At 41.2% G+C, this 221749-nt stretch overlaps 18 protein-coding genes and 1 non-coding gene across 39 annotated transcripts; 10 read left to right on the forward strand and 9 right to left on the reverse strand.

The window, feature by feature from the left end:
• The first annotated feature begins 8826 nt into the window (after positions 1 to 8826).
• On the forward strand, positions 8827 to 58474 carry fam222aa (family with sequence similarity 222 member Aa). Of its 2 annotated transcripts, none has more exons than XM_071482870.1 (3): positions 8827 to 9744; positions 34954 to 35096; positions 51434 to 58474. In XM_071482870.1, the coding sequence occupies exons 2-3, from the start codon at positions 35000 to 35002 to the stop codon at positions 52900 to 52902; spliced, it is 1566 nt and encodes a 521-aa protein (XP_071338971.1). In that variant the 5' UTR covers positions 8827 to 9744; positions 34954 to 34999; the 3' UTR covers positions 52903 to 58474. The 2 variants fall into 2 exon arrangements, with proteins under 2 accessions (XP_071338971.1, XP_071338972.1); XM_071482871.1 differs by having other exon boundaries at positions 8845 to 9172.
• A 3220-nt stretch (positions 58475 to 61694) lies between these two features.
• Positions 61695 to 75606, reverse strand: trpv4 (transient receptor potential cation channel, subfamily V, member 4). Its single transcript, XM_071482873.1, has 17 exons — positions 75424 to 75606; positions 74171 to 74252; positions 72860 to 73308; positions 72243 to 72418; positions 70592 to 70744; positions 69643 to 69783; positions 67846 to 68144; positions 67559 to 67738; positions 67157 to 67315; positions 66227 to 66319; positions 66023 to 66096; positions 65494 to 65659; positions 65336 to 65402; positions 64532 to 64836; positions 63475 to 63602; positions 63261 to 63382; positions 61695 to 63168 (listed from the first exon to the last, which is right to left on the reverse strand). Exons 2-17 carry the CDS (start codon positions 74177 to 74179, stop codon positions 63077 to 63079), a joined length of 2613 nt encoding a protein of 870 aa, XP_071338974.1. The 5' UTR covers positions 74180 to 74252; positions 75424 to 75606; the 3' UTR covers positions 61695 to 63076.
• Positions 75607 to 78074: 2468 nt separating this feature from the next.
• On the reverse strand, positions 78075 to 84018 carry gltpa (glycolipid transfer protein a). Of its 2 annotated transcripts, none has more exons than XM_071482883.1 (6): positions 83893 to 84018; positions 81181 to 81309; positions 78962 to 79020; positions 78722 to 78855; positions 78484 to 78634; positions 78075 to 78394 (listed from the first exon to the last, which is right to left on the reverse strand). In XM_071482883.1, the coding sequence occupies exons 2-6, from the start codon at positions 81281 to 81283 to the stop codon at positions 78212 to 78214; spliced, it is 630 nt and encodes a 209-aa protein (XP_071338984.1). In that variant the 5' UTR covers positions 81284 to 81309; positions 83893 to 84018; the 3' UTR covers positions 78075 to 78211. The 2 variants fall into 2 exon arrangements, with proteins under 2 accessions (XP_071338984.1, XP_071338983.1); XM_071482882.1 differs by lacking the exon at positions 83893 to 84018 and adding an exon at positions 81479 to 81619.
• Positions 83424 to 88929, forward strand: tchp (trichoplein, keratin filament binding). The gene is made up of 13 exons (XM_071482881.1): positions 83424 to 83563; positions 83920 to 84114; positions 85262 to 85472; positions 85552 to 85608; positions 85953 to 86021; positions 86435 to 86608; positions 86694 to 86806; positions 86900 to 86966; positions 87062 to 87234; positions 87326 to 87407; positions 87499 to 87684; positions 87869 to 88012; positions 88130 to 88929. The coding sequence occupies exons 2-13, from the start codon at positions 83924 to 83926 to the stop codon at positions 88160 to 88162; spliced, it is 1500 nt and encodes a 499-aa protein (XP_071338982.1). The 5' UTR covers positions 83424 to 83563; positions 83920 to 83923; the 3' UTR covers positions 88163 to 88929.
• Positions 88930 to 89004: 75 nt separating this feature from the next.
• git2a (G protein-coupled receptor kinase interacting ArfGAP 2a) lies at positions 89005 to 103726 on the reverse strand. Of its 6 annotated transcripts, none has more exons than XM_071482875.1 (20): positions 103378 to 103577; positions 100472 to 100605; positions 100027 to 100139; positions 99784 to 99889; positions 99591 to 99677; positions 99369 to 99499; positions 99193 to 99287; positions 98865 to 98910; positions 98347 to 98395; positions 98183 to 98255; positions 97957 to 98054; positions 97741 to 97852; positions 97491 to 97633; positions 97249 to 97398; positions 94975 to 95223; positions 93940 to 94029; positions 92238 to 92320; positions 91874 to 92065; positions 90857 to 90920; positions 90054 to 90413 (listed from the first exon to the last, which is right to left on the reverse strand). In XM_071482875.1, exons 1-20 carry the CDS (start codon positions 103427 to 103429, stop codon positions 90201 to 90203), a joined length of 2280 nt encoding a protein of 759 aa, XP_071338976.1. In that variant the 5' UTR covers positions 103430 to 103577; the 3' UTR covers positions 90054 to 90200. The 6 variants fall into 6 exon arrangements, with proteins under 6 accessions (XP_071338977.1, XP_071338976.1, XP_071338981.1 ...); XM_071482880.1 differs by lacking the exon at positions 93940 to 94029 and adding an exon at positions 91485 to 91616 and having other exon boundaries at positions 98347 to 98398; XM_071482874.1 differs by having other exon boundaries at positions 98347 to 98398.
• A 1165-nt stretch (positions 103727 to 104891) lies between these two features.
• On the forward strand, positions 104892 to 111842 carry ankrd13a (ankyrin repeat domain 13A). The gene is made up of 15 exons (XM_071482884.1): positions 104892 to 105199; positions 106108 to 106243; positions 106577 to 106701; positions 106809 to 106854; positions 107175 to 107318; positions 107416 to 107605; positions 108171 to 108237; positions 108352 to 108433; positions 108555 to 108616; positions 108704 to 108834; positions 108951 to 109108; positions 109206 to 109337; positions 109439 to 109599; positions 109703 to 109767; positions 109939 to 111842. Exons 1-15 carry the CDS (start codon positions 105092 to 105094, stop codon positions 110135 to 110137), a joined length of 1806 nt encoding a protein of 601 aa, XP_071338985.1. The 5' UTR covers positions 104892 to 105091; the 3' UTR covers positions 110138 to 111842.
• Positions 111843 to 116053: 4211 nt separating this feature from the next.
• Positions 116054 to 124264, reverse strand: slc6a4b (solute carrier family 6 member 4b). Its single transcript, XM_071482885.1, has 13 exons — positions 124017 to 124264; positions 122839 to 122973; positions 122390 to 122609; positions 122103 to 122241; positions 121854 to 121988; positions 120685 to 120788; positions 119951 to 120078; positions 119751 to 119863; positions 119211 to 119342; positions 118865 to 118964; positions 118619 to 118719; positions 117617 to 117784; positions 116054 to 117521 (listed from the first exon to the last, which is right to left on the reverse strand). Exons 1-13 carry the CDS (start codon positions 124240 to 124242, stop codon positions 117441 to 117443), a joined length of 1782 nt encoding a protein of 593 aa, XP_071338986.1. The 5' UTR covers positions 124243 to 124264; the 3' UTR covers positions 116054 to 117440.
• Positions 124265 to 131693: 7429 nt separating this feature from the next.
• Positions 131694 to 158109, forward strand: sgsm1a (small G protein signaling modulator 1a). Of its 5 annotated transcripts, none has more exons than XM_071482886.1 (26): positions 131694 to 131797; positions 131952 to 131995; positions 138176 to 138251; positions 143775 to 143937; positions 144183 to 144335; positions 144431 to 144498; positions 145360 to 145505; positions 146073 to 146210; positions 147049 to 147173; positions 147753 to 147820; positions 147987 to 148150; positions 148605 to 148740; positions 148831 to 148974; positions 149547 to 149676; positions 150205 to 150269; positions 150378 to 150523; positions 151579 to 151707; positions 151796 to 151978; positions 152263 to 152334; positions 152547 to 153803; positions 153909 to 154033; positions 154624 to 154706; positions 154851 to 154960; positions 155121 to 155217; positions 155568 to 155735; positions 157165 to 158109. In XM_071482886.1, the coding sequence occupies exons 1-26, from the start codon at positions 131779 to 131781 to the stop codon at positions 157251 to 157253; spliced, it is 4098 nt and encodes a 1365-aa protein (XP_071338987.1). In that variant the 5' UTR covers positions 131694 to 131778; the 3' UTR covers positions 157254 to 158109. The 5 variants fall into 5 exon arrangements, with proteins under 5 accessions (XP_071338987.1, XP_071338988.1, XP_071338990.1 ...); XM_071482887.1 differs by having other exon boundaries at positions 131695 to 131797; positions 152610 to 153803; XM_071482888.1 differs by having other exon boundaries at positions 131718 to 131797; positions 136023 to 138251.
• A 1159-nt stretch (positions 158110 to 159268) lies between these two features.
• On the reverse strand, positions 159269 to 159341 carry trnak-uuu (transfer RNA lysine (anticodon UUU)). The gene has a single exon. It is a non-coding gene; the product is annotated as a tRNA-Lys (tRNA).
• Positions 159342 to 159558: 217 nt separating this feature from the next.
• On the forward strand, positions 159559 to 161700 carry gatc (glutamyl-tRNA amidotransferase subunit C). 2 transcript variants are annotated; one of them, XM_071482892.1, is made up of 5 exons: positions 159560 to 159921; positions 160011 to 160061; positions 160622 to 160791; positions 160956 to 161059; positions 161217 to 161700. In XM_071482892.1, exons 1-5 carry the CDS (start codon positions 159724 to 159726, stop codon positions 161276 to 161278), a joined length of 585 nt encoding a protein of 194 aa, XP_071338993.1. In that variant the 5' UTR covers positions 159560 to 159723; the 3' UTR covers positions 161279 to 161700. The 2 variants fall into 2 exon arrangements, with proteins under 2 accessions (XP_071338994.1, XP_071338993.1); XM_071482893.1 differs by lacking the exon at positions 160011 to 160061 and having other exon boundaries at positions 159559 to 159921.
• A 662-nt stretch (positions 161701 to 162362) lies between these two features.
• On the forward strand, positions 162363 to 163323 carry isg15 (ISG15 ubiquitin like modifier). Its single transcript, XM_071482894.1, has 2 exons — positions 162363 to 162521; positions 162607 to 163323. Exon 2 carries the CDS (start codon positions 162619 to 162621, stop codon positions 163081 to 163083), a length of 465 nt encoding a protein of 154 aa, XP_071338995.1. The 5' UTR covers positions 162363 to 162521; positions 162607 to 162618; the 3' UTR covers positions 163084 to 163323.
• A 3361-nt stretch (positions 163324 to 166684) lies between these two features.
• Positions 166685 to 167507, forward strand: LOC139624097 (polyubiquitin-like). The gene is made up of 2 exons (XM_071482906.1): positions 166685 to 166796; positions 166882 to 167507. Exon 2 carries the CDS (start codon positions 166894 to 166896, stop codon positions 167356 to 167358), a length of 465 nt encoding a protein of 154 aa, XP_071339007.1. The 5' UTR covers positions 166685 to 166796; positions 166882 to 166893; the 3' UTR covers positions 167359 to 167507.
• On the reverse strand, positions 167498 to 170560 carry pxmp2 (peroxisomal membrane protein 2). Its single transcript, XM_071482905.1, has 5 exons — positions 170369 to 170560; positions 169829 to 169951; positions 169420 to 169582; positions 168318 to 168437; positions 167498 to 168223 (listed from the first exon to the last, which is right to left on the reverse strand). Exons 1-5 carry the CDS (start codon positions 170476 to 170478, stop codon positions 168155 to 168157), a joined length of 585 nt encoding a protein of 194 aa, XP_071339006.1. The 5' UTR covers positions 170479 to 170560; the 3' UTR covers positions 167498 to 168154.
• Positions 170561 to 171619: 1059 nt separating this feature from the next.
• unga (uracil DNA glycosylase a) lies at positions 171620 to 174079 on the reverse strand. Of its 2 annotated transcripts, XM_071482899.1 has the most exons (7): positions 173857 to 174079; positions 173326 to 173526; positions 173147 to 173242; positions 172732 to 172829; positions 172497 to 172585; positions 172209 to 172387; positions 171620 to 172114 (listed from the first exon to the last, which is right to left on the reverse strand). In XM_071482899.1, exons 1-7 carry the CDS (start codon positions 173953 to 173955, stop codon positions 171974 to 171976), a joined length of 903 nt encoding a protein of 300 aa, XP_071339000.1. In that variant the 5' UTR covers positions 173956 to 174079; the 3' UTR covers positions 171620 to 171973. The 2 variants fall into 2 exon arrangements, with proteins under 2 accessions (XP_071339000.1, XP_071339001.1); XM_071482900.1 differs by lacking the exon at positions 173857 to 174079 and having other exon boundaries at positions 173326 to 173628.
• alkbh2 (alkB homolog 2, alpha-ketoglutarate dependent dioxygenase) lies at positions 173428 to 176284 on the forward strand. Of its 3 annotated transcripts, none has more exons than XM_071482902.1 (4): positions 173428 to 173564; positions 174752 to 175064; positions 175145 to 175343; positions 175424 to 175879. In XM_071482902.1, exons 2-4 carry the CDS (start codon positions 174785 to 174787, stop codon positions 175731 to 175733), a joined length of 789 nt encoding a protein of 262 aa, XP_071339003.1. In that variant the 5' UTR covers positions 173428 to 173564; positions 174752 to 174784; the 3' UTR covers positions 175734 to 175879. The 3 variants fall into 3 exon arrangements, with proteins under 3 accessions (XP_071339003.1, XP_071339002.1, XP_071339004.1); XM_071482901.1 differs by lacking the exon at positions 173428 to 173564 and adding an exon at positions 173622 to 173761 and having other exon boundaries at positions 175424 to 176284; XM_071482903.1 differs by lacking the exon at positions 173428 to 173564 and adding an exon at positions 174231 to 174355.
• Positions 176285 to 176292: 8 nt separating this feature from the next.
• usp30 (ubiquitin specific peptidase 30) lies at positions 176293 to 182175 on the reverse strand. 4 transcript variants are annotated; one of them, XM_071482896.1, is made up of 13 exons: positions 182023 to 182175; positions 180466 to 180575; positions 180201 to 180374; positions 180000 to 180103; positions 179657 to 179755; positions 179326 to 179371; positions 179150 to 179244; positions 178983 to 179042; positions 178777 to 178863; positions 178460 to 178540; positions 177986 to 178208; positions 177782 to 177893; positions 176293 to 177621 (listed from the first exon to the last, which is right to left on the reverse strand). In XM_071482896.1, the coding sequence occupies exons 1-13, from the start codon at positions 182091 to 182093 to the stop codon at positions 177369 to 177371; spliced, it is 1515 nt and encodes a 504-aa protein (XP_071338997.1). In that variant the 5' UTR covers positions 182094 to 182175; the 3' UTR covers positions 176293 to 177368. The 4 variants fall into 4 exon arrangements, with proteins under 4 accessions (XP_071338997.1, XP_071338999.1, XP_071338996.1 ...); XM_071482898.1 differs by having other exon boundaries at positions 181746 to 182063; XM_071482895.1 differs by having other exon boundaries at positions 177223 to 177621; positions 178460 to 178561.
• A 1081-nt stretch (positions 182176 to 183256) lies between these two features.
• On the forward strand, positions 183257 to 190493 carry svopa (SV2 related protein a). The gene is made up of 16 exons (XM_071482910.1): positions 183257 to 183521; positions 184742 to 184899; positions 185037 to 185122; positions 185227 to 185325; positions 185822 to 185893; positions 186109 to 186233; positions 186323 to 186386; positions 186585 to 186710; positions 186813 to 186941; positions 187062 to 187135; positions 187234 to 187310; positions 187809 to 187913; positions 188330 to 188441; positions 188535 to 188616; positions 188758 to 188847; positions 188939 to 190493. Exons 1-16 carry the CDS (start codon positions 183487 to 183489, stop codon positions 189149 to 189151), a joined length of 1647 nt encoding a protein of 548 aa, XP_071339011.1. The 5' UTR covers positions 183257 to 183486; the 3' UTR covers positions 189152 to 190493.
• Positions 190000 to 195136, reverse strand: LOC139624100 (D-amino-acid oxidase-like). The gene is made up of 11 exons (XM_071482911.1): positions 194978 to 195136; positions 194220 to 194415; positions 194012 to 194126; positions 193557 to 193633; positions 193101 to 193166; positions 192544 to 192598; positions 192264 to 192368; positions 192079 to 192161; positions 191631 to 191748; positions 191204 to 191302; positions 190000 to 191124 (listed from the first exon to the last, which is right to left on the reverse strand). The coding sequence occupies exons 2-11, from the start codon at positions 194411 to 194413 to the stop codon at positions 190999 to 191001; spliced, it is 1038 nt and encodes a 345-aa protein (XP_071339012.1). The 5' UTR covers positions 194414 to 194415; positions 194978 to 195136; the 3' UTR covers positions 190000 to 190998.
• Positions 195137 to 195975: 839 nt separating this feature from the next.
• On the forward strand, positions 195976 to 216025 carry ssh1a (slingshot protein phosphatase 1a). 3 transcript variants are annotated; one of them, XM_071482908.1, is made up of 16 exons: positions 200651 to 200813; positions 200915 to 200960; positions 201055 to 203135; positions 205508 to 205608; positions 208358 to 208422; positions 209071 to 209192; positions 209690 to 209758; positions 209962 to 210027; positions 210319 to 210513; positions 210639 to 210732; positions 211101 to 211229; positions 211466 to 211512; positions 211629 to 211775; positions 212132 to 212332; positions 212452 to 213154; positions 213278 to 216025. In XM_071482908.1, the coding sequence occupies exons 3-16, from the start codon at positions 203038 to 203040 to the stop codon at positions 214382 to 214384; spliced, it is 3144 nt and encodes a 1047-aa protein (XP_071339009.1). In that variant the 5' UTR covers positions 200651 to 200813; positions 200915 to 200960; positions 201055 to 203037; the 3' UTR covers positions 214385 to 216025. The 3 variants fall into 3 exon arrangements, with proteins under 3 accessions (XP_071339008.1, XP_071339009.1, XP_071339010.1); XM_071482909.1 differs by having other exon boundaries at positions 201055 to 201145; XM_071482907.1 differs by lacking the exons at positions 200651 to 200813; positions 200915 to 200960; positions 201055 to 203135 and adding exons at positions 195976 to 196146; positions 198637 to 198674.
• The last annotated feature ends 5724 nt before the right edge of the window (positions 216026 to 221749 follow it).

A 221749-nucleotide genomic window follows, 5' to 3' on the forward strand; every position in this document is an offset into this window, starting at 1 on the left:
GCCATCTAACCCGCAGCTGACGTGCAGACATGAAGCTGCAAACGGACATGTAAATGAACACCTGGATTCCTGAGAGCTTCTTTGGATCCAATTTCTTACACTGTAATTTTAGCTTAACAAATACAAATCACTTTGAAAGTCAATTATGTCATGGTGAAATGGGAAATGGACTATTTAATTTTTACAAAGCAACCTCTAACTCCGGCTAATTGCATACTTCTTATTTCAGCTTGGTTCTCTTCCCTTGTGAGTTGACTGCATGTTTCTTCCCTGCACCAGCTTTGTGCTCCTAGATTTTCCTCTTATCTCATTCATACTTTGTGCTTTGAGCTAAGATGTCCTGTTGGGATTGTTAACTAGCTTCCAACCAAGACTATTAACCGGCTCTCTCATTCCTGGTTATGTCCAAACCCTTTATTTTCTACAATGTCTTTTTTTCATCTTATTTTTTGTGTGGTCCTTTGTGTCTCTGAAGCAGCCCCTCAACACAACTACTTGTATAGGCCCTTTTCCAGTGGTCAAAAAACCTGCTAAGACTCGCTAACATTGGGCTTTTGAAAAAGGGTACAATCAGCGTTCACATCCGGGTCAAATAACTCTGGTACTTATTGTATATTTATCAGGCCCTGCTTTGATTGGCCTGGGTGAACCTGCTAATTTTCACCCCTTCACTGCTGTGATGTCCTTCGGAGCACAGTCACTGTAGACAGACCTGTCACCTGCCCATCATGGTGATGTTAAACCAGAAACACTGTGGCCACTCTGTGCACGGGGATGAAAGAGTGAGCGCAGCTTCAAAATAAGTTAAAAAAAAAACCGCATTCACCAACTGAAGCATCTCACATGGAGGCCCTGACGATTTTACAGGAGCACCAACCTGGGGAAGAGATGTGACAGGTTTTTACCAGTTTGCATGGTGGCTAGCAGCTCACTGTCTCTCCACTGCTTGTGTATGTGTGCTCTGCAAGTGCATGTGATGGCATTGCTCCTTGCAGTTGTGTGTGTCCTGAACAGAAAGGCAAACTTGACTGGCAGTGGAAAAGGGGTCAATTAGCTTTTATTAGCAGGTTTAGTGTTTAAAAAACCTGTGTATACAAGCTAGTTTTGGTGGAAAAACAGTATATCTGAAAGATGTCGCTCTTCGTGACGCTGAACCCACAGATGATTATCACTACAATCTCCTGTTTCCTTTCCAGAATTTTTTTTAAAGCAGCTTTTAGCTCTTGTTTTTGTTGTTATAACTCGCAACTTTACTGTTTTTAGTTAAGTCTGCATTCTCAGCAGCATTATTTTCAGACAGAGCAGGCAGCTATTTCCAACAATAATACTCTAAAAACCATTTTGAACATGCCCAATGCCAAGAAGCAGACAGGAGATGTTAGCGACCAGCTGGTGAACATAGTGAAGCATTTCGGTGCTACAGAGCTAGATATTTCCATCAGGACTTGGTGGAGACCAAAGCGGAGCTAAAAGTACAGCACGTGCAATAGTCCACGCCAGGCTCCATCCATGCTAATATGTTTTTGTTTTACAACACATCACTTTTGCTACATTTTCGCCTGGTGTCCATCTGCTAGAGAGTTTTCTAGCCCCTAAAACGGAGACTTTTAGAAATGCTACTGGCTTGGGCTGGGCAATTTACCAAAAAAGTATCTAAACTGTGATTTAGAACTCTTCACCTACTTAAGTCTTGCTCATGTTAGTTAATACTTGCATTAACAATGTGTGCATTGACAAACTGTCCCCTTGAAAAAATGCTACCTTGTGTTCACTCTCGTGCCTCGGCTCTGTCCAACCAAAGTTAGTCCGCGATGACACAAGTGTGAACACTGAGCCTCAGGCCGGAGACACACTGGGTGCATCATGGCTGCCGTTGCTGGTCTGATTCTGCGGAAAAACGTGTGTTCACACCCGCTCCATGTCTGCTGCATTGCTGCTACTGCAGCTCTATCTGTGTACATAGAATTTTGAGGATACTTGAATGTTGGATTTCTCTTCATTTGTAATTAATTTGTGATTTATTTTTGATAGAAATGTCTCTAAACTGTCACTGTCTCCACATGCATCTGCTAAAATAAATTTATATATTTATATATATTTATATTTTTTCATGTCTATGACATGTTCACATGTTCGGAGTCATAACTAACCCAACTGAATTAGTGATGTCAGTTACCCAGCAACATCTATCTTAAGTTTGTCAACATAAACTAACATTTGCCACCATAAGCTACTAGTCATATCACATCACGTAAAATTAACCCCCTACTGAATTAAGATAGGGTGAGTTTGACATTTATTATAAACTGTGCTTTTTTATCTTACAGAGGAAGACTCTTATGTTATTTGTTCTCGGTCTAAATAACAACAACCATCTTCTCTATGGTTTCTCTATATTTCTATATTTTTCCAGCAAGAGGACAAAAAAAATCCTGTAAAAATGGTAAACGCATTTATAAAGGCTTAAAATAACAAGCTAGGAAAGCTTAACATCATCATGGTCACCATTATCATTATCGTAATTATTATCATTATTGTCATCATTGTCATTATCATTATGTTTACGCCTCCTGCAGTTAAAACTCCTCACTTTAAACTATAAATGTCGTTGTAATCATTTCAGCTTTTCAATTCAGTTGCATCAGGAACGATTTGTACGGAGTTAAGTAATTGGACCGAGAATCCAATGAGAGTTTGAATGTGGTGATTGCTTCCAGGAGACAGCGGTACCCAAGTGTTGTGGAGAGGCTGTCTCTAATGTGATTAGCTGTCTGTTTCAAATTAAACACAAGCCAATAATGTAACTAGGGACAAAGTATCCCATTGTCCTGAGCATCCCTACTGATATCCTCACTACTCTGTTTCTTTCTTTACTTTGACAGCTTTTGTTCCGCCTTTCATTTCCAGCCCTCGTCCTTTTAAGAGACAGACAGTAGAGATGAGGTGAATGTGTGTGATTGTGTACTATATGTGTGTGTGTTTTGGGGGTGCAGGGTGGGTGAAAGGAGGGAGCACTCAAATCCCAGTGGCTCTGGGGAGCTGTCAGAACTGATAGTGCTCTATCACTTGCGAACGGAGGTGCAAAATTGGGCAGCGCTGAGCACTGCGCGAAGCAGAGGATGATGGTCCCTCTGCCCACTGGAGCCAGACTGACTGAGATGGAGAGACATGGAAAGTGTTCAACCAGCTGCCTTGACAACTTGAAATGAACAAGCCTAAGCAATTTGAAATGAAAGATGAGGAATTCAGAATATAGTAACTGGCAACAGAAAAAAAGTAACTGATTTTTTTTATCCATTAATACAAATGCAAACGACTGACTCTGCAGCTTTAAGGCTGTTATTTTAAACAGATGGAAAACACTGCTCCTTTAAAGTAAATTATTAAGGGTACAAAGGGGTATTAAATCAATATTTTAATACCCTTTGTGTTATATTGTGTGCAGGTAGTATAAAATAAAATAAAGTACCATAAATGGTATAAGAAGAACATCAAACTATCCAAAGCTTTAAAGTTGCAATTTCATACGTGGGACTTAACAGAGAGTCCCTATTTTCTACCTATTTTCCAAAAATGATGATGAAAACCATATCATATGGTTGAGAGCTCCAGGAGAGGTTAGTAACTGGATCTTGAGATGGGGTAGCATCGTCAAACTGTTCAGACTGTTTGATATGGTTGAAAACTCTCAAAAAGGCATGAAGTGGGCCCTGAGTTGGGATGGTTCTGTCAAACTATTTTCCCACAGTTTTAATGTATTGTTGAAATGTTCCTGCAGCTCTCTCATCACAGTGTGGGACAAAGTGTCCTTCAACGCGCAAGTAAATCAGTTCATGTATAGGCAGTATACTTTTGTGAACACACTAGATACTTGAAATGTGGTTGAAATAAGTATATAGTATGGATGTGGGACATAGTGAAGGACTTTAATCAACTTTTATTAAAATTACAGTCTCATATTCAGAAGATTAAGGTATCTAATTAGAGCAGATATCATCACAATCCTTCATCACTGAGCAGAGAGAAGTAAGTACAGACTATGGGTAGGAATCTGATTTACAATGAGCCTTTCTTTCATGTCACAGTAGTTTTACACATGTTGATGATGTGTAATAGCCTGCATTGTAGCTGTTCTCTTAGGTGCATCTCTTTAAAGTAAAACAAAGCAGCCCCTCACCTGTCACAGACACCAGTGCTAAGCTGGCCCTGCATTGTATGGGGAGAGGGGAGACACAACATGTGAAGCTCTTAAACAACAGGAAGAATAGCTGTGTTCTTGGCAGACCTGCCCTAACCAGCTGCTGTTAGGAAATAAACAACAGCATCAATACACAATGTGTATGTGTGTGGTCACATGAGGGCTCCCTTGACAGACAGCAGCATCAGTGAGGTTGTTGATATTAAAATCCAAAATATTTAACTTGGTGTAAAATATGATTTAATCTTTAGCACATTTGTATTACTTAATAGGTAAAATAATATGGGTAAGTGTGTCTTTTTTTTCAATATGCTGCCGGGAGCTGCAGCTCACACAAAGGTGCTGACAAACACCATGAAACTTGTTAAAATGGGTTTTATTTTCTTACAGGGTAGTGACAGCAAGCTGTAAGAAATTCCTGCTTCAAAGCTTTGCAATTACTGAAACATAACATCTTACCTAAGATATAACAAATTCAAATATTTTGGGTGCCTCCTCTAATGCGTCGAGTTTTTATGAGAAGTAAGAGCTGCCATCAGGTTTAATATAAGGTATGACAGTGGTCATGCTGGGCCTGACCCACCCACACTCAAGCACTTTTACGCTTCTATTTAATGGAGACATGTTGAGACCTGACAGTGTGAAATAAACAACATTTCATCTGTGATTGTCAGTGTGTTCTGTCGAAAGACATTACGATAAAAATGTGGAAATGAACATTGTCATTTCTCATTTCTAGTTCAGTTTCTGCTTTTCACACCTTCACGCTACTGCTGTAATTTGATTTAGCTGTTTTTTAAATGAACTTTGGGCCCATGAATAGGAAATAACATTCACCACCCAAAAGCACAGTCATCCCACACATTCAGGAGGCCACATAACCTCAACTCAACCTGTCTGCAAACAGCTTCCTGTGTGTACTCATGTGTATCTCATGAAGACATCTCTGACTGGTCGCACACAGGAAACCAGATGCTTTCGAGGGTTGAACCAAAACACTGCTCAAGAAAACAGCCTTCCAAGACATAAACAAGTGACAATCTTTGTGTCAAGTCAAGTCAGCTTCACTTTAACTCCACCTTGAATACAAAACAAGGTAACAAAGCACAGTCGCTCTCAACCAATTGTTCAGGAACTCCTTGTCCTTTTTTAAACATAAACAAGTGACAGTCACTACATTTTTTATTACACCTTGAACACAAAACACTGATACAGAGAACTTGACAAAGTTACATTAAAGAAGAAAAAATACACTAAAGAATAGTCCAAACTTAGACTAAATGGGTGAGATATCACCGATTTATCAACCACACACATGATTTCTCCACAGCCGGGACCGCAGTAGCAAACATGTAGTTCTCCTTGAGTTTCAGTGTGGACATGTGATTTCCAGCAGCCACAGAGGAGACAGAGGGATGTTGTAAAGATACCAAAGTTCAGGAGTAACACCTCTTTGTCTGAGTGTCTGTGGCTGCACTGGCCTCTGATCTCTGTCCTGGCTTCCCCTCTTCCCAACAACATTTGGCTGTCAGTATAAACTCTCTGGGGAGACATCTATTTGCCAATTGCTGAGACTTAAAATATTGCAAAAGATGCTTGGCTTTGTCAAGCACTTGCAACAGTGGGATTTGATATATGCTTACTCACACAGTATTATTGTAGCCAACAGCCTTTGACTTCGCACTGAATAAACCGATGATGGTCTACTGTTGTGCTTGCAACGGTTAAAACAGGGATCAGCTGAGGTCTTTTCATTTAAAATGTTGATATTGTTAACAGGACAGAGAAGTCTTGGTTTTAACTGGTGTCTTGGTTTATATGATGGTTTAAGCTTCAGGCCTTTTGCTCTTTCACTAAGCTCTTTGCTTTCATGCTGATCTCGTCTCGCTTCTGTCAAATACATTTAACGCAACACTATGGAGACTCAACCCTGCGTAGTGCTGGTGTCATCCTTGCAACATTATCCTCTCTTATCAAGCTTTTCGTCTATACCGCCTTCACTCTGTTTGATACTTCATGCCCTCGCTCCCACTCTCAGTCTCCTCTTCCTCCCCTGCCACCTCTGGCTGCCCCTGATCTCATCCTCCACCTCTGTGTCCTCTAACCACTTGACACCTTTTCAGATTCATCCCCATCAGTTGGCAGACAGCGTGCATTTCACCCGCAGGGCACAATGCAGCGATCCTCACGAATCAATGGCAGATAAATCAATGCTATCTCTTTTTTCCATGCCTCTGCTGCCATCGATTTTTTTTTTCTGTTACTTTGCTGTTTGTGGAGACTTAAACTTTGCTCAATTAAACGGAGTCCACTTTCAGGAACAAATTGTAACAGCGTAAGGCTTTCAGCTCGGAGACAGTCACTAATGTTAGATCTGGATGGGGCGTACAAGAGCTTTATTTATGAGATGCCCCATTCAAACAGAAGCTGCAGTGGTTTTTACTGAAGCCGAACCTGGATTTATTGGTATTGTGAACCCTCTCTCAGATGAGGCATGCCAAAAGCTTGCCTTGATAGTGAGGTCTTTCATTTTGAACCAGAGCTAATACCTTAAACAGAGACAAAGCAAATATCCTTTGATCATATTTACTAAGAAAGAAAGAGGCCCAATTAGCATGTGAATAACCCTTGCTTTGGTGTTTCAGTTAAACGCTCATAGGTTTCTTGGCAGGGAAATATCTAATATGATTTTGTATCCAATCTCCAGGCTCCATATCCTGTCATTGGGAATGATTCCTGGGAAATGCACAGACTCAGACATATTATTTTGAAAACTACATTTAATATAGCCCACAGAAAATTATCCACTGTGATATTTCACTAGTCTCTCCCATAAATAATTCATTGTTTTTATGTGCCCTCATGCTGCCTTGGGGATTGGAACAGCTGAGTGTTTTCACAACGTATTTGTGTCCAATCTTCTGCGTATTGGGCGTACTCTAATCAAACCACAGTAAACATGCCTCGAATGTTTGTTGAGTCATCTGCTTATCAGCTAATCAAATGGCTTATTTGCCTGCCTGCCTGCCTCACAGGGGCACAACACAGCTCTGGTTGAGTATTTTTCAATTAATTGTTCATCTGTTTGATTGACTATGCAGCCACATGGCGTAGGTGATATGATTGAGCTCCACAGGCTGTAATGTATGCTCTATAGGTCCACTGCAGCAGTGAGGCGGAGATGTGATTGGAGCTAATACATTTAAAGGATCGACTAAACCAAGTGCTCCAATGCTCTAGTAATTTTTACCTCTCTGAGAGACGCTGTTCACTGTTTTACCATCTGTCATGTGGATGTAAGACCACATAAAAGCACCTAGATGTACATACAGTATGTAACTGTTTTTCTGTGAAAGAACTAGCATGAAAGTGCAAGTCATAGAGAGTATTTCAAAGGCAGAAGCCAGGACAGCGACATGGAGCTGCCAGGGATTGGTGAGCAATCAGATAGGGCAGAATTGATGACCTGGCTCAGGATGGATTTCTTGGAGCAGGCTGCCAGACCGAGGTAATACTTTCAGGCTCTTATCAGCACTGGCATAAGCTGAGTGCTGCATCACCCACTTCCCAGCGTCAGCTTATTATGAGAGTCCATGATGTGTGATTGCTTGTACTGCCTTTGTGTGTCCCAGGGTCTGTGTGCACTGGACACAGTTGGCAAGACGTAGAAGAAGAATACTAAAGGGCCTCTGTCAAAGTAAACCCTCCACCTCCTCACTGTTGTAATTACATTTTGCAAAAACAGGTGTTTTGTAAGGTTTGCTGTGACTCATATAAGCTGGAGGTGTCAGTGGTGGAATTCTGCAAAGTTAAGTAGCCACACATATGTCATACTTCTTAAAAGGTTGTCTTGCTGAAATAAGTTTAGGCAATTTAACACTGGAAGTAGTCAGTAGACCTAGTTTGCATAGTGACCCTATGCATGTTATAAGTGCTGCTGTAGGAATATTGCGTCCATAAAAATAAGCACTCATAGAATACAATAAACTCCGTGTCCCTGAGGTTGCACCTTTATGATCACACAGTTGCCAGACTTCATATTATAAAATAATTATTATCTGTATGGAATATTTGTCCTATAGGAGTTCCAAAACAATTAAGTTAAATAGCATTTTCAAGTTACCAATTCATAAACAGAAGCTTCATTCAGCATGCTAATCACATTTAATTTTATTCAGGTTGCATAATAATACTTCATTTCTCCCTGCGGACCAGCTGTGGAGCAGCATTCCTGCGGCTTGAAGTGATTCCATGTGTTGCTCAAGGGCACTTCCCTGAGCCCAGGTCGTCCCATTAAAGGATGGTGTCTTTAACCTTTAACTATAGACTGCTGGGAAAAAAAAAAAGGCTGAAACGCTGTTAAGGATAAAAGAATCATTAAACATCTCAATCTGCATTCTGCCACGGCAATTTATATCAGAGGTTTTTTTTTTTTTTTTTTTTTTTTTTCTTTTTCCGCGAATAAACAACGTGGTTTCAGACGCTTGGACGCCGAGCATCTCTATGGAAACAGTTCTCAATTACCGATGATTGGCCAACCCGTGGGAATGTTTCTGTTCCCTCAGTACAGTGATTGGTCGGTGGGCGGTCTGTGCAGCCTGACAGTCTGCAGCGTTCCGGGTTATTGTCAGTCTCGGCAGCTCGGCACAAGGGCAGGACCGCATCCCGGAGCTGCCTGAATCAGCAAGCTCTTTATTCAGACTTAACCGTTTCTTATTTGGTTGATACACCAAAGAGAGCGTCTCGGAGCTTTGCTATCGAGGTTACTCCACAGCCTCAGCTGGAAATCTGAGTGTGAATCGGGAGGCAAGACATCTCACAGAGGCTGCCGACACCACGGAGAAAGTGACGGACGGAGCAGAGCCTGATCACCGGGATTTTTACATCGCATCGCATCAGTTTAGGATATTTCAGGCAGCTGCTTTGGCCCAGCCTTGATTTTCTTTCAGGGTACCTTCACACAATATTGCCTAGGTAATATTACTAATATTTGCGTGTTACATTTCACATAAGGTCGTCTGTAGTGAGCAGGCGGACCACTTTAAACCCATGCGTAACAGCGGAGGATTTTGGAATACTGCGTAGCAGTTCAGCCATCCGGTCTTTCGACTAACAGCTCTGATACTTGGAAATATCTACAAGCGAAAAGAGGAGCAACCTGGACCTTTTACTTAGTTCCGGAGGCTAAACGTTGAAAACCCGAAGCGCACTTTGTGCGCAATCCAGCCGAGGACGCTCCTGAAATTGCCGACCTGCGCTTTTGCCCTCGACAAAAATTGGCAGCCGAGTCGAGAGAAAAGGCAAAGCTTATTAACTTTGCATGCTCGAAGCTAGAGTGTGGAATCTAATTCGCAGGGTTACCGGTATATTTGCATACCATCGGAAGAGGATAAACTTAATCAGCATTTGACATCGACAGATCAGCTGCTGGATTTTGGAGAACAGAATGAATCCTTTTTAATTTGGACCACAGAAGTATTGGCAGATTGATCAGTGAATGCTACAATCTGCATGGAGTTCTAGTCTGCACTACGGAGCAATTTATGGTAAATATATTTTCAATTTCTGTCTGTAAGTCTTGCGGGTTTTGAATGTTTCTGGTCATCTTTTGAAGCCATTAACGTAGTTTCCGTCAGAGCCTCGCCGAACCCTTTTGCGATGGTAAATAGAGGAACATCAGAAAATCACGAATGCTTGTAAATGCTCCATTTTCCCAGGATGCTGCTCAAATAACGAAGCCTCAGATTTAAACCCTTTGTTTCCATGCGTGACCCACAATAGTAAAGGAAGTGTTGTAAAAATCGACTTGTTAGAGAGCCGCTCCCGAATGGCTTTAGGAGCTGCTTTGATGTGTAATATTGGTCTTTTCAAGTATGGGTAGCAATTAAGTGTATTGTCGAGGGTATTGCACCGCAGGCACCGCAGGCAGGGATATGTGGCACTAGAGGAGTTGCGACTCGGAGCAAAAGGTGCGAATTTCTCATCTGCACGCCCCCGTGCGTCACTGCGTGTGGGGAGGGTGACTAGTGTCTGCTGCAATTAGTGATTTTTCACCCCGGTATGTTAATGATATACAATCTCTTTTTATAGTGTGCCTGCATATTGTGTGCGGCTTTTATCAGGGAACTCATAAAATTCATGGGGATGTGTGCGTAACGCTGTAAAACTTTTCACTTTGTGCTCGGCGACATGGATGATGCTCTGTGCTGCATTGAGGTCTGGAGGCAATTTGTCATTGTCCTGTGAATTCTTCAGCAAATTTGTCCCCTGCAGCCCAAGCCTCTAATGCAAATGGATTATCCCGAGTGTTCTGTTTGAATATGAATGTTTTTGTTCTGATGAAGTTAAAGTAGCCTGTGAACTTTGAACCTTCTGGGATGCTGAGGTTGCTTTGCAGCATTTAGCATCATTGCTCACACTGCACCTTAACCAGCCTACACCTTATGCTGACTGTGCAGTGGAAAAAGCTGCACACAGTATGTTTTATCATTAGACTACAAGCATCCTCAAAATTGATCTTCCTCACCAGCTTCAGTCGTTCTCTCTCCAGCAGCCCCACAGACAGGCAGCTCCCTGAATGTAATATGGGCCCCTACAGCAGGGCAGGCGCCCCCACAGTCAGGGCACCTGCCTTCCTGGCTGTATTGAATAAAACATCCAGTGATGTATGAGGCAGGGGCTGCACCCAAGGGGGCAGAACTGCCTCATTTACTTCCTCCACTCTGCGCCTATGACCTGCTGAGCAAATTGTGCTCATATTAGCTCTGCGGCTGCTCCTCACCTAAACAAATAGTCTTCCCAGCATAATGCTTGCCTTAACTCAACATGATGGTTGGACAAGGCAGGGGGGAGCGAAATGGCAGAAAAGCTTTAATATCTAGGTCACTGAATTACCTTTTGGAGTTTGTAGCTCTTGTTTTGCCTCTTTTTTTTTCCTGGCTTGGTGTTAGATCTTTTGTTTTTCTGTGACATTGGAACTTCAAGTGTCCTGCTGCAGGCTCAAGACTTTACTCACTTTTTATTCCTCTCGCTTTCACCATGTTTCCTCTCTACTATCAACTTTCAAAGAAAGGCAAAATTCATCAATGTAATCTTAAAGGTTATTAGTGTGTTGTAGGTTGAAAGCGTGTGTTGCAGAAATGTTAATCACACTAACAGTTTATTCTGCTCTTCCCCACTTGCTGATGAAATTAAGAACTCCTCAATTACTAAAGTAAAATCTGATCTGCTGTAATCATTTATGCTGCCAACAGTCAGAAAGTGAGGAACATGGCATCGTATTAACAAAAGTAATACACTAAGAGAAGCCTGGCATTTTATCAATTTGCAACTCAAATTGCGTATCATTTTGATTGATTGATGGCATTTGGGCCCCTTACTGTATTCTTTGCTTATTAAAGTGCCTGCCTGAAGTGAATAAGTGAGCTCCACTCATGAATATCGTTAAAGTCACTGAAGTTTAATTTCCTGCGCTGTGTATTAATCTTTTTTAATCCCTGCATGGCTTGATTGTCTCAACACCTACCCAGAGGCAGCAAAACTCATTTTGGCACTTAAGATGACTAAAATAGTAGATACACACATGTGTGTACCCCTGAAGTGTCTAAGCTGTGCATGTCCATTCTTGTGTGGTCTTTATTGCTTTTATTTCAAGCAAATGAAACATTTTTTAAACAGATTTACTGTCCACAGGCTTCATTTATAGAGTGAATAATCCTGAAAAACATTTTCTTCTCCTGTCAAAGAAAAGAAAGGACAACCCTTTCTAGATTAACCGATATCCTAGAAAAACACAAAGCTTCTTCCTTGGAAATATCATCGGACACTTTAAGGAACATGAACGTTTTCCCTCAAAGCCATGTCATCGGCAGCTCATTAGGTACCTGATCAAAGTCTTTCTTATCAGGAAAAGTCTCATGCAGCCCTTGTTTTATCACTTTTCATGTGCAGGCAAACAGAAATGACGTGCCCTTTCTTGTACTTTGCGATATTACACGATTTAATATAAACTCTGTGGTCCCTGCAGCAAGATTTGTCTTTCACATCAGTGCCCGAGATGTGGTGACAGAGCTCAGAAAAAAAGCAACGTAAAACAAAAAGCACTGCACCCAAATGATTGTGGTGTAACAAACACACCCTTCGGCCAGTCAGTGTGAATGAAGAGAGGTGAAAGCGACGTTTCCAGTGGGGATGATGGTGGTGATGAGATTTGACATTAAATGTACAGGCAGGGTCAGCAGGGATGGTTTCTGGAAGTGTATTTGGCATTAGTGATTGCAGGTAGCACTTGCAGTACTTTATGCTTGACATTTTTGCCTTATTGTATACTTGGCTGCTACAATACATCAAACTGCATACTATTTCTATTTTAGCAGCAAATCATTGACCCTCAGTCTGACAAAGTCAGAGTTGCAGCTCTCATTTCCTCCATGGTCTGTTGATCTTTCCACTGTGTTGGGGTCAAACACTCAAACACAGACTAAATAGTTCAGGGTCACTCCTGATCAAAGACTAGTTCTCAGGTCTCACTATTTTATTAGCTTCATACAGTATGGGAAAAAACTGCTTTCCCTATAGTATTGACCTTGTGCAAATGAACTAAGTCATGGCATTTTCACGGACACTGGTTCAGCTGTGTGAAGCCCAGATGAGATTTCCCTTTTGTAGTACAGTAAATAAGTTTGTGTCACACATTAAAAAAACAAAAAACAAAAATCTTCTTCTTAAATTGGCAGTAATTATCTGCGACTTTAAATACAGTGCTTATTTAGTGTTTATTTCATAAAAAGGAGCTTAATCATTTTTTGTTTGATGCGAAGTAGCTGCACAAAAATGGACTACAGGTATGTGATTGTGTACATGCAACCCTGCAGTGTTTCTGATGAGTGGTGTATGTGAGCAAGACTCGGTGTGGTTCTCTGCTCTGCAGATGATTTCCTCTTGTTCTGGCTGCAGTCAGAGGTTTACCTGACCACTGCGCTCTGCTCAGGTGATCTGATCCACTGCGATGGCAGACGTTGGCAGCTCTTCATCAGGGTTATCCGCAGCTACTCAGTGCATGACGGACAGCGATGATCCCCTGACCTCCTCCCTCGCTTCCCCTCTCACCCTCTGTCAGGTTGACTGGAAGTCACGTCTCTCTAGGCCTTGAAGTTAATGTATAGCCTTTAATTTGCAAAGGTTAGGGTGGGTAGACCATCTTTTTGTTTGAAAACGCTCTTGTGCATGTGGAATATAGTCAACAGGAACTGTGGAGTTTATATGTGGTTAATGAGTACAGTAGCATGGAGAGCCTGAGTGCTGTGCAGTTTATAGTTTGCTCTATAACCCAGCCAGAGAAGTGAGGGGAGGCATGCTCTTTCCAAAGTGTTCTTGGGGGAAGAAAGAGAATAAAGCAAATCTGACAAGCTCTCCAACAGCGAATTTGCTCTCCTTAAAAACAATGCCGCTCTTGCCTTCCTCATGGTCACATTGATTTGTTCTGGGTGACAGTGCAGGCTGCTGTGAAATCACCCCAGCGCCATTGATCTCAAGGAGAGGAGGAGGAGAGGGAATAAGAGCCTGGCGACAGTGAGCAACATGGGAAAATCCTCAGTGTGCCCTCTTCAACCTTAACCAGTAATAAAATGAAGGCCTTGGTTACTATCAGATCAGCCCTTGCTGTACTTCTTCAGCCCCTGGATTGCAGTCTAGTCGGCGCTTTGATTTGTTTTGGAGGCCCGTACATGCTGTTTGATTTGCTATTGTGCCTCGCCATGTTTCACATTATCAGCTGAACTCTTTATTGCCACTGTTTTCCATGCCAGAAGCAAGGCTGTTTTTATCTCATGCAGGCCTCTGATTAATCTCTCCCTCTATGCTGGTGTACTTTAATCTTGAATGGGAGATATCTGATTCTCCTCGGCTATTGAGGAAGATCAAACTTTAATGGAACAAGGAACTGCACATCATCCTAATCTCCATCTCCCTGCATTTTGGTTGACTGCTCTCCCTTGGGCTTTGTAGCTTTCTGCAGAGGCAGGAAATACATCAGACAGATAAGATGTTTTCTCTTCATGCTTTGGTAATTTATTCCCTGTTGACAATGGCCACCACTTTGCATCTCTGCTGTTTGATTACCTGGTTGAAGGAACAGTGGGTAAAAGCAAAGGAATTGACTGACACTTTACAAATGGCTATCCTGTATGACCTAAGTGTGTGGAAGTTTTCCAGAAGCTTTAATTGGGATTTCTTCACAGTTCAGTCCTTCCACAGGAAAACATGCTAGCCCTCTCTCTTTTTATTGACATGCAAGAGATGGAGCTATGTGCGACCTGCGTCATCTGTCTATAATAGCCTGAGGAGAGATACGTTCGCTGCATGGATGTATCAAGGTTCAATGCATTTGATTACACTACAGTCAATCCAGGAATTAGCTATTGACCGCTATTTTCTCCATTCACTTCCTCCATATCACTGAATAACAGTGCACATTATGCTGACCAGCATCCGGACTGTGACTGTCTAGATGCGTATTGTTGCAAATGGATAACACTTATGGTGTGTCACACCTCCCACAGACGGTTTGTGTCTCTGACAAAAAGAGGCTATTACCCAATTCTAAGGCAGTTGCTCTAAGGTAATGAAATTTCCACTGACTGGAGAAAACAATGTTGTCTGGTCTGGATTGTAATTGCAGAAGCCACCTCACCATTTTCCTGAGTTCAACGTGAATGCAACACGATTTAATAAAACTCTGGAGATTTTTATCATTTATTGCCAGGTCTGGCAGCCGCATCTGGGAGAGTAAGCTGAGGCTCGCACAGATAAAAACTCATTCAATTTACCTGTTGAATTTTAACCACACCGGAGACCATTTACAAGAGAGCCAGCATATGACCCATAGGGAAACGTTTATGTTTGTAGAGGGCTTGTGCTGGTCAGCTATATTGTTAATATGAAGCCACCATTTCCTTAATCTAAATGGAGGAGTAGCCTGGAATTTCTGTCATTTTCTCACATGTTATTATTTGTGTCAAAAAAAAGGGTTGAAAATCCGTGGGATATTAGGCCCTGAGGCCAAAGAGCTTCTGTGTGCCTGCCTCCACTCACATACAAAAACATAGGAATACTGACATGAGGACATGTATGGACACACACACTCACAGACACACACACACACACACACACACACACACACACACACACACACACACACACACACACACACACACTCCTAGCCCTGTTTTATTACCTCCTGCCTGCTGCTGGAATTGCTTTCCTCCCTCGAGTGAGCCAGGCAAAGCCGGCTTTATTGTGTTAACCTATTTGTGTGTCAAGAGCGATTGCAGCGTTCTTTATCTCTGTTTGTATTCGGACGGGGAGACGGCAGAGAGGGAGGGAGAGAGAGAGAGAGAGAGAGAGTGAGAGAGAGAGAGTGGTGGAGGAAAGGAGGGAGGGGGGTTTTGCACAGGAGCCAGCCGAGCCACCGGAGTTAGACGGATGGCCGGTCACCTCGCTCCACTCTGGAGGATAATGACTGGTTGCTTAGCAATAACCCACCCCCACCCACTTCCAGACTTGCATCCAGAGTAATCACTTTTTTCCTCTAAAAGATTTCATATGTAATTATAAGCCCACTGCCGGCCTTTGAAATCTGCCTAATGGGTCTTTTCATTTATTTGGCAGAGTGGGTTGAGGGTGCGAGCTGGAATTTGAGATTTTGGTGTGGGGGTGCTTATCGACTCCTGGTTATTGTAGGCTACAGAACTGTGTGTGTGTTTGTCAGCAAGTGTTTATATCTGCTTTGTGTTGAGCAATTGGTGGAGTTTGCCCGGGATTACGACGAGGCCAAAGCTATATTTCCTTCTAGATAGCCGCTGCTGTGCAACCTTTGACCTCCGTAATGCTGCAGTGGCAACACTGTACTCAAATAGATGCAGCCACACGAGCACACACGTTCACATATTCACGTTATGTTGAGCAACCAGAGGATATGAGTGCTTGTTTTTGTGAGCTCTTAGTTTTATTAACATTTTTATTGAGTTGAACAAATTGCTGACCTTTTGTGGCGTAATGAATAGCCCTGCCTGCTTAGCAAAAATGAGAGTTTTGGCAGAAGTGACTGGCGTCAATCCAAGCTGTTTAACTCATGATTTGTAATGTGTTCATTCAGCAGGTGAAAACATTTAATATTCCTGAGTGTTTTCAGCATTTCAATTCTTTTTCAGCAGTTTTTTTTTTTTTTTTTTCTTAAATTTCGGTCCCCCAGTCAGGACGTTAATCTATATGCTGTCTTTAATCGGTGCTGTTCTCCTGCAGGTCTCCATAATTTGAGGTACTGTGTTTTTAAGTGGCAGGATAAAGGTATGGTATCAGAACATGACCCCAATTTAAACTGCCTTTCATCACAGGCAGTCACTGATGTTGGCACAAAGTCCAGAGTGGTTTTAATGCTCAGCCAATTATCCTTTCTGCTTTTGAAAATAGATTTTTTTTCCTCCCCTCTTTTATGATGAAGTAAAAAATTAAGTTGAAATTCCCTGTGAAGTTCATATTAAACTTTTACTTGTTTTGAGGATAAAAAGTCACGGCTGCTCAAACAGACTTCATGGATCAAATGAAATGTTATGACTTATGCCAGCGTAGCCAGTTGGTGTTGCATTAGACTTCGTTTTCAGACAGACAAATTACAATTTACAAAAAATCTGTTTTGTTATTGGAGCTTCTTTAAATAATGTCAGCCGTGTCTGATATTTACCCATCTGTGCTGTCTCTCCATATCCTGTTCGGTGCCATCTTTCCTTATCCAGGCTCATGCACCATTGCTAAAAGTGACAGCTTTGCACGTCCTGGGAACTTCATACTGATAAACTAAACATACAGCACTATCTCCCACCCCCATCTCCACGGCATGCTTCTGTGGCTGCGTCTATAGGAACAGCTGTCCAGCTGTCACCGCAGCCAGCCAGTCAGCCGCTCTCCAAGGCAACATCTGTAGAGACTGAACGCACAAGGGCAGCCTGCCATTCTCTGCTCGTCCCCAAAGACCGTGGAAGTGTGTCAGGCCTTTTGGCTGCACATTATCACTGACCACATGAACCGTATCACTGGGTTTTGATTGAACGTTATCTGCTCTTGTGCCGCTTAAATAAGCTCTGCGAGGCATCAGACTGTTATTTTTTTGTCACCAACTTACAGCGATGTGTTACTGAAGCAATTCGTATTATCACAACAGTTCTTAAAAACAAAACGTGTGACTGTACAGCCAAAAGAAAAAAAAAACACACACCACATTATCGTATCCATTAATAGCCATCTGCCTCTGCATGGATATGTGTGTGTGTGTGTGTGTGTGTGTGAGTGTGCGCACGTGTGTGTGTGTGTAAACAAAATCCCAGCGAGCAAGGTGCAATGGCCTGGAACTGACGAGAACCCACTGGGAGAGTCTCTCCTTGATGTAGCCCCCCCACACTCCTGCTCCCCCTCCCCACCATCTTTTCCTCCTGGCAGTGAAGCGACAGCGAGGTGGGTGGCGGCGGAGGAGGGGGGCACAGAGCCATGTGAGTGGGGAGATGAACAGAGCTGCAGTCCCCTCTGTCAGCCACAAACTAGGATCAGGGAAATCGCATGGGACTCTCTCATGGGATGAGCAAAGGGAAGAGGGGAGAAAGCAGCTGTTCAGAGTTTTCCTCTTACTCTTCAGCGGCTCACTTGTGTTTTTTTCACCCTCTCTGTCGTCTTCTCCGAGGCTGTCATTAGCTTCTGTCATGCATTTTTTTTTTTTTTTTTTTTTTTTTGGTTGGTTTGTCTTTAAAGGAGGAAACGCTTTGAGTGTTGCTGTAGACATGGATGAGATGAACATTTGCACTGTATAAGTGTTACAATCATTCCTGTGCCTCCTCTTGAATGTTTTTAGGAACCATTAAAGGACTTGATTCCTTCATCAGTCCTCTTGATAACTGAGGGCCTCTCAGACATACTGTGCTTCTCCCCACAGACAGCTGCAGACTCATACAGGCTCTGGGCGAAGTTTGATGGATCCTGTTTACTGGAGCTGAGAGAATGCCTGGGTGTCTCAAATTAAGTGTCACTTAAAGCTTGTCTTTTAGTCAGCTTTCGATTTTGTTCTCCCATCTCTAGTGACAGCACTGTGCTGCCAATTGTAACAGGGTTTGAGAGGAAGACATTTGGTGATTACACATTCTGTCATGATTGAGGGGTGAAGCCAGCAACTCGAGGCAAAACCAAATTCCATATGGCTGCAGTGAAATCTCTCCACCCATAGTGAGTTACACTCAAACAGCCCCTGTCCCGATGACAGGGAAATCGCCTGCTCATGACTTATCGTTTTATCATTCAAATTTACCCCATTGATGCTTGCTGCTGTGATTGACAGCTGGGCTTGAAAGCCACAGCTATCTCAATTGAGCTGCGGCAGCCAGTTGGTAACCAGGACAATGGTCTCTCCTCTTTGCCTTGTTTTCACACTTTTTCTGCTGTCACAGAAACCTCACTGATTGCTTCTCTGCCAAGACAGCATCCTATTAATCTTTTAAATAAGGGCCGCAGCCCAGCAGTATTGTTTGTAGAAAACCGAGAGGACCTTGTGAGACCACACTGAAAAGTAAGAAAGGGGGCAACCGGGCCTGAATCTGTCTCATTATGGCAATAAGGCCCAGCCTCCTTAAAACCAACAATATTAGAAATCTCGTGTGCTCTAGCTGCTGTGGCGATAGATGGTGCTGAGGTCTGAATATAACCAGCGCTTTCTGGCCCCACCTGATAACTCTGTGGGCTTTCTTGTCTTCCGTCACTCTCAGCTTTGCTCTCCAGGTGCATTCTGTGCTTTCATCTGCATCGCGGCACTCTGAATAAAAGCCACTGTGTTTATGGCCATTTTCTTTTTCTGTGCACTTATTGATCCCTTTCAGCGTAGTTGGAATAGGCTTTATTTTTTTCAATTTCTGGGCTCAAACAACATAACAGCGGCATATTCTGAAATGGCAAACCATTGATGTCTTGTGATGTGACCTGGGGAAGAAAGAATAACAGCTCAACCCTTTGTCCCTCTGTACTTAGCTGACAATTTGTTTGAATGAGACACAAACATGAATGAAATAACAGTATCCTTGCACAAACTTATGTTGTTTTTTTTTGTTTTTTTACAACCTAGAAAACCCTATCTCGCCTCGGTCTTGAAAAGGCTTTCTGCACTCTGATTTCATGGACTAGGCTTTTGCGTTTAATTAGGTGTGATTTGTGAACATTTCCCAAGTGGCAGGAAGTCTTTTTTGAGTCTCCGTCTACTTTCTTGTCAAGTGGTTGTTAATGGAGAATTGCTGCAATGCTCTTGACACCTCCTGCTTTGTAATGAGTGCCTTCCTGTGCAGAGTAGCCCCATAAAACAAACCTTTCAAGGATGGGGAACATGTGGCGGCAGTATTTGGCATCTCGGTAGTGAGAATGTTCACGCCATATAAAGATAAAAGTTATGGGATCATTGCGTACTTTCCTCATGCCTTTGTCTCCTGTCTGGCTATGGAAAGCCAGCGATGCAGGGCAACTTAGATGACTAATTGACTCCCAGGTCAGAGTCACATGATAGCAAGACGGCTGGTCAATGGAAATGGATATACTTTCCTCTACAGGGAGCTACGACTGCTTTGTGATCATCTCTGTGATCGCACACCCATGAATGCAGACATACATGAGCCTGTGTGCACGCAGCTATACATAGCTCTGTGGCTCACACTTGCTCCCGCACTTTGAAAACACAGGAAATCAGTCCATTAATACAATGTAACACCACTATTTATACAGGCTTTAGTCTGGCACTTCTCTGTAATCTCACATGAGGCTGCTGCTGAGAGTTTGAACAATAATATGAACCAAACGTTGATGTGAACAAATGTTGAAGCAAAGCATTTGGTTTTTTTTAACTATGAGCTCTAATAACTAGAAAGAACAGTGACCTAGTTTTGTAATATTTGACACCAGTTTTAAGTGTATCCACTTCAGTGTTTTATTAAAAATGTCCTCAGGGCACTGCAACTGTTATGCAGTGGTAAAGGTTTTCTCTCCCCTCCCTGTATATAGCCACACTGCACTGCACTTTTTATCAACAATGAAGTTCTCTGTGCTGTATGTGCAGTTTTTTTCTGCACAGAGATGAGAGAGTGTCTGTAACAGTTGGTCCTTGAAAAGCACGTTAAACAGCAAGTCTGTGTTTCCTCTGAACATGCAAATGCGTATGGGTAGGGTTGTCTTCCTGTTCTTGTTTGCAAGTTAAACACAAATATTGCTGTCCCAGATTCACACGCAAGCCCCCTCCACCTGAGCCTGGTCCCCGGCAACCAGCCCAAGCACCTCGCATGCAGCCACGAGCCTCCTCCCCTCCAAATCATCATCCAAAAGAGATTCTCTCAGTTCCTCCAGTTTCAAAGCGCTCGCATAGCTCAACTGTGTCGAAGCCTGCCCCTCCTCCCTGACCCCCTCCTCCGAGAGACAGCACTCTTGACCTGCTGCCCCATTGTTTCCAGCGGGGATGGATGGGGAGCCGCCTCTGCCGGCGCGATCCTTCAGTCAATAGCGGCTCCATCTGTTGACTGCGTGACTCTGGGTTACAAGCGGGGATTTTGCTCCGCCTGTGCAGGGTGTGAAAGGAGCTATCTCAGGGGGCTTCCTGAATAGGGTTTTAAAACCGCAGTAGCAGGGTGTTGTGATGCCCCTCACAACCCACCCTTCTCCCCACTCCCCTCCACCCGTCATCAGCCCAGCACAGCCGGCTGGGTGTGTGCAGGATGAGAGGCCTTCATTGTGCCTGTTCACAGGCCCTAGGCAACAGGGTCACCTTGTCCCCTAACAAATGCTGCCCTCAGTGGGATTGTTGGCACTGCGTGTCTGTGTTTCCGTGTGTGTGTGTGTGTGTGTGTGTGTGTGTGTGTGTGTGTGTGTGTAAAGGGGGAGTGGGTATTTGAGTATAAGAATGCATCATCAGGAAGAGGGCAGAGGCCTTGGTTGTGAGGACATTTATCTAACATCTCTCCCTTTCACATCAAGTCCTATTCACTGCAACCCTTCTGCATCAGGCTTTCAAAGCACATCACAGATAGAGAAACACTCTGGCCTGCTTCACAGGTCAAACTGCTCTCACTGAGCATTTACACCAGCAAAGCTGCTGATGTCATTTTCTATTTCTTTTGTATATTCATCTTTGAAAGGAAATAAAAACCCCTTTGAAAACATTATCAGTTTTGTCTCTCATGAATTTGAGTTCCCGTCTCTTGAAATGGTGGTAGAGCGCTGCTTTGGGCTTTTGAGGCTGGTCTGTTCTGTGGTTCGTCCTCTTAAACAGAGGGTGTTGGTGAACAAAAAGAAATCTGTGGCTGTTTTGACAGCTGCTTCACCTTCAGTAATTAATGTTGAAATTGCAGTCTGTCAGACGTTTGTGCTGAGGTCCTCTGTCTATCTGCTCGGGAGTTGTTATTTGGCATTTCCTCTTAGGTGAAAATAAGCAGGATCCTGCCCTCTGGGATCCCTTTCTTTCCCCTGAATAAAATTCCCATCAACTAAAAAAACACTGTGTGTGGGATGATTTTGTTTTGGGAAATGCATTCTTTTATTGCAATGCAGGTCCAAATAGTTGCACATACAATATTTATCATGTCGATGCTGTTATAAGCTTCTTTTCTCTCTCTCCCATGCCTTAACTTGCTTTTGACACTATAAATAAGTCAGCTGCAGTTTAATTCAGTTCTCTTTCTTTTGTTTGTATCTAATGGGGGAGTCCTACTCTTGCCAGGAGCTTAGTCCTGAAGAGGCACAACCAAGCACCCTCATCCCCCCTGTTTCCTGTTCCTTTCTTTTATCACAGAGCCACAGTCATCCACAGCTTCGCTACTGGGGCCTGAACCCCTCAGCTGTCAAAGGATGTCCCCAGCACACCTTTACCTCGGTTAAGATGATTAAAGTAGCAGGATCGCTCTCCTCATGTCTTCTGCACGTGTTTCACCTCCACCTCTCTCCTCAGAATGTAAAAAAAAAAAAAAAAGAAAAAGACAGTGAGCAACAGTATCAGACGGAGAAGCAGGCGGTTGGTGCAGTCGTGGAGGCCCCTCACCAGACAAGACGGAGCTAAAGGAGGAGGGGGTTGTTGAGTGGAATGAGTGGAGGTAGAAAACTGCAGTGACAGCAGAATGAATAAATTGAAAAATTCTCTCATTGTAAATTGTCTATCGCTCATGACAAACGATCTGATAGACGAGCGGCCCGGGTTCCCGACGCATCCGTCCCAATAGAGCTGTGAATAACTGGTCTATCTCCACACTGCTTAGCACTGGCCCCGCACTTAATAATTCATACAGTGTGAAATATTTTCCCCAGTACAGATATGCCAAAGAGCTGCCGCCGGCAGGCGGGGGCGGCGAGGGGGGTGTCCCTGCGGTGCTAATTTGGGGGATGGTGACGTGCATAGATTTCTAAGGGGGCTATAGTTTATAGGAGATGCCTCAGACACATTTGCTCTCCTGCACGCGCTGCCTGTTATTGGAAAGAGCTGAGCTGGAGATGCAGAGAGTGAGAGTGAGAGAGTGCAGATGACATTTAAGTCATGGCTGATCTGCCTGGAACTGGGAACACAGAGGGGAAATACATTTCCATTTAAGCTGACTGAACACAGTTATCAGTGACTGTGGGGACAAAGGGAGGCCGTAAACCTACTAAGTAGTTTTTGCTGTTTGCCCCGGTGAGTGTTGTGGTCACAGTTGACATCAGTAGCAGCAGGTGTCTGTGGACACCTGGTTTATGTCTCCTGTTTCCATCAGGTGACTCCTCCTGCCTCAGGCTCCTTCATGAGCTCAGCAGCCCAAAGCAGCTCTCATGGTCCCTGACCTTATTGTCCCCTTCATTCACAGTGCTGAGCTCACACCACCCTATTCTCCACAGCAAAGGACCCAAAGCTTTAATGGCCTCGCTTGCATGTGCGTGCGCTCGTATGTGCAGAAGTGTGCCTGTCTGCGATAGTGTCCTTATTCCACGTGTGTCATTTTTGTGCAGCGGTCCTGTGTGGTTTTGTCTGACTTGTTCCGCAGCTCAGTCCTGTACAAACTGGGTTTTTATGGTTCGCATTCAGGCCCTGATACCAATTATGCAAACTATTAAAAATTTAAGGAGGACAGTCTTTTATAATTTAATCCTAAAGTAATAGATTCTATTAAAAATGCATGAGAGGAGCTTTATAGATGGAGCTAGAATTAGTGTCTATCAAAGACTCCAGTCAAGGATGCAGGGGGAATGGGCAGCAGGAGTGGTGGTATTGCCTCATTATTCAAATAGGATATGATTACCATAGAGCAGGAGTCCCTCAGAGCTGAAGCAGAGCTCGCTGGCCACTGTGATCACAAACAGGAGGAGTCTAGTTGGGCCCCTCAGAGGGAGAGCTCTCCTTTTTCTGGTGAAATGAAACTGGTTTAAGATTTCCTGTTTTAACTTTCACAAATGGGATTCAAAGTGACGTGTGATTTGTTGTGGTTTAAAAGAATTCCTTTGTTGAAATACTCTTTGTCTTCTTGGGTTTCAGCTCCCTGGTGTTTCACTTGAGATTGTTTAGTCTTGTCCTTGCTGAAAGCATGTAGAAGGTGTTCAAGCATGAAAACAGGAAGCCTGCAGTGTTGTAACTTAATGGCTCACGCAGCAAGCGAGAAGCAGACCTTTTACTGGCCTCGGCACTCCCTGGTTTACCCCACAGAACTTCCTGAACAGGTGAAAAGAAGAGTCAAGAAGTCCCTGTCTTACCTTCCTCAGTGTATGTGCTGTTTTACCAAAGCAACCATATTTGCACTGTGTAACTTTAAATATTTTCAGTCATTTTGTACTCTGCTTTATCCTACTCAGGCAGGGGAGCGAGCTAAACAGTTTTTCTGCATCACAGGTTTTATAGAGTCCAGATAACAGTTGAATTTCACTCTGCTGTCATTGTGATTTGCTTCAATAATTACAGGTAGAGAACTGCAGTGATTCAGATACAAAAGTAGCTTCTGAAAAGGGTTTGTGGTTATTAATGTGCTGCGAGAAGTGGATTGAAAAAGCCCCCCCAAAAAATTGGAGCCTTCATGAAGCTTATATGGATTTTAAGTTCTGCCTCAGAGGTATATTCCTTAGCTTTTTGATGTAATGGTTGCCTGTTTATGGAATAAATCCAATGAGCTTAATCGATCATCTCCGTGGAAAGGTCAAGAGGAGAAGCTCTGGCGTTTGAAGTGCTTATCCCATGGAGGAGTGCCAGAAATGTGACACCTCCTTATGAGTGGGCGGTGGCGGGCAGATTAGTGACGGACAGGGTGGCCCAGGGGAATGATTTAGGGAGATTCAGCTCTAAATACTCTGTGTAGAGAGAGGGAGAAAAATTGTAAGCTGCCTTCCCCCAGTCCTTAATTTCAGCAGTAAAGCATGTTAGTGCATTGAGGAGAAAATTTCCAAAATAAGAGAGAGAGAGAGAAAAAAGAAAACAAGGGGGTCACAGTTGGTGGTGAAAGGTGAACAAAAGTTTATTGGTTTTAACCCCCTGTCCACACTTTATGTTTAATGTGGCTGGAAGTTACCAGTCAGTTTCATCCCTCTGCAGTCTAATCTAATCTGGAGTGGGTGGCTGTGGGCAGCATCTGTGCTCTGAGTTGAAATAGGGCTTTCTCTCTGTCTAATCCTCTATCCAGGGATCACTCAGTAGGGTGAAGACAATTACCATCCTGCTTTCTCATGCTAATGGAATCTCTAACTAGATCTTACAGAAAGAGGAAAAAAATATAGACAGAGGAAGAAGAGAAGCAGGAACAATGGCGCAGAAAGATGACCCAACTAAAATGGGTTTTTAGATTACCATTTAATTATTGATGGAGATCCAGTTGTAAGGCCTAAGGTCGGGATTTGGAGAGCGTTTTCTGAGAAAGGAGATAGATTATCAAGTTATTTTGGTGAGTGTGTCTGTGTGTGTTGTGGGTGCCGGGTCAGAAAGTTGCTGAGACAGGACTGATGTCACTGACATATCAGCAGCTGTGTGCCTTTCACCTTTTTATCACCTGCCTCCAGCAAGGTGTCTGGAGTGGTTTTAAATTGCATTAATATGCAGGAATTTATAGATTGCCTCCCTTGGCATTTCTGCAGGGAGGGGAAGAGAGTATTACAGTCTCCATCTGCACTAATTACTGGGTCTTGGCAGTGTTACCTGTCTCTTGTGAAGGACAAACCAAGGCACCGAGCAGTAACATGCAGAGCAGAAGGAGCTCATCTGCTGGGGAGTCTTCAGCAAGAGGGATGTCTCCGGGGCATTTTTACTCTGATATGTTTGAAGTGACGGGAGCCCTGACTACCATTAACTAAAAAAATGAATCTCTGCTAGCAACATCAATAAACTAAATGACTTCGTCCAACTTCCTTCATCTAGAGCTCAGAGAGAAAAGCTAACAGGCTTTGCACCTGATTTCACTGACAGTTGCACGTTCACTCAAACTGTTGTAGTTAAATATATCAGCATATATTGTCTGTTAATCCCGGTGGAAACTTAAATGAACTGTCTCCGGTTTGTCAGTCACAGCAACTGAAGAATAAATCTTAACAGGTGTACACCAGCCGTGTTTAGCCTTGAAATTTAGTTCTGAAACAGAAAACAAGTCTTTGTTCTACAAAATAAATCACAGAAGCAAGGAAAGGTATCAATCCTTGAGAGGGAAGAGATAATCAGTCTGCACCTATGCTGTTATCTCTAAGATGACCTCGCTTCTCAATTCTCTCCATGGATGGACAAACTTGCCGATAACGGGAGCCCTTATCAGGTCGCTTTTGTCATGGAAAGCGTCGGCCATTTTAAATCATTACAACCTGCCCGCTTTTTCACTTTCCTCAATCATCAAGTGACACCAGGACCTTGCCTGTGAACACAAGAAATCAATGCTTTAACTCTTTGCGCTCCAAGTAACCAGGTTCCCTGCTGGGTTTGCCAGGTTTCTGCATCAAATCTGCATAATTCCTGAGCTCGCTGTGAGTTTCTCAGGTTTCTGTTTGTGTTGTCGGTCTGTCAGAAAGACTTCTTGGATTGCTGCAGCACAAACATCTTGCTGGTGTTTGTGCCATCTGTGCCTTTAGCCAGCAGGTGATTACCAACCGCAGCCTCACCTCCCACTCTGTCCAATTGGATTCCCTGCGCTGGCATGGTCAGGGCCAGCTTCAAGAGGGAGCAGGATGACAACAGCTGGATGGCACACATTATGGAGTAAAGGGAAAGGCTGCCGAGTCTCAGCGACGGAAACTGCAGTGAGGAGAAAATATGGGGAGAAAAATGCCTGCTTCCTTCCCAGCTAGCTTAGCTGTGAGCACTTGTGTCATCCTCTCTTTTATAGTCCTTAATATCCAGCAGAGCAAAAATGGCTTTGTCACACTTCAAATATATCAAATGAGATCAGTGTCAACATTTCGACGGTGCACTATTTGATTGCCTTGTGGGCTTCACAACACACTAATGTTATGCATGACTGACTATTGGATCTGTGACACCCTCCAGTGAGAGACGGCTGAGTTGTCCTTCGGACCATGGGAATTGGGGTCACCTTAGGCCCCGCAGAGAGCGATGTTTGGAGTGTAGGCTTCGGCAAGTGAGAGAAGAAATCACATTGTTTGAGTTTAATTATATTCCATTGATTTATTGAACACCCATTAATAAGCATACATTTCGAGGCAGGGCCATTTAGCGTGAAGGTTTTTCTCCCGCTCTCTCTCTCTCTCCGTCTTTTCTCTCGCCTGCTCACTCCATTTCATCATAAATTGACATAAGCCTTTCTTTGAAGTTCAGGAGCCAAGCTGAGGAATGACAGCAAAACAAACAATGAACAAAACACAAAAAGACAATGAACACTGTTTGAATATTCAAGTGAGCCACCATAGGATGGGTAGAGGAAAAAAAGAGCCCTTGTTTTATTGTTGTTGTGTTAAGCTGTGAATGGACCTGTCTAGGACAATAAAGGATTGTGTCACATTCGGATAAGAAATTTTGCAATATCAACAATGCTTTACAAATGGTGTGTAATAAGGTTTACTGAGAAAATATAAATCCTAGCATGAAAACCAAGAAAGCGCAGCTCATTTTTCACATTTGGCTGATGTTAGTGTGGAGGGTTTGTGATTTATGTTTGGAAGCCCTGCCTGGTGAGGCAGCATCTGCTGCAAAAATCTTTAAAAGAATCTATTTTTTTCTTTTAGAGTCAAATTTAGTTTTTAATACAGCCGTGTATCTGTGATCAACATCTGGGATGAGCTCCACAGCTAGCCCTCACATCTGCTCAACATGTCACAGCATTCACAGGTTTTCTGGGTGGAAGTGGTATTAGATTATAACTGACGCTGCTACCGTGAAAAAAGTATTGGCAGTATTGTCACCTGTGGTTTATTGAGGTTTGTCAGTTTCTGAGAACAAGCTTCCTGAGAACATGGTGAAAATGGAGCTTGTTCACTGGGGCACTGTTTGCACCAACATATGGCTGTGCTTCTTCTGTTTTACATGGATGTGTAGAGATGGACAGTGCTTATCGTTGGCTTGAGACCAAACATGGACACCAGGATTGTTATATCAGACATATTGTTGAGTCTCTGCAAGTAATACTATGTAATACTATTTGTGCATTGAGCTAACTTCTGTTGTGAATTGGCGCTGTGTAAATAAAATTGACTTGACTTGACCTGGCATTGGGGTTAGGGTTGAATTCCAGTGGTCGTTTTAATCATATCATTGGTATTTATTGTTTTCATAGTAGAATAATGATAACTCAAGCAACAACTCATCATTTATCAAAATGAACAATACACTGTTTTAAAACTGAATCTGATTCACATTGTTGGTAGTCAACTAGGTACCTAGTGAAAGGATATGAAAGTACGAATCTACTGTGTGTAGAACGAATCACATGGTGATCTTTTGCATAATAACTAAGTACAGTTAACATGTTCTCGCTCTGGACCACGGCCACAACCAGCTTGTCTGACAATCTGAAGCCCTCGCTGACGTCAGCAGGAGCACAGAGACCCAGTCATGTCGCAAGAGCACCTTGGTTGTACTGTGCTGGAAATGAACAGGTTTAACTGAGTGAGCACAGGCATGTGTTGGGCTTTTCTGATTATTCTGATGTACTCCTGTTGCTTTTTGCTCTCTTTTTTGTTGATGAACCCGTGAAAGTGTTTGCCCTGAAATGGTACTATTTATTTACACTCTTGGTTGTCATTGTTTTCCTGTTGTATACTTTTGTTAATATGAAGCTTAATGAGTTTAAAGTTGGTTTTAATTAAACACTCATTCTTGCTACAGCTACTTTCAAATAGATCCTGGTGCTCACATCCTGTGCTACAAGTGACAGTAAACATTTCTGAGCAGCGCTTTGATCAGGACCATGAAGGTGGCAAAATTTGTAAAAATGTCCAGTTAGTTTTACTTTTACAACAAAACAACGTATCAAATATTCCTTCTGCTATATGCCAACTTTTCGCTCACATTTTTACTCTGCATAAAACCTATATATGGTTATGGCACTTATACTTAAGTTTCATATGTGACCAACAGGTGTCAAGGCCACGCTGATCCTGGCTTAGCTTGCTGTAGCCTCGCACACTGCTCACCTATAGTGTAGGTGCAAAAAGAGCAGTATGTAGAGACTTACATAACTGATGCTTTGGTAACTCCTACTTAGAGCTGTGCATCTATTTCTTCAGAGAACTGGCGACTCTGGTTGTTTCCTAGGTTTGCAGTGGGTGATGCATCGTTTCCTCACTAGCTTGGGTGGCCATGGTAGTAGAGGGAGAAGTCTGCTACAGAGTTTCAAATAGTTGAGGGCGTTTCTTATTCCAAGGTGATACAAGGAAGTAGAGTATGTTGTGGTGCTGTACCAAAGAGCAGAACCCGATGAGCAGGACGGCACAAATGAATTGACAGACTCTAAATGCACCTAAGCGCCCAATCCACCTTAACCACCTCTAGGCTATATCTAATAAAACTCTCTGATTGGTGGAGCTTCCACACTAAATAATGTTCTGCATTAAGTAAATACTGCCTAACAGACCACATCTAACCCCTCTAAATTTCACCCTCCGAATGCAGCTCATGTATAAGCTGAAAATATATGGTTTAATTCAGTATAATATTCTCAATTATTCATAGGACCTTCAACATTCCTCATCCCAGTATTTGTAAAACTTCCACACAACCTGAGTTTGGTTTGCATGTTCAAACTCAGAACTGCCTCTGTATGAATTTAAATCTAAATTTCATATTTGCCTGACCTCAGCTCTTTGCATTTTCTACATTTTAAGTGCGGTTGCCACGCAGCCATAATGGCTCACTGCTTTGTGAGCCCGTTATTTACCATTAATGAAACCTAGCCCAGCACAAAGATGCAGCAGTTGGCTGTGAAGTCAATTAGTCCTCATCGCTATTACAGGGTTGACATTAGTCTAGGCAGGCGTGTTTTGATTAGAGATGACAGACGACTCGCTGCTATTGGACTGCCAGACATTCCTCACCCTTCATCCCATGGGTGAAGCTATTGAAGCTGACTGGAATATGGAGAGCTAACAGCTGAGTGTTTTTGCCAAGATGCCCTTCATCCGCACAGAAACCTCTTATAAATACAACTGCATGGCATACGAGGCTGTATAAGCCTCAATAACAGCTACATGCTGCATCGTATATATAAGACTCAGCTGCCAATATGTTATTCCAACACTGTATATCATGGCAATAATGCCTAAACTGTAGGCTTTTACACACAATGGCCTTTTGTTGTGCAGGTTATTTATTGTGCTGGTGTGAGGTTGTGCAGAGCGGGTGGGTGAGTGCATCCAGGGGCTTGTATTGTTAGGGAATCAGTGGCTCTTGTTTGTGGAGCTGGAAGGGTTTGTTAACAATGCCTTTTTTATGTCCCAGAGTGCGTGCCTGTCGGCAAACGTCCCCTCAGAATTTTTGTTTGTGTGTTGTTTTGTTGTGGGTGTGTTTGTATGTATGTGTGTGTGGATCAGGGTCAGCGAACATAACCCTCTCATTGTGTGCCATGTCCAAATAGACCAGTTTTATATCAGGCACATGTGAGCGTTAGTGTGTGTGTGTTTTGAATATACAGTATGGGTGCAAATTATTTAGTGTGGATGTGTAGAAAGTGCTGAGCCGAAGGGGTTTACTGCCAGTCCTTCCTAATGGAGCCTTTCACTCTCCCTCCATTCATGTGATGGTATGGTGACGGAGAAGGGGGAGCTGGGGATTAAGAGGGTAGAGGCAGTGCCTTGTTAAAGAAAAAGAAAGGGTTTGAGTGTGTCGATTGGATTAACTTGTTTGGGCTTATTAAGAGGGGAGACACAGCAGCTTGTTAAAAGCACTGCATGGGGCGTCCCACAGCGAGACGGCAGGGTCACCATTCAATTAGGCCGAAGCTCCACCCCTGCTCATTGTGGAGACTGTCTGCCAGGCTCTCGGACCACGGCTGGTCCTGCACTTAGGGGAGTTTCACTGGAGACAATTTAACTAAGACAGTTAAATCTCTGTAGAAGTTTAATGATTGGTTTTCTGTAGAGTCTACTAAGAGATAATATTAGCCAGGGCTGGGATTTGTTTGAAATGTTCTGCTATTAATGCTGATAGACTATGTTTCAAAATCGACGCCAAAACAATCTATTTTTGATACCTTACTCTGAGCAATATTAATATGTTTGTGATATAACTGTCGCCCCATCAACATCGGACAATTCTGCTAAACCTCAGATTTTTTTCTGTCTAATACTAACATTTTATGATTCATGCAGCTGTGCGTGACAACTGTGGTATAGTTAAGGTTATATAAAGCTCAAGGTCATGACAAATTACAGTATGTTTAGAGGTAGCCAACTAAAAGACTCATGATTACAATAAAAAAAGTGAACAAGTGAAGAATAAACAAACAAGACTATGAATTTGACCAAACATTGGTAATTAACAGTTTTTGATACTTCCTGTACCAGAAAGTACTGAGATTCAGTACCAAGCCTCAGTATCAGCTTCCTCACTCTTTCTTTCACCTGAAACAGGTATAGCTCAAAACACACACATACACTCCGTTTATTCACCCATGACCACCCTGTTACACAGGATGCTTATCTGGGCAGACAGCTTTGGGAGCAGGGAGCCATCTCCTCTGATCTCCTCTGGAGTTTAAGAACCTTTTAACTAAGAAATAGCCCTCTGCCAAGCCCACCGCCTCTTGATTCCGGCTTATTCCCTCATCTCATGGGACTGATCTTCCGCCCCCATTGCAAACCCTGCAGCAGCGTTAGCAGAACGGGAAAGAGCCGATAGACATCCTGGCTTTTGAGATATCCCCGCACTGGTGTAATAGGAGACCTGTGAGTGGATTTGATGAGTGAGTGAAGTGCAGGTGGGTTTTCAGACGGTGTGTAAGGCAGTGAGTGTGCGTGCGTGTGTGCACTCGCTCACATTCTGCAGCACCTTCATGGGGATTGACCTGGGCACGACGGGCTGTTTTAGGGCAGCTGGATGATGGGTCACAGGGTTTTGGTTTGGAGATAATTTCCTGCCATTGATAGACATCTGCTAAGTAGTACAATAACCTAATAGGAGGAGATGAGGGGAAAGGGGGACATGACAAACAAGCCAAAGACTTGCTCCTTCTGCCTCGCTCTTAAAGGCAATAATAGGAGAAAATTGGTTCTTGAAATTGAATTGAAAAAAAGCAGGTCTCTTTCTGCGAAGTATAATGCCTCAGAATACATTTGGCGAGCAGCAAATGGAGAAAAATGGAGGGTAGTTACACGATTGTCTTTCATTTCAGTGAGGGGAAAACTGCAGAGGTATCCCCCGTTAAGACTAGCTTTTAGTCTCAATCTACAACATCTGTCCCTTTCCTCTCTCTCAACCACTATCTTTTAACAAATGGGCTGTGAGGATGGACTTGTTGTGAAATTAGTATCCTCACAGAGAGCACACAGAGAAAGGATTATGTGAATAGCCAGTAATGAGCTCAAAGTGCCAGTGTGTTTGGGCCAGGCCTGCCTGTGTGTGAGAGGAAATGGCACTGCAAGCGACCTCTTTTGCTCAAGCACCTGGCGAGAAATAGAGTGGCCCCTCTCTTCCATCTGCAATGTGTGTGTTTGTGTGTAAGCATGTGTGTGCGTGTGTGGGTGGGAGAGGGTGAACTGTGGATTTAACGAGAAAATCTTAGTCTAAAAATTAAATATAATACCATTTATTAGGAAGAAGCATTTTCTGTGAACATTTTCACACTGTCGGGTTTGTGCTAAAAGTGTTTCTTTGTGCTGCTTCTGACAGGGTTTAAAAATGCACTTTTGTCTTTGAGTGTTAAGTGTTTATACAAGCCTGAGGGTCTGAGGTCACATTTAATGTCTTGTGAAAAATGTTTTATTAAAATGTTTTTTTTTTAATGGGTGAAAGACTGAATTCTTTGCAGGGATGATGCATTTTTCTGTAACACCTTCTTCTGATCTGTAACTATTCACACCAGGAAAATCATAATTATAGGCAACATGATGTTTGTCTATCATGCTTCCTTCTTCCATTTCTTCATTTATTATTTTTTCTTATCAGTTTTTTCCTCAATGTTTGTGAAAGAAAAAACAAATTTATCAAACAGTGCAGCTAAAACAGTTGCAGTAAACATGCATCAACTGCTCTGCCCTGTTTTAAAAAGTTGTTAAAGGTTACACAATCTATTTTGAAAACTGATTTAAAATTATATTTTAAATGGTGCTAGGAGTCGGCATATTTAGTCGGGAGCAGGATTTGATTTCATCTGAAGAAATTTTTCAACTATCAAACTCTTCTCAAACCAAAGACTTAATTGTTTTTAGTTTTATTTTTTAGTTTTTTTAGATTTATTGTTCAAGGTCAGATGATTTAACATGGTCAAGAAAGTATAGGCTAGGCAGTAAATTAAATGTATGACATTCAAATAACCATCATCTTGATTCTTTGATATGCTCTAATTCATTTTCAGCAATGAAACTGCACATAAATATAATGTAATTTTTAACTCACTGTACTTTTAAGTCATGGTTTTCCACCTTGGTCAATATTGCAGGAACATTTTGTCATTTGAAAAGGTTGTAGTGATTGAATGCTTATATTAGTGGTTTAATATTTTGATGTTTTTCAAAGGTAATCTATATTTTTCTTTATTTCTTAAATGAGCGATAACAGGGGCTGGCGCTTTATGAACTGCCATTAATTCATCTCATAATCATTGTAATTGCTTTCTTTCATATTAAAATGATAATCTATAAAACTAAGTAATGGACTGATGGCAGGTGGCTAAATGTTCATTTAGTGATTCACTGAGAAAATAAATAACGGGGGACAAGCCCGTGACAGGCGCATGAGAAATCATTTTTCAATAATCTGCCACGCATCATGGCAGGAGACGCTGGCGTTGACAGCATAGATGAAATATTTGCCTCTGTTCTTTGTTTTAATATGGGAGGAGACCCAGATGGAGACGATAGTGTTTTATATCGATGCATTTTGGACGAGACACTCAAACACAATGCTTCGTACAGAGACAGCCATGCATTTGAGGTGAGAGTGGACTTCTGCAGTGTTATACATAGTACAGTAACAGCACATGTTTCCTGGAAACCAAACAATATCCGCTAAGTGAACTATAGTGGAGTGAATCTCGATCCTTATCATATAAAAACACTTTCTGGGCCTAAATGGTTTGCTTTAGCTGTTCTCATCTGGAACATAATCCTAGTAGAAGACTTTGTAATCAGTCATCATTGTGCTATGTGACATTGGTATGTTGCTGATGAATGATACCCTACTCGATTGTTGAGGGTTCTTAGTGAGGGAGCTGTGGGTTTTCTTTTATATATATATATATTTATAACTGTGTCCTGTGCTTCCATTGGGGCTGTGATGGGCTTTTTGAGAGGAAACTGGCAGCAACTGCCTCCCTGTTCCTGAGTGAAGGTGGCTGTGGGGAAAAGGGGGAGTGTAGAGCTGGAGATTTATGGCCTAGAGGGAGATTGATTAGTGCCGTCACTAGCCCTGATGTACGGTTGGCAGTCTCCCCCTCCCAATCCATCGCATTTGCTCACACACACACACACACACACACACACACACACACACACACACACACACACACACATGCAACCATACAGTTCAACACACAGCTAGAAATACATGCAGACGCCGCTCAGTCCCCCAGGCCTTTCCTGACAGTCCCCCAGAGCTGTTGCATGTTAAGTTGTAGCAGACAGACTGCTGTTTTCTCAGCATTACCATTTTTTTTGCTGTCCATAGATAATGCCATCAATCACCACATACACACTGCCCTGGAAGGAATGTGCCTGAATGTGCCTGAGATGTCGCTACTTTCTGTGTGTGCCTGTGTTTGTTTTGAGGACGGTTTCATAGACAGGAGATGTGGTTGAATGGCTGTGTGGATGTGGTGTTTGAAGCTGCAGAGTGACTGGCCTGGACTGTGCTCTGAACCCGTGTCAACCGTGCTGCCCCAGTGCAGGTGTGTGTTTATCATTCAGCACACAGAGCTGAGAGGCAGGCAGCTGTAGGCATGCTTTCCCAATTAAATCCTGGGTGAGAAACCTAGCCCATCTAGCCCAGAGCCAGCTCCTGCCGGCTTACCGGACACGGCCATGGAGCTTTGACCTCGAATCATCCTGCTTAGCTCACTCAACGTTCCTCTCTTTCTCTCTTTCTTGCTCTTTTTCTGCTTCAGGTTGGCCGCAGAACTCCCCCGGCTGTAGTACTGTGCCCACCTCACCATGCTGGCCTGTCTGCAGAGGAGGCAAAACCCTCCACCCCAGCACCCGGTGTGTGCCAGCAAGACCCTGGAGCCACCGCAAGCCCTTGGACGGAAATGTAAGTTAACGAAGGGACAGGGAGCAATGGAGGTCAGGAGTTCAGCTCACTTAAAGCTAAGGAATGAGAGAGGCTTGTGTTTGTCATTTGTATATAATCTAGTGGTTGTGATGAATGATGGAAACAGGTAGTTAACCCTGACTGTGAATAAGTGAAGGAAAATAGACTTTCCGGTTTCTGTTTGTCACTGTTCCCTCGCTGCTCTGAGGAATTCTAAACACTTTTATTCGCTCTGCACTTAGACCTTGGATAGCCACGTTGTTTGGCTACTCATTGAGAGGGGGGCTGTTTAGCTGTGCTGATTGTGCAGTCGTGGCAACAGGGCTGAGCAGACAGTGTTTAACGTGCCTCGCTGGCCCTGGGTGACCCTGAGGGTCTGTAAACATTTACAGTGTCTGGCCCTGGCAGTGCCGGCCGCCTGTAAAGCATGACAGCTGCTCTGTTTGCTCCCCAAGCACCACCCTCTGTCCACTCACAAAATGGTGTAAAGGGACAGAGATGGGCCAGGGTTGAAAAGTGTTACAGAGCTGGCAAAACTAGTTCTAACCAGTTTGGGATTAGAGAGCGCTGCAGCAGTCAGGAGTCTGGAAGGTGAATTTCTCTTTAATTTTGCTGAAGCTTTTGGATAAGCCTTTTACAGTAAGAGGCTGTTTTCTGACGAGAGGAAGAAAGGTCTTTCCTCCTTATTGAATGCTCCTGAAGTCTTTAGTGGCCTTTGTTTACATGGCAGGCCTATGAGCTACCTCAAGCCGATTAAAAGGACTGGCGGATGGAGAGCAGGGGAGCACTAACCTAGCAGTTTTTACCTCAGCTTAGAGAGGCTTACTGGGAATAGCACTGTGCTTCTTCATCAGTGGGACATTGTATCACGCCTGTAACCAGCCCGGTGAAAGGCATTGTGAAAGCAACTTTGATTGGCTCTGGGTGAAGAAATGAAACAGTGCCTGGGTTTTTTTTCTCAGCTCCTCACTGGCCAATTAGCTACTTCTCAGCTCAACATCACACTCCAATTGCCTCCTACAGAGGAGAGGAGAGTCGGAAACAGCAAGGTGACTGGGTGCTACCTCCATCCTCAGATCTGGAGTTGTTCTTGCTGGTCTGTTTGGATCTTCCATATGGAGCTGTATAGGTGTGTGTGAAGCACAGAGGGAACTACAGGGATAAACAGACCTCCGGGTGCATCTGTGAAGGGGCAGCTCTTCAACAGAGTGGGCTTCAACTGGGCACACTAATGAGGATTGAGAGAGAGGTGAGGTGAATGGGAAGACAAAGAGAAACTGTGCAAAATAGAATTAGAGAAGGTAAAGATGGAGAGGAAGGGAGAGAAATGGAGGGAGTCTTCAACAGTTGTCTTAATCGATTCTGTCCTTCCAATTTTGCAGGATTAGCCCACTTCCTCTCAGGGTTCTTTATTGAGGAGCAGCCAGTGGGAGTCAGGGCTCAAATCAATAGATAAAAAGAACAGTCTCCAGTCTTCTCTTTGCCCTCCCTCCTACTGACCCTCTCTGTCTGACTCTCCCTTTCTCGCCCTCTCCCTCTCCACCTGTTAAACCCTTTGATTGAAAGACTACCACAGCGACTGACTTAAGGTTCATAATGAGGATGTTTGAACATAATAGCCTCCTTTCTGTCCTTGGAGGGGGAGGGGGGAGCAAGTGTTGGATTTCCACCAGTGTGCAGCTCTTGGCTTCAATAAGGCAATTGTTCATCCAGGCCCAGAAGGGGTGCAGAAAGGCAGACAGTGGGTCTGGCTGCAGAAGTGGGCACACTCAGGTCACCATGCTGAGCAGGTCCCAGTGATTGATTGTTCATGGCCCAGTTTGTGCCAACATGGAAGGGGGTTGTGGGTAAGGTGACCTGGGTTCTCAACAGGAGGCTGAATACCAGAATTCACCCCTCAAAGAGACAGATTGAGTGAGAGCACAGGAGGGGGATTACCGGTGAGCGAGGTAGAGGTGAGCTGTGCAATTTGCATGTGTTTTCCTTTACACAAAAGTTGTGTGTGTGTGTGTATTAGGACTAGGGTGGCAGAGCAGTTGGGATGAGAGGGCGAGGAGGGTTTTAGAAAAAGCCCCTGCATGCAGATTCCGAGTGGCTGCACAGTTCATTGATGCGACTCCCATTAAAAATCCCTCATACCCTCAATAAAAAAGGACTTAACTGGCTCTACCATCAGCTGGAAGCGTTCAGATCGGCTCGCCAGACAATCAATTTCCCCCAAGCGCACAGAGCTTAGCGGGAGAAACGGGAGGCGGAGAGCGGGATGTTTCCATTATCACAGCCCACTCTGTGTCTGGGCTCGGGGGGGGGGGGGGGTGGGGGGGGGTGGGGTGAGGTACTGTAGAGCGGGGAGTGCAGGGGAGGGAAAGGAGGGAGCGGCAGAGGGAGATGGGGAAAGACAGACAAGTGGAGAAGAGAGAGAAGCAGAAAGGGAGACGGAGAAGCTGGCTTTTCAAAAAGCCATTGACCGCCTGCCCTTAAAAATATCATATTGGATTAGCCTCACAGGGGCGGCCTTTTGATATTTTTTTCTTTGGCCGTAGAATTAAAAGGAGTGCAGAGCATTACTTGAATTATAAATCATAGGCACTTGCTTTCAGTGCGCCCAAATTCCGCGCATATGTGGCTGCACTCTCCAGCGCCAGCCCCTGTCATTTTTAATTAAATCCCCCCTTATGGGTGACATTTGTAGCTTGCCCCCTCCTTCGTCCTCCCCTACACGTCTCTCTACCACTGCCCTAGATGGAGACATGAAAGGCAGAAACGGCAGTGGAGCCAGGGCCTCTCATCGTGTCGTGCCCCAGAGAGAGGGCACCCATCCAGACAGATGAGAGAGAAGGGCCCTGCAGGGGGATAGGGGTGAATGGATGCCACTGACCCTGGCCACCCTCGGCCAGCGGCGACCTCCCTTGCTACCCATCTCTTTCCTTGGTCGCCGTCCTCCTCTGTGTGTCTGAAGGTCCAGGGAGAAGGGGGTGAGCGTAACAGTCCTGCTCCTGGAGGGGAGAGGGAGGTGCACCAGTTCAGTGATGAGTAACACTGAGATAGCTGGACAGGAGGCCCAGCAGCCCCCACCACTACCCTGCCTCCTCCCTGGCCCAGACAGCAATTACTTTGCCACATGTCAGCTAAAGAATAACTGGTCCAGAATCCCTCAATTGACTGGTTGATGGGGATATTTCTGCCTGGCCATTTTCCAAAGTAATGTCAGTTTTCAGATTTCAGCAGGTTTTCATTTGTTTATTCATTACTTAGCAGTTACATTTGTGCCAGCGTGACATTCTGTAAGATTGCCATTGTCACACTGGGTGTTCATGTTTGTGCTCTTTATCCAGACCCACTGCAGGTTCTGCCTTAGGAAACCACACAGCTCACTGCCACTCCCATATTTGTGCTGTGATTGGATCAGACTTTGGGTTAAACCTGGGCGTTCCCTTATGTGTGTAACCCCAGCAGTCCCTGATTGTAGCTCTTCTACATACACCCACAGTGATTTTGCAAACTTTTGGTGGCATTTCTAATTAAGACAGAAACTATTTCACATCCTGATTAAAGTAACTGTGGTGAAAGTTTTGTTCCCAGTTAAATGTCCCCACTCAACTGGTATGTAGTCTAGAATTTGTCCCCAAATCTGCCTTGTAGCAGAGACATGCACACATGCACACACACATACATGAGAACACCTGCAGCCGTAACCCTCTGTGACACCACCCAGGAGGCCTGAGGTGCCAATCAGCCAGGTGTAGATGAGAAGTTCCCAGAAGGCCTGATATCCCAGGTTCATGCTATGTCAGGTCTGGTTCAGCCCTCTTAGAGCTTGATCGACAGAGACAACCTGGCCTTGTCACACACAGCCTCAGGACATGACATGGAGGTTCACCTGGGGATTGTAGTTTTCCTAATAGCCCTGTGCCTCTGCAGGCGGAGCTGCCAGAGCCATTAGTTTGCTTTGCTTTTAGCAGCCTCTCGTCCTAAGCTCCACCACCAGCGAGGGGGAATATGCTCAGGTAATGACCTGCAGCCACCTCTCTGCCACTGTTGTCTAAGGCGGTGAGAGACATAACAGCTGAATTAGCTGGCCATATCAAATTGCAGCACAAAAACTCCAATAGTTGTTATATGGGGGGAGCGTTTTCAGTTGCATATTTAAAAGTGGTCACGAGCAGCAGCAGAAATAACAACCTTTACCCTGATTGCCTCAGTACCCTGGAGATGGGGGGGCATAAAGTGGAACTGGGGGAAAAGGAATGGAGATAGAGCGGGGGAGGGAGAATCTGCATGCACTTGACCTTTTCCCACTGATTGAACTACCTCGTCTCTAACTCCCATTTGGAATTCCACAGAGTGCCCACAGAGATTGTCATTATTCCACAGTCTGCAGCAGGGAAGCAGAGGTCACGAGGTATTTTTCATGGCGAAAGGTGATTGACAGCTATCTATGGCCCCTATACCTCCTCCTGGATGTCTACTTATGCAATCTCATTTTGGAGCTTGCTGGGTTTGCATAGCCACATGAAATATATCATTCACACTTTCATCACATTGCTATATTGCAAAATCCAGAGTATTAAAAGAGTTGCAGTGTATTTCGGGGAGACAGCCGTGTGATATTGGTTGTACTAGTCTTACCTCATGCATGACTTCTGTCATGTTGGCGTCTCAGCACTGGCACACAGAGGATCATTTCCGGCTGGTGGCGTCCCACAGAGCCATGCCTTCCCTCTGCCCTCTGCCTTCTGCTGTGAACACGGGGGGTGAAGCAATCTTACTGCCTTGGGAGGTGAGCTTGAGGAAGAGGGGCTCTGCTTTAGTTTTGGTCACAGCAGGATTTGGGTTGAAAAACAGGTTCCTGGTTCCAAAGCCTCTGAGCTGGCATTTGGGCGTCCCAGGTGCAAGGCATCGAAACCCTCTGTCTTCGCCTGCCAGAGACTGGGGGTGGGATGGGGGATGTAAGCGAGGGTACAGAGAGTATCCGCAGTCCCTTGCTGTCCCACAGGAAATGACAAGCAGCCTGTGCCATCTCAGAGCTGAGCCCACCACAGACTGACCAGGAGAGGCAGTGAGGAGGTGTTGCACACCACTAGCAGGATACCAGAGGAGTTTTTGAGTGGGCTCTTCATTATAAAACTCTAAATAAAAATGTCATCATGGTCCAACATTTGCACTCACAAAGTGTGTAAGTAGGAGGACAGGTTGCCAGGCTGAAGATTTCTAGCCTTTAATTACTCTATTTCTGGCCTGTCAGTCTGTCCAAATTATCAGGGTACTACAGCACATTTAAAAGTATGGATCAAAATGTTTAGTATATCTAAATATATGCTAAACAAATATTATATAATGTTGTTATGTTGAACCAAAGTATACCAATGAATATTGATCAGTGTGTTTGTTTCTAGCGGACCTCTGCAAGGAGAGCCGTTATGCTGGGAAAATGCTCAAAAAGTTATGTGTGAACAAATTAAAACCATAGTAAAACCCAAAAAGCTGACAGCAGTAGAGTTTGATGTTTTGGTCCGAATCAGTCGTGAACTTGCACCAAATTTTAAAACCATCCCTGGCTGTGGTTTTTCAGTCTGCTCTAATAGTGCAGAGGGTTTGGCAGAGGAAGCTGACCACAGTGCAATGTTGAAATCATTGCTCCTGTGGGACATTTAACTGCAGTTTCTGTGGTTTGCTCTTCAGGCTCATTCTCATGAAGGCCATCTTCACATGCATTGGGTACATCGTCATTTTAGGTTACAGAAATGGTGAGTTTAATTTGCTGGGTTGTAGGTTTTAGGGGTAGGACTTGCTTTTTTGCTGACCTCTTGCTGCCATTTCTAACTATGAACCTTCATTTTCACTCGGCCCCAAGGCCTTTGAGCAGATTTGTAACAGCTAGTTTTCACTACCTCTAACCCTAGAGGAAACACTACAAACCCAAGTCTGTATCTGTAAGCTCCACCATGGAGCATCAAAAGCTTAATTTTTAAAGTTGTTTTTACCCTTCTGTTGTTGCTAGGCAGTGAAAGTGTTATTGACCTACAGGTAACATGAAAGCAAAAGTACTTCTTAATGAAGAAATACTTTTTGTCAACCAGTGAAGTGTGACCCAACAAACCCAAAACACCTGTCAGTGTTAGGATCTGGAGATCAGATCCAAACAATAAATGTTGTGTTTCAATGCTTCATCACACTCCGATAGATGGATAAATGATAGTATATTAAGTAAGAAACATTCCAGGTTTCACCTTTAAGGAATACTTAATACTCCTCTCCCCTCTTCTCCTCTCCTCTCCTCTCCTCTCCTCTCCTCTCCTCTCCTCTCGTTGGCATGTGTACTGCAGCGGAGTACCTTGTTGTCTGTGCAGTGTTAAATATTAATTGGGAATCAGTGGAGGACTTGTCTCCTAAATGATAGAACAGAAGGGCCCAGGCTTGCCTCAGGCAGCCTGCAGGCGCCTTTCTTCTTCCATTTACCTGCAGGCCTGTGCACCAGCACTTCCTCCGGTCTGACAGGCCTGCCCAGGCGCCTCCAGCCTCCCCTCATCTCTCCTCTCTCTCCCACTCTCTCCCCCTTTTTCCCTCCCTCTCTGCTCTGGTTCCTTTCCTTATCTCTGTATGCACTCACAATCTCTACCTCTGGGGTCCTTTACTCTAAACCTGTGTGTGTGTTTGTGTTGTTACTGTGTCCATTTGAGTTTGTGCATGACTGTGAATGCTGTTGGCTCTTAGCTGTTCATGTAAGAAAATATTGTCACAGCGCGGCATATTCTCTTTAAGACAGGATGGGGGGGCTTGACATAAATCTTTCAGGTCAGGATTTTAGCTTGCTGTGTTTCTTTCTTGGCTCTGTGTCCTGCATTGCTCTTTGTCTCATCACTGAATGGTTTCATCTCCGTTTCCTTTCCGTGATGTTTCCCCACAACTAGCCTCACAGTTTACCTTTCCTTCTTCTGCGAGCCACGCTTTATTCTTGTCTATCAGCCTTGTCATCTGCAGAGCTGCACCGAGACAAAACAACTCTGGCACCGGCTGCTTCTTGGTGCACTGGCTAGCTCAAACTTGTGGATGACCCTTCTGGATGGAGTTAACTAAGCTGCAGAGATTTGTTTTGGAGATCAGAGCAGTCTAACCTGTTGTTATCTTTTCACTGTATGTGTTTGCACTAGAGCACAGCTAGTCACAAGCTCCAGTGATGGTATACTGTAAATTGGCAGGGCTGAATGTAAAATGGAAAAATCTAGTAAAAGAGGAGAGGGCAGCGTAGAGGCAGGGATATAAATGGAGGAGAGTAGGGGGTGGGGTTGACTTTGATGCCATAGGAATGAGTTCACAGGCTCATGAGCACAGGCCTAATCGCACATGACAATATCGGCTGGTGTGCCAGTCGCAACGCATAACCACCCCACTGCTTGTGCTGACTCGGGGTATTTACTGATAAAGCTCTGCTTTCTAGACCATGCTGTATGCACAATGAGGGTGGCCCAGGCAGGCCTGAGGGCTGGCTCATCACAGGCAGCCCACAAACCAGGGCCTCGGTCCCCTCATCTACACAGAACTGTGCACTCCACTAAGCCCTTTAGCCAGACTTGATTATTAAACAGAGAGCAGTTTTGTGATTAATATAGTTATTTTTTTCCATTTATAATCTATTATGTTGCCCATCCAGGCCCATAAATTATTGCAAACGGAAAGAGTCTGGCGAAACTCTAAAATGAGGTTGTGGCTATGAGGGGGCTCTGTTCACAGTGTGAAATTTTCAGTGTTGATATTTTTCTATTAAAATACCCTTTTTTGGGGAGGAGGGGGGTGGCTGCCATGGGAACAAACATGGAGCTGGTCCTTTTTGTTTGGTCGTTTTGTTTATGGAGTCCAGTGTGTAGTGTGAGGTAAACGTGTTGCCCCAGTTTCTGTGTTTGTTTGGTGCACGGGTGTCCCACAGAACGCCTGACATGGCTACTGCCGGCCCACATTCCTCTGTGGCTCAAAGAGGACAGAAACTGCCCACTGGTGTTGTTTCTGCTGGACGCTCAGCTAGATCGTCAGTAATTAACACGTGCAGTGATTTGAATGAAAGGGGGATCCTAAGTTTAGTTCTCTATCACAGCATGCATGGCAGAGAACTACAGACTGTAAGATGTCTGCCTACATATCTTTCTCTTTTTGTTTTTTCATAAGCCATCTTCACAAAGGTTAGTGCTGATGATACTGTTTTTGATTCCCCTGAGAGGCAGTAGGTCTGCTCTGGCGGTGCCAGTGGTGTTAATGGGGCAGGAATGCAGGACGAGTGCTTTCCCACGCTGTTAGTTTTCTTCTGCCGGGCGTGTTTGAGACGAGGCTCTGGGCCGGCTAGGCTCTGCTAATGCAGCCAGAGTGCAGACAAATGGAAAGTGACACTTGTGTGTGTAGAATGGTATTTGTGGTGACGCTTTGACTACAGATAATAAAGTGTTCGCCCTGAGGTAATTTCGCCCGGCAAGCACCCCAGATGAAACTCACTTACTCAGAGAGGGAGACGGAAGAGACGGAGAGGGGGAGCAAAGAGCAAAGGAGGAGCACAAAGAGATAAAGAGAGGAAGGAAAAGAGGATGAAAAAGAGAGAAAGCAGCAGAAAGATCAAGAGATGTGTTGGGGGATATTCAACCGTTTGTAGTTTCAATGCTTTATGGGTCAGAGGGTGCAACTGTTGTCTCAGAGAGTGGTGAATTTTAGAGGTCAGAGAACTCAGGTTGAGATTTGTCTGTCTGACTTTAAGTGTATATAATGCTCATTTACCTGCTTTTTAGAATAACAAATAAAGAGCATGGGTGCAGCTTATTCGCATTTATGGATTCTGATAACTAATGGTTATAGATGTTGTAGCTACTGAAGAGAAAGGATGTCAGGTTGAGCTGGAGGTTTAAAATGTTTGAACCAGGATCTCTGTGTGTTAGTGTGTGTGTGTGTGTGTCTGTCTGCCAGACCATGTGTACAGAGGAGTCCTTCAGGATCAATCAATTCTCAGTAATTTCCCCTACAGCCCATAAAAGCCAGGTCTGTCTGGAAGGAGCATGAGGTTGCCACATCAAACCAGCTAATTAATTTTCATGGCTGATTCAGTAACATCTGGCTTTAGAGATAAATTCTAACGAGAAAATGTAAACATGACAGTGCTCTGGTGGTATAATATTTCACTTTTCTTTGGAGGAAACCTTTTATAATTTGAACCTAATTAGCGGTTTTGATTGGACACATTGTCCGCCATCACATTATTCACATATGTGAGACTGTACAAGAATTATAATATTAATACACAAACATTTTGTGCAGAAAGTGAGAACGGAGCTTGTTTTTCCTCCTGATCCTTCCCAGTGTCATCTGTACCTGGGGACCTTATGTCTGTTTCAATGTACCGTATTAACCACACACGTGTACAGCCTCACTGCAGGCTCACTAAATGACCTCATGCTGCAGCCTGTGTGAGGAGGAAGCCAAAATTAGGCTCTCAGTTTGGTATTTCTTCTATCTGCTTGTGTAGGAAATAGAGAGATTAAATCTTAGATGAGATTGGCTTTAATGAAATGAAAGATTAGATTTGGGAGTTTCATCCAAGTTTTTTTTTTTTAAATCTCTTTTAATGATTAAATCCATTTTTGACATTGTGCCATGTCTGCGTGCCTGTGAAGGATCAGTGTGCAGATTACTTTAACATTCTCATTATCCTCTTTGCTATTTGTGAAACATGTTGGCAGGTTAAAAGCCCAGTATGAGGTTGCGGTATGGCACCCCCTGTTGAAAAATGTTGTCCAACTACTGCTTTTATTTACATAGTGATTCATTGGATTAAGTGCATAATTTTCTTGCTCTTTAGTGTCTGATAGTTAATTAAAAAGTATCTGTATCTGACTATGGGATACGACCTGTTTAAGGTTTTTTTTCCCCATAACAAAATACATCTTTTGGTTTAGCTAAGGTACATTATAAATTAAAATGAATAAGTCAGCTGATCAGTAATAAACATGTAGAATTTAGAGAGACAGAGAGGACTTTGGTGAAGAGCACATTTTCTTTTCAGTTGCCCTACAATATGCATTTGTTTGATGATTGTGATGACACAAGCAGCCGTGAATGTAGACAGATTTATCCTCTGAGAAATCATTGTGGTTTGATTTTTATCTTTGCAATTATAGATAGGAAAGGCCTGACAAATAATTTCCTTGATTTTTTTTCCCTCCCTGTGTTGTTGCACAGAAAATCAGCCTTGAGATGAACAGAGGGAGATGAGTGTTCCTAAAAATGGCTTTTCTGATATCAAGCAAGCAGCAGGGTTCCTTTTCCCTTCACGTGCACTTGAATTGATTAGCACTCTGGCTGAGGGCATATTCAACATGTCTGCCCCCTGCAAGGCTGCTCTTCCCTGTTGATCACTGGCTCATACATGTGCTTCCTCTGCTCGCTCTCTCCTCAGGAAGCTCCTGTGGGGCACTGAGGCTTTGATTGACTGGCGGCCGAGTCCACAGGACGCCTCTATTATTATCATCTCTACCTCGGCAGAGGGGCGGGGGGCTGTGTCCAGGGGGTCTGGCCGACAGCCCCTGCTTTGTGAGCCCAATAGTCAATTAGAGGCAGCGCACTGCCGGAGACGAGTGGGATGCAGGGTTAATTGCAGAGGACCAAACAGCTGGCTCTATCAGGGCCCATTGTGTTTGCAGCAGTTGTCACGGCAATTGAGGCCTGGCTGTAATCGCTGACTAATCAGCCCTGTGCCAGATGACACCTCCATTAGCACAAGGCAGGTATTGTTCAGGATGCGAAGCTGCCTCTGGCTCCCCCCCTCCCGCCTGCCTGTCTTTTTACAGCAGGCTAACGGAGGTGGAGAGAGTATGTCATAGACCCTGATCCTATCTGCTAAGAGCTAAACAATAGCCACAGGTCAAGGGTTCCTCCATGGAACAATGCTGTTGAATCTAGGCTGCAACTCATTCGACAGGTCACACTATTTCCAAGCTGAGGGATTCTGACATAAAGGTTTTGAAGACTGCTGTAGCCATGAATTATTAATTTCATCAGCTTCATTACAATGAGGTTAAGGGCAAAGTGTCCATCAGTGGTGGAATGTGGTATGAGACTGTGGAAAAAAGGGACATCCTGCTGGCCCAGAGGTCACACATTGGAAGAATCCCCAGTTTTTGAAACCAGTTAGGATACTCTGTTGCATGAAATTTACCAAAAAGAAAAGAAAAAAAAAAAAGACCCAGCATGTATAGCTGCATGATGAGCACAGCAGCTAACGTCTCTTGGCTCACACACATTTGACTGGGACTGTTGCTCTCAGGGGAAATGGCTCTCAGAGTGCGGTTGATGTTGGACTGAAGCTGACCCGTTGTTGTCTTTCATCTTTGTGGTGATCTCAGTGCCTGGTGTTTGCCCTAACCTCATCACAGACTGCTCTCTTTGTTTGGCCAAAGTTTCTGTGTATTATGCACTCGTTGTTCTGTGAAAACTTAATTGCAGTTCAGCCAGACACTCCTCTCCCTTCATCTAAACAAGCACTCTTTTCCCCCCGCTCACCAACGAACATGGTCAGAGGGGATCAAAGCGTGCGGTAAGTAGGGATACAGGCTTGCAGGAGTGAGTGAGAAAATGCTGAGGGCTTTTTGATGTGTTGGAGCATTTTCTCCACTAATAAGAAGAAACTTCTCCAACCTGCTCATAATTTCAGAACACTTGGAACACTAATAAATGGGCATTTCAGGCAGTTCTCTCAGACTTTTTCCTCTGCTTATTCATTTAAACCTCTAATTAAAATGCAAAGCATTCTCATGGTCTTCTGGATTTGGTGCTGCACTCTCACACAGCCTCTGACTCCCTATCTCCTCTCTTTTTTTTCCCCCTCTGCCCTCCCTACTCCTCCCCTCCTCACCTAACTCCCCGCTCTCATACTCTCCGTGTCTGCCTTTGCTTCTTGTGATCAACACAATTTGACCTCTCACTTGGAAGAAGTGCACAGAATTTAATGGATTTTTTACAGTCTAATCTAACCAGTTCCCTCTTTATTGCTGTTTTGTACCCAGTGGACCTCATCTTTACCAGACCCCCCCACCCACCCACCCGCCTCCACAGCCTCCACCGCCTCCACCGCCTCCTCCACCCTCACACCGAGAAAATTAGTTCATCAGAATTCAAAATGTACTGCTGGCTAATTAAAGGAGTGTTAATTGAGTGTTCAGAATTGGGTACCCCCTTTACCAAATGCACACAGATGTACACACACACACACACACACACGCGTGCATACACACAAGCACACACGCAATCACAGTGACAGAGCTGGGTACACCAAGGACGTTGTGCTTGGGGAGTTTCATGCCAATCAAAAATGGAGAGAAAGGAGAGTGCCCATCCTCCAAGTGAAATGGGATTTCTAGATCATATCATGGCCTACTGCAGCTCAGCCCGGCTCGGTGCTGCCATGTTATCCTATCCCAGCCTTGCTATCTCTGTCTGACCGCTGGAGAGTGTAACACTGCACAGATAGCCTCTCTCACTGCGTGCATCGTGCTAATGAGGGATGGCATTTAGAGATGTGCTGCTCTGACACATGGGCATTGTGTGCCAGGCACTGGGTGATTAAGGACGAAGGTCAGCCCATTAATTGCCTCCCTGCCATCTCCACTCCCTGGCGCGTGATCTCTCAGAACTAATGCATGTGTTTGCCTGAGCTTTTATCTCATCTCCAGTGCAGTTCAATCATATTCTTTGTTTGTTTACATTCCTTTCATGTGAAAGTTTTTTTTTTCTTGCTTAGTGCAAAAACAGTGCTAGCCCAGGTTCCACTGTTCATTTACTATAAGCTGTTTCATGTGCTTGTGAGTGCACATAGCCTCCTGCTCTCAGGAAGGGAAAAAGCATATTCTTCCATCCCCAGGGGAAATAATTAATCCTTACAAGGCTGTCGCATGTCGAAATGAAGCGAGTGTGAAGCATTTAGCCCAGGAGGCATTGCAGGCTGTCGCCCGCACAGGCACCTGTTGTTGTCCCTGCCCTACATTTCATGAGAGAGCGCTGAGCAGAGGATAACAACATGCTCCACTGATGGCAAATGAGACACACAACTGCAGATGCAGGTTCGTGTGTGTGTGTGTGTGTCTGCCTGTATGTACTAGTAAATGTGTATGTTTGCGCCTTTTTTCTGTTTTCATGCGTTGTGTTTGCATGCATGATCCACACTGGAGAGTGTGCACAGGTGCAGGAAACCCCCTACCTTATGAGGAGGTGAGGGCTCACACAAAGGGGGCAGTGCTGGCTGCCTCAGAGGGTGTTTATCAGCCAGCACCATCTGTATGCTGCTGCTCGTAGCTATGATCTACTGCAGCCTAAACCAATAAGTCACAGAGCGTCAGCCTAAAAAGAGACTCTCTCCTTTAACCTCCATGTCCTCCCTTATAGACTTACTGCTCTGGAGGAGAGAGATGTGGAGACCCTGCACATCAAATACACAGTGTGTGTATGAGAGTGAAATTATGCACCGGTTTGTGGCCATACTTACTGTAATCAACTTTGCTATAAAATTTATACCATGGAACTTTTTAAAGAAGAAGCTAGAATCAGAAGCATCCAGATGCTCATTTGCCTCCTCCTCCTCCTCTTCTTCCTTTATGCCTGTGGGTTCTAATAACCGGAAGCCTTTGTGGAGCTGAGATGGGTTTTGTAGGCCTGAAAGGCCTCTAATCCCTGTGGCCTGTGAAGTGTGAAACCCTTTGATGCCAGGTTGGTGTGCCAAAGGCTCTGCCTATTGACAAACAAGGGCCAAGCTGGGAAAAGACGGAGGGAGAGGGCTCCCTCCTCTCTCTCAGAAGAAATGCGGGCTCAGGCATGGAAAATATGGACTCAGTCAGTGAGAAGGAATAGAATTAGCCACCCTTTAATGAATTTCCTGGCTGTTTTTATAGTTTTTTTTCCTCATGTGGCAGTAATTAGGTGGAATGATGGGCATACTGCAGCTGGGGGCTTGTAGGGGCGGCAGGGCACAGGCCCTTGATATGCCTGAAAGCCACGTATCTTTCCTCATTTAGACCATGTGATGATCAAAGATGTTTTTTTTTTTTTTCGCCCTCATGTAAAGAAGATCAGAAAAAATGCTGCCATTCCATTTGCATGTGGACCAGCAATGTGCTTTGAAATGAGCATGTTTTTCTCTTCTGAGCAAATGAAATAAGTCTTCTGTCAGTTTTCCACTGCAAGTCAGAACATCAAAGCAAATGGCACTGCTGTCACCAGGGAAGCAGAGCTTTGCCTCGGTAAGGTTGGTTAGATCTCAGATAGGCTGGCCTGGCACACTAAGTCTAGCCCATTAGCATGGCACCAGGTTCCCTCAATCTGATTAAAACTAAGTCATTAATGTCAGGCAATTTTTTTCTTTTCTTTTCCTTTTTTTTTTTTTTTTTTTTACGAATTACTAATTTGAAGTCTAGTGTATCTGATTTAGAAAGCATGTTGTCTGCAGGATGAACCAAACTGACTGGAATAACCCTTGCACTAAATTTGGCTTGGGATATTCACAGTCTCTTGTCTCTGCTGTTAAATTCCCAATTTATTTATTTTATGATATGGATCTTGTAGACTTAATCATTTTCACAGTGGGAGACCCATAGCATTGTTAAAATGAACTCCCCATGCTATCTGTAATGGGAGCAAAGGAATGAGAATTGTGACTACTTGGCTGTGGAGTCTCTTTAAAATGATTTTGCAATAGGAAAGGAAATGGAGTGAGTCCTAGTCACAGGCTGCACCCTGCAGACTCCTTAGGTCGCCAGGACATTTGCTGACGGCACAGTTATGGCAGTTAATTTTTGTGCGTTTTGTTAGGTTTTGCATAAAAATGTCATTTTTGAAGGGGTTGCAAGTCATTTGTGGCAGCTGATATATTGCTTGTAAATTGAGTTCTTTTCCCAGCCCCCCACCCTTTTTGTTGCACTGAGCTAAGTAGCCATGAAATTGCCTGAATAATGTCGTTTAAATCCAATCTCACCGCGGCCTCTCACCTCTATGCCCAGCCCCCAAACAATGACACATGGTGGGGTTTTTAGAAATTGCCATTTTCCTGTTTGCCACCTCAATTCACAATGGCCAAGCATTGGCTCATTGAGCAAGGGCTATTGCTGGTCTCACTTGCCACGTTCACTGTTGAATTGAATTTTGGAATTGGAGTGGTTTCATATGGCAAACAGTGAAACAGAGCATTTACATGTACATTAATAGCAAAGTCTTTGTGATGGGAGTGAGCATCTGCCTTTTGTCTGTTCCAACATGTATTATTTTGCTCATTTAAAAGAAAGACATTTAGTAATAATCAATAGCACACGTGCACAAAATGCATTGTTCTGCTACTCTTCCTCATTGAAATATTTCATAGTTACACAAGGGCAAATCATTCATGTATTTTATTTATTTTATCTGCACAATGATGTGTTTCTGTCTTGTTTAATCCTTTTCAGCATGTCTTCATTTCCAAACCAATTTTTCAGTTTCATCCTTGTCCAAGTTTGCAAATAGCAGCACTCTAGCGTTCTTAACTTGGCTTGTTCTGATATAGTTCACCTTAACCAGGCTAGTAATTCCCGGTAGATGTTTAATTGGTTTTTTGTGAGGGTCTCTCCGTGTACTCCTGGATTGAATAAATGTGGAAATTCTGTGGCCAAGGGTAAGACCCAGTAAGTGATACCACTTATGAATCTCAAATGTGCCACTGCAATTAAACAAGCTTTTATCCCCTCCCCTCCATCCCTCCTTGCCTGGTATCCAAGGCTAACCCAATTCAATGCTAAAGAGAGTCCGAATTAATTTCACAATGCACTGATTTAACAGCGCCTAAGGTACCAGGCTTTGACAGAATGAGTTTTTAAAAAGATCCATTTGTCTAGGGATGAACTTCCACAGGAGGGTGTGAAAATGAGATGGAAGGAAAGCTCAAATGGAGGAGGGGAGTGATGGGACATAAATGAATGTCAGTCCTGATTTACAATTTGCAAACTCTGTTTGGTTTGTTCTGCAGTGTGTCTGCTGTTTGCATCTGGTTTTATTCACCTGCTCTTGTAGAAACACTGACATTTTTCAGTGTGGTTTAAATGTAGTCATTGTAACGCAGCCAGGTTTCGCTGTTGCAGCAAAGTAGTGGTTATTGCAATTGATTGATTGATCTGATTTTGTGGTTGCATTTTCTGTCGGCTACTCAGATATTTCTGGTAATTAAACCTCTGGTCTGCTGTTCTGCTGTTTTGTTTTTCTACACATACAGCGTGTGTGTGTGTGTGTGTGTGTGTGTGTTTATCACAATCCTTAATTTCATTCATACTTCTTCTCTGTTTGTCTTGTAGGTGAGCTTTTGGTGCCCACACATTCCCCACGCTATCCCACTGCGGCAGAACTTGACGCCTACGCTCAGAAGACGGCCAACAGCCCTCTGTCCATCAAGATCTTCCCCACCAACATCAGGGTTCCCCAGCACAAGCACCTTAACCGGACTGTGAATGGATATGACACCACAGGGCAGCGCTATAGTCCCTACCCACATCTCCACACAGGGGGCTACCAAGGCCTGCTCGCCATCGTCAAGGCTTCCGCCTCATCGTCATCATCATCAACATCTAACTTTGTCCCTTCAAAAGGTGTTCTCAAGAACTCTGAAGGCAGACGGACTAAGCTCTCTCCAGCCCACATAGCTGTTGCCCCATACCCACCCCCTAATAGTAGCACTTTAGCCAGTGGCCACAGCCAAATGGTTTACCACACTGGGCCCTCAAAGCCTCCAGAAGGCCCCGGACTGTCAGTTCCCCCTAATGTCACTGTAGCTGGCTCAGTGATTCCTGTAACAGGGGGCCGAGGCCTGGCCCTGCCCGCACAGTCCAACCTCCCCTCCATCCAGAGCATCATCTACCAGATCAACCAGCATTGCCAGGCCCAGGCTCTGCAGCAGGTGTGTCAAGGGGCTGCCACTGCACCGTCAAATTCCAGCCCCTCCAAACAGGGAACAACTGTCATGGGGATTTCTTCTAGCTCCTCAGGTGGAGGCTACGTGGTTGGAATGGGTCCACAGGCTAACATGGTGTACACAGGGCCAGGGCTGCCGGCTCAAAGTGCGGAGGCGATGAAGACTGGAGTGTACACAGATGGTATGGACTATATTCTTTGGCAGAAGCAACAACAACATCAACAACAGCAGCAGCAGCAACAGGCTGTGCTCCGCATGTACAGTGGAGGTAGTGGAGGAGGGGGCGCCATCAGCAAGTCCCCCGAAACTTGTGTTCCAGGGGGAGGGATTATGGCGTCCCAAGTATCCTCCTCTTCCTCCAGACCTTACCACCTGACAGCCAGTGCCAGCGGAGGAGGCGGGTTGGACAAAGTCAGCTCTTCCCCTTTGAACTGTGTGGGTATGCATGGAAATTTCTCAGTGGGTCAATACTTTGCCCCGCCGTGGAACAGTGTGCTGGTGACACCTGACAGTGACTGCTACAACACCCAGGAGCTTTTGGGCACCTCTACAGGAGGGCCGGCCACGGGGCACAGAGAGATGGGCTACCCCCACCACCATCACCACTACCACCACCATCATCATCACCACCCTGCTATAGACAGCGGCGGAGGTTTGTGCTGCAGCCTGCCCAGCAAGAGCTTGTGCAACACATCTGTGCTGAGCAGCAGCTTGCAATCTCTGGAGTACCTGATCAACGACATCCACCCACCCTGCATCAAGGAGCAGATGCTTGGCAAAGGCTACGAGACTGTGTCTGTGCCACGTCTGTTAGACCACCAGCATGCACACATCCGCCTCCCTGTTTACAGATAGAGGGGGAAGAGAGGATGAAAAGAATCAAGAGTTGTGAATTTGTGAAGAAAATCAAAGTTAAAGAACCGGGATGTTTTTGGGCTACGAGTGGCACTGCTTTAACTAGTGTGGGAGCTTAGAAAAGGGCAGTTGTTGTGCTGTGTGACCCTAGATTTGGTGGTTTTCAAGGCAGGCTGTGGGAATCCCAAATATGAAAGGTGGTAGTGATTGCCAGTGGGAGAGAAAAGGGATTTCAAGATTCTCCAGATGTTCCATTGTGTGGTTTGCCAATAGGAATTTTGGATTGATTTTCTTCTTTTTTTTGTGATTTTTTTTTTGTTTTGTTTGTTTTTTGTTGTTGTTGTTTTACTTGCCTGAACTTTTTTGACGAGAATCATAGCGTGACATGAAGTGCAAACAGCACTTGTATCCCCCTTCCAAATACTAAGGATGAAGCTACTGTGTAGGTTGTCACTGAAATGGTCTTAAAGGGCCGAAGTTTAGGGCTGCTCTCAAAATCCAAAACTCTCTAACAGTGCACACGTAAACACACACATACAGATACCTATACATGAGAAGAATAAGATTATAGGCAGTACTCGGGTTTTATGTACAAGGATCATAAGGTTGAATTAAAAGGATAGTACAATATTTGTTATTATTGCTGTTATAATTGATACATAAATTGCACTGCTTGAATCTTGTTAACTTTGAAGTTTGGAATTGGGTAGTTTGGATATGATATATTTAAGAAACTTGAAAAACTTGAACCTATTTTTTGTTGTTTTATATATTTGTAGGTATATTATATGCATTGGCTGCTATGGGGAAAAGTATCTCAAATGCTTTTTTTTTCTCTTTTTTTTTTTTAAATTTTATTTTCCAGTTTTGTTTTTATGATTTAATAATTCTTCCTCAAGCTGATGTGCAGTTTCTTATGTCCTGGTGTGAGGCATAGTTGCTGCTTTGGTTCTGTGAGAACCTGGTCTGAGAGTTTCTTTTTTCCTAACCAACACTGGAATCTACAATAAATCTTGAAATACTTATTTAAAAAGAAAATGTCGCAAAAAAATTAAAGAAAAAGAAATGTTACAATGAAGAATGTGATTGGGGGGGTTATCTACATAACCTTAGGTGTATGTTAATGCGTGTATGCGGCTGAGTGCATGCGCGTGTGTGCATTTTAGTTTGTGTTCTTCAAAATCCTCAGACTTTTTTTTTTTTTTTTTTTTTTTTTGTGTCATTACAAGATTTTTTCCACCAAGACTGAAAAACTGATTCACCAGTCCCATAAACATCATATCTGAGTAATGTACAGGAGATCGTTTGCAAATCTTGCTCCCTTTCATCGGAGGCTTTAGATATTCGCTGGAGCTAGTAGAAATCAAGTTCTCACAGGACTTCTTTATAACTGTAGTGACAGTGCTGTAGCCCCTTCCACTGTCAGGTGTTATCATTAACGACAGAGAAAAGCGGACACAAACGGAAATTCTATTTTAGGAGTACTCCTCACCCCTGATCCTGCAAACAAACAAAATTAAAACAATCATCCCCTGTCCTCTGGCGTCAGATGAAATGAGACGACGCTCACTCCCTTGTCCTTTTCAGCCCCTGGTTGGGATGCATTTAGCCTGGGCCAGTCTTAACTTGATGATTCAGAGCAGTGAAATATTTATAATGACTGTGAGATTCCCTTGAATGTACTGCACTTAAATTACTGCGATGTTTCATTGCCTTGTGGGACTCAAGTGAAAGAGAAAAATTGGATCAGTGCAGCAGTCCTCTGGTCTTAAATTAGCATTTCTTTTGTCAGTCAAATTTCAATGGTAAATTGAATTTATTAACTGGAGAAAGAGAGAGAGAGAGAGAGAGAGAGAGATTTGCAGCTTTGTTGTGGGGAAATACTGGCATCAGTCTAGATTTATGAAGTGCAATTATTATGACTGTATTAACATTTTTTCTCTGAGCTTACACCAAAAAATGTAAACTACAGTTGTCAATACATTCCCAATGTACCACATCCCTAATCCCTATTCTTTTTTTTTTTGTTTTGTTTTTTTTTGTTTTGAGGTGTAAAATAAATTTCTTTAAGAATATATTCAGAAGCCACATCTTGGCTTTGAAGTCTGTCATTATTTTTTAACGTATGTCCTGTAGAGGTAAGTGGGACGTGAGTGGGCCCTTTTTTCAGCAACTCTGTGAGATGCAGAGTGGAGTGTGATCTAGATCCTGTACTGTAAAGTAGCAGTAAAGAAATGATTTACCCATGAATCCTAAAGATGTGATAGATTTTTTTTTTTTTTAAAAAGGAGCAGGAATTAATATTTCTTTGATCATTTGTGCTCCACGAATAGACCTTTTTCTCCCTCAAGATAACCCTTGCTTAATCTTAACTATGAGCCTTAAATTTTTGAGCCACTGTCTTTGAAGGCTGACAAAGATTTCCGCCTAAAGAATACCAAGCCCCTTGGCTTAAATTTGCACAGTAAGCCTCCTTAACATTCCAGTGAAAAATTTTCATGTTGTTTCAACAGCTTAATACCCCAGCCACAGTCTGATTCCAGCATATTTTCTGTCTTGTAGAAATATTTTGACAGATTTACAGATACATCCCGTCCCTAAATCCCCTCCGTTTGGCTTCTGCATCCAAGCATTAAACCCTGTCACATGATGTTGAAGTGAAGAGGAGACACTTGAGGCAGTGGAGTTTCTGGTGTCTGGCCTTTCCCACCAGTGGAGGTCTGAAGCACCAGGCCTCTCTGCTAATGGGAATATTGGGTGACGCCTGGTTGTTGGACACTGCCAGTAGAGAGTATTCATTTGCTCAAAGGGTTGAAATCAAACCCTTTTCAAATAGCAAGGGATTTCCTATTAGGTACTGAGAGGAATCTGGCCATTTTGAGCCAAGTTCAACTGAATAAATCACAAAAAAAAAATCAAACAAAAATGAAAAAAAGATTTTATCGCAATATGTTAATTTCAAAGCAGTTTCATTAAATATACTGTGGTATTTAGTTACTTTTTGCATCTTTGCTTTGTAGCCACATTTTCTACTGTACAGGCTCCAAACTGTCTGTCCCCTAGTCCTTTACACACATTAATGAGTTCCTATTGATGGGATGCATCTTAGCCCTGCATCTCTGGTCCATTCCACTATTCCCGATTTGGACAATGGACGCTTAGCCCATATTAGGATAATAGAATTAAATTTCAAATAGATTTGTGCCTGAGCTGATCCACGCACGGCTCACTCAGCTGCAGAGGCAGAGTGGCATATGGCATGTCATTATCTAAGCCCACCCTCCCCCTGTCCGGGGCCAACAGGGTTCAGCAGTGCTTAAACAAACTGAAGGTTAGGACTGGCTGGCTGGCGTTGAAGGGGAGGACAGCAGGGTTTGTAGAGGGGGTGCGGGGGGGTTGCTAAATCACAGCCTCCACAGCGTCTCAGAGGGCCTCAGCACCACACCATGGCGCCTAGGCTCAGAGTCCTGCTTTAAAAGCTGGGCTGTGTTTGATCGAGGGGATTTGTTTTCTGTTGGATTATACATGGTTGCTCCCTGCCTGGCTGAGGGGCCCTGTGCAATGTGACAGATCTCAGCAAAGGAAAAAAAAAGGGAAGAGAGAGAAAGATACAGGGAGGGATTTTACAGGGGAGAAGCCTCGAAGCATCAGTAATCAGGATAATTGCCATGTTCCTGGTGCTGGTTTCAGCCTCCCCTCTTTGGCTCTGCGGCCTCATATTCAGATTCACCCTCCGAAGAAACCACCTTTCTCACTCAAAGACTTATTGTGCCTCAATTTACTAAATTCTAGTGAGTAAGAGCTTCATTTATAATTAAGTTTTTAATGCTTGGGAAGTTATATTGCCCAGGAAATGATAAATTACACCACTCAAACACCATCTGAATGAGGACGTTAAGATCTATCACTTATCTCTGTGGCTACAGACTATTGACTGTTAACACGTTTTCAAGGGCAATGAGATACTCACAAGGAAGGCCTGAGGGCAAAGTGGGGGGAAATTGACTTATGCTGGTTGTAAAAATCCCTTAGTAAATCCCAATAAGTCCACGAAGACCTTAACCCAGTGCAAAGGTCTAGTTGCATATTATGCACCTTAAACACTGCTGTGAAGGAAGAAGAGCGGATAGACCCATTTAAAGCAGGGTCAGCTCTTTCACTCTCAAAACAGAGGGGACGGGAGGGGAGGGAAGGGTTAGAAAAAATAAAGGCAGCTGCTCACTCTGTAGAGTCTTGGCGCTGCTTCCCGAACCTACAGATGACAGAAGGGGGTGGGAGGGTGGGGTTGACGTCCCCTCCACACCACTTTGGTCAACCTCAGTCATGTCCCCTGGCTGCCCTTGGACCCCTGGGGCTCTCATCTCAGAGTCCTTCCCAGCATCCCTCCTTAGCGACTACAAGAACAAAAAGTCATGTGGCCAGTCCTCTCTATTTGGCTCCTACCTAACAAGAAAATACTTTAATCAATAATTCAGATGGTCCTGGGTAGGCTTTGTATAGTTAACCCACCAGCCTTATAGCTATATTGCACAATATCATTAAAAGATTTGCTGTGTTTTGCCACAGTTGGAGCACATTGCCATCTCTCTAGTGCTACTGAATAAAACTGGATGGGTCACATGTGAGTACCACACAGTTGTGTTTTTTTTAAGTTAAAAAAAAGTAAAAAATCAGCACAGATCACAAACTAAATCAGGATCTTTTTCCAAAGGCACGGCTCCAGGGCCCTTTTCTAAAAAGGCAGTGCAGCAGGTCGTAATTCCAGGAGCTTACAGCGTTTTATTTCTTCAGCGTCACAACTATGTATGTTCAGCTGAAAAAGCTTATGGCCTCCAAATATTCATCTAGTTTATGTGGTGGGTATATTGCTGCATCCAATCTAAACAGAAAAGTCTGGGGATTTTGCTTGTTTTCTTCCTGTTTCCTTTTACTGTTTGTGTGGCTCTCAGAATGTTCCTGTGGACAAACAGGGCTGTTTTTTCCCGAATGATCTCAAATGCACCAACGCTGCCAAAGTCTGAGGGTGCTGCAACCTTGAGAAAATAATATATATGGAAATGGGAAATCTATAAAGCATCTCTCTTATTGTTCTCCCTGCAGTGTTGTATTTATGTTTAAAAAAATGATTTTGTCTCCTCAGGATGAAAAAATGTAAAGGATACCTTGCTTTTTTTTCTTCTTTTTTGAAAATGATAATATATGAGTCTTAGATTTCGAAATAAGAAGTCTGAATATTAAAAAAAAAAAAAGCTGTAAAATCCTTTAGTCGTGGGGTTTTCAACTTTTGAATGTGCCTACAGCCAAGCATCCCAGTGATTGCTTACCTTCTACCCCCTCTCCAGTTCTGCAATCTCCCCCTAATCTCCCCACAACCATCATCTTCAATTTGCTGAAACTGCCACTGTCCCTCCTCCATCCCAACAACCACGGTAGATATTTTGTCTGTTCCCTACTTTTTGTCAATCTCAGGACTGAAATTTCTTTATTTTAATGTAGATGGTTGGTTTTCATTTGACCTCTCCTCTCTTATGTATTATTGTTTGACATAAGTAAATAAAGCAGATGACTTCTATGCCTCTTCTGTTGCTATACTCTTCCATAGTCCATAGTCCATCTTTCTTTCTTTCTTTCTTTCTTTCTTTCTTTCTTTCTTTCTTTCTTTCTTTTTTGCTGTAAACATCTTCTTAAACATTTTGACCTTTTTTCAGACCACTGTAATGATGGTAAGCATATTAGTCTTAGGAATCACTTTGCACATCACCGCCATATGCCAGCCCTCTACAATCCTGTTGTTCATTTGACCTGTTTCACCTTTGCGGCAGCATATTGTGGTATCATAAGGCCTCACAGTTTATGAAGGATGGTTCTCTGTGCCATCACTGGAAAACAACCTTACCTCAGCTAATCAAACAATCACGAAAGAAAGAAAAAAGGGGACAGTAGCCTTTTATACTGTGGGAATGATTGACGTTTTTCCCGGGTGAGGATTTGGAGAAACTGCTCTTAAGCAGAGGCAAAGGCAAGCTAAGTCTCTTTACACGCAATTTACCAAAGTGGCCAAGACAAGGTGTCCTCCTCTGAAGCCTTGATGTTCAAGCCATACAATAAAGGAACATCAGCTGTCTCAGATAGGCTCGGTGTTTTTCTGAACATAATTTGTTACAAATCAAAGCACAGCCACTGATCTTTGTCTCGTACTGCAGCTCACACCCCTTTGCTCCATACGCCTCCTCTAAAAATGAAAAACATAACTAGTATAGTTCTAAATTATGTTTTTGATTTCATCATTGCTCGCCTATATTCTAATCTCAACATATCAAAAAAACATTTTTTCAATAGGATTTTGCCAGCACAGCATGGTCTTACTCCAAATCCACATCCTACAGAAAAGCAACACAACATCTAAATGTTTGACAACACAGGTACCTTCAAGAACTCAATATTGACGCTTTGTCCTCTTTTTCTCTCCTCACTCCTAACCTCTCCACCCACCTAAAACATCAGATAAACCATAGACTGATGAGCCAGCCGCCTCCACCAGAGCGTGTGGTACTGGGAGAATGCACACTGATTTCATACACGCTCGCTCAGACAGAAAAAGAGCTCTGTGGAGCAGAAATGCTCCTCTTATTAGCAAAACTCATTCACCTGCATGCCACATTGAGTCCCTGGCAATTTCACAATAAATCATGAGAGATGCCTACAGAGGCTGGGGCAGCAGGCTGACGCTCTGCCGCGGCCGTGCCCTCGCCTGTCAGTTTAGACACTCTGAATCATTTCGGGTTCAGCAGCCTCGTTTCATCTTAGATGAACTGAAAGGTCATCTCACAAGCTACCTAACCAATATGTCTCTGGCTCCTCATCTCCCAGTGCTTCCAGTGATTGCTCATTCCATTTAGAAATACCACACCTTAGTGAAATATTTCACTGGGGATCAGTGAAGGAATTTCAAGGAATTATTTCAAGGAAGAGAATTAGTGCTGACTTAAAACTGTGAGAAAGCTGCCCCTGGAATTATCTTTTAGGTCTGAGTCTGATTTTAGCTTTTAGCTCAGAGAATGATTCAGTGATGATCACCTGTTTTGCAATATTTGTTTGTGAAATAATTTGTGGGAGTGTGACCGATGTGTAGCCAGGCTTCCTCCTTTGTGTCAGGCTACTGGACTTCAGGCAGACAATGAATGTTGCACTTGAAGCCATCAGACAGTCTGGAGAGTTGTTTAGTGAATAAAGAATGAGTTGGCACAAGTCCAGCCCAGTATCCGCTTGAGTCTCATCAGCCTAAACACCTTAAAGCTTAACTGGCTGGACAATAGCTGAACAATTTGTACTGCCAATATCTAAGCTAGTTGATTTACTTAAGACCTTTGGTTGAGACAGTCAACTTTCCCTTTTGTGTGGTTACTAAATGAAGGCCGTTACAACATGATCCTACTTGGCTGTCACTTGGTTTGTTGAGACACATTTGTGGCAGTGAGCACACACATGCTGCAAGCAAGTGAGCCATTTTGTTAACAGCTCACACTTCCTGTGCAAGTGTGCGGTTCCAGAGTTGCTGACAGTGACACTCGCAGGACCGAGCCCTGCCCTACTTAACAGGCTGCAGGGAGGAGGGCAGGCCAAGTTGTCAGCAGCGCTAGGTGCTCACTGCTTAGATAAACCTGGAGGATTAGTGGCCCAGTTAAAGTTGGGGCAAAGAGGATTAGCCTCTTCTCTGAGGTGGCGAGAGATTCCCTGTGTCCTTCAGCGCTGCTGGCCTCAGAGAGAGAGAGAGAGAGAGAGAGAGAGAGAGAGAGAGAGAGGAGGAGGAGGATGGGAGGTGAAGGGTGAGGCCATAGTTATCATGAGTAAGAATCACCACATTTTAAAGAGGAAAACGAAAGGTGAGGTATAATGATGAAAGGTGAAAAGCAATGAAGCACTTCATAAATTGTTGCCAGCTTGTGGTTTCATTATGGAGGCAAAAGCCCATAATTACTGGCCAGGTGTTACAGTGAGGTCAATGAGACCTGAAATCCACAGGAAAAAAATATTTCATAAGTGGATTGCACCCCTTAAACTATAGCCTTTTACAGTAATAACAGTTAGCACTGACAATGCAACATTTACAGCTATAATTAAAAAATATATTTTTGTCCTACAGCATCTGTAGGAGCACACATGGCTAACACTTGTCTTCCTCATCTGGGATCCTTACATGCATCACAGCAAAGGAATTTAGACCTCTGCAGCCATCAGCAGGCCAGAGGAGGAACTGCAAATGATCATTTAGAGGTGAAGACTGAACAGAACTAAAAATCTTAGTGATGAGTTCTTGAGAATTGGGTTTAATGTGGCGTGTACACTTGTAAGACATACAATGGAAATCATTTTTACATCAGTAATGTCATCAAAAAGAAAGATTATATAGACAGTTAGCCACCAACAGTGTAGTTGTTGACTTTCAGTATGGTAATATAAGATTTGGGTCTTCATCCAAAGAGCTACAAAACAGCTAGGAACATATCTGTAGTTATCTAAACGTTTGTCCAACTACACTAATAATACAATATCATTCTTTTTAAAGCACAAAAGGAAACAGCAAAATCAGACGAACAAAAAAAAAACAAAAACATAAAAATCCTAAATGAAACTATACTTTTTTTCAGTCTTCTGTCATTCTGCATACCCATTCTGTAATGGGTATGCCCTTGTCTGTCTGGAATAGATGACTCAAGTGCTGATTAGAAAACATTGTCTACAGAGAAAAAATATCTCAAATCTATGCAGGAATTGCAAGACGGACTACTGCATGCTTTATAAAATAAATTCAGTGTTTATTGTTCTGTGCAGCAATGTACAAACCATACAAAAATCCATAGACTCTTAATAAAAGCAATGTAAACATAGTGAACAATGACCTGTGACCTTCAACAGTAATGAATGAGTGAAATTGCTCTTAATAAACCCTGTCATGTAGTGCAACAACAATATACATGCATACATACAGTAGATATGCATAAAAAAAGAAGATGCTGTATAGGGCAAGGAGCCAACTGCAATGAAAACACTGCAGCAAATAGAGGGGAGTACATAATGGCAAGGCCTGAGAGTTGATTATGCAAATACCCCAGCTGCAAAGGAACAATAACTCTGGAAATTCAAAGACAAACCATAACACGGAAGGCTATTGTCTCATATTTGCACATTTGCTTGACAACTACAACCTGCTCATCATGCCCATCTTGTTCAGAACAATGTCTTTGTATTCATATAATAATGCACACATTGGAAATTGGCACAGTGCATTGTTTCAGTTCAAATGAAAGCTATGCTGCCTGAGCTGGCAGTCCAAGCCTGAGACTTTCATAGTTTTGAAACTACTTGATTGATACAATATAGAAAATGGAAAGAAAATATATTGCATAAAATAGATATGTTCCATTTCTATACACTGACACCCCACAGCTTGAAAAATAAACATTTAAATCAGCATATACAGTTTAATCTTTATGGACACGTCATATAGGAACCTTTTAAATATAAATCAAGCAACTAAAAGCTGAATTCTATTCTATAAGTCTATAAATATTTATTGCAATATTTTCTTGAGAAACTATCTCCCATTGCAATTATATCTGTAAATAGCATTTTTATTAATACTTTTGTTTACAGTGCTAATGCAATGATACAGTAATATGCTTCTTCTCATGATGATGATTCTGTTTTCTGTAACACTGTGATGAAACTGGTAATGCTGAAATATTCTGTCTCTAAAATCCCTGAGTGATCAGCTTCTGCTGTCTGAAATGTGGAAATACAGTACATTTTCATTCTTTGTGAGAAAAAAAGAAATGTTACAATTCAATGCGTCATTAATGCCACTTTTTTTTTTTACTTGTTTTTAAATCTCAGGGTTAGTGTGTTTGTCTCTAGTTAGTGTTTTTCAGATCATGGATTGAGTGATTTTTAAGACATTGTACATCCAGTGTCTCCGTGTGTGCTCAGTTCTCTGTCCTATTACACTGAATGTCCTCATGTAATATCTACTATACTTTATGTGAAACAAAAGGTACATGTGATTTGTGCAAATTAGTGCACTTAATGGCCAAATTTTGTCCAGCAGAGTGATGTGACTGGTGCTGATGGCTCTCCACTGACTCTTTAGAAGGACACCACTAGTCCTCTGCTGGTGTCAGCGCCTGCGCGTCAGGGGCTCCATCTCTATCACGGCCTCACGGCCCTTGCTTAACTCCACCACTCGCGGGACCACTGTGGACCAGCGGTCTGGGAGGGGATAAAAAGAGGAAGGAATTTCTTAAATCTGTGTGAAAGAATTAATGTGTGGTCCACATGAATATACACAGCGAGAATCTCACCTCTCCTCAAGACTCCAACGCTCTGCTGCAACCCGCTGGCTTGGCTGGTCTCGCTCTTGCCTGGATCCTCGTTGATTATCGCCAGATTCTGATTCCAGTGACACCAGTGAACCTCATCCACCCTGATATAACAAGACACCACTGGGATTGACAGTTTTCCTTGAAGTGGCATTGGTGCTGCTGAGTGACAGTGATTATGAGTCATGCAAAATACCTGAAGCACCAGCGTCGGTCAGGTGTGCCATCCCAGTTCTTCCCAACAGTCACCATCTCCCCAGCTCGAAAAGACTTGCGGAGGCAGACTGGGAATGAGCGCTCAATGTCCAAGATGGTCGTTGCCCACTGTGAGTGTGCATTATTTAAACATGTTCAAGTAGAGTGTTTATTCCATTGAAAACACAGAAACATATTTCCTCACTCACTTCTTGTGGAATCTTGCCATTCAGATAGCTTTGGTCTTATTTATCCAGACTCTGAGATATTTGGCTATGAGATCTCTACCTCCAGCCAAATACAAATAAAACCATAAAATGAAAATTTTGTACAGAAATCATGTTGCTCAGAGGATGACTTCTGATGACTTTAGTGATCCTCTGACTTTTCCTCTAGTCCCTCTAGTCTAGAGCTGCTTATCTGTAGTGTTCAGTGAGATGTCTCAACATGCATTAAACAGATTGCCATGAAATTTGGTACACACATTCACGGTACCCACGGTATGAACTGTAAACACTTACTAACTCCTTATTTTTTTTTTAACCAGTCCCAATCTCATTTGCTGCAAAACTAATAAGATTCCTATCAGGCTTAGTTGTACTTTGTATTTAGAGCTTACTAGTAAATGTAATCCCTAACATGCTCAACTAAAATGGTAAACATTGCACCTGCTAAACAACAGCATGTTAATCATTGTTGACATGAGCATGTTAGTATGCTGGGGTTAGCATTCACCTTAAAACACCCTGAGTGCAGCCCCACTAGTGTGTTTGTAAACTCTTAGTCTTGTTTAAATTTCATTTTTCAAAAGTGTTTGTTTGTTTCATCTTATATATGTTGGGGTGTGGAGGCAGAAATCTCAAAAGCAAATCCATCAAACCAGGACAAACTGAGCTAAAGCTATCTGCATGGCTACATACCACTGAAAGCAATGAGACAATGTGTTTTTTCATTGTTAGGGTAAACTGACGCTTTAGCATTGAATAAGACTAAATGCTGATGTTTAAGATTGAATGGAGACTAATTTGTTGTCTACCCATCACAAGCAACCAGCTCACTTGAAGCTTCCAGATCTTCTTGCTCTCCTTCGACACCTGCCCCACCGTCTCCCCCATCAAAGCGATCAACATGTTGAGCAGCAGCACAAACGTGAGGATGATATAAGTAACCAACAGGATGAGGAAGACTGCTGGATACTGTGCGCTGTGGATCATATCAAGTTCTCCCATCCCAATGGTCAGCTTGAAAAGGTCCAGTAGGAAGGTACTAAAAGTGTCTGGGTCCCTGCACTTGGGGTAGGTGGGGCAGCCCCCGTCACATTCAGTGCCCGGTGGAGGACACACTGTCAGGAGGGACACCAGGGCTGTTGGGTGGGAACAGATACGGTTGGGTTAAACATCTATGATCACTTAAAGTAATAATTCAGCATTCTGAGAGATAAATTCTGTTAAATATGAAGCTACAGTCAAGAGACGGTTAGGTTGGCACAAAGACTGGAAGCAGGGGGCAATAGTCAGGCACATAACCCCCGTGAAAACCACAGGGTGATGATTTTACACTCAGGTTTTTGTACAGATCAAATCGAAATAATGTGTAAAGTAGTCAGCATTAGAGGTACAAGTAAATGATTGACCTCACCTTTGAAGCCTGGTTAGGATCCAGAGTATGGTTAGCTTAGCATGAACACTGAAAACCCTGTTTGCTTTATGCTAAGCTTAAGCTCACCATCTCCGGGCTCTAGCTTTATCATGACATTAACAGATATGATATGTGTTTTTAATACTATATAGCTCCCAGTCTAACTTACAGCGAAAGAATGATTTCACATAACTATAACTTTAAGTAACGATAAAACAGCCTACCTGATGCATATCCAATCATGAAGAGCACATACACCAGCAAAAATCTGAAAAGATCTTTGAAAAGAATCTAAGAACAAAAAATAAAAGGAGAGTTAAGACTTATGGACGGTCATAATTAAGGTTAATTAATTTTCTGTTAATTTCCTTCAGTATCTAACCTTTTGAATCATAATGCTGTAGGTGCCAGTGAGCTTCAGGCCTCTGGTGAAGTAAAGTGTGTTCATCCAGCCAAGGACAAGTGCAAACACCATCACAGACATATAGGCTTTAATGCCAGACAGGTAGAGAGCAGCTGTGACTATAATCAGTACAGAGTAGATGAAACTAGAGAGGACACAGAAAAACTTTGTCAAAGAGCTAGTTCCAATGCAAAAGTCTGTGATACTGAAGTAATGCATGAAATGTTTGATTGCTAGTATTTGGCATTGTTACAGAAAGTAGACATCACAGCCATGTTGCTAATGATCCAAATCAACACAGTTCAGAGAGGAGTGACATTCTCTGCTCTTTGTTTGTGTCATGGGTTTAATTAACGACGTAAACTATAAAAACATGCCAGCGAAAAGGTTGAGATATTAATTAGATGACTCAATTAAAAGGATGCAAAATTTGCCCCGGGTAAAAGTCGGCAAGAGCTGCAGCAGATATGAGGAAGAGGCGGAGGAAGGACAGGGGATAGGGACTCACTACAGCAGCTGAAAGGATCCATCAATAAATAAAGACTTCACCCCGGGACACTTCTTCAGGAAGACGTCTTTAATCTGCAAAAAGCAGGAGAAACATTTCCATAATGACAACAACACTATCGTTCTATTTTGAGCTTGATGCAAGAGACTGGTAAACAGTGGTGAGATAATCAGCGATCAATCCGTAAAGATGCATCAGACTCACATTGGTGAGGAAAAAGAAGATTCCTGATGCCAAGGTGACAATCTCTCCCACCATCCGCAGATAGTCAGATGATGTGTTGTAGGGGTATGGAGGCTGGAAGGTGAGACTTTGGGATTAGATTAATTTAATTTTGATTCAGCTCAATTTGAATGTCTTAGCAATAAAACATAATATACACAAAATACACCATATTGAGAAAAACAGTATCTGTTAACACATGGTTAACAAACCATGCATTAAGAAATACCTATTTGCTCTCTTGCCAAGAGTTACCAAAGACGATTGTTATCAATATCCGTCTATTAAGAATAAAGCTAGAGCCAGCTGCTGGTTAGCTTAGTTTAGTGTTAGCACACACCCCTCCATCTGTATTTACATTTAGGTCTGTGTGCATATTAAACAGTTAAAATATAACATGTAAAATAGAAAAATGAAGGTGTTAATAGGTCAATTTTGGAAGATTTGAACTTTGGATAGAGCTAGGCTAGCTGTTTCCCCCTGCTTCTGCTCTTTATGCTAAGCTAAGTTAACCAGGTGCTGGCTGTAGCTTCATATTTAGTGTACAGATGTGAGAGTGGCATTGTCTCTTCATTTACCTCTTGCCAAGAAAACCAATAAGCATATTTCCCAAAGTCCTTAAATACACATTTAATAAACATTATATTAAATATAAACATTTTGTCTGAAAACAGTACTAAGCTATCTAATGCACAGCACATGTGGCCTACATAAAAAAACACAGAACATATATAATAAATGAGCAAAAATTTAAATACCTGCTATGGTATAAATATGTTGATGTGGTGTATTGAAAATTCAGTGCTGCAGGGGCACATTCAACGCTTTCACATTATGAATCACTGATCAGTTCCCCCTTCAATCTAGCCCCACTGTGAGAACAATCTACATTTTCAGTTTTCCCACACCCACCGTGCCGTGTGTTGGGTGGTAATACGCCACTAGGGTGAAGGTGATCATGGTGATGAGGTAGGAAACCACACTGATGTAAAAGGTGACAGCAGCAAATTTTTGCCATTTGGCCCTCAGCAGCTCATTGATGGGCTCCACTGCCAGCATCTCATGGCGGTTCTGACAACAGGACCAGAAACACAATTACAAAGTAATAAAAATAAAATAAAATAAAATAAAATCTTTTCTTGCACTCAAGTTTTTGATGCTCCCATGCATTTCAGACATTTTTATGTTTTGTCTCAATGTTTTTTTAAATCAAACCTGGTGTTTTTTTGCTCTTAATACCCTGATCGTGGGAGAAACATTTCATTTCAGCTGTTTGAATGACAAATAAACTTGAACAATACTGTCTTTATTCACCTCATTGCGACTGTTGTAGACAAGGATTTCCAGCACAGATGGTTCCTCTCCACATGTATCCAATGAAGATAGATCATAGAGGGAGGAGTACACTGGACCGTACGCCCAGTCCTTAAACTTTCGAGACAGATGACGAACTTCCTCATCTTTGATCTCACGTCGGATAATGTGCTGAAAAACCTGGAGGAATATGGAGAAGCTGACCTAATGTAGAAATGTGATGATGAAAACTTTTATTATACTGATACTGCTTGACACACTATATTATACTATATCATTATCCCTACCCCTATCTTGCCCAGCTTGGCGGCCATCATGAGAGGTGACATGCCATCACTGTTGAGTACTGTCTCCAGGCTGCATTCTGGGTAGAGCTTAGCGCTCTTGATTAGCAGCAGGTCATACATCTTTGTGAGGAAACGTGTGTTGTCCTTGGTGTTGTCCGCGATGTGCACTAGGGCGTGCAGCACCGTGTTTCCACGTGAGTCCTGGCGCCGCAGGTCAGCTTTCTTGTGTGGATTCTCAGTCAGGTAGTGCACAATGTCAGGCTGGTTAGTGCATGCAGCCAGTGAGAGAGGCAGCTCACCTGGGCAAACAGAGAGAGAGAGAGAGAGAGAGAGAGAGAGAGAGCACTCACTTCATACTCAATTCACAGGAGATTAAGAGAACTGCATTTCATCTTAAAAATAAGCAAATCAACAGGAGGGCTAATTAAGAACTGTAGCTGGCGTCTGTATGTTTTTGCAAAGCATACTAAACATGGATCAAAGATCTGACTTAAATCCCTGCTATGAAAACAGCACAATTAGCAGTTGTTTGAGGGAGGGGCGCAATGGGGCCAGAGTGCCAAAAGCAGCTGCTGAAAATGAGCAGTTGCCATGGGTGACAGATTACTTTGTCACCTCACATAGAAACGCTCCTCTTCATGGATTTGCACGGGTGCATGCAGAGTGTTAGCGTGAGTCTAAATCCCATTAGCCATCAGCCCTGCCAGGTTCCTGTTCACCTCAATGCAAAGCTCCGCAGCAAATTACTCACACTGTGCCCGGACACGCTGGGATTTGGGAATGACAACCGTGCTAAGTGCAAATAGAAATCATCTCCTCTGTGATGAGTGAGGAATATAACACTTGAATGTAATAAAATAAACAATTCTTAAATTGGGTTGGGTAAAAAAAAAAAAAAGTCCATCCATAACGAGCCACTTCTACCCTTCTTTTCATGCTTTTTTTAGAGTAACATTAAAATCAACAATATCTGCTATAATCATCATCAAAAAGCTAAAGTGACATACTGTTATAAATAAAAACATATTTTTTTGGCTACCATACTGTATACTGTGATGGAGGAGGTAGGGCCTTAAGACAAGCCAGCAGAGGGCGGTGTTGAGTTTAATTTACAGGCTGATTTATTTATCCCTCTTGTCTTAGAGGTCAGCGAAGTCCTTCCCACCAACAGCGGATGTTTTCTTTTCTTAACTGCTAAATACAGACACCTTTCACTGGACGTGCCTCTTGAACATATGACATAATGCTTGTCTTTTCATGTGTTTTCGGAGCATTACTAATGACGGTTCCTCATACAACACCTCAAAAAACATTTGGGTGTAAGGTGGAGTTGACCACTGGACCACTGCAGTTTCCTGGCTGTATTAGTCGAGCCAAAACTTGCCACGTTAAAAAGAGAAAGGGTGGGGTCTAATGCCACTTCATTTCTGTGCAGCAACAGGGATTTCTTTGCCAGGAAAATGTACCCTTGGTCAACTATATTATATTGGCAGCTCCAGCACATTATAAAACTTTGATGTCAACTCCAGGTTGTAAAAGACAGAAAGGCCACTTGTGAGCAAAGCAGAAACTTAGAGCCAATGTGGAAATTGAAAAAGTGACCAGTGAAGTCAGCGAAACCTCAGACACACCACATCATTACAGTCATTTGAGGCAGAAAACACAGCAACAGCTTTTCAGAAACCTACGTCTGAATATGTGTTTTAACACCTCATGTTAAGAGTATAAATACAATTACAGAAACAATGAACTCTGTTGTTCGAAAACAAGATTTATGTGTGTGACAAAGGTCATTACCAAAGTAGAAGTAGCCGCCCTCGTCCTTGGGCTGGAAGAAACGTCCCCTCGCCTGGGCGTGAACATCAGCCCCCTTCTCCACCAGCAGTTCAACATACTGCTTACAGCGTCGCTCTATAGCAATATGGAGCGCTGTTTGGCCTGACAATGCAACAAAACACAATACAGAAGCATATTTCATACCACTGCTTTGTGTGCTGTGTTCAATTGAAAAAATACCATCTGAAAGGCTGTTTTCCAAGAAATAATGACTAAAAAGTAGGTGTACGAACAAATTATGTCAACAGACATTCTGTAAGTTATACAAGAGACAGAGTGTTGAACTTGCCATTTAGCTACTACATTTCTTCTCTTGTGAAATTGAAGTTATTAACTTGAGGGTGCAGGTCATAAAAAACTACTACAACTAAAAGCTGTGAAGGGTTAGGGCCAGATTTATGTGCAGGTTGTTTCTCTGGGATCAGCACCCATAGAAACTGAGCCCTTAAACATTTTTATGTTGTCGCATAAAAAGTGTTTCCTGCCTGAGCAAAAAAAAGAAAAAGAAAAAAGAAAAAAAAGTACAGAGATTAGGTCAATATGCAAATAGAGTTAACAATGCAACTTGCAACACATTTTGTATAACAAGGGGAAAAGGCTTCTAAGCTTCTGTCAGTTATCTCACATCTAATAACGTGAGGGATGAAATCCAAACAAGGCTGTACACAGTGCTGTTACACACAGCTGTATAACTGAGCTGTATACAGTTGGTGCAGATGCATTCCTTTCCCCTTAATTGGGCCTCACCCACCAGTCTGGTAATAGAGTTCAGTGGAAAGCGAGGGGATTGCAGCCCTCAACAAAACTGTACAATTCAAATGAGATACTTATTTCTTAAATAACTCATTTAAATTACAAATGAGTTGTATGTAACTGCATGTTTTTGCTCATTATTGGATTGTTTCCATACCTCTGTAGTAGAGATCCCTAAAGGGCGAATTTATGAACTCTCTAAGGTTTCCAGTCTTCTCTGCGATGTCGACCAGCAGTGGGATGGTGTCGTTCTGACCACCGTAAAGGTTCATCAGGGCTTTAGGCAGACTCGTCTTCCCAGTGGATGGCTCTGAAAAATTGGAAAAAAACAGAGTATTTTTGGCAAAAATTGTTTAGAGAGGATAGTTTATGATTCATTGTTTAGTCTCCTGTAAGTGTCATACAGTAGTATTTTTTTTCAGACCCTCAAAGTCCTATCACAGGAACTCAAATACACCGACAGTACCCTTAATGTCAAAATTGTTCGTTTGAATTGATTTTAAACTGGATATTATTTACCATTGTAAACATTATAAAAGTGAATACTGTGGTATTATTTTTTCCTATGATTGAACTGTAACTGTTAAGGTGGGTTTGGTCAAGTTTGCATTCATACTACTAGTGACAAAAGCTGAACATTTCAATCATTCACCGTTACTTTTAACTATTTCAACTATTTATTGAATTTATTACAGTTATTTCGACCATTTATTCAGTACTTTTACCTGGTATAACTATACATCCATTAGTATTATCTTTATTTATCTTTATTGTTTATCCATTTCTATTTCAACCATTTATCTATTTCTTTTATTTGAACTGTTTATTCATTAGTTTTAGGTATCTATTTTTAGCTAACTATTTCAACAGTTTATTTGTTACTTTCAGCAATTTAACTAATTACCCATTACTTTTAGCTAACCATTTCAACCCATTATCCACTACTATTTCACCATTCATCCATTAGCCTACTTTTAGCTAACTATTTATTGATTACTTTTTGCTAACTGTCTTCTGTGCCTGCCAACTAATGTTGATTTGTTTTCACACACTTTTAATTGCAAGCTGGTGTTCAGGTGTTACGACAGTATGACGATATTTTAAAATCAAATCATAATTTCTACCTTTTTTTTCCAAACTAACCAAGCTATTCCACAGCCTTTCCATGTACCAATGGCGACTGAAGAGGTGGGTGCCTTGGTTAAAATCTACAGCCATGTAAAATGTGACCTCCTGTTGTGTTCCTCTAAATGTACTGTGAATGAGTAAATAATGACATGATGAGTTTTGTGAAAGTTGTATGCAACTGAGTATTCACGGTCACAAGAACAAACTGTTGAAGAGAGGGGTCAAGGCAGCCCTTTACTATTTTTAGGCAGTTTAAAAAAAAAGACTGTAAGCCAGAGAGATTGCAGTTTGCTGTGATTTTTCTCTGCTCCTTGTTATAGGCCTGAAAAAACTCCACAAGTAGACAGGAAGCTTTCCCTGGGCCTGCCCTTAGCAGATAAAGACTGCGACATTGCTCCATCTTTTCCCTCTCACATCCTTTGAGCAAAAACAGCAGGAAGAGGGAGGCAAGAGAATACAAAAGGTCAAAGGTAAAACCACCTATATAAAGCTGAGTTTCTGAGCAAAGGTGTTGAGATTTAAGAGTTAGATATTTGCCTTAAACTGTGTAAAAGAGTGAGAAATGAACCAATGTTATTTGTGTCTTAAACCCGTTTTCTTTCCTTACAGTCTAACTCTTCATTGGTTAGTTTACAAAGGTGAAAAAGAAGTACATAGAAAGCTACACATTTTAGTCTCACCTCTGAACTCCTCATCAGTTAACCGCTTTTCGTGGCTTTGCAGGTACTCCAACAGGCCCTCGAGGGCCCCGGGGTCTCCACGTGACACACAGTCAAAGAGGACAGAGCGGTTGAATGTTTTCATTACCTTTGGGGGTTCTGAGCTTTGACCATCATCACTGGTTGTCTCAGTTTTACTAAGAAGACAAAAAAGCATAACATGACGTTAGTGTATGTCACGCATTCAAGATGCAAATTGATTACAACAATCGCTGTTATTATCTCTAAGTCCACTAATTGTTTTATACATTTCATTGAGAGAAACTTTTGATACACAAACCATCTTTTAGGTAATAACCCACACCCCTCAGTGCTTCAGTAAAAGGACCTCTGTGTAGTATATGGGACAGGTATGGCAGCCAGAAACAGGCAGTAGCCTAAATATTACCTCAACGGCTGCAGAGGAACCAACAACATGCTCTCTGTTAGATCAGTGAATGGGCTGAAAGAAGGACTGCAGTGTGTGTGTCTGTGTGTGTGTGTATGTGTGTTTGTTTTTATGACAACATTTTTCCAAACTAGCCCTTTGTCCCTGGAGAAAGAAAATCCAGTTTAGAGACAGTGAGGCCCCTTCTCACCCTCTCGGAAGCTTCTTCCTGCGTCTCTTCTGGTTGCTCATGTTGCCGTAGGTACCATAGTCAAAGAGTGAGTCCATGGGTGCTTTCTTGGGGCCTGGAACCACATTTGACTCATATATGGTAGATTCCAGTAGATCCATCGGGTTGGAAATGCCCTTCTTGAAAGCACCATGGAATTTCATCCGCAGGTTCTGTCTGCTGTCTGCAGGCTGGCCGGGCTGAACCAGCTCCACAGCTGAATCCTGACTCGTGTCCTGAGGTGACGGGGAGCCATCCACGCTCTCAAACAGGTTTGAGAGCTCAGACAGGGGGAACACCACCTCGCTCTCTGGTTGAGCGGGCACGCCATCACCTGCGTCCACAGAGAGAGCAGCTTTGGCAGGAACGGAACTGAGGGTGTCAGCCTTGGACAAGGCAAGGTGGCACCTTCTGAAGAGAGCAGAACGGCCCTGAAAAAAAAAAAATGTAACAAAATGTTCTAAGTGAGCTGCATGGCCTTTGGATAGACAGGAAAGTCTTGCACAAATGGAAAAAGAAGTCTTAATGGTCAAATCCAATCAGACATCTATGATGTTTCACTTGGTACACATTTCATGAAACTGTCATCTTAAAATGTTTGGCTTTGGATCTTCTGTCGTCTCTATCATTTAAATAGGCGCATCCCCACTTCTATAATTGTTTCCTTTCTTTCCTCACATGCATGTATACTTGCTTATCAAAGCAGCATTAAGAGAGAGGAGGTGTCCTTTATGATGGTGAAACTGTTCAGTTTCCAGGTGACATGAGGACTGAGGAAGTACAAAACTGAGGAAGGAGAATAGGGGGACATACAAACGAGAGATAAGTGATGCAGTTGGTAGTGATCACCAACAGGCCAAATTGCGTACTGAAGGATCTGACCAGCAGCATGGTATTAAAAACTATGATACCTTTTTTACAGAGAGTTAATGTTACTATCTCATCAAAATTCTTTTAGATGAGATTTCCATAAAGAGGTAAAAATTAACCCAAGAAAAATCTTCAGCCCAGGTGGTAAACGACCCAGATCCTGACACGTCTCATCTCACCTCACCTCATGTCAGTTAAATTAGTAAATGCCAACCTTAAAAACACTCATTAGGTACATGGCATTTGCTTTGTAAAGTTGCTTGTGTTGCTCTGAAAGTTTACGTTTTATTTAATAAAAATGAATGATTTTTTAGGATCTCACAAGGTGTGGTCTTTGCTGTTGGTGAGGTGGCCCATCTCTGCTAGAAATTGTTTTAAGGCTAGAATTACCAAAGAGACCCTGAAAATTTGAAGCAGCAGTACCTCATTCATCCCTTTTATCACAATGATGTGCCAAATTCCTCTTCAGCAGAAACTGGAAATGATGCTGAAGCATGTGGGCACCCTGAAGAAACAGAAAAGAAGAACCATCATGTGAATTACTGCCACAGAGGTACAGACAAAGGTGACCTGTAACCATGTCCTAAGTCACATAAAAAGAGCTCTGTCGTTTGCTGTTTGGATCGGTGGAAAACACAGCAAAAGACTGATGCCAAAACCAACATGAGTCTGTTCACTCATTGGTCAGAAGGACGTGTTTTCACTACCGGGCAGAATCACACCACCTGCCTGTTTAACACAGGACACACGCAAAAAAATTGCTTTCTGATTTACTCATTACAAGGGGTATACAGTATAGTCCAATATTTTCTATACTCTCTGCAGCTGCAAACACACTTTACTGCTGCAGCATGCAATTACAAGGGAATTGGTACAACATGACATCCTCACATGTCCACTGCAGCTTCCTTTTGAGTTGTACTCTTTCCTGAGTTTGTTCATGACATTGTCAACTTATCTAGGCCAGATTGTGCTGTAAAGGAGCAACACAAACAGGGGAGCAGGGGTCCTGCTCAGAGAGAGGAATGACTCATAACCCTGTCTGACAAATGGGATTATCATACCTTCACACTTCAGCAGGCAATTGATAGTAAAAAGACATAGGAACAAAGAGAGGCTGCCCTTGCTAAACTATTATAACAGCCTTAGAACAAAGGATTAAGTTGTTTAGTGGAGAGCGGAGCCACTGTGTATTAAAACTGTCAGGGTGATAGAATAGGATCATAAAATATCAAGTAGACCCAAAGCTCTCGTATCGTCCACTTATTGGGTTGAGAAGTGGAAATCCACTTGTGAGAGTTCCTAAATGTGAGTGATTCTAACATCCCATCAGAGATGTGGGACTTCCTGTTCTGTCACTGCTGATGAGACATTATCCAGAGCAAGAGAGGCTGGAGCCCAGTGGCTGCTGGGAATTACATAAGCAGGAAAAAATAAATAAATAAATATATATATATATGTATACATACACACACACACACACACACACACACACACGTGTGTTGAATATATAAGAAAAAGACACAAAATGATATTTAAGTACAAAAGAATTCCTAAACTTTGGTAATCATTAGAAAGGTCAGGTTTCTCTCTTATTAATTAACTAATTCCAAAGTAACACAAACTTGTAAAAAGAGGCCATCCAAAGAAGCATAAGAATCAGAGGTGTCCCTTACCTTGATTTAATCGGTTGATCTTATTCTCTTTTTTTTTCCAAACAAACAAACAGTTTTCTCCACAGTTTGAAAGAAGTATATTTTTCTCTGGCCTGGTGAGCGCTCCTCTGCTGCCTCTGTAGGTTTAATGTGACTCCAGCCAGATGACTTCAACCACAGCTTCCCCCTGCTTCATGAGAGTCCGCCACAACGAGTGCATTCACAGAATTTGGGTGGGACCAGGGTGGGACAAAGTTGCCTGAACACCGCAGCCAACGCGGAAGCTTAACACGCAGTACCGGTGGTGGAAGCCAGGTGGTGGCTTCAGGAGGAATCTCAGAGTAATCTCCGTCCATCAAGGAGTCGACTTTCTGTGAGGCTTCTGAACCTAGACTACAAAGACATGTTTGTACACTTTACATAACAAGGCGTTATGGTCTCAACGGGATGTGTCTCTTCTCTTCATGAAAACAAATCTCGCCAGAAGGTAAATGTAGTGGCATATTCGTTCATTATTATTATTATTTTTTTTTTTTTTTGGAGCACTTAAATTAATTTCTCGTCCACGCTGACTTAAAGGCTTTCTATCCCAGAGTGCCCTTTCCAGGTGGCCGCACTGCTGACTGAGCTGAACTTCCTGTAGTAATACTTCATAAATACTGGCCCATTTCTTAGCCACTGAAAATCGCACAGCCAAGTGAAGCCCTGTTATTTATAATAAACCTGAGGAGGGTGTGGTGAGCTCGCCAAAGAGAGCACAAAAGAAAAATAAGTATCCCTGTTACTTTATGTAAATACTCAATTACAAGCAAAAGTCCAGCATTCATAATATTAGTCAAGCAGATGTTCATAAGTATTAGGAGATGGAAATGTAGTTTAGGTTTAAAGAGTAAAAGCACTCATTAGACAGCAGAAATGGCGATTGTCAAGTTTAATTATTAACTTGTTACTGATATTGAACATATTAACAGCTTTTTGATGTGTCCTATCAGGTCAGATAATTTGAACTACATTACTAACTATTAGGTAGTTTACTCTATAACAATGAATCATATTTTATGAATTGATCATATGACTTACAGTGCATTCAGAAAGTATTCAGCACTGTATATATAAAATACTAAGTAACAGGTGACTATAGGTGTCAAAAATTCTAGTGGTGTAAAAGTAAAATATTTCCCTTTGAATGCAGTGGAAATATAAAGTGGCGACACAAATGTGCTCAAGTAAATACCTCAAAACTGTCCTTATGTATAGAACTGTATATGTAGAGAAGAACATGAAAAAAAAACAAAGAAGGAAAACATTAACATGATTTGAATTGTTGCACATATTTTTATTGCAAATTATGGTTTACATTAGTTGAAAATACAAGATTTGTTATTTCCACTGTTCACACACTGCAATACAATTTTCAGAGCATGCACTCGGAGGAGCATAGACTAACCAGAGGTCATCATAACCAACATAACCTATATCCAGCTTTTTGTCCATAAATGTCACATTTGACAAAAAATTTCCCATCTATCTAACAACCACGCCCAGGGCAAAACAGCTGTAATGCAAAACCTTATGTTCCCTTGAAAATTTGGTAATAGAAAATACACAGTTTTATGCAAGAACCTGAGAGCAGAGTGGATGATTGCTTTGGAAAAATAGCAAAGATATGCAAATCCTGCTTAACAAGGAAGTATAACAGAGACAGACCAGACCCTTGGTGTTAATTAACATTTTGTTCTTAATTGGCCTGCCTGGTGACATGTATAAAAATATATATGATTAAAGGCAGAAAAGCTGACATGTTCGCTTAAATGAGACATGCCTCCAAATAAAGGCACAGAAAGGTGTGTAATGTTAAAAATAATTTACGTACACCTTCAAAAGCATTGTGTGGGGATTTCAAAATATATGTCAAACAGGTAGGAAATTAAACACTGTGTGTGTTGACACTTGTTAAACTGACTATGTTTCGTTGTAGTGAAGGTAATAAATAACTTTGATCTAAAATTGTTCATTAAAAAGTAAAAACTCCAATGAAATCCCAAAGATGATGGACAACTGCACAATACAGCATTTGTTGCATAAGATGAAACATGTCATCTTCTCTCATATATGTGGGATGTGTTTTGGATTTCGATTTCTTTGCTTCAAAATAAAAGCCATAAGTCTGTATTTTAATATGTTGAAATACTGCTTGAAAGTACCATGGATATCTGATCATACAGGCCAAATCAAATGTATTAGGAAAATGAACACTGCCTCTTTTTTCCTCCTGATGTAGATGCAAACGTTGTTTTCTTCTATAAATATATATATAGCATTAAAAATGCCAGAAACAATATAACAAAAGTGCCAATTACTGTAACAAATGTTGTGTAACTCATTAAATCAGTAAGTTTGCTTATTGCTTTTGTAAAAGTCCTGTTGCTGGTTTAAAACATTTGTTGAGTAACTAGCACTTTGATTCTTGGTATAACTTTCTTATATTTGTGAGAGTGCTAATGATCTTGCACATATATACCTGTCAACTATTTTAAACATAACACAGTAACACAGCCTGTAAATCTGCGTTGCCCCAGAATCAAAAACAACAGTGATGAAAAGGCATACTGAGAAAGCCAGAGCAGGCAAACAGATGAATAAAAGTGCACAAACATTCAATGTGTATTGTAAATACACTCTCACAGTGAGTCGTCAGATGACCTGAAGGGAGCCAAGTCGAGATGTAGACTGCACATGTGTCGATTGCATATTGCAGATGACTTCGTAAACTAAGTGGGTCACAGGAGGAAAGAGGAACCCCCAGCAGTCACACTGTATAGTCAAGGTCAGCATTCATCTTATTGTACACATCATAAATAGCATCAACTGTGGCAGAGAAGTTGATGAGGAATTTTCTGATTTTCTCCAAGCACTCCTCTTCCTTGACGTCCCGACCCTTGGAGAGGGCCTTCAGGAAGTCTGACTTATATGGAGCAGCGAAAAGAGCTGCCTAAAAGCAGACAAAGATGCCACATTAATACATTGCTACATGATTTAAGGGATACACATCTCTTATAAAATGAATGTGTGGCGTCTCACCTTGAAAAGCTGTTGCACAAACCAGCCATGGTACTTCTTCAGGGCTATTTCATAGGCTTTTGTGACATTGACTCGAATGAGGTTTGGGTTGTTGTCATCCTTCTCACCATCCACCAGGCTCTGAAGGAAGACTTGGATAAATCGTAGACCCCTGTTGAAAAAGAAGACATGCACAGTGATTACGGATACAGAACATTCCAACAATAAAAAAAACACACAGATGTAAAGTCTCTCAAACCTTTTCAGCCACATGAGAGCCAACGTCGCTCCAACTTTGGGCCATTCTGCTCCATGCATTTCCTTTTCTGCCTCCAAAATCTGCTGGAGCGTCTTGAATCGTCCGGGGTTGGTATCATAAACTGCCTTGATTTTCTAGTAGTTAAAACAATGCATTTTAAAGTAATAGAAAATTAGTGACTTATACAAGAGTAGAGTGATGTATTTAACTCAAATCACATTTAAGAGTAATCATACTTACTGTGATGTTCCCAGATATGTCAGCTTTAATTGGTGCAAAAATAGTAGAGCCAAGGCAGTCTGAGGAGAAATATTCACACAAGATGTGACTGAGAATTTAAAGAGTGAGTGAGAGTGAAAACCGAGACGTAATACACATAATGAAAAAATATTTATGTTTTGAGAATATCAGCCTTCTTCGGGGCTTTTAACAATGACCAGCCTAAACGAATGAAGTAAGAGCCTAAGTAACTGTCAAAACTTGAGTGCAGGTTTGTGCGTATACACGGCTTTTTGTTGGATGTTGTCAGAAAAGTTTGGGATTCTGTTATCAATTTGCAACCAAGAAAAACACCAAATATTTCAACTTATCAGTGACATATTTTAATGCACCACTGAAAAGCATTACATTTTCAGTAGTTATAGCTTTCCTTTCCTTTTCATTTTCATCAGAAAATCCAAAATACATTACATTCAGGCTACATTAAAAGGGCAAGATGTGCAGTTACAAAGTTGGTTTCATTTAATTTGGTTCAACATATTTATGATATAGTGTGGCTGAAGTAACCAGATATGCAGTCTATATGTAATGCTGTCAAACACTGAAAAAGCATTTTTACCAAATGTATAACCTACATAAAATAAACTTTAAATAACGAATTGGAAACATTTGGCTCGAGTAGTTAAAATACTTTTGCAGCCTCCAATAACACTGGAAGCTCAAGCCAATGTACCTTATTAGACCAAACACATCACCACAGTATTATCATTAGGTGTCTTTTAATTAGGCCGCTAGAGCACCTGAGTATTTGGTGACAGGACTGTGAACAATGAGACATCCTGCAGTCCGACCACACATGGCTCCTGGTTGACCCACTGACACAACAGACAGCTTTCAGCCCCTGAGCTGTTAGTGGAAATTACTCATGACAAAGTCTGTTGTGCTGAAGTGATGCATCACAACAACACTGATGGCAACATATCTTGTTTTGGAGACATCCTCATCTTCTATGGTTTGTTCTACATTTTCCACTTCATTCACAGGTTAAAGATTTTTGTTATGCATACAGTGCCTCTGGAGGCTGCTCACAATTAAACAAACTAAAGCTAAAATGTGTTCTAACAAGAATAAACCGTTGAAAAATTGTGTATTCACAGACAGCATCATTTGCTCGGCTCTTGGCTCGTGAACAGCCCTGCACACCCACACAGTTGTTAATTATTCCGGGTAATTAGACCTCTTCTCAGGGTGAAGTTGGACAGAGGTGGGAGGTAGGTGTTTGCTATAGTTACTGAACAACACAGACTTAAAGTAATCATCAAAATATTAGTTGTACTGCAACAAAACTAACAGAGGAGTGATGGAGTTGTCAATCAAGTTCGTAAGAAGAGATCATTTAAAATACCCGTGTGAATGTACTTTTGAGTGTGCAGGACGCTAATGGCTTGTAGGAAAGTTGGCCAAGAAATTTCTAGGTCAGGAAAAACAATGGTGACAAGGAGGAAAGAGCTTAATGTCCACATCAGACTTGGGTCCTCTCAAGGGTTTCACATGGCAAATTCAATAGAGGACCTTTGGCATATTAATACAGAATGAAGTCACACAAAGATGCCCTGGTGCACCATGCCGCCAGTGAATGGGCAAGGGGAACTCAACACCATACTAATCAATTTTCACAACTTAAAATCCAGGCCAGTGGATTAAATTATGCATGCTAAAGGATTGTGAACAGCTTGATGGAGAGAAATACGATCCAAAAAAAAGATTATCATTTGGAAAGAGCAAGATCGTTTCATTAGACTTGACAGAGGTGTTGTGACAGATTTTCCTCACAACAAGTTTTGTGCTTATTAGTCAAAGTTGAACAAATTCCACATGAAAAATTTACAGCGGAGGAAAAAGCATCAATTGCAGTGGGTTACTTAAAGAAAATCTTGCATTTGTTGTGCCTACTCAGCCAAACAGTCAGCTTCACTTGAATGACACAGCTCTATAAATCTACATGTTTAAAACTAATTCTCACTTTGTCAGTGCCATCAATCTGGCCTATACTGTAACTGTGACAACTCAGTCATTATAACAAGCTGAACAGGAATACATTTGTGCATCTAGGAGGACCATTTCTCTGCAGGCCGTGACATCAGAGAATACACTTTTCACATTTATTTCCACAATAACTTCATGTCCAAGATTGTCAGTACACGGTACCTACTGTGTCACACTGTGGAAACTTCACTTACCAAAGAAAGGTGGAAGGTATGACACAGCCTCCAGAAACGGTCTTGTTTCCACCTGTCTGTCAGCTGGCAGCTGTCTGAACTGGTGCTCCATTAGCAGAGCCATCTCTTTAGTCCGGACACACTCTTACTCTGAAATGATAGCAGCAGGCTGTCAACTCTCCACCGCTGATTTACAATGACACCAGGTGAAACCGTGTGTGTGTGTGTGTGTGTGTGTGTGTGTGTGTGTGGAGTGAGTGGGTGGGGGAGTTTGGCACATGCACACACACACACACACACACACACACACGTCACCTACTCTGAACCCAGGTGACGGCGGAGTATCCAGCCGTCGGCTCATGTGATCGACCTGTTACTGATAGATCCGGGTCATCGCCACCCGTCGGGTAAACGGGCCGATAAACGGCGCTTAGGTGGAAGTCCGGAGGAAGCACAAGAGCAACAGCACTTGATGTGCTCCAATCAGCTGACACTGGTCTTCCTCTGCGTTTAATCACATATGCTCCTGTGCTGCCAACTAATGGAGTTTAGTGGAATATCTCAACATGTAGCCTCCACACCAGGTTGATGGTCCCCTCTCACCTTGTTGCAGTGTTGGAGAGCAACGAGTTACCCTACACGTAACGGGATTACGTAATCAAATCACAAAATAAATGTAATTGTAATCTGTTACTAATAAAAAAAGATTTTCGTTAAAAAAAAAAAGCTTTTATATAGAAGATAACATTCATTATGTTGTTCTGCAGGAACTTTTGGCATATGTGTAGTCAGATAGGTGATAGGTGTGAGGTCTAATAACACCCACCAATTTAATTCAGCATTGTGTTTTCATTAAATATTCACTTGGAGAGGTCACTTGTGAAATTTCTACAAGGCACCAACAGACTAAATCAATGATACTGAAAATTAATCGAATGTAAGGAGTTGCATTAAGTATTTAAAACAGTTACATTACTTAGCATATTACATTTTATAGGGTTAAGTATTACATTTTACAGGGTTAGTAATTAGTCATTTACATTTCAAAAGTAACCTGCCTAACACTGGTTAGACATTAATTCTATTTATTCATTTATCAAACATAAAATGTTTAATTCATGCTATTTGATTCGCTGAAAACATGTAGGTGGTGATTTAAAGGTCTGGGACAAGATCATATATTATTGTTATATATCAGTTTCATATTATATAATTCTAAAACAGCACACAAAAAGGAAAGAAAAACGAGTAGCTACCACTTTCTGATAAGGCACCATTTAGTGTTTATAAGGTGTAATTGATGACTTTATTGATACTTAATAAATCATTTACTTATGCTTTATAGATCAATTTTAAACCATAAATAAGAAAAATCTTAGGCTGCCAGATTGTGGAAAATCCTCCTCCAACAAAAGACTTCACTTGTCTTTTTAGCTATTTAGTGAGAGCTCTCCAACGGACTGTTTGACAACTTCTGGAAAAACACAGCATCTGTACTGAAATCAATTTATGGAAAACTTTTCAACAAAACACAATTGCAGACTCATGGATTATCATAGAACCTTTTGTTAATGATTTATTAACATTTATAATTGTAGGTGACTGACTAACTTTTGCTGATGACTTATTACAAATTGAGAAACCCAAGACCCCATATTAATGCCATAATAACATTCACAACTGGAAACCTGGTGATTTATTAGAGAGAGAAAGTATTGTATTAATGATTTACTAACATTTACAATTGCATTATTATTGAGTGAAAACACACAGTCACATTATCAAACAGCATACTTTTGCAAGAGTCTTTATTCAAACAGAATGGGAACTTAAACATAAAACATCAAACATTAAAGCAACTCTAATGTCAACATTTCACATTTACTGTACTGCTCTGCATACATTTGTACTAAGTTTTGCACAGATTTCAATAAGGTTATCGCATAATATGTCTTGTAAAGGTGAATACTAATAATATTAATATAATATATAATAATACTAATATAACGAATAATGCATAGTGGTCCAGAGCCCTATTCCAGAAGGCAAGTGGTCAAAAAATCAATCGAAGAGGTCTCCCTACTGAAATAAATAACTAAAAAGATTAACATGTCATACTGGAGGAGTATTTTTCCACAACCTGGAAATGCAAATAAAAAGAACAAAAGAAGAAAATCTTTTTTGCAGACTGATGTTTGAATGAAATACGTTTCGCGTTTTCACCTGGTTTTCTATCAATTTTGGCCTTTATATCGTCCCTTAGCGTGGGCGTAACTAGGAAGTGTGTCGGTAACTAAGGAAAACTAGGGGATTGGTTAAAGGCGAGTTTTGTGTGTGAAAATTCAAAACATCGGTTGAATTTAACCAACACCAAGAAAAGGCAACTCACCTCACCATCGAAAGGGTAAGTATGTAATATTTATCGAGCTATAATGGCTCTTAACTAAGCTACGTGAGTACTGCCGGGTAATGAAAGATGTAACATTAAGGCTTTGTTCATATTGTATAGATTTCTTTCAAGTAAAAAACGTTTCATGCACAACAACAAATGCAACATAAGCAGAGACATGAAGGTAACTGGATACTTTTTTTGTGTGTGAATGAGTGGTCTTTAGCATCTACTTAACACAGAGACAATAGCTCGTCTTTAGCTAAAGCAGTGTTAAGTTGACCAGGCAACCCGTGCAATAAAACAAGCAACGTTAGTCAGGATTAGGTTGAGGTGATATCTACCTATGCTCTGTGTAAAACATGATACAGGTCTATGGCTCTGCCGACCCTCTCGGCCCATGTGCCCAGCCGGTCCCGGGTGCTGGCCGGACAGCTGGCCCGACAGCGGGAACAGGAGGCCCGATGGCGGCAGCAGTGGGAGCTGCATGCTCGGTACTTCAGGGAGCAGAGTGTCCGCAGCCAGAGACAGGCGGTATGGAGCTCCCGTCACTCCTACCAGCAGAGGTAACTACATCCACCAGAGCTGGACTGACTCGTCTGATGATGATTTCACCAGCAAATTCAGAAATATCTGAAACATCGAGGAAAAGATAAAGCAAGCCAGTGGTGGGAAGTAACTAAGTACCTTTACTCATGTAGGCTAAATTATGATGTTTTGTTATAAATTAAGCTACCCAACAGTGTACAAGTACAACTGAAGTGATAAATTGACAGAAAATTAATTGACAACTATTTAGATAATTGTTTAAGTTTTTTTTCATGCATAAAATGACATATATTTCATGGTTTCAGCCACTGAAATACGAGGATTTAATCGGCAGATTAATCCATAATCTCCACATCCATTTTAACCATCTACAACAGTAACATCCTACTTTTACATTATGAAAGAGTAATAATCTAGTGATGTAATTTATGATAGTATAACACTCAAAGTGGGTATTTTTCTGCATTGAGTACTTTTATTTGTAACACTTAATGTAGATTTCCCCAAGTAAAGTTTAATGCAAGACTTTTGCTTGTAACAGAATATTCCTACACTGTGGTATTAGTACCTTTATTTCAGTAAATGATCTGAATGCTTTGTCCAACACTGAAGCAGTCAAATCAAAATATATATGTGACAGTTATTGCTTTTTGGTGATGTATTTTGTTGTTGTCTATCTTCATTTTCATACACAATATAATTGATAGAGGGCCTCTACGCTATTTTTTACCATTTCTCTTTCACTGCCCTTTCTTCGATGACTCTGTAAGTAATCAACCCAAACACAATGTCTCTGTATTACAAAGGTAACAAAACAATTTTAAAAGAGGCAATGATTCACATAGTCATGACCCCCCCCCCCCCCCCCCCCCCCCCCAACCCCCTTTTACAATATTTAGTTGCTTCTTACTGTAGGTGTGTAGAATATCAGTGTGTCTTCCCTTAAATATATGTTTGGTCCATTAATGTGCAGTGATATACTGTGTGTGTGTGTGTGTGTGTGTGTGTGTGTGTGTGTGCGTGTGTATAATTAAAAAGACATCATGAAGTTATAGTCTTGCAGTTCTTAGTCTCTAGAAGTTTGACTGCCTGTCAGTCTCATATAAATGGCAGACAAAGATGGCATAGAGAGACAACCTAAGCGATTTTTCATTGTTTTGTCAGTATGTCAGCATACCATAAACAGAGACTGAAAGAGGAAAAGAAGGCCAGCCTGGAGCAGCGCAGGAATCGGCTCAGGGCCATGCTGCAAGAAGAGCAAGACCGGCTGGAGGCGGAGCTCAGGGAAGTGGTCCCTGACAGGAGCACATTGGCAAGTCAATTGGTACAAAAAACTGAAGAGCTTCGTACAGCAAGAGAGGAGCGAAGAAAAAAGGTAGTTGCATTGAATTAGATGCATATTTTAGTGCAGTGTACAGTGTATAATCCCTGTTATTTCTGTTTTATATCCCTAGCTTGCACAAGAGCTGTTGAGGGAGCACTGGAAGAAAAACAACCCAGAGTTGCGAGAGGTAGCCAAGTTTAAACTATTAATTCAATGGTGACAAGTTGCCAAACCTCTTACCTCAAAGCCTGACTCTTGGTGAAGTGATAAATGGCCGTAAGGAATCCATTGCCCATCCTGTATGTCTGAAGAATCCATCAAGTAGAGAAAACGGACCCTTTTTGTCAAGACGTCCATTTGATCTGGAAACGAATAGGGCTAGTGATGCAGATATTCCATGACTTTCTGCTAACCTGAGTCCAGTGTAGTCTTAAAAGAATAAAATGCTCTGGTATCCTTTCCGCTTGGGGTCAGGTTTATCAGTATCTCTGTCTCGTCTATGTCACATGTCAGTTCTTAATCTGTCCACAGGTTGAGTCGGCATTACATAAAGATCATGTTGTCAGCCAGTGGCAGGAGCAGATATCTGTGAAGAAACAGGTAGGAAATCCATCATAGCTGTCACACAAAACAGTTCAGTTTCTGTTTATTCAAGCATTTTAATCACCATCTAAGGATGAGAAGTGTTTTGACCTGTAGGAGTTGGTACTGATGGTACTGATGATACTTAATTTTAATCAAACTATATAGTGAAAAAATTGCTCTCCAGTACTCTGAAGTATTACTTTTATGAAGCCAGTGATAACACATAGAAGCCATATAAACTTTTGTCATTATCCTTTTACGTGGCTGATTATTTATGTAACAAATCAATTTTTAATATAAGAATGCTCATGTCATCTTTGAGCACAGTATCAAGTCTGAAATCTACTCAGGTTAATCCCCTCAACGTGGTACATAATTGAGAAAGTTTAGACACCCACATTAAGTGACCCATGTCTTCAAACATGCAGCAAGAAGTGGCAGAGCAGGAGGAGAAGAGGCGCTTTGAAAATGAGTATGAAAGGACCCGAAAAGAGGCTCTGGAGAGGATGAAGCAGGCGGAGGAGAAAAGGAAAGCAGAGGAGCGTGAGAGAGCAGAAGAACTTCGCAAACAGATGGAAGAACTGAAGCTAAGGGAAGAAGAGGTATACAGATCTTAGATAAAGTATTTCTATGTGAATAATGATATTGCAGATTGAAGCATTTTTCATCTTTTTTGTTTTCTCTCAGGCCACTCGTCTAAAGAAGGAGCAAGAGGCTCTGCTGGTCCAGCAGTGGGAGCTGGAGAGGTTAGAGGAGGAGAGGAGGGAGGTGGAGGAAAGGCAAAAGAAGTCTGAGATGGGGTAAGGGAAGCTCTCTCTGCAAATAACTCAAATAACTGATCACAAGTGAGATGATATGTGATACTTGGGTTCATTGCATTTATGTTCCACCAGGCATTTCTTGATACGTCAGTATCGAGCTCAGTTGAAGAGGAGAGCACAGCAAGTGCAAGAGGAACTGGTGAGTCTACCTGCTGATACTACAGTGTATTATTCCAGAAGTAATCCATCTTTTTTGGTTTTGACATCTTCCTTGAATTCTTCTATGCCCACCAGGAGGCCGACCGTAGGATCCTGGCAGCCTTGCTGGAAGGACAGCAGGAGGACAGGAGGCTGGAGACGGCACGAAGGGAAAGGGCTATCGCTGATGCTGCCTGGATGAAACGAGTGATTGAAGAGCAACTTCAGTTGGAACGAGAACGTGAGGCTGAGTTTGACATCCTACACAGGTGAGCACCAAGATTGAAGTAACCTCTGACTCCACAGAAAGGGACTCCTGCTTGTCCTCAAATATAAACCAATGTGTCTCAACCATTTTAGAGAAGAAGCTCAGTATGTGTGGGAGAAACGAGAGGCACAGTGGGAGAAAGAGAGGAAAGCCAGAGAGCGGCTTATGCATGAGGTAAATTAGTTTCAAATAACTTTGACACTTTGAGTGAAATTTAAGCGATTTCATTACAGATTAATACCTTTCCTATGTTTTTCTTGGAAAGGTGCTTGTGGGAAGACAGCAGCAGCTGGAGCTGAAGATGCAGAAGAACCGTGAGGCTCAGGAGGAGTCCCTGAGGAGACGAGAAGAGCTGATCCAGGAGCTGGAGCTGGAGAGTGACCTCAGACGGCAGGAGAAGGAGCAAGAGGAGAGCCGTAGGACAGCACGGATACAAGAGTTAAACGCTCAGGTTTGCACATGCTGCAGTGGTTTGTGTTTCATCACTGAGAATTTTGAGAAGTATTTTGAGTTGCCACAATAACAGCTTATTTATGTACATTTGGATAACTTGTCAGACATTTGAACAGCATCAGACTATATGCTTTTTATAATAAAACAGGCCTAAGATTTTTATTTTTTTGTCTACACTATAGGTGGGGCAGCAGCGTCAAGAGCATTGGGAGGAGCAGTGCAGGATAGAGCAGGACAAAGAGGAGGAGAGGGAGGCTCTTCATATCCAAGAGGAGGAGCTGAGGCGTGAGATGCAGAGAATGGCCAAGAAAGGGTACCAGGAGAAGGTAAAAGATGAAAGTCAAGCTGCAGGAGACTGACAATCCTGAATGTTCAAATTCCAAGTTCCCAAACGTTCTTTCATGTCATCAGTATTAAAATCAGCTTCAAACTGTCACTTTCAGATTCACAGCAGACCCCGATCAGCCTGGACATGAGCGACCTGTAAGACTGAAATCAAGACAGATCTGTGAGATGTATATTTTTGTAGATGTGATTAGCCATAAAGGATAGGTTTACATGTATTCAAGTGTGTCTTAAAACATACTCACATGCCCATTTGTAAACCTTTACAGTTAGTGGTCACTGTAATTGTTCCTTTTGTCCATACTGGCTCTGAAGAGATCCCTTTCTGACATGATTCCAGTGTAACAGATGGGTAACAACATTCGCAGTCCTCATTCAAATCAAGTAAGGATCTTTTCCTTTGATGCAACATCCTTTTTTTTGCTTTCCCAGACATGGTTTTCTTGCCGGGCCACAGCAAAGGGAAAGTCGTATAAGAAGAGAATTTCTTCCTAAAAAGACTGGAACTTCTGATGCCCCATATTATTGTTGGTTACACTTTAAAACAATTTTCACAGATTGAGGACTGTGAATTTTGTCATCTCTTACACTGGAATAGTGTTGTGGGGGCATCTTTTCATGGAGAAGATGAACAATTTCATGAACCTGTAATTCTTTCAATGTACCTGTGGACACGCGGAAATAAAATAGTCTTTTAAAGAAATGAAACGTTCATGTTTTTGAGGCCATACATTTTGCCATTTTGATGTTAATAATTCAGTGCTGGTTGTTTGCATATGTAGAGAATAACTGATTTTGATGGTTTCTTAAAGTTTTGGAGCTGTACAAGGAATATATTTTATATCTTTAATTTTTAGACTGTTTTATAAATAAAAGTCAATAAAACTGTTACAATCAATTCAAGTCAGTGGTCTGTATGAAGGCATCAAAAATGGCACATGATAAATACAAAATCTGGCAATCCACAACAGACTATAGTTATAAATTATGTTTATTTAGAAAATATTTTTTTTCCCAAAGTGCAACTTAACAGCTGCATTCACCTACATTACTTTGATCAGATTTCAGAATGACAATGAAGTCTGAAACACTTGCTGAGGATGAACGTTGGGTCGCACAATAATACAGGAAATGTCTACAGTTCTATCCCACATGTTGCACATTCAATACAAAACTAGCAGCAACAGAACAGCACAAAACACATGGATGCACATACAGTATGGCTCTTAGCTCTAAATATCTTGTAACATCACCAACACTGCAATGGCACACAAGATGGCAGAATACAGCGTAGTGTGGAGCCTGTTAGAAACACACCAAATCATTATAACATTATAACTTAACACAACAACATCTTGGTGCTGGTGAAGAATATAACTTGCCCCCTGAACAAGTGTTGTTTGCATTCACTGACTTGGCAACATAAATAGCTGCATTAGGTGCACTGCAGACTGGATTACACTGGGACAGGACACAAACCATATAAATAGCTTTTTCAATGCAACAGACATTAGCATTGCAGAGCTACAAAGTGTGCATAAACAAAGTTCCCAACATTTAATGGAAGTTAACTGAATTGTCAGATTGTTTTCAAAGATTAAACTTTACAGTATGATGATGCATGCACAGTGCAATTAATGAGAGGAAGCTCCTTTAGCTACAGAGTGTTTACAATAGCCTTCAGTGACAATGGACTCATGACTCATTTATGGCTTTTCAGCATCTGTGCCTGGCTTTGGACTTTTGGAACATTTACCTGCATCATCATATAGGTTTACTGTACTGTGCTTAAATCCTTCTCTCAATGAAAGATATTTACATTATGGACTAATTAAAGATTAGTGGTAGGTAAGAGCAAGTTTTATTCAAATTTTTAGAGAGTAATCTAGAAACCATTATGTTTCCCTGGCCTGCTAGCTGCTGCATGTTATTTTTACTTCAAGGGAAATTGTGCTATTACAACAGCTTGGAGTAAAGCTGTTGACTTTTTCCCTTGACACTCAGATTTTGTCCAGAGTTCGCTTTAAATATTGTCAATACTTATTCATAAATAAAAAAAAAAAACGAATGCATGCATATACCACAAATACAAAAAAACAACAAAGTGATTTAAAAAAATATAAGAACAAAGCTGAGATGTTAACGGCTTTGCAGCCCTGTTAAGTGCTGTTAGTTGGTATTCTCCTTTGTGGTGATGGTGACAAGCTGCTTGGCGGCCTTGGCAATGTCATAAGCACATTGGATGACCTGCTGAGTGACCAGCTGCATGTCCGGTCCTGGGCAGCCCTCTGAAGGCACCGCCTTCCTGCACTCGCTCTGAAGCCGGTACGCACTGGAGGTCAACAAGCGCAGAGAGCCTCTAACAGTCTCTGAACGTGGCCTCTGCAGAGGAAGGTTAAAATATCTTGATACTCATGGAAAGTTTCCATTCAAAAGTCAGCAGATTTGTGCAAAGGGAGACAGTTCAATGGAGATCCTTTAGAACCACATTGACCTCTGCTGGTCCAGGACTGAATCTGGCCAGAGTCTACTGTGGTTTGCCTACAAAACTTCTTTTAACATCGTTTAACTAACATTTACACAAATTTAAGAATGTGTATATTTAACACACAACAATATATATATGTTGAGGATTAACTCACTGCTTTTTAATTTGAGTAAAAAAAAAACAAGTAAAGGAATTTGCCATTTATTAGCACAGTAGAAAATATTGCTGTATTTGGACCTTGAAAATCAGGTATTTGTGCTTGCTTTTGTAATAACAAATAAACTAGCTCACTGATCCGTTCTCTCCAAGCTCATTATTTAGAAGGTTGTTTCCATACCTTGGGAAAGAGAGCAGCCATTTCTGTTACAGCCACGTGTATTCTTTCTGAGCAGGGCATGAAGCTGTGATGAGAAGAGATTTGTCAATGAGTTCAACATAGTGATGTCACATTCATACAAATCTCAAAATTACAGAACAAATATTGATAAAATATCAATTAACCAAAAGCTGTTACATGCATGTCAACTTAGAGAGCAAGGTACTACATTGTATTCACAGCACACCATGCGCTATCATCTATCATCAGCTTCAAGTTAACATCAACTAAAACATGCTATTGAACAGACATTTTTGTACACATTTTAGTCCTGTCAGAACAACTTTGCTTTTAAAAATCATGGCCCCACAGTAGAAACATCAACCTGAAAAATCTATCAAAAACAAGTTACTGCAAAGATGCAACTTGTCATCAACTATCTGAAGCCAATTCAGAGTCAGAGCTAAAGAGAACAAAAAAATCAATCAGGGAAAGTTTTCAACTGAACAAATCCAAGCATTCAGTAGCACGTCAAAGAAAAAGAGAAAGCTTGTTAGCAGGTGAGAGAAGAAGAAGCTTGAAGCAGAAACTGTGTGAGGGAGAGGAAAATGAAACTGTGCCTGGGAGGCAGGGACAGAAGCCAGAGTACCAGGAGGTGGGGTCAGGGGACCGGAGGCTTAGCGGCTGAAGGGGAGGGGGGGCCTTCTCAGCCCAGGGTACCAGAGTGCTGAAACATCCCAGGCTGTGCCTGAGCCGACGCACACCTTCACGCTCACATGGTCTGTTCACAGGAGTGAGGGAATGGGACCACGTGACACCAAAAACATCATATCAGTGGAGCAGAGTGGAAGTAGAATGAGGGGGGAGGGAGTGAAGATTACAGAAAAAAAGGGAACTGATAGAAGGTAAACGCAACTAAACATAACAGAATAATAATGAATGTAAGAGGAACTCAAAACTAAAATAGAAGCAAGGAAATGAAAGCTAAAAACCAGATCCTCAACTGATTTAAAAACCAGATCCTCTTCAGATTCTGACCTGTCATGTTTGTTCTCTTGAGCAGCTCGCAGCAGCTCTTGGATATTCTTGGTGATCTGTTCGGTTTTGCGGATGACGTCCTCTGTGCTGGGGAGTGTGGGGTCTGACTCCATCTCCAGATCATCCAGTTCAGGGATGGAGCTGCCCTCCCCAAGCCAGCCACTGCTCCTCAGCCTCGCTCTCCTGGACAAACTAAAGGGATGAAATCACAAGAAATTATGTCTACCACAAAAACCACTGCTTCTTGTTTTTACTCTGAAGACAGATAATAGATAATTTGACTTTAAAACCCCTTTAGACTGTATGTAGGAACCATTAAACACATCTATGTTTCACTCATCAACAAGTACAAACTTGCTCTTACCCTGAATCATCCATCTCAGAGTCATAGAACGTGTTGTCATAATCACTTTCTGGCATGCTGCTTTGCTTCTCTAACTTTGAGGCCTAGAGGGAAGAGAGAAGACAACAAGAAAAAAACTGATAATGTGCCTCATGCAAGACGTCCCACTTCTCTGACGATATATTAACCAGAAACAGCTGTGGTGAAATCCCAATTTCATGTCAAATTCTTTGGCAAAGAATGAAATCATATGTAGTGAATGAACCCCTTCCTGTTTGTTGTGCCAACATCAGTGTGACAATGTCAAACTGAAATTTAAAGATGTAAAAGTGATGCAGATGACTGAAACAAGCCAATAAAGCTGTGAAGCGAGAGCATAAAATACATTTACAGCATTACAGGATTAGTAGAACAGATTTTGCACAGTTCAGACAGTTTATTGGTGTCAGTATGATGTAATCACTTATGCTCACTTGCTTGAAATTGACCTGATCTTCATCAAATGTGAGAATACAGTAATGAAAACTTTTGAACTCCTGAAGTAAGGGTGGATTCATGGATGACAATTTAAAAAATACAGTCAAACCAAAAGGCTAATAATCAGCAACACATGGCTAGAAACATTACATCAGAACCATGACACACAAGTGTTACTCATTCTCCAAATTAAAACTGAAGTAAACCCCAGAGGGTCAGTATTTGAGGATGGGAAATCGGGGTTCAGATGAGTTCAGCAGCAGCACTAACACAACAACATCGTGGTGCTGCAGCACCATTACTAAATGTATCACACAAAACAGCACTGCCTTATCTTCACACCAGATTCACTGTGATCCGAGATGTTCATCTTAAGCTAACTTTATGCCGATTCACTATCAGACCCTATCAGTGTCATTTATAAACAGGAAGCAGAGACAAACAAGAACACTGATGTCACACAGGCCAAATGTACAACATGTTCATAACGTTTCAATCTGTGTCCAAGAATCTAAACAAAATCCTCCACCTGTATATAGTGCAAAATGCTATGTGGGACACATGGGCTTGCCTCAGGGAAAGCAATTAGTTCATACATGTTTAGATAAGCCTTTGTTCTGCCTTAAGAGATGAGAGTAAACAACTCCTGGCTCACCGCAGTGTTGGGAGCATGCTGTTGGAAGCTCAGTGTGCAAGACAGCCAAGCATTTGTTAGAGACTGGATAAAAAGGACTTCTCTTTACACGAAGAGTATTTGAAATTAAAAACATGAGTTCAACAACTCCAGGTGTATAAAATATAGATTTATCAAACTCTCAAAATACTCAATTAATTTCCCTTCTTTTTACAGACAGGTGGTTGTTAAATAAAGAAAATCAAACAAACTCTAACTTTTCTACCTTCTACACAGGTTTCTGAAGCAAAGAACGAAAGCATTAAAATTAGCAGATGCTTCCTCACAAGTGCAACTTCCTGCTCAATGTTCAGTGGTCAGGCAGAAGTTTTGCCTTTACAAAACCACACAGGTCCACTTGTTTAGCTGCACAGTAAGGATGATGCTGATGAAGGCAGGAATCTGGTGGTGAGGGCAGCCGGTGGAGGGTTGGCTCATGCAGCAGGGCAGATAAGGAGCAGCATATGGAGGACAGAGGAAGGTGAGGCAGGAGGAAGAGGTAGTAATGGTAAAGGGCTCCAGGTGGATTTTCTGTTTCCCACGAGGTGTGGACCGAGTGAGGATGTACTTAACCTTTTGAGTACTTTCGTCCTTCGACCAAGACAGGGTGGATGGAAATGAGGGGAGGGATGAAGAGGTGGTCACAAAAGCGCCCCTTTCCGTCTAAAGACAGGGTTCAAATCATATTTTAATGACACATTTGTTAAGTTAAAAAAAGGAACGTTTATACAAACTAAAGAGCAAAATGAATGAGATTAGATGTCCCCGAAGCCTCTTCAAGCCAGGTGTGGCTTAACCGGATACTGTATGTTGAGAATGGAGCTGATGGAAAACTATATCTGTGCAATGAGCATGACCATTAAGTTCAGGTTTAAAAATATTAATGATTTTAGAGGGTTAAACTTAAGATTAATCAATGCTATGAAGACAACTTGATAGAGCCAAGGTGTTTTTATAGATCGTCCTACTACATATACTCCCTGAGCACAGTGTCCTGGAAAAAACATGACCGAAGAGCCTGTGAGTTCATTCATTAAGAGAAAGATAACAGAAAACTATGATTAATGGGCTCAAATTTAATTGCCTAAATATTTTTACCTCAATCAAAAACAGACATTAAACAGATGAGAGGGTGAAGTGAGTGTGTGAATTTATCATGCATTACAAAAACACAGAGTATTTGTATGGTAGTTTTAATGCTTCATCAACATAAAACACAGTACAAACCTTCAAAGTTTATCATAATGACAGCATCCCCTTGCTTGTGTAACTACGCTTTGTCTAACAAACAAGCAGAACTTCATTAAACAATAGATATATGCAGATAATAGTCTTGTTTATGTCTCAAAACATGACAAATTGCAATGTGACTGGCTGTATCTAAATGCATACCATTGTGATTTCTGATGACTGTCTCTGATGCAGCAGAAAACTACCCAGTGGCAAATGGATGAGGAAAAAAATGAAAAATGTAAAAAATAAATAAGTAAATAAATAAAAAGGCAGAGAGAAAGGTTTGCAGTCAGGATGAAGACATGAGGGAAAGTCATGGAAACAGGGCAGTGGAGAGGAAATGGCAAAGGAGAGCAGGGAACAGGTCTTACTTACATGAGGTGGGAAGGGTTGCAGGGTGGGGATACCCTCCTCTGGGTAGGGAGTTTCCCCTTTAGGGAGATAAGGCTTCAGGCCTGAGCCGGTCTCATACATTGACATGGGCCGACTGGCCCGCGCAGACTGCCGGCGTTTCAGGGCTGAGGGACTGGAGGGGTCAGGGTAGTCTGAACCGCTGGGGATCTGATAGATATTGGTTGTGACCTGCCGCCTGAGAGAGGTGTTCTCGCTTTGCAGAGATTGCAGCTGGAAGAGACGGTCAGCAATACACTAAGAGGTGCTCTCAGCAAAGCAAGCTTTGTTCCCTGTCCTGATCTATTCTGTCTTTCAGCATACAGCTCTTCCCTCATTCTTCCTCTAAATATAAATATTATACTTTGACAGTCTACACTCTTAAAGTCACTTAATTCTGCCAAGCCTTTAATTTGGCAGGAATAAATCACATCTTAGTGGATACCATATTATACAGTTTAAAAACCTGTCCTTTGATGTATATATATTTATATATTCTGTATATTTTTATTCCCATGATACAGAAAGTTCAGTCCTGCTTTCACAACAAAAGAAGTCAGAGAACCAAGTTTCTGACTTGTCATCATTACACAAAACCTGAAACTGCTTCAATCATAATGAATTACAGAGAAGCCCATGTCTATTGGTTATGTACTTAGCCATGCATGCTTGCTTAAGCTTCAGAGAAATATTTTATCAAGTTTTAGCTGAGGATACTCTTATGGGAAAATGTAACCCAAAGTTCATCATCCTTGTGACTGTTACTGAGAAAGCTTCCAGTTTTCTTGATGACAACATCCAGTAGTTACTAGCTTTAATAGAAACATGGTCTCATCTGAACCACCTAACATCACAGGAATAAACTGAATTTTGCTTTGGGAGGGATTTTTAACTCTGGTCTAAAAATGCAAAGCAAGTGATAAGCAAGCGAAAGATTGTTGCACAGGTAAGCAACACAGGTGCAGTTTAAGTCAAAGGTGTAGCTACAGTACAGACAGATTGAGAAGCATTCAAGAATGAACAAAATCAAGAGGATTTTGTCAAAGGTAAACTGGCCTTAATTAATGCAACCACTTGCATTCAATGCAGAGAAAATGGGAGATCTTGTGTGCTGGTCAGTAAAAGAGGGGAGATGAAACTACTAAGATGCAGAATGGCTTCGTTACTATCATCAGAGTCTGATCAAGGTCTCTGATTCCAATTAAAATGAAAAACTGTGCTGATTTGTTGATGAAACTCTTTAAATACAAGAGAAAACACATCTTTATCTGGATGCGGTCTTTGGTGAGAATGTGTTTAACCATGAGTTACGACAGTGAACGCTACTGTGCTTTGTGTCTACTGCAGGAGAGCGAAAGAACGACCTCGAGTGCAACCAAGAGAGAGAGAGTGTCGCCCAAACGATCTGCATCCTCCTTCCAAAAACAGCCAAATTAAAGCAATTTTTAACATAAGAAAACAAAAAATTTAACCTCACTGTCAGTGATTCATTTTTACAAATGATGTAGCTAGAACATGCTTAGAACATCTGTGGTCAAAAATATATCAAATATATAGCTATATCAAATAATAAGGACAGTTTTGTATAAGAGGGGTAATCCAGGTTTGCATCAGTTTAGGAGTATGCTTTCTATGAAATTTCTTTGAAATGTGACATTTTCGAAAACATCAAATAATAAATCCACATGTACTAAAGGATGTTACCAAAAACAACAGCTGGAAATCATCTAAAAACAGTCTGTCTAACACAGTATATGTGATGAAGCAAGGCACACACATACAATATCAGTTAGTCACTATGTACTATTAAGGGATTAAAAACCAGTTAATTATGTCATGCTCTCAAAACATGCTTGTTAGTAACATTAGATGGCATAGCTTTAACTATAATTTATATATTACAAAAAATGTGACTAAACTGTGTTCGTTATTAACTGGAGCAAGAGTGCATTCATTCTTCTTAAATCCTCAAAACAAACCAACACAAAAAAAAAAAATAATTCTCCAGTTTACATTCAAGCTTTGAAATTGAACATGCTGGCCAAAACAGAGGGTGGACCAGCAGGGTGTCACAGCAGCCTTATCTTGCAACAGAGTATCTCTATTTAGGTAGCTTGGCCCTCATTACAACCCACAGACTGGGCCTCCACACCAGAGAGCGATCACACTGGGCAGGAGAAGAGCTCTGCTGACCGCTGTGGCCCCCCCTCAGGCTGGCCCCCGGTGTTAGTGATCTTATGGGTGGAGCTCGGTGGATACCTTTTTCTGCATGAGCCTCAGCTCATCACTCAGGTTGTTGTTGGCTTTCATGAGCTGCTGGATCTTGGCTTCAGAGGCAGAGAGTGCATTTTTCACCTCCAAGTATTCTTGCATAGTAATAGGGCCATCTGAGAGGTCAGAGTCCAGACTCTGGGGGGTTGAAAACAAAACAGTCAAGGCACCTGGAGAGAGTGAGATGGTGTCTGCCATGGATTTCATTTGTCAAAGGGATACTGTGATACCTTGGTCCTATCTCCTTTGTTCGAGGGGAGCTCTTGATCTGTATCCTCATCAGACGCCACACTATCATAGTCAGGCTGGTCATTGTCCTGGCTATCACTACAGTGCCTGACAGCCACACTCTTCAGGATGAGTTCAACGTTGTCTGGAATAAAGGGACACAGTGAAATACTTATATCTGTGCTACATTTATGAGTGAAAAATGTCCAGTGTCAGTAAGATCTTGGAGTAAAGTAACAATTAGTCACTGACCTTTGGGACTTGCTACTGAATTCCCTTGCTGTCTCCGCTTAGCATCACTCAGTATGTCAATCACAAGTGTGGCAAATTCATGTGCATTGAATCTTGCAAGCTTCTGTCGTCCCTAATTTAAAAAAAAAAAAAAAAAGTCCAACCTAAGGTCAAAATGAGTGTGTATAAAGAGAAACAACAAAGCGTTAGCATGGCAGTCCTGTAAAGCTGGCTTGCCTGGTTTCGTGTGGATGAATATTCTGGATTCACAGGGAGGAAAGGCACCACTGTTGTCTCCGTCACCAGGGTGCTGTGATTCTGCGTGGCCAACCACACTACAAGTAATCAATAGTTTTGAGTTAAGAGTGCTGAATTTAGCACAAGAACAACTGTAATGATATTTTCAAGGCATCAGTGTGAGCAGCTCTCAGAATACAAGACGGCACAAAAACTTTACTTTTACCTGCGTCAGTCTCTCGTCTGTCGACCTCATCATAGACATCCATGGCCAGGTCCTCGAATAAATGATTACTGAGCTGCATTCAAATTTGGAAATTAGACATAGTCAGACATTGGTCAGAGGAAGAAAAAAAGCTCTGTACAATGAAATTCTGCAATGATACTTACAGACTGTAGTTTCTTCTTTGCCGCTTTGGCCAATTCTGATAAATCTAAACTGCTACAAACAGAAAAAAAAGTCTAATAATTATATGCTGCTGAAATGTTAAGTCAACATGATTCTTTCTTCATGCTAGTTAATACTTACATGTTCCTATCCATCATGAGAGAGCAATGAAAAAGATCAAATGTAAGATTTCAGTTCAAGGGGGACAGTGGTTGCTCTGCCACAACAGAATTGTTTGGAATCAGAGTTGAAAGTTTAGAGTTGTGTGATAAATTATTTGCAGCAGTTGGTGGGTATGTGGACTATTTCACTGGGCCTGTTCCCTCCAACTTAGATAATAGATGTTGCAGGGAGCTCAACAGCGTGTCAGAACAGGTCTCAAAGCAAAAATACAACCACAAACAACTGCCTCACTACACTTTACTCTGCTGGCCCGTTTCAAGTTAAAACCAATCACCTAGGCACATGACAATTCAAAGACAAATCACTTAATATCCACTTACAACTTCTGCGGTCTTACCTGTCGGCCATTTGTGGAACAATGAAGTGCTGGCCGTTTTTATGATCTGAAAGGAACAAAAAGAAAGCTCTGGATGACAGCCAGAATCACTGACAATACTCATCAACTCATCAGTGCTTGTTTTTATCTGCTTGAAAGGCTACAGAGATGACTGATGATAGTTTTCAACCCTGTTTCAGGTAACCTGACAATCACCAAAGAGTGAGTCAAAACTACCTTTCTCTCCAGTCAGGCAGAACAATCGCACAGAATTACATGCACATATTCACTGACCCATTTCCTTTATAACACATGTTTAATTAAATTACAGATCTCTTTCACTGCATACCTGGTTTCCTCCCACATAGGTAGAACGCCAGTCGATCAGTTAGTTCATACTGAATCTCCATCAGTCTGTCTGCCAGGTCGTGATGGCCCGCTTCCCTACAGAGGCGCATTTTTAAAAACCACTTAAAAAGGGCGAAATCACCCAAATTAGGATTAAGATTATTGAAAATATCTCACCTTGCATAGTCAACAGGAGTTTTGCCATTGCTGTCAGGGGCTCCAGGATCTGCCCCATAAACAGTTAATAGTTCAGCCTGAGATACTTGCCCTGCCTTTGCAGCTACATGCAAGGGAGTGTTCCCTTTTTCCTAGAGGAAAGCAGATTCAAGGCCTCAGATCAACAGACAAGCCAAAGCGCAATTGAAAATTCAGGTTTTATATGGAGTAGGTGAATCTTACGGGGTGAAAAAAATTAGCTTGTGCACCCAGGGAAAGCAACCTCAAACAAGTCTCGAGATTCCCAGTGCGTACGCTAGAGTGAAGTTGCTGGGAAAAAAAAAACACTATTAGTATGAACTGATAAAATTTTACAATAAAGCTTTGTGCAAAAATCAACTTTCAGTTTTCTCATAATCACTGTTTGCAGCTTCACCTTGCTTAAATCCTTGGCTGTCAAGCTGTCATCCTCCCGGCAAGGCATGCGATGAACAAATGCCAGCATTTGATATTTGGCTCTGATAAACTCCGATTTGTTTGGGCTTTTGGGAAAATGTGAAAAATACAGGTTCAAAAAGAAAACAAGAGAGTCTATGAATGAGCAAGCAGCACATATTATCAAATTAAAATCTAGCGACAAAAAGTAGTCCATCATTATTTTCAAACAATTATGACTCACTGCAGTTTGTCCTGAGGGTTGGCCTTGCGTTTTCCACTCATCACAGATGCAGGGTCCAGAAGGGAGTGCTCCCATATTGAATTTGCACCATTGTTGTATAATGTCTGAACCATCTAGGCAAAATCAAAAAGAGACTTATAAAACATGTCCTACTGATTTAGCCTGTAGAATTCTAACTAGATATAAACATTTCCCTTCCTGAACAAACACTTTCTTTATTTGGACAAAATCAATACACCTCAGTGGGACGTGATCCTCAACTGTTGTCAACAGATTTATCTTGAGCAAAGAGACAGGGCTGCTGAATTTAAAACTGCAGTCCTGTGCAAAGACAGAGTGACCTCAACGCATTTCAGGAGACAATTCAGCCTCTGAAAACAACTTCTCAGCTGCAAACACAAAGATATGTAGCAGAGGCAAATATAAATGTGTGTGACATTATTACCTGTAGCTGCGTAGGAGGCCATGGTGTGTGTGTCAGGTGGCGGACTTGGGAGCTATGTCTTCCCAGACTTCGATGAACACTGCAGCACTCATCGCAAATCAACACGCCCCTGTTCACAGAGGCCCAGCGAGGTTCTAAGAAGGAAGAGAAATCACAAGTCATCTCCTCTCTTCACATTCAGTACCATTATTCAAATTACTGACTGATCTTAACATCCCACTTCTTCTTTTTCTCAACAAAACACTGAACCGCAATAATCTCCTGCTTATTGTGCTCTAATCCATTACAGATTGGTGCCTAAAGGATGAGGCCACAGCTATTAATTTACAGATCCTACTGACAAGTATTGTCTGTTTGGCCAAATACTGATACATTTTGTTCTGTGCCATAGACATCAATGGGCCACACCATTGTACTGGGTGACATGTTCTGTTTTAATGATGCAAGATACACCAAATGTGTATTCATCCCTGGCTGAAAATAGTCCCCTACAAATTCACTATTTATACCTGTCTGAGTAACATTTGCTGAATTCTAGTGTTCAGCTGTTTTAGGAAATAACTGAGCCTTTTTAAAAATGAAAAATGAAAAAATTCAGAATGATGCTAAGTACCCAGTTTAGACCACTGGAAGCATTATTTAGGCTAATGCGACATGAACAGTGAACACAAAGTAGGATACAAATATTACTGCAAAATTCAGGTTAGAGAAACACAGGGTAGACTGACACAGTATATATAATTTAGGAAAAAAAGGAAAGTAGAAAGGGCAATGGGCAGTAATAAAATTACTTGTAATAGGCATTTAAGGCCTTTTTGACCCCAGGTTTAGGGAAAGCTTTGCATAGTGAAAAAGGAAGTGAAAACTAACAGTCGTAGGCTGAAGCACTTCAGCTTTACTGTTGAGTAAGAGAGCAGCTTCCTCTTTCAAAACATTGTAAAAAAAAATAACAGGCATATGTTATGAAGAATTGTAGTGATGTATATTCAGGAAATGCATGGTGTTAGACATTGAGATAGATTGCACTTAGAAGATACAGTATACTCTGTGACCAAAATAAATGTGTACTTAACCTTGACCTATTTAGCACACTTCATCTAACATAAATGTCACAGAGTCGTGTTGTCTTCCGTCTGTACCGAGACTCTTCTGGCAGCAAATATCTCACGACCAAAAACGCTGTAAATTCATATGCTACTCCCGATATCCAATAAACTGTTAAGCAGATTGCGTGGCTGGCATTGTGACAGGACAGACAGTGAAGATTGTAAGTGTCTTAGCAGCAGCTGAGATGAGGGAGGAGCAGCTGCATGGATTGCTGGTTGGACTCCGGCACCTGGTACCCAGTTTTCAGAGTCTTCTCCTAACTTACTCTCCACCAAGACCGGAGTGTTTGTGCTGACATGCCCCTTTTACCCCTTCCTCAACAAGTGCTGCTAAATTTAATACCACATCTTTGAAACCCTAAAAATATTCACAACCAACAACTGGTGACAGTCGTATGGAAGGGCAATCCAAGCCAGCTGCTGTGGAGACCTGGGGTGGGGGTGGTAACTAGTTTCAATGACATGATGAGAAACAGGGTACTAAAACTTGAATAATCCTGAATATTTGCCATACATGTTGCTTGTCTTGATTTTTATTTGATCAATACACATGTAAAACTGTACAAGGATTTAAAAAATATTGGTTAACCATCTCTAAAGAAATACACTTCTAAAAACAATATATGATCTGCTCTCACACTATGCCGCACTAACAATACATTGTGGTGTCAGTGTCACTATAGAAAAAAAAAACCTTCTGCATTGAAAGCATGCAGTCAATTCACTCAGCATCCTGTTTTGCTTCCTGTGCCTGCTGAAAAACATCACGTCATTTCTATATAAATGGGACTTCTGAAAGTACCTCAGACACAATGCACCGATTACTTCCTCAGCTTTCACAGAAACAATTGATTGTAAAAGCTTAGTACCTTTCTTTTATCTCATCCCTAATACTATTTGGAACAATTGAATATTAAAAAAATATTTCGACATTGCTCTGATGGCATTTAACTGACTGTTCTGAGTCGAGTACTTCATCTAGAGATTTCACTGTCAAATAAATCTGCTGCCATAAACTACAGATACTACAGTAGGCAGAATAAATACAACAGGTGCTAGTTCAATCTGACAAAAATGTTTAGATTTGGGTTCAGAATGTAAAATTAAAAAGAAAAAAAAAAAACAGACTTCAAATGTCATACCATGAAGAGTCCTTTCATACAGTTTGAGCTGGTTCAGTAACACTTTCTCAACATGGGATAGACTTTCTTTGACTACCAGTGTCCATGTGTGGTGTACAAAAGGCACCATGACAACAGACCACAGCACCCACTGCCTCTTCATGAACGATGCAGTCATCCTAGTTGTGCTTCAGTCGTGCCAGGGGGCTTAAAAAGCAACTTCCTGCTGATTTAGAATGACATTTCTTAATGTAAGATTCAATTTCAGCTGTGCGGGAAACTTCTTAATGTCTCATACATAACGAGCATATACATATTTTCTACTTACTTCAGACAAAACTGCGTAAAACAACTGTTCATTTATACTGATACACATCAAAAATGTTTGCTTTATCGTTTAAAGCAAGCGACACCGGATGGACACAGTTGAACAGACAGCTGCCACCGGGAGCCATAACATTAGTGACCTGTCAACAACACTGACAACCTGTCCTGTCAAAACAACAGCAAACTGTGTCCGGAAATTACCGCTAAGGAGAAAGCAGTGTGAGCCAGTGCCGATAATCTGCTTTAAATCAGAAGTGTGAAGTGCAAGGCTTTGGCTCACTGAGCCTGAAGGAGCAAATGTCAGTAGATAAATATTGGCTCAACCCTGCAGGGATGGTCTGGACGTCCTTACCTGGAACACTGCAATCGGCGCACACCTCAGTATTTCGCAGGCGTTTCGACATCCTCAAGTCGGGAAGAAACGCCTTTTAAAACGAGCCGAGTGTTGTGACCGTTAAGCTAATCATTGATTACACAGTGTAGATGCCGTCCACGTTGGCTACGCCTAAGTTAGCTCATTAAAAACAACCGAAACAACTCGGATGCTACTTCATTTAACTTTGGGCTAGCGTTTGCGTTACGACCATTATAACGTTGCCCCACAGGAGTAAGGTACAACGCTATTGCCTACAACTTAGCTGACTTAGCACCTGACTAGCTAGCTAGCCTTCGGCCGTTAGGTGGTTGCCTCTGCAGCCTGTGGTAGACAGCAGGGCTACATGGAGCTACAGCAAACCCAGCGGCAGCTGCTGCCACTGTGACCTGTGGTGGGTATACACCGTGCCCACAGTTTAGCCTCTCAGGAAATAAAAGTCTAGCAGTAATAGCGTAATAGAAATGCCTCCTTGGGTTGTTTCACCTTGATTTTTTTTTTTTTTACATATATAGTTCAGAACAAAGGCTATATACAAAACAATTTATTTGCTTGAGTTTGCTGTGGGTTTGGAAGGTGCACAGCCTGACAGACTTTGCTGAGGGCAAATAAACACAAATGAAATAGGCACAGGATGTGAGTTTGATCTATGCACCCTGTGACACGGAGTTACAATAGGGTGCGATTTATAACTGATAATGACGAGAAAGCTTGCTGGCTGGATTTCAAAACACACCCTGCACATCAATATCACCCCGACACCTTCAAATAAATTGACGGTGAATCAATACATCAGTTGTATTACACAGTTGAGGTTAGCCGTGAGACCTAATGTCAGCATGAAACCGTGAAACAGCAACAGGTGCCAAACATGCGTTGATAGAACAGACCACCACGGGTTATTTAATATAACTTGTGACCATAATGTTAAAATATAGAGTATATATATTTTAAAACTACCACATGCCCTTATTTACATCTACCACACAATAGTGCGCTGGCGGTACAGTTTCTGATTTTCAACCAACCCCCCTGTAGAAGCGCTGATCGCATTTCAGCGTTATAGGCAAATTATATAATTTCGTGTCTATAAACAGTATCTATAGCGTTTGTTTTGCTAATGTTTGCAGAACAAAGGAGTATTAAAATTTAGTCATTTAACATAACATAGTGTGGCACGGAATCAAATATATATAGCAAGTTTCTTAGATTTAATGTTTTTCGACCCCCATGCGGACATGTGTAATGGTTGCGTCCAACCTGGAATAGTCTATTTTTTCCCTAAAGGCAATGATTTTTTTTTCTTCTACAAATCATGTTTCTGTCTTGTATTGACCAAAGGAATAATAGTTAATACACATAAATTAAGTCCTATTTTAAAGGGTCTTGGTAAACTGTCTCGATTAGATGTTATTAATTAGATTGTGAGTCTGTTTCCATGTGAGACTCCCCTGTTATTGTTGGGTGCTACTCCTGGCACTTCCTTGTTCAAAAGTTTTATTTAGGGGAAGGCTTGGGCAAAAGTTGGTCACCGGTTTGGATATTTTCGACGTTGTTGTTGCCAGATAGTAGGGCATGGATCACATTTATCGTACATTTTCGCACAACTAGCGTGTAGCTGCCACAGTTTCTCCATGGCTGCAATCATTAGGAGCTGGCTAGCGTTGCACTGAGAGCCTCCGTAAAGAGGAAGATGTCCACGGCTAACGTTAGCGATGACATCCGAGAGAAGTTTCCCCTGCACTCCGCAGTGTGGGAGAATGATTACAGGAAACTGGAAGAACAAATAACGATACCACAGGTTGGTAAATGCACTGGATGTGCTGCTAACCCTTACACACTCATGCGTGTTAGCTAGATGGAGCCAGGAGTGAGCTGTTAAACCCCCGTAGCCATCCACTAAAAGTAGGCCAGTCGTGTTGACAGATGCTCCTTAGTATCACAAGCAGATGACTTTTGAAATGTTTATGGAGACGAGAAGTTAGCTCTTCAGTGATCAACAGGTTAGCAAGTGAAAAACATGCAGTACAGACTGATTGCCTGTTTCCAGTTGTAATATAATCTACCAACCCTATCCACTCAAACATAGTTTACCTCTGAGTAATATAACAATCCAGGAAATGCTTTACCTATTAAATGTGTACATTTGAGGTATATTGTGCACCTCACCATCATATAAATTACCTCATTATAATTTTAAGACTTAAAAGCTTCAAGACTATAATGATGATAAAATCCTTGTCATTTTATGAATAACCTAACAAGTTATTACTACTATTTTTTAAAAGCATCTTTAATCCTGTTGTGTTTTTCCTCACAATAACTCATAATGATTAATATGTTTATGTTTTGTATATGTGTGTTGGTGCAATATAATTACTATGACCTAGTCACTCTAAAACAATGCTGATCAATAACACATTAACCTCAGCAGAATGACTCATATGAAGGCCAGACATGATGTTCGGTCTTGTCACCGTACTGACTACTGCAGTCCTATATCATTATAAGTGTTGACCTGTATATTCTTACAAAATGAAGGTCCAGAGTTACAAGTGAAGCAATATTACAAAGCCAGCACAACATGCTCTTTTGTTCATTTAATGGGTTGTCAAGTTTAACTACAATATTTAGTCTAACCAGGCATCTAGATTATGTTACACAAATAAAAGCGCAGGTGAAACTTTCTTTCTTCTTTGATTTTCTTAGAATGACATTGAGGCTGTGGATCCCAGAGGTCGGACCCCTCTGCACTTGGCTGTGTCACTCGGGCACCTGGAGTCAGTGAGAGTCCTTCTGAGACACGGCGCTGAAGTGACTAAAGAAAATGCCAAGAACTGGACAGGTTAGTTTCAAAACTGGCTACAGAACAGACAAGGCATGCTCTTGTACCATGAATGTGTTCTTCACTTCTCTTGCAGATATGCTTTTCAAGTATTTACGGGTTGTTTGATCACTTAGATCCCTTTGTTCAATAACCCACACATCATCTGCAATTAATGGAGTTTCTGGTAGAAAATGCATGTCCACTTCTCTGACTGCAGTAAAATAGTTTCACTTTCTTGGTTCTTACTGTTATTGTTGAGGTTTTTTAATGGATAGTTGCTGCTCCTGGGGAGCAGATGCGGTTACCTTAAAAGGTTCAGTGGTTTGTTTCGACTTTTCTGTCTCTGTACAGTGCTGCAGGAGGCAGTCAGCACTGGAGATCCAGAGATGGTTCAGTTAGTGCTTCAACGCAGAGACTACCTCAAAGCCTCCACTGCTCTGGGAGGAGTGCCTGAGCTGCTGTCAAAGATCCGAGAGGTTTTTACTCTATATATTTTCCCATGGTCTTGTCATCCTTCTGTACGGGTGAGTGGAAATATTTCCTGGCTAAAGAAATAACTGATCTATTGTCATTTCATCCACAGTCTCCAGACTTCTACATGGAAATGAAGTGGGAATTTACAAGTTGGAGTAAGTTCTTCTGTGTGTGTGTGTGTGTGTGTGTGTGTGTGTGTGTGTGTGTGTGTGTGTGTGTGTGTGTGTGTAGGGATATATATCATAAAAGTGAAACAAAAAACAAACTATTGTTAAATATATCTACACAAGTTGCAAATTGTCTGCCAGCCAAGAGGTTTCATCAGGTCATACAGGAAAAACTACATACCTTCCTCTTTGTAGGTGTAGCTTTTTTTTTTTTTTTTTTTTTTTGGTTTAGTACTGCGTCACATTGTTTTTCATGTGCGGATACATTTATTTCCATTGTGGGACATTCATATGCTGTTGCTTCACAGTTCCACTTCTGTCCCGGGTTTGTCCAAGTGATGTTTGTCGCATTTGGAAAAGTGGCGCCAGCCTGCGAGTGGATGCCACTCTTCTAGGCTTTGAAAACATGACCTGGATCAGAGGACGTAGAAGCTACATCTTCAGAGGAGATGGTGTGTGTTTCAACTCTCTCACACAGAAAAGCTCTCTCTGTGATTTATACTATTTCTGTAAAATGATGAAAGTCCATCCCTGACTGTATTTGTACAGACTCGTGTGCAGAGTTGATGGAGGTGAACCATGATGATGAAGTAGTGGACACTGAACGCTTCAACATCTCCCAGGAAATGGAGGATGTCACACTAGAGTCAATGCAGCCAGCCGAACAGGAAGTTGCCAAAAGGTTGACTACTCCCATTGTCAACACCTACTTGGACACCAAGGATATTGCTTTTGAGAGGCAAGAGTCACACCTGAATCTGTTGTCCTTTTTCTCAACATGCTTGTCCTTTTATTAAACTCCACAGTCACAGTATTTCATGGAATTTCCACACTTGCTTTAACGTCATCACTGTAACTGTGTAAACAGTGATTCCATAAGGCTTATTAATCGTGATTTTACACTGACCTCCGAATGATATTTCCACTGTCATTCCTGGTATTCAATCATCTAAAATGCAATATTTTAATCAACTTACTCGTTCAAAGTTGTCTGAAGGTCAATGCTCACTTTTAAATAAGCATGTTGTGTAACCCTACAAACTAACAACTTCAGGTTACAATAGATATTAACAATGTGAGGCAATTTAATTAACGTCTTAGTCTTCTGTCATGTAATTAGCATGAGATATTATATTGTCATCTTATTATCTTGTTAATCTATACATCATATTAATCATAATGAGACATCAATGATGGCTGCACAGCATATTTGTGTTCATTATGATCCAGAGCTGCAGAGTAGGATGGTGAATTTTGCCTGTAATGATGATGTGTGATTTCAGAACTTATGACTTTTTTCACAGGAACAAGTCTGGGATATGGGGCTGGAGAACTGACAAAACTGAAGTGGTCAATGGATTTGAAGCAAAGGTTCACATGAGTTATATATTTTCTTTTTATGAGAAGTTAAGTGTATTGTCGCTGAAATCTGAAAACAGCCCATTTATAATAGTATCTGACGTTAGATTCTGGTTGTTTTCTCAGGTTTTCAGCGTGAACAATGTAAATGTGGTGATCAGGACTAGGACAGAGCATCTTACAGACGAGGAGAAAGCCAGGATAAAAAGTAAGTTCAAAATATTCTGCATGTATGAATTTACTGTTTATATATCTCTGTTTTTCATTTTTAAGTTCAAGATTGACTGAGAGAACCTAAGTTAGACTTCTTTTTTTTTTTTTGTTCAAAGGTGAGAGGAACATCCTGGAGTCTCTGCTGGGGACTGTGGAGCAGCACATAAGTGCACAGGGGGTAAGACATGCATTCAGTAATTACATTCAAATGATGTATTTTGTTCCCACTTGGCACCTCATCTGATGAGACTCCATGACTTCACAGGACCTTACTCTTGAGTATGCAACTGCCACCAATCCCACTGCCATCACGCCAGAGGAATATTTTGATCCCGACTTCGACCTTGGGAACAGAGACATCGGCCGACCCATTGAACTAAGCATTCGAACACAGAAGTAAGACACCTTTTTAAGGTTATAATAACCTCATACTTTATTCCACATAGCTGCGTTTTATATGCATCATAAAGTTAAGTTTTGTGCAACGTTTCCTGTAATCTTGTCTCACGCAGGTTCAAAGGTACATTGTGGATGAGTGAGGAACACCCACTGTCCCTCGTGGAGCAGGTAACCCCCATTATTGACCTCATGGCCCGGACAAGTTCACATTTTGCGCGGCTACGAGACTTTGTGACCCTAAAGTTTCCTCCTGGATTTCCTGTTAAAATAGGTATGTGAGGTTTTCATAGAGACTGCACTTGCAAGAAGCATTTTCATTTCTCTTCCTTTGTCTCTTGTTTTACATCTAATGTGGTATTCTCTTCCAGAGATCCCCCTGTTTCATGTACTGAATGCCAAGATTACATTTGGTAATGTAAATAAATGCAGTACTGCAGAGGAAGTGAACACAACGCCAGCAGCCACGCCAACATCCTCAGGAGAAGATGAAGAAGCTGCAGGTATGAATGCAGCCAGTTTGGACACTGTATTAAAATATGAATATGAAATATGAGTCTGTGATTTCAACAGTGTGTATGATTTTTGGTTTCCTCCCATTCAGCGCTGCCTCCGTTTCAAGTGTGTCCCTCAGTGTTTGTGGTGCCTGTCAGTTACCACCGCAGAGGGGGCAGCCGCCACACACCCATGTCCAACAATGACGAGGAGCTTTTGCAGTACGCCATCCATCAGAGCCTCCTGGAGTCTCGTGGAGTCCCAGGCCAGGTGAGAACAATTATCACTCAGCTCACCATTTTCCTGTGCTGTCCTCGATTGTGCTGTTCATTCCATCACTTAAACCCCTCCCCTTATGTTTGTGTCATTGTAGGAGGGGGTCTGGGATGATGCTGATGGGGAATTCAGTGACGTAATCCCCAGTAGCCAGAGTGACAGGTATGAACACAGACTAAGGTTGCTAGCGTAGCAAACTGCGTAATTACATATGTTAAAAGAAACAGTCCTTGCTACTTAGATGACACAGAATATCTATCCACTGCTTGTATGTGTCACTAAAAGCCACAGACCAGAGCTGGATCTCACTTTCTCTCATCCATGTCATTCTAGGAGTATCCCAGAGGGGGTGCTAGTGGAATATGGAGACACCTCCAGCCCTGCCAGCTCCGTTTCTGCCTCTAGCCCCGACTCTGACCTCCGCCTAGCCATGGAGCTCTCTGCACGAGCTCAGGAGGAAGAGGAGAGGATGAGGAAGCAAGAGGAGGAGGAGCTGGAGAGGATATTGCAGCTTTCGCTCACTGAGAAGTAAAAGGAATAAGAGGGAATATTAATAGTACAACTTTTCCAGATTCAGAAGCAACCACCACACCTCAGTTTTCCTTCCTAAACACTGTAGTCATCTATGCAACCGCAGATTTCTTTCTGTAACAGATCATTCTTGCACAGGCAATATCAAACAGTATCTCGGTATCCAATATTTTCCAAAAGGTATTTTTGGTAAGAACATACTCCTTTTTATATATTTCTATCGCAGCATAGGGCATCTCCATCCTCAAGCTTGATTCATGGACTCTTTGAGATCATCTCAGGTGGGTTCTACTTTTTATTTATTTATTTTCTTTTCCAATGCAGAGTCACAGCAGCAAACCCACATGTCGATCACATCGTCATCCGGAGTGTGGTCGAATCAGTGTAATTAAGGTTCTGTGAACTCAAGGTGGCTTCATGTTGTGTTGGCACTCAGATGTGGCACTTAAGGTTCAGATGACTGTTGTTTTTTTTTTTTTTGTTTTGTTTTTCCTGGTACCTATCCTACTCTGGACCTAAAGAGACAGATTTGAGTGGTGTCACTGGGAAGTCTTCCCACAGAGTCACTTTGTTGAGGACCACGGGCTCACTGATTAACAGAAATCTCAGGGTTTCAATTTTAGACATTTTCCCTTCACTTTGGAATTTTTTTGTTAATAAGGTGTAAAAACTACCGAAAATTGTAGGTAAATATTTTATGGTGGAAAATGGCATCATTCATGCATATCACTCTATGCCATATGAACATTAATTGAGTTCATTGAGTCAAAAGTTCATAACTTATTGCATGTTCCTTGTACTTTTTGAATGTACACTCTACAGATGGGTAAACGAAAGCATGTTGCTACGAGAGAAATTTGAAATTGGCTGTATGGTAACGTAATATCTTTGCTGCATCAAGGATGGGGGCTTAACGTTCCTTTTTTTTTTTTTATTTGAACATTTTCTCTGATTTCAGGGTGAGAGAGGACATATTTGTGTTAACTGTCACTGAGCAACTTCAAGCATTATCACCTCCGTTCAAAATGCAATATAGCAGAGACCAGTCCGTCTGTGGATCCAGAGCAGTCGTGCAGCTTAGAAGCAGTCACACAACCAGTGTAGCAGAGGTTTTTGTGATTCCTAAGGGCAGTCTGCCTTTTGTAGCTATCAACAACTTTTGACCTCCGAGCAGAGGAAAAGACAGCGCAGGCTGAAAGGTCCAGTGAACCCACCACATGTAGGATTAGTTTCTTCAGCATGTGCCAACAGATTGCTTTCCTCCAACACTTGGTGGGAACGTGGGGTGGTGACAGTTTTATTTGGTGCCACTCAGACTAAACTTTCTGAACAAATTTTTGTAAAAATTTTGTAAATTAAAAACAAGATGAAGAGGGTGATGCTGAGTAACATGCATTAACCACTATAGTTGATTTCACTGACAACCAACCACTTATCAAAGGTTTCTCTGTGTTGCTGCATCTTAAGGGGCTTCAGCTGAAAAACAACTAATTATAATGATCAAATTGCCAAACTGCTGAACAGTTGACTTAAAAAAAAAAAAAAAGGCTTTGATTAATTTAATGCAGATGTTTGTAATGCATCGCTGAAGCTGCAAAATTTTGTGGGTTTTTTTTGTTTTGTTTTGTTTTTTTAATATGTTAAAGTTTTAAGAAAATGTGTTGGTTTCAGAATGTTGTTTCTAAAATAAAAGCACTTTATTTCCATGAGGACTAAATGTGACTTTGTTGAAGTAGATTTATATCATCAGGTGAAGTGTTAACATGTCCAAGTTAAGTATAAAGCATGAAACTAACCAACCTCATCTGACTGATCAGTTACGGAACATGATGATGATGGTGACGATGATAATGATACATGGGCCTATACATTTTTTTTCTCCATACACATTAAGGGGAAAAAATTATGCATTTCATGGTACCATGTCATTTTAACCAGAACAAGCCTTTATCAGCTGCATTTCCACTGATGTAGATAAAACTAATAAGAGCTTTGCCACTGTAGTCCCAGTTTTGTCATTTCAATTCTTGCAGGACTCCATCCTTATTAACAAATTTGCATTTAAAAGGGCAAATAAGGGCAAACTAAATACTACACCTTGCAGCATTCCCTCCCATTTTTTTAAAAATTCCTTATGTCACACAAGCAAATAAACGATGATCAGATTTCACATTTAGAGAAAAACAAATATGAGTAAACCCTGGTTTATCTGTCGTAGATTAAAGCAATGATGATTCTCTCACTTTGTAATCCCACTTTAGTTTATTTAAGGGGTGTGGGCCTCCAGGCTTGTTGATCAAATTTTCCTTCAAAAGAGCTTAAAAGACAAACTCTTGGTTGAAAAAACAAACAAAACAGCCTACACCTAATTCCAGCATTGCCTTTAGATGTTCAATCCGAATAAATTAAGAGGAAAAAAAAAAACCAAAATGTGACATATAATATTTGTAATAGCCCATGTATCCCTTCAATCATCGATCCCTTTGTTTACAGATGTCAAAATAAATCAGTTCCAGCATATCAAAAATAGAAAGGTAACCCTGTCAAACACAGTAAATCTTAAAGGACCTGGTTTTATGACAAACCCAACCCCAGCTGATGTACATTCGTGCAGTCTGGGTGTTTCAGTGGGGCCTCTCGGCAGGTATCGGTGGCAGAGCTGTCCCCGCAGCCCGGCCCCGTCTGGAGGTGCTGCTGATACCGGGGCCCATGAGCTCCTCGGCGCTCGGTGCAGGCGTCACCGGGACCACAGCACATTTGCCCCCCGCGGCTCTTTATTTCCTCCAGGTTTCGGGAAGGGTTTCATCGACGAGACAGCGGCTTGTAGACACAGACAGCCATGATGATCATGATCAGCAGCAGCACAGCGAGGACGCTCCCTAGTGTGACTGAGAGGACAAAGACATGAGACATGATGGATAAACTGGGGTTTCTTTAGCAAGCAGTCGCCACCCTAGAACAAGGAGTGTGAGTCTGTAAACACCTTACAGGAAGCCGTGTCAGCAGCATCACTGGCGGCGCTGACAGGCCTCACATCGGTGTCCACAGCCTCACATCAAGTCTCACCTAAATCCTGCTTCTGTAAAACCACGTAAGCTCTCTCGGTCAGCTTGGAGTCCTCTGTTTGTCCGCTAACTAACACACTAAAACACATTATTAGCGCCTGTGGGATGAGATGCAGCATCATAGTGGAGGCTGGAGGGTGATGATGATGATGATGATGATGGGGATGGTGATGATGAGAGTGATGCATTTCTTCTTCCGCTGTAGGATCTGGGTCCTAAGGCCGTTTGGTTATGGTATTGATGCCGAGACAAAATAAAAGAAGAAACATTGGATTCATTTTGGAAACATTTTTTTTTTTTTACAGGTCAATGATTTCCTGTAATTCATTCATTTTTTTTTTTATTTATTCTTACCCATTTTATTTAAACAAACTATTTAGCAGTTTTCTATAAACTGTAATTGTGGAATTAAAAACAAAAAAGTCTAATTTTAATGGAGCAAAGAATTTATCAATAATTCAGGGAAAGTTTTGGGGGAAAAAGATAATGATTAATTGCAGCCCTATGGTGGTCATGCCAGTTAGTGTGTAGTCATTTATTTGCTGGTTGTGAAGCTGCAATTGTTTTCATTCCAGAGTACTGTGCCGATTATGTTCTTGACTGACTGATTTAACCATTTATTCTATAAAATTTTTTTAAAAAAAGGGGGTTGACTTACACAAATAAACAGATTATCACATATTGCTGAATCATTTTCTATCGATTGACTATTGTCTCAGCTCTAGCTGGCTGATTATTATATACGTGCACTGGCCTTTCTGCGGCTGTTGACAACATCAAGGTACTGAGAGCTTCAGGTGTTCCCTGGATGTTTGACTGTGTAAAATACAAAGGGTGTAAAATCTCTCCTCTTCCTGGTAACCATCAAACAAGTGTGAGGCCTCCATCACATTTCCCATTTCTGAAATGCCAAAGAGCAATGAAGAATAGATATAAAGGTCACCATCCTCGGGGTTATATCCTTATATAATCACTCTGCATGACTGATGTATATGGCCTTTACCTTCATCCTCTATAGAACTTAAACGCACATCATTACAAACACTTATAGCTGTTAATTATATGCCAGAGAATCTTAATGAGCATTAGGAAATGTCGCTCACGGTGGCCTGAAATTAAAACTGGACACTTCCTGGATAAATTCATCATAACAAGAAAACATTTAATTGTAGCATGAACTCTGAGATCCTTTTTTAAATAGGGTATCTGAAGGCATTTAAATTAAATTGAACTGATTTTTGAATGTTATGAACTGAATGGAAAATGCACTCTTTTTAGTTACAAACTTATTATGTGCATGATTCTGTGACTGTCATTTTTTTTTTTTATCTGTTCCCATTGATTTATCAATGGATATGAACATTGTTATGACAGCAAACTTAGGGAAACGTTACGTAACCACTTGTTGATCTGTTATGTCATGACATCGTGTCACACAAATAATGGTTGTTTGTTGTCTCATCTACATGCAGTACAGTACAGAGGACTCCAAGTTGTTTATGAAAACAACAGTAAGTGGAGTATTCAGTCAGCAGAAGCTGTTTAATAATTAAACCGCCAAGTCTTATTACAGTTTTATTTGACTGTAAAGATAATCACTGTGTCTTCAAATCAAAGCTACAGCACTCCAGTAGGTGTAGCCTGAGGTAACTGAGAAAAGTCAGGTGAAAAGACTGTCTTGGAAGAGATGAAGTCAGAGGTTATTGACTATTATTGTTGAAGCGTATTAAGCCTCTTGGGTCCTAATTGATTGGCTGATGAGAAACGGTGCCAATTTCAAAGAATTTGTAGCCTCCACCTTTCTATGTGGAGAGTCCTCTCAGGAGATTTTATTTCCTTCCACTGGTCATGCACAGCTGTCAGGCCTCAGACTCCCAGTTGGCCATAGGTGTCAATTTGAGAGTCATCTTCTCAGTTTGTACAAGAGGTTGGATTATATACTCTATCTCAATATATTGAATCTGGAAAATCATATTACATAAAAAGTGTTTTTGTGAGTCTGTTTTTAGTTAATCCAGCCATGCAATGTGTGTATAAAGATCGAGTATTTCCATAAATCAGTCCTGCTCACTGATGTGTGACATAACCCTGAATGATACCTGCATACATGGAACCTGTGATTCTTCTTCTCATCCCCCGTATGTCCTCTGTACTCACGTATAGCTGCTGTACTGTATTTGGACAGAACTGACGGATGCAGTGCCCCAGATGGAGTCATAACATATAGAGTATATATATTTAGTCATTTCCCCCTCAATATACTTTGTCAGGCTGTCCATGCAAGGTAGAGGAGACACCATCTATTTAGCAGTGTCTCTTTTATGTGTTTCCTGTGCTTGCCTGTTCTCTACTTCAATAGCAGTTACTGACACAAAAGGGCTTTGATCTGCACGTCTATAAACCAGCAGCTCAGTGAGGAATCATATGCTCCAAACCACCTTCTACCCTTATATACATTCATACCTGCCATCCTTGAATTGGTCGGGGCTTAACCAGGATTGAAAACAGTTGAGTAAGTAAAGATCTGAAGGGTGCTGTGAGCATTTGAAGGTAAAGGCTGCTCTATTACCCTGTATGTTGATGCATTCTGGATATTGCAAATTAGCCTGTTAATTAGAAAATCTAATGGAGGTGAGCAGCAACAGCCTTTACAAAGACATGATGATCACCATATGGAGATTTACAAGAACAGATCTTGTATGTGTTCTCCTGGGTATTTACATTCAGAAAAAAATAATGTCTGTTTTAATACAGACAGTGGAATTCAGCTGCTTAAAATACTGTATGTGTTGTGCTTTTGTTTACACTCACACTTAACCTCCAGGAATGAAAAGAAGCAGAAAGATGAAATATGTAATTTATACTGTTATTAATTTATACGAATCTTACTACAGAAACCATGTTGAAGAGGACTGAAATCACACAACAATCATCACCTTGCACACCACATTGTTCTCTGAATATAAACATAGTATAAAGCACTTTTTATATAAGTTAACACATGTGACTAAGACATTTTATACTGTATATCTGCAAGAACATTTGAACAGTCTTCAATTAGAAAGAGACAACATTGTCTGGAGAGGCACAATATCAATAAATATCAATACAACTTTTACAGTTTTGTACATACAGTATAATAATCAGGCAAATTAAGGCAAAACAGTCTATCTGGAGTTACAGTAAATGAAGCCATCAGATGAAGACCAAAAATTCATACTGAATTAAAAAAACTACAGTAACACACAAACAGTTGTACATCGTTAGAAGAGCTTCTTATATATCAAAGCACATACTTTCTATGTGAAATAATTGACTCTCAAATTACAATTGGAAGATTATTATTTTAATGTGGTCTTTTTCTGAGTGTCTCACTCACCTCCATTACAAACACTTGAAGGGAAAAAAACAGAACATTTTTAGCAGATATATCCAGCAGCGAGCATGAAATCCTATACAAGCACTGTATTACAGATCTACTGTATAAATATGAAATACTGTAATGCTGTAATTTGCTGTCAAACTGATTTGGTCCCATTTAATCTCTCTCCTTGTGCTGACAAATTTGACGTGAAAAACTTCAGTAGGCATGGCCCACGTGTTGGGGACTGAATGGATAAACAACCCACGGAAGAAAGTTTTTTTATTACATGTAATTACATGTGAAACACTACTCCAATGATTAGTTTAGTGATGAAAAACTGTTGCTACAAGTGCAACACTGGGACTTACAATGTCGCTATAGCTGAGCATGCAGAGCTGATTTCATTAATCTTTTACAATGTACAGAAAATATAGAACTTAAGAGAAAACAGCCCAATGCAATGGAGATGATGTGCTGATGTTACATATAGAAATACATGTTTTTATTTTCCTTGGCATTGTGTTCTTATGATATAAATACAGCTGATTAAGGGAAGAGACAGACCATTGAGTTTATTACTGACTCCTACAACCACAGATGGCAACATGTGAAAGCTATAAACTAACCTGGTGATGTACTGTAGGTAAATCTGAATCTCACAGACCATACAGCTGAGATATGGGTATTGCTATCTCAGTTCCTCATAGAATTACAAATTTAGCAGCATTTACCATTTTGTGTGCATGTGCTGTGAGAGTTGACAAGTTCGACATCATGAGCAGGGAACAGTCATGATGTCAGATAAAGTCCAGGCTTGGTCACACGTAACTTAAAACTGTGGTTCAAATGGCAACCTACAAATGTGTTATTCCTCTCTATGGCACAGACGCCATGTTGAGGCTGTCGGCGTGGATGTCTGGTATGGTTCTCTCTGGTCTCAGACACACTGCCAACCTCTGTGGAGAACAAGACAGTCATGGAGGAAAGAGGTCATTTTGAAAGAAAATGTGTAAGAAAGCAAACTATTTCCTCCCTCTCTTCATCCACTGACCTGTTTGAGAGATCCAGGGGTCCACACCAGCTTGTAGACCATGTAGATGGGGATCCACATGAAGGATGAGAAGCCAATGATATAACCCACTGTGATGCTCCAGTCTGGGTACTTATAATCAAACAGTGTGAGGGGCGGCGCTTTCAGCAGGGAGCTCACGATGATATACTATGAAGAGCGGGGATACATAACATTTCCATATGTGTAAATGTAACTTTTATATTCTTGCATCAGAAATAATAATGGGGGATGGGTAATATATATGTCACACTTCCATACATTATAAAATAAATATATAAAGGAAGTCACAGTGTAATAATGCAAAATGTCAACAGGAACACAGCCAGAGAGATGGATGCAAATAAGAGCCAAGGATATTAGACTGCATGTAGAGTAGGGAAATTGACATTTGCCCAGGTGTTTTGCAATATACATGCTTTGGAAAAAGTTTCATGTAGAAGAGGGTTTAATCTACAGATAGGGGGTCATCTGTTAGGTCTCCACAACCTTCAAAGGCTACTGGTCCAGTTGTCTTTTGATCTTACCCTGAGCTATCGCTAGATGACAACACTTATTATCTGACTAAAAGGACAAAATATTGAATTCAGTTGAGGGCATACCTCTGCCAAGGCCAAATACTGATGAAAATATCGAAAAGTGCCCTATCTTGCAATGTTAAGGAAAGTGATGGATCTGCCCCTTTTTACAAGATCTGCACCAAAATTTACTGGGTTCTTCCATGGCCCATGCCCCATCCCTCCACTAAGTTTGATGCAAATCAGTTCAGTACTTTTTGCATAATCCTGCTGACAAATAAACAAATCAACAAACAAAGAGACACAAAACTGAACTTCCTTGGTAGAGGTAAATATTCCCAGTGTGTGAAACTGAAAAAGAAATCTTAAGGTTTTTGTATAATTGATGAAAATGTTAGAATTGCAGACATTCAGATATCAGATGTGTATTTACTTTAGATATAGGTCAGAGTATTTAATCTCTTACCGCCAGAAATGCTGGACTGATGGCGACCCAGCACACCTTCCAGAATAAACCTGGAGATTTGCCCAACATGGCCTGAACATCACTGCTAAATCTTTTGATGCCTGAAAGCAGCAAAAATAAAATGAGACAGTCATTAACAGTATTTTTTTCACATTCTAACAATATGTTTGATTCTACAGCTAATCAGTTTACTTTACGGATTAAAGAAAGTGAATGCCAGCAAATCAATAATAATCTCTTGTTTACCATAGAACCAGGAAACTGCAATGGCCTCAAGGAAGCCCACAGCAATGATGGAGCATCCAACTCCAAATTCCTCCAGCAGCTTCACCACATAGGCACCACCCTGTCAATAACATTTTACACTGACTAATAACATCATCAATTTTCTGTCATTAATTTTCAGTCACTCATTTTGCTCCCTTTGAGCAACAGACTGAAGATCTCAGTTTTTAACTTACTAAACTGTATCCAGAACTACCTAAAAACCTTTGGGTAAATGTGCTTGAAGATGACCATTAAAACTACTGAGGGGTCGAATTTTGTTCTCTTTGGTCAACTAATTTAAATAGTGGGAAAAAAAACAACTTACATTTGTAAGGGTGCTTAGAGAGCCCAAAAAGCAGACAACTACCAAGCACAGAACGAAAAGTTCACGTCTGTGAGAGAAATGGTCTGGGTATTCATCCAGCACAGCAGTGATGATCGCCTCCAGTCCACCAAACTGAAACACACACAGACAGTTATTACCACGAGAACATCATTACAAGTTGAAGTGTACTGCATGTATATCACAGCATGTACATATTTAAAGCTGCCATTAAATGGATTTGGATACTTTATGTTCAGTAAAAAGCAGCAGTTGCTTCTAGGCCTACATTTGCACATTGGAAGTCATTGGAGATATGACAATAAAATTGCTCTGTAGATAAATAAAAGGTCACATGAAGTCATGAAAGACTTTAATACTATGCAACATAATTTGATATGTAACTTATGAAACTAACGATTAAAGCACCAAAATTAAAGGCATTAAATGACAAAAAATATGCTATTGCATAATTTTCTGTGATACATAAAGTGACCCTGTGGCCATCATGTACTCAAAGCATCCACATTTGACTTTTCGTACTGTGCTATCTAGCCCCAGCGTGATCATCATCACGAAAAAGATGATTGCAAAAAAGATGGAGCCTGGCATGTTTGCAATGGCCTCTGGGTACGTGATGAAGAGTAAGCTTGGACCTGGAAAACATGAAGAGGTCAGGGTGAGTATTTGATTTTATAATTGAGTTTTTCTTTTTCATGATTTTAGATTTTTCACTCACAGACCTTTATCCCTGGCTACATCCTCAACCTCCACCTTCCTCATCTCTGCCATGTAGCCAAGCACCGTGAAGATGACGAAACCCGACACAAAGCTGGTCAAACAGTTTACCAAACTGGTCACAATGGCGTCACTGTTGAAGGAAGAAATAAACCCAGTGTATTTCTGTCTGCATTGAAAGTCACTCAGCGCTTTGCTGACCTTCTTTGACCTTTGTTTAATTGGTTCTTTTATATACTCTCTTCAACTTTGTTATGTTTTGGAGACATGAAGATAGTCCTGGCTAGCAACCACAGACATCCTGTAACAATACTAATGAGGGATACTCAACTGAAAGATCTTTGGTGTGTGTTCATTAGAGATATAAAACTATCTGACCAAACATATCAGAGGTCTGGGAGTAATTATCAGGCGTCTATCTCCAGGAAGGCTCCACAGAATTAGTCATTATAGAATGGTTTTATTATAATACATAAATAGGTGAACATCTATGTGAAAAACCCTCATGCACATCCACAGTATCTTCTCCAGGTGCAAACAACTGTAACTGTGAACTGTTGCAACTTAACATTGCAATCGTTTGTCAGGTATGTTGCAGTTGAAATGTTTTACTTTTCTAATCTAATAAAGGAGAAATCATCATCACCAGCCTCTACTTATTGAGCACTACCGAAGATACAAACATTAATTTCCATGACTTAGTGTTATAGATCCATGGAGGTTGAGAAACGGTTCTCACCGATAGCAGTTATTTGTAAAAGGGTTGTAACTGGAGAGAGCCAGGAGGACCCCGAACCCTGGCCCCAGAGAGAAGAATATCTGAGCAGCAGCATCCACCCACACCTAGAAAAGACAAAAAGATCATTACAAGTCATTACATTATGTGGGACTCTAAATGTGCAACTTAGATTGATTGGATTGATTTGTAACAGCACAAAAATACAGCACTTCCCACACATACTGGAACCAATTTCTACCTCTCCTTTCTGTGATTTAACACCATCAAATGATCATATTCCTTATTTCTCTCATCAGTGCTCTGAACCCTCAGTATAATTTACCAAGCAGAGAGGTGTTGTGTCAGCCGTATAGAAATCTAGCTGCTGCACAGCTGTACGCAGGAAGATCTGAAGAGCAGCATGCATTCGGCGTTAAAAAGAAGGGGACAGCATTGGATATTGGTGAGTGAGACAGAAAGGGAGGCTTTTGTTAATGGGCAGAAAATCTAAACCAATTATGCATCTTATTATCCTGCTCTGTGGCTTATTTATGCATCTCATTTCATCTCATCCATATTCCCTTGCAACCAAAGCACTCGCACATGTTTAGCAAACAACAACAGTGAGCTGAAGAGGAAGGTGAGGATGTTTTGTAAATCTAAAAAAAATGGGTAGAAATGAATGAAGGCATATATTAAACTACTGACTCTTCAACGATCCAAAGGTGCTATTTCATTACACCAGTGTAGCAAGTTTATACTCACCAGGATGCTTAAACACTGGTGGGACAGTGGAGAAACTTAGTTCCTCCTTTCAGCAAGTCAATAGAGCATCTTATTTGGTTCTCATCATGTATCAACCATAAATCTGTGCTCTGTGAGTATGTTTTTATGCATTTAAGCTTTTTAATTATCATTATCACATTATTCCTTCTCTCTCTTCTTCCTTTTTCTGTTTTCCGTTTTCTTCAATTGGTACATGTCAATCTTACATGTCAGATAGAGAACCTCTCAGAAAAAACTATGCTTTTACTACACAATCTTTTTAAAAATGATGATATGGATCATTTAAATCAGGAGTATGAAATAAGATTCTCAAGGAACCTGACATTTGGGTCATGATCATGTTTTTCTTGTTAGAAATTAATGAATTTGGTCATTTTCTATCCAACCAACTGTGCACAACTCACACTGGTTTCCAGCAGTTTCTCCCACTGTGGTTTTAGGTAAAACACCACACCTCTCCAGGCTCCTGGCAGAGTGGCTCCTCGAATGAGGAGGATGAAAAGCACAATGTAGGGTAAGGTGGCGGTGACCCACACTACCTGGTGTGGAAAAAAGAGGTAAATCAGGAAGAGCTCATAGTCATGATTAAATCAATGACGATACACAATAATCTTCTCCATTATTATGGTTGTAAATCAACTGCAATTTGTTACCTTCCCTGAGGTCTTCACTCCTTTCCACAGGCTGAAATATACTATAGTGAAGATCAGAAAAAGGCAGAGCATCAACTGCCAGCGAACACCCCCCACGTTTCTCAGCCCTGATGCCTTGTGGATCTCAAGAACATTCCTCCTGTTCGGATAAAACACATAAATCACCAAGTCTTCAGCAGACAAAACATTTACTGTACGAAATCACCAGCTGGAAATATTTGTGTGGAGTATTACTGCAAAGCTATTTATATATGTGGTTTCTGTTACTCACACTTACATGCACTTACGTGTAAAATTCCTCTGCTGGAGACCTGGAAGAATTTGTCCAGGTGACGTTGTTTGTGTCAAAATAGTTGGTGCAGTCAGGGGTATTCCACACATTTTCACAGTTTGTCCAAGGCAAGATGCTGGTGAAAGAGGAGTAGAAGTAGAAGAGGGCCCAGGCGATGATGGTGTTGTAGTAGAAGGACACATACAGAGCGATGATACAAATGGCATATCCTATACCTGCAATAGAACAGACGGATGTGAAAAGAAGTCCCCTTTGAAATGTCACTACAATGATTCACTGGCTCACTTTGAAGATACATTTACACTGATCAGATTACTTCTGGACAAGATAGGGATAGCAGTTATAACCCTATCACTGAGTGATTGTAAGTCGCAGATTTTGCCAGGGGAACTGGATTTCTGGATTTGAATATCAGCTGTTGAGCGGTGAAGTGCGAAGCCTTACCTTTGAAAATGGGACAGATGTGTTTCCATATGGATATGGCACCGGTTCTGTGGAACTGTCCCAGTGCCAGCTCCATGTAAAAGAGCGGCACACCACCAAAGATGGCCATCAAAATGTAGGGAATGAGGAAAGCACCTGCACAGAGATGCACGAGGTTACATGTTACATAGGGATATTTTAATGATGGCCATCATGACTTAGTATTGTCACATATGCAATAACAAACTAAGGACACTCATAAACTCAAGAATTAGGACCAAAGGGTCCTTGATTCTGAATTTAGATAAGACATTTGAATGAAAATGACAAAACAAGACTCTCATTATTCATTTTTACATGTTTTACTGTAAGTTACTGTATAAACTGTGGTTTACATAATATTTCATTTCAAAGAGGGGATTTACAAGAATATAAATCTTCACTTTAATAAACCATGGAGAAGAACATACCATTGAGGCTTTTTTAAAAAAAAAAAAAAACGTACTGTTTATTCCCATACAAAATAAGGAAGTCTACACAATCTTCTGTTGATTCCGTTTTATAATCTTTATTTTCTTGTCATGATGTTTCCATCCTGTTTAAATGTGTTTTAAATGTCCTTTTGTTTTTTTTTATCTTGTCTTAATGTCTTTTTGTCTGCAGCACTTTGAATTGCCCTGCCTCACAACACGATTGGCTGCTGCAAAGTAACGACTCTTAGATGCTGATGTAAAAGTACTGAGTAAACTACAACCTACCCCCAACAGAACGCATGATGACTCCCAATAATGACCGATCAGTCCAGAAAAATATTTTTTAAGTAGAGATATTCAATGTAAATATACATATTTCCGCAATAAAATCGTCCGTTCTGATAGGAATTTGTCAGGCTCCTCTATTGCAAAAACCATTGATAAAAAGTGACCAAAAAATCGATACAGGTTATGTCATGGTAAGTATATAAACTTTTAAGTGAACTTTGAAGGGTACAGATGCGCACTTCAGCACCATGGACAGTTTCTGCTGCCGGATGCGTCCGCCTGTTTTCCTGAATCATTCAAAACCATTTCCACCAGAAATTCAGAGATTTGATCGTTTTGAAAACTCCCCAAATCTACTATATGTGAGGTTGAGGTTACACAATCCTGATTTATAAAATGAAGATGAACGGCCTGGATTAAAAACTCTAAACCACTTACCACCACCGTTTTGATAACATATGTACGGAAACCTCCAAACATTTCCCAGATCCACCGCAAACCCAATGACAGACAAGAGAAAATCCATCTTTTTGCTCCATTTGTCCCTGGAGTCCGTCTGCGTGATGACCGGCACCGGGACAGCGTTGTTGGAGCTGTAGCCGGGGTTCGGGGAGCCGTGGTGGGTCAGACTGCCGGCCATGACCGCTGAGTCCTGTCGGGGCATCGGACTGTGAAAAGTCAGTCAGAGGACCAGGTCCACAGAGAGGAGGCTGCTTCTCCTATAACGATGACAGGGCCGAGTGGGAGGAGTTGGTGGAGCTGCAGCAGACACTACCTGTTAATGAAGACACACCAAGAGAGGTTGTTTGGTTTTTGATAACTGCAGCTTTTAACACTCTTTGAACTCAAAAGTTCAATTTGAAGCTAAATCGATTGTGTTATAGCTGATCAATAACATGGATCTCTTTATAGTGCCTTTGTAGGTTTTGCAGCAGCTTTAACTAATTGAATTTTTCACTTCAAAACCAGCGAGTTAAGCAGCAGCTGGGACTTCAAATCAAATCATTTGTTGAAATATGAGCATCCCCAAATGTAAATAAATACATGGAATATTAGCATGATCAATTTTCTGATTATTGCCTTGTTATATTGGTTATTGTATAATATAGGCTAACACAGATTATAGGGCTACACTTGGCAATAGGCCTATATAATTAAAGGATTCCTCTCACACTTTGCAGTCTGCTCTTTAGCTGTTACGGGTACATAGGTAACACCTGCAGCTGCTGGTTCAGATCAGACACCCCCCCCCCCCCCCCCCCCCCCATGAGCGATTGAAAGAGTATGTGTCACCAGGGACAGAGGTGAGTCACGGATACTCTGTCTCCCATTCAGCCCTTTATCTCCACTGCCTGTTTCTTTATTGTGATATCTGTGTGTGTGTGTGTGTGAGAGAGAGAGAGAGAGAGAGAGGATGACATGCAGCAGAAGGCCTCGGGTTGGACTCGAACCCGCACCGACGAGGTTTAGAACAGAGCTTCAGTGATATCTGCTCCACCTGGTGAGCCGCCGCGACACCGCACTGTAACTCACAAGTGTAGGCGGAAACCACGGACACTGACGTGTGTTTTCTCACAGCGCACGGAGCTCGTCAGTCAGCTGCTAATTGATGAACTTTTTACTTGGCATTACATGATTCACAGCACCAGTTTTTTTGTTTTTTGTTGTTGTTTTTTTTAACATGAACTAATAGTTGAGATGCAAGTTCTGAAACGAAATGATGTTGTTAGGTATTTTTTATACGGGAATTTGGAGCTTTCTTAGTGGGTCACTACACCATTTACTTTTACCTTATATTTTATGCTGCTTCACATTGTTCCCAATTACATTTAGAGGGATTTTTTTTTTTTTGCAGATAAAATGACTAGTTAGTTTTTTAGATTTAGGAAAAGCTTAATTTTTACAGCAATGAGTTCTCACACCACTCTAACACGGGCTCCAGCCCTAAAATTATCAGCTCATGAAAAATTTAATTCAATTCTGTTTGAGCAACAGGTTGCCCAACAACATAAATATTTAATTTAAACATAAATATATAAATTGCTACAGTTATGGGTATCAAGATTAATGTCTGCTGTTCATCATTTGTCATTTACAGTTATATGTCATACATGTATAGAGCTCATTACTCACACAATCACAGCATTAAATTACTGATTTCCAGCTTTTAATATATAACAGTTTTACTCAGTTGCTCTGGTACATTTCTCACATCATCCTTAACAGTGAGTGCATTTCTCAGAACATTTAGTGCAAACAACACTACATCATGGATTACCTGCAAAAGCGAGTAACTTGCTCAGACTCCTAAGTCTATGTCTCATAAGTAAATATTTATGTATTGTATTTATGTCAGTGCCATCAGAATCTCAAATCCATGAATCATTGTTTATGGACAAGATATTCAGAATATTTAGTCATGTTATCAATGTAACATGTGGACTCTCTAAGCATTTTCTGATGTAAACTATGCAAAACATCTGGATGACAACGGCTGGAAACATAAAAAAAGGACAAAATTACACATCACCGTCTGTGGGAGACTGAGTAAAGAACAATATTTTAATGTTTGTATTGTAGTATGTTGACAGACCATGCACTGCAATTGCAAGCCAGAAAAAAAAGATTTACAGTACAGCACCTTATAACATAAAAGAAATAATATACGTAATAGAAAATGAAAAAGAAATTACAAAATCAGAAATGGAAACACAATTTACACATAACTCTACATGCTTTGGCCCCACAAGAGGGATATGAGTATGCACCCCATTGTCTGAAATAGCTGCACACACAACATTGTGATGTTCCCACCCCGTTGGCCTGGCATGTCAACACTAACTCTCTGTCCAATCAGATTACGCCCACGTCTCCGTCCTTTGGCCAAGTTGAAGCCAGCCTTATCCAGGTATATGAAAATATCAGGTGGTTCTCTTGATTCCAGTTCCATTACACGCTATATAGAGCAAGACCCTACGGTAAATTTCATGTAACATGCATTTTCATTTTGGAGACAATACAGTCAAATCAAATTTATGTATATTGCATGTTCCTTTTATAGCTACAGCAAATGTGTCGAGGTGAAACTAACAGTACTACGTATACTGCAAGTCATTATACAGTGTTGTGCTGTTTACTGTACAGTTATTATAAGCTCAGAGCTGTTTTACCTGCACATACTGGTACCATAGTTCCTTCACTCTGTCATCATTCCTTTCAAATGGTACATAGTATCATTGCTTTGTACTCATTTGGTGCCTTCTAAGCACTCTGTCAATAGTTGAGATGCTGACAGATTGGATGTTCACAAAGACATCTCTGTCAACGATAATGGCAGTCTGTATTTCTCGAAATCTTATTGCATTATTTGCTATGACCATAGCACAAATAGCCTCTTCCTGTTGAGGAGTGAAAATGGGCCCTCTCCTATATATATATATATATATATATATATATAATAAGATATTTAGTCTATGCTGCAAAATGCAGATAAAATGTTGTAACATTATACAGTAATATACACAAATACATTTCAAATAGTTGATTTACACACCTGTTCTCTCTGCGAAATGTCTGAATGATTGAGGATACAGTTGTTCTCCCAACATTGGGCTGCACCCTTCTGCCTGCCTCAGCCATTGAAGGCCATGATTGATAATATGGTCCACAACTGTGGTCCTTATTTCATCAGGAACATGTCTATGTCCTTGACCTCTTCTGCCTCGTCCTCTGTTTTGTCTCCTTTCCCTTATGCCATGCATCCTTACTGTTCTTCTTCTGGGCTGTTGGCCCCATTCATTTCCTTGCTGTTCTTCCACTCTGCATTGTGCCTTGTCTTTAAAGCTTGTCAATTGAAGTTTCATGAGCAATTTTAGAGAACTGCTTGGTAATTGGTTGATCTAACACCTCACACATTCCCCTTCCTAAGTGTTAATCAGGCTTCACCTGAGAACAATTTATGTATTTAGAATAAATTTACCAAAAACATCTTGTAGAAATGTATAAAATATACTTGACAGATTATGACAACTAGCTCAACACTTTTGCATGCAATGACTTACACAATGAACAAATGACAAGTCGGTTTGGAGGGTAAGACTATTCAACTGAGGGCTAGTACAATGCATTTTGATCATCATGACGTAAGCAACTGATGATGTATGAAACAACTGCCAGTTGTGCATAATCATCTGTATGAATGTACGGAAGCATTTGCAAAATGACAAAATGAACAAGAAATTGCTGTTAGGATGTGCACAAGTGACTAGAGGATGTGGAGATTGAACGAGCAGTTTTGAGAATTTCAATTCTGTTCTGAGAAATGCACCAAAGCGACTGAGAAAAACTGTATTTCTCAAAACCATTTGTACAAACGATAATAATGATAATAATACATTTTAATCAGCATGATATAAACAATTGATAATGTAGGAAACAGCAGACAATTGTACATAATCATTTTCATGAGTGTGCCAAAGCATTTGCAATTTGTTCAAATGAATGAGAAATTGCTTTTATGATGCACGAGATATCTAAAAATCAATCTGATACCAATCATATAAAAACACAGATTACAGACAAGAAAGCATAAGAAAGCGTAAATAAAACAATGTTAAAGCAACAAACAAGTGGAGCAAAATTGGAGGGAAAGGCAAATTGGCAAAAAAAAAAAAAAGGTCAAGAACCTGTTCAAACCAATAACTAGACAGTCAATCTGAATGTCCAGAAGTTGATACGGAAGGTTAAAAATAGCACCTTGAGTCATCTTGACTTCCTGATCCAACGTTAATATAGTTTGGTGAAGACAGCAGAACAGAATCACAGCAGCTTAACTGCACTCATTGGGAAAACCTAATAAAAAGACTTTGTAATCAAATCCACCGCTTTTAGCACGGAGCAGGTTGAGAAGGCTGCTAACTGGATAGTCAGAGAGCAGCGGTCACGCAGGTCTGGGAGTGGAGAGAGTGCATCAAATGAGGTTACTGTGGGAAATGGATATGACACAGAGATAGGACAAGAGACATCCAGCGCCATGATAAAATTGTCACTTAAAAGCCAGCGTGGCAGCCAAACTGTCTGGCCTGGTGTCACGTGACATATGTTTAGGATCATTGCTCTGCTTAATGATGAAATGTCGTTGAAATGAGTTTTGATGCATTTGACTGAATCTGAGCTCACACTTTGCTCCTTCTGTGCCTCTGCATTCATCCTGCTGCACTAATACATGCCAAACTCACAACAGAACCACGTTTGACAGATGAGGTGATGGCTTTGGGTCAAGAGCTGCACCTTTTCTTCTCCACACTTTACTCTCTGTATCATTTTGACAGAGATTGATTTTTGCTTCCTTTATCAGATAAACGATTTTCTGCTCCTCCACAAGACTTTGTGCTCCTCAGTCTGCCAGCACTATGACATTTTCCAGTTTTGCTGCTTTCCTACTTTTTTTTTTTTTTTTTTTTTTTTTAGAAAGTACCCACCTGCAGATTTTGGCAGACAAACTACTCATGATATGGATTCTTGTTTTTTTTAACCACATTATTATCTTCTTCACTTGCATGGTGACCTCTTCACTTCACAAAATATTGAAAAGATTAAAAAACTACCAAGAAACATTTAGCGGCCAGGTGTCCGTTTACTTTCGCAACCTTGCAATTTCATATATATTGATGTAAACCTAGTCAAATTAAAGTAGAGGCTTGGCACTTTAATGTAGTATCCATTATTTGATTTCAAATTGAATGTGCTGAAGCTCAGAGTCTGAAGAACAGAAAAATGTGTCTCTGTCCAAATACAGTCTGGACTTTTTTTTTCATAGTTGAGATTCCCTCGGATTCAGGTCTTCTCGTTGCTGGAGCTGATGACGAGTAAACAATCAGCCGGGGGAAAGAGGTTGTGGTTGCTCAGCTGAGGTGCAGGGGGGGGTGGGGGGGGGGTTCCCAAGGGCCAAAGGCATAACAACATAATAACAAACCATATAGCACTGGCCTTCTCTAACATACAACCCTGTCAATCTGCATCGGCACACATGGGCAGAAGAACATCAGACTGACAGGAGCCTCTTTCACATGCCCTGGTGCCTGTTAGAGCACGTCGACTTTAATCACACTCTGCTGACAGGCAAACAGACATGGATATGACACAGCATTGTTATTTCCAAAATGGTGGCTGGTTTCATTTGAAACACCTTTGAAAATTTTGGTAAATTTAAGTCCAAAGTCTCCTCTTCTTGTGTAAAAAAGTAAACATATTTAGCTATAATACAATATATAATTACTTATGCATCACTGTGTGATTCTCGGGAATGACCAGGGACTTTTTTTTTCTGATTCGCTCCTGACATGTGAGAGCATCACTTCCCGTAGTCATGTTTTTGTGCTGAATATTGATTTGTCTCGTGGCTGTAAGTAAATGCTGTTTATGAGCACCGAACAGACAAATACACACTCACAAATAATACTGGTTCACTTTTAAGCAAAGGCAAACTGGTGAGGAGCTCTGGTGTGCTGCTTACTCAGGCAGAAGTCCTGATATGGCATTTAACAAGGCATGCTATTACCTCGTATTATCTAAAGCCACTGCAAGGTGTGAGTCATCCCAGTGAGGGAATCCTGGGTTGAAGAGGATGTTTGTGAGGAAAATAGAGAAAAAAAGGGACCAAGACACAGTCATTACAATGAGGCCACTGCAGAAAGAGGACTCTTTCCTCTTAGAGAAAGATGCATTAATCAACTGCTGCTTTGTATTTTGAATTCAGATTTAGAAATGATGACATCCCCAAGTCACAACTGACCATCTGAATTGTCTAGTAAGTGTTGTGTGGTCTGGTGTTATCATGTAAAATTGTACAAATACAGGTCTCAATACAAGATTAGGACAGGGTTCAGGACTAAGAATCATATCTTGACATGTTCATCCAAGGAAGGAGCCCAAGGATTTTGCTGGTACTCAGTCTGTCATCTTGTGTTATCACTCCATCCTTTCACCACCTGATCTACCTGACAGCTCAGTCCTCCAGGCAGACCTGGACTTGCGGCTTCAAGACTCTGGTGTACTGAAGCCTACCAACCTCTTCCAGCTCATATTTTGACTCAGATGGTGTTTCACCTGAACATGATCACACTCATATGCTTCACATAAATGTGCAAACATTTGCCATATTTCAATAAAAGCTGAAAAATTATAATCCATATGGACTTACTGGCTCTTTTTTGGGTGTGGGGCATCAAAAATGACACAGACGCCATCTTCTGGACAGTATGAGTTACACTTTTTTTAACTTACTGATGTGCAGTAGATGAATAATTGGACTTCTGCATGTCAGAAGAAAGATCAGATGCTTTTGTTGGGTTTTTTTTTTTTTTTTTTTTTTTTTGGTTTTTTTTTTGCACTTTTATATATACTAGATGGCTGCGCTCTAAGCCTGCATGTTTACTGTATTTTAATATGTGGAAGCATTATAACTTCATTTTCTACAAATTACCACGTATATTTAGTGAGTTTTTTTTTCCCTCATTATTGATGTTAACCCAGAGTTTTGTTCTGATATGCATCACATTTTGAACTCCAGACGTTTTTCCCTGCAGCACTTGCTCTGAAAATAAAATGAGAGGTCCTGTATGGTTTGAAATAGCACTACTGCAATTCGTTCAAAGTGTGGGTCGGTATGGGTGCTGAACCCCGTTTTCATTAGAAAGAAAAATCTCCCTAACGGCCTTTCTATATCTTGACCACAAGATGGCATGAAGACAAAACGTTTTCATGTCAGTGAAATTTACAATCAAACTCACAACTCCACTTTTCACATGTCCCAGTTTGCTTGAGTTCAGGGATATTTTTTTAATATATATATTTGTAGTTTAAGGTTTGACTGCGATGGGAAGACAACACCATTATTCTAGAGATCACATCAAGTTATTATCGTCTGCTTCTTATTGAATTTCATCCTGAAGTCTCATTTGAGTTAATTGCAGCACATATATAGTAAGTATAGCAGCAAGCACTGGGCAAAATACTTAGACTTGAGTGCTTGGAAGCTGTATTGCTGTGAATCCTCGGATTGTCGCTCCCCAGCGGAAGCTCTGCATGTGTCTTTAAGAGGAGTGAGTATGAGGGAGGTGGAGTCGTGAGCCACTTCGCAGTGTACAGGCGGCGCACAGCTGATGGGAGGGGTGCCGCTCGCAGACAGGAGACAGGATCTATGGCAACGATCATGGCAGGTGGGAGCAAAAAAAATAAAGAAAAAAAAAAAAAGAAAAGAAAAAAGGAAGATAAATATTTCTAAGTCCTATTTGTCTTCTTTTCATAATCCAGAACAAGTTTAGTTGAGACAAAATTGTAAGGAAAAAATGTCTTGTTTGTTCTGTGTTTCAGAGGCAGAGACCCGTCAGAGGCTGCTGCGCACCGTCAAGAAGGAGGTGGGTGTTTTCTGCTCGGCAGTTATCGAGTTGGGAAAAACAAAACACGCTGGTTTGTATGAACCTGTGCAGTTCAGCCTGTTCACGGGGAGGATACTCTAACATGGTCCCTCATACGGATACGGCTTGGATGCTCATCTGTACAACAGCCTCTTAGAGAAGATCAGGAAACAAGCGTATTTTTAAAAAGAAAAATACTACTAATAGTGCTTAAAGTGCACTTGATAGTTCTTTCTCCTTGAAATATATATATATTTTTTGTTAATTGTTCCCTTTGAGAGAACTCGTGTTGCAGCTCAGTAATTATTTGGGTGGAGAAGCATCATGAAGGAAACAGATTGTCTGTAGTCAGTGTTTGTGGTGTTTATGGCAGAGCAAACCATCAGCCTTCTGCCAAGCCATTTGGTGGTTTCAGTTGGACACCAACTGTGTGTGTGTGTGTGTGTGTGTGTGTGTTTGTGGCACATGTAATGAGTTATATGTTGTTGAGTGGAAGCAAATATGGAAGCAGTTCTGGTGGTTTGTTCAGCTGGTTTTTCAACACTTCATGTCACTCATCATCATTTGATGTTACTGTAGTAACACAGATGACCAGAGTTCAGCAGAGATCAGATTAAATGTCACTACCATTTAGCCAGTCTGATGTTTAAACCTTGGATGAGGAGCTTTTCATCCTTGGGTATGATCTGCCATAATAACATACAGGAGCTTTTTGCAGGAAAAATCTGGGGTCCAAATTATGGCAAAATGACATGTGAATTTGTGACATAAAGATCTCTCTTTAGTCAGTGTTACTGACTATTTAGAAATATCACCTAAAGCCTGTCATCATTTTACATGAAGGAAGATGATGCTGGAATGAGATGTTGCACGAGCATTCATTTGGAGGAATAAGCATTAAATGTTTTAATTGAGTTTTCTGAGCAGCAGAGTCTTACCAACTAAATAACCACTAACCACTGAACCTGTTTATTACGGCTTGATATTATCACATTTTTAGGGCCGGCTGTGATCAGTCTTATTCTGTTGAAACTGCCCTACAGTGTTCATGTGATGTGAAGGGTCCAGTACTTTTAGACTGTAGCTGTCCAAAAGTCAAACCATAGACAAGTATTCAGGATACATGGAGGTACATTGTGTTATTTTTGCAAAATGCACTTTCATAAATGTTAACGTCATTATTTAAAAGCATTTAGACAAGGTAAAATAGGTGCGGTACATTGACACCCTGTCCTACTCTATGTATATGAGGAAGCTAAAGTTAGCCTTGTTGATTGGTTCAGGTTGCTAACTTAAACAGTACCTGTCAGTTACTGTGTGTAAATAGTATTGTAGTATTGTAGTGTTGAAGCCTGTTTTAGTTTGTGATCCAGAAATCCACAGACATGTACACATATATAAATGTCTATGCATTAATCTACCATAGGAAACACAAAAAAAAACCATTCATGTATTCACAGTGGTAACAATTCAGCTTTAAACAAACTGTCTTTAATACAGTCACTGTATTGGAGATAGATGATAATTAATTAATTGTTTAATAATCGTTGAATATCAGCTTGACCTATCAGCAAACTGACGCATGTTTCAATCCACTGTGTCTCCATTGTCCTACAGGTGTGTACTTTGTGGTCACTACTGTTGAGGTTTTTGTTTCCCTCTGTTTGTTCAGGGAAGGTTTTCTCAATATCACCAAGACCTCATTTAACATTTACAGTAAACACCTTCACCGTTGCAGCTCTCCAGTGTAACCTAACGTCTGCTACTGTTGTTGGTTTCAGTCACTAAAAAGCTCAACTCAAGCAGAGGAACTTTAATTGCTGTTTTAACACAGGCAGAGTTTTATTTATTCCCCTTTTCTGGCCAGATTCCTCTCAGTCAAGACCACTTTTCTAACTGTTACCAGCTAATGTATTTCTTTTTATTAGTTTCATCTCTGATCGCTTCATTAATTACAAGACTTTATTTCTGCCAAACAACCAAAGAGAAAAATCACACCCTGGATCTTGTGAAAGGAGGAATGTAGAGACCTTGGTCTGATTTGCTTTTCTCTGAGTCCTGTTTGCAGTGTTATCAGCCAAGACCAGACCCTTTCCATGATTAATCCTGCTTCCTGTGCGCTCATACAGCCTCGCAGAGATTTATTCACAGTGGCTCCTTCAATGTTTACCACAGATGCAGCCCAATGGACTCTGTAGATGGACCAACAGCACAGTTTGTTAGAATGACAACTCACTTTATTCACAGATAGTGCTTCATGAAGATCAACATCAATCTAGGGGAGTTAACAAAGAATTTTCATTTGCTTTGAGGAGTTTTTCAGATATATCTATTCCCCTAAGAGGAAATAGAGATGTTGTTGTTGTTGTTTGTACTGTTTTCCCATTAGTTTATTTTGATTATTACTCTGTGTGGGTTATACCATATGGTGTTTCTATGCTGTGTGTTCTCACGCTCTCCTCGTCCAGCTGGTTATGTGCCACCAGTCTGCTCAAATATACCTGGATGTGGGCCATTATCCAGCACGCACAGGACGTCTGTAGCAGCAGAATTACCTTCTGGCTCAAAATTGGTTTGAATGAGATCTCTCATTTGCCTTAGCTTTGATACAGAACCCGTCTCTGTCTGTTTCTGTCGCTTTATCTCACTCCAACCATGCTCCTCCCTCTGTCTTTTTGAATATCGCTCGTGCACACAAACACAAATACACATCTGTGTTTGCTAAGGGAGAGAGCGAGAGGGGAGAGACTGTTGGAAAACACACAGGCCACAGGATTCTGCACCATTTACTTACCTGTCTCCCTTTTTTTTTTTTTTTGTTTTGTTTTGTAAAGCTGAGTGCTTACAGAGGATAAGGTTTCAGCTAGAGGAGCGTGAGATAATCCACCAGTCTTGTTCTGTGTTTTATACTTTTCTGATTAATAGAAAACAATAAAACAGGGTTGATTCATCCTCAACGAAAAAACCACAGGGAAATCATCAATTATTGTTGTCATAGATACTGATAGAGATTATTGCACTGAGCCTATTAGAGACCTTTTGACCTTTGAAGATGAATGTATTCATAATCAGGTTTTTGGTATGGATGGCTTGTGAGGGTTCGGACACTACTTGATCGTCAAATGAATAATGCTGTTGGCGCGGTTAAGCCAGCACGAACAAGAAGTCCTCAAAGTGCTCAGAAAAATTGTAAATTTGAACATTTCCGTGGCAAATTGGCAACTTTATCTGCTGAAGAAGATCATGTGATATTAGCAAAAGCACCAGAACAGTTACTAAATGGACCGTGTGCTGAGAGTGCCTGTCAATAATTTCAGGTTGTGTCGTGGTTGCATTGATTTCCGTGGTGGAATCAGGTTTCCTGCCTTTTAATAGTTGCTCAGGCTTCTCATTTATTATTAAAATATAATTCAAATAATGGAATCATAATTCAAATAGACAACCTTACATCAAAACTGTAGCTGTGTGTGTGTGCACAGATTATCATGAGTAACGGTGAGGATTCTTCTTTTTTTCTCGCTGTGTGGTCCCTTCATTCATCAGTGAGATGATGAATAATGAAGGGTGGATGTTAATGGATGGGGCTTTCTCTCTGGCTCTTATTTCTTGGCTCTGCTGTTGCAGGAGTTAATTGGAATACTCTGAAGATCTTTTATCACTGGCGGATGCCTTAGAGCTACGGTGGTGAGTTAGAGCAGATTCATCAGGCTCGGCTGCTGCAACACAGATATGTAACAACCATTGTCACGACATGCTCATTGTTTTATCTGTAAATTCTGGTGAAAATGTATTTTGTGGTGGCATTTCAGTAGATGTGACCACTATGAATGGTAGATTTCTGAGTACATTTGTGCATAAATTATGCAAAATTAACACATTAGGTCTCTATTAGGTTGGAAGATCTTTGAAATGCTTTGAGATGACGAATGCACAGTACAACTAGATATTATTAGTGACTGTAGGTGGGGAGTTGCAGTCTTTTTGTTTATTTCAGAGATGAATGACTGTTGTTGACGCATCTCCTTAGGCGGAAGTGATCCACTGTGCGACACGTGCCGTCTCCATAGAAACCCGCCGGTTGTCTCTGCTTAGACACTTCGCCATATAAATTCCTCAGAGGCCTGATCCATAGCCCAGATGAGAGAGATGAGAAAACACAAGGAGGAGTCTGCGTCCTCAAGTTGGCAAATCAATCAGCTTCCAGAGAAAACTGGTGCACACAAGTCCCCTGCGTTTTCTGTGTGTGTGTGTGTGTGAGGCTTTTATATAGGTCTGATCATGAGCAGAGCAGCTGTGCATCACATCAGCGTGGCACTGTCTCCGTTGTGTTGGCAGCATGAATCATTTCTGTTGATACTGAGGATAACAATGCCACTGATGCGAACAGGCAACATTTGCAGAGTGACTGCCGTCTAATTAGTGAATGTTTTTTTATTTGGGTGGCAGGGTTTTGGGCACATCTGTTTCACTTCTTTCATGAGTCTTTTTTAGGTCCCCAGCTTGCATTGACCGTGACAATGCAGTCAGTGCTCAGTGGGCAAATCACGGAAGCATAAGTTGTTTTGTGTCTGCAGGTTAAATCTGTTTTTGTTGTTTTGTTGTTCTCCCTTCATTCATTAAAAGAAGAACTCCATATGGACTGATGGCTGTGAATGCATTTACATATGTGTGTTTAGTCTCTTAACTTTAGACTTAAAAGTAGAGATGGGCAACATAATGTTACATACTGTGAGATAATGCTATGTATACTAAGGCACAATATCTTGTAACACAAGCTACAAGCATGTTAAACTTGCTTGTTTTTTATTTTTCTTTCTTTCTTTCAGGTATTTTTTTAGATGATCAATTTTTAAGTTGTTTGTTTCCATTTCAGTTTTTATGAAATCTATTACATCGAGATATCAATATCAATAACACAATATAAAATTACCAGTGGTAATTTACTCAGGTACAATTTTAGTTAATTGTACTTTTTCTTATTCTACTTTATACTACTCTGCATTTCAGAGAGAACCTTAGTCCTTTTTGCTCAGCTATATTTATTTGACAGCTAATTACTTTGATGTTCAAGACTTTACATAAAAGACACACAATCATCTTATGAAAGATGATGCACTGCCCTAGATTAAACTGTACAACAGTATATACAGGGAAATAGGTAAAGTTAGCTTCTTCTGACCTATTACTTTCGCATTTCAAACACATTTAAATAGTAATAGTTCTGTAATTAATGCTTTAACTAATAATACATTTAGTTATTACCACTTTTACTGAAGTAAAAGATCATGATACATCTTCCACCACCGAACATTACAGGTATAATAATCCATCTGTGAACAGCAAGTAAAAAAAGATATAAAAATTACTGGTCCATAAAACTGAGCCGTAGTGGAAAATCCAACATGAAGACAGAACTTTATCTCCTGGAAAATTTTATGATGAAGCTGTAAATATCAGACCATGAAAACTAATATAGTTTGACAGCTGGCTGCTTCATGACCACTGAACTGCCTCACAGGGAAAAGATTTGCTCACACCACCGAAGGATTGAATCAATGTGTAGATTAGGAAAAAGAAAAGTTTAAAACCAAGCAGAGGGAACCACGACCACTGGAGCGAATAGTTATGAGTGTGTGAGTGTGTCAGGAGTGTGTGTCAGTGTTTGTGCAGAGAATGAACTTGGCAGTGTAGTGTGGTCGCTGTGGTCAGACTCATTTCAACAGGAAATTACAGCTGTCTGTGTCCGGAGGTTGATATTCCCCATGCAGATTGCAGAGCGGTGCCCACACAGGGGGACGTCTCCATAGCCACTGGAGGGATTGATTTATCAGTCATCTTAACTATTGGTCTGTAGCTGCTGTCAGGTCAGTGGGGAGAGAAGGACACATCACTGTGACACAAGCTGGTGACTCATCCACCAGCTTAACATGCACTCTCCTCACACCATGTTTTTCTACCTCTTCAACTTTTTCAACTTCAGTCCACCCCTGAGCCCCGCTGCATCCTCCCATCATTTCACCCTCTTTTTATACACAGACATGCATCAGTTTTATAATTATCCTAAAATACATTTATCACTCACTCTCACCCACAGGCCACCTCCCACCCCACACACTATGTGTGTGATAGTTGTGGCATATTAATGAATGAGTCATCCAGCATCTGCTGTGTCATTGACAGGTGAAGCAGATTATGGAGGAAGCCGTCACCAGGAAATTTGTTCATGAAGACAGCAGCCATATCGTGTCCTTTTGTGGTAAGTAACCAAACACACTAATGAACCTCACAGCTTTGCTCACTTCATTTGCATGTTTTTTGGGGGGGGGGGGTTGTTTGTTTTTTGTTTGTTTTTTTTAATTGAAATTATTCCTGATGTCTATTTTATCATGCCAGAGCCGGAGGCATGCCGTTTTCAGGTTGTCCATCCATCCCCATTCTCATGGACAATGATATCAATCGACAATGATATAATTCTTTGACAGAACTTCTTCATATTTTGGCGCAAACATTCAGTTGGACTGAGGTCCGTCAAAGGTCAGGGTCGTGGTGACCTCACAAAAAATGGTTTTGGCCTTGTGAACGCAATATCTGAGTAACAGCTTGAAGGAACTTCATCCAATTTGGCACAAATGTCCACTTCAACTCAAGGGTGAACTGATTAGATTTTGGTGGTCAAAGTTTACGCGGTAACAAAGTTTGGGCCTTGTGAACGCAATATCTTCACAATACCTTGAGGGAATTTCTTTAAATTTGGTACAAACATTCAACTGGACTCAAGGAAATTTATCAACTTATTAGATTTTGGTCAGTTTGACCTCATAAAACACTTTTTAGCCATTACTCAAGAATTCACACAGCTATTATGACAACATTTCACACAAATGGTTATCACTTTATATAATCTGAAACTTGTGGCGGAGGCATACAACCATGAGGTGGTAATTCTAGTTTTATTGAAGTTACTGTAAAAATTGCTTTATTGCCTCTGACTGTGTAACCTTATAATAAGCTACTGTTTGTAGGCATGATATGAGGTGATATATTTTTCTCATTAACTTTATGTCATTTGTCTATGTAATCTTGGTCATAAATGACCTAAATCTAGCATGAAAAAAACACATTCACATACAGAATTACTGACAATACTAAGATGCATGTGAATTCAAACAGTTGGCTCTTACAAAGCCAGCCTACATTAATATACATGAAGCAGTCTGGCTTACTTAGAACAGCAATCTCTGTCTAACATCTAGAATGTATTGTTAGATAAAACCTCCTTAATAGGGAAGAAGTTAATATTTTAGCCACTACATTAAAGACAGGCAGTTTTCTACAGTGACGTGAAGCGCGTCATCATCGACATAACTTTTTTACAAGTATATAATTAGCGTGAAATTGAAATAAAGGACATTTAAAGTTCAGATTTCACCAAATGTTATTGTTCTTGCCTCCAAATGGCGGTAATAGAGTGCAGCATGATTACTGTGAGAAACACACTGCCCACATGCAGGTGCTCACACTCGTCAGATGTCTGGCTCAGTCCGGAGCTGTAATCAGTAACAGGATATTTGGGGGAATTCAGTGTGTGAATAAGATGACTCTAAGCTTGCAGAAAATGGGATATTTTTACTAGATGGAAGCCATGTGTGCTGACAAAGATGGTTCTTAACTCATATGATTAGCCGTTTATTCATGGAATAAACAAGTCAGCAGTGATACCGTCCTCCAGACTCTTTTATTAACGTGTAGAAAAATAGTGTAAATAAATGAGTCATTTTCATGATACCATCAGGTAAATACTGCAAGCGCAAAGAACAAAAATATGGAGAAACCGTTAGGTCTCTATGAGCCTGTCTGCTCTGTAGTGTTGAGAAATGTAACTGCACTCAGTGGGTGACACCACTACATTTAGCTTATATTTAGCCTATATAGCTTAATATCATCATTTCACACTCCTATGAGCTCATTAAATTCAAAAGAAAATGAAACAAAATGGTGTGAAGAGAGAAAAGGATTTTCCCCATCCCACGTCTTGCTGCCGTCAAGATAATGAACAATACACAGCTTCTTAGAGGTCTTAGAGGTAGGATTGCTACATCATGATGTCCACGTACAGCTAATTTGGTTTTCATAGTGTGAAAAGAATTTGCAGCGCAGCTTGAAAAGCTATTACACCAGCGTAAGTGAATGATTTTGAACATTCATTCCACAAAATAATCAGCTTTCCCTAAATCTCTTCTTAGAGTTTCATTTCTCTCTTTGAGGATTATGAAAATAATTTGTCACAGAACACAGTTTTTATTACACTCTGATGGAAAGTCTTTTTTTACACTCATGTCAGTGTTATGGGCATTTTACGTGCTTGATGTCCACGTGTCATCAGATTTCTTCGCCTGTGGCTTGATCATCTAAAGCCCTGTTTTAATAGCTGTTGCTCAGTCTGGGTTTCTTGCCTCTGCTTCTGTCATACGTCCCAGTGGACACATAGCGGCTCAGGATGACCCTCTGATCTCTTTGTTTTGTTGTCAGCCAGCTTCCCCCTCCACCTGACTCCTCCTATGATCCTTATAGTGGCTCTTGTTACTACACGTCCTCTTTTAGCTGTGGTCTGTTAAGAGATGAGAGTGAGTGGAGGATGGGAGAGGAGCTCGACCAGCTCACCAGGGAGCAATTAGCCTCCACCATCATGGCTACTTTGATAAGCTGCCCAGGCAGGCAGAGTCTAAAGTGTAGGTGCTGTGGAGGAAATGGGTGTCAAATCGCCACTGTAAGTTGTGATGTGAGAAGAAGAATCTCAACAAATACACTTGAAATAAACCATAGTTTTATTGATAGAATAGAAACTGTTCATTTCCTCAACTAAATTTTTATTCCTTACTCCACCCAGTTACAGATTTTCTGTCTTCCTTTCTTCCTCCGATCCTGTGTGTTAAAGTCCTCGTTTCTTATAGTGTATCAGTTAAAATAATTCTTTAAAATGGCTTAGTCTCCCTGACTAATTTTATAGCAGTGGCCAGATTTAAATCACTTTAATTAGATTTTTTGCCTTTAGAAATCCACCCTGACACCACAGTAACCTTATCAAAAAGTCACCTCCACTTTTGCCTGATGGTGAGGAGAATTGATGCAAATTTGTAAACAGGTGCTTTGAAAACTTTTATCCAGGAAAATACAGCTCACATCTTTATTGTAGCTACCAAATTCATTTGTTTGTTGCAGCACAATGACTCTACAGTTCAGTAAATCATCAAACATATTTGTGTCAGCAGCTAATGGCTGATGATTAATTACTTAATTAATTTAGTGGTCATTAAGTGATTAGTCATTTCGTCTATAAACTGTCAAATAATAAAGTACTATTTCGCAGGATACTAGAGCTCAAAGTAAAGGATATATTTTGTCTGAACAGTATGTAATTACATGAAACAAGAGCAAATGCTTACGTATCAGAAGCTGTAATCAGCAAATATATGTTTTTATCATAGCTGATAAATAACACAAATGATAAATTGACCATAAACCTATTAACTTCCTGACGAATCATTTCAGAACTGTCCATATTGAGAGATTGTGTCGGTGCCTTTTGCTGCTCTGAGTGTATATTTGGTCAGCTTTGTGTGACTGTCCAAGAGTCTCTTAATGCACTCAGTTGCCACAGATACAGGATGATTAGAGGCAATTTACTGTGTTAGCTGTTTTTAACAGGAGGGACTGCACAAAGGACTGATCCTACTGACATGATGAGCATCTTTTTCTCTTAGCACATTTAACTGCTGTTTGCGATAGATAAAATATTTAATATTACTAAATACACTAATGGTCTTGTATGTCTATGCCCCCCCACCCACCCTCTTCTTATATTGAACCCTTCATGTTTTCATTTTTCATTTATAGTCACTCTGCGGCAATAAATAAATTTCCCAAGTGTGTGATGGGAAAAGTATTGTTGAAGATTACCACTGATGCTGTTGTTCATTTCATATGAAGATTGTTGCTGCAGGGACTGTGGTACACTGACTGGAGACAGTAGCTCTCAAAAAGTGTAAAGGTTTGGGAGTTGCTTTCTTGGCATCTTTCTTGGCCGTCTGAGACTAGTTAGTGGAAATGATGAGAGAATAAGGAGGATGAACTATCTCTGGAGACCTTTTAATGTTTTGTTCTGACATTTATCTGCTTGCTCTTATAACAATGTGGGGAAAACAGCACAGAGAGATAAGGAGCAGAAACTGTAGGAGGAGAGGAAGAAGAAAAGATAAACTAAGATGAGAGAAAAGATGATGAAGACATTTTGATTAAAAATTTTAAAAAGAAAAACAATACCTTAAAGTTGGTGGCTCTGATGATACTTTTATTGGTTAGGTTGAAGTAAAAGCCTGCTAACAGTGCTCATAGTAGCAGCAGTGACAGGTTTACACTACAACAGGATGGAGGCAGGAGAGAACCCGTGTTTTAAGGAGTGAGGTTGATGGAAAGAGAGAGATCGCGATGCTGATGAGTTGCCGCCGCCGCCCCTCCCTCCGCTCGTCTCTCCAAGAGCCCGATCGCTCCATCAACAGGGGTTGCCATGGCAACCCCAGCCTTCCCCCTGACCCCATGTGAGCAGAGCCACAGGATTAGTCCTGAAAGGGAACTAAAATGTCAACACAGCTCCAGGCACTGCCACGTAGGCCTGAGAGAGAACAAGCGTGTCTGTTTTTCTGTACAGTCGAGTGATTGTGCAAGTGTGTCATCATGTCATCGACTTGTGTGTCCACTACAGCTTATTGGATGAACTTAACTTATGCAAAGATGATTATGTGAAGGCATGAATTAATTAAAAATGGCTATTATGTACACAGAGAAGCCATTTAGGAAATGAAAACAAAACACTTAATAACATGGTGTGAATAATTTGGTTACACAGCTGAAACATGCCACACGCTATATTTCATTTATACATGCACTGTGTGTCATTATAGGCTGTGTATATGAGCATACACACATAAAATACATATTTAGATATGCACATTGCAAAGTTTAGGATGGTAATGAAACACTGTTGACATCTGTTAAGTTTTGGACAAATGCATTGTTGCTATTGTTTGTTTTTAATATATGTACCCAAGACTCCCTGGAAATCAGGGTGGATCCTGGAGAAATGACTTAACCTAAATTGAAGTGGCTATATAATATACTATTATTTTGTGCCACAAAATTTTTGTACGTGATAAAGTGTTAATCTCAAGTGTTACAAATGAATTGTTTTTATGTTAACAGTGGTTGAAATGGCTGCATTTAGTGTGTTAAGTGAAAGTTCTATGAAGTGCTTTGGCATTTTTTAGATTATTGTTTTTTTGTGCTACAACCTGCAAATTTATGGTGTGAAAAGCTTGATTTATTTGCTGCGAGTTGGTGGAGACCAAAACAGAGCTGAAACGAGAGAGAATATTGGACTTGAGTTCATCAGTTACTAAAAAAAACCCTAATGTTGCACTGTCTGTGACAGACATGTAAATAAAATCAGTTTGTTTGCTAACACGTATGCAACAACATTATATGTCACATGTGTGACATATGTTTTGTGTTTTGTTTTTTGTTTTTTGTTTTGCTTTTTATTATTTGGCTGTCGCAAATTGGGCAAAAAAAAATGTCCGGCTGCTTTAAATTGTAATATACGGTAATTACATCATAATTAAACAAAGGTTTTATGGCAAGAATAAATATAAATAAATATTTCCTTTTTCCTGCCTTTTTCGCAATAAAACAAAACACTGGTGTTTGTGTGTTTGTGTCCAAACAGCTGCAGTGGAGGCATGTGTTCTGCATGGGCTGAAACGACGGGCAGCAGGATTTCTGCGTAGCAACAAGATAGCGGCCCTCTTCATGAAGGTGGGGAAAAGCTTTGCCCCAGCTGACGAGCTGTGTAGGAAGGCCCAGGAGCTCGAGCAGATCATTGAGACAAAGTGAGAGACGGACACATCACAGCAGACTTCAAAGCTTGCATCAAAGCCTGTTTGATTGTACCAGCGAAAGCACTGAAAACAAATGGCTGCCTGCTAACTTGAAGGGCTATTTTTTATTATGAAAATTTTCAAAATGATTCATGTTTATAATCTTTTATGAATCATGAATCATTGATAATGGAATTTTTAAAACATGTTATACTTGTTTTCTCTAAATTAAAACTTGGGACTCTCTCCCTCCCCAGACGAAGTCAAAGCTTGCAAAGTCAAGACAGCCTTCGCAAGATGCCCCGACTGCCCAGCCTCACCCCACAGGGAGTCAAGAACTTGTGGATCCGGACGGCTCTGTTTGAGAAGGTGCTGGACAAGATTGTCCTGTACCTCGTGGAGAACAGCAGGTACGTAGAGAAGAGCCAGTGACACGCTGTTCAACCATTTGTGTTGCAAGAACTCTATGTCCCCTCAAAATTCCCCTTTCACATTTGTCTTCCAGTAAATACTACGAGAAAGAGGCTGTTCTAATGGACCCTGTAGATGGACCTATCCTTGCCTCTTTGTTAGGTAATTATGTGTGACATTGTAAGCATTTTGTGTAATTTAATGTAACATCATGTGCCATATCCTGGTTTGGACTCATGCTTACATGAAAATGTGAGATCCCAGTGGCCTTAGAAACAAGGAAAGCAGAAATTTTAATATTTTTCATTACAAAATCTTGTTGCTGGACATGTACCCTGTAAAAGGACATTGTAGTACTCTGCACTTTCTCTCAAGGTACCCCTATTATTTGTCCAAGCAAGAGAAGAATGATGTGCCACCAAAAATATTATTTTAAACTCAACTTCAACTCCTGATCAGAGCAGGTTGTAGACTGAAGGAAATAGTGCTAACAGGCTAACAAGTAGAAGTCCATGACTTGCAACAGGGACCTCATCCCTCACCGGCTTCCCACCACTGAGCAATGACAATTGTTTGCAGTGGAGCCAAGCCAGAAGCACTGCTGCTGAGGACTCAATCTGGGTCTCAGCAGGCACCTCGAGAAATGTGCCAGTACCTGTACCTTTAGATTCTAATTTTGTGCCCTGAAGCAGCATTTACAACCAAGATAACTGCAAGATAAATACAGATCGATTGATTATCAAGACAGGAAAGTAGAAAAAAACAAGACAGACAGAAAAGTTTGGGAACTACATCCCTAAACTATCATCAACTTCATTGTAGCTTTACAGTGAATCAATAGTTAGATCACCTGAATCTTATTACTGTACATCTCAGAAAAATCTACCTCTTATTACAAAATCATTCTTGTTCTCTCTGTTTTTGATTGTGATGTTTAAGATGATCAGGTGCTGATCATCGGTAAATAAACCATACAGCTGTTGTCTGCGGTGTCTCACTGTGTAACTAACTTTATTCTGTCAGTTGGACCTTGTGCTTTGGAGTACACGAAGATGAAAACAGCTGACCACTTCTGGACAGACCCGTCTGCTGACGAGTTGGTGCAAAGACATCGCATTCATGGTGGCCACTGCAGGCAGGATTCTCCCACCAAGAGGCCTGCGCTGTGTGTAAGTAGTGGTAATACAGTGCTTTACCATGAAGAATAAGTTTGGTTTGTTTTATCCCATGTATATATAGTACATGTTTATTTTAATATATTGGCAGACAGTTATATTCCCTCCTTATATTCTATTCTGTGTCTGGTTAAAGAGGAGCTGCTGAGGTTACTGCATTAAATGAAGCACAGCGTGTCCCAGGAGAAAGAACAGAGTGTAACTGAGACCTTCGCGCTTGTTCAGTCCTTAAGTTATCAGTGAAACAAGTGAAACTTGGCCTATCTAACAATACCACAGTACTCCTTACAGCTGTGAGATGCTGGGTATTTGCATGTGTGTATTCCATGCAGAAGTAGACTGGTCTTTGGCATCAAGAACAAGGCCAGATGCATTGGTGCACATGAATGAATGTCACATTAATCTTATCTTAAGTTGTTTGAGAAAGAGGTTTTATTCATGGAAAATTGCTGTACTGTGACAGGCCGGCTGTAATTAATTCTGCAAAGATAGTCATCAGTGTAGCCCTGGTTTACAATGTTTGTTATCTGATTTGATATATTTTGTGTCTGTGCTGGGCAGATCCAGAAGCGGCACTCCAGCAGCAGCATGGATGAGCGCCCTTCCCCCTCGCCATCAGCTCGTGAATATGTGGAGTCACTGCATCAAAACAACAGGGCGACCCTGCTGTTTGGCAAAAACAATGTGCTCGTACAACCAGTAAGTGACTGTTTCCTCTTAATCACTCGTACATGTGGCACTCGCTAGAAATTATATCTCAGTTTAAATGTTTTACAGAAGATTGAAAAGATTGCTACACACTTTCCAAAGTCTGCAGAAAGAACATTATCTTAATAGACTGACAACATTTCTATTTGCCAGTTTATGGTAATCTCACAGATAAATAGTGCCATTACAACCAGAGGAATATTTCAAGTTAAAGCCCTGAACAAAATGGTAGTTTGTATATTATGTTGTCATCCCATACATCTCAGAACAACATATAAGAGCCTAATCTGCTCTTCAGTTAATAAGAACAAAATCCTACCAGATGGAAAATTTTCTGAACTATAAAATTCATGAGTATGCCACAACAAAGTATTCATTTTATATGTATACTACACTGTCTGAATGCAGTGCTGCACAGTGTACTGTAAAACACTTATTATGTACGTGCAAGCAAGCAGTTGACTTTAACTTGTGTAAACTACCGCACACTGCTCTTAAACCAACTCTAACACATGTCCAAAAGCCTATAATACTTTAAGCTTCACGTACCTCAAACCTCACCCGCCGGCTCTAAAATAGCAATACAAAGATGTGTGGTGGATGCATACAACCTGGAAACCTTCTTTTCCTTCCATTGTTTTCTTTTTTACATGCAAAACAAGCTATTTTTGTCATGTGTTTTGTCTGTGTAAGTACGAGGGTAATGCTGCCTCGCTTGACATTTTCTTCTCCACCATCACTACAGTCTGCCTCAGGCTTACACATACTGACTCATACTCATACTGTCCTTGCACCAAATGAAAAACATCCATCCTCATGGTTGTTTCAGAGGGATGACATGGAGGCTATCCCAGGTTACCTGTCTCTGCACCAGACTGCTGACATCATGACACTGAAGTGGACACCCAATCAGCTCATGAACGGCTCTGTTGGAGACCTGGACTATGAACGCAGGTGCAAAATTATCCATCTGCAGATGGATTATAATTATGGTGATTGTGTCTGCCTGCAAAGCCTGTGTTTGATAATATTAGTCATCCGTCTCATACCAAGAATATCTATCATGTAACGTAGACATGGAAACACTCTGTATCATTTCTCCGCCTCTTCTCTTCTGTTTGTGTAACACTCGGGCATTACTGAATAATGCAGTGTGTTTGTGTGTGGCTCATGGCCTCAGTATGTAGATTAAATGCTGCTGATGTGATGAGGCTTATTTTCAGCACACCAGCAGCCAGCAGATGGTTTATTGACTGAGACACTGTCAGACATCTCTCAACCTAGCAAACCATGTTATGTGCCTGTGCCTGTGCATGGTTTCTCTCACCAAAAAAATCGATTATTGCATTAGGCCACTCTGCACCTGCTCATCTGTGTGCACACTCTTGACTACTTTCTTTATTACCCAGATTTAGAGAGATTGAGATTTTAATTCATGCAGAACATATGTACAGTAGACATTCCGTATGGATTTGTTTCTCACTGTCAGCTGGCAGTGTTATTTTACTGAATGTTTTATTTTATGTCTTCCAGTGTGTACTGGGACTATGCCATGACAATCCCTCTAGAGGAGATAGTTTACTTGCATTGTCATCAACAAGGTGGGTCCACACCAATCTTCGGTCTTAAAACTACCATTATACACATAACCTCAATTACTGATTGCTATATCTTGCAATCATGACTCTGCAGTGAAACACAGCTGTCCCACAAAATGTCGTCATGAATAATTTGATAAAGAAATCCTCTCTGGTACATCTCCTGCAGTGGACAGTGGGGGGACGGTGGTGCTGGTCAGTCAGGATGGGATCCAAAGACCTCCGCTTCGCTTCCCCAGAGGAGGCCACCTGCTCCAGTTCCTCTCCTGCCTGGAGAATGGCCTTCTTCCTCACGGCCAGCTGGACCCTCCACTCTGGTCGCAGAGGGGAAAGGTCAGAACAGGAGGTCTTTCTTAAGGGTCACTCTCTGACTTCAGATCCACAGCGCAAATTACACATATTAGGCATTCTTCCGGAAATAAGCACCAAAATGCGAAATCAACCTCATCTGATCAATAAGTCAATAAGAAAAGAAAAGATGCACCGCCTCATTGCAATATTGGTCGGAGTGATACTGATGCATGTGTGGCTTCATACTCTCTCTGCACCACCACATAAAAAGTGTCGACTTAAATGAATGGATGTTTTTGTTAGACTGTTAATAGCTGAGTATCTGCAGCAAAACTGAATAATGAAAACCACCCACACATGTTCAGCCACTATTAATAGGTTTAAACATACAGACACTCATCATCTTTAATTCACATGGATGGCTTAGCTGGGCTGTAATGGCTGAGCAATTTTTCTTGTTGGCATTAGTTTAATAACAGTTATTTTCTCATTGCAGGGAAAGGTGTTTCCTAAGCTGCGGAAGAGGGTTCCTCAGGGATCTGGATCCTCAGACTCTGTCTCAGATAAGGAGGAGGATGAGGCCACAGACTATGTCTTCCGCATCCTCTTTCCAAACAGCCAGTCAGAGTTTGGTGAGTTTTACTGCAGGGAAACAAAATGAGTAGTGTCCACAGGCCTCTCCAGATTGTTGTGTTTATGAAAATATTACTCATTTGTTACAGTGACTGTAACTCATCCTCCCCGTCTGACTTCTTCCCTCTCCCTTCAACTGAGTGGACAGTCCCTCTCCAAAACAGGGACCCTGGTAGTCCCCAAGAGGTCTTGTAGCTGTCCTGAAGAATCCCCCTCACTCACAGGAAGCAGCTGTAACACTGTCACACCTCGACTCGTCTGTCCACCTGTCAGCTTGCCTTGCTTTAATTCCCTGCATTTAATATCCTCCTGGCCCGTCCTGTGCCTCTGGCAAAGTTTATTGATGTGTCCTGTTATTAAAGCCCCTCCCACTCCCCGCCACCTTATGTCACACCTTTTTTACTGCAGTAAGATGCAGTAACCTTTTAACAGACAATGGGTGAACAACTGATTGATCGAATATGGCTCCTGAACTGAGAAGGGCTCTTGCTCACTTGATCTTTCTCTCTATAATAGTGTAATTGATGATGTCTTCATGCTGTCAAACTGTGCATTAATTCCAGTTTGCATAAATGTTTTGTTTAGATGCTTTATCTTTGCTCTAACAGGAATCATGCACAAACAAATTGTACTCTGAAGTGCTTTCAGCAGATCACAATTGATCAACATAATTCTGCTCATGCAAAAGTGTTTCCAGCTGTGTTTCAATCATCTAAGTGCAAATGTAATTGTTCTTAAAAGCCAGAGCAGCATAATGATTTAAAGTGACAATGCTGGTGTGTGTTTGTGTGTGTGGATGTCGCAGTGACTCCTCCAGACTTGATGGATCAGGGAGCTACAATGTGGCACCCCACTCTCAGGAAGTCCTCGTGTTCCTCTTGTTCTCAGGGGAGCTTCTCTGATGGGGCAACACCCAAGGGATGCAACCATGAGAGGTAAGAGATAAACACACTCCAATCTAGACTGAATTGTGTCGGATCGTGACAGGGAAAGCTGCACAGACACACCCACACACTCAATATCCCTTAAAGCAAACAAGAAATCCTCAATAATACTGAGGAAACTGAGAAAGGAGCAAAAATGCAAGAACTTAGTTATAAACCAGGAGACAATTATGTGACATTTATCACACTGACATGAGAATGTGTTGGAAAAATGAGGTGATAAGAAAGAACGGTAGAATGATTGAAGGCTATTAAAGAAGGCAAACCACTGGGCCCATTTGCTTTATATGGCAGCACAACAGATGATAAAAAGGTTAGCCTCAACACTGTGATGAACTCTACATTACATGCAGGAACTCATACATTTGGGACAATTTGAACAACCTGTCATGCACAAAATATTTAGTTTAACAATTGTTTTTTCATAGTCTTTTAAGAAACTGAATCATTAATAAAATAAATGTGCATAAAGTGTTTCCTCTGCATAAGTGAAGTAATCTGTGCTAAATCCTCCTGCAGGGCTCCTCTGAAGCTGCTGTGTGACAACATGAAGTATCAGATCATCTCTCGGGCATTTTATGGCTGTATGTGATCACTCGATATATACACTGAGAAGCCTTAAACATTAGTAGCTTTTTAATCACCACTAGCCTCTGCAGAGGCCTTAATTCATTTATTGTATCGTGATCTAGGGTTGGCATACTGCCGTCACCTGTCCACTGTGCGTACACACCTCTCTGCCCTCGTCAATCACGCCATTGTGGCGCCCGACATGCCATGTGATGCATACAAAGGACTCACCACAGAAGTGTGGCAGACGTTCCTCCAGGACTGCACAGTAAGCATCACTGTTGTCACTGCACTGCCACACAAACTTCACATTAACCGCTGACAGTATGCTGTCCACACACACACACACACACACAAATACACGCACACACACAAACACAAACATAAACACACATGTCCACTCCTAGCATCTCTCTTTCACTCTGTCACTCTTCTGTCTCATCCATATTCATCCTCTGCTAATCATGCAGCTCACTCCATTAGTCTCACAACAGTGTGCGGGAGGCGTAGCTAATGTCCCCGTCAGTCTCAGAGTCCACACTTATAGTTTATTTGGACATTAGTTGCAATTACCTGGGGTCACGGAGACTTTGACTGAAGAATGAAAAATGTTTTATAAACAAATATTTTCCATAAAACAGATTTTTTTTCTTTGTAAATTATATGAGTGCAGTATTTCATAATTACTGTGGTAGCCACTTACAAAATGTAATAAATTACTCAACCTCAAAGGTCCACTAACCAGAGATTTCAACCGTGTACAAATTGGGTATGCTCAGTTGTCATGGAGATGGATCAACTGTGATCACATGACCTAGAGTATAAAAGATAAGTTAAACTGGATTACTTTATTCAATATTTATTTAATAATTATGTTAATTTATTTATTTTTGGCTCTGTATCTGTATTAAAATGGATCATATATGGAGACAAAAATGTACATTTTAAATGCCTAATAAAGGAAAAGATTTCTGTTGGTCACAAGCTGTGGACAGATGTTTCTGATCTGGACTTAACTTACATCTAAGAGGGATTTTTACTTATCTTTCTGTGCAATAATTCTAAATAATGACCCCGTACACCACATACTGCATCATGACAGTTTGGAGATGTGCTAGTGCCTGAAGCTTTGTTCACCTACCACCCAATGAGAGAGTGAAAGCTACCATGTTGTCTCCCTCTACAGGCTGCCATGTTGTTAATGCTGCTGGTTTGATGTTTTAAACACACAGTGAAGACAACTGTCTTTTTAAATGAAGAGGTAAAAATATAAAGATTGACCAGAAAGCAAGTAGTGAGGTGACTGACATCTTGTCTCGTCAGGCCTATGAGGAGCAGGAGCTGCTTCGTCTGGTCTACTTCGGTGGTGTGGACCCCTCGCTGCGTAAAGAGGTGTGGCCTTTCCTGCTGGGTCATTACCAGTTTGGGATGTCAGAAGCTGAGAGGAAGGAGGTTTGTCGTTTCCACCATTTTGGCTTTGCTCCCAAAGCATTTTGCACCTCAACCACTTGCACCACTTGATTCTTCACCTCCACCCCAGGTGGATGAACAGGTCAGAGCGTGCTACCAACAGACCATGCGTGAGTGGCTCGGCTGTGAGGAGATTGTCCGCCAGCGGGAGAAGGAGCAGCATGCTGCAGCTTTAGCAAAGTGCTCCTCTGGGGCGAGCATGGACAGTTCCAACCAGAAGATGATCCATCATGACTCCACCGTGAGCAATGAGGTAAGTGGGAAACCGTGTACATAGACACATTTATTCACTGAATATATGAATTATATTATATATATATATATATATATATATATATATATTTATTTATGTATTTATTTATTATATGTATATATAATAAATAAAAATTGCCAGTTTTACAGATAAAGGGTCAATTTACAAAAAGTGCAATACTTAATCACCATAGCATCCCTTAAATGTAAACACAGCACATGAGGCAACATACAGTAAGACTGTATACCAATAATATCTTGGACTGAATGTCTTTTGTTATCCAGTCCCAGTCCTCCCAGAGCTCAGACAGGCAGAGTCTGGCTCGCCTGCAGAGTGACTCCAGCAGCAGCACACAGGTATCAAAACATCACCGTGATACACCCTACAAAGAGTTTGTCTTTGTTGAGACAAAATTCACTTACTAAATGTTGTTTTAAATGAACTGATCAACTTTGTCACTTTTGAAAAAAAAAAAAAAAAAATCCCAATCTTTTACGGCACAATCCACGTGATCTCAACATTTTGAACCAGTATTCCTCCTTCGTCCCTGCATTCTTTCTCCTGCTAGTTCTTCATATCCTCCCATCCCTTCCCCTGGAGTAGCCTGCTTCCCTTTGGCTTGTTCTTTCAGGTGTTTGAGTCCGTAGAGGAGGTGGACCAGATCGAGACGGAGCCCAAGACTGACAAACAGGTGCCAAAGATGCCTAATGGAGCTCTGCAGAACGGTACAAGCTCTCCTGATTCTGGACATCCCTCTTCCCGCAACTTCTCTGTCACCTCCGGTCTGTCGGACGGCTCGCTCAGCACAGAGGACAGCGCTGCACCCGATATGACCCTGAGATCTGCAGCTGTCCCTCAGGCATCGCAGAGCCCTGTCAAACCTGCAGGGGTAGAAGGAGAAGGACTGACCAAGGAAATCCACAGCCAGGAGAAAGTCGAAGTAAAGGACAAAGAGGAGGAGGAGAAAGCACCTGATGTGACCAAAACTGCAGAAAAGATGAAGACTGAGGTGACTGATGATAACATGGTTCAAGCACTGGAAGAGACCAACAAAGAGGCACATTTGCAACCTAAAACACAAGAGAATGTTGAGGAGCCAGAAGCCACTAAAAGAGAGGGAACCAAGTTTGAAGGTAAAGGCCTGGATACAGACATTAAAGGAATTGAAACTTTAGAGTCAGCAGAGAGAGGAAGAGAAGTTTCCAATGAGGATACTATGATGGTATCAGCAGCTCCTACAGAATCCAAAGGAGAACTTGTTGAACAAAGTCTCAAAAAAGAAACAGAAGTGGGAATTGAGGAAACATCAAAGCTTGAAGAAAGGAATGTGGAAAAGATGAAGGGAATGGACGAATCAAAGACAAGTAAACCACAGGAGGTTTTTTCCACACAGGGGGGAGAAAAAATATTCGAAGATCCCATGGCTCCTGGTGTGGAAAAGAACCTCCTGTTCTCAGCAGACTCCGGGGTCTCGAGAGCAAGAGAGGCCTACTTCGCCTCTCAGAAAGAGGAGGCTCAGGTCATGACTGAATCTGATGAGTCTCCCTCAGCCATAGAGATGGAGGAGATCCCCAAAGCCAAAGTTTCCATGGTGCCTTGGAACAGGAAGGGATATTGTGAACCCTCGTCTTCCTCTGAGGAGTCGGCCCCTCACATGGTGCTCAGGCAGGAGGAGGAGCAGGGAAAGCCCAGTCCTGAAGGCACAGAGTCCAACCTGTCTGAGGAGCCGGAGATGGAGAGCCTGTACCCTCACTTTCATTCTCTGGCTGGGTCTGACACCAAGAATGAGGCCACCTCTCAGGAATCTGCTGGGAGTACCTTCACTGTATGCTCACTTTTTTTAAGAGTTCAAATTATTTTATGCTCGTGCGAATCATCTCTATTGTTACAAGCTCAGTTTTATTCATTGTCATCATTTTGTTTGTTTTAGCAAGAGCTTTTGGACTTGTATACATTAAATCTGCACCGCATTGAAAAGGACGTCCAGCGCTGTGACAGGAACTACTGGTACTTCACTCCTGCCAACCTGGAGAAACTGCGCAACATTATGTGCAGGTAAAACGCTGACAGCAGCAGGGACGTAGTAAAGGGTAGTAAAAGGCAAAATGTACACATTGTTTATTGACAGAAGATTGTTCATTTACCTTTGGAGGCTGATGTTAATAGTGTGAAACTGATCAATGATAATGAATAAATTCATGTTTTTGCACATGTGTTGATAATTGTATTATAATGATGTTTCCACCTCCATCTTAATACCCCACTTCATTACTTTTCACTGCTTGATTTGTTGAAGTAAATGAAATGAATTAATGACATTATAATAGGTATCATTTTTTTTCTTTTCTGGATGGCATTGGGAGGGAAATGATATTAAACAAAGGTGATTTCATTCCTAGCATTCTTTCAAATAAGCGCAACTGAAGGACCATCCATAAAAAGAAAAAGTACCCCACTTCTAGGGTATTATATTTACACCCTAGAGAAACCTAATCATGTAAATGTGAATTGTAATAACAGATTTTGAAAAACCTCTTGTAAGCACTGAAGAGAAATGTGGAAATACCTCTAAATCTAGTGCAGCAGATTGGCAGATAAAAACAGCCGAGTGCGGTGAAGTTCACCTCTCTGTTGTATTTTTACAGCTATATCTGGAGGCACCTTGACATCGGTTACGTACAGGGCATGTGTGATCTGCTGGCTCCACTTCTAGTCATTCTGGACGATGGTGAGTCAACACACTGAATCACTTCTGCTTTTTCCCTCTTCTCTGACATTTGGTGTATTTTTACACCTACTGATCGAACAACAAAGGAGAGTTTTCCCACTCACTTCCTCACTCAAGCTTCCTCTTTCTGCTTCCTCCTTGCAGAGGCCATGGCCTTCAGCTGTTTCACTGAACTCATGAAGAGAATGAATCAAAACTTTCCACATGGAGGAGCTATGGATACTCACTTTGCCAACATGCGCTCTTTAATCCAGGTGACACAGCGACAGTAAAGTCTTTACATATACTGTAGCAGTCGGGCACCACTAAATCCACTCATTACTTACAAAAAACCACTTCTTTTTGACACTTTTCTCCTTTAACCAGTCTCGTTATTTATTTTCCTGAGCCTCCTCTGATCCCCTCTCTGTATAGATCCTGGACTCTGAGCTGTTTGAGCTAATGCACCAAAATGGAGACTACACCCACTTCTATTTCTGCTACCGCTGGTTTCTTCTAGACTTCAAGCGAGGTAAATTGGCGTCACAGTGCAAAAGACTTTTGTGCCAATTAGAGGAAGAGGAGATTCACTCCTCTTTAAGTTGTGTTTGAGGATAAAGGGTCAAACCCCTTGGCAGCTTGTTAACAACACCTGCAGTTATTTTAACATGGAAAGGATTTGAAAGTCAGTTATATTTTTGACAAACCATTTCTTTGGAGTTGCTGATGATGAACTGCAACTGCATACATTTGTTTTAAAATTCACAAGGCTTTATATGAAAGGTTTAACCAGGGGCTGTCATAGTATATGCTTGTTTTCTTTTAACTTTCTCATCCACCTTTCTCAATATATTTGCTTCCTTTTTGTGCTTTGTCCTCCAGAGCTGGTGTATGAGGATGTGTTTGCAGTCTGGGAAACCATCTGGGCGGCCAAGTATGTCTCCTCTAGTCACTTTGTCCTCTTCATTGCCCTGGCTCTGGTGGAGATCTACAGGGACATCATCCTGGAGAACAACATGGACTTCACCGACATCATTAAGTTCTTCAACGGTAAAATATAGCACAATTGACATTATTCACATACATACAGTATCTTCTATTAATAAAAATTTAATGGAAAGATTGGGCATTTTCTTTATTGGAATAATAGAATCCGGCATTTTTAGACTAAAGGGGGGTGGGGGTACCTCATCCTCTGCTGCACCATTTTTTTTCATATTTTTCTTTTCTTGCAAGTTCCCCAACATTATCAGCCTGATAATGGAACAGAAATATAATTTTGTTTCAGATCATTATTCAGTCTGACGTAATGTTCCCGTTAGCCAGTTTCTATTGGGGAAAGGTTGTTGTGTTGCCCTAACCAGTCAGCATCGACTGGTGCATTTTTCCTGTCAATGTCCTTTTCACTCAACACAGAAGCTGCGCTAGTGGTTGCTAGGAGCAGCTAACACAGCATTTTCATGTGGATCAAAGAAATATGCAGATTTAGGAGTTGTTATTGCTGTGAGTCAGCATACAATGACACAGTTGTCATCTACACTCTGGTGCATGAAGATGGCGTCTCAATTAAGATTTGACAAAGGAGAAAGCTCTGATCGGCTCGGTTGTTTTTCCTGTCAGTGAGCACAACACCAGACCTAGTTGAATCAATAAAAACAATCTGAGGTTTGGAAATAGGCTTCTACTTTATGCCCAAAAAGCTTATACACTTTTCCTATGCTGTAGGAAATCATTGGGACCAGGGACTTTTTGCATGAAGTACATTCTGTACTTATTCAGGTGTTGTGGCCTGTATGCACTCTAGTTTAATTTGCAGTTAAACAGCCTTGAGTTGGATTTTGTGGCAGGGAAATGTTGTGTACAGTTATTTACTGTGACTCAACGATTGTATTTCTTTTCAAATACAACTTTAGAAACTCCCAGGATTTGTCATATCCTCGCAAACTTTTAGTCAGAATGTGGCTTGGTTTAATTAAATTGGCTAAAATGAAATGTGCATCCAAATTTGAGAAAAATGTTACAAATGATAATGTTGTGTGACTTTTTTTCCACGTAGATACATTCATATAGAGTTACATAGTCCCTCAGCTGAGTTATCAGAATGACACGTCTGTTCAGATGTTCTCTAAACCAGTGGTTCTCAAAGTGGGGTCTGGGGACCCCCAGGGATCCTTGAGGGGGTCCCCAGTAAAAAGTGGAATCATTTATTTTCACTATAATTCCATCCATATGTAACACAATGACAGACTATATGACTAGTTTGATCATGGGTTTCAAATACTTCCTGTAATAAAACATCTAAAAGCAAAAATCTTATCAATTGGGGACCCCGGGACGAAATCTTATCAAATCAGGTCCATGGTCTAATGTGTCAGTTAAGGGGTCCTTGATGCTCTAAACATTTAAGGAAATATATTCTGCTTTTTTTTTTTTTCTAAGTAGCTGAGGTTACTACTGAGGTTATTTTTTTGTCTTTCAGAAATGGCTGAGCACCACAACATCAAGCAGATTTTGACCCTGGCCAGAGATCTGGTGTGCAAGGTGCAGATGCTGATTGAGAACAAGTGACGATGCTGTTTGTCTTCTCTTCCCTCCACGTAACAAGTGTGAATGGCTGTAGCGGCACAGGAGTAAAATACATATGAGCACATAAGCTCTGACACATACACATACACACCACACAAAACCTTTACAATCACCGTTTGCTGCTATGAGCCTTATTGACTGTATTCACTATGTTATTTGTGTTGTCAACAGGTGTATGAGATTATTATGCTTAAAATTTGTCAGTATGTTCAAGTGATAGCAAATGTAACTGAAAATCTGTTTAATTTACACATATTTTTGTCAGAAATCCCTTAAGTGTTTATCTTAGTCGAGTGCACTTAATATTTTGAGATACAGAATGAAATTTTAGTTGTTAATTTCAAACCAAAATGCAGAACTGAATTCAACCAGAGACTATATTTATGAGAAGAATACATTGTGATAATAGTTTATATTGATTATTTTAATAGCCAAAGTCTACAGGGTTGAATTTTAGTGTGTCAGCAAGTTATCCCCGTATGCCTATCCCTCAATGAAGGAAAGAATGTAAGCAGACTTTTAATTTTATTTGAGTAGAACACCCCAAAATCAAATTAGGTTTCACTGATGACCAAAACTCCAGTTTTGTTTCACACACAATGTTAAGAATAATTTACCTGTCAGCACCATGCCGGTGATTTAGCATCCAACAGTGTTTTCAATGTTCTTGAACTGCCTTGAACTGCCAAATAGTATGTCTTTATTTGTTATGTGTGAATTGTACTGTACTGAGAGAAAACTGTGTTTAAATTATGAGGATTATATGTTAACACTTAACCTGGTAACTAAGTGACTTATGGATGTCTGGGCAGAGGTTTATATAAAGAAACAAGCTTTGTTTGATTGTCCTCTTAAGTTATTTTATCCAGTGAACCACTGTATATTTTGTACATTGTGCAGTTTACTCACATTGATTTTTGTATTGTCTTGTATTGTCTGGCACCCATTTGTTTAATCAAATGTTAATTTCAGCCTGTATATGACAATGACCAGGGAAGATCAGATGGAGCAGTGATAATATATTGTCAAGGAGATCAAGTGAAAAATTTTGTTGTTCCAAATCTTGTTAAGATTCTTTAGTGTGAGAGTGACTTAAACAGAGAGGTGAAAATAAAAAGTAAAATCTGACAGATTTTTGAAATGAAGTGCAAATGACCTGATGTTGTGAGGGAAACAGTTTCAATGTTTTGGCAGATCTGAGGGTTGTGAGAACATACAATGTATATGCTTTTAACCTGTTAAATTTTTGTCCTAGTTACCAACATTCATGCTTGTCATTCATTGCCTAAAACTTCACTTAGCTGTTCTTCAAGTGTTGTTTCATGAATGTAGTAAGGTGAATTGCATTTAATATTGATGTTTCTTTGAGAACGCTAACTGCTGTCAGAAAAAAAAAAACTATTTAAATTCATTGTAACATTTATCTGCCAAAGTATTTATTTATTTATTTATTTATTCATTAATTTTCTCATTCAGATGCTGCTTTGTTTGTAAAGCTAATATTTTTATTTTGTGGCCAGTTCTATGTCTGTATTGTAAAACAATCAAATTCTATACTAAGAGTTCATAATATATATATATATATATATATATATACATACATACATATATATATATTAAATGGTATATGTTCTTATAATAAAAATAAAAATGGAATTATAATTATTTTTCCAAAATATATTGCAATGTGCATTTTACTTTGCTTTTTCATGCTCCCAAGATCTTGAAGCCGATTATTTTGATCACCACTGACTTCTCCCCTAGCACCACCATGAGGGTTCACATTTGGGTGTGAAATTTCCTGACAGCTTCTTGGACCTGGTTAAATTTGGTTTACACAATCATGTCAAGACAAACTTTAATAACTTTGGTGACTGAAAAAATACCTGCAAAACCTATTACATTGTCTCTGGTTAGCTTGTGTTCAATCACAACATCCTGGCATAACTAGTGCCTGCCTGTTAACATGTATCTGGAAACTGAGACTAAAACACTATCGCCCGAACAGGGACTTGAACCCTGGACCCTCAGATTAAAAGTCTGATGCTCTACCGACTGAGCTATCCGGGCGCTCAAGAGCCTGACATGGTACTTCTCTAATTTAAATTATAAAAAACGGATATTGATGGCTTCAAAATATGTTATGCTTTACTGATGTTTGCTAAGAAAAGCATTAAATGTTTAACAGAGCAATATTGCTCGATATTTAAGAAACCCTCGGTGTGTTTCATCTGAAACGAACCAGCCTGTTGTCTACTGGGTCAGTTGCGAAGCAGGAAGTAAGCGGAAGTTCAGCCTCTCGCTTCCGCGGGTCCTCGGTTAGCCACAGACACACGAAGCCTGTTTAGATTTCACTGCTAAACCTTCCTGGTGAGTGAGTAATGATTAAGAAAATGTGACACCCACTTGGTCTACATATCGGATGTGGCTGCGTTAGGTAGTTTCTCTTAAAATGTCGGTGTTTAGCCTCAATGCTGCGCGCACATGCCGCGGCGTGTCGCTGAAAATCATTAGACCTTCATTTAACCTGTTAACTCACGATGGACTCTCGGGAACAGACGAGGTGAGCATCAGAGGAAGAGGCGCCTGTCCGCGGAGCCACATCGCTAATGTACCACGTCTGTTCAGCTCTCAACCACACAACCCAAAGGTAAACTGAGCGCCGGTGACTGTCGGGTTTACGAGCAGGCGGTGCAGGTCGCTGACAGCAGTCCTGTTTCCTGGTTGTTTCTGCCGCAGGTACCTGAGGCTGCGACATGGGAGCCGGTGCCAGAGGACCGACTTCCCTCGGTAACATCCTTGGGTGAATGTGATTGGGATTGAGTAACGCCTGGCCTTGAAATTCGTGTTAGACTTTAGATACTTAGTTTGAAGCACACCCTGTATTAAAAGATAGCCAGGTGCCCATGTGTACATGCTGGCCATTAAAAGATCATTTCCTAATGTGGAAGTGATGGGGGCAAACACTGCATTCCTTAAAAATGTATATTCAGAGGTTTATCTGTAGCTAAAATGAGGCTGGAGTTGGACAAATCACGTTGATATCTTCCAGAGTTACTGAAAGCTTTTTGGTGTTGAGTTGTGGCAGAAGATTTGTAACACAAATACACAAAATATACAAAATCACACAGGGCTGTTGACAAAACTAAATGGCATATAGTAGAACAGCAGAGATTACTAAAAGTCAGACATGGTGGGGCATGAGTCATTACAGTTTTCGGTGATTAGAAGTTATTTATAGATTCATTGACAATTTTCAGTGGTTACTTTATAGTTCAAAGCATTTTAAGTGATGAAGGAAGGACACTGTCGCACTTTCACATCTTACCCATACCTCTCTTACTTTACAGCCAGCACCAATCCCTGCTGACCTGGTGGACAAACTGGAGCGACTGGCCTTGGTTGACTTCCGAACCAAACAGGGACTGGCCTGTTTGGAGAAAGCCGTACGATCTGCAGATCAGCTTCATGTTGTTGACACGTCTGGGGTTGAACCAATGGATTCGGTTCTGGAGGACAGGTATGGAAAGCCCACATGCAAATAGCTTTTAGTTTGCATGTGGGATTTTTCATTACAGCTATGCCCCAATGGCATAAGAAATGAACCAAGACCACAGCTCGGTTTCACCTGTCAATCCCATTTTTTTTTTTACATGTGGTTATGTTTTATCTGTGCACATTCAGGGCCCTGTATCTGAGGGGTGACGCAGTGACGGACGGGGACTGTGCTGAAACACTGCTTCAGCTCTCCAAAAATACAGTTGAAGAATATTTTGTGGCACCACCAGGTGAGAAAAAGAAAATCTGAATTCAACATTAATATTGATTTAATGATTGCTTGTACATTACTGAGATGATAATCAAATAATATGAAAGATACTTTTTCACCATGTTTTGTTTGTAACTGTGAGGATTCTTAACTAATATTAATTTTTTTTTCCACAGGAAATATTCCACTGCCAAAGAGGGAGGAGAGAGCTGCCATACTGAAACACTCAGAGCTCTGATATTTACCAATTTGTCCTTGATATTTTTACGTTTTAATTTGGAGACTGGATGTGACATCCAAGAAGTGCAGTATGTGCCAGAAAAGTTGGCGGGGGACGTAACTGCTCATCTGCAGCCAGAAACAACTGTCACAAAGTATACAAGTATACAGTAGGTTCAACATGTCCTGGAGCAGGAAAAATAAAAGGCTGCTGGTCAACTCTCAGGCCTCTGGTACAGGACCTGAGCTTGAGGAGGACACACCACCCCAGGAGGGGTGATAGGGAGATATATAATATATCATGTATATAATTATTTGTGTAGAGTGTAATGAGGATATCAGTTGCAATGGCAGTACATTGTTTTGGTTTGTGATTTTGCATTATCTCGTGTCCTGTTTTCATTGTAGTGTTTTTCTTTTTAATAAAGATATAAAACTTAATCTTTTGTCTCTGTGTCTGTATGGTTTCCATAACAAATGTTTTTAGAAAAGCGAAACGAGTTACACATCATCTTACATCATCTTTGCACAGTAAACCGTGTCATAGGTTGGGTAAACACCGGGAGGGAAGGCAGGGCTGACCGGCTATCTGATCAGCAAGCTCTCCGGGCGGAGCGGGGGAATCCCTGGTTCTGGTGTTTCCACACCTGAATACCGTCAAAGCCTCAGGGCGGGACAGGGGATGTGCTGAGTGGGCTCCAGGTGCGTCACCGGCCCCACGTTTTGGGCCCGCCCAAAAACAATGCTCAACACAAAAATAATGAAACACAAGCTTCATATGTTTCACACGTTTTCAGGAACAGTTCTCCAACATCTATATTGTTTTTTTTATAAACACATCTGTGAATTTGCTTTACAGGATCTTGTATGTTTTGACCATAAGGCTCCAGGGTGGGTTTCATTCGTTTTACCTTTCCGTATCATAACAGCTCTGATTTGATCTATTCATTCTCTGCCCCACCTGTTTGTTAAAACTGTATTATGGGATAGCAAACTCTTGAACTGGTCATGGGCCAGTATCAATGATGATCAAAACTTTACAAGCCCTCATAACAGCTGACTAATGTTAGGAGAATAGAAACCGAAAGCGATTACGGCAGCGGAGGGAAAACGAATCTTAAGCGGGGGGGCGGTGCTGATCAGCTGGGGCCGCTTGTTTATAAACTGTGGTGAGTTCAAGCCTCAAGCAGAGCTGCAGCTGAGCATCACCTGTCTACAAGTCCCCAGCTGAAGACCAAAAGTTTGCAGTTTCGTGTCAAAAGGTAGGACGCTCTCTTTAACAGCGCTGCAGTGAAGATTTTCTCTAAAGTCAAACTATTTTTTTAAATGTTCCGACTTGTGTTTCAGACAACTTTCAACATGGATTTACTGATCACTACGCTGAGTGAGACCCGCACCCTGAGGGTGCAGCCGCAGGACACAGTTGGCTCTCTGAAGCAGGTCATCCATCAGGAGCTGGGAGTCCCTGCCCACAAGCAGAGGCTGGTGTTTGTGAACGGCCAGAAGACAGATCTCAGCGACGACTCACGGCGCCTCAGCCTCTACGGCATCCAGCCCGGCTGCAGGGTGTCTCTGCTGGTGGTGGAGCCGGCCACCATCCAGGTGTTCCTCCGGAACGAAAAGGGCCAGTTAAGCACCTATGATATCAAACCTGAGGAGACTGTCCACGACTTCAAGCGCAGGGTCGAGTGCAGAGAGTCGGTGCCGGTGAGCCAGCAGAGGCTCGTCTTCCAAGGCCGAGAGATGAACAGTGGTAAACTGTCGGACTACGGCGTCCAGGCCCTGAGCACCATCGACATGTGTCTCCGTCTGAGAGGAGGCTGAGGACACTCTCACGTGGTTCATATAGAGTGTGAAGTTAATTATTTAAGTTAATATAAATGACGACCAAGTAGCATGAAATACCATCATTAGACTATTATTTGCATTCCAATTGATGTAACATCATATCATCATTGTGTCAAAAACTTATGGTGTTTTGTTTGGTCTTATTGAAGTATTTTTGGTACAAATATATCATATTGTAATATTTTATAAAAGAATAAAGTCCCATATGTAAATTTACTTCACGTTTCTGGTGCCTTTCTTCAGCTCAGGGGTGGTGCTGTACCCAACAGACCCAAACCACCAGGACCAACCAAAAGAAAGCCTACTTTAGGACTGCCTCTTTAAAACTGGCATTATTTCCAATATTTCACTGAAACTGTCTCAATTATGTAATTCACAGTGTGTTTATGAAAAGCTACATTTATTTATGTTCTGTTCCAAAATATCATAGCAGCATGTTAAAATGGCTTAAACTCATTGTACAGGTTTGTTAGGAGTTAATCAGAGGAGCTTGTATTGATCCACAAGCACCGGTCAGCCTAGTCAGTGCATCACGAGTCAAATTAACATGACTGCACTGTACATTTGTGTGGCAGCAACAAGACAAAATAACTTCAAATGTTTCACACAGGGCTTTGAAAAAGTTTTTTTTTTTTTTAATTGAGGCTCCTGCCAAAACAACTGAGAAACACCGACAACCTGAATTATTTTATAGTTGTGGCTCTATATTATAGTGTTTAAACTGTTTAATATAAGTCAGCATGAAGTATTGGCGTGCATAGCATGGTTTATAAGACAGTTAAAGAAGCTTGAATACACAAGCAGACAAAACACCAGCAATAAATACTTAACATTTGTTACTGGGGGGGAATTCCCACCCACCCACTCAAAATACAGCACAAATCTGGCAGATATTAAGGCGGTATGTATTGGACAACCAAGGAATAAAATAATCATACATAATCCTTGTCAGAGAACACCATAAAGGACAGTCTCATTTTAGATACACATTATATTTCAAATAGTGTACCTGGGAGTTTACCTGAGGTTGTGTATCTGTCCCTGCAGCCAGGTTTGGATTTCTCTTTGCTTCAGGGATTTTTTTGTTGGACAGCCCAGAGTTGCGCACTGTACGTCCTCTTTCTCTTTTCCCAATCATATGCACAGTGCAAACGTGCACACATACACAGACACATTTTAAGCACCTGACTGGACAAGTCTGTGTGGGACTTTCCCCACTGGCCTTTGCTCTTTCAAAATAAATTGGCGCTGTTTCTCTTACGTCATTAGGGGGCGTCTACAGCCAGTGTCACCGACAGTGTTGGGCATTTCAGCGCCTTGTTTCTAGATTTACAGACTTTTCAAACCAATTTAGTGACTTATTCTTTTATTTTTTTTTTTTTTTTTCAAAAAAGTAGCGACTTTTCGGGCAGACCTCAGCTACTTCCTGTAGAAGAGAGTTAGGAGCTGCTGTATGGATTTTCAGAATAAAATGCTGCCTGATATTAACAAAGCTGGAAAAGCTGTTGCTAAGTTTCCTTACAAATAATGGTCAGTCTCAATGAGCCATATGAAATTAAAAAAAAAAATCTAAAATAAAACTGCTCATGATCCATTGATGGAAAGGGGAGCGGACGGCAATAAATTGTAAATATTTTTGCACACTAATTTGAAAAGGGACATTTCTTCTATAGCCTTGGATTTTAATAGTGTGCATTGTATTGCACAAAGGAAAATGAGTAAAAATCACTTGGTGCAAGATAAGACAGCCCATTCTCACTGTGTTCATATTTCTGCTGGTTTGGTGTTGTATATCATAACATAGTTGTATATCAGTGTAGCAATCGGTAGCTGTCACACCATAAAGCAGAAGCTAGAAGGATGGATCACTGCTGTTCACATGTTATTGAGTCTGATTTGCTGTTTCACAATTTTATAGTCAGTCCTGCCACGACTACTGTTGTATATTGCAGTCCTATACTGGATGTGCAAGCTTTTTTTGCCGCAAAACAGCAGGAGTGTAGTGAGACAGCAGGTGTTAAGGCCTGGGGGAGTTGGTTTGTTGTGTTCTTAATACACTGTTGTTTGTTTGCTTCATGATATGAATTGTCACCAGCGATGATTGATATGTGAATATGGACAGTAGAAATTGGTTTAGAAAGAAAATCACTTTGAATCTACTCCCTGAATTTCACATAAGGATCGTGATGCTACAGGTTCAGCAGCTCCTCACAAAATTACAAGTAACGAATTCAGTCAATGAATAACAAATAATGAATAACAAATGCTTCAAACCCTTAACAGGAAGAATGGGGAAAAAACATGGCCTGTTGGTGTGGGTGGCGTGGTCAACTTTTTTTTTCCTCTGGAGGGGTTTGTAAGCTGTGAAGCTGATAGTGTTATGTGAAAGAACAGGAACAGAGAAACAAAAGTCTCATATAGCAGAGACTGGGGTACAAGCAACAAAAGTATATGTAATAAAATTGTGCTGCACAAACTATCAGTGGTTTATTCTAGATACACATGTAGCAATAAGCAAAACACCTGTACAGTGACACACAGAGAAAAAACTGAACAAGATACTAACATCTGTGCCACATTTCCTCACTGATGCAAGCTGGGCATACCAAAACATGGTGGCGAAAACTGCACTCTCATCTGAAAGCAAAAACAGACACAGGAAACCATATAATAGAGGGGAAAACATCACAAGGGTGTGTCCTTTCATAAATATAATAATTCACAGCATGATAAAAATATAATTACATTCATACATTCATGACAAGAACTTGTCAAGTCCATTGTATGAATGTAATTATATTTTATTGTTGTACATTCAGGGCTTTATACCTGCGGGATGATGACTGTGCTGAAGAACTGCTTCAGCGCTCCAAAAATGACAAATGTTTCTATTTGGCAGCTGGATGCGTCTTTCAAAACGTCAGGCCAAGAGTGCACCGCTTACTAACTTTATTGCTTTTCTGCAGTGAAAAATAAAAAGCAAACAGCAGCTGGTCACTTCCATTCATTTCTCAGTTTCATTTGACACTTGTGGTTCATTTGTTTTTGCAGTTTCTGTATCAGTTCATAAAAATGGTGAGTGAGCAGTGTGTTGCCACAGAGGGTGTGATGAGGATATTCAGTGCAATGACAGTACATTGTTTTGATTTGTTCAGTGTCCTGTTTTCATTCTTGTGTTGATTAGCTGCTCCCTCCTTCTGTTTTGTTTCCATAACAAACATGTTTTTAAAGGAGGCTATAAGAAGCTAAAGATAGACTGTGCTTGTCAGGCACAATTCACCTGATGAAATTATTTAGTCTTTTCTTATAAGAACTACACAGTCCTGATTTGATCTTACATAACTGTATCCACTGTCGCTTGCATTTCACAGTCATCTATTCATTCTCTGCACCACCTGTTTGATAAAACTGTATTGTAAACTCTTGAACTGGTCATGGGGCCAGTATCAATAATGACCAAAACTTTACAAGCCCTCATAACAGCTGACTAATGTTAGGAGAATAGAAACCGAAAGCGATTACGGCAGCGGAGGGAAAACGAATCTTAAGCGGGGGGGCGGTGCTGATCAGCTGGGGCCGCTTGTTTATAAACTGTGGTGAGTTCAAGCCTCAAGCAGAGCTGCAGCTGAGCATCACCTGTCTACAAGTCCCCAGCTGAAGACCAAAAGTTCGCAGTTTCGTGTCAAAAGGTAGGACGCTCTCTTTAACAGCGCTGCAGTGAAGATTTTCTCTGAAGTCAAACTATTTTTTTAAATGTTCCGACTTGTGTTTCAGACAACTTTCAACATGGATTTACTGATCACTACGCTGAGTGAGACCCGCACCCTGAGGGTGCAGCCGCAGGACACAGTTGGCTCTCTGAAGCAGGTCATCCATCAGGAGCTGGGAGTCCCTGCCCACAAGCAGAGGCTGGTGTTTGTGAACGGCCAGAAGACAGATCTCAGCGACGACTCACGGCGCCTCAGCCTCTACGGCATCCAGCCCGGCTGCAGGGTGTCTCTGCTGGTGGTGGAGCCGGCCACCATCCAGGTGTTCCTCCGGAGAGACGGGAAGACAAACACTTACGATGTCAAACCAGAGGAGACCGTCAGCGACTTCAGGCGCAGGGTCCACTGCAGAGAGTCGGTGCCGATCGACCAGTTCAGGCTCAATTACGAAGGCAAGGATTTGATGGATGGTCGTAAACTGTCGGACTACAACATCGGAGCTCTGAGCACCGTCGACATGTTATTCCGTCTGAGAGGAGGCTGAGGACACTCTCACCTGTCAGGACCATAGAGTTAAGATACATGCTGTGGTTCAAAATGTGTGAAACGAAGCAACCTGCTTAATTTATTTTTTATTATTTTTGAAAAAAAAAAAAAAAAAATCATGCTGTACTCTGGACCAATATCGTGTAAATCTGTTAATTTTATTTAAAACATTTTGTTTTGGTTTACTTTGTAATTTTGTATTCTGGTAATACAAGTATGATTGATGTACAGTTTTAAATTGAAAAATATAACATGGTATAGCTACGTTAACTGGACACTAAAAACCAGAATAAATGTGAATTTACATGTACATGTCTCTGTGCCCTCCTTGAGCTCAGGTGTGCAGCTGTACCCTGTACAGACCACAGGAAACAATTAAGGCCCACTTCAGGATTGCATAAGTAAAACTGACACTATTTCAATGTTTAAAAGAGCCTATCTCAGTCATATAATTTATGAATTACTATATCGTACAAGATTTTGGCAGGGCTCTGTAAAAGAATATGTTTGTTACAAGCCACATCTAATTATGTTCAGTTATTACAAACACAGTTATGTTTCCAAAATATGGCAGCATGTTATAATGGCTTAAACTCATTATACAGGTTTGTAAAGAGTTAATCAGGAGAGCTACTGTATGTGAAAATTACCGTCCAGAACAGGTTTACAGTCATACACTAAACAGCTTGTTTGTATTATCTCAGTTCTCTGACATTCACAAGCATTGCCACAAAACCACTGTGAAGATGTAGTTTCCTCCAGATCCATTTTCTGTGAAGATATCTCCATCAGAGTCACTTCCTCACTGATGCAAGGTAGGCATACCAAAATAAGGCGATTATGTTGGCAAACAGCACTCTGAACTGAAAGCAAAAACACACACAGGAACACATACAGTACAAGAGAAAAAAAACTGTGACTCATTGTTCAACAACAAGATGCTGGTGAAATACAAACCTGAACAGGCACAAAGTTGATATTGATGAACTGGAAGGGAGTCCAAACTTTCCAGTTCATCTTCAGAGCAGTCCAGTAACTTCTTCTCATCTTCTTTTCAAAGTCCTCCCATCCTTTAGCCTGAAAACACAGTGGATCGACTATATAGTTGTGTCTACTTTCCATTTTACAATTCATCCTCTATATAAAAAAGACTGTGTTTAATAAAGTGAACACAGTGGACTGACTATTATGGTCTTATCCAGGTTGAAACATTATATGAATGGCAGGAAATCATATTTAAAGGGGCACTAACCCTACTCCTAGTCATGGGAAGTATTACACATCCTGTAAAATACTGCAACAAATTACAACTAAGAACCAGTGTCACAAACTGAGGGCATGGAGTTTAAAAGACATGGACATTTATCAGGCAGGTTGGGTCTAATGAGAAATGATGTATTATGGAAAGTGTAGGATCCAGCATATATTCAGAGTTTATCCCAATACCAACACTTCTGGTCTAGTGCACTTTCACACATTGGAAGGTAGCTGGCAAATGTTTCCCTCATCAGAAAAATACCAACACACAGTACACTTAACCCACAACTGTTACACACTTTTCCTAATGCCTCTTTGAAGTGGTAATTCAGAGCTAAGTGTGTCCCACAATTCACCACAGTCCGCTGCGTCACACCAGTGCAGTTTATAGTGGTGATGCGTCTTGAAGCTGGATTTCGGACCAATAATAATCAACTGATATGAATAAGTTTAACTTTATGACATAGTGGATTAGCATTAATACTATGATTTATTTCTAAACACTACAAAGTTAAAACAGAACCTTGACACATAATGTTATCTGCTCTTCGTTATGGGATTGATAAAAATAATACTGTATCACAAGTTGGCACTTGAGTAAATACTGTATGTTTGGGTATTGAGATGGCCCGAGAGCCTGAGCCATACTTGGTGCTGAAGGTCAGGATATCTCGGCCTTGGCCACTCGTTTTCCTAATCTGTCTCTTGTACGTCTCCCAACTTTATACAAGTTCAATATCAAATCAATTCAGGTGCATCTTTAATGAGATGATTAGGAGGGACAGTTTCTGAGATGACCAACCTCCAGGATGTTCATGACAAAGTAGAAAAGGAGTAGAAAGCCGGGGGCAAAAATAAGCCGATCCAGTAGCAGCCGTTTTATTATACAGTACGGGTCTGTGGTGGGCATCCACACTTCCATCAGCTGGTAGAAGTAATGGCTCACTGGTCCTGTAATAAACAACCTGCAACAGGCAACAAGGTACAATATAGCTACAAACAATGGATGTAAGAGGGGAAGGCAATTCTAAGAAACAAATATTTTACCAGGAAACGGTATGTTCTTTCTCCAGATATTTTGCCATCAATGACAGTAACTATGTTGCACCATGGCTGACATATTTCACACTGTCTCCCACTCTGAAGTCTAACAGGAAGGCACCATTACATTCATTTAGTTGCCTGAAAAACAAGTCTGTATAAAGTCTCACCCATAAATGGCATAGCGTGCAGCTCCGGCTGCGTCAATCTCATTGACCGCGGCTCCATTTTTGGCTTTTTTTCTTGCCTCCAAAATCTGAGACAGAAGATTTCCTAAAGCTGAGAGTATGCCACTGAAAGTATCAAGGAGACGCAAGCACACACACACACACACACTTATCAATATGTAACAAGTGTAGTCATAACAAGGCACTCATGAAATAAAAAAGTGTCTTAAACTTTATCATGTTTCATGGTCAGTTGTTAGGGGAGGTTCTCCAGGCAGATGCTGATTGGCTAGAGCCAGAGTGCTGAGACAAAAGGCCAGTGTGTGGTCAGTGCAAACAAACACTGCACACTGTGTGGTCCAAAGGATCCACACTGACAAATTAATAAGTGGTAGAATTGACTAAATAAACTTAACTAAAATGCCTTAGCTTTGTCAGTCCTTCGGTAAATGAGAACTTCTTATGTCTGACTGTCAAACTGAGGAAACACCACAGAGAACAAGCACCAGGCTGCACAGTCACTGAACAAACAAAGCTGCCGACCTCGTTACAGACTTGGTGAGGATGGGATATTTCTTCAGAAGAACCAGGTACTGCTGGAGTAAACGGAAATGTAAGGACCCATCCCGGACTGGCAGACTCTGCACAGGCATTGTCACTTCTGTAGCTGCGGCTCAAACATCACCGCTACACGCTAAAGTGACAGGGGCGAAGTTGATAAGGAACTCGGCCACACTCTTCCTGTAAACGTCATTACGTCACTGGTGAAGCCACGCCTTCGCGTCGACGTCCAAAACAGTAAACAAAGAAACGATTTTTTATTGAACTTGCTAGTTTAATGAAAAAGAGCTGCAAAAGCCTTTTATTGTATCGGAGAATAATTGAACATGCTTACATGTCGGACAGCAGAGAAAAGAATCATAATAGTATCAGAGGTGATAAAATGTAGAAGGCTGAATAAGGCGAAAAGACACAGTTTAATGTAGAGGAAATTAATTTGCATGGTGGACATGTAAAGAAATATTTAAAAAATAATTATTGTAATGAAATGAAGAAATTTTCTTTTAGCGGGTCAAACAGTACAATAGCCCAAACAGTGACTTAGCTGCTGAACAAGTTTAATCACTTATTTTTAATCGCTTTCATTCAAAGGGTCTAAACATAGGAACCTATAGCAAGGTATATAAAACATTAATCTGCTAATTTTATTCTCGATTAATCAGTTTATCATTTTGTCTGTAAAATGCCACTGTCAACAAGTTTAATACAATTTATAGGGTGTATATAAGACACCAACCCTGTAACATATTATATTTCAAAGAAAAGTTGATTTTTTTTAGTCTGGCTTTGAGACCTAGGCCTGAAAGTGTGCTCACATACCCAAATGTTTCCTGCTAATTTATAATTCTACTTCACTGCATTTAAGGTTCTTTTATTTTGCAGATTTAGATTAAGACACAAAGTCTGTTAACAGAATAATGTTAGTGTTTAACCAAGTCCTTGAAGCCTCATTTTATAACTGTAATATTCAGCTTGTAATTGTGTGTGTGTGTGTGTGTGTGTGTGTGTGTATTCCACCACTGCCCAAAAGTGTGTCTGTATTTGGCTTACTGTTGCTGTTACTGCAGCTCATCTTAATGGCAATACACAGTGACTTATAATAAAATTACAGACCTGAACGTGAAATTCTACAGCAGAGTATGGACCTGCTGAATGATGGGTGTCTGGGGAAGTGAACATATTTTACATATTAGTCCTCAATGAGCAAATTCAGAGACATTAAAATACCACATCCATTTTTCGGAACCACTTTAATGGAACCAACATTTCAGTAAAAAAAAGTTTAAAAAAAGTAAAACTTTAATGTGAAAACTAAAGAAGACCAACTGTGCACATAAACATATTTACAACAAAACTAAAACAGACAAGTGCAGATGACACAACTATGCACAAATAGGCACTAGAACAGTCAAGCTTTTAAGAAAATTCAGTGTATAGAACAAACTGCCGACATGAATCCTTTTATTAAAAAAAACAAACAAACTACTGCACATGTTACTGCTGAAACAGGAAAGTGAGAAAGCTTATGGGTAGGTTTTGGTCTGTAGTTAATTGTCACATGTTAGAACAACTGATATGCATAACAACTTAAAGTGCCCTCCAGTCTATGGGAGGCTTTCCTGATTTCTTTAGCAGCTCATTGGCCTTTGAGAAATGCTTGCACCCAAAGAATCCACGATGAGCCGACAAAGGAGAGGGATGCACAGCCTGCAGCACATGGTGGCGTTTCTGTAAACAGAGGGATGAAAACTTAGATACGTGAACATAAACAGCTTCTGTAAAGTGTGAAAGCGTTTGCATTAGAAGGAGGGCGCAGACCCACCCTGTTAATAGCAGCTCCTTTCTTCTGAGCATAAGACCCCCACAGCATGAAGACGAGGCCCTCCAGGTTGTTGTTGAGCCAATGCACCACAGCGTCAGTGAAGGTCTCCCAGCCTTTGTCTTTGTGTGAGTTGGCCTGGTGTGCTCGGACAGTCAACACAGCGTTGAGCAACAACACACCTGATGAATGAGGTCACAGGTGGAGAAGATGGCGGGTCTGTTAATGGCCAACAGCTCTCTTGTTGCGTAACTGTGTGAACATTCAACAGACTGCCTTTTTAAAAAGTACCTTGTTTGGCCCATTCAGTCAGATCTCCATGTCCAGGGTGCTGGAAGTCTTCAATGTCTGACACCAGTTCTTTATACATGTTCTCCAAACTGAAAATGAACAGGAACAGGGATGTGATAAATAGTGCTAATGTGCTAGTGCATTAGCACTACCTGATTTTGAGTTTTTAAGAACTCTAACCAGATCATAAACAAGAGTTGAAAAAGTTCTGAAAGAGACCGGAAAGGCTTCAAACCTGGGTGGAGGAGGCACTGGTCTCTTGACACTGAAGCACAATCCGTGGGCTTGGTTGGGACCATGATACGGATCCTGGCCAAGGACCACCACTTTGACCTGGAGGTAGACACCAATCTTAAAGTGAGGCAACACCTACTTTAAAGAGAAAGATATTATCCCTATGTTTGTGCTGCTAACACTACATCTGCTCAGGGCTTGTGGTAACTCAAATTAAAAAAAAAAAAAAAAAAAAACAGAATGAAGGGTTGAAACATTTTTTCTACTCCCCCGAGCAGCCACCACAGAGAACTTACAGTCTGTCTTAATTTTTGTCAATATTGTTATTATTATTATTGTTATAGAGCTGGCCAGAATTAAGTGCTTTCTACTGTAGTGTCAGAACAGTTTTCACGGATTAGTGCTGTTTCACTTACATCTTTGATGTCACACATCTGTGTCCAGGTGAAGACATGTTCAGCAGGTGGGTACACAGTGTGGCGTTTCCTCTCCTCAGAAACAAAGTTCATCAACTGTGACAGAGATATTAAGTTATTAAAAACCTTCAAAACCACAGGAAGACAGCGTGTACAGGGGGATGGACTTGTCTTCTCACTTGTTTAAAATAGGCCTTTCCAAACTCTTTAGACAGCGCCTTTCTCCAACTCTCCCCGAAACCTGGAGGTGTCTGAGCGGAAGTGAGTCTCTCCAGCGCTGCTCTCTTGTTGCGGGCGATCCTGTCCAGCTGCTCCGGGGACAGAGGGGTAGGAGGACGGCCAGACGGCTCGGACTCCCCCGCTGAGGGCTTCGGCTTCTTCTGCACGATTTTAGTGTATTGGGCAAAATACAGAGCAGGTGAGAAGCGGGCAGCTGGATGTGCATTTGGCGTCAGAAACCGTCCACAGTGAAGCACAAACATTGTCAGGCCTCGGCAGCTCAGAACAACACTTTGAACAAGCAGAAACACAGTGGGGATCGTGAACGCAGCCCGGATTACGCTGGACGCGTCGCGGGAAATGAAAATCCGTTTGAAATACTGCAACGAGTGCACTGTAAGTGGAGTTTAAATGAAAATGGCATTATGTTATAACGTCACAGGGTAGGCATGTAGTCAATGTTAGCCACATGAAGCAGAAGTGACACTCACCGGGACTTTAGCATCCTCCTCGGTTTCATTTAACTCCGAGGAAATCCTCTTTTTCGAGACGGGCGAAAAAAATGAATGAATGGTTTTCTGTCCAATCATTTCGTCAAAAACGGTTTGACTGGAAGCTGCAGTAAAGTAATCAAATTCGCCGAGTGGTTAATTAAAAAGCAAAACACCGGTGGGCTCCTCGGAAAACTAAAACCCCGCGACTGGGATAAAACAATTTGGCGCCAAGGCTCAGTGACGAAAGCGGAGGTGTGGTGATGAGCTGAGCGCTGTTCAAGACAAACTGCTTCCAGGTGTTTCCTACTGTCTGTGCTGAGTACTGCACCTGGCATTACATTTACAGTAAACCTGTCGGTTTTTATAGCTACATAGACGCACTTTTCTCATATTTTCGAAGTCTTTGCCGGTTTTGACACCGTTTTGTAGAAACTGTTCGTTCAATTGAGTAGTCAATCAACAAGAAACAACAAGAAATTAATCGTCAATTATTTTGGTAATCAAGTAAATATTTGAGTCTTTTTTTTTCAAACAAAATGTTCGAAATTTTTGTCACAGGTTCTTAATTGTGAGAACCTGTAATAAATTGAATATCTTCATGTTTTGTACTGATCTTGAACTCAAGGCAATTGTTAAAGGCATTTTCACTATTCTGTAACAATTTATAGACAAAATGATTAATTGATTAGTGAAATGCCCTGAAATTAAAAAAAAAAAAACCGTAATAAATCTGAACTCAAAAAATTAAAGTATTGGAAGAACGGTATAGTAAATAAATCCATTTCAGGTAGATGTAGAAGAGGTTTTTTTCCACGTTTTTTTTTTTTTTTTTTTTTTTTTTAATTAATACAAATATCTGTGTTAATGTTCAATTCTTCTTTGCATCCTCCAGGCCTTGGAGTGCAGCAGATGACGGGCTACTGCCATGGAAAAGTTTGTGATTCGGGGACAGAAGAAACGCTCCTGCACCAGCAGTGCCCTAAAAAGAAGTCCAAGGAAGAAGATTAAACTGGAGGAAGATGAAACGATAAAGAAAGAGGAAGATGAAGTAGATGAAGACGTGGCTTTAGCAGAGTTCTCTCGTCCTGTTCCCTGGCAAAAAATAGAGGCAGAGGGACTAGACTGTGATTATGCTTTACTCTTCTCCAAAGAAGAAGCAGACCAACTTTTTAAACAGTTGGAGGAGGAGGTGGTGTATTCAACAGGTACAACATCAGTCCTTTTTTTTTTTTTTTCTTTGTAAAGTTGCAGTGTTGTTGAGCAGTTGTGGCTGTTTCTGTTCCAGGGGAAGAATCAAAGGTCCAGGTGTTTGGAAAGGTGTACAGTATACCAAGAAAGCAGGCGACATACGGAGATGCAGGTCTAACCTACACTTATTCTGGGGTGACACGTGCAGCCTGCCCGTGGACTCCAACTTTGGAAACCATTCGGGATGCTGTCACAAAAACAACAGGACACACATTCAACTTTGTCTTGATCAACAGGTGAGAAATGACTGAATACAAGGTTGTAAAGGTCACAGCTTGATGAGTCTCCCTGCTGAAAGTGTTCTTCGATGCACTAGGTACAAAGACGGCCAGGATCACATGGGGGAGCATCGCGATGATGAAAAGGAGCTGGACCCCCTTTGTCCCATCGCGTCCGTCTCTCTGGGAGCAGCACGAGACTTCATCTTCAGGCACAGAGATGCTCGCGGAAAACAGAGCTGCCGACAGATTGAACCTGTGAAGCTGGAGCTCGCTCATGGGAGCCTGCTCCTCATGAACACACCGACCAACACGTTTTGGTACCACAGCCTTCCTGTGCGCAAGAAAGTGCTCCTGCCTCGCATCAACCTCACTTTTAGACGCATCGTACTGGCCGGCAAAAAGTGAGAGGATTATCAGGAGGGGTCAGAGGTCCCTGAGCATCTGGACAAATATCACAAAACTAAAATGTTCTTAATGTAACAACTGGATTTGAGCAACTAAATGGCTGCACAGGCTGAAAAAACATGAGGACTATCAACTGGGACTCTGAAGAATGAATCAGTGGTTTAAAATGACCAAAGTTCTGAGTGACTCAAGTTCAGACTTCCACTTTTTCAGCATCTTTATCAGGTTATGTTATGCATAGTATCTCACATGAACAATGAAATCAACTATTAGAAACAATTTTCTTGAAAAATTACAGGCTCCTCTTGAGTGCAGACTACGTAGGCTACATTTAGCCGTGTTCATGTACTTCAGTGGAGTAAAGAAGCAATGGGGCTCTGTGATCCTGAATACAGATTAGGCCTTGAACTGTAAATCTATTCTGTACAGAGAAAATCTTTTGGTTCTTCTGTGAGGACCTCATGCCTGGTCGTCTTACAGAAAATTATTAGATTTGGTAGAGATTCAGTGTTTATCTTGAAAAAAAATAAAAAATAAAATAAAACCCTAAAGGGCGCAATAGTTTTATATTTTTAATATCTGAAAACAACCGCCTTAACAGATTGCACACAAATACACACAATCTCACGTGAATATACATTAGTGCAAATTGCAAACATTAACAAGGGGATTTTCCACCTGGCCATTTCTCAAAATTTGACTTAATTGGTCAGAGTGAAATGGCAGTTATCACTTAGAGTTACAAATATTCTGGATAACTTGCCCAAAAACCTGCAGTCACACTGATGATGTGCTCTCAGTTAATAAAGCTTTATTAACTGAGAGCACATCATTACTAACCTGACATCATGCCTAACGGCCCTGATGCATCTCTTCTACAATAAGAAGAGATCTTATTGTACGTTCCCATCAGTTTCAGCAGATGTGGTTTCATATGTTAAAAAATCTCAAGCATTAAAGACAACATGGCACTTTAACCTCAACTGTGCAGCTCTGCAAATCATGACAGTTTAAGGATTACTGGAAACATAGAAAAATATCAAATTCAATTGAAACATCATTTCCATTACAGTTAACATACACCGCTGGGAATAATTAAGCAAATTAGATTAGATAAGACGATAGTGAACCAGAGCTAAGGAATTACCTATTTGACTTTTCATAATATGAAACAAGTAACATCTCCATGAAGTCCTAATCAGCTACTTCTGTTGAGTTGAGTCAAAAGGTTGAGGTTAAAATCCACTACATTGTCACGTGTTCCCGTTTTTTTTTTTTTTGTCCTGTAGAAGTCAAAATGTTACATGACAGAAAATGTTACATGTGTGAAAAATATCTGACTAAAAATCCTGCAGGTCCATAAACTTTGGGATTAAGAGCATCTTACTCTGAATCAGAGCAGCGGGCAAAGTGTCCACTCATGGAATAAACATTATACAATGATCTTGGACATGTTGCTGATCCATGACGCAAAATTAGCTCTAAAATAACTCTAGGATGGCTTTCCTCTCTGGCCTCATTGTCACAAAGCCATAATCCACTTGATGGTGTTCATGTTGCAACTCGCACGTACAGTTGTGACAGTTTGATTGGAAAGCCAGAAGTCAGTCAGGCTTTGAGGTTGTAAGCTTCAGGTTATTCCTCTGAATGCAGAGCAAGGTTCAGTCTTCGGACTCTCTCGTAGAAGAGCATGTAAGCGTTGGAAGACAGCACCTCGTGCAGGCTGGCTTTTCGCACCGAGTCGTCCGACACCCAGAGCCACTGGGAGCTGAAGGGTGAGGAGCTGCGAGATGAGGAAGGGCTGCGGCGGTACGTGACAAAATGTCCTGAGTGCATGTCACCATGGTGAACCAGAACAGCCGTGAGCTGGAAAAGGTACTCTGTAGAACTGGAAGGAAAGACACAATGATCAAACCGAAAAAAGCCATTTTTGTCATCAACAGACAGACAAAGCCGGCAATGTTATATATTCCATTTTTGAAAAAGGCCTTTGATATGCATGAGCTCCTTCTATTGTTGAAACATCATAAAGTACTTTTGTAGTTTACCTGTAGTCATACGTGAGGCCGAGCGGTGGGCTCACGGCAGGAGAGTGAAGAAATAAAGATGAACAGGTTCCATTAGAAAAAGGGTTGTTGTTGTTGTTATGATGCTCTGCATCTGGAAAACAAAACAAATGTATGATGCATGACAAAAAAATAAAATAAAATGTGAAGCAGAGAGGTATTACAGAGTTGACAAATCCAACATACCAGTGCCATTGGCAGTGGGCTTTTCAGTGACATCATCTGAATTTTCTGCCTTCACAGCCTTTGGAGCGCACGTGGTCCTCTGATTTCTCTGCGTGGAAACGTTGTGTTTGTAGCGGTCCATTGATAGATATTCTGTGAACTGCACATGCTCCTGTCTTTTGATGGGGGTTCCTTCACTTGACCAAGTCAGTCTTTGTAAATGGATGCAGAGGCACTGGGGGAGCTAGGAGAGAGAGGAAAACATTAGACACAGATACATTTGGTGAAAAGACAAAACAGTGCATAAAACTTTATAACATCACATTAAGAAATAAGGGGACGTTTTGATCTACCCAACATATTACTGTTACATTTCTCCACCTAAATTGGATAAAAACAAGCTCTCACTGAGTATAGCTTTTCTAACCAGGGATTACTATCTTAGGCTATTAATATTTAGATTATAATGGCATCATAAATATAAATGACAGTTACCTTTCCCAGTTTTAGCTGTTTAACAAATGTTGTCCTCTGACTTTCAAGGACTTGCCCATTTACTATGGTCTCTTGTTGAAGCTGAGGAGAAATGATCCAAAACAGAAATTAAACAAAATCATCAAAATGTGTCTCTATAAAGAAACATATAGACCCTTATGATGTAAAATAAAAATCATATGAATGCAAATGGAGGCACCTTCATACTAGTTTTGTCACAAAGGTTTCCTGTCTATGGTTGTCAGTGAATTACATATTTGACAAAAATGACTTGAAAAAATGAATTTGGCAAGACACTGATGCTATAGTGAACCTACCTTCGTGCAGTTTTCACACTCCACTTCTTTGATGGTTTCTGAGGAGATGAAATGCTGAAGACACTGATCTAGAGAGATAGGTCGACCCTGAGGACAAATACAGATCAAATTATGACAAACAGAACAACAAAGAGCTGCGCCGAGTAGTGATAGCAAAATAGTATAATCACTTTTAATATGCACAAGTTCCTGGTATTTTTGCTTACCCACTGAGGTATAGGGATGGACAGGGAGAGGCTTTCGAATGAGTCATACCGCACTGGACTCTATAAAAAACCGAAGCAGTACTATACATCACCTCAAAAGTCAAGTAACACAAACTAACTTGCTATTCACTTCACTGGCTAAAAACAAAAAACAAAACAAAACTCACTTGCTGTTCGCAGCGCTTGCATGACATGTTGCTGGTTAAACGACCATGAAAAGGATGCTGAAACTTCCAAGGGCTTGGTATTGGATGAAGAGGGGCTACAAAAAAAGAAATAAACAATTGACATATTTTTTTTGTGGTTTGGTATTCAATTCTCCATAATTCCTTTGTATTCTTACCTCGACTTCTGCAGGTCATAGTTTTCTCATCTTGATCAGGGAGACTCTGGTATAAAATAAACACATATACACAGAATTAATGGGAGTGCAGTACCGGGTTTGTCATTTTTGACACCTCTACATACAACAGTGGCTACAGTTCACATGCTGTGACAGACTGAGATTTTAAAAAGGTGTAGGAGGCAGAGTTTGGTGCGAATATTTCAGTCCAGAGCACATATGTGCCTCAAAGTACTGAACTGAACTGCAAAACATATGAGAGGCATACGACATGCAAGAGAGTTTTGTGAGAAGTTTTAGGGAAAGTGCAAGTCAGGAGATGCTGACTTGCCTCGAGGGACTGCATGTCAAACAAGTTGGTGACTTTGGGTTGACGATCCCGTTCCTCCTCCAGGGAAGATGTAAGAACATGAAAAAGTTCATGTGCATCCTAGAGGGGATTAAGCAACATAAACAGACGACTGTTAAGACTTAAATAGAATACAAGCAAGCAAGCAAAGTTTATTTATATAGCACTTTTCACAGACACTAGTCACAAAGTGCTTCACAATTCAAAGAATAAAATTAAATGACAGAATTAAAATCAAAATACAACAAATGAGACCAAAAAACACAGCATCATACATTATATTTAGGAATATGAAAAAATGCCTCTCAACAGAATGATCACCAACCTGCTCTTCAAATGAACTGATGTGCCAACGGTACAGTCTGAGAACATCCAGGAGGCACCCGGCGTCAAGTACATCTTCCTCCCCAGGCTCATCACTGGACAGAGCTGTCGGTGTACAAACAGCTTACGTGTCAAAAATACCAATGAACACTGGGTGTCCACTACGCTCTAGTGATCCATCTGACAGACTGATTTTATATACCTTTGAGGAGCTGAAGCAGTGTCATGGACAGCTGGTTGTCTTTGCATGACTGGATTGCAGGCGAACCTGAAAACTTCTCCAGCCACCTGATGAAGGACGGACATGCTGCCAAACCCTGAAGCAAAGAGTTCAGGAAGCAGGTGTTGCCCAAGTTCAACAGACCAGGAACCATACCTGACAGAAAACACGAGCCATTAGAAGATACCGCTTTTAAACCAGTGCCCAACATATAATCTCTGGATTACACTGTCATGCCAATTCTTACCTCTCTTTCTCTTCTTTCTCTCTGTAATTGGGCCCCACAAAACATATACTCCAGCTGCAATCGCAGCAGCTATCCCACCAATGACACCCCAGTTTTTAATCATCTTGTTTCTGAAAAGACAATACATAGCAGAGGCAGGACAGCATGAGGGTAACGGGTAAATATCAATAACAAAAAATAATGACACTGATATGTGTGTGTATTTTTGTTTTTTCACTGGGCACAAAGTTGATTTTTAGTAGTAAGATTAAGGTGATTCCATAACCACTTCTCAGCACACTTAGATGTGCTGATGCAAATTTATGGTCGTTCTGGAAGTGACAGTTTCTGGTGATGTCGAACAATATTATATACACTGAGAGTGTTTCTAATATTTAGTCTGTCCTCACTGATATAACTGCAGTGGACAGAATGTAAGATGCACCCCTAAATACAATACAATACAATATAGCTGAAGAGCGAAAAAGCAAAGCCTCCAAAATGACAAGAGAGTTGAATCAACATCCTTTTCAACAGAAACTTAACATTATAACTCTTGTATGACAGTATTAGTTTTAGCTGCGTGTACCGAACAAACCGAGATAATATTGTGTTTATGTATTGTTGTCTTTCTATTCTGCAAATTTTGTTTCAATGCAGCACCAGTGTATCTCATGCTAGATCATATTTTTCATAATTTTTTACAATATGTCTATTATTTGTCATAATGATTATCCATAAAATAAATTGTCCGTCTGTCCTGCAAGAGGAATGCCTCCTTTGTTGGAGGTTTCCTCCTTTTTTTTTAAATTTTTGCTTATATAAATAAAATGCATTTTTCCAACTGATTTAATCAACAGAGGCAGTGTTACACAGCCATCTTTTTCTGTGTGGAGTGAGGGGGATGGTCGGTGGTTTTGGACGGCTCTTTTGTTTTACAGGAAACTCTGTCAAAATCTGTATATGTTTTTTTCTCCTGTTTGTTGTGATTGAGTGTGTCCTGCTCTGAAAATACAGACCAAACAACGCGTAACGTAATGCAAACTAAAAGAATTAATGACATGATCCACTGACCCGTGATCCAATTAGTTTATCTGTGGTAAAAACAAAACCATCTAACAACAACAGTCTAGTCTGCTCGTAGTCCGGATAGAAAACTTTAAATTGTTAGTTACTGTAGCTTGACAACAGAGAGGGGTTTCCAATCTATTTAACAACGACACTAAGCCCCAAACACATTTACTTATCGATGTGTGACCATGAACTAGCTCACACAAACATTAGCATACAGCTTAGCTTACCGACAACACCGAGGTCAGGCTGTCCTCGGTGAACTATGTCGCCTCCATGAATAAATACCCGAGCAGCTATCTCAAAAGACAGTTAAAGCCTCTCATTACTACGTGTGCCCGCTCGCAGGTTTACTAACAGTGACCTGACGTTAAACCGGACTCTGTGTGTGTCTGCGCATGTTGCACTTTGGCTTCAACATGCGGCGGCGCCGTGACCTGCGCTTTCTCCTGCCCCAGTGCACCAACTCAGCTTTGGTTGTTGTTTTGCCAGGTGGAAAGGTTTTACCTGACGATGGGTCCAGTGCCGAGGAACTCCCCGACAAGCTTATCAGAGGTCTCGGGTCTGCACCGCAACATCCTGCTTTCATGGCGGAACTCCCGTCTGGGTGCTGTGTTTCAGGACGGACCCACGGAGGAGCGTACGGATCTGTTCACAGTTTACACTCCGACGAGTGTTTGTTGCGCACGTTTCCGCAGCTAAGAGAGGCATCTGCAGCTTCAAGTCTCTGCAGCCAACACATGACAAAGTTCAAACCAGATCTAACCAGTAACTGTTCCTTTTTAAAGCAAAAAGTTTTTGCTCTCTCCGGGGGAAAGTTTAGCGAGATATTTTCTAGATTATATATAGATTTATACCTATACATAATGCTGTTTGAAGTGCTTAAAAATAAACAACTATACTTTCTAATTGTAATTATCAGTTGCCAAATATACATTCTGAATGCAAACTTTCTTTTCTCTCTTCTTAAATGAATTTCAATAAAACAACTGAATCCTTTATTAACAAAAAAGCTTTCAACGCTTTAGCTCTCTGTAACACTTAAAATGTGTTAATTCAATTATTCTCAATCAACAAACCCTGCACACTACTTTAATTGTGATTGGTGAAATAATTGCCATGGACTCTTAGTTCTTAATTTAGTTTCTCCTATGCCCTTTTTAAAATAAAGTAAGAGTAAGTTACAACAACAACAACAACAACAAAAAAGCAGTTTATTGTGGTCAAACAGTAATCCCAAAACACATGAGGATAAAAAGATTTTTAATAATTGCAGCAACTCGATGATGATATTTCAAATACACAATACCAAACAGACTGTAAATATTGGTTCACAGTTACTCAATTCCCATCAAAATTAACGTGATACACCATGTTTGGTCTGTCATCTTATTTTGGTTTTTTTTTTTATTCAATCTTATTTTATGTATCAAATCTTATTCTATTTCAATTGATTTATGTATAAAATTGTGTTTTTGAATGTAGTTCTACTGTGTTTCTTCATCATATAAAAAGCTCATTTAATTGCTTTTTGTGTTTGAAATATGCTACACAACCTCCCATACGGTTTAATTGCCTATCTATGGTAAATAACGCCACATCTGATTGATCATCTGAAATCTGATTATGGACAACAGGCCTGGATTGGGGGTGTGAATAAATATAACACTAAAATCGGATTCAAGAGTCAGATTATCTGGCCTCACCCACTGTACTAATGTTCCGTCACTGTGTGAGGGTTGACAGGTCATGTGTGGACCACAGCGGTCCTGCAGCCCCCGACCCTCCGGAGCTGCTCTTATCCTGACGCTCCCTCTCCGAGTCTCCGGCTCTGACTCGGGCACGGCGGCTTCTCATTGGCTGCCGGCGGACACCGGAGCGGGTCGCTCTCCTCGGTGCTGAAATCGCAGCTCGTCGTGACAATGTAAACGGCGATGAGGCCAAACGGAGCGTCGGATAATAGACAACAAAATGGACGATGATCTGTTCCAACTGAGACAGCTGCCGTGAGTAAACCACAGTCCGCACATCGTCGCCTTTCGCCGCTGTTTGGTCCATTTTTCAGCCGTGACAGCACGTTTGTCCGACGCGTCCTCGCGTAGCGTTTGTTTGATTAGCTCGCTGGACCTCAAACAGCCTGACATTCCTCAAAAGCGACAGTAATTTCACAGGAACGTGTATCCAGCTGTATTACCGAGACATGTTCCCAGATTAAATATATAAATAAATAGATTAAAAACAACCTCGCTTGTTCAGGCGCCGCCGGTGCTGCGGTTTGTTTACAGTCGTAGCATTTCCCTAAGAAGACTATTCTGGTTTTATTTAGTCACAGGCAGCAGCTAAACTGTGATTTCTGGCTGATAAGTTTTCCATCTTAACTTGTAACTGTGTTTGCTGTCATGACTCAGTACCTGACGTGATTTATTTCAGCCCTAAGATCATGGTTGGCCCATACGAGTCCAGCCTGCCTGTCATAGGGAATATTTCTCAAAGACATACAGTAAAATGACGATATCTAGTCTTCTTGAATAATCGCATGTAAATAATAACAAATGTATTTTTTTTTTAATTAAATAGTTTGTTAAGCACTTTCAAATGTATTCCAGTGACTTAAAGATAAGAAAAAAAAAAATGCATGGCTATATTTTCAAGGGGTCGCTACAGTATTGCTCCATCATTACATATTCACTTAGGCTGCATGGATTTCTTTCTAAAGAGCTTGACAATGAAAATTATAGTGGCTTATAGTAAAAGACAGACATTCATGGACATCTCACAAACTCATCTGCAGCACTGATACTTCCATTGCAAGTGGGCAATGTTATGTAATTATAGTGATTAAGACATCACTGGCACTCTCTTATAGTGTTTATCCCCTATAAACTATCCATTATCTGCATGTGGAAGAAGATTATACCTTCCATCTGTAGAGAACATGTATAACTCTGGGTATTTAGCCTTTATAAGACTGTGAGTCAGTAAACTAGGATGTGCAGAGCTGTCAGTTGACCTGACATGGTTCCCCCATAGGATGATATTACCACCCATTCACAAAATCACAGCCAGAAAAAGCTCATATCACCTAGGCAACAGCCTCAGACTGTATTTGTACTCAGCTTTGCCCTGGCACCAGTCTCCTGTAACTCCTCTGAACTGCCATATTGTATAGATGTGTTTTTAGTTTTTTTATAGAATAAACGTATTTATTATTTTTATTTTTTTGTAGTGTTGTCCGCTTCCGTCGCACAGGTGAGAGCACACGCTCTGAGGATGATGGTGAGAATAGAGAACAGGTTGTCAGGATTGCAGAGCAGACTGATCTGGAGTCTGTGGCACTTGCAGAAGGAGCTCCAGTGCCTCGGGAGTTTGCCAATCCAACTGATGGTACAGTACAGAAGCAGGGCTCCATTTTTCTAAGACAACCTTTTTGACTCCTTGTTCCTACATTTCCCTATTGGGCTCATACTCCAGTAATATCTTGCATGTAGCCCTCAAGATTGCACCATCTCTCATTCCTTCAGATACATTCATGGTAGAAGATGCCGTGGAGGCCATAGGCTTTGGGACATTTCAGTGGAAACTCTCCATCCTTACTGGTCTGTCCTGGGTAAGAACTGCTTTTTAATTTAAAAACAAATACACTTTTCAAGGAACTGTGTCTACTAGAACATGGATTCATTGTGTCCCTCTGGATTTTTCTCATTTGCTCAGATGGCTGATGCCATGGAGATGATGATCCTCAGCATCTTAGCCCCACAGCTCCACTGTGAATGGAGACTACCCAGCCTCGAGGTGGCACTGCTTACATCGGTAATGGCTCTCTAATGTCTGTAAAGTGCTCTTGCTTGCAGGGCCACATGACTATCCTGATAGTTATTGATTAAGTGCTTATGGATTGTTTTGAAATAAGTGCTTGTGTTGAACAGTGACAACCGCGTGGAAAACAGTGGAGGCCCTTCTGGTTTTTAATGTCATTAGATCTGAATGTCTATCAAAGCCACATTTACTTTTCTGAGTACAATATAAAACAACATGCAAACAGAGGGACTACAGCAGATTTTTACTAAAGGCATTACATTGAACAATGTTTATTTTTAATGAGATCACTTAATACGATATAATTAATATCACATTAAATCTTCACAAGAAGATGCTCAAAAGAAAATTTTCACGTTCTGTAACTTCTAGTGGCTCACACCCAGACAAATATCTATATTATGTGAACTATGTGTAGTGAACCCTCAGCTGCTGTGACATCCGCAATCCCATTCATCTTCTCTGTGCTTTTTCTTTGTCACGGATGCAGGCTGTGTTTATTGGGATGATGATCAGCTCCTCTCTTTGGGGAAACATATCTGACAAATATGGCAGAAAGACAGTAAGTTCTAATAATGCTTTTGTTACACATGGAGTTGATTCATATGTCTGTTTCCTGAAAGATACACTTTGTCTTGAGTTAATAGGATTTTTTGAAGTTTAGCTTTTGTGTTTCTGAAAGAAAGAAAGTGATTGACACTAGACACCTCAAGAGCCTTATCAGATCACCATAATTTATTTAGCAGCCTGTTATGTTTTCATTGTATGCACACACAGGGTCTGAAGATGAGTGTGTTGTGGACTATGTTCTATGGCCTGATGAGTGCATTTGCACCAATATATGGGTGGATCCTTGTCCTCCGTGCACTGGTGGGCTTTGGCATCGGAGGAGCCCCACAGTCGTGAGTAACCCTAATTTGTGTCTCTAAAGATGATGCTGTGATTAATGATTTGAGTTTGGATTCACAGTGAAATGTCCCTCCTTATAAAGGGTGACACTGTATGCTGAATTTCTGCCTATGAAGTCTAGAGCCACATGCATCTTGCTGATTGAGGTATGGGCCACCCTGTGCTACGATGTCACTCATCTATCATCCACCTAGCCAGAACGTTAACTGCATTCAGAAATGAAACTGATGCAACTGTTACCGCACAGCACTGAAATGCTCTTTTTTTCCCTCAGGATTTTATATGACTTTGACTCTAAATCTCGTTTTCTGTTACAAGTTGTGTTCACTGCTGTTGCTTTGCAGATATTTTGGGCACTGGGCACTGTGTTTGAGGTCCTCCTAGCAATCCTGGTGATGCCCACTCTGGGCTGGCGCTGGCTGCTTGGCCTTTCTACCATTCCTCTTTTCATCTTTGCCATCCTGTGTTTTGTGAGTATGATATTATCAGTCTCAAAATGTTCCACAATAAGTAAACATAACAAGTTACAGCTTTATCAACTGACATGCCTGTTGTTTGGGGGGTGGGAGCAGTGGCTACCAGAGAGTGCCCGATATGATGTGCTGACAGGGAACCAGGAAAAAGCTCTGGCCACGCTGAAGCGCATCGCCACAGAGAATGGAGCACCCATGCCACTGGGAAAACTAATTGCTGCCAGACAGGTGCAGTCTTTTTCTGCAAAACAAAAATGCTCTGAATGAGATTCACATATTATTAATCTATGACCAACTGATATTTTGCAATCTGTCCATTCAGTTTTGTATGTTTCCTCTGTCAATTAGGAGGATCGTGGGAAGATTCGAGACTTATTTTCATCACACTTTCGCTGCACCACAGTTCTGCTTTGGTTTATCTGGTAAATGGACTGAATGAACAGGCCACTCAGTCAAATCCTCAGTCACTACTCACTGTGCTCTATTTGAACTTTCTCATCCCATTTCTCTGTCTCCCCAGGTTTGCAAATGCTTTCTCCTACTATGGACTGGTGCTACTGACCACAGAGCTGTTTCAGGAGGGAGGCGCATGTGGAGGTGAATCACTGCTCCTCAGACACCAAAACAAACCTGCACACACACACACACACACACACACACACACACACACATTTTAATTTGGCACACTGATGAAAGAGACATGGTAGTTCTGAGACTTTTGTGAGTAATATCATCTAAATGTACTAAAACTGAGTTTGAGATAAATAAACATCAAATAAATCATGCTTCTCAAGGTCAGTGAAAACAGAACACTGCAGGCGTGAAGACATGTCATAACAAGAAAAGCTCAGGTACAACTGATAACACTAACAATGGCTTACAGCAAGAGTTAACTGAGCCATCCACAATGTCGTTGGTTCCACCTGTGCTTCAGCTGATATGACAAGTTTAATGTATGCTGTGACAAAGATCTATGTATGAATACATTTCTCCTCTGTATACAGGTCCCGCTATAGAGCTTTGTCTTTGCAGACAATGGATTGAGCCAGTGCTGGGTGTGTACTATCCTGTTTGTTGTTTTATATCACCCTCTAGTGTCCAAAGGAAATAAGATGGAGCCCCGATGCAGCTTGGAGTGTAAATATCTGAACTCTGATGACTATAAAGACCTACTGTGGACGACGTTATCTGAATTCCCAGGTACACATTACTGAGTTCTCTTCAGGTAAAGGTAAAGGTGCACTAATGTATTATTGTTTTGTAATGTAATTCATAGTGCATTTGGATGAAATGGGAATTATTATACTGAGCATGTTTTTTGTTGGTACATGCTACAGATCCTTATAGTTATCTAGTGAATGCTGATTGCTTGCTCCAACTTTTGGTACAAAACAAAAGCATTTATTTTTGCACAATAACAATAATAATAATAATAATAATGTATATTATGTTCAAATTGCAACAGTTACTACATTACCTTAAGAATAGACCAGTAAAATAAAAAGGTGGAGCCACATATTAACAAAGAAAATAACATTAATCTTAATTAAAGGTCAGACCAGTTTTTATAGATTGCAAACATGTAAGCTGAGTAACTGAACGTTCATGTTGCGTAGGACTGCTGGTGACACTGTGGGCTATTGATCGACTGGGAAGAAGGAAGACCATGGCGTTGTGTTTCTTCGTCTTCTCTCTGTGCATCATTCCACTCTATGGTTGTGTTGGGAGGTGAGGTGGGCCGTACCTAGACTTGTAAAATGTTTCACGAATTGTGAATCTTATGTTTATCCCCTCTAACTGGCATTGATTTATCTATTGCAGAGCATCCATGACAGTGTTAATATTCATCGCCAGAGCCTTTATTGCAGGAGGCTTCCAGGCTGCCTATGTGTACACTCCAGAGGTTAGATATCCAAAGCAGAATGATTTTCTTTGCTTGTATCTTATAAAGTGCAAACAGTTATTAGTACAGCTCAGATCAAATGAATAGCTGAGCCAGAATCTGAGGGAGGTAGCCTCTTTAGTATCTTCTGAAACTCTGCAGGTGTACCCAACAGCGACCAGGGCTTTAGGTCTGGGAACAAGCAGTGGAATGGCCAGAGTCGGTGCCCTCATCACACCGTTCGTTGCACAGGTAACACCTAGCTGTCATTTTGCTAATTCAAACATAGCACAAGATGAGAAAGAGTAAAGATAGTTGATTATCCCCGTGCTTCATCCTGCAGGTGATGTTGGAGTCCTCTGTATACCTGGCTCTCTCAGTCTACTGTTGCTGCTGCCTCCTAGCTGCTATCGCCTCCTGTGCACTGCCAATTGAGACGACAGGCCGGGGCCTGCAAGAGTCTAGCCACCGTGAGTGGGGCCAGGAGATGATGGGCCGGGCGTCCTCCAACAGCTCAGGGGGCATCCCTCATTCCAGCTCCGGCTCCCAGGGCTGAGGACTCACCAGCTGGGGTACAACTGAGAAGTGACCGCAGTGGAGAAAGGAGGCAATGAGAGGCGAGAAAGCTAAATAAGCTTTCTATGTCCATCTCCAGTCCCACTCTATGACTCTTAGGTTTAGGCACCACAGTGGCTTCAGAGAGCCAGGCAGTACAATGTTTTGACATGTCACTGTATTTATAGTCTTCAACCACCATTGCTGTCACAATTTTGCCACTGTATAACTGCACAAAGGGCGACTGGAAAGACCAATACGAGTGCAAGAACAAATGGAGGACACAATGGGAAACTTCCTTTAACAAGTGAGAATTCAAATACTTCAAGCAAAGTATTTGAATCCTGCTTTTCTAATGCAAGAGAAGAGAACTAGACAGGGTGAAAGTGTTAGTTTCAAACCACCATCTTCTTTTCAAAGAGCCTTAAAACTACCTATTCAGTTTGTGGTAGAGAGACCTGCTCTCAACCACATGAAAAAGCTGCTTCAATTAGCATACTGGATATAGATGCGTAGATAAGGAAGAGTATTATCTTGTGAACACAAATTGCCTGGAAAAATACACTAATTACAAACTCAGTTTTACAAAAAGTGCATCGCTGGAGTGAAGAACAGTTCCACATCATCAAATCAACAGACCATTTGATTCAATAAAGTATGGAATTGCTTCATTTGAGATTCACTTCTGTCACGGCAGTGAGATGACATACTGTACAGTCACCAACTTTCAGAGATAAATATGTTCTTTTTTCTTGTGTCAGTATTATTTCACATTTTACCACGGATGCTAAAGAAATGAGGAATAGACAGTTATTACCCTCATGATGACAAAAAACACCACCTCATGTCTGGATCATTATGTCGCTGTTTATTTACAACAAGCTGACAAATCTGCCAAAGTCTTCATCAGTGACATCATGCACTCAACAATATTTCATAATTATAACACAAACAGAACATGTCCACAAATCCTGGACTGCATTTAAAGACAACATTATGTATGTTAACATTAAAGTATTAGGGAATTTAAATTGAAATATTTGCATCACTCAAAGCTGACTCTGCCCTAGTTAGTAAAAAATTACATGATCTTAATAAATTCCATTAATATGAGTACATGGTGTTATGATTTACAAACCATGGTGCATCTCTTGATCTACTTTGAGACTGTGCACACACAGACCCACACATGCATATACAACCATTTAGCAGGATGTTACTTTCTGTCTTTCTGTAAATAATGTATCAATACCTGGTTTAGTTGTTGTCTTTGCTTTTGTTTGTAACAAAGGTGATGTGGAGACAGACGATGAGTGACACACTGAGCAAAAAAAAAACAAAAACCTGATCAACTAGCTCAGGTCCAGCAAGTTGACTCTTACCTGCCAGTGTTTGAGATATAGTGCTACGTTAAGTGTCTGTGTGCACAGATTCTTGTCAATGCACTGGATGTAAATGTGTATGATACTATAGTAAATAATCTTTCAAAAAGTGCAGTGGATTCATGTTGTCATTCGTAACAAAAAAAAAAAAAAAAAATTATAATCAGTATCTATAGGTTTGTCTACTTTTTCCATTTTCAAAGAGATGTACACATTATTTACTTTTTAAATGATCCCAACTACCTATGGATCTGAGCAAGTAAAAGAACCATCTCCTAATTAATAATGGATGGAAACAACAATATACACATTAGCTTGTTTTAAAGTGCTGCAATTACCCGAAAGATAAATGATACTGAATATCTGTTTGCTTTCAATGTTGGTGTAGGCAAAAGCAGTTTGTGCACCACTGGTTACAAGGCACTGGTGTTGAAATTTGAAAAAGGAATGCACCAATGACACAAATTTACAAGCGAGCTTTTAGACCTCTGTCTTTTTGTTCTACAATCTGACCGAAGAGTCTCGCTGCCTCCTGGGCGCAGCCTCGGTGAATGGTGAGCCCGAAACCTCCATGGCCGTAGTTGTGTATCACCTGAATGAGGGTCACAATATTTTAGAAGTTCATACAATCATATTCATATTTAGAGTCCTGATCAACAGTTATGGTTTACCTCTATTGTAGCTGCACCAGACTGTATGGTCTCCCTCTCCAGTCGGACTTTACTCCGAACAGGTCTGAGGCCGGTCCAGTCCTCCACAATCCTGGCATGCTGAGGTAAGACAACAACAAGACATAAGCTGTCCCACCTTTGAACCTTAAAAATGTGTCCAAATATTAAGAAAAATGCCTTGCTGAATTATCATTGTATTGCATGGTACTATATTTTAAATAACTTGCTTAAAACCAAAGTTTTCTCTGTCAGAGCCAAATTGCTCCTTATCACTAACATGTTTTACAGAATGAGTATTCTAAATATATCAAAAGAAAATGTTAAATATTTAGCACTGCTGAGGACTTGTGGTAAATTATTAATCACTGTTGAGACATTAAGTCTTTTTATGGCTTCTGCGACAAACAACATTTTGATATCACTGAACCTTGAGACTGGGCTCGAGCTGGCAGGCGTTTTCCCAGATTTTCTTATGGTCAATGGAGTTGTTCTGTTCACTCCAGTTTCCAATCTGGAAAATCCCACCAACCGTCACGAGACGACTCCTGCAGACACAGATCATGAAAACAGCTCTGGTTTTCTGACTACGCTATGCAACAAGCTCAAATCAGCCCCTAAAAACAACAGCAATGGCATGGTGCAACCACTACAACTACAGCTGGAATGTTTCCAAACATAGTTTAGCCCAGATTCAAATGGAGCAAAGTTTGGAACTGGTGAAATCAACTAAAACTGCACAACAGTGTGCATCATATATAAGCCACTGTAAATCCAGAAGTAGCTCAGTTTTAGCAGCCAACACTGTAGACGCTGCTGGAGACATGTCTGTGTGTATCTGCGTTCAGTGTTTACAAGTGTTGCGTCACTAGTGCTACCCTGGAATGATGTATGGGGAATTGTAGACTCCTTTTGTAAAGTTGTGGGTAAGAATCCAATGCTTCAACCATGGAGCATCCACCTGAAACACAGAGGAGCAACACAGTTCAACTGCTACTTCCACTCTGCCTTTATAGTCAGTTATAAAAACTATAAACTGATACTTTAAGTTGTTCACTCTCACCTTCACTATCTGACCGCGACCTGGTTTCAGGTCTGGATCTGGCTGGAGCTCTCCTGATCTCATCCCAGTACAGTTTATGATCACATCTGCTCCAGTTCCTGCCAGCTAAAAACAGCATTCACGATAAGAGATAATGAACATGAGAGATAACGTTTTGTGAGTCTTGTAAACATTTTGTAGTTAATGTTTTGAGACTACATACTGGCTATAAAGAGTATTTCTAAAATGTGTTAAAAACGTATACTATATGCAACTATAATATTGAAATGCCTTCACTAACCTCCTTGAAGGACTCTATTTTCCTGTGGTAAAATTTCACCCCCCTTTTTTGCAACCTGGGAAATAACACAAAACCAGATGCACATCAGGAGCACTGGAAAACCACTGCAAAAAATAAACTTTTAAGTTAAGAGTTAAGAACCACTTCTCCTTAGCATAACAGGACATCTGGTAGGTGGATGCAGCAGCTGTCTAAATTTGCCTTTTTACCATTACTGCACAATGCATGGTGGTAGTTAGCTCTCTGTAGTTAGTGACCCCTGATTGTGCACTACTTTTTACTTTGCACTATACCAGAAAACACTACAAAACACAGTATGTTGTAAAGAGAATTACAGACAGACAAATAAACCAAGACCATGTGTTGAAAATGAAGATAAGATAAAACTTTATGCACAACATATATAACAGCAATCCAGTGTTGCCTTTCAGTCTTTATTGGGTAATAAATGTTTTGCAAATAGGTGCCACAAGATGAACTGAGTTCAACTCAGGACATGTAAAGTTCTGGTTAAAAAATGCTGATATAACAAGTCACTTAAGTAATAAGTCACTCACCAGTCCATCAGCCAAGGTAAGTATGTTTTACCTTCCACCATGAGAGCAGTGTTGAACCACCCATAACTGGACATATTAGATGAGACAAATAAGTTAGAGTTTGAGAGCTGCAACACAAAATTATCTATCCAATCATAAATATTTGTATCTTTTATTAGGAATCACACAAAATACTCTTTAGTAGAAGAAAAACTTTTAAATTAATATAAATACTGATAGTGTGCATGAAACTGGTTTGGGAAATGAGGAAAAGAGCCGTCATGAGGATAAGAATTAGTGTCTTTCTTTCTTTCTTTCTTTCTTTCTTTCTTTCTAAGAATTTATGACTGTAAATTCAGTAGATGTGTATTTATTTGTTATGATTTATGTTTTCCTTTTTGGCTTTGTCAGTGTGTTATTGGAGGATGTCTGGCTATGTCTTATTACTACTTTGTGCCAGTTTCAGCGAGAACCTACTTGTATCCAGGAAACATCTGCAGCTCTCGTTGTGTGAGCTGTCTGAAGCCCAGGACGATATCTTTAAATGAGGGATCCTGCAATCAAAAACAAATCGCTTACTATGAGGCCACACAGGATACAGAATCCTAATTAACCCCTGAGTCTGAGTGTAAATGCAGCCCTTAGCGAGGCCTCTCTGTTGATGTTTTCCAACCACTGCAGGCCATCATTCTTTGTGCAGCAGAACAAAGCTCTAGTTACAATGCCGCTGAATACTAATGGACTGTGTTTAAGGTAGACATTGCACTGGTATGAGATAAATTTATGAATGAGTTATTTGAGTTTACATTGTAACCTTATCTGCATTTTCCATTGTACCGAACCTTTGTTCTTAGTTGTAAAAGGCTCCTGGTCAAATCTTATCTTTGAGGTGAAATTTAATGTGCATTCTCCAAGAACCAAGTGCTACTCACTGGGACTGGTTCAGTGCAGAGGTTGTAGCCAGACTGAAGGAATATACCCATATTTACGGACTCTGGTGAACTGAGGCAGCTCAGCAAGTAGTCAAATGTCTCTTTATTCCATTTTCTGAAGGTGAGGACATACGCAAGTTTAAATGGTGGTTACTTTCTTTTTATATAAAGAGGAGAATCAAGACACAGATGAAGAGAATGCACTTACGTCTCCTGGACGTTGCCCTTGTCGTACAGGTAGGGCTGCCAGAAGCCAGCAGCTCCATCACTAGTGGTCAGCGGAGTGAAACGGTCTGCGTACACCTCGATGGTCAATGGACGGACAGTTGAGTGATACTGCTCATAGATGCTCTGCGCTGTTGACAGACCAATGACTCCAGCTCCAATCACTGCCACCCGCATGTCTGAAGTTAAGACAAGACACATAACACATTTTGGCCTGAGACTGATTCACCCATAAAGGCACCCTATGTGTAAAGTGACCAATATTTTCTTTGAGAACATGACAGTCTGGATCACCGCTGCACTGTATTGTATTCTGATTGGATATGATTAGACAAAATGTTTTCTATCATTAAAGAATGTATTATTTAAAATAATGGGCTATTTTTAATGGAGAGCAATTGAGTAGAAAAAACAAATAGAAAAATAAAATCACAGAAGGTCACAACAGGTCAGTCACTGTAACAGAAAATTTTAGGTTCACCCGCTTTGCAAACCTTCTAGATAACTATCTCAGATAGGTTGCAGGGTTACATTGTGCACCAATGCAGCAGGTTGTAATGGGAGAGTATATTATGTAACATAGCCAGCAACATGTCGGACAAAATCACATCTTGTGTGAGCGGGGGAGAATTTCAAAGCAAATTGTTAACCATGAAACCTGCAGCATGACCAAGTGCATACACTATACAGATAAATCACTCAAAACTGAATCTGTCAATGTTAAACAAAGTTTGGCTTTACCTTCAGACTGGTACTCGGCCGCTGCTGTAGGAGGTGTTGAAATCTCTAACAGCTCACAACCCCTCACTCCCTGAGACCGGAGCAGCGAGGGCGGGGACAGCAGCCCCCGGACACGTGGTTGGCTCTGTCAAGTTGAAAAAGTATTAATGTCTGGACTTTAATGCAACATAGTGAGGACCAACAAAAAGTATTTTACTAGCTGAGTGAGGACATTTTGGGAAAGTGAGGAAATTTTGGCCGATCCTCACTTTCTGACACACCTTCAAATCACATTTTGAGGGTTAAGACTTGGTCTTAGTGTCAGGGATAGTGTCAGGGTTAGTGTCAGGGATAGGCACTCAGTTGTGATGGTTAGGGTAAGGGGCTAGGGAATGCACTATGTGAAAGAGTGTCCTCACAAAGATAGAACTACAAGTGTGTGTGTGTGTGTGTGTGTGTGTGTGTGTGTGTGTGTGTGTGTGTGTGTGTGTGTGTGTGTGTGTGTGTGTGTGTGACGAAAGAGCTGAAGGCCACGTCCAGTCTACAGTAACAATACTGGCGCTGGTACAAAGCACCAATGATAGATGATAGGACTATCACTGCCTCAATACTACAAGTAGAGCTATTATTAATTATTATTATTATTATTATTATTATTATTAACAAGCGTACCTTCTGTCTGCCACTGTCTTCTGTTGCATTAAATTTGAGGTTATGTGTTAATTAATTTATCCTGCTTGAATTAGTCTTTATAAACTGTCTTGTGTTTCATTTGTATCCTGTCTTCATGGCGGCTAAAGTCCTCCTTTATAAAGCACTCTGAATTGCCTGATATGCAATTGAACTTGCACTATATCGTTGTTGTTTAGTGATTATTATTATTATTATATCCCATCACACTGGACGGGGCCTTGAAGGCAGCACTTCCTGTACGGAGAGCCCTCTTGCAGGACACCAAGGCTCCTCTCCCTCCCTCTCTCTCTCCCTCTCTCCCTCCCTCCCTCCCTCCCTCCCTCCATCTGTCAGCTGTATGCATCGTTAGCCCAGCAGCTAGCGGCAGCTCACCAGGCCACAGCGGCCGGCCGGTGCATCATCCTCAGCTTCCAGCCATGGCGTTGGTTACTCTGCAGCGGTCCCCGACCCCCAGCGCCGCTTCCACCGCCAGCACAGCGACCACGACGGCGGGGGAGGTCAGTTTGGTCATGGGTGGAGTGAAACGGTGCTCCGGTATGGGGAGATGAGGGAGATGTTGCGGGAGAAAGGCCCGCTGATTGAAGCTATGTTAGCACCGTTAGTTAATGTGTTATGCTAGGTTATTAGCTAACGGTAGCCAGCAAACGTCTTCGTTGCTGATGGCCAGTTATATATCTGGCCAACACATATGCCAAAACATCTGTCAGATCAAAAAAATATATATATTTTCAAAATGTAGGTACATTGTAAAAACCCTCACGTTTGTTTGGCGTTCATCTACAGCGCTAGCTCAGTGTGACAAGTGCCTTATGAATGATATAAGCTGTAGCTAACGTTAGCTGTTTATGATGTGGCTGGCTGACATTGAACATTTCAGATTCTTTAACATGAGTCGGCTTGGCACACCGTCAGCACAACAATAGCAGGGCTCTCTTGAAACTAGCACTGCGAAATTCACAGTAACGCACCACTGCTACAGCTGAGATTTTTATGTTTTATTGTGATGGTGTTCAAGAAATTAGGCAAGAAATTAGAAACAGTCAGCAACACAGGATATTTCTCTGTCAGATTTCATTTCGTTGTCTTGTTGGTCCTTCCGGTAAATATAGAAGGAAAATATGAGATTCCCAGACTGGTAAACATCCATATGGAAAGGGAAAGACTAAACTAATGGCTTGTTTCTGCTTATCTATAGCAACAGAGAGTCACATTTTGAGATTTATTGTTTTCTCGGCATTCACACTGAGAAAAGTAATTGTCTATACCTCAAAACTATGATCATTCAAAGGTAACTTCCCTCTTGCTAATTTTAAGTACAGTTATCAATTGCCAGATGGGGGCGCTAACTACTAGCTAAAAACAGAAAAGCTCACCTTGTTCTGCTCTGTATGACCACATCAGAAAAACCAGAATTAACATCTATGGCAGCATTTATTTACAGCCACACATTGTCAGCGCTACGGTCGTGTTCAGTCAAACAAAAAGTAGGGCAAAAACACTCCATGTTTTCACAGCATGTTCAAAACCATGCAACACTTAAATGTCTGCATATAGTAGCTGTTTTTGCAAATCGATTGCTTCTTTTAAAAGACTGGGTTTGACTGGGGTTTGTCCCTTATTCTACGTGTCCTGCTGGAGAGGTTGGTGTAGTCCAGCAGCACCATGCTGAGGTGTGACAGATAAAGCTGGCATGAAGCTGCTGCAGCTATGATGTCATCTACTCATGAGGGGTGGGTGGGGTGGAGGAACACTACTGTAGGAGAGGATGGAAAGGAGAGCAGAGGTAAACAGGGATTTACAAGATGCTGGCATTAGGCAGTTAATATGTGAGATTATTTCACCTAATACACAACTATGGAGAGTTACCTAGTTATGAATTGTCACATGCTCCCCTTGCAGAATAATCTTTTTCTGTCCATCCAAAAATGGTACTCTCCATTTTTCAGTTTTTTCAGCTGCACGTAGGTGGCTACTTACGTTTCCTGACAGCGGAAAAACATGTCTTAGAGCCCTTAATCTTTTCTGTTACTTGTTTCAATGGCCAGAGGAAGTGTCAGTTTACCTGCCTTTAATTTGTTTCCAAAACTTTTGCTTTTTGAGTGAACATGTAGGTGTTTTTGATGTCACAACTGGTATTCTGCTTATAAATGATTGAGTCGCTGAGTCTGAATGTTAATACATAAACTCTCCCATTTGAGGTTTTAAGTATTTAGTATTTTTAATTTATCATGCAAAAAATCCACCACTTCATAGTTTAACACAGATTTAGATTTTCTAAAAATGGGTCAAAGAGGACTTTGTGAGTTTTAGAAAAACCTAATCACGATTAATGGATTGGGGCCTCCACAAAAATCAAGCAAAATTGATATCACTGTTGTATTTTGGTGTAAACCAACTGGACAGAACTGCCTACGGACATTCTCTATTTTACATCCTCATCCACGCAACTATACACATAATATAGTGATAGTGATATATAGATATGATTAAACTGAAGCAATACTTTTGGCTTTGGTTGTTGTGGTGTGTGGTGGCTGGTTAGCTGAACTGGTCAAAATATTCACTCCCAGTACACCTTTGTTATCATTTTCTTGCTGTCTAATTGTTTGCAGACCGTGTTAACATTTGTTGAGTCAAATACGTTTATTTATGTGCTTGATTCTTATGCTGATGAACTTTCAAGTCAAGGCTGCTCTGACAACTTGCAACTCTCGCTGGTGTGGCAGCTATTAAATGAGTGGTGGTATCTGCCTTTACAAGTATACCACCATTAAGATGTAGCATCATTGTTTTTGGACTTGTGCTTTAAAGGAATTACGATATTTAGATACTGTTGAACATTACACACAGTATGTAGAGTATTTATGTTTGGTAAAATATAGACAAGACTGTTGCTTCTGTCTATGTGGCAGGCTGGGAGTATTTGTATTATACCATCAAAATGGATGGGATGTGGCATTAATTTTTTCCTGTTATCTGCATTTCAGGATTTTGGGAGTGAAGATGAACGGCGAATAAATCAGAGGTACGTTCATTTTATGTTTGGTGCCTCTGTTCCGTGGTACCTGGTAAAGCAGGTCAAATTTCATACACAGGTGTTGTTGACTAAATGTTTGCAACTGTCTTTGAGTCATTTAGGGAAATCTGGAGTCAGGGCAGACTAGCTGGCATCAACAAATGAGAACAACTGAGCGTCAGTGTAATAAAACACCTGTCTGTCTGTCTTGTAGGCAGAGTCATCAATTCCTAATAACCAACTGTAAAAACCTTTTTATACTCAGTAATCTCTCAAGTTATATGTTGAAAGGTGTGTCTGTATTTTTATCAGCACTTAGATTGATGAACTTGCTATTCAACTCTGCATCATCAGTTGACTCACTTGGCCTTTCCCCAGCTTTATTATTTAGCTCTTCCATCAAGTGAATGTTTCACATAGATTGACAGAAGGCTAATTATAGTTTTTTTGTTTTTATTTTGGTAATTATAGCTTAAAAAAGTGATCGTTTGCTTGGTTTCCTCTTTTCCTCCATTCATATGAATAAATGAAATGCTTTGTCTCCCTACACAAGATGGAATATCGCACTATACTGTGTATCTAGACTTTGATTACAGTAAGTAGAAAGACAGAGAAATTATAAAGCTGCACCAGAGTGTTCACACATGATCCTTTTTCACCATGCAAGCCAGCCATTGTTTCACTCATGGATGAGCACAGACATATGTTGTGTTTATTTGTTCATTTACAAAGATCAATCAAATGAGTCACATTATTTTCTTATTCTTCTGCCAGCCGTGTTTAAATATGTGGCAAGAACTACCATAAATATCCAGTGAGTGCATGACAGCCCTTGATGTTGCAATCAATGCTTTTCAATCTAAAGTTGTGTGTTTGTTTGTGTTCCTGATAATATGATGGGCCAAGAACACATTTTAAGGATTAAGTAAATTATTTTGCCCCAATAACTTAAGTTCTGATAAATAGTGGAAGTACATGTGATTTTGAGAGAGAGAAAGCTATTTTGAAAGAGAGAGAACTGACAATTTGACTTGTCCTTTCTTTTAAAGTAACCTTGTGTATTAACAGAAATAGAAAAGTACATTGTGGGCAGTTTGAACTTAATATGATCTAAACATTTCTCAGATATTGCAAAGTTGGTCATCAAGCTACATGTCTTTTTAGTTTTATGCAGATTTAAAGGTTATCATCTAATAACCACCAAAGATGTAGATTTATCCACTGTTACAACTGTGGTATGGTAAAACACCCCCATGTGCTTCTGCTTTACTTTGTATCTGTTCTACATGTATCTTTTCTTTATTAACATTGAGTGCTCTGTTCTTAAATATTAGTTTCGGGAACATACATTTCTAAAATTGCACTGAATTGAATTGGATAACAAGCATCTTTTAGTCAGCCAACCTCAATAAAGTTGCTCACTGATGAGATTAAATTTCAGTTCAAATCAGATCCATACAATAACTTATGTAATAGCCTACATGTTTTTTGGTCAACATATATATGATTGACTTCTATGGCAAAGTAGATCTTTATGTGGGTTCTTGTTATGAATTTGTGATCTGCTGTTGTGAGATTTTAGATTTTTGAGAATTTATTAACTGTAAACTAGAGGATAAGATGAGCGAATGTGTTATTTATTTCAGTTTCTTCTCACTTATGCAACGGTGCCCCTAAGCGCTGCATGTGTGTGAGAATGATCTATGCATAATGTGAGTCCTGACTTGCCTCGAGATAGCTTCCGTTTTATGAGGGGCTGGAAAGCCACGCCATTCATTAAATTTCCAGTACATTCATGTTTTGGAACATTATGGCACATTAAGTTGTCTTTTATTTGACAGACATATTTCTCTAAAGATGAGGGTATACTGATCTAGTACACTTGATACAAAGCTATATCTGTTGATGAACACTTATGCAACTGCCAAGTATTTGCGCTTGCTGTTCTAGGCTGACCTTGATAAAGATGACAAGCCCAAAGGGTTGACGAAGGCTAACATAAACACTGTGCAGGTGTCGGTGGCTCTGAACCAAGGATGATTTCATCTCACCAACTTGTTCACAGCAGAGTTGGGCAAGAAGCAGAATTGAGCAAATGTGTGTGTATGTGTTTGCACATGGACAAAGGAGGAAGGACCCAGCATGGGGGTAAGATGACGATAAAGAATTCCACAAACAACAGAAAAACATACCAGGACATTATTACTTCTCATGTGAAGTTCATTTAAACTCATTTTTCATATGCCCAGATGCTCCCTGTGGATTTTTGAACATTTTTGGAGAGGAGAAACATAGGTAGACAAACTGCTACAGAAGCACCAACTCCAGTTATTTATTGTGGGTTAATATTTCCACAGTAACATAATGATGTCATTTATTTCCCACTCAGGTTCTCCATGTCCCCACTGACACCTGAGGAGATTTGTTCCTACCTGTACTGCCCCCTCCCTCTCTGTCTCTACCCCACCTCTTTCAGTGGTGTAAGTGAATTATGCAACTAGCAGCCCTAATAGGAGGGTTTTTTTTTCCCTCATTGCTTCGCTGTGTGCAAAAAACTCTGAGACCGCAAATAAACCAGCATGGTTACTGTCTCTGTGTAGCCTTTTTGTTGTGAGTCCTCAGTGTAATCCAGTGCACCTCTCTCACATAACCAGTACACCCGGTGACTCAGAGCAGTGGCTTAGAGGACATCTGGTCCTGTTTGACCCCATCCAGGTCCATCTGCTACTGTTGCAGCAGTATACTATTCCTTAACTCAGTGACATGCCATCATTCCTGCCCTGCTGCTTCTAAAGCTTGAGCTTTTTTTTTATGCAGGGGAAGCTCCACTTCTACATGCACCAGACACATGGGGCTGTCCAAGTTTCCACCTGGAGCAGACTGAACATACGTCAGCTTGTACAGTATGTGCTGGTGACCAGGTGTTACAGACACTGTACTATTGGCGAGAAGAGAATAGGAGAGCTATCTTGTTATCTGTGTCACAGAGCTATTGTAACTGTCCGTCAGCAAATCCTCCTAGATTATCAGCGTTGTGCCACTTCTTTGTGTTCTTGTGGGGGGGTTTCAGTGCTTAATGAGAGAGGGAAAGTGAGAAAGTTATAGCCTATATTAGTTTTCAGGCCCCAAACATATTAATATTCAACACTTTTCTTTTAGACTCGAACTTCGTGTTTATACTCCAGGGTAGTTTTTCATTATCTTTGTATTTTTCTTTCCTTCTTTGCATCTACAAACATCAATCACTGGTGTTCCAGATGCAGCAGGCGTGAAGTATATTTTGTCCTTAACATGCCATTGTACTCTCTATAAAGACACATGCTGTGGTTTCTTTGTGGTCCATGTTAGTGAGTGACAACCAGTGCTGGCCACTTGAAGGAAAGAGAGACAAGATAATCCCTCCTTTATAAGCCTGGGTATAATGAGATTTGGGAGTTTTGGGAGATTGCCAGTTCTCACTGCCCTTTCCACCCATGCTTGGCCCATGTGTTAAGCTCCCTGGAAGCGCTACCTTGGATGTTGTTGACCCCTAAGGTAGCATGCACATGGAGACATCCCAATTTTGTGGCAAAATTCCTCTGCCTGCTTTTTTTGTCTTCCTCCAATTGTGCATGGTCTTGCTTTTCCCCAGGAAGACATGGAGAGAAAGCGGCACTCTCAGCGGGTTTTGGAGAGATGGTGTCTGTTGTTGACATATTTTGCTCTGGCTAAAGAGGAAACCTGTTGTTCATTTTGTACTTAGTCAGACCTGATGGATGAGGAAAGCAAAGAATCAGAGTGTTCTTGCAGAATGAAGGGGAAATCCACATCTTGAGTTCTATTAGATTCATTGTCCTCTGTAACCTTCTGGCTTTTTGCTCTACAGTTTGTTAAAAAGAAAAAGAAAGCATGTGATCCACTTTCCGTCTCTTGAGGAAAGTGTACAAGTGTTCATCATGAATGAAAGATTGAAATTTCCTCTAGTTTCCTTTCATATGAAAGTGGACCTTCAGTATACTCTAAAAGAGCTTGAGAGAGACAAAACAGACTGAAGGACGGGGGACACGAGCATAGTTGTGTGTGCCTGAGGCTGAGCGGGTGGAGGCTGCACTACGTCCCTCCAGGCGGGAGTCTGACTCACACTCAGAGACGCTCAGATGAAGGGAGGAGGAGGAGGCAGCAGAGGGAGTGGCATCTGAGCAGACGGCACTTCTTCACCGAGCAGCACAGATGAGTGCGGGCTGTCAGTCAGTCTGTCAGTCAAAAACTGCAAGCCAACTCTTGAAACCATCGTTCCTCTTCTTTTGCGCTCTGCTCCTTCACTGTTTCTGGAGGCTGATGAAGAGGAGGTAGCACGTGCCACAGAGGCCTGGGTTTCGTTCCGGTCAACAGGATGCATCTGGTTGTAGAAACCATTGAGGAGGCAGTGATGAAGATGCTACCTTATTTTGTGGAGAACGCTGTGTTGACCCAGAGTGAGATAAACCGCATGTGAGTCTAGTTTATTTTGTCAAAATGGGATTTGAACTGATGGGCGCAAGGTCCTTCACTGATGAGATTTGACATCAGACACTTAACACTTAAGATTTGGACTAGTTGCTCTAAAAGCGCAGTGGTTATGTTTTTGAGCAGTTCTGAAATAAATTTGAATTTGTTGTTATATTGTTGTAACTTTAAATGTACTAGTTCAGTGTAGTTAGTGGATGTTGAATGTTGCCTAGATGATTTTACAACAGATACTATGATGTCATTGCAGGCCAGTAGACCTAATCAGTCACTGAACTTGTCCAGCGTTAATAGTGATGTAGCTGATAGAAATAGTGAGCCTTAATCAAAATGAGTTATCATTCATCAGCAGCTGAGATTCAGTGGTACACAGCTCATTGTGTTAGTGATATTTCTGTGACCTGATGTGTTGACTTTTTTGTCTGTCTGTAAAGGAGGTAGAGATACTGCAGGTTGTAATCGTGTGGAATCATTGAAGCTATCGGGCAAGTTTTTCTGTCATATCTTTGTTTGCTTTGATACCACATGTATTTTTAACCCTAGTGTTTGTGGAGAAGCTGATAGCAGGTTGCTGCGGGGCAAGAGACAGTAGAGCTAAGTCTGTTTAATTAGGATGTCTGAGTGCAGCCTGTGAAGCAGTGGGACAGCTCTTGATTTACACATAAGGACAGGTTTCACACAATCTTCAGATTTCACCATTGAAGGGTTTTCTTTCTCCAGGAAGCTATCAGGTATCAAAGGCTAAGACCCTGTGGACTTAAAGTTGGGTAACTAGCTGAAATAGGAAAAGAGAGCAGAGGGATTTGTACACATTACTAAAGCAGTGATGAGGCTTGTACCCCTCTTCTTACTCTTGGTGTTGCCACTTTTGCCTCATATTATCCATCAGCCCTTGACAGTAGACCCTCCTGATAGCCTCATAAATCTCAAACTGAAAAAGGACTGAAACAAAAAAGTGAGACAAAAGCTCTTATTGAGAAGTGTCCACCCCCATGCTTAGTCACTGTGGAACTTTGTTTCTGTGGTGCTGGGGGCGGAGGGAATTTATTGTGAGGTGCACAAAACGAAGTCCATTGTTCCCACAAAATCATCTGTTTGGCCCAAGCTTGCTCTTCTGTATGTGGGTTTTGAAAGCGTGATCAGAGAGAGCCTAGAGCGGGAGCGGTTTCAAAGCTGGATGTAAAGATGTGACATTGTAACCTTCATCTGATGTAATTCAGATGAAGGATTTATATTTTACCCCTTTAAACCAAAGGCATTTGGTCAGCTGTTTGTGCATTTGTTAGGGAGGTATCCATACAAAAAGTTTTATTTTACATTTTTGTAGAATATTCACCAGTTATCAGTTATCATGCATATACCAATTCTCACCATTGTTGAGATTTACTGTTTTTTTGTGATACAGTAGAGTATAATACAAACAGCAGATGCAAAACAGTTCAGGTTTTTTTATAGTATGTCTATCTTTAGGTGGCATTAGTAAACACTGACAATAGCATTGCTCTTTTAAGATGACATTAGCCAGTAATACTAACATGATACTAATATATTTATTTCTCTATTTAGAGATAGGTCTATTTTTAGTATCTGTATGGATTTTGTTTTGTTGCTGTCACTCATCAGTTCTGTGCTCTCCTAATGATGTCCCAATTTGCCAGACTGAACACACAGAATACAGGGTGCATATAGTGTCCCACCCTGCTGCCAGGTAGATTTATGAATGTACTCATGTTGTTTTTCAATGCAATGGAATAATTTAAATCAGCCTGGGGAAACAGCTCACCTCTTTTTTATTGCAGCTCCCTACATGTGTCATCTGTTGACAGCTCCAAAGTCTAGCCTGAAAAAGTCAGGACTTTTACAGGCAGGTGTGAACTGATAAGTGCTGCTTTGTGGTCAATGTGAAAGTTAAGCGTCACAAACAACTGCAGTTTGGTCAATTATTTAGGTCTTTGTTGCATTACACCAAGCCGGCAGAGACCTGACAAGTCAAGTTTGAGTGCAGCCCATGCAGCAGAAAAAAGACAGATAAGCATTCAGCATCAAAGCTTGATTCATGGCTGCTGCAGACCTGAGGTCCGCCTCTGTAACGTGGCAGCTGGGCTTTTCCACTCAGCTGTTGAGGTAATTCACCAGTAGCAGGCAACTGTGATTTATGCTCATCTCGTTGGCTGTGTCTACTAAACTGAACTGAATATTTCATTTGTCTTGCATCCCACTTCTCAGCCTAACTGTCCAGTGAACACGCAGGAACAATTGTGCTGAGCTGTTGCTCTGCAGTTAGGTGTCTGATATACGGTATAACATCTATGCTTCAATACTTGTAACTCCTCTCTCCCATTTTTTTTTTTTTGCAGCCTGAGTGAGAGCTTCTTCATGGTGAAGGGTGCTGCTCTCTTCCTGCAGCAGGGGAGCAGTCACCAGGGCCAGAAAGCGCATCCTCACCACAAACATGCAGGTGAGAACCACAAGACAACCAGCAAGCACACCCTGTTATCCACATAATTTACCCTAACTATAGTTTTAATCTCATCAGTCTCCTCTTCAGATTTTTCATCCAGGCTATGCAGTGTGTTTGTGTTATGAGTTCATGTGCTGCACTCACTAACACTGCAGCAGATGTTTGTAGCTGAGGTGAGGAGGACAGAGGCTGCCTCGTTGATAAGCATGTTCCAGACATATAGCTTAGGCAGATTAGTGCTTAAATCCAGAGCATGGTAGCACTGGGGGCAAAACTTCTGTTGACGATTCAAGTAGGCTCTTATTGTTTGCATTACCTGGTCTTCTCTGCTTTTATCACTGTGCTAACTTTAGTGAGTAAAGGGAACACGAGGTAAATGTAAATGTGAATGACTATTCTCAGCAAACCCTCTTTGACATTGTTTATACATTATATGATGAATTGTATAAATATTATTGATTGAAGTCCGAGGTCACATGAGAAGTTGAACAATGAACTGGCCAGTGTCTTTTTTTTTATCAAAGGCTGTTTTTAAAATGTCACAATTGAAAGACACAATTAATTGCTTTAAAGACATAAGGCTGACCCGACAGTCCACAGGCATGATGGGAATTCAGCACCAGCCAACAACCAACATGCTGCCAAGTCATTTGGCAAGTCATGGCTGTGGTTGGCAGCTTTGTCTACTCTACCAACCACTTTGTCAGGTAGCCCACATATTTGCTGGTCCTGCTTTGTGCTCCAAAACATTTGACAGGGGAAATAGTTCTGTCATTTCCTAGTAACTGTGGCTTTAAGGAAAAAAGAAAACAATTAGGTGACTTATGCAATGTGCTTGATAAAGGTATTCTTGCTCTAAGAACTAGTGTCCTTCCATGATTTTAAGAGGAGTTCTGCTTCTCTCTCTATTGAAGAAAAAGAATGAAAATGAATATTACACCACCAAGCTTAAAAAATACAGAAAACACTGTAATCTTTAAAGCCATACAGTGATATGCCATTCTAATGTAGACTGACTTTCTGAATGTCTTTTTTGTTTTACATCCAAGTAAACTGTTTCACGGTGGAGGAGTCAGTGAATACACACTGTTGTATGACATCGCCTATTTCAACCCTGAACCCAGTGGTGTCAGTTAAGGTCACAAGTTGAACTGTTTGAACTATTCACATCAACATGGACACATGATGCATAATTGTCTGTAGATATATTTATGTTTCTGTGGATGACTCTCACATCTTGCAGCTGTTACTATTCAGAACAGATGCCAACTTGGCTGCCAAAGAGCCATGTGAACTAAGGCCATGAACTCAGTTGACTTTTCTCAGTTAACGGTTTGAACCATGTGTCCATCAAAACCATCAAAAACACACTTAAATTGTTGCCAGATTTTGCCTCTAGCAGAAAATAACAGCATTTGTGGCATCAAATAATACCTAAATAGGCTTTAGGAGACCAACATGATCAAACATTAACTTAGTGGAGAAGACCATGAAACGGGTATATAGTTTTTTAAAAACCCTGTCCTCTTTAATCATAAAGTACTTTATTGGTTTATGTACAGCACTTGAAATTAGTTCCACACATTTCTAGAAGAGAATAAAGTCATTTGCTGAGTTTCAGCTATTTAAGTATCAATTTTAATCACTGGATGTTGAGGAAATGTGTTTGAAGTCAGCAAGGAATGATTCATATAGATTGTAACTCTGCTCATGTCATGCATATTGACAGGGGAGTGTCAACACCTTGACTGTCAACTTTTTTCTATATATATTCTTAAATGGCCATTTTGGCACAATGTGACAGAATAAGGATAATCACTAATTTTCCCTTTTATTGTGACGGTTTATACATTAACAATATATTTAACAATTAAGATGTTTTTGATTAGTATGCCAAACCTTGGGCTCATTATCAATCAACTTTAAATGTAAATATAAAAAGTTTTTTCAGAACAGTGATTATCAGGCTATAAAATCTGTTTGAAAGAAGTTCTAGTACTAATGTGTATTCTTGCCATTGTGGTCATCAAGGAACCAATCATTTAATGTTTTGCTCTGCTGCAAGATCATTAAGTTGATAAGGTTAGCTTAGGGTAACATATTTGAAGAAGTAGCAGTTTGTGCCTATTAAACTTCAGAAGGATTTGTCTTGATGTTCTTGATTTAGGTTTCAGCCTTTGTAAGTTTGTCAAATAGTTTCCTGATCTGATCCAGATAGGAGACAAAGTGATCAGTCACATGTTGTGGAGATAATGTCACCTTAAGGTTTTTTCATTGTGATTTTTCTGAAGAGTACTGCCGCTGTAGATCATGAGATACATGAGACCGAGCGCTTTCTGTTTGATGTTGGTAAAACCAGTCAGGATGTCATGATTTGTCTGTCTGGCCTGTTGTGACATATTTCAACATAGTTGGCTCTCTGTCAGCTGCTACCCTGAATTGCTGTTGGTCCATCTCCACACCCTGTTTTATTATGTCTGACATCTTGGCACAGAGAGCACTGAGTAATGTCAAATGAACAAGGACAAGTTCTGGTATTGTGTTTTTGTAGCTGACAAATTTGCTCATGTAAAGATGGATAATTTGTTGTCAATTCATTTCTCTTCAATCAGTTAACAACACATTTCATCTGATAAAAAAGTCATTGAACAGGTTCAGGGGGAGGCTTTAGTTCTGGCTTTAGTGTAATGTATGTACTCACAGTAGCTTGTCGTGGATCAATTTTCTTTATGGTCTTCCTCAACAGGCGACTTACCTCAACACCTGCAGGTGATGATAAACATTCTTCGCTCAGAAGACAGAATCAAACTGGTAAGAGACGACATAAGTATGTGCATACATCAAAACAAAAATATGCACACACACATACACACATAAAGGCCACTGACTAACAACCTGGCATAGCAGACCCTCTAGAATGCATTTTATTGTGTACTTACGATGCTTATTTGCTCACTGCAATTATTAGCTCATGAGGGCACACTCAGGAGGGCATTACCAAATGTTTCCATCGTGCGCGTATGCGTTGGTGTGAATTATTTCATTGTATGTTTACCGACTCTGTGCTTGCATATCCTCAGGACTCGGTTACTCTATTTCATCGAGTATGTGCCCCATTTTTCTTTGCATCCATCTGTGACACTTTGTTAGACGCAGATTTTCGCTTGATCGGCCAAATGTTGCTTCTATGGAGCATTTGCTTTTATGTACAATCAGAATTTTGCACTTGTGTAAAAGGAGCATGCTTTTAACATAGGCCTGCCTCACTGGATTTATTTAAATTAACTATAGCTCAACCCACAAGTTTTTTTTATTTTTAAAAGTAAACATTTGTATGCCAAAAGTAATTACATTTCAGACAAAATCTCCATTAAATATTATTGAAATTTATTTTGACTCTCAGGTACTACCTCAAAAAACAGGAAACATTTTGACTTAAAGTGTCCGTACCCTGTGCAGGCGGTGCGGCTGGAGAGTGCATGGTCAGATCGTGTGCGGTACATGGTGGTGGTGTACACCAGTGGGCGACAGGACACAGAGGAGAACATCCTACTGGGAATCGACTTTACCAACAAAGACTGGTATGTATACGCACGACATGTAGGAGTGTTATGATCAGTGTTTGCTGTATACCTGTTGAAGGCTAACAGAGCTCCATTTATGTTGTTTACCTTGTGTTACTTGTTGACAAGATATACAAACTGTTGATTTAGGAAAGTGAACACTCACCCTCAGAGCTATGCCTCAGACTAGAGCTGCTATATGCATACTGTTACACATGATTTATTCTCTGCAGTGCTGCTCTACACCTTATACTAGACTTGAAAATAACAGACATTTAAAACAGGATCTTGTCATCTCTGGATTTGTAGTTTGAAATGTTTATATGCAAAAAATCTTTTTGAGTTATCCTTGAACTTAGCAATTATAAAACAGGAGTTTTTAATGTCAGTTTTTTTGGGGTTTTTTTATGTCAGTCATTTGTTACTCACTTTGCACATTAGCCATTCCAAAGAAAAGTAGATTTTTCTTCTCTTTGCCAGGTTTTTAATTTTCATGCTCACTTTCATTCTTCCAGCAAAAGCTGTTCGATCGGCATGGTGCTACCTCTGTGGAGTGATACAAAGATCCATCTGGATGGAGATGGGTGAGTTTTTTCTGTCAGTGTGACCCCTGCTGTAAGGACAGAGAACACAGCTGCAGCTTTTAACTCAGTGATATTTCTCTGCTTTTTTACTTTTTACAACACTGCAACTGCACCTGACACTTGGGATGAACTTGATACACACGTACTGTAGCTTCATGGTGCTCCAGCTCAGGGAATGACCATCTCTTTTGTTTGCTCCTCAGGGGCTTTACTGTGAACACGGCAGGTCGGACTCATGTCTTCAAACCGGTGTCAGTGCAGGCTATGTGGTGAGTAATAAACAACCTCTGGAGCCAGAGTGGCTGGCTACCTCAAGTGTAGCGTCATGACACACTACAATTAATCTCCTGATAGACTCACTCTGCTGCAGTGAGGCACCAGGTTGAGGCAGTGCTGATTAATTCTGCCACCTGCTGGCATTAAGATGCATGTACACAGAACTCCATTCAGCCAGACTGTACTACAGTCATTTGGTTGTTTTTGATATAGCTCATAAAATCATATTTACATCAGTCATCTACAACTTTAACCTTTATTTTCCCCATTCAACAACAATATAGGTCAGCTCTGCAGGTGCTGCACAAGGCATGTGAGGTGTCACGCAGGTATAACTACTTCCCTGGAGGCATGGCTCTCACCTGGATGGGCTACTATGAGAGCTGCATTGCTTCAGACCAGAGCTGCATCAATGAGTGGAATGCCATGAAGGACTTGGAGACCACACGGCCAGACTCACCCACCATGTTTGTGGACAAGTCAGTGAACACAAAGCAACTTGAATCAGATTCCTTATGCAAAGACTGAAAAAAATCACTCCGACAGGTGTTAGTAAAATAGCTTGACGTTATTGAATGAGTGCTGTGATTTTAATCTTTCATAGGCCTTCAGAGAGAGAGAGGACAGAGTGCCTTATTAAAGCCAAACTCAGAAGCATCATGACATGCCAGGACCTTGAAAACGTCACCTGCAAACAGGTAAATATACAATAACACAAACAGACACACTGAAATTAACCATTGTTTTGCATTTAATTCTCTAAAGATAGAGACACAGTTCTTTCAAACAGACCTTGCATTTGAATTTTGTCAAAGATACTTTGTGGATGTTTCTTGGAAAATATTTTCTAAATGTTTGAAATTGCAGGAATCAGATTGAGACTAATTACATTATAAATTATTATATGAAATTATTAACTGAAAAAAGTACTACCTGGCCAGAATGTTGTGTGTCATTCTGTTACAGAGCATTTGTGTAGAGTTTAGGGAGAAGAATTTTAGGTAAATGATGCAAAAAATTCTCTACACACTGAAAATAAAATTATGCTGTACGCATTTTTTGTCAGATCCGTACAGAGTTGGAGCAGCACATGAACTGCAACCTGAAGGAGTACAAAGAGTTCATTGACAATGAGATGCTGCTGATCCTGGGCCAGATGGACAAAGCTACTCTCATCTTTGACCACGTCTACCTGGTGGGACAGCTAATACTGTCTCTTACACTAACAAAAACATCTGTTACATCTGTTGTTTCCTGCACATAACTGAGATAAAATGATTCCTTTTTCTTTTCCATCCCAAAGAAACACTGATGTTAGAGTAATCCTCCCTGTACAATAATTGTTTTTGGAGAAAGAACAATCTTACAAATATTTGAAAAGACACTCTTTACTACACAGTCTAAACACTATTTCCTCTCATTTGTTTTTAGGGATCCGAATGGAATGCATCTAATTTGGAGGAGCTGCAAGAGACAGGGTGATTTATTTTATATTATGGAGGAGCTAAGATAAGCACACACAAAACATATTTTTTATTATGATTTGAGCAAGAAAGAATGTTATTGATGAGTTAACAGTATCTTTCCTTCCCAGGGTGGGCTATATCCTCAACGTTACCAGGGAGATAGACAACTTCTTTCCAGGCACATTCAGTTATCACAACATACGCGTCTATGATGAGGAGGCCACTGACTTGCTGGCTCACTGGAATGAGACATACAACTTCATTGTTAAAGCAAAGTGAGTCCTGAGTGGAACAGAAAACATGTTGCTCATGTATTTATCAGTTAAAGACAAAGATATCTTATCCTCACAGGAAACTTTCTTGTTTAATTTCCCACATTTATGTAGAATCTGGGGAATCTGATTCTGAAAGAGAAAACAAAGATTACATCGGAGAGTTTAAAAAAAAAAAAGAAAAGATAACTCCCCCACATGCTGGAAAGTCATAAAAGAAGTTATGACGTCTATGACTTGTTCCAGTGTTTTTTCACATTTCACGGATTTGATTTTGATTTTGTAACTTTATTTTAAAATATAACTTTATTTTTATGAAGTATAGAGTTTAAATATAAAAACATAATTCTCATCAACAGAAAGAACCGCTCAAAGTGTCTCGTTCACTGCAAGATGGGTGTCAGTCGGTCTGCCTCCACCGTCATTGCTTATGCCATGAAGGAGTACGGCTGGTCGCTAGAGAAGGCCTACAACTTTGTCAAGCAAAAGAGGAGCATCACACGACCAAATCCAGGTTTCATGAGACAGTTGGCAGAGTACGAGGGCATCCTGGATGCCAGGTATAGTGCCTCACTCGATATGTGTGCGTGTGTGCTGTTGTTTACTTGTTGTCTTTTCTCAGTCGACCTGTTGTCTGACTTCTGCTCTCCTCCTGTACACTTTGTTTCTGTATTCCCAGCAAACAGCGGCACAACAAGCTGTGGCATCCAGACGCCGACTGTGAGATGGCGGAGGGACAGCAGGGGTTGGCTCAGTGCTGTGGGGGGGGGGAGGGAGGCCACCTGACTCCTGAGCCAGGGATGTCTCCCTGCTGTGAAGAGGCGCTGTCTGATAAAGGTGCAGCATGCCCCTCCCCGTGCAGGACTGTTTCTCTGGAAATCGACCCCGCCTACAACAACTACTATTTCCGGCGGCTCTCTGACTCAGCGCTGGACAGCGAACCATCAACGCCTGTGCGCGGCCCACCCCTTCTCGGCATGGAAAAAGTCTTTATAGAAATTGAGGATGTGGAGCGGGACGCTCTGCTGGATGATGAGGCCTTTGATGGACGTGAAGGCCTGCCCCTCCCCCACTTTGGGCCTACAGCAGAGGGAACTGCTGCCCAGACCTGCAGTCGAGGCCCTGAGCCCCTGGAGGAGCTGCGTCTGAGGCTGGAGTTCAGCACAGTGGAGGAGGAGGATGAGGAAGAGGTGCAAAAGGAGGAGGCAGAAATGGAGGTACTAATGCAGCCAGATGACGGAGGGGGTGTGGATGGAGGCGGAGGAGAGGAAACACAAGATGTGGAGGTAGAGGGAGATACGGAGGGTAATGGGATGGATCTGGCAACCCTGAATGAGAATTCCAACAACAACAACCATTTGAGCCCTCCATGTAACCATGTTGTAAGTTTGATTAATATGATTAACCTGCATTTTAGAATGAAAATGCTGTTTCTCACTTCATGTATCCAATTTGCAGAAATAACTATGTTTTCCCTGGAATTTTTTTTCCCTGTCTTTATTTAGGAAAAATCTTCCTCCATCCTACTTCCAGCTGATCCTTCTACACTGTCTGCGTGGGATCTGAAGTCCGATCAGAAAGAAGACTCTTCAGCCCTGGCTCCGAAGCTTTGCCTTAACCCCAGTCCTCCTGAAGAACCAAGTGCTTCATTCCCACAGTCCCATACCTCTTCTGAAGGCCTCATATCTTCAGTGGGACTGCTGCGCCCCTGTGGCCCTCTTTGTGACTGTGCCAACTGTGCTGCCTCCTCGCCCACAGCTCTGCCTGACAGAGAGGAGCAGCCGGGAGAATCACTGCACCTAGTGGAGCCTGAGGGCAGTGGTGATTTGTTGGAAGTAACTGAGCTTGACAAAAGGCAGGCTGCAGCTGCCTCAGAGGCTCTCCCTGAGCTGATGAGAATGGATTTGGAGGAAGACAAGCCTCCTGTGGCATGCTACCTTGGCCAACAACAGGAGACCCTTGTACAGCTGCGGAGATCTGGGCTGGTCCGCCGGCGTGCAGAGAGACTAGAGAGACTTTCAGGGTCATCTCAGGAGAGCCTGCACTCTCTGAAGCCTTTGCATGCGTGCCAGAGGTCCAAGAAGAGCCCTTTTCACCCTGAGGAGGAAGAGGAATTCTCTGGCTTTACCGGGGACTTCACTAAGTCTTCAACACCATGCCAAGTGCGGTTAGAGCCACTGGAGATGCCACTGACCAATGAAGCCTTGTTGGGGGTGGTGGGGTCTGGGCTACTCACACCCACCTCCTCACCTCATGGCTCGACCCTGACACGCAGCTCCAGCAGTGACAGTCTGCGCAGCGTGAGGGGGAAACCCGGCCTCGTACGCCAGAGGGCGCAGGAGATCGAGACCCGCATGCGGCTGGCGGGCCTGACTGTACCCTCGAGGCTGAAGCGGTCCAACTCGCTGGCCAAGTTGGGCAGCCTCAACTTCTCCTCTGAGGATCTGTGTTCAGCCTGCTCCTCAGATGCAGGAACACTGCTGCTCCTCTCACTGTCCCCAGAGCCTGACACTGGCTTGGAGTGGGACTCCCCCACCACCTCTGCTCTGCCCCGGCCCTACAAGGACCTGCACACTCCAGAGAGAGCACTACCAGGTGAGCCCAGAAGCTGACACATCAAGTGGAGGTTTTACACACTCCACGCACCCTCTCATCTGTCACCCTGCAGGGCCGGAGAGGGTTGTACAGATTCTGGAAACAGGAGAGAGTCGAGTCTGAAGAAACAAATTAAAACACAACAAAAATTATTGAAAAAATAAAAAACAATGCCAACTGTTGTTTTAAGGATTGTACACCCTCCTTTGCCACATTGTTTCTCAAACTGCTGTTCACAGTGATGAAAGTCATATTGCTGTATCTGACAAGTGTGTAAAGCCATCAGTTCACCTCTAACTTGGTTTGATTCTCGGACAAACAAGTGCCTTACCTATGAGACCAGAGGCACAGAGCTGTGTGTTAGACTGCAGGATGAGATGGTACAGAACGCTCTATAACCTTTAACTTCACAGCTGTTAGTACCTGATATGTACCAAATCATGGTATCCATTGGCACTTAGATTATTTTTACCTGTCTGGTACAAAGTAGTAGCCTACATTGATGAACTTGAGTCCCTCAGTGGAGCTTGGCAGAAAGCAAAGTGTTAAATAAATGTATAGTTGTTTACCGCACAGTTTATGTTTTAGATTCTAGAGGGTTGTAAAATTAATGGTTACCTCATGTTGCATTCATGAAGCTCTTTCTCAGATGAACACTGGGCTGGAGTTTTATTCAGTTCATTTGCTGATATGGAGTTAAAGTGAGGGAATCAGTTTTGAACTCATTTTAATGCAGAGGTGTATATTAGTGCATTAATGCTTAACTATGTGTGAGTGAAATGGATGAACGTGGAGAGAGAAGGATGTGGTTTGTTTTGCCAGAGGCATGCTCACTGTTTTCAACAAACAGAACAGAAACACTTCTGAGTTTGTTGTTCCTTTGCACTGCTTTTTTTATTGAGTGAATACTGGTACACAGCAAGCTATCTTCCAAAATAACATTAGTGTAATGTTATTGACCTCATCATTCCCTACAATGTAAAATGTTCTTGGGAGAGCAGAGTGAGGAGTCACGCTGCATGGCTTGAAATCATAATACAATCGCCTAGAGTGACACGAACTGTTGATTTATGGCAGTCAAATCATATAATGTATGTGAGGGTTTTTTCCCAAGCTAAAGTTATCTGAACATTTTTGACAAGATATAAACAGAAAACATGAAACATTTCACAACCAAACCTTCTTACACCTTGAATTCATTCTTGAGGGTTGCCAACATTTTAAACTCATTTGTGCTTTTTGAAATGTGAAAGACCAAAGTTGTTTGGCTGTCTCAACAAATTGGAAACACCATTGAAGCTGTACAAGATATGTGAATCATAATGTCAATCATGTACGTATTTAAATGCTGTCACATCTTTTTGCACCTTTTGGGAGAAACGAAAGAGACTCAGTGGAGTTGTCAGGCTCATAGCTGTTAAGCTTTTATGCTCATATCATCAATGAGTTTTAAAGCTTTTGTCACACTGACGTGACAATGATCACAATAGGTTACTTCACAGTTTTGTAACCATTTTCTTTTTATATTTAAGTATGCAGTAACTTTTGTACTGTACATTGCTGTAGTTTGAATGCATATTGCACTTTTTATGTTGGTCAAAATAATGTACTGTATGTGTTAATTATGGAAATAAACATTTCTTTTACATAATATACAATGGATCCTGTTTTGCTTTTACTTTTTTTGAGTGTAATTTATTCAAAACTATTCAAAATATTCACAAATCAGGCAAGAACAGTAGTGGGATTGTATATTGTATCAGCCTGAATGTTCCAGATGCAGTGTTCAAGGTCTTTCTGAATGGGGAAAACAACACACAGTGATATTTAGGCAAAACTAAATATCTGTGCACTGACTCGACTATGATGGTGTGTGTACCCTGACATTACATCATTGTGCCCCCATCTGTATACTTTGGCAGGAGAGTCATTTTCTAACAGCCAGCTTATATAACATTTGGCTTCCCGTCACGGTTTGCATGACATCAGTGAATTACTTAAGTTACACGCTCTTGTTCCCCCAGGCCTATGTGACTGTGCGTGTCTGTATACTGAGTGTGTGCTGTATAGCATGCGGTTGGGGCACTGAGTCGGCAAAGATGTTATTTAATGTTGTTTGTGTGTGAGTTGACACCGGTATGAAGCATTTGAGCTTCTGTTTTCTGTACATGTAGAGGAAACCTGAGACTGGTATAAATGTGAAATGGAAAACGAATGCTGTCCGACTACTGTGAACTTGTAAACATTTAAATGACAGCGGGACTAACTAAGAAGCTTCGTAAAACTCATCATTAGTGTGCCAAGAAGCCTGTGGGGTGTTTTGAATTAATGATGATCTTAAATTTCAGACAAATTGGCTTTTGTCTAGACAACATTGAGAGTGACCTGTAACACTTTTCAAACACAAAAAGACCAGTTGTCCAGAACTGGAGGACTGCGAGCTGCATGTCTGTCAACACAGCAGCCTTCAGTCTGCAGTCCTGGGTGTGGGCCGGCCCCTCTTCCCCTTCTTCTGCCGGTGAATTCTTGGCTGCTGTGCCTCCACTTTTGTTTTATTATCTGAGGACGTATCCTGTTTTGGATGTTACTATAGAGACCAAGAGAAACAAAAGAAAAAAGCCTGAGCTATTTTTCAGATAATTTCCCACACTCCTGGAAATACACAGGTTGGCTACAATTGCTCACCATTTATCCCAGACACAGCTATTCTTTTACCATGTCCTCCTTATCCTAGCTGAGTTCCTAGAGTGAAATAATCTGAACTGTACAGCCCGTGCCACCACTATCTTTTGTAACAGTTGTAACTAAATAGTCTTGAGTATTCACTCAGGATCTGCACTGGCCACTGCCATGACATCCAGTTGTACTCCCAGGTCTTTAAAGGTAAAAAGGTTACCACTTAATGTGTCTTACATTTTAGCTCAGGATCACACTCCAAACACATTCTCCATACACCTGAATCCACACATGCAAACAACTTCTCCAAGGTTTCTCTAGGCAGCAAAAAGTAAAGTCCACAAGTCCGAATTTCCCCTGATTGTGTTAGTCAAATGTGCTGTGACATCACATGGATGTAATATAAGGCTCCCATTGCTTGTTCATTTGAGGGAGGACTGAACAGAACCAAACAACCAACAAAGAGCACTCTGTCGGTCCTGAGGGAGTGTGATCGCCTCGCTACGACGTCTAACTGGTAAGTGTCAGCCACAGCATATGATAGGAGATCAATATTACATGCATTACACTGTAAGAGCGCTGAGCTGTCACGAGCAAGGCCTGTGCTAGGTATGTTGTGTTGTACCACTCAGAGCTCAGAGCTGATAGCAAAGAGAAGTTCTCAGTTTTCCAGATGCTGAAACTTTGGTTTGTGAGAGGTAACCGGTTCACTGCTATGAATTCCTGTAAGTCTGAGTATGTTGCGGCAGCAGAGCACATGGTGATCAAGTGATCAGCTTTGGGCATTCAGGGAGGATGAGACAGGATAATGGGCTAGTTGTTAACAGGGATGGACTGCCTTAAGGGAAGGGGTTCCCCACACTGCCTGATAGAGTAGGTGGGGGATAATCAATGAACACAAATTCCACTGAGCTCTGACAGTGGCTTTAACATGATGAGTCCTCATGATCTGAAGAGAAGAAGATAAAACGCAGTTCTGTAATCAGTTATACTCATCCCCTCATATGTTATGGTTTTGTCCTTTATGTCTTATGTTATCATGGATTTCTGCTCTCTCTCAACATCCTGGCATGAAGAACATGTTTGTATCTTCACCACACAGCTATGCCACCATTGTAGTGTGATAACATGAGCTCCCTCAGCCATGTGTCTGGCCAGTGTGCAGGCCTGTCAGATGATAAGACAACAGCAGTCATATGTTGTCACACAGATGGAGGGATGAGGCCACAGACAGGAAAACAGACTCATGGTCCAGATCATTGTCCATTGTGCTTTTCCATCTTCTCTGCTTACTGCTGCAGTTTAGTGGGTGAAAACTTATTAAACTATTAGACAAGGGGGACAACCTCATGGAAAACTTCTGCAACATGTTCATTTAGGTTTTGCTTAACATTCTGTTCTCTTTTAACAACAACATTCATCTTCTTCCTGCTGCTACTAATACTTCTTTACTCTGACATTCATTCTTCATATACATACTTCACACTCTTTCATTCATCATAAGCATTATAACCATCGAGAAAATCAGCGATATCTGCAGTCAACAGCACAAGATGATGCTACTCTGAGAAGGAGAAATAAATACAAAACCAAAGGTAGATTAATGGGCTGCAGGACTCTCTAGATTTTACAATTTTTAAATCAGTGAGTGGAAAATTTATATGAATAGGGATGCACGTCCTTCTCATACCAAACATGTGGGAACATGAAAAGACTGGACTGACTGGTGCCTAATCAATTAATTGGGTCACATGAAATCAAATCAGCAAAGAAATTCTGACAAGAAGAAGTGTGACAAAACAAGCTGAGTTTTAAAATACAAAGTGTGGGAAAAAGACTTGCTGACAGACTGTCATAAGACTTTGTGAACCTTCAAAACTAACAGAGAGGGATTCATCATTTAGACAGAGTCAATGTGATCTGTTCTCCCCGACTGCTTTGATGCTGATTATCCAGAAACACTGATCACATATTTTACATATCAGCACTGTTTTTGTAATGAGGAGGATTTATGTGTTCAATTCAAATAATCGATTAAATTTGCATGAGTGATAACGGTGAAAAGATATTACATTACACACAGTTTATGAGGTAAATAATGCTGCTGAATCACTTATCAGTCCAAAACAAAGGATTAAAATTCACAATTCAGATTGTGGCAATATCTTGTGACTGTAATTTGTCCTAAAGTTGAGCTGGTGTGGTCATTGCAAGTGCATGAATAACCCAACAGAGCATATACTATAGCAGTTAAAGTCATTAGATACTTCTATTCACCAAGTCCATGAATATGGTTCCTGTGTGACTATGAATTGTTTGCTACATGCTACATGGTCTGTTCCCAAGACTAAAACCACTTCTAATGTGTAGACTGTGATGTTAATCCCGGGTATCTGCCCTTTTTTTTCCCTCTTCAGCTTCCACTTTCCAGTGTTTTATTTAAACAGATAATATTTGTGGGGATGCTCAGAATTACAGAGGCTGTGGCACAGATCTGTCAAGAAAAAAAAAAAAAACTTCTGTGCTGGCATTCCTAACATGGGGCATGATTTGGGAGGATTTCCTCTTTTGTTGTGAGGTTACTCACCGTGTTGTTCTCCACAGATCAGTATGGGACAGAACCAGGATAAACTGGAAGGGGGAGAACAGGCCCTTGGTGAAGGATCGGAGGAGACGAGGCCATGCCCTGACTCTGGAGGTGCAGACAGTCACACAGGTGATGTCATGGAGGGAGAAAGCTCCTGTGAGGAGGAGGTTGGTAACACCGGGGAAAATTCAGAGGAGCCAGACACTCAGGATCTGGACGGGTGCCCCGGCCAGGAGCCAACACCACCTTCTAGTGAGAAGCGTATAAATTTGCGGGAGAGTCCTTTCGCTGCAAGGGAGGTGAGACAGGGAGGGGCTGCAGGAAAGGAGGGAGGAGGAGGAGACGGAGGCAAGAGCGTTCCAGTGGTTCCACAGGAGACGGACAAGAACCAAAAGAGTAGTGCAAGGATTGAGAAAAGAGCCACAGGATACAAGCTGTTCAATCAAATCAAGAGAGAGGAAAGGAAGACTGAGGAGGAGCTTCGAACATCCTCAAAGATCAAGATGGACCACCAGGATGAGGGAAGTGCCCCACGTGAGGAGAAACAAGATGAAAACTTTTCAGATGGAGGTTCACACGAAAAGTATGGCCTCATTGTTACCTCAGAGGATACAAACTGTTTCAACAACACTGAAGATGGCTCTGTAGTGATGAAGATCAGCAGAAGTGGAGCTCATGCAGGAGGTGAGTTGCTGTCTGCTCAAGATCAGAATGAGATCATGAAGGCTGAAGTTCAAGATATTAAGCTCCATGCAGGAACAGTGGCCTGCTTGAGTGAGAGGAAGGAACCGCCTCCAGCTCAACCCCAACATCCTTTGGAAAACAGTCTGCAGAAAGAGGCTCTATTAGACATGAGTGATACCATTGACTGTGGACGTCCAAAAGAGAGAGCAGAGAATAACACAAAAGAGGAACCAATAACATGTGAAGTGAAGCCAGTTTCGAATGACTACTCTTCAAGAAAACCAAAGGTCACTGACGCTGATGATCAGAGGAAGTCAGTGAGGCCTTATCTACAAATGGACACAACGAAAACAAACACAAATGAAAAGACAGACTCGGATTTGGCATCAAATCCAGTCTCAGCCATTGAACCCAGCTCTATTTTGGAGAAGCTGCTGAAGAGAAACAGAAAGGATGCAACCCCAGCTCTTTCTAAAATAAAAGAGGTTGACTTCGACAACAAGGACACCACGGATGTTCCTGTGGAGATGAATGCAAAGACGATGCCTGAGAATGCAGCAACAGACATATCCGGTGATAGGATTGATCAGTCACAATGTGATGCAAGGGGGATTTTACCCACCTCCGCAGATTCAAAAAAGAAAACAAACCTTGCAACAAAGGATCACCACATTAAAGACTGGGATGTAAAACAGACAGACACTGCTGACAGTGTAGCCTCAGATAGACTTTGTTTTCAGCCTGGAGTAATTGGAAATATTGTGTGTGACAGCGCTCTTGCAAAATCACATTACTCCAAAGCTGACTGTCAGAGTTCAGAGAAGAACATTAACCCAACAGCTGCTTCTTCAGATATGTGCCCCTCTAAAAACCTGTCCTCAGACAACTTACAATCAGCCATTTCACATGAAAGAAAGTCATGTGAAGTGAGTGGTGTGATCACTAAGGCATCTGCACCTTCCTTGTCTGATGCAAAGTCTCCACCAACAAAAAGTGATGGGCAAATTGCAGAGTCGTGCCATTTGCTTACTGCTGAGAAGACAGACACTAGTACTGTAAGAGTACCACTACAAATAAAGAGTGACAGTGAGAGCAAGATTAATCCAAGGTTATCTGGGTTTGAGGAGGAAAATACTCAGTCTGTGAGGAAAAAGGAGGTAAAGAACTCCAGTGAGGACACTTCTGCACCAGCTGAGGATGCTCGCTCAGTTTTGGTTGGAGGTGGGACAGGTATCTCAGAGGTCACAACCAGCATGAAGCAGGATCTTTATATGACACTAAACACAGAAAGTATAATACCAGACCAACTTGATGAAAAACCTGGTAAAGAGAGAGATGACAGTGTCTCAGTGAGAGATAAATCCCAGAGCACTCCCAAATCTAGGCCTGTCTCAGAACTCATAAAGGAGACAATTCAACTGCATGAAAAGCTGCA

This window comes from Trachinotus anak, unplaced genomic scaffold (assembly GCF_046630095.1).
Source record: "Trachinotus anak isolate AG129_WGS33_773 ecotype Australia unplaced genomic scaffold, CSIRO_AGI_Tana_v1 ptg000008l, whole genome shotgun sequence".
Lineage (NCBI taxonomy): Eukaryota > Metazoa > Chordata > Actinopteri > Carangiformes > Carangidae > Trachinotus > Trachinotus anak.

What these genes read in the sequence shown, in the direction of transcription:
- fam222aa (XM_071482870.1), top strand. Translation starts at nt 35,000, where the DNA reads ATGCTGGCCTGTCTGCAGAGGAGGCAAAACCCTCCACCCCAGCACCCG. An exon ending in GCAAGCCCTTGGACGGAAAT is followed by an intron (nt 35,097 to 51,433) that starts GTAAGTTAACGA and finishes TTTGTCTTGTAG; the next exon opens with GTGAGCTTTTGGTGCCCACA.
- trpv4 (XM_071482873.1), bottom strand. An exon ending in TAGGGATCTCTACTACAGAG is followed by an intron (nt 69,784 to 70,591) that starts GTATGGAAACAA and finishes TTGCATTGTCAG; the next exon opens with GCCAAACAGCGCTCCATATT. An exon ending in GGGCGGCTACTTCTACTTTG is followed by an intron (nt 68,145 to 69,642) that starts GTAATGACCTTT and finishes CTGTTTGCCCAG; the next exon opens with GTGAGCTGCCTCTCTCACTG.
- gltpa (XM_071482883.1), bottom strand. Translation starts at nt 81,283, where the DNA reads ATGGCTCTGCTAATGGAGCACCAGTTCAGACAGCTGCCAGCTGACAGA. An exon ending in ACATATCTGGGAACATCACA is followed by an intron (nt 78,856 to 78,961) that starts GTAAGTATGATT and finishes TTTAACTACTAG; the next exon opens with AAAATCAAGGCAGTTTATGA. An exon ending in GCTCTCATGTGGCTGAAAAG is followed by an intron (nt 78,635 to 78,721) that starts GTTTGAGAGACT and finishes CTTTTTCAACAG; the next exon opens with GGGTCTACGATTTATCCAAG.
- tchp (XM_071482881.1), top strand. Translation starts at nt 83,924, where the DNA reads ATGGCTCTGCCGACCCTCTCGGCCCATGTGCCCAGCCGGTCCCGGGTG. An exon ending in ACAACCCAGAGTTGCGAGAG is followed by an intron (nt 85,609 to 85,952) that starts GTAGCCAAGTTT and finishes ATCTGTCCACAG; the next exon opens with GTTGAGTCGGCATTACATAA. An exon ending in TACAAGAGTTAAACGCTCAG is followed by an intron (nt 87,685 to 87,868) that starts GTTTGCACATGC and finishes TCTACACTATAG; the next exon opens with GTGGGGCAGCAGCGTCAAGA.
- git2a (XM_071482880.1), bottom strand. Translation starts at nt 103,429, where the DNA reads ATGTCGAAACGCCTGCGAAATACTGAGGTGTGCGCCGATTGCAGTGTT. An exon ending in CCTATGTGGGAGGAAACCAG is followed by an intron (nt 98,911 to 99,192) that starts GTATGCAGTGAA and finishes TGTTCCTTTCAG; the next exon opens with ATCATAAAAACGGCCAGCAC. An exon ending in CAAGAGAACAAACATGACAG is followed by an intron (nt 91,617 to 91,873) that starts GTCAGAATCTGA and finishes TCCTGTGAACAG; the next exon opens with ACCATGTGAGCGTGAAGGTG.
- ankrd13a (XM_071482884.1), top strand. Translation starts at nt 105,092, where the DNA reads ATGTCCACGGCTAACGTTAGCGATGACATCCGAGAGAAGTTTCCCCTG. An exon ending in AGAAGATGAAGAAGCTGCAG is followed by an intron (nt 109,338 to 109,438) that starts GTATGAATGCAG and finishes CCTCCCATTCAG; the next exon opens with CGCTGCCTCCGTTTCAAGTG. An exon ending in CTCGTGGAGTCCCAGGCCAG is followed by an intron (nt 109,600 to 109,702) that starts GTGAGAACAATT and finishes GTGTCATTGTAG; the next exon opens with GAGGGGGTCTGGGATGATGC.
- slc6a4b (XM_071482885.1), bottom strand. Translation starts at nt 124,242, where the DNA reads ATGCCCCGACAGGACTCAGCGGTCATGGCCGGCAGTCTGACCCACCAC. An exon ending in ATGTTATCAAAACGGTGGTG is followed by an intron (nt 122,974 to 124,016) that starts GTAAGTGGTTTA and finishes ATCTCTGTGCAG; the next exon opens with GTGCTTTCCTCATTCCCTAC. An exon ending in TGCAGTTTCCTGGTTCTATG is followed by an intron (nt 118,720 to 118,864) that starts GTAAACAAGAGA and finishes TGCTGCTTTCAG; the next exon opens with GCATCAAAAGATTTAGCAGT.
- sgsm1a (XM_071482886.1), top strand. An exon ending in CAGAAGCTGAGAGGAAGGAG is followed by an intron (nt 151,708 to 151,795) that starts GTTTGTCGTTTC and finishes CCTCCACCCCAG; the next exon opens with GTGGATGAACAGGTCAGAGC. An exon ending in CTGCGCAACATTATGTGCAG is followed by an intron (nt 154,034 to 154,623) that starts GTAAAACGCTGA and finishes GTATTTTTACAG; the next exon opens with CTATATCTGGAGGCACCTTG.
- gatc (XM_071482892.1), top strand. Translation starts at nt 159,724, where the DNA reads ATGTCGGTGTTTAGCCTCAATGCTGCGCGCACATGCCGCGGCGTGTCG. An exon ending in CTCAACCACACAACCCAAAG is followed by an intron (nt 159,922 to 160,010) that starts GTAAACTGAGCG and finishes TTTCTGCCGCAG; the next exon opens with GTACCTGAGGCTGCGACATG. An exon ending in GATTCGGTTCTGGAGGACAG is followed by an intron (nt 160,792 to 160,955) that starts GTATGGAAAGCC and finishes GTGCACATTCAG; the next exon opens with GGCCCTGTATCTGAGGGGTG.
- isg15 (XM_071482894.1), top strand. Translation starts at nt 162,619, where the DNA reads ATGGATTTACTGATCACTACGCTGAGTGAGACCCGCACCCTGAGGGTG.
- LOC139624097 (XM_071482906.1), top strand. Translation starts at nt 166,894, where the DNA reads ATGGATTTACTGATCACTACGCTGAGTGAGACCCGCACCCTGAGGGTG.
- pxmp2 (XM_071482905.1), bottom strand. Translation starts at nt 170,478, where the DNA reads ATGCCTGTGCAGAGTCTGCCAGTCCGGGATGGGTCCTTACATTTCCGT. An exon ending in TTGTCATGAACATCCTGGAG is followed by an intron (nt 168,438 to 169,419) that starts GTTGGTCATCTC and finishes CTGTGTTTTCAG; the next exon opens with GCTAAAGGATGGGAGGACTT. An exon ending in TCAACTTTGTGCCTGTTCAG is followed by an intron (nt 168,224 to 168,317) that starts GTTTGTATTTCA and finishes TTTTGCTTTCAG; the next exon opens with TTCAGAGTGCTGTTTGCCAA.
- unga (XM_071482900.1), bottom strand. Translation starts at nt 173,628, where the DNA reads ATGTTTGTGCTTCACTGTGGACGGTTTCTGACGCCAAATGCACATCCA. An exon ending in GAAAGGCCTATTTTAAACAA is followed by an intron (nt 173,243 to 173,325) that starts GTGAGAAGACAA and finishes TCTCTGTCACAG; the next exon opens with TTGATGAACTTTGTTTCTGA. An exon ending in AAGGAGCTGCTATTAACAGG is followed by an intron (nt 172,115 to 172,208) that starts GTGGGTCTGCGC and finishes CTCTGTTTACAG; the next exon opens with AAACGCCACCATGTGCTGCA.
- alkbh2 (XM_071482902.1), top strand. Translation starts at nt 174,785, where the DNA reads ATGGAAAAGTTTGTGATTCGGGGACAGAAGAAACGCTCCTGCACCAGC. An exon ending in GGAGGTGGTGTATTCAACAG is followed by an intron (nt 175,065 to 175,144) that starts GTACAACATCAG and finishes TTTCTGTTCCAG; the next exon opens with GGGAAGAATCAAAGGTCCAG. An exon ending in AACTTTGTCTTGATCAACAG is followed by an intron (nt 175,344 to 175,423) that starts GTGAGAAATGAC and finishes TCGATGCACTAG; the next exon opens with GTACAAAGACGGCCAGGATC.
- usp30 (XM_071482895.1), bottom strand. Translation starts at nt 182,093, where the DNA reads ATGTTGCGGTGCAGACCCGAGACCTCTGATAAGCTTGTCGGGGAGTTC. An exon ending in TTGACATGCAGTCCCTCGAG is followed by an intron (nt 179,372 to 179,656) that starts GCAAGTCAGCAT and finishes ATTTTATACCAG; the next exon opens with AGTCTCCCTGATCAAGATGA. An exon ending in TATGACCTGCAGAAGTCGAG is followed by an intron (nt 179,245 to 179,325) that starts GTAAGAATACAA and finishes CTTTTTTTGTAG; the next exon opens with CCCCTCTTCATCCAATACCA.
- svopa (XM_071482910.1), top strand. Translation starts at nt 183,487, where the DNA reads ATGGACGATGATCTGTTCCAACTGAGACAGCTGCC. An exon ending in AGGTGGCACTGCTTACATCG is followed by an intron (nt 185,326 to 185,821) that starts GTAATGGCTCTC and finishes TCACGGATGCAG; the next exon opens with GCTGTGTTTATTGGGATGAT. An exon ending in AACTAATTGCTGCCAGACAG is followed by an intron (nt 186,942 to 187,061) that starts GTGCAGTCTTTT and finishes TCTGTCAATTAG; the next exon opens with GAGGATCGTGGGAAGATTCG.
- LOC139624100 (XM_071482911.1), bottom strand. Translation starts at nt 194,413, where the DNA reads ATGCGGGTGGCAGTGATTGGAGCTGGAGTCATTGGTCTGTCAACAGCG. An exon ending in AAATAGAGTCCTTCAAGGAG is followed by an intron (nt 192,369 to 192,543) that starts GTTAGTGAAGGC and finishes TGCTGTTTTTAG; the next exon opens with CTGGCAGGAACTGGAGCAGA. An exon ending in AGCTCGAGCCCAGTCTCAAG is followed by an intron (nt 191,303 to 191,630) that starts GTTCAGTGATAT and finishes GTCTTACCTCAG; the next exon opens with CATGCCAGGATTGTGGAGGA.
- ssh1a (XM_071482907.1), top strand. Translation starts at nt 196,066, where the DNA reads ATGGCGTTGGTTACTCTGCAGCGGTCCCCGACCCCCAGCGCCGCTTCC. An exon ending in GAACGGCGAATAAATCAGAG is followed by an intron (nt 198,675 to 205,507) that starts GTACGTTCATTT and finishes TTTTTTTTGCAG; the next exon opens with CCTGAGTGAGAGCTTCTTCA. An exon ending in AAAACGTCACCTGCAAACAG is followed by an intron (nt 210,733 to 211,100) that starts GTAAATATACAA and finishes ATTTTTTGTCAG; the next exon opens with ATCCGTACAGAGTTGGAGCA.